Here is a 288,358-nt window from a genome sequence, read left to right as displayed (position 1 = left end):
TGGTTAGCAGCGGTAGCTCTTAACCACTACACCACCAGGATGTATCACAAATAACTCCTCACGTAATTTCATGACGGGTAACGATATTTAGTTCATGGCTGTATCCCTGACCTTGGTACATTATCTGACACATAGTCTATGCTTGATAAGTACTTATTGGTTGAATGAATTAAAGGAATGAAGACTCTGAAGTGTTTGTAGATATTGGAGAACAAAGATAAAGATGTAGGAAAAATAATTTAAATAACTGCAGTGCAGTCCTTATAAACTTACTTTCAAAATGATTAAAAATAGGAATAACCCAGGGTTCCCACTGCTTGAGAAGGGAGATACAGATATGAAAAGAGAGAAAGCTTGAAAGAGCTCTGTGTTATAGGTTTGGAATTGAAAGTAACAGTATAAGCTCACAGTATTTAATATAATGGTGGTAGATATAAAAATAGATATAGATACGTGTGTGTTTCCTGATTCTGTTTACTGAGAGGGCCTAAAATCAGACATACCAATAAAAATAATCATACCTAGATCTTGGCTTCTAAATTCCATTGTCTGCCGAAAGGACTCAGGGGTCCTTGAAGAAATGACTGATTCCAGGACTGAGGCCTAGAATCAAGAGCCAGAAATATCTTGTTGTGTCACAAAGTAAGGAGTTTCTCAAAGAATGATGGGGACATGTCAAAATTGTTTAATATCTATAAAGTGCCTAAAATAGTACTTGATTCCTAATTGAAACTCTTCGTGTAAGTTATTATTATGTTTAGGACTTCTCAATTGTATGAAACAAGTTGCATAAAGATAGAAGTTTGAACTTCAAGTGGATAAAGACAGATTCTTGTAATAAAACCATTTTACAGCAAGAGAGTATCTTTTTACATTGGTTAAGGATAAAATATAAAAGCAAAAACTGTCACTTATGTAAAATAGTTCTTTGCCTCCACTGGTTAGTCAACTAAACATAAGCTCATTGTTTAATTTACTAAGCTGTAAATTTAGCTTCATTAACAACCCAGATTAGAATCTTTTATAGCTTAGCACCTGCATAAAGTTATTTTACATTCCAATAATTTTTTTTCATAGTTTTCCTCCAATTAAAAGCTAATTCCTGCTGAGTGAAATTAGTCAGATGCAAAAGGACAAATATTGTATAAGACCACTATTATAAGATCTTGAGAAATGGTTTAAACTGAGAAGAACACATTCTTTTGTGGTTACGAGAGGGGGGAGGGAGGGAGGGTGGGAGAGGATTATTTACTGATTAGATAGTAGATAAGAACTACTTTAGGTGAAGGGAAGGACAACACTCAATACAGGGGAGGTCAGCACAACGGGACTGGACCAAAAGCAGAGAAGTTTCCTGAATAAACTGAATGCTTCGAAGGTCAGCGGAGCAGGGGCGGGGATTTGGGGACTATGGCTTCAGGGGACATCTAAGTCAGTTGGCAAAATAAATTCTATTAAGAAAACATTCTGCATCCCACTTTGAAGTGTGGTGTCTGGGGTCTTAAATGCTAACAAGCGGCCATCTAAGATGCATCAATTGGTCTCAACGCACCTGGATCAAAGGAGAATGAAGAACACCAAGGTCACAAGGTAATTATGAGCCCAAGAGACAGAAAAGGCCACATGAACTAGGGACTTACATCATCCTGAGACCAGAAGAACTAGATGGTGCCTGGCCACAACCAATGACTGCCCTGACAGGGAGCACAGCAGAGAACTCCTGAGGGAGCAGGAGAACAGTGGGATGGAGACCCCAAATTCTCATAAAAAGTCCAGACTTAATGGTCTGACTAAGACTAGGAGAATCCCGGCGGTCATGGTCCCCAAACCTTCTGTTGACCCAGGACAGGGACCATTCCCAAAGACAACTCATCATCCAGTCCATGGATTGGATTGGACAATAGGTTGGAGAGAGATGCTGATGAGGAGTGAGCTACTTGCATCAGGTGGACACTTGAGACTATGTTGGCATCTCCTATCTGGAGGGAAGATGGGAGGGTAGAGGAGGTTAGAAATGGGCAAAACGGTCATGAAAGGAGAGACTGGAAGGAGGGAGTGGGCTGACTCATTGGGGGAGAGTAAGTGGGAGTATGTAGTAAGGTGTATATAAGTTTATATGTGAGAGAATGACTTGATTCATAAACTTTCACTTAAAGCACAAAAATTATAAAAAAAAAAAAAGTAAATCAAAGAAGCAGCTATCAACTTTAAAAAAAAAAAAAAAAGCTAATTCCTTTCTTAAAGGGAGACTCACATTTTTTGTTTTATATCTTTTTCCCGAACAGGAGCCTTATGTCATTTTGTCTCTTCAATAAAGTGTCCAGAGTCACACAGCTACTAAGTGGCTGCTTTGTTTGGTTCCAATGCCCAGGTGCACCCCCCTTTTTATGGGATTGACTTGAAGGGCAACTAACAATGACAGCGTGTGAAATATAACAGGCTTGTAGAAAATTGCTTAACACACAAATACAGCTTAACAAATTGTAAATGAACTTTACTAGCGCCTCAGAACCCCACCTCCTGTGTGTCTTTTGCCAGATCATTTACCCTTTCTCCCTGTTAGTGTAACCACTTTATGATATTCATTTCCATGCTTTTCTTTAAGTGTTTCTACCTGATTATGCAGCCCTCATCTTGCCTACCTTTGGACTTGATATATACGGAGTCATACAGCCTGTATATTATATGGCTTCTCTTGTTCAATATTAGTGTATGCTTTTTGATTCACCTATGTTACTGTGTAACTATTGTTCACTCCATTCCATTGCTATATAGTATCCCATTGGATTACGTCCATCATTTGTTTACTTATACTATTGTCTGTGAGTATTTGGGTTGTTTCCAGTTTGGCTATTATCAACAAGGCTTGTCATTCTTATGCATGTATCCTGATGTCCATAAGCGTACATTTTTATAGCATATATAGCTAAGGACGATAGGGTATGTGTAGCTTTACTAGGTACTGCCAAACTTTATTTCAAAGTGAGTGTACCAGTTTACACCCCTACCAGCTGTTCCAGTCCTGTTACTCCACTTTCTTGCCAACACTTGCTTTTTCATCACACTTCAAAAAACTCTTAACAACCTCATAGGTGTGTAGTGTTATTGAAGTAGCACTTGCCCTTTCTTGTCATTAAGTTATCACACCTTGTACTCTGAATATATAATGTAGCAGGGAGAAGAGCTCAAAATGGAATGAAAGAGTTCCTGAAAGAGGAAAAGAGATGACAGAGACACTTAGCTAACTTAATGAGGAACTGTTTGAAGCGGGGAATGCCCTGGATTGGGAATCACGAGAGCTGGATCTGTCTCTACTCTGCTGCTAACTGGTGGTAGTACAGAGGTGGCAGCTCCTGGCAGATGAGCTCTCATCAGCTCTCTCACACATTCTGCTACTTGCTTCCTCCCCTTATACCTTTGGGCTAAGGGTAGTAATGGCTCCCACTGTTACCAACTCCAGGGTACTGCACCATTCCTCATTGCTTGGTAAATAGCCCCTTCATATAACTCTCCTCCATGTCCCAGTTTGAGTGTGCCACCTATTTCCTATCAGGCCTCTGACTGCTCAAAACCCATGCTAGGTTAGGTCCTTGCCCCACCCCTATTCCCTATCTAGCTCCACCTCCTCCCCTTTTTTAAATTTTTTTGTGTGCTTTAAGTGAAAGTTTACAAATCAAGTCAGTCTCTCATACAAAAATTTATATACACCTTGCTGTATACTCCTAGTTGCTCTCCCCCTAATGAGACAGCACACTCCTTCTCTCCACCCTCTTTTTCTGTGTCCATTCAGCCAGCTTCTGTCCCCCTCCGCCTTCTCATCTCCCCTCTAGATGGGAGCTGCCCACATAGTCTCATGTGTCTACTTGATGGAAGAAACTCACTCCTCACCAGTATGATTTTCTTGTAGTCCAGCCCAATCCTTGTATGAAGAGTTGGCTTTGCCTATCCCCTTTTTTGCCTTCATAGTTCATATCACAATTTACAGTTAGCTTCTTTGTTCACATTCCTTCCCTCCCCCCCCCCCATTTCTCCCACCAGACTGTAAGGTCCATGAAGGCAGGGACCTCAACTGCCTTTTTGTCATTATATTCTGAGTGCCTCGCACAGTGTCTGGTACATTGTGGACATTTAATAAATGTTTCTTGAATGAATGAATGAGGAACAGGAATGATGTGTTGTTTTTTTTTTTTTTTTTTTACGTCTCTGGCACTAGTCATTCCAGGTACAGTTGTGCTCAGTTGATGTCCTATGTCTCTACGTGGCCCTGCCTTCAAGTGTGTCCCAGCATGTCCCAGAGTGGCACAGTGTGGCACACAAGCTTAAGAGTAAGAACCAGAGTAGGTTTACATGTGGCTTTGTGGTTGGTACGTGTTTGCATTGACCTTAGAGTGTGAGGAAGCACCTGGAAATGGGCATTGGAAAGTGCATTTGAAAGTGCATTCAAGTTGCGTGCACATGTATTTGTGTGAAAGCATGCATCTGAGACAAGTATCACTGAATTAATTTGGATTTAAGTATGCAAGCTTAAGAATGGATACAAGTTTAAACATCATAGCTTTAGTATTAATATTTTAAAGTCTGACCAAAATCATAAATTTGTCCACAATAGAGCTCCACAGGCTTACTTAATATCAAGAGAGTTTTTAATTTTTTACCTGGATTATATGAACTTGGCCATTATAGGGGAACTGGCTATTACTTGCCTGTTGTGTGTGGTTAATGAAAAATTAGGAAATGCATAAATATGTTTCTTAATCAGTGCAATTGGTTTGACAAATGAACTATTTCTAAACATAGGATCAAGGTATTCTTGGCAGAAAATATGTTGGGCACTACCTAACTGGCAGCCTCTTCTTAACTTATCTTCTGTTTCGTGGCCAGAGGTAGGTTTCTGAGCCCTGAACCTGCACATAGGCCTATCTGCTTTGAAAGTCACACTTTTACTTGGGTGGTTGATAAAAGGACTTCAGAGGGTCTGTCCACAAATCTTTGAAACTCTATGCAAATCTTTATGTGTTAGTGTGAATCTTTTTTTCTTTGAATTATAGCTTTCTTCAGATGCTCAAAGGAACCCAGGATCCAAAGAGTTAAGAAGCACTGACCTGGACCCAAATACCTTGGGGAGTCTTGGGGAGGATGCCAGTCCCTCCAGCAGAGGGCAGTGGCACCCACATTCACAGACCTTCTTGACCTTATAACATGGGTTATCAAGAGCTCCAGGAAGCTGAGCCAAGTAGGTCTGACCCAGGGGGACCAAAAGAGAACACTGACCTTCCTCTGTTCCTTCTGTTGCATCGATGTTAAAATCCCATTTCCAATCCCCAGCTGCCATATCATGGAATGCTTAAGCTCTCCAGAAATGGCTTTGGAGAAGACCACCTTCTCTCATCAGCTTCCCAAAAAAGCCTGGAAGATTCTTCCTGGGAACCTTTATCAATGCCGGATATGGATAATATCCATAATATGGATAACTTTAGACTTCTGGAGCAAGCACTGATTCTGAGGCCTTGGTTAGAAGACATTTTTCAATGAAAATTTAAATGAACTAACTTTGATTCTCAATCGGACACCCTTGCCTATACAATAAAAACCAGCCTCCTTAACTTGGCATTCAAGGCCATTTGAGAATATTTCCGCTGTCCCATCAGCTCTGTTGTTCTTCTCCCACATATAAAGTCTACTTCTTGAACCAAACTATTCCTCCAGTTGCTTTGGGCTTTCCAATAAGCTCTTGAAGAGGTAACGTCTTCCTTCCTATTTTTGTTATCTTTCCTATTCTTCAGCCTCTTCTTCCTCCATGGAACCTTTTCTGGCTGAGAAGGAGCAATGGAGCAGAGAGGTTAAGGGCTCTAAAAGACTGAAGAAGTAAACCCTACAGATAATTGGTGGGAGGGTCTTGCAGGCACAGAGAAGAACAAGTACAAAGGCCCTCGGTAGGAGCCTGCTTAGCCCATTAGACAGCTCAGTGTGGCTGGAATAAAGTACACAAATAGGAGATGAAATGGATGTAGATTGTAGGCTGTGGCAGGGACTCTGATTTTACTCCGAGTAAGAGGGAACAAAAAAAAAAAAAAAAAATTTTTTTTTTTTTTTTTTTTAAGATGGGAAGACATTAGAGAGTTTTGAGGGAAGGAGTGACACCATCTGACTTATGTTTTACAATGACCACTCTGGCCATTTTGTTGAGAATAGAACGTTGGGGGCAAGGGCCGAAGCAGAGAATCAGATAGGCTGCTGCAATCATGCAAGCATGGTAGAAACGTAGGCAGTGAGAAGATTCTGGATATATTTCTAAGATACAGCTGATGGGATTTGCTGGTGAGTTAAACATGGGGTTTGAGAAAAATTAAAAAAAAAAAAAAAAGAGGGATGGTTCCAAGGTTTTTGATGTGAGAAAATGAAAAGATGGAATTGACCCTTACTGAGATGGGAAAAACTGAGAGAAAGAAGTTTAGATGGGCAGGGGGTTTGGGATCAGGGGGTTTGATTATGGCTAAATTAAGTTTGGAGATACCTATTAGACCCAGCGTAGGTGCTGCTCCATAGTCCTTCAGCCCTCCCATCTCCACTCCTCCATCCCTCCTCTCTCTTCACTGGGCCTTGACAGCTTACTCAGTGAAGAGCCCTGGTCTTAGCCCCAGCCCCAACCCCAGCCCTAGCCAATTGTTTTCTCTGCTAAGACTGCTGAGGTCTCAGTCTTTTGCAGGGTAAGGGCCAGGCTCCAACTTGTCACCTCCATCACACCTGCTGTAACAGGGGCCATAACAGCTTTGGAGGCTGGACCCAACTGCCTGGACCACAGAGGCTGTGGTTCCTCCCACCAGTTTTCAGCCCAGACTAAGTTCTAAACCAGGGCTGGGGGATCTGGCACCCCCAAAGGAGTCTAAAGGGCCCGAGGAAAATGAACCAGAAGCACAGAGGTAGACTTTTATCATTGAAAGACAAGAAATATAAAGGAGTCAACAGATCAATTCCATTTCCTTCCACAGGCTAGAAATAAACCTCGTTCCCAAGAGACAGAAATGAGGTGTCATGGTTGTTCAGATGGCTTCCCTAGAGATGTTCCTGTGTGGCCAGACGTGACTAGATTGATAATGCACCACCTTGTGTTTGGTTTTTCTCATTCCCTGACTTATTTCCTTTACCCTCCCTCTCGCCGTCCTGGGATTGTACTTCTCCAATAGAGGGTGAACTATAACATTTGCCTCAGGCTCTGATTTCAAAGAAACCCAGGCAAAGTCAACTTTCAAGTGGAAATCCAGAGTAAGAAGGAGAGAAGTTAGTGCTGGAGATAAAAACGGGAAGTTAAAAGCATCTATGTGCTTCAGTGAGAACATCTAAGGAGTGAGTGTGGACAGAGGAATGAGAAAGACCAACCTTGTGGCACTCAACGTTCAGAGATTGAGGAGACGAGTTGCAATATCCATGGGGTGGGAAAAAAACAGGAAATGTGATTTCCTGGAAGCCAAATGAAGACAATATCACAAGAAGGACATGGTCAACTGTGTCAATTAAATGAGAATGGAGAATTGACCAAAGGATTTGGCTTCATGGAGGCTATTTTGATGACTTTGACAAAAGCAGTTTCTGTGGAGTGGTTGGAGCCAAAGCCTAATGGACAATGGGTTTAAGAGAAACTAGGAGGAAACAAGAGGCATAGGTGGCTCCGTGGTAGAATTGTCGTCTCCTATGCGGGAAATTTGTGTTCGATTCTCAGCCAGTGAACCTCAAATGCAACCACCAGCCATCTGTCAGTTGTTAGTGGTTAGTGGCATGTTGCCATGATGCTGTGTGGTTTAAAATCGGGCAAGGTGTGCTTCAGGGTTGTATTCTTTCATCATACTTATTCAATCTGTATGCTGAGCAATAATCTGAGAAACTAGACTATATGAAGAAGAACGTGGTATCAGGATTGGAGAAAGACTCATTAACGACCTGCAATATGCAGATGACACAACCTTGCTTGCTGAAAGTGAAGGGGACTTGAAGCACTTACTGATGAAATCAAAGATTATAGCCTTCAGTATAGATTACACACCAACATAAAACAAAAATCCTCACAACTGGATCAATAAGCAACATCATGATAAATACAGAAAATATTGAAGTTATCAAGATTTCATTTTACTTGGATCCACAATCAACCCCCATGGAAGCAGCAATCAAGAAATCAAACAATGTATTTGGCATTGGCTGCCAAAGACCTCTTTAAAGTGTTAACAAGCAAAGATGTCACCTTGAGGACTAAAGTGTGCCTGACCCAAGCCATGGCATTTTTAATTGGAAGTAAGGATGGCGAGACTTTATCGCACATATTTTGGACATGTCATCAGGAGGGACCAGTCCTGGAGAATGACATGATGCTTGGTGAAGTAGAGGGTCAGTGAAAAAGAGGAAGACACTCAACAAGATGGATTGACACAGTGGCTGCAACAATGGGCTCAAACATAGCAATGATTGTGAGGATGGCGCAGGACTGGGCAGTGTTTTGTTCTGTTGTACATGGGGTCACTATGAGTTGGAACCAACTCAACGGCACCTAACAACAACAATGCTGAACAGATTTCAGCAGAGCTTACAGACTAAGACGGACTAGGAAGTAAGGTCTGCTGATCTACTTCCAAACATCAGCCAGATGGTGCAGTGTTTTGTTCTGTCGTGCGTGGGCCCCCCAACATAACAGCAACAGGAGGAGAGCAATTAGAAAGAGCAAGTATACAATCTTTTAAGTAGTTTTTCTCTAAATAGGGACAAAGAAAAGGAGTAATAGCTTAAGAAGCAATAGTGGGTTTTTTAAGATGGGAGAAATTACTTATATGTGGATGGGAATGATTCAGTAGAGAGGGTAAAACTGACGATCCAAGAGAGAGAAATGACTGCAGCCTGGAAACAGAAATGTGAAGATTTTAGATTTCAGGGGCCTAGAAGCAGGAGGTTTATTTCTGTGGAAAGAGGGAAAATGCTAGACATCTGGAATTTCCTTTCCATGGATTCCTGGGTCTCTAGGGCCCAACTTTTAAAGTTGAATATTTACTTTTTGATGTGGTTAGAATCCCTGAGCCCACAATATGTTCCCAGGAGTATTTAATTAAATGGGAATCTGGTGTACATCTGTGACTAATTAATGGTGCTCAAAAATGATTAAATATTAAATATCAGTGCCGTTACCTAGTTTCTTATTAATAATTGCATAGGGCTGAATGTAATTATCCAGTCTTGACCTCCCTAAGAAACAAGTTCACGTTAAAATAATGAAAGGCTAAAATTGAGCTATTGAAAGAGCAAATTTTGTGAATTAAAAAATTTTTAAGCAATGAAATACTAAACATTAGGACAAAGGTACTATTCAGACTTTTCTTCCTCAGCCTATAGGTTTGGAAAAGCCCTCTCTCCAGTAGAAAGAATGGCAGCTCAACTTAGCAATGTAGTAAACATTTCTAACAGTTCTCCCTACAGTTAAACATGCCTTGGTATGCTGACAATTGTTATATATATAAAATGACCTAATTCATTAAAAAAAAAAAAATGTGTGGCAGCAGCGTCAGACCCCCTTGTCTAACTTCACAAGAGGGGAGGAGAATCACCATCAGCATCAGCAGCCCAAAGCTGATTCCTGTGAGGTGGAGGTTAGACATATCTCCACCTTCCAACCTTTTTACCTCTTCTGACACCAGCCCTCCCTCCCACTGCACGCTCTACTTCTCTGCTGGGTTCGATAATTTGTTGCAATGGCCACATAGAAACCACAGGCATATTCGGGAACTAACAGGTTACAATTAAGGATCAGGGATGACTCAGGATAGAGTTCTTTGATCAGGACAGACTCTTCTCGGCTATGCTCACAGACAGGCCTCTCTCTGGCCCTTGGCCCCTCAGCCTGCCCTCTGCCCTGCTTGGGCAGGTGTTACAAAGCTCTTTAGCTCCATCAGTAAGTGCCCAGATGCACCCCACTTCACCAGTAAGCCTTGGCCCAAAGGTGCTCAGCTCTCTCACTCCATGGGTCAGCACACCCACTGTAACACCTTGCTTTGTGGGCCAGAAAGCCCACTGTGCCATCTCGTGCCAGTCTCCTGGTTCTGCTGCTGCAGTTTCTATGCCACCGCTTGTGGTCATCTTGTGCCATCTCTGCTTACAGCCCTCTGTCTGTCTCCTGGGCCTAGGAGGTTCTCAGCACAGGGACCCTGTGTCCAAAGTACGCACTACACTCCTGTCTCTTCTTCTTGGTGATAGTGAGATTCCCCCCTTTCTGCCTCTGAGATGACTCATTTTAAGCCTACTGGGATGGCAAAACTGGCCAATCCCCTTGTTAGGGTTGCATACACCTTATTTGCATGGTCCCACCCCCACAAGGGTGCCAGTCATTTTATTTGCATTATTAACAAGCTATCCAATCTCCTTGGTGAACCACAAGTACCTTATTTACATAGTACCACCCAATCATTATGTGGGAGTCACAAAGACTATGGCTAGAAGGGCCATAGTAAGTAGTTCACTGCACAGCATTCACCAACAAGTGTTTAATAAGAACTTGTTTTGGCCAGGTCCTGTACTGATCTCTGGGGATAAAGAAATACGTAAGATGAACTCTCTGTTTTCAAAAAGCTAATGATCTGGTCTGGTGCTTCTTAAAGGGTGCTCTAATGTCCATCATTATCAGAATCCCCTGGGGTCTTTTGCCTTTTCCCTGTCCACTTTCTGTATTCATTTAGTGTGGTTAAAGGTTGCTGTTGTGTCCTGGTTTCATAAAAATTGATGTTTTGTTTTCATTTCTTGTACTGCTGTTTTTGGGGTGATTTTTAAAGGTGGGGCAGAAATGTCTTTCCTCTGTCATCTTGAATCTGAAAGGCTACCATGAGGAAGGAGGCCCTGTGAGGTATGGGGCACATCCAGTGGATCCCATACATGGGCCGCTTCTTATCCTTGGGAGTAGTGTGGGGTCTCGAAAGACAAAGACCAAAAGCAATGGCCTGGATCAGTGTGGCTGAAAACCATATGGAGCACAGTTCTACTCTGAAACACATGGAGTTGCCATGAGTTGGATTAAATTAGATAGCAACTGATCTGGTAAACATGAAATCCATTCATCCATTGCATAAATATATGTTGAGTACCTGGTTATAGAAGATACTGGGCTAGAACTTCAGAGGATTTGAAATGTAAAAAGTATAGGTGAATTGTATAAAATTACTTATATGATTAGCTAGTAAGGTTAAGATTAATTTGAATTTAGACCAACTAAAAAATTGTTCAATTTTCAGTTTGGAATTTGTCACGGGCGTTTCACAAAAGAGACCAGGACTGGGTTTGCCAATAGGGACACCAGCTACTGGAGGGATTGGAATCTTGAGAATGAATGAATTTCTCAAAGAAGCTGGAATTATGAGGGATTAAAAGGAAGACGAGGACGGAACCTTAAATTATACGAAATGTTAAACGTTGCAGGGGAAAGTTAAGCGAGAAAAGCCCTAGGGAAAAGACAGGAGGAAGAAACAAAAGAAGAAAAGACAAACAAGGATAATAAGTTCAGAAAGGGTATTTCCATGACAGTTTCAAAAAGGGAGAGGTGATCAAAATTGCCCAGTCCTACACAGAGGGCAAGATGAATGAGAATTTTTAAAAAGCCATGGAGTAAGAATATTAAGAGGTCAACAATTCTTTGCAGATGTGGCATCTTGAGACAGTGGTGAAAGCAGAAACCAGACAGCAGAGGGTTCAAGAAGAGTAGGGAAAATTGGTTCACAGAGGAAAAGGAAAGAAAACTGGACACCTACATAATACCACATTCATAGTGGACTCCAGGAGGTTTAAAGACCGAAAAGTGAAAGGTACAAATGAATTCACTGGAAGAACATAATGTAAGACAATATCTTTGTGACCTGGGGAATGCGGATGGATCTCTTAAAACTCTCAAAACACAAATCGTTAAGGAGGAAAGTTTATTAATTTGATTAAATCAAAATTAAGAAATTTTGCTTAAAAAATTACAGAAGAGAAAGTTGACAGATGACAGATTGAAAGAAGATATTTACAATGTCTGAGACAATAGGCTAATACTTAAAATATATGAGGAATTTCTACACAAACATATGACTCTCCATAGTGGACATGGTGGTGGTCTCCCAGATCCCCCCTCTTCGGAACTGAGGTACTCAACACCCCCAGCTCAGACAAAGACTGTTGTCTTGTCCAAGAGCATTCCATCTATGGTGGCATCCCGCATCCAAGAGTAGTCCAGAAGGGAGTATAAATGCCCAGCATCCGTACCTCTGAAAAGCCATCTCAATTCCAGAGCTTCCTATGGTTCTATCTGAAGCCTTCAGTGGAACTTCATCACGGTTCAACTTCTTCTGCCCGCTTCGGCCTCCCTCCCCCCTTCCCTCGCAGGAGCATACTCCGATAAACTTCCCAACAGTACACATCAATAAACTTCCTGCATACACATTTCAGATGCTCAGAATCTGTATCACAGGAAACCAGCTTATATCAGTGGTATTCGGACACAAACTAAAATGAGATATTGGAGCTGGATCACAGGCCAGCTGGATGGAAATGAAGACTCTATTACTGGTGGTTTGTGGAACACCAACAGCCGCTGGCAGGCAGGTGTGGTGCAATTGTTAAGATTTCACTGGTGGTGCATTGGAGTGAGGTATGAGAAGAAGGGAAAGAATTGATGGGTGCAATATCTCAGGTGTTTGAGAATTTTAAGGACTTTAGAATTGTTATTGCTGGGGGCTACCAAAGCACTGGAGAAAGACAATGGAAGGCTGAGAGTGAATAACCACCCATTGAAGGTGAATTCACCAGTGTGGTCCCTATGAAAACCAGACAGATCTTGGAAGACGACAGTGGATGACAGCAAATTCCTCCAAGTAGCACCACCAATTGTAGCTGCTGTGTCAGATGTGGTATCTCTGCTATAGCAGATTAACGTGGTATAAGGTCACTGATTTCACAAATACATTCCTTTCCATTGCTATCAGAAGGAAGGATCAGGAACAATTCACATTCATATGGGACCAACAAAAGTGTATTTACAAGGAGGAGTTTGTCAGGTTGGGAAAAAAAAAATGTTTTAGGTATAGGGCCAGGCATGTGCAAAGGCATGGAACTGTGAAGGGGCATTGCATATCGAGAGAAGAAAGAAGTCCCAATGACGGGAGATGGGGCTGAAGAGCTGGCTGGGCTGAGCTTAGAGAGGATCTGTCTAAGAAAAGACAGTATAGACCTATGCCCAGTATATTAATAGAAAGTTATTATTTTCAAATATTAATTTGATTCTCTCTAGATCAGCAAAGGGAATTTCTTCTGAGGCAGAATATCTAATGTTTAGAACGTCAGCCCTTTGGAGGCAGAGATTTTTGACTCTTGTTCACTGATGTATTCAGGTGCCTAGAACAGGGCTTAGCATGAGGTAAGGGCTCAGGAAACATTTGGGAAGTAAATGTTTGAATTTAACCTAATAATTTGATTATATTAGGCATCCCAAGAATACGGTAAGGGAATGGGGTTGGAAGAGCTTAATAAAGAAAAGAGTAGGGACTAGGGAAATTTATGAGGTAGAAAACAATAACAACAGCAGGAAATGCTGAATTCTGATACTTACTGAACACTTATCTCTTGAGGATTGCTTGCACTTACCAGTAAATGTACAAATACCTTGTATTCATTATCTCATCTAATCCTTACAACCACTCCTGTGAGGCAGGTTTTAGGATCTCCACTTACAGATGAGGAAAGTGAAGCTTCTAGAGGTAAGTGTGTTGCCCAAGGGCACACAGCTACTAAGAAGTTATGTTGATGTTCAAGCCCAATCTGTTTCTCTTTAGAGCCAGAGTTAAAAAAAAAAAAAAACCATTGCTGTGGAGTTGATTTTGATTCATAGCCACCCTATAGGGCAGAATAGAACTGCCCCATAGAGTTTCCAAGGAGTGCCTGGTGCATTTGAACTGCCAACCTTTTAGTTAGCAGCTGTAGCACTTAACCGCTACGCCACCAGAGCCAGAATACTCAATGAAAATAAACACAAATCACCTTTATGTTCCATGCACTATTCATAGTATCATACACAACACACCTAAGTTAGAGGTATCATTATCACCGTCATGCCTGTGTTGTAAACAAGGAAACAAAGGCACAGAGAGGTTAAGTAATTTGCCTAAGGTCACATATAAACAAGCAGCAAAAGCTGAATTTGAACCCAGGCAGCCTAACTCTAGCCTCCAGGCTCTACACTAATACTACTCTGCCTTGCAGCCCTCGTGGTGCAGTAATTAAGAGATTGGCTGGTAACCAAGATGTTCGCAGTTCGAATCCACCAGCCACTCCTTGGAAATCCTATGGGGCAGTTCTACTCTGTCCTGTAGGGTCACTGTGAGTCAGAATGAACTTGAGAGCAAAGGGTTTGGTCTTTTGGTTTTGACTGTGACCCTGTGCTGTTTCAGAGGTTCAAAGCCGATTATCATTTGGGCTGTAACGTGTGATCCAGTTTGGCTTGGTGGAATAACCATCCTCTTTAGAAGTAGATAGAATGCCACTGGCTGGGTGACTTTAACCTCTCTGAACCTCAATTTCCTCAATTGTAAAATGGGAATAATAATAATATCCACCTTGCAGCTGTACGGATTAAATGTGCTAATGTGTATCAAGTCTCTGGTGTGGTTTCTGGCATGGATCTAGAAATTTTAGTGATTTCTTCTTTTTGTTGTTGTTGCTGTTTTTTTGTGCCCATATCGTCAAGGATATTTAGCTTAGATCAGGGGTCTTAACATTTTTGTGCCATGGACCTGATTTTAAACCATGCAGTATCCCCTTGTTCTGTTCAAACAACTGCCTCTTGGTCTATGTGCAGGTTCTTCATGAGCACAATTAGGTGTTCCGGAATTCCTGTTCTTTGCAATGTTATCCATAATTTGTTATGACCCACACAAATGCCTTTGCATAGTCAATAAAACACAGGCAAACATCTTTCTGATATTCTCTGCTTTCAGCCAAGATTCATCTGGCATCAGCAATGATATCCCTCATTCCATGTCCTCTTCGGAACCCCCGGCCTGAATTTCTGGCATTTTGTGTCGACGTCCTGCTGCAGCCGCTTTTGAATGATCTTCAGCATTTTACTTGCATGCGATGTTAACAGTATTATTTGATCATTTCTGCATTCTGTCGGATCACCTTTCTTTGGAATGGGCACATATATGGATCTTTTCCAGGTAGCTATCTCCCAAATTACTTGGCGTAGATGAGTGAGTGCTTCCAGCGCTGTATCCATTTGTTGAAACATCTCCAGTTGGTATTCTGTCAGTTCCTGGAGGCTTGTTTTTCAATACCTTCAGTACAGCTTGGTCTTCTTCCTTCAGTACCATTGGTTCTTGATCATATGTTACCTCCTGAAATGTTTGGACATTGACCAATTCTTTTTGGTACAGTGACTGCATATTCCTTCCATCTTCTTTTGATGCTTCCTGTGTTGTTCAATTCTTTGTCCATAGAATCCTTCAGTATTGCAATTTGAGCCTTGAATTTTTTCTTCCATTCTTTCAGCTTGAGAAATGCTAAGTATTTTCTTCCCTTCTGGTTTTCTAACATTTCTAACGTGGAATGTATGAAGTATGAATCAAGGAAAATTGGTAGTTGTCAGAAAATGAAATGGAGTGCTTGAATATCGATATCCTAGGCATTAGTGAGCTGAAATGGACTGGTATTGGCCATTTTGAATTGGACAAATGACTTTAGATACATACAATAATATGCATAGGATTATAAAAACCATTGCCATAGAGTGGATTCCAACTCATAGTGACTCTACAGGACAGAGTAGAACTGCCCCATAGAGTTTCCACGGAGCACCTGATAGATTCGAACTGCCAATTTTTGGTTAGCAGCTATAGCACTTAACCACTACGCCACGAGGGTTTCCGGGATTATGAAGGAAACCATATACAGTAAAACCTGCAAACACTGGAAACTGTAAGGCGGAATCCTGTCAGAGAAGGAAAACTCAAATATTGTCCACTAAAAGAGACAATAGAAAAGTGGTAAGACTGCACCCTGTCAAAGGTGGAAAACTTACGAGACCCAGAAAAACAAGGCAGTTTCATAGAGTTCCAGCCCTCTCAGATTTCACTGCATAGTGAAATATCGTTATCAAAAGTGTTTTAAAATTCAAATTTATGGTATAATAATACATGTGCTTGTTAATGCTTTAAATAATAAGGTCTAGTGGCAGGCCTGATTTGCACCATAAGTTCAAAGAAGTGATGAGGGTAAAAGACATTTGGGAATAATCTGCAGCACCTGTTAGGTGAAATGAAAATATCTGTGATGTCTGTTAGTGACAGTCACCAGACTCTACTAAGTCTACTGGAGTTGGTTGACTACATTCATAATGAAAGGAAATGCTAAATTCCAGTAAGAGGTTAGTAAAAAAAAATGTAATTTTTTCCCATCCAAGTTCATAGACCCCTGGGTTAAGAACAGCTGGTGTAGAGAAAGGCAGTGTCGAGGAAACTCCAGAAAGAGCCAGTTTGTTTGGAGGCGCCTCATAAGTGGGCCTCTTTGGGCATGCACTTGGACATTACTTATTTGGCCCCGTATGTCCAAGACCAAAGTCCTGATCCTCCCTCCACCCCCAGACCTGCTCCACCCAAAGCCTTCCTCAGCTCAGCAGATGGGAGCTCTCTCCTTCCTATGGCCCAACCCTGGATGCCTCTCCCTCTCACATCCCACATCTAATCCAGCAGGAAATCTTATTGACTCTGCTTCCAAAATACATCCAGACTCTGACCCCTTCTCACCCCTCCCCTGCCCCCACCTGGGCCTGAGCTCCTACCACCTCTCTCCTGGTTACCACGCCAGCCTCCTCCTACTTTTCCTGCTCCCCCTCCCCCAAGCCTGCACTCTGTTCTCGGCACAGCAGCCCTAGTGACCCTTTCCTGTGCTAGTCAGTCCTCCTTGCTCACTCTGCTTCAGCCCCTCTGGCCTCCTTGATTTTCCCCAGATGTGCTAGGCAAGCTACCACCTTAGAACCTTTGCACTGACTGTTCCCTCTAATAGTAGCATTCTTCCCTCAAAATCAGCATTTCTACCTCTCTCGTCTCCTACAGGTCTTCACTCAAATGTCACCTCCTCCATGAGGCCTACCCAGACTAACCTATTTGAATGCATGACTACTATCTCCAGCCTTCCCAATCCCCTTACCCTGCTCTAATGTTTCTTTTGTCTGTAGCATGTAAGATCTTCTAGCATGTTACATAATTTACTGATTTATCATGTTTATTATCATTCTCCTTCATCTGTCCACCTCCAACGAGAGTACAAGCTCTGTAAAGACAAGGGATCTTTTGTTTTGCCCACTGCTCTATTTCTACCACCTAGAACAGTGTGTGAAACATAATAGGTGGTCAATAAATTGAGTAAATAAATGGATAGAGCATGGTTCACTGTGTTGCATGTTGTGGAGAAAAAGCTTAGACCTGAGAACCAGAACTGGGCTCCATTTTGGGTTCCCCTGCTGTGCTACCTTGGGCAAGACACTGCATCTCTCTGAGCCTTGGTTTCCTCGTTGGTAACACAGAAGTCACAAAACCAATCTCACAAAGTTGTGAGGACTAAATGAGCTGGTTGGTAAAGGGCCTGGCACTTTGCAGGCGTTTAATAAACGCTAGTTCCTGGTCCCCTTCTGATCTGGAGGAAGCAACTTCTTCATGTTGGCATGGGGTCTTGGGAACTCCTTTAAAAGGGCAGGGCTCCTGTCCATCTCCCTCATCCTGTTCACAAAAAGGCTCAGAATAGAACCAAAGTCTCCTGGCTCCACTTGGAGCTGTAGCCAGCAGACCACACGATCACTTTTTTCCTGTCCACTACTTTCTTTTGAGGTGGAAAGTCATCCATTGGAATAACTTACCCAGGGGCAGGGAAAGGAAAAAACAGCAAAAAATTGTTTTAAAAGGGAGTTATACAAGCATATATAGGAAAACCCCATTGAGGGGCATAAATGCGATTCAAAGGAGGAGGAAACAAGAAATTTGACAGTTTTCCAGGCCTTCCCTAGTCCTGAATTTCCTCTCTTCCATCACACATTTTTCTTGCCCACAAAATGGGTACTAAAAAAAAGAAGAAAAAAAAAGATAACAGGTTAAAAAATAGACCATGTAGAAAAGAGGGGGTGAGGGGCATGAGATTGTTGTTCGGCAAGAGCATAAACGTTGTTCCCTATTCCTACCAGCCAGTTCTCTAAGTAACGATGGGGAAAGGCAGGCTCAAGCAGAAGCTGATGTCTCCCCAGAGAAGAAGAATGAATTCTGAATTGCTAACGGAGACCGTTTTCCAGGGCTGCTTTGATCTCCTGCCCAAGCCAAGGCTGGAGACCAGCAAGCTAGGACTCCAAGGAAAACTGGATTTCACAGCAGTTTCAAGCAGCTGTCTTTCCGCAAGGGCGTGCGCCTGCAAAGCCAGGCCGGCCCTACTGTCCAGCCCAGCTTGTGCCCCACTCCTGTGCCCTTGTGCTTCAGCCCCAAGGAGTCCTGCCTCCCCTTTCCCTCCCCAACCAAAACAGAGCCGGGTTGGTGGCTGAAAATGAGTAAGTGTGAAGTGAGGCTGCACACTGGTCTTTGTTGAGGGTTTGTTTTTGCCAAGAGGCTTGGTGGAGAAGATTGCATTTCTCGGTTATTTTTAAATCTGAATTTCTGGAATTTGATTTGGAAAAGAAAGAAACTCAAGTCATGAGAAGGTAGTGGCTCCTGGCATCCTGTTTAGGAGGCTTGATACTCCCTAGAGTTACCAGGAGCCCAGGGAGTGTTGGGCAGGCAGAGGGCAGAGAAGCAGAGGAGTTCAAGTCAGTTCCAGAAAGCATCACTGCTCTCTACCACCAAAAAAAAAAAGACAACCAAACCAATTGCTGTTGAGTTGATTCCAACTCACAGCCACCCTGTAGGACAGAGAAGAACTGCCCCACAGGGTTTTCAAGGAGCGGCTGGTGGATTCGAACTGCCAGCCTTTCGGCTAGCAGCCAAACACTTATCCACTGCACAACCAGGGCTCTGCTCTCCACCACAGAAGGAGAAAAAGCAAAGCCTATAGGAGGCCTCAGAGTCCCTGGGTGGTGCAAATGGGTAATGCCCTTGGCTGCTAACCAAAAGCTGGAGGTTCAAGTCTACCCAAGAGGTGTCTTGGTAGAAAGGCCTGGTGATCTACTTCCGAAAAACCAGACATTGAAAACCCTGTGCAGCACAGTTCTACTTTGACACACGTGGGGTCGCCATGAGTTGGGGTCAACTTGATGGCAACTGGTTCTTTTTTTATATGAGGTCTCACTTCTGGCGCTTGCAGACAGGCACTTGCCCTGTGGCAAGCTCTGTGCTGAATGGTGATGGAGACAGTCTTGGTGCCAGGTCATTGGAGGCTTGTACTTTTGATGAAAAAATCGATGGTTGCAACATATTTACAATGAGAGTTTATAAGGGGGAGGTACAAAGATTGGGAAGAAGGAAGCAGTAGCTACCTTGCCCAGAAGGATCCAGAAAGACTGCAACTATTAAAACCTGAAGAATGAGTGGGAGTTAGCAGAACACAGCCAGAGAAGTCGGCGGGTAGAAGAAGGGTAGGGATAGAGATAGGAAAGCAAGGGCTTCAAAGGCACACATTCCTGACTTCCAGTTCCTGCTCCATCTCTGACGAGCTGTGCCACTTAGGCAAGTTGCTTAACCTCTTTGCACCTTACTCTCCTCATCTTTAAAATGGGAATAACTTGTTTGTCATTGGCTTCCAGAAGCTAACATTTATTGAGCCCGTACTGAGTGTCAGACACTGTCATAAGCATCTTACATATGTTAACTCATGGGGTAATTTTCATAAAAAAAGATGACATCATGACTCTCAAATGGATATAAAATGAACCTGTGTCAAAGATTTTATTGAGCCTATTAAGTAATGAGGGAACCAGAAGATGTTACAACTACTTCAAACCCACCACTGCCGTCGAGTCAATTCCGGCTCATGGTCGACTTATAGCAGCCTATAGGACAGAGTAGAACTGTCCCATACGGTTTCCAAGGAGAGCCCAATGGATTTGAATTGCTGACCTTTTGGTTAGCAGCCATAGCTCTTAACCACTACGCCACCAGGGTTTCCCAGCTGCTTCAAATGAGGATTCAAAGTCTCCTACATTTACAGTTAGATAAGGAGCAATGGAATGAATTTACAAATAGATGCAAAGTTGGCAATGCTGCTCAGTATCCACAGAGCAATAATAAATTGGGTTCCACTGGGCACAATTTGTGCTTCTATGGATTGACACAGTGGCTGCAACAATGGGCTCAAGCATAACAACGATTGTTAGGACGGCACAGGACTGGCCGTGCTTCGTTCAGTTGTACATGTGGTCTCTATGAGTTGGAACTGACTCAATAGCACCTGACAACAATATGAATAGGAAGCATTTGCGCTATCAGTCTTCTACAATGTACAGAACTGTAAAGTAACTCAAAGGCAATGAAAGGCAGAGACAACCCTGTTGGGCGAACTCATCTGGATACCCACTAAATTTCAAGGTCTTTCACAATTTCTTCCTACAGTCTCTCTCTGTCCTTTGTCATCATAATAATGTCAAAGAAAGATTATTCTTGATCCCAAAATAAGACTGGTCTCAGTAGATTTGGCCTGATTGTTTACATAGGTTTTTTTTCTTTATTTTAGTAGAGAAGCACAGACGGCTTAAGAAGAAAGAGAAAGGACTTCCTTATTAATTTGAAAAATAGAACATTAAGACAACGTCAACAATACTCCAAACAAATAGTCACTGCAATAAACTTTCCCTCGCCAGTTCGTTGTGTTCTCTGTAATTTCTGTTCTGCTCTTGAGTTAGAGTTTCATGTGCTTCTTGACCAAAAAAAAAAAAAAAAAAGAGTTGCTTTCAGTTGATTCTGACTCATGGCGACCCCATGTGTGTCAGAGTAGAACTGTGCTCCATAGGGTTTTCAATGGCTGATTTATTGGAAGTAGATCACCAGGCCTTTCTTCCAAGGCACCTGTAGGGTAGACTTGAATCTCAAGTTTTTCAATTAGCAGCCAAGTGAGTTGCTAACTCAAGACTCCTGGAGAGACCAGCATTTATTAGTGGTTACCAGGGGCAGGAGAGAAGGAGAAAGGAGCCGTTGTTTGGGAAGCAGTGAGCTTTGTTAATGGTGATGGGAAATTTGACAACAATATGGGTAATAACCCAATCCAAAAACCCATTGCCATCTTGTCAATTCCGATTCATAGTGACCCTATAGGACAGAGTAGAACTGCCCCATAGAGTTTCCAAGGAGCAGCTGGTGGATTCAAACTGCTGAACTTTCGGTTAGCAGCCAAAGCACTTAACCACTACGCCACCAGGGTTTCCATACCGGTGATAGTTGCACAATATGATTAATGTAATTGATATCACCATATCGTATACCTGAAAAATGTTGAATTGGCAAATGTTGTGTTGTATATATATTTTACAACAATAAAAAAAATGACTTTTGAAAATCCTGACTCTTTCCACTAGTAGCGTCTGAAAGTTTTCTCAGCAACGTCAGCTCAGCTTTAGAGAGTCAATAGTGTGAGGTCCTTGGTACAGTCTTTTCCCATGATGTTCTGAGACTTGCTTTTGCTGAAAACGCAAACTTATGTTTGGCTTTTAGCAGAGTCTTCAGGCAAGCCTCAATGACAGACTTAAAATATTTGTGGATGATTTATTACTGAATAAAAAAAAATTTTTTTTTTTTTTACTTAAACATGAAAGGTCTGATGAAGGTATAGGCATGACAAAACTGACGAGAAAATTTGGCTGTTTCTGGAGCATGTAAAACAAAAATAATAAAACCATCCCCAAAAGAATAAAATTTAGATGAAACCTCTCTAATGATAATTAAGTCTATTTTCAAAGAAGTCAGTAAATGTTACATCTGATTCATAAAAATGGATGGGCATAATTTGTACATAGCAAAAATTCTGAGATATGTAATAACCCTGTGACATAATTTTTAAATTAATTAATTTATTGTGCTTTAAGTGAAAGTTTACAAACCAAGTCAGTCTCATACAAAAATTTATACACACCTTGCTCTGTACTCCTAGCTGCTCTGCTCACTCCTAATGAGACAGCACACTCCTCCTCTCCTCCCTGTATTCGCACTGTCCGTTCAACCAGCTCCTGTCCCCCTCTGCCCTCTCATCTCGCCTCCAGACAGGAGCTGCCCACAGAGTCTTATGTGTCTACTTGAGCCAAGAAGCTCACTCCTCACCAGTCATTATCTATCTTATAGTCCAAGTTCAGTCCCTGTCTGGAGAGTTGGCTTCGGGAATGGTTCCAACTGAGACATAATTTTTTTTTTTCTATTCTGGTAAAATATATATAACAAAATATTTGCCATTTCAACCATTTTTCTGTGTACAGTTCAGCAGCTTTAGTTATATTCAGCATGTTGTGCTACCATCACCACTATCCATTTCCAAATTTTTCATCACCATTAACAGAAGCTCAGGGTCCCTTAAGCAAGAATTCCTCCTTTCCCCCTCCCACCCAGCCCTGGTAGCCACTAATAAACTTTGGTGTTTATGCATTTGCCTATTCTAGATAAATTATATAAGTGGGATTACATAGTATTTATCCTTACATGTCTGACTTATTTCACCCAGATGTTTTCAAGTTTCATTCATGTCATAGTATGTATCCAGAACTTCATTTCTCTTTATGGGTGAATAATATTCTATTGTATATTTATACCACATTTTGATAATCCATTCATCTGTTGATGGATTTTGGATTGTTTCTGCCTTTTGACCACTGTAAAGAGTGTTGCAATGAACACTGATATACAAGTATCTGTTCATATCTCTGCTTTCAAGTCTTTTGGATATATACCTAAAGGTAGAGTTACTAGGTTATATGGTAATTCTATGTTTTAATGCCAAACTATTTCCCACAGCAGCTGTACCATTTTATACGCATAAACCCATTGCCATCGAGTCGATTCTGACTCATAGCGACCCTATAGGACAGAGTAGAACTGCCCCATAGAGTTTCCAAGGAGCACCTGGTGGATTCGAACTGCCGACCTCTTGGTTAGCAGCCGTAGCACTTAACCATTTTATAGGCCCACCAATAATAGTTGAAGGTTATGATTTCTAGACATCCTCACCAACTCTTGTTTTCCATTTTTCTTACAATAACCATCCTAGTGAAGGTGAAGTAATATCTCATTGTGGTTTTGATTTGCATTTTCCTAATGACTAATGACGCTCAAGAGTCCTGGTGACGCAGTGGTTAAGAGCTACGGCTGGTAACCAAGAGGTCAGCAGTTTGAATCTACCAGCTGCTCCTTGGAAACCCTGTGAGTCAGTTCTGCTCTGTCCTGTAGGGTCACTATGAGTCGGAATTGACTTGATGGCAATGGGTTTGGTTTTGGTTTTAATGATGCTGAGCATCTTTTCATGTGCATATTGGCCATTTGTGTATCTTTCTTTGGTAAAATGTCTATTCAAGTCCTTTGCCCATTTTTTGATTGGGTTGTTTATATTTTTGTTGTTGAGTTGTGAGATACAACTTTTTATATCAAGGATATTAAAAGATTCAGTAAGTTTGGAGTAGGGCCTAGATACCTTTCAGATGTCTATAGATATCTATTCCATGATAAGTCTGATGTATAGCCCAAGTGAGACCCACTGGCCCAGATCATGCTAGATGCAAATTAAAGAAGGCAGGCATGGCAAGTAAACATTTTAAATAGTAGCTAAACTGAAGGCTAATAATCCTGTTTGATTGTCATCCATATCATTAGGTAAATGTAGGACTCTAATAAAAATAGGAAAACTGAACAGAATTGTTTCCTAAGAGTTTCAGTTAGTATTTTCCATGAAGGTAAAAACATACTTTGGACAGCAAGGGCGTTAACCCAGGGATTTCTCATACAGAATAAATTCTTGAAATATTCATATTAACAGCATTTTACCAATATAAATTTAACCTAAAGAAGGCTGAGCATTTCTTCCAATTTGACAACTCTTTCCATGCAACTCTTTAAGTAAATCTAATTATTTCTAACATCTCCTTTTTAAAGTGAAAGAATAAATCCTTGTGATTTCCCGGGGATCCTCTGGGAAATCTCAAAGATAGTTTCAGGTGTAAAAGATATGCTGAAAGTTTTATTTTTTAATTTTTTTCTATATTTAGGATCTGATTTTGGAAATGTAAAATTAGAAAAGTTGCCAGAGGAGATTTGGATGTTTGATTAAGATAGGATCTTGGATCACAATAGTGGGTCCTGGACAGAGCTGGAGAAAAATGTAGAACAAAATTCTAACTCAAAAAGAAAGACCAGACTTGCTGGCCTGACAACAGACTGGAGAAACCCCTGAGAGTATGGCCCCGGACACACTTTCAGCTCAGTAATGAGATCATTCCTGAGGCTCACCCTTCAGCCAAAGATTGAACAGGCCAATGGAGCAAAACAAGACTAAAGGGGCACACCCGCCCTGGAGCAGAGACTGGAAGGCAGGAGGGAACAGGAAAGCTGGTAATAGGAACCCAGGGTTGAGAAGGGAGAGTGTTGACATGTCTTGAGGTTGTTAACCAATGTCATAGAACAATGTGTATACTAACTGTTTGACAAGAAACTAGTTTGTTCTGTAAACCGTCATCTAAAGTGCAATAAAAAAAATAAATAAAAAGACCAGACATACTGGCCTGATAGAGACTGGAGAAACCCCAAGAATACGGACCCCAGACACCCTTTTAGCTCAGCGATGAAGTTACTCTGGAGGTTCACCCTTCAGCAAAGATTAGACAGGCCCGTAAAACAAAATGAGACTAAAGGGGTACAACACCCCAGGCGCAAGGACTAGAAGGGAGGAGGGGACAGGAAAGCTGGTAATAGGGAACTCAAGGTTGAGAAGGGAGAGTGTTGACATATCGTGGTGTTGTTAACCAACGTCATAAAATAATATGTGTACTAACTTTAATGAGAAACTAGTTCGCTCTATAAACCTTTGTCTAAAGTACAATAAAAGAAAAAAAAAGATAGGATCCTGGGTGCCATAACTGTGACATTAAATCGTTTAAAAATAAACATAGCAGGCAACAAGATTGTAAAGAACACTAGCTCTTTCACAAATAGGTAACCTTTGTTCTTTTTACTCCCCTTAAAGAATCAAAGATATAAATAAAATCAAAATAAATCACAAAAAAATGATTCTACTCAGACACGGAAGGTTTGCTAGCTAGGCAATTAAACAGAAAGTAAAGAATAAACCTTATCTTTTAGGAAAAAGTATTAGTCAGTGAACCAAGAAAGCAAACCCATCAAGACTGAGCAATGTTTTCTACATTTGTAACATGTTTCATAGTTTCTTTTTAGACTTAGGTATTACAAACCAAAGCAAGTGGATTTACTTTCCAAATCTGGTCTTTTATTATACTCTTTTATACCCTAGACCAAAATGACACTTACTAGAATACAGTTGTACTTGAGCACAGAGAATCCACAGGTCAAAACAATTTTGATATGAATAAATACTAAGAGGCCATTTATGTTAGCATGAGGTGTTGGTGGTTCAGTGGTAGAATTTTTGCTTTCCAGGCAGGAGACCCAGGTTGGATTCCTGGCCAATGCACCTCAAGCACAGCCACCATCCATCTGCCAATGGAGACTTGCGTGTTACTATGATGCTGAACAGGTTTCAGCAGGGTTTCCAGTCTAGGAGGGACTAGGAAGGAAGACCTGGTAATCTACTTCTGAAAATCAGCCAATGAAAACACTATGAATCACAATGGTCCGATCTGGTCCAATGGCACAGGACCTGGCAGCATTTTGTTCCGTTGTACATGAGTTGGGGGCCAGCTCAACAGCAGCTAATAACAATAACAGAGGGATACCAGGGTTCTGAGCTTCCCAAGGGATGGAGCAAAGCAGTACCCCTTCCAAGAAGTACCAGTTGTTGGGTCAGGATTTTTTTTCTTAACAATTATTTACTGAGGGCCTACTCTGCTTTAGGCAGAGTTTGAAGTGATACAGCAGTGAGCAAGCGTCCCCGTGCTCACGGAGTTGGCTGTCTAAGATGGGGCACAGACAATAGACAAATAAACAGACATCTATGACATGTCCTGTGGGGAGAAATGCTCTGAGGGAAAACAAAGCAGAGTGAGGGAGGTCTCGAAGAGTCGCAGAGGTCAAGAAAGTCCTCTGCTGAGAAGACGTTTGAGCAAAGACGGGAGGAAGTGAGGGATCAAAGCCTGCAAATATCTGGGGGAACAAAGTTCGAGGCAGAGAGAACAGCAAGATCAAAGGTCTTGAGGCCAGAGAGTGTCTGGATTTGGGGATGAACAGCCAGGAGGCTGGTGTGGCAGGAGCAGAGTGAGTGAAGAGAGGAATGGCAGGCAGTGAAGTCAGCATGGTAGTGAGAGGATGGATCATGTATGCCCTGGTTGTCGTTGTTGTGTGCTGTCAAGTCAATTCCCACTCACAGCCACACTATAGGACAGTGTAGAGCCACCCCATAGGGTTTTCTAGCCTGTAATCTTTATGGTAGCAGATCACCAGGCCTTTTGCCCCTCCGCAGAGCTGTTGGTCGGTTTGAACCACCAACCTTTCGGTTAGCAGCCGAGTACTTAACCATTACACCACCAGCGTTCATTGTATTCCTTGGTAGCCATGGAAAAAATTTTGAGTTTTACTCTGAGTGAGAGAGTAAGTCACCAGGCGGTATGAGCAAAGGCGTGACATGATCTGACTTTGGTTTTTAAAGAATCACCCCACAAACTATTGTGCAGAAGACAGGTTGCAGTAAGTAAGGGTAAAGCAGAGAAACTGAGCGGGAGTCTGGTACAGATGACAGTGATGTTGGCCTGAATGTGAAGCATGGCTGAATGAATGAATGAGCAAACCAGGTCTACCCTGTGAAGGGTCAACCTAACAGCAATGATGATGTTTATAACTATTCGTGAGGACATGTGTAGACTTTTGACCAATTAGCGTCCCACTCCCTCCTTCCTCCATTAGTACTCCAGTCCCCTCTGTAGGAACTTACCATCACGTGGAGTGCAGGTGGAAGGATAATTCCTAGCACCCCTTTCCACCCCTGCCAATGAGGCCAAGAGGGCCAGATCCTTCCACTCTCTGTCCCACAGCATCTCTAGGGAGTGAACATGCGACTTAAGCTCAGCCAGTGGACTCGCTAAGGACACAGAGAATGGAAAAAGGGGTTAATCCTGACCTTCTCTGTGGCACAGCCTTAGCTGTGGTTCCTGCTGCCCAGTGTCTCTCCAGACAAGGCCACCAGTGCATTGCATGATTCCAGGGAGTACCATTCCTATTCTGTTCTGTGTTAGTTACGACCAGGGTTGGCAAACATTTTCTGTAAATATTTTAGATTTTGTAAGCTATAGTGTCTCTGTCCCAACTAGTCAGCTGTGGTGTTACAGGACCAAGGCAGCCATAGACAACATGTAACCAGTGAATGTTGTGAGGGCAGTTACTGTCCACTGCAAGGAGCCCTGGTGGCATAACCGTAAAGCGCTCAGCTGCTAACCAAAAGGTTGTCGTTTGGAACCCACCCAGTGGCTCCGGGAGAGAAAGACTCAGCCATGTGCTTCTGTAAATATTACAGCCCAGAAAACCCTATGGGGGCAGTTCTACTCTGTCACATGGGGTCACTATGAGTCGAAATCGACTCAACGGCATACAACAACATTGTTCGCTGCAGTCCTGATTAAAAAAACCAGCAGCATTCTAAGAGAGAGATAGTTCCAATAAAATGTTATTTATAAAAACATACGGTGGGCCAGAATTGGCCTGTGGGCCACAGTTTGCTAACCCCTGGTCTCTAGGAATAGTGTTCTCTGCCCCACGAGTTGTGCAGACATGGCTTCCAGCGCTCCTTTGGTTTCTGTTGATTTTCCAAGCCTGCCCCCACAGCTTCCTCTTGATTCTATGAACTTCTAGGTCGTTCTAATGAATTTTAGTTTCGCTTAAAGTAAAATCGGTTTCTGGGGCTTCCAACCAAGGACCCTGAGTGATGCAGCACTTACTCAATTTCCTTTAGTTCTGTGAGGCTCTGAAACTGGGAGGGAGAGTGGGAATGGCTGGAAGGATCTCATTCTCACTGTTGTAGAAACAGCTGAAAGCAGATTGCGATGAAAAGAAGTCATTAGTGTCACCCTGATTTATCATACACCGGGTGTTTAAAGTTCCCTACTGCATAGTTTTCACTTCCTACCTCTTACTTAGAAGGTTGCTGGTTTCTTCAGTCAGAGCTGCAGTGAACAGTGACTGCCCCAGTACTAGTTTATTCACCGACCTAGGCTTCCTCCCGACCTCCTCCCCGCATCAGCTGCTTGGCTGTGAGAGCTATGCGTTTCCTGTTTACAAAGAGATATGAAATACGTTAGCTGAAGAGTCCACTCCTAATGCTTTGCTACTTCCTTCTGCCTTACAAGATGGATTTCACTTGGCTCTGGGATTGTATTTGTCTTTGGAAGTGATGGATTTGATAATGTTTAGGAATTTCTGACTATATAAGACCATATCTATAAGGTGCTCAGCTCACATTATTCATTTGATGTTTTATTTATTTATAGGCCCCACCGTGTTCCAAAAAAAAGTTACTAAATGTGTGCTGTGCAAAAGTTTTTTTTTTTGTTTGTTTGTTTTTTTAAGTAAATGATGGAATTGGGGCTAGGATAAAATTCCTAAAACCTAGTGCTGTCGAGTCGATTACGACTCATAGCGACCCTGTAGGACAGAGTAGAACTGCCCCATAGAGTTTCCGAGGAGCACTTGGTGGATTTGAACTGCCGACCTTTTGGTTAGCAGCCGTAGCACTTAACCACTAAGCCACTAAAAAAAAGCCACTAGGGGAGGGAAAAAAATCAGAAGAACGGAGAGGCAAATTAGAACACAAAGTGGGTCGCCTAAAGTTCTGAGCAGATCCTAGAGGTGTGCTGCAAATCTTGTTCTGAACTTCTTGGTTGGCAAAGCAAAGAGGGGAAAACAGCTGCTCCACAGGAGTAAGGTGTGACAATCTGCTTCCGTAAAGATGACAGACTTGGAAGCCTATGGGGCAGTTCCTGTAGGGTTGCTATGAGTAGGGATGGATTCTACTGAAACAAGTTTTGTTTTTTTTTCCCCCGTACCTGTGGATGTAATCCTGTTTGTGAACAGGGTTGTTTTGGTTGTTGTTGTTACATTAATGAGTTCACATCAGTGTAGAGTGTGTCTTAAATCTAGTCGCTTCTGACTTATAAGGAGGAGCAGGGACACAGAGACAGGTCAGCACAAATGGAGGAAGACACATGCCACATGAAGATAGCCAAGAAGCTGAGGAAAGCCAGCGCTGGAGACACTGGAGCTATAGATGGTGAGAGACACAAAGACTTCCTTGCCCCAGACAGAGAGAGACAAAGCCTTCCTCTAGAGCTGGTGCCCTGAATTCAGACTTCTAGTCTCCTGAACTGTGAAAAAATAGATGTCTATCCGTTCAAGCCACCCATTTGTGGTATTTCTGTCACCACAGCACTAGGAAACAAAGATACTTGCCTCACCTGTTTGTCCTCACTCTCTAGGCCTCTTCCCCAGAGGGCCACTTTCCGTGTTTTAGCAGCTTCATTTGACATTTATGTTCCTATTTCTAAATACAATTTTATTGCTAATTTTTTTATTTAAGAATTTTAGGTACTATCCATTAACTTCCTATTATAACTCCATTAAAACTCATTGCCATCAAGTTGATTTCAACTCATTGCAACCCTAGAGGACAGAGTAGAACTGCCCCCATAGGGTTTCCAAGGAGTACCTGGTAGTTTCGAACTATCGGCCTTTTGGTTAGCAGCCATAGCTCTTAAACACCAGGCCACCAGGGTCTCCTATTATGGCATTCTGAAATTATCAATAATCCTCCCTTTCCCATCTTTACAGTTTCTACATAATTCAGTGATGTAAATGTGGAGCACCAACACACCAGGTAGGGTGCTATCATTAGGCTTCCTTTCTTTTTTGTAATTAATTTTTATTGTGCTTTAAGTGAAAATTTACAAATCAGGTCAGCCTTTCATACAAAAATTTACATGCACCTTGCTATACACTCTAATTGCTCTTACTTTAATAAGATAGCACAGTTCTTCCCTCCACTCTTTCTCCTCGTGTCCATTCGGGTAGCTTCTGGCCCCCTCTGCCCTCTCATCTCCCCTCCAGTCAGGAGATGCCAACGTAATTTCATGTGTCTACTTGATCCCAGAAGCCCGTTCTTCGCCAGTATCATTTTCCATCCCATATTCCAGTCTAATCCCTGTCTGAAGAGTTGGCTTTGGAAATGGTTCCTGTCTTGGGCTAACAGAAGGTCTGGGGACCATGGCCTCCGGGGTCCTTCAAGTCCCAGTCTGACCATTAAGTCTGGTCTTTTTACGAGAATTTGGGGTCTGCATCCCACTGCTCTCCTGTTCCCTCAGGGGTTCTCTGTTGTGTTCCCTGTCAGGGCAGTCATTGGTTATGGCCAGTCACCATCTAGTTCTTCTGGTCTCAGGCTGATGTCGTCTCTGGTTTATGTGGTCCTTTCTGTCTCTTAGGCTCATAATTGCCTTGCGTCTTTGGTGATCTTCATTCTTCCTTGCTCTGGGTGGGTTGAGACCAACTGATATGCTTCCTTTCTTGAGCAATTTTTTATTAGCTGCATTTACATTTGTCTCATTTAAATTTTTTTTTTCTTTTCTTTCTTTCTTTCTTTTAACATAAAAATATTACCAATTCTTCCCATGCCTCTACAGTGGTCATTGACATTGATATTCTTCCTGATTCTTCTAGATCTTAAACCTTCTCTGTGTGTACGGAATTCCCTACCTTGTGAGACTTGTGGGAAGTAGAACACCCACCATAAAGACAGAAGATGCTAGATGCTCATTTTCCCAGCCCCTTACAGCAAGGGCATGGGCACTTGGCTCAGGCTCTGCCCATCACATGTACACGCCTCGGACTTCGAGTAGATAAACCAAACCCAAACCAAACCCGTTGCTGTTGAGTTGATTCTGACTCATAATGACCCTATAGGACAGAGCAGTGATTGTAAAAGTAGGAGTGCAAGGAACTTTCTTTTTTTTTTTGGTAGAAAAAGTTGCAGTGGGTCAGCAGTGCAAGTTAGTGGCAATTCCCAGAGACCCAGCAGTGTCAGCCCTGCAAGCTGCAGCATCTAGTATGTGGTGACAATAGCATTGTCACCTTCACTATGCTAGTTATATAGGCTGGTTTGGGGAGTTGTTTCTAGTTAGGTAGCCCTGAGTGAAGTTCTCCAATTTTAAGTATAGTTATCTCTGTTCCCACCAGCCATCTGTCAGTTTGACATACTGTTGTGGCTTGCGTGTTGCTGTGGTACTGGAAGCTATGCCACCAGTATTTCAAATACCAGCAGGGTCACCCATGTTGGACAGGTTTCAGCAGAGCTATCAGACTAAAGCAAACTGGGAAGAAAGGCCAGGCAACCTATTTCCAAAAATTAGCCAGTAAAAACCCTATAGATCACAACAGAATATTGCCCAATATAGTGCTAGAAGATGAGCGCCTTAAATTAGAAGGCACTCAAAATATACAGCAGCCACAACAATGGACTCAAACATGCCAGTGATCATGAAGATGGTGCAGGAATTAGCAAAGTTTCATTCTCTGTGGTATATATGGGGTCACCATGAGTCAAAGCTGACTTGGTGGCAGCTAACAACAACAGTCTCAGTTCCCTTGTTCCTCAAAAGTTAATGATCTTTCCATATTAGGAATGTTCTCCCGCCTTCTCAGGATTCCTTTTAATAAATTCCCTTTCTCCTCAAGTCAACTAGAGTTGGTTTTTCTTAGCTTGCAACTAAGAACCCTGAATGATCTACCCTCCAACAGCCTGTCAATATCAATTTCTACATGGTTGCATGCGGAGCAGGCCTCCTGGGCATATGACCTGTGCAATCACGCAGGGCCCCGCTCTCAAAAAGGTCGAGCTCTTGCTTTAATGTTCTGCTCTCATCATCTGGAAATTCGTAATAATTTTTGGACAAGAGGTCTTGCATTTTCATTTTGCACTGCACCTGGCAGATTATGTAGCCCATCCTGGTTATCTTTCAGTTAACAGCTGAGCACTAAACCACTGTGCCTCCAGGGCTCCTTATCCTGGTACAGGTAGTAGATAACCTGTGAATTTCCCTATTTTCCTGGTGTTCTCAATCCTGGAGCTCTCTGCCCTCCTGCACCTCTCTGGACTAGGTCGTCTCCCCAGTTGTCATCCTGGGACTTCCTTTTACCATCAACGTGGGAATTTCCCACATCTTTCTCATGGGTTGGAGCTACTGTTTCCTGGATATTTGTCTTTTTCTTGTGATTCTGCCCTCATATGGGTGGAGCACATTCTTCCACCATCAACCACTTCCTGGTTGCATGGGACGTAATATTTTGGAGCGTTTGCATGTCTGAAACTACGCTTATTCTATTTCACTCTTGATTGATAGATTGGCTAGGTGTAGAAATCTAGGTTAAAAATACTTTTCACTCAATATTTTGGAGATATAGTTTCTTTGCCTTCTAACTTCTAATATTATTATTTATAAGTTCAGGGCTGTTCTGATTTTCATGTCCTTAAATGTGATATGTTTTTGGTTTTTCTTTTTCTTTCTTTTCTTTTTTTACTCACTCTGTGGAAGTTTTTAAGGATCTTAGCTTTGTCCATGGGGGTTCTGAACTCAGACGTAATAGGCCTTCATGTGGGTCCTTTTTCATTGTGCCAGGCTCTCAGTGGGCATTTTCAGCCTGGAGACTTGTGTTCTTTGTTTCCGGGAAAATTTATTGTATCATTTCTTTGATAATTTCCTTCCCTGGTGGTGCAGTGGTTAAGTGCTTAGCTGCTAACTGAAAGGTTGGTGGTGCAAACCCTCCAGCTCCTCCACAGGAGAAAGATGTGGCAGTCTGCTTCCGTAAAGCTTTACATCCTTGGAAACCCTATGGAGTAGTCCTACTCTGTCCTATAGGGGGCACTATGAGTTGGAATCAACTTCACAGCAATGGACTTAAAAAAATTTTTTTTTAGCTATTTAAAACAAAAAGATTTATCACAAGGTATTAGGTGCTTGCAAACCATTGGAAGGGCAGGGGAGCAGGCTTGAGTCTTTGCCTCCATGAATGATTCCCAGAACACCAAAGAACTGGCCCACCAAGGGAGCTGTGAGCTCTGCCTCAAAAAACGTGGAGAAATCAAGAGACAATTCCTAAAACTCTTTACTCAAGCTGTGTTTTAAGGACCAGGAAGCCCCCTTCCATCTCATTGGCTAGAGTTGGGTCTTCCCTGAACCAGTTGTCTGCAAGGGGACAGGGATTATCTTTGATGAGCCAGGACCTCCACTGGATCTGGGTGTTAGGTCAGCTACCTCTAGGAGAGGTGGGTCCTTGAACAAAATCTGGATGCAGCTTAAAAACAGAGGAAAGGAAATGGATGCTAGAAAGGCAACCATCAATGTCCACCTCACCCAAAGGAATCCCCCATCCCTGTATTAACCTGGGAATATCTTCTCAGGAAAGCATTTTTAAGCCTCCTAATTGACTATTGAATCAGGTAGAGTAAAAGGAAAAAATTTAAGCAAACACATGGCAGGTTGGGCATGTGACCAAACTCTGGCCAACTTCCTCAAAGCTGACAAGGCAAGTTCCTACCTTGCTAGGACACCAGGCCATCTCCAGGAGTGCTAGCCTGTGAATGTTAGTCAAGTAGAGGTTTGGGATGTAGATAATTACTCCCTACCACCCTCTCTGAGGATACAGGTTATCTCCCTTAACCTCCAGGGTAATGCCCACATGTTGTCTGGGGGTGTTCTTCCACATTAAAGCACATTTCTCCATACTCCATGGGTTCAGAATGGAAATAATAATTATAGAAGCACCTTGCTTTTTTCTTTAATGCAACAAATTATTTACTGAGCACTTACTGAGTGCTGGACAGTCTGTGAAGCAACAAGACAGACAGGGTTCCTGCCCTCAATGGAGCTTATGTTATAATAAATGGATAAATAAGTGGAAGTAGATCAAATAATTACATATTTTAGTATTTATTATAAAGGAAATAGTGTTGTGATAGTGAGCTATTTGGGTGGTTAAGGACAGTCTCTCTGAGACCTGAAAGATGGAAAGAGCCAGCCATGTGAAGAACCAGGCAGGAGTGTTCCAGGTAGAAGTTTCCACAGATACCAAAGTTCTTATGCTGGCCTGCAAGGGTCACCTGACCTGGGCCCCTGTTACTTCTCTAACCTCATCTCTCTGGCCTCTTTGCTATTCTTTGATACCTCAGGCATGCTCCAGGCTTAGGGCCTTTGAACTTATTGTTCCTTCTGCCAGGAATGTTGCCCCACACATCTGCATGACTTGTTCCCTCACCCTCTTCAAGTCTCAAATGTCATCTTCTCATGAAGATCTTCCCTGGCTACCATGTTGAAAATTGCAAACCCACACCCCAACACCTTTGATACCTTTTCTCAGTTTTATTTTTTCCACTTACCCTGATTCCCATCTGACATACCGTATTTATTTACTTGCTTATTTAGAATTGGCCTTCCCTCAAGAAAACATAAGCTTCTCAAGGGCAGGGATTTGCATCCATTTTGTTCCTTGGTGCTATATCTTCAGGGCCAAGAACAATGTAGGTGATTGAAAAATAAGTTTTGAGTGAATGGAAGTCCCTGAATGGGAAAGACCTTGGTATGTTTGGGCAACAGTAGAAGGCCATGGGACATTGTGAGCAAGTGGGGCAGGGCAGGAGAGGAGCCTGGAGAGGTGGGCAGAGGGCAGACACCCAGGGCTAGGTGGGCCGTGGAAAGAAGGGTGGATTTTATCCCAAGAGTAGTAGAAGACCTTTTAAAAGTTTTAAGCAGGTGAGTGTCATTACCGAATTTGTATTTTTAAAGAGTCACTGTGGCTGCCATATGGGGCCTAGATTTAAGAGTCAAGAGTAGAAATGGGGAGACCAGTTGAATGGCTATTGCAATAATCCAGACAAGAGAGGATGACAACTGAGACCTGGATGATGGCAGTGCAGCTGGTAAGAAATGAACAAATCCCAGATTTGACAAGAAATTTGTACTCAAGTCTTGCCTCAGGATCCTTGCTACAAACTGGGCGTGGGTTTATGGACCCATTTTATTGTGATTTTCCTTTAAATATTACGTCCAGTTTGGTGGTTAATGTTCAAGATAGACTCTATGAGAGTTCAGAGGAAGGTAAATTAGATTCACCTGCCCTCGGAAGTTATGACCAAGAACTAGGTTGCCAAAGTCTCAAATCCAGGATTCACTCCCACCTGGGTGGCACAAACAGTCAAGCGCTCAACTACTAGCTGAAAGGTTGGCAGTCTGAACCTACTCAGAGTCAGCTTGGCAGCCTAGTTTCAAAAGGTCATAGCCATGAAAACCCTATGGACCAATTCTACTCTCCACACATGGGGTCACTATGAGTCAGAACTGACTCTGGCAAATAACAAGAATGAATACTTTGCTTATGGCTGATTCTACTCCCTCAGTATTTCTTGAATCTGCCCACCCCTCTCCACCCCCAAGGCCATTTCCAGACCTTTATCCAACTTGCCTGGACAAATGAAGGCAGCCTTGCCACTGGCCTCCCTGCCCCTAGTCGTCAAGTCCACCCTCCACAGAGTTGCCTGAATGAACATCCTAAAACTCAGACCCGATCATGTCCATTTTCTTCTTGAAGCCCATCAGTGACTGCCTGTGATATCGAAGAGAATATCCAAATTCCATGTCATGGTACAAAAGACTCCCCTCAATCTGGCCCCTGCCTACTTCTCCAGCGGTACTTCCAGCCCCTTCCAGCATCACACTGAACACTCCAGCCTCACCCAGTGCTCCTTACCTTACTTCTATGGCTTTGCTTATGCTTGTCCCTCTGCCTAGAAAACTTTTGCCATTCCCTTCTGGGTGGTTACTTCTACTCCTGCCTCACAATTAGCTCAGGAAACACAGCCTCCAAGAATCCAGGAACACTTCCCTGTGCTCCAATGCTCTGTGCTCCCAGAGAGGACCTGGTGTGTAGGTAAGCCTCTGCTTACTGCTCTGGATGGTAATTATTGATTGGTTTGCCTGTCTTCAATCTAGACCATGAGTTCTTTGAGGACAGGACCTTATCAGTTCATCTTTGTGTCCTGGCCTTGTCTACTGTGAGTGGCACACAGCAGGTGCTCTGGAAACACTGTTGAACTTGATGGCCATTGCCACACTGACCATACCGTCAGGACAGCCAGGTTGCCAATGTCCAAATTGTAAGCTAGAAACAGCTAGCTTGCTTCTATCAGCCCTGAGCCCTCAATCTTGTCAGGTACAGACATGCTTCTGACTCTTTTTTGCACATCAGGCAGAGAGACTCCCCAAATGCAGAAGCCTATGAGAGTTCTCTCCAGTTAGCACTGAGGCTTGGCTTGCCAGGGGAATGATTCTGAAGTTGTCTCCAAATAAGGAGAAAGGATTAGCTGTTGTTAAAACAGCACGGGAGCTGTCAGTAAGGAAATATTCTCTCTGAGATGGATTCTCCTGAAATAGACAACACGATGCTTCCAAATATGAGCTACTGACTGGACAGAAGCCTACTGCTCACTGAGCCTGACTCTTCTTTCCCAGCCAGGGGCCCAGTGATGCCAATTCCACTAAGGTCTGGTGTACAGTGGGTGTTAAGATACAGCCGACCTGAGATCCTAAGAGGTAGGGCCCTTAATTAGTTAGCAGGCAGGATGTAGTGACAGTAATGTCACTAGAAAATGTTTTCAGGCATTCTGAATAGTGTTACAACAATATGGAGAATGAACAGTCAGAAGTCTCTATGAATCAGTATTGTTAGAAAAGCATTCATTCAACTTTTTATCAAGAATACTCATATACAGGAGAAAAGCGGGGTGCAGAACTCAATGCTAGTAAAAAGACCAGACTTGATGGTCTAACTGAGACTGGAGGAACCCCAGAAGACCAGGCCCCCGGACTCTCTGTTAGCCTAGAAATAAAACCATTCCCCGGGTCAAATCTTCAGACAAAAATTAGACTGGACTATAAGATATAAAATGATACTCGTGAAGTGTGTGCTTCTTAGCTCAAGTACCAAACCAAAAAGACCAAACCCAGTGCCGTCGAGTCGACTCTGACTCATAGCAACCCTATAGGACAGAGTAGAGCTGCCCCACAGAGTTTCCAAGGAGCACCTGGTGGATTTGAACTGCCGACTGTTTGCTTAGCAGCCATAGCACTTAACCACTACACCACCAGGGTTTCCAGCTCCTGTCCAGAGGAGGATGGGAGGGCAGAAGGGGATAGGAGCAGGTTGAATGGACGCAGGAAATTTGGGGTGGAAAGGAGGGATGTGCGGTCACGTTATAGGGATGGCAGCTAGAGTCACATAATGCTGTGTGTATAAATTTTTGTATGAGAAACTCATTTGAGTTGTAAACTTTCACCTAAAGCACACACAAAAAAAACTCATTCAAAGTAGATTAATTATCTACTGCTTATCCCAACTTATCCAAAATCATAGATGCTTAAAAGAACAAATATTTATTATCTTACAGTTTCTGTATATCAAGAATTTGGGAGTGGCTCAGCTGGATGATTCTTGCTCAGAGTCTCTCTGAAGGCTTGATGGGGGCTGGAGGATCCCATTCCAAGACGGTTCACTCACATGACTGTTTCTTGCTGGCTTTTGGCGGGAGGCCTCAATTCCTCTTCCCATTGACCCCTCCCTAGAGCTGCTTGAGTATGCTCCTGATATGGCAGTTTTCTTAGTTTTTTTCTTTTTTCCTAGGGCTACCAAAACAAAATACCACAAAGTGAGTTGCTTTAAAGAACAGAAATTTATTGTCTCACAGTTCTGGAGCGTCCAGATCAGTCATACTGAAACCTTATGAGGGCTCTGAGAAACTGTTCCATGCCTGTCTTCTAGCTTCTGGTAGCTCCTGGAAATCCTTGGGGTTCCTTGGTTTGCAGCTGCATCTGCCTCAATTGTTACAGGGTTATTCCTCTGTCTAACTCTGTGTGTCTGTTCTCCTCTTTTTTAAGATCCTGCTTGGATGGGATTAGGACTCCCTCTACTCCATCTTAAAAGACTATTTCCAAACAAGGTCAGGTTCACAGATACCCGGGGTTAGGATTTCAGCATATCTTTTAGGGGACACGATTTAATCCATAACAGCAGCTGGCCTCCTCACAGAGCATGTGATCTGAGAGAGAGACCAAGATGGAAGGCTCAATGTCTTTTATGACCTAGTGTTAGAGGTTGCACAATGTCATTACCACTTTATTTGTTAGAAGCAAGTCACTAAGTCTAGCCCATGGTCAACAGGAAGGAAATTATGCTCCACATATTGAAGAGATTGCCAAAGTTATGGACATATTTTAAACCACCTCACCAAGTGAAGAAGAAAATGGAAATTTGAAAGTCTGGAGGCCGCTTAGATTCCTGTTTGTAATCCATCAATAGAGATTTGGCATGAAGACCAGAGTCCTAGATGGAGAAGGATGGCAAGATTCATTTATTAGTTCATCCATCCGTCTATTCATATATCTGTTCATACAACAGACAATCATTGAGCATCTACTCTGTGCAACTGGGAAACTGGACTATGCCGTAGGGCTCCTGAAGAGCCAGAATTATAATTAAAATAACAATTGCTGACTTATATAAAGCATTTACCGTGTGCCCAAGTACTGCAATGAGCTTTACATTTAATGATCTCATTTAAGCCTCCCAATAAACTTTTGAGGTGGGCACCATCATTATTCCCCATTTTCAAGATGACTACTACTATTATTATTCTCCATTTTATATTTATTTTCTCCATTTTATAGATGAGAAACTTAGGGAGGGGAGGTTACTTGCTTCCAAGGGGTGGAAACACGATTTCAAGTGAAGGACTCTGATCTCAAAGCTTGTATGCTTATGCTGCTATGCTATACTAATAATGGTCATTATTATTATTACTCTTTTAATTATATATTTCTGTCATCCAGCTGAGAACTGAGATTCTAAGAGGTTGAATAACTTGTCCAAGGTTGTTTTGGCAGAGTTGGGGTGCAAAGCCAATTCCTGAGAGTTCTAAGTCTGTGCCCTTTCTTCTACACTTGCTTGAAACGGAGCCTTTTCTGTCTGCTTCCTGCAGAAACAGAGCTAAGATGGAAAAGGGCCTAGGGGGATGGGGAGGGGTGTGGGAAGGTGGAAAAATATTGCTGAGGCCTGGAAGCTTTTATAAGCATGGATCTCCCCTGGTTGGTGGAAGAACGTATCAGAGGCTCTCCGGAGGCTGCTGTGAAGATGGTGTGGAATTCTCCGTGTGCTTGATGAGGTGTTGCTACGCGAGGCTGTCAGCCAGCTGGCTCTCTCAGACACAGCCTCTCTGGGGTCTGGAAGCTCCAGACCCTGCCGCTGCAACGAGGGATGATCTCAGACGTAGCTAAGAAATATGGAGCCCTTACCACGCACTGGACACACTGCTAAGGCATTGTGCATTTTCTCAGGTCATCCTCACAGCACAGACAAGTCAATACGATTATTATCCCATTTTACAGAGGTCAAAACTGAGGTGCGGAACGGGTGACCGGTGTGAGGCCCCTCAGACATCCAGTGTGAAAGGTGATTAACTAGGTTTGGAGAATTGCTGAATTGTAATGGTTAAGCCTGGGGGCCTGGAGTTAGAAAGCCTAGGATCAAGGCTGTATTATGGCTTTCAAAAGCCCAAGGCACTTTTGCCTTTGTGGACCCTTTCCTCCATTAAAAAAAAAAGTTATATTTTGTGACTATGTTGGAATAAAGATGAACCAAACCCAGATTGGATTCATTATTATATATTCATTATCATTATAATCATTTTTCCTTCTGATTTTAAATTAAAATTAAAACAATTTTGTGGATCTCTAAAAGTGTCCTGGGCGCTAGGCACAGTGCTTACTGTGCCTAGTGGTAAGTCGGCCCTATTTGGGGTGAAATCCTAATTTTATCACTTGCTGACCATGTGACCTTGGATAAGTTACTTTATCCTCTTTGTGCCTCAGTTTCCTTTCCTGTAATATGGGAATAAATAGTAGACTATTATATATTATATATGGAGTCTTGGTGGTGCAGTGGTTAAGAGCTCGGCTGCTAACCAAAAGGGCGGCAGTTTGAATCCACCAGCCACTCCTTGGAAACCCTATGGGGCAGTTCTACTTTGCCTTATAGGGTCATTATAGGGCCACTCTGAGTAGGAAAAAAAAGAAAAGCAAGCCAAACCCATTGCCATGGAGTCAATTCTGACTCATAGTGACCCTATAGGACAAAGTAGAACTGCTGCATATGGTTTCCAAGGAGTGGCTGATGGATTTGAACCGCTGACCTTTTGGTTAGCAGCCAAGCGCTTAACCACTGCTCCACCAGGGCTCCATATATGGTGATAATAAGTATGAAATGAAGTAATACTGTAAAATGCTCAGCACAGTGACTGCCATAAGTGAAACTGCTTGATAAATCAATAAACACTAGCTGATATTTTTATTATTAAGAAACTTGTCCTGGCCCTACAGTGAGTGGTAAGACTAAGAGTATACCCCAGGGCTGCCTGACTGTACAACCTTTTAACTGAACCTCCTGAGCATGATGGGAGAAAAAATGACAGACAGCCAGAGCTGTGGCTGCAGTGAATCCGTCCTGTGAATAAAAGACACAATTAATAGATTGTGCATTATCCAGGATAATTTTGACTACCAAAATTCCCTCCCATTTGTCCGATGAGTATATGTACATAGTTTCAGCCAGGAACTCTGAATTCAGGTTAGGAAAAGATACTCCCCCTGGGGTTATGGTGCAGAATCCCTTGGTAGTATAAATGGTTCAGTGCTCAGCTACTAACTGAAGGTTGGTGCTTTGAACCCAACCAGAGGTACCACAGAAGAAAGGGCTGGCAATCTGCTTCTAAAAGGTTACAGACGTTGAAAACCCTATAGAGTGCAATTCTACTCTGATAAACATGGAGTCATCATAAGTTGGAATCGACTTGACAGCAACCGGTTTGGTGTTTGGTTTGGGGGTTGTGGTGTAGTGGAAAGAGGCAAGAACCTGAAGTATGAGTCAGCTTCAGTTGAGGTGGACTCAGATGAGAAGGAGTATTTAGACTCCTCAGGGATCTGGAGAAGAAGTGCCTTCCTCACCCCCTCCTCCATCATCACTGCCTCTTGTGCCCAAACGTGCAAAGCTGGGGGCTGGACAGCAAAATTCTGGATTGTGGAAGTCTCCTACTCAGAAACACACAAGCCAGCAAACCAGATTGTTACTTGTAGACTGACAGGCTTTGAAGGCTAGGTCTTAGGGATCATCTAGCCCAGAGGCTTCAAGCCCATCTGAGAAGAGCTCTGAGAGGATAAGAACTTAGGCCCTAGAGCTGGACTGCCTAGGTTTGAATCTTGGGTCAGCACCTTACTATCTGTGTGCCAGGGCTTCGAACCAGTTCATTCTGATTCGAACCCCTGCTGGGAATCAGCATTTCCACCCAGATATACTGAATCAGAATCTACATTTTAACAAGGTCCCTGGGTGATTCTTACATATATAATGAAGTTTGAGAACAACAGCTCTACTAGTAGTACTTAGAATTGGCTCCTCACCAGCAGCATTAGCATCACGTGGAAACTTGTTAGCAATGTAAATTCTCAGCTGGGATTCAAACCGAAAGAACCGGTTTGAAGCCCTGTGTGTGACCTTGGGCAAGTTAGTCAACCCCTCTGGGTCTCAGTTGCCCCATGAAAATCATGGATCATAATAATACCTAATTCATAGGGCTATTAGGATCTATATGAATTGTTAAATGAATTAATGCTTGTGCCAGGTATACAGTATATGCTGTATAAGTGTTCGTTAAAAGAAAAAGAAGAATGGCTCAGCAGCCTCCGCCGAAGGAAGGGACAGGGTCCTATCCTCACTCCAACCGGAGAACCTCTGCTTTATCTGTTGTATCTATTGGGCTTCCTTATAAATGTCATTAAAAAACAAAAAACAATTAGAATGCCATTCTAATACAATCTCTTATTTTACAAATGGGAAAACACAACCAGGAAAGCTAAGTGTTCTGCCCAAGGTCCCACAACTGATGAGCAGAACAGGTATAGAACCCACTGCACCATCTCCTTAATCTGGGCTGAAAGAAAACTGAAGTTTTGTGTTTTGTTCCCCTGCAAAAGTCTTATGGATCGTTGACAACTTCATGCTGGACAGCCTGAAAGCAGATAAATGAGCTCTACTCGCCTACATGGCAAAAGTCATGGAAGGTAACTCACCAAGGAGTTGTGCTCTCTTATCCCATGTCTGGTAAAAAGGATTTTGAGCAGGTTGGATGGTATTCATGGGTGCTAGAACCTTCCCTAATGTTGAAGACTTTGGGTTTGACCACCCAACACCCATTCTATCCCTTCCTACTCAGTAGCAGTGATGGGGCTTGGGGAATTGATGTCAGCTCCCTGGTGGCGTAGTAGTTAAGTGCTGCGGCTGCTAACCAAAAGGTTGGCAGTTCGAATGTGCCAGGTGCTCCTTGGAAACTCTATGGGGCAGTTCTACTCTGTCCTATAGGGTCACTATGAGCAGGAATCAACTCAACGGCATTGGGTTTGGTTGTTTCTTTTCTAGGCCTCTGATTAGTCCAATCCGTCTTAGTAACCCCACCCTCTTTGCCAGTGACTGGTTCAAGGATGGCAGGTCTAGACCAATTTGGATTAATAAGACCCTAGAAGATGTTTGCCAGTTTCATAGCACCACACAACCCACCGGAGTATGACAAACTGACAGGTAGTGGTCATAGTCAAGAGGACAATGTAAACCATTTTTATTATTCTCCCACTTTTTCTGAACTCCTTCAGGATTGAGAATGGGAAGGAAAAGAGAGAATGCAAGACCCAGAAAAACCCATCCTGCCACATAACCAAGAGAGGAAACACATAAAGGGTCAGGGCTGAAATTCATGATGCTAATTTCCACTTGAAACACTGTTCTTTTAGTACCTGCCATGGATTGAATTGTGTCCCCTCAAAAATATGTGTCAACTTGGTTAGGCCATGATTCCCAGTATTGTGTGGTTGTCCTCCATTTTTTGACTGTAATTTTATGTTGAGAGGATTAGGGTGGGATTGTAATACCACCCTTAGTCAGGTCACCTCCCTGTTCCAAGGTAAAGAGAGTTTCCCTGGGATGTGGCCTCCATCACCTTTTATCTCTCAAGAGATAAAAGGAAAGGGACACAAGCAGGGTTGGGAACCTCATACCATCAAGAAAGTGGCACCAGGAGCAGAGTACGCCCTTTGGACCTGGGGTCCCTGGGGACCTGGAGAGCTCCTTGACCAGGGAAAGACTGGTGACAAGGACTTTCCTCCAGAGCCAAAAGAGAGAAAAGACCTCCCCCTGGAGCTGACACCCTGAATTTGGACTTTTAGCCTACTTTACTGTGAGGAAATAAATTTCTCTTTGTTAAAGCCATCCATTTGTGATATTTCTGTTATAATTTTTTTTTTAATAGCAATAGATAACTAAGATAGTACCACTAGCCTTGTCTGCCCCAGGCAAGAAGCGAGGCCTTGCTGGACACAGAGTTTAGCATTACTGACAAAAACAGGTAACGTCAACTGTGGTGCTTGGGTCTGGGAGCAATACTCCAGTGTCTCAGTTTTTCTACCTATGTTGTTGTTAGTTGTTGTCGGGTCGCCTCCGACTCATGGCGACCTTATGTATACCAGAACAAAACGTTGCTCAGCCCTGTGCCATCTTCACGATTGTTATGTTTGAGTCCATTGTTGCAGCTATTGTGTCAATCCATCTCACTGACTCAAGCCGTGGTATTTTCAATTGCATCATAGGCATGCGAAAGCTGGACAACAAATAAGGAAGATTGAAGAAGAATTGACACCTTTGAATTGTGGTGTTGGCCAAGAATACTGAAAATACCATGGACTGCCAAAAGAACAAACAAATCTGTCTTGGAAGAAGTACAACCAGAATGCTCCTTAGGAACAAGGATGGTGAGACTGCATCTTATATACTTGGGACATGTTGTCAGGAGGGATCAGTCTCTGGAGAAGGACAGCATGCTCGGTAAAGTAGAGGGTCAGCGAAAGAGAGGAAGACCCTCAAGAAGATGGATTGACACAGTGGCTGCAACAATGGGCTCAACCATAACAAGGATTGTGAGTATGGCACAGGACAGGGCAGTGTTTTGTTCTGTGGTGCGTAGGGTCACTATGAGTTGGAACTGACTTGACAGTACCTAACAACAACAACAAGAAGAACATCTCACTTGAGGGTTTCCCTTATTATGGTCGGCCTCTACTTTCCCAAACATGATGCCCTTTCCTAGCAATTGCTCTTTCCTAATGATGGATCCAAAGTAAAAGCATTGAAGTTTCACCATCCTTGCTTCTAACAAACATTCTGGTTGTAACTCTTCTAGGAGTGATTTGTTCATTCTTTTAGCAGTCTGTGGTGCATTCAATATACTGCGCCAACACCACAGTTGGAACACATCAATCCTTCTTCTGTCTTCTTTTTTCATTATCGAGATTTAGCATGCATACGAGGTAACTGAAAAAACCATGGCTTGGTTCAGATGTACCTTAGCCATCAAAGTGACATCTTTGCTTTTTAAAGCCCCTTTAAAAAGGGTGTAGTTAGCAGGAAACTAAAAAGGACCTACTTAAGTGGAAAAACATACCTTGCTCATGGATAGGAAGACTTAACATAGTAAAAATGTCTATTCTACCAAAAGCCATCTATACATACAATGCACTTCCGATCCAAATTCCAATGACATTTTTTAATGTGATGGAGAAACAAATCACCAACTTCATATGGAAGGGGAAGAAGCCTCGGATAAGTAAAGCATTACAGAAAAAGAAGAAGAAAGTAGGAGGCCTCACTCTACCTGACTTTAGAACCTATTATACAGCCACAGTAGTCAAAACAGCCTGGTACTGGTACAACAACAGGCACATAGACCAGTGGAACAGAATTGAGAACCCAGATATAAATCCATCCACATATGAGCAGCTGATATTTGACAAAGGCCCAGTGTCAGTTAATTGGGGAAAAGATAGTCTTTTTAACAAACGGTGCTGGCATAACTGGATATCCATTTGCAAAAAAATGAAACAGGACCCATACCTCACACCATGCACAAAAACTAACTCTAAGTGGATCAAAGACCTAAACATAAAGACTAAAACGATAAAGATCATGGAAGAAAAAACAGGGACAACGTTAGGAGCCCTAATACAAGGCAAAAACAGAATACAAAACATTACCAAAAATGACGAAGAGAAACCAGATAACCGGGAGCTCCTAAAAATCAAACACCTATGCTCATCTAAAGACTTCATCGAAAGAGTAAAAAGACCACTTACAGATTGGGAAAGAATTTTCAGCTATGACATCTCCGACCAGCGCCTGATCTCTAAAATCTATATGATTCTGTTAAAACTCAACCACAAAAAGACAAACAACCCAATCAAGAAGTGGGCAAAGGATACGAACACACACTTCACTAAAGAAGATATTCAGGCAGCTAACAGATACATGAGAAAATGCTCTCGATCATTAGCCATTAGAGAATTGCAAATTAAAACTACGATGAGATTCCATCTCACTCCAACAAGGCTGGCATTAATCCAAAAAACACAAAATAGTAAATGTTAGAGAGGCTGCGGAGAGATTGGAACTCTTATACACTGCTGGTGGGAGTGTCAAATGGTACAACCACTTTGGAAATCTATCTGGCGTTTTCTTAAAAAGTTAGAAATAGATCTACCGTACAACCCAGAAATCCCACTTCTCGGAATATACCCTAGGGAAATGAGAGCCTTCACACGAACAGATATATGTGCACCCATGTTTATTGCAGCTCTGTTTACAATAGCAAAAAGCTGGAAGCAACCAAGGTGTCCATCAAAGGATGAATGGTTAAATAAATTGTGGTATATTCACACAATGGAATACTACGCATCGATAAAGAACAGTGACGAATCTGTGAAACATTTCATAACATGGAGGAACCTGGAAGGCATTATGCTGAGCGAAATTAGTCAGAGGCAAAAGGACAAATATTGTATAAGACCACTATTATAAGATCTTGAGAAATAGTATAAACTGAGAAGAACACATACTTTTGTGGTTACGAGGTGGGGAGGGAGGGAGGGTGGGAGAGGGTTATTTACTGATTAGTTAGTAGTTAAGAACTACTTTAGGTAAAGGGAAGAACAATACTCAATACATGGAAGGTCAGCTCAACTGGACTGGACCAAAAGCAAAGATGTTTCCGGGATAAACTGAATGCTTCAAAGGTCAGCAGAGCAAGGGCAGGGGTTTGGGGACTACGGCTTAAGGGGACTTCTAAGTCAATTGGCAAAATAATTCTATCGTGAAAACATTCCGCATCCCACTTTGAAATGTGGCGGCTGGGGTCTTAAATGCTAACGAGTGGCCATGTAACATGCATCCATTGGTCTCAACCCACCTGGATCAAAGGAGAATGAAGAACACCAAGGCCACACGATAACTATGAGCCCAAGAGACAGAAAGGGCCACATGAACTAGAGACTTACATCATCCTGAGACCAGAAGAACTAGATGGTGCCCGGCCACAACTGATGGCTGCCCTGACAGGGAGCACAACAGAGAACCCCTGAGGGAGCAGGAGATCAGTGGGATGCAGACCCCAAATTCTCATAAAAAGACCAGACTTAATGGTCTGACTGAGACTAGAGGAATCCCGGCGGTCATGGTCCCCAAACCTTCTGTTGGCCCAGGACAGGAACCATTCTCGAAGACAACTCATCAGACATAGAAGGGACTGGACAGTGGGTAGGAGAGTGAAGCTGATGAAGAGTGAGCTACTTGTATCAGGTGGACACTTGAGACTGTGTTGGCATCTCCTGTCTGGAGGGGAGATAGGAGGGTAGAGAGGGTTAGAAACTGGCAAAATTGTCATGAAAGGAGAGACTGGAAGGGCTGCCTCATTAGGGGGAGAGTAAGTTGGAGTATGGAGTAAGGTGTATATAAGCTGATATGTGACAGACTGACTTGATTCATAAATGTTTACTTAAAGCTCAATAAAAATTATTAAAAAAAAAAAAAGGGGTGTAGTTAGGAAGAAAACCCTTTCTACCTATACAGTGGCCTGAGTATTACCAGTTTCTAGAATGGAGAAAAGGAAAATCATCCAAAGTTCCAATCTGTTAATAAAGTTGTTAAAAATATGCCTGAAGGTAAACTTTCTCTTCAAGGTCAAGTTCTGCTTTCTGATTCATGCAGTTGTCATCTTCTTTGCCAAGAGGCTAGGTTGAGGGGGAGCACTGACCAGGTCCCAACTTTACCTTGTTCTTCATCAAGGTGTCTGTTGGTGGCAAATCTCCTTTCCCTTGCCTTCAAGTTTCCTTGTGGCAGAGCTCCATCACGATGATGCCTCAGCGGCCCTTGGTCCCTTCACCATTTCCCAGGGGAGGAAGACTATCTGATTGGTGGGTTTGGGTGAAGGAACAGGGCATGCTCCACTCAGTACCTTTCTTCCTTCCCTTTCTTTGGCAATGCACATTCTCTTGGGCTCCTCCATGCCTTAAGTTCTGCGGGGGAGGCTCTACCCCTGAGGCGTGAGGTCCGCTTCCATCCAGTGCCGCCTAGGACTGGGTAGCTAAATCTGCCCAATTCTGGGGAGGGATTAGAAGGCCCCTTAGTCATACAACTAAAGCCAACTTTTCCATAATCTGTTTTATTGGTAATAAATGATATTTTCATCTCTATGTATTTGATTCCTGTATCTTCCCTTCATTACATTCCAAATTCAAGCAGGAAAAAGTGGAATGTTATTTATTGGGTTTCCCCCAAACCCCAGCAGTCTCAATGGAGATGTATCTCAGAAACTTAAAATCAAATTAGAGAATTGAACTTCCCCCAAAATAGAAATAACACATAATTTATTTTAAGAGTAACAATAAAGGCAACACATAATTCATTACACATCTAGTAATGAAGTGTGGTTTTTTTTTTTTTTTTTAATTGTGTTCTTCCAATCTGTAGCTAAAATATTTACATGGGACCCTGGTGATATGCAAGCGGTGGTTTACAGAGCACAGCGTGTTCAAACCAAACAGTTGCTCTGTTCCTGATTTTGGAAACCTGTCAAGGAAGCAGTGTTTACTTAGACAACTTGGGGCCCCTGAGTGGCTCTTGTGTAGTCTGGATTCTAGCCAAGGAGGAGCCATGGCCCAGGAACATTCCTCCTCTTCCCCCTTTATTGTTGAAACTCAGACCTCTTGGCTCTACAGGGCCCTCTGGAGGGCATCATGTTCAACCTCTGGTAAACTATCCCATCCCCAAGGCTGCACTGTGCAGACAAAGTCCTGCTTTAGAATTGGCCCCTTGGCACCCAACCTAATGAGTCATCCTGTGTGTGAATATCTCATTCATTTAATTCCCAAAGGGAGAAAGTGGACTTCAGGGCAAAGGAGTTGATGTTTAATACGTGGGTAGCTTAAATTAGTCTGGAGCATACTGCAAGAGGTTGGATTTTTTCTGAGACTGATCTGTTCATTCTTTTGGCAATCCATGGTATATTCCATATATGGCTAATGTGATTGAAGAACCAAAGTTTTATTTAATTTTAATTCATTTAAATTTAAACTGTCAATGTGACAATGGCTATCATATTGGACGGAGCAACCGTAGACTGAAGCATGGAATGAGCAGATAAACGTGGAAGTGGGTGAAACCCAGTGTTTGCTTGGGCAGGAACTTGTGAGGGTAGGAATACAATCTGGACACAGGTGGGTCTCCAGGGTTGGAGCAGGCACTGAAAGAAAGTCATATATCTAGTTGGCAATTTTTAAAATAATGGATTCTGGTTTGTGCCCTGCACTGTGTGCAAAGCTACAGACTTTGGAGAAGATTGTCTTTAATTTTTCCTTAAATTTGTAAATAAAAAACAAAACCAAACCCGTTGCCGTCGAGTTGATTCCAACTCATAACGACACTATAAGACAGAGTAGAAGTGCCCGAAAGGGTTTCCAAGGAGTGCTCGGTGGATTTGAACTGCCAACCTTTTGGTTAGCTGCTGCAGCTCTTAACCACTACACCACTAGGGTTTCCCATTTGTAAAAAGCAAAAGTAATTTAACCACATTACAGAAAGAGTAGTAACTAGAGGGAAAAAAAATCCCTCCTAATCCCACTACATGGTATGATTGTATGTATACACTCCCTTTCAGTCTTTCTGACAGGCATATTTATATTTCATAAATATTTATACTTATAAATTGTAATCACCATGGACATGCCTTTTGTATACTACATTTTTTTACTTATCACAAGTACTTTTCTGTCTCATCATATTCTTTGTATCGTTTTCAACAATTGCAAAATAGCCTACTGACTACATTCACTATAATTCATATACACCAAAACCAAACCAGCTGCCATCGAGTCAATTTTGACTCATGGCAACCCCATGTGTCTCAGAGTGGAACAGCACTTCCTAGAGCTTTCAATGGCTGTGACCTTGCAGAGGAGCCCTGGTGGTGCAGTGGTTAAGCACTAGGCTGCTAACCAAAAGGTTGGTGGTTCGAATCCACCAGCCGTTCCAGGGGAGAAGGATGTCTGCTGTCTGCTTCCATAAAGATTATAGCCTTGGAAACCCTATGGGGCAGCTCTCCTCCATCCTATAGTGTTGCTATGTGTTCAAATCGACTTGATGGCAATAGGTTTCTTTTGTTTTGTGGTTTTTGGTGACCTTTCGGAAGTAGATTGCCAGGCTTTTCTTCCAAGATGCCTCTGGGTGGATGTAAGCCAACAACCTTTTGATTAGTAGCCCAGTATTTAACCATTTGCACCACCCAGGGACTCTTATAATTCATATAACCACCCCCCTATTTTCACATTTTTTAAGGGTGTTCCCAATTTTCTCCAGAGTGATGCTGGGATAGGTGCCCCATACATAGCTTTTTCTCCCTCATATTTTTGTGTAGCAGAAGGAGCAGACAGATCTGGGTTTAAATCCTGGGACTTCCCCACTGTATAACCTCTGACAAGATCATTCTTCTCCCTGAGCTTCAACTTTTTCATCTATAAAATGGGAATAATAATATCTGCCTTTCAGGGTTGATGTGAGAACTGGATATCTGCAAATTGCCTCCCTGACTGCCCAGCACTGAGAAGATGCTCCGTGAATTACAATGAACACTATTATAATTATTTTTTTAAATTACAGTTATTTTTAGAAAGTTCAATAACTAGTCAGAGTTCTGGGACTTTCCACTTTTGAGAAATTTCCTTATTTGTTTATGCTAACGAGTCTTGTGGCACATCCTTTCTGGTAGGTGAAGGTTGCTATGGTATTAGAGCTATGACGTTAGAGAAGTGGGACTGAGGAGAAACTGGGGGAAGCACTGCAGAATGGACCTAGGGAAGTTGGCAGGAGGGGTTCTGTCCTTCACCTGCAAACCAAATGTACAGTCCTCTTCTCAGCCTTGCTTCTCCCCACAGTGATGGGTGCTGGCAACAAGCTGAAAAAGGAGGACGGCAAAGTGTAGGTAGAAGAAGAGTCAATAGGAAAGAACCAGGAGGTACTTATAAGACGTCTTTTCTTGCCAGAGTTGGCAGCCGAGGGCTGGTAGATAAGGCACTCTGTTTAAAAGTCTTGCTTTTCTGGGGGTTCTAGTCCTACCTGAGCTGCAGTGGGCAATCACTAAGCCTTTTTGAGTCTGGTTTTCCTCATGGGTTAAATGGTGATAATAATTTCCACACAGAATTAGGAAGCTCAAATAATAAAGGAACAATAAAGTGCTAGCCCCCAGGTATGGAGCATCCACTATGTGCTAGGTCCTGGGTTTGGTGATTCACACATGTTATCTCATCTAGTTGTCACAATCGTCCTTAAAGGTGGATGTTATTATTTCCATTGTACAAGGAGGACACCAGGGCTCCCCAAGGTGAAGGCCCGTGCGCATCCTGGTGCACCTGCCTGCTTTGTAAAATGTAAAGCCCTGGGTGGTGGTAATTTGTTTTATGGACCTCTGGAGTTGCTCCAGCTCATTGCCTGGAGATTTCTGCTAGAAACTTCTTCTTGAAGGTTGCAGAATTCATTGAACAAATTGCTGTGACATATATTTGTTGAGTACCTATGATGTTTACCACTCGTCTGTTAGTTTGTCATACTGTGGTGGCTTGAATGTTGCTATAACACTAGAAGCTATGTTTCAAATACCAGTAGGGTCACCCATAGTGGACAGTTTTCAGTGGAGCTTTCAGACTAAAACAAACAGAAAGAAAGGCCTGGTGATCTACTTCTAAACATTAGCCAGTGAAAACCCTATGGATCACAACAGACTATTGTCCAATATAGTGCTGGGAGATGAGCCCCCTAGGTTGAAAGACACTCAAAATACACAGTGGCTGCAACAATGGACTTGACATAGCCATTGTGAAGATGGCACAGGACTGGGCAATGTTTCATTCTGTTATTTATTGGTCATCATGAGTTGGAGCCAACTCGATGGCAACTAACAACAATAATAACAGCCTACTGTATGCATAGTGCTAGGTGCTGGGGATTCAGCAGTGAACAACATAGAGAAAGTGCCCTCAGAGAGGATTATATGGGAAGACTGACGACAAACAAAAATGAGTAAGTGTATATGTAGTATGCCCTGTGCTGCTAAGAGCTGGGAATAAAAATAAGACAGTCATAGGAACGTGCCATATTATGTCTAGTGGTCACAGAAGGATCTGTGACAAGGCGACAGTTGTGCTCACCACTCAGACATTAGCATCTACCAGAATGTCATCTCCACCAGGACAGGGCCCTGGAATCTCCAGCCCCTACCAGAGATTCTGGTTCCGGTAGGTGCTTAATAAATATTTGTTTAATGAATGAACAACTGGCCATTGTTACAGACCTGCTGGAGAAATGTCCATTTTAGGGAGGCGTGGGGTTTTGAATTCTGTTCCTATCAGCTGAACCTACTGATGCCAGGCACTGTGCTAGCCTCAGCAGCCATAGTGCAACCCTCCCCTCAGCCCCCCTTGAGAACTTTTTCTAGAAACAATGGCTGAGCTTGCTATTTAGTGGTCTAGAAGAGAAGAAAACGAAGAGAATAAGGGAAGAGCGATGGGTTAAGTGAAACGAGTAAGCGTTTCAGGGTCAAAAAAGAGTTCAGTGTATGGCCTGAAATTTTTTTTGTTGTTCAAAAAATAGCTAGTTCTGCTTTTTGGACTGGGGCTTGCTGAGTCAGGGGTTCAAAGAGAATAGCATGAGGATAGGAGTGGCAGCAGATGGTGATACCCTAGAGACAGAATACAGCCTTGAAGATGCTTTCCTCCACCCCTGCTGGCCCAGGAATCAAGGTCGGGGCAGACAACTAAGCTCAGTTCCCTTGGGTCTTGACCCCGGCCTCTTAGCCAGGCCAACCCTTCCCAAGAACATCACCCATGTTCCACCCTTGGACTCCACACCAGGCTCAGCAGAGTCTCAGAGGCCAAGGGTGTGAGAAGAATAATTCAGCATCTGTTATTAACCATTCTTTCCATTCTTTTGTCTGTGCTTCCTCCTCAGCCCTGAAGATGCTGGGTCAGTGCTTCTTTCCTCAGAAATGACTGCTTTGCCAGGTCATTGTTCAGTCTTACAGAAGAAGGGGATGATTATTAAAAGAACAGATTTTGCATTCCATATTTACCCCAGATGACATTGCCTTGATTCCTAAAATAACTCTAGATCGCCTGGGTGGAACTCACTTGTTCCTTTTCATCTTGCTATTTGGCAACTGTTTATGGAGATCATCACCATAGTGATATTATCAGAGCGGGTCAGAATGAAATTCCAAACCCTTGGGTTGTTAGTGGTTTTGCTTTTGTACCTCGGAACACGACTTTTTCACCCCAGGCCAGCTCTTTGATTTCTCATAAGCACTTACATTCCCAGCTCTGAGTCCCCCAGCATCCCCTTTTGACTGATTCCCAGCAGTGAAAACCACAGTGGCGGGCTCAGTAGAACAAGGACTGGAAGTGCTTAGGTCGAGTTTCAAAACTGGAAAAGTATTTACCAGAAATCTCTACCCCCCTTTTTTTTTTCAGATAAAACTTGGGTCAAAGTTTCAAGGTGTTGAAGAAACACCAAATAAGCTCAAAGGGAGCTTCACTGTTTAGTCTAAGGAACATGGCTATGTTTTGTTGTTAGGTGCCGTCTAGTTGGTTCCAACTCATAGCCACCCTATGTACAACAGAACGAAACAGTGCCTAGTCCTGCACCATCCTCACAATCATTGCTATGTTTGACCCCATCATTGCAGCCACCGTATAAATCCATCTCGTTGAGGGTCATCCTTTTATTTGCTGACCCTCTACTTTACCAAGCATGCGTCCTTCTCCAGGGACTGGTTCCTCCTGATTGCACGTCCAAAGAACATGAGACGAAGCCACGCTTATCCTCGCTTCCAAAGGCCACTCTGGCTGTACTTCTTCCAAGACAGACTTGTTCATTCTTCTGGCAGTCCATGGTGTATTCAATGTTCTTCAACACCACAATTCAAAGGTGTCAATTCTTCTTTGGTCTTCCTTATTCATTGTCCAGCTTTCCCATGCATGTGAGGCGATTGAGTTCAGTAAATAAACACAGCTGGCATGGGTTGAGCCTTTAGCAAATGCTTATCTTCTTGATTTTTTTTTTTTCACGGTAATCATCTCAACCAAAAGCCATTATTATAGTATCCTCATACACTGCTAGTGGGGTTGTGAGTTTCTGCAGATTTTCTAATAGGCAATTCAGCAATTTGCTCTTCCTTTGACCCAAGATTCTACTTGTGAGCCTTAAGAAAATTGGGAATGTGAGCAGAGGGATACATAAAGGATGTTTATTGTCTATAGTGGTGAAAAATTGGAATAAGCTAACTGTGCAACATTAGGGGATTGCTTAAAAAAAACTATTATCTAGTCATACAATGGTACTAAGCAGGGCTTCCAACTGGCTCATCCCTGTTCAAACTCCTGCTGAGATTTTACATTTCTAACAAAATTCCCTGCTGAGAATTTGCATTTTCACCCCAGATATACTGAATCAGAATCTACATTTTAACAAGATCCCTAGGTGATTCTTATGTATAACTTCCTGGAAACCTGTGAGAAATTCCAATTCTCAGCAGGGGTTCGAACGAGAACAAACTGGTTGAGAACCTCGGTACTAAGCCACCACTAAGTATTATGGCACAAGGGAATCTTTAATAATGTGTAAAATATTCATGATGTGTTAAGTTAAAAATAAACAACAACCTGTAAAAGCAGGTTACAAAAATGTGTGTGCAGTATGATTCCATGTTTCAAATGTATGTATTTGTAATAAAAAAAGACTAAAGAATAGACTATAAAAAGAAGTTGTTCTTAGTTGCTGTCGAGTTGGCTCCAACTCATGGTGACCTTACGTCTGACAGAAGGAAACGTTGCCCGGTCCTGCACCATCCTCATGATCATTGGTACATTTGAGGCCACTGTTGTGGTCATTGTGTCAATCCGTCTCACTGAGGGGTTCCTTCGTTTTTGCTGACCCTCTGCTTTACCAATCATGATGTCTTTTTCTAACGATTGCTCTTTCCTGATGACATATCCAAAGTAAGTGAGCTGAAGTCTTGCCATCCTTGCTTCTAAGGAGCATTCTGATTGTATTTCTTCTAAGACTGATTACGGTGGTTATTGTTGGGCATTTTTCTATATTTTGTACTTTTCTCTGTTTTATTATTTTTCTACAGTGAAAATGTATTTCTGTAATCAGATGTTTAAAAAGCTATTTTTAAGATTAGTAAGTTGCTATGCTTTTGTTAATCTCCTGTCTGGATGGTCCTCAGGGGTAGAAATTGGGTGCAGTACAGTGGGTCATTTTTATATGTCCTTTCTCACCATGGTCTTGTAACTCCCACCAAATAATTGTGTGGAACTATGCATATAAGGTGCCTGTGGCCCGTCAAGGGGATTGGACAGCTTGCTAATAATACAAATAAGGTGCATGGCATCCTTGTGGGGATGAGACTATGCAAATAAGGTGTATGGAACCCTAATGAGAGAATTGGTCAGTTTTACCATCCCACTAGGCTTAAAAGAAGCATCCCAGATGTGGAAAGGGGAGACCTCATTACCACCAAGAAAGAAGAGCTAGGAAAGGAGTACATCTTTTGGACCCAGGATCCCTGCTCTGAAAACTTCCTAGACCCAGAAGACAGAGAGAGCTGTAACACCAGAGACAGTGAGAAGCAGCAACAGAGAAACAGCGGCAGCAGAGGGACCAGAACCAGGCGACCAGCAGGAGACGGTGAGGTGAGTTTCCCTACCTCCGGGGAGGAGGCTTGCTGGCCAAGGGAGGTAACTTTGGGCCTTTATCAGTAGAGCTGAAGAGCTTTGTAACATTGGCCCAAGCAGGGCAGAGGCTGGGCTGAGGGGCTGAGAGGCTGAAGGCCAGAGAGAGGCCTGCCTGTGGGCACGGCTGAGAAGGGGCTGTCCTAATCAAAGAACTATGTCCTGAGTTGTCCCTGATCCTGAATTGTAACCCATTACTTTCTTAATAAACCCCATAACTGCATGGTCTGTGAGTTCTGTGTAGCCATTGCAACGAATTACGGAATGCAGCAGAAGAATAAAAAGCGCTGTTAGAGGAATGGCTGGCTTCAGAACTGGTGAAAAGATTGGAGAGAGGAAGCATGTCTGACTTTCTGCCTCATAAGAATCAGCCTTGGCTGTTGATCTTGACTCTCCTTCCACCTTGAGAAGTTAGAGGAGGTCAGACACTGCCACCATGCCATTTTTTACAGAGTGTTATTCCAGGAGCCTTCTCACATAAAGCCCGTAAGGTAAGACGTACTTGGTAATTTTTTATTGTGGCTGGAAGATAACAAATAGCATGATGCATGGAACCAATAAATATTAAGCAATGACAGGTTTTCCACCTGTTTGAAGTTTAGGGTCAAATGTATATAGAGCTGACATGTTGTTGTCAGGTGCCATTGAGTTGATTCTGACTCGTAGAGACTCCATGTGACAGGGCAGATTATCTAGGTTGTAACCTTTATGGGAGCAGATCTCCAGGTTTTTCTCCCACAGAGCCTCTGGGTAGGTTCAAACTGCCAATATTTCAATTGATAGCTGAGTACTCAACCATTGAGCCAGCGGGACTTCTTAAAGCTAACACAGATAACCACACATAAAACACACAGGTAATGTAATAACACTGGCAAATGTATTTACAAAATATTTTGATTTTTGGTAAGAGCAGTGGAAATTGTTACAGAGGCAGGAAAGTAAGGCAATCTATAAAAATGAATAGCATGCTAAATGCCAGGCAGTTTATTGTCTATCTTATTTAAATCTCACAACAACTCAATGTAATAGGTATCATAGATGAGGAAACTAGGATATGGAGGTTCAGTCGCCTGCTTTTTTAACATTGCAGGGAGGAAGAAGATCCCATTACTCAGGTAAGAGAGGCAGGGGGCTCAGTTTATGACTGGAGTAGTTGAGATAGGAAGGAGCGGATGCAGAGGAAAGATCTATACATTTAAGACATGGTCCCAAAATTCTTTGGCCAGACTGATAAACATTTGGGTTGCAGGCTGGAGAAAATGATAATAATGTTAACTACCCTCCTTTGACTACTCAAGGTTGATGTTGATATAAAAATGAGGATTACAGGGTGTCATTATGTTCACCCTCGCCGGCTTATGGGAAGTGGTGGAAGTTCTGCAGATGTGCCAGAGAGTAAATTACACGGTACCCTGGAGTCTGTCATCATTATGATCATCACTCGCATCTAAACACCTTGTTGTTTGGAGTAGTGTGGAGGAGTGAAAAAAGCATAGGCTTTGGGATCAGGCAGACCTCAGTTCAAATCCTGGCTCGCCAACTATATAGCTATGTGATCTTTGCCCCCCTCAGTGGCTCTACCTTGAGATATCTATAGGACCTTCTGCTTAAATTTATCACCCCAAACATTTTTTGCTATATTGGAAGGTATAAAGTGCTTTTTAGAACTGTATGAGTCACGGGAGTGCTAGCTGCTGAAACAAACAACCTCTAACTCTTAGTGGCTTAATACGATATACGTTTATTTTTTCCTCCCGAGACAGTTTGATTGCATGTTTTCAGTGGACAGGCGAGGAAGGGGATACAGGCTTCTTTCATCTTGAAATCTTCCTTGGATCTTCTGCATTCAGCTGGCCGATGAATGAAGAGGGAGTGGGGCAGGTCCCAAAACCATCAAACCTACCACTGACAAGTTGATTCCAACTCATAGTGACCCTATAAGACAGGGTACAACTGCCCACAGGGTTTCCAAGGCTGTAATCTTTACAGAAGAAGACTGCCACACCTTTCTCTCCTGTGGAGCAGCTGGTTGATTCCAACCGCCCACCTTTTGGTTAGCAGAGAAGCACTTAACCGTTGTGTCACCAGAACAGGTCAAAGTCAAACCAAACCCTTTGCTGTCAATTCCTACTCATAGCAACACTACAGGACAGAGTTGAACGGCCCTATAGGGTTTCTGAGGAGCGGCTGGTGGATTCCAACTGCCGACCTTTTGGTTAGTATCTGTAGCTCTTAGCCACTATGTCACCAGAGCCCCTAGGACAGGTCAGAAGGAGCATTTTATAGCCATGCCTGGAGGTGGGCACATATCACTCCCATCCACATTCCATTGGCCAAACCCATTCACATGACCACAGCCTAACTCAAGGGAGGCTGGGAAATACAGACCATGTTTGTGCTCAAGAAGAAGAAATGGGAAAGGTAAACATAGCCTGTCAGTGCTATAAGACCTGTGGCAATCACAGGTAGTATGGGGCAGGGAACGATAACATTCATCAAGGATTATTAAAGCCCAACACCACTGCAATGGCAATTTTCTAGGCAATGGTACCTGACAGAATATCTTTCTTGACAGATACAGGTTTTAAACTGAGCCAGAACTTACAGGGTCTTAGATCAAATACGTCTGATTCTGCCTGACTGTTTTAAGCTGTCAAGCAGGTAGCACTTATGACATGGGCTCCACCATTGTTGGCACTGCTCCAAGCCTCTATTCTGAATCATCCTGACCCACCTGTGCCTTTCTTGTATTTTGTTCCCAATCTGCCTAGCTTCAAAATTCATGAGATTCATTTTCACCACTTACAGTCTTACTTTACCTGCTGAACCAGATACTTGGCACTACTTCTCTGCCTTTGACTTTCTGCTTTCCTTTTTGGCCACGACAGCAGTCTTTCTGACTATGTGGCTTTGACTGCCTTAGATTAAATAGGTCACCAGTCCATCTAGCCAGGTCCTGGGAGTTCACACCTCAACAAAGTTCCTCTTATGCTAATGCCTCCCATTGGTTCACTTGAACAACGTGCCTTTAAAAAGATAAAACTGGTATTTGTGTTTATTTGGAAGGATTCAAGATTATACAGTGGAGAGAATGCCATTTTCTATTTAAAAAAAAAATTTAAAGTCCTATGTATTTTTAAATAATGCTTTACATAGCTCTGACATCCTTTTCTTAAATGGTGTCTTTGGAAGAGAACATCTTTTTTATTTTAATCAAATCTAATTTATCTCTTTTAGTTAGTGCCGTTTGTATCCTAAGAAATCCTTGCCTATTCCATGTTGTAGAGATTTTCTTTTCTTTTTTTTTTTTCTATAAGTTTTATAGTTTAAACTTTTACGTTTAGGCCTATGATCCATTTTGAGTTGCTGTTTGCATATGGTGTGAGGTAAAGGTCATGGATCTTTAGTTGTTCTAGCACTATTTGTTGAAAAGATTGTTCTTTCTCCATCATATCACCTTGGTATCTTTGTCAAAAATTATTTGACTGTGTGTTTTAGTTATCTAGGGCTGCCATAACAGAAATATCACAAGTGGATGGTTTTAACAAAGAAAAGTTTATTTTCTCATAGTAAAGTAGGCTAAAAGTCCAAATTCAGGGTGTCGGCTCCAGGGGAAGGCTTTCTCTCTCTGTCAGCTCTGGCAGAAGGTTCTTGTCCTCAATCTTCCCATGGTCGTGGAGCTTCCCAGGCGCAGGGACCCCAGGTCCAAAGGGCACACTCTGCTCCTGGTGCTGCATTCTTGGTGGTGCGAGGTCCCTAACTCTCTGCTTGCTTTCTTTTCCTTTTATCTCTTGAGAGATTAAAGGTGGTACAGGCCACATCCCAGGGAAACTCCCTTTACACTGGATCAGGGAGGTGACCTGAGAAAGGGTGTGTTACATTCCCACCCTAATTCTCTTAACATAAAATTACAATCACAAAAGGCAGGACAGCCACACCTGGCCTAACCACATTGATACACAGATTTTTGACAGGACATAATTCAATCCATGACCCTGTGTATATGTGTGTCTACTTTTGGACAGTTTTGTTCCATTGATCTATGTGTCTGTCCTTTTGCCTATACCACACTGTCCTGATTTCTGCAGGTTTAGCCTTGAAATCAGAAAGTATAGGCCTCTAACTTTGTTCTTCATTTTCAAGATTGTCTTAACTATTCTTTGCATTTCCATATGAATTTTAGAATCAGCTGGTCAATTTCTCTAAAAATGTGTTTGAGTTTTGATGTAGATTGCATTGAATCTACAGATTATTTGGGGGAAAAGACCATCTTAACAATATTGAGTCTTTGAATCCATAAATGTGGTACATCTATCTGTTTAGATCTTATATTTCTCTTAGCAATGTTCTGTAGTTTTCACAGTATACAGGTTTTGTATATTGTTCATTAAATGTACCTGTCTTAGTTACCTCATACATAACACAAATACCACAAGTGGGTAGCTTTAAAGAGCAGAAATTTGTTTTCTTACAATTCTGGAGGCTAAAAGTCCAAATGAGGGTTGAGGCTGTCTCTATTCCTTCCTTGTTGGCAGCCCTGGACATTCTTTGGTTCTTGTCAGTCCTCACATGCTGTCTTGGTTATCTATTGCTGTTATAACAGAAATACCACAAGTGGATGACTTAAACAAAAATTTATTCTCTCATGGTCTAGGAGGCTAGAAGTCCAAATTCAGGGTGCCAGCTCTAGGGGAAGGCTTTATTTCTCTGTCGGTTCTGGGGAAAGGTCATTGTCATCAATCTTCCCCGGGGTTGGGAGCTTCTTCAAGCAAGAACCCCAGGTCCAAAGGACACACTCTGCTCCCTGCCCTGCTTTCTTGGTGGTATGAAGTCCCCTATATCTCTCTGCTCACTTCTCTCTTTTATATCTCAAAAGAGACTAATTTAAGGCACAACCTAGTCTTGTAGATTGAGTCCTGCCTCATTAACATAACTGCCACTAATCCTACTTCATTAACATCATAGAGGTAGATTCTACAACACATGGGAAAATCACATCGGATGACAAAATGGTGGACAATCACACAATACTAGGAATCACAGACTAGCTGTGGAGGACACAATTCAATCCATACCACATGCCATCTCTCTTCCCAGTATATACCCTCCCCCCCATCTGTGTCTAATGGGTCTTTTTACAACTCAGAAGTGATTAGGTTTAGGATACACCTTATACTGGTATGGCATCACTTTTAACATAACAAAGAAAACCCTATTTCTAACAGGATTATATACATACAAATAGGAATTAATATTCTAACACATTTTGAGGGAGACACAATTCAATCCATAATAGTATCCTAAACTTTTTTGGTGTTACTGTAATTGGCATTTTTTTAAATTTCATTTTCCAGTTATTCTTTGCTATCATCTTTTATTCCAGCCTAACTTTCACTAGACTGTCTCTCATCCTGCCACTTTAGCAGCTCCTACGTCTGCATCTGGTTTGGTTTTACTTGGATCATTGCAATGTCCGAAAGGAATGAGAGATGAGAACTTGAGAGGAGTTGAGGATGACTGAGGCTTGCATTCTGGATGAATGTTTTAGAGTTTCTCTACTTCACAATTTGACAAGCTTCATTCACAATTTGACAAGCTTCATTCACACAGGTACGGTATTCTGGCTACAATGCTAATTGCTAGGGATATGACTCACGCTCCCTGCCTCAAGGAGCTCATAGGGCAGTGAGGGAAAATTACAAGTGAAAAGGTGATTTGATAAGGTATATCTTTTTTTTTTTTTACTAATAGGCGTGGAGCCCTCGTGGCTCTGTGGTCGAGAGTTTAGCTGCTAACCAAAATGTTGGCAGTTCAAATCTACCAGCCACTCCCTGGAAACCCTATGAGGCAGTTCTGCTCTGTCCTATAGGGTCACCATGAGTCAGAATCGGCTCAACAGCAACGGGTTTGATTTTTTACTAAGTATAGGGTTTTATGGCAACACAGAGAAGGATGCCCCAAACCCAGCTTTTGAAGGGATTGTCAGAGAATCCTACCTGGAGGAGGAGGAGGTGACATTTATCCTGAGCCTGAGGGAAGAGTCAGCCTTAGCCACATTGTAGAATCCAGCCCAACCACATTGGGCGGTGGGCTCACCACCTTAATCAGCTAAAGGTGAATTCTCCCAAGTATGCATATAGAAACTTCAACAGCTGACCCACATGTGAGAAGTCTTTCTGTAATTCTGAGCAAAATCCCGTAGATGGTTAGGATACAAATACTTCTGGTCCAGCAGTAGACAGCTATGAGTTCTCACAGGTACCTATTAGAAAAATAGAAACAAAAACCCCTGAGATGACTGTGTCTAACCTCAGACTAAAGTATCCTCTTGGCACTGAAGACTTTGTGGATGTTCTAAAAAGCACTAGATTGCTAGTGGTCTGTCTACCTTCCCCCATCTTGTTACATGTCCTTTCAAGATGCTGAGGGGTAGAAAAAGTTGATCCAAGCTGTCTAGCCAAGGCTCCTTCTACAAACCACATAGAATTCTGTCTCCAAAGGAAATCAGCGTTTTTTGCCCGCACTCAGTCCAGCTTAAGGTTCTAATGGCTATAGAAATTTCTGAGACATAAAAGGAGCCTGTTTTACTCATTTGCACAAGCATACCCAGAATGCCTGTAGTGACTGGATTCGTGCTCTTCAGTATCGCTTTCTGATCTTTTGGTAACAGTACCAATTTCTCCAAGTTTTCAGGGAAACAATTCCCCTCCCCCACTATGAGGTCACCAGCTCCACCAGCTCTAGGGTGGGTTCATGACTGAGGCCTGCTGGCAACTGAAGCCATGGGCGCAGACGAGATTGCCTAAGGAAAGAGCATAAATAAGAGGAGGAGAGCACCCAGAACTGAGCCCTGAGGAACCCCAACATTTAGTGGTCATATAGAGGAGAATCCACCACCCATCTGTCAGTTTGTTGTACTGTGGTGGCTTGTGTGGTGCTGTGATGCTGGAAGCTATGCCACCAGTATTTCAAATACCAGCAGGGCCACCCATGATGGGCAGGTTTCAGTAGAGCTTCCAGACTAAGACTAGGAAGAAAGGCCTGGTGATCTACATCCAAAAATTAGTCAATGAAAACTTTAAGCATCACAAAAGAACATTGTTTGATGGACTTGCTTTGGATAACACGTCACCAGGAGGGCTCAGTCACTAAAGGAAGACATCATGTTTGGTGAAGTGGAGGGCCAATGAGGGCATGGAAGACCCTCAGAGAGATGGATTGGCACAATAGCTAAATAATGCACTTGAACATGCTATTATGAGGATGATGCAGGATCAGCAACATTTCGTTCTGTTGTACATAAGATCACCGTGAGTCAGAGTCAACTCAAAGGCAGCTAACAGCAACAACATAGACGACACGGAAAAGGAGCAGCCATGGAGGTAGGGTTAAGATCAGGAGAGTCATGTGATGTCATGGAAGTCAATGGAAGAGAGTGCTTCAGGGAGGAAGGAATGGCCAACAGTGTCAAATGCTACTGGAAGTCATAGGAGGTGAGGCTTGAAAAGTGTCCATGGGACCTCTGACATGGAGGTAATGGGTGATCTTAGAGCTATTTCAGCAGAAGAGTGATGGAAGAGAATGGGAGATTAAGAAGTGGAGAGAGAAAATGCAGACAATTCTGAAGCTGCTAAGGTAGGAGATGGGGCTGTAGGCTAGAAGGGATATGTGATTCATGTAGGGTTTTTTTTTTTTTAAATAAGATGTGACACACTTGAACATGTTTGAAACCACAGTAATCATCTAGTTGGGAGTAGTTGAATAATCTGGAGAGACAAGATAATTGAAGTGTAAGTTTCCTGAGAGAATAGAATCCTTAAAAAGGAATACTGTTTACAGCATTTCCCAAACCTACTGGACCATGGACCTCGCCCCTTTGGCCAGAATTTATTTATTTTTATAATCTTTTTTTTTTTTTTCGGTATGTGTGCTTTAGGTGAAACTGTACAGAGTAAATTAGTTTCTCATTCAACAATTTATACACAAATCATTTTGTGATATTGGTTGCAATCCCCACAATGTGTCGGCACTCTCCCCTTCCACACCCCAATTTCCCATTTCCATCCGTCCATTTTTCCTGTCACTGCCTACTTTCTCATCAGTGCTTTTGGGTGGGTGTTGCCCTTTTGGTCTCGTATACACGACTGAACTAAGAAGCACCTTCTTCATGTACATTATTGTTTTATAGACCTGTCTAATCTTTAGCTGAAGGGTGGACTTCGGGACTGCCTTCAGTTCTGAGTTAAAATGGTGTCCAGAGGCCAAAGTCACAGGGGTTCTTCCAGTCTCTGTCAGACCAGTAAGTCTGGTCTTTTTTTGTGAATCGAAATTTTGTTCTACATTTTTCTTCCACTCTGTCCAGGACTCTCCAATGTGATCCCTGTTGGAATGGTTGGTGACAGTACCCAGGCACCATCTGGTTCTTCTGGGGTCAGGCTGGTGGAGGCTGTGGTATTTATGGTTCATTAGTCCTTTGGACTAGTATTTCTTTTTTGTCTCTGATTTTCTTCACTTTCCTTCGCCCTGGACAGGATGGGACTGGTAGCTGTATTTTAGATGGCCACTCGAAAATTTTTAAGACCCCAGACGCTTCTCACCAAAGTTGGATGTAGAACATTTTCTTTATGAACTTTGTTATGCCAGTTGATCTAGATGATCCCCACAACCATGGTCCCCAGCCCTCAGCCCCAGTAACTCAGTCCCTTAGGATATTTGGATGTGTCTATGAAACTTCCATGACTTTGCCTTGGTTAAGTTGTGCTGACTTCCCCTATATTGTGCACTGTCTTCCCTTTACCAAAGTTAACACTTTTCTACTATCTAGTTGTTGTCACCTTGAGGACTAGTGTGCACCTGACCCAAGTCATAGTGTTTTCAATCACCTCATATGCATGCAAAAACTGGACAACAAATAAGGAAGATTGAAGAAGAATTGACACCTTTGAATTGTGGTGTTGGTGAGGAATATTGAACATACCATGGGATGCCAAAAGAACAAACAAATCTGTCTTGGAAGAAGTACAACCAGAATGCTCCTTAGAAGCAAGGATGGCAAGAATACATCTCACATACTTTGGATATGTTGCCAGGAGGGATCAGTCCCTGGAGAAGGACATCATGCTTGGTAGAGGGTCAGCATAAAAGAGGAAGAGTCTCAATAAGATGGATTGACACAGTGGCTGCAACAATGGGCTCAAGTATAATGATTGTAAGGATGGCTCAGGACCGGGCAGTGTTATGACAACAACTATCTAGTTAATGATTTCCCTTCTCCAACCCTCCCCTCACTTGTAACCATCAAAGATTGTTTCTTTCTGTGTGTAAACATTTTCTTGAGTTTTATTAATAATGGTCTCATACAGTACTGGTCCTTTTGTGATTGATTTATTTGTCTCAGCATAATGCCCTCCAGATTCATCCATGTTGTGAGATATTTTGAAAATTCATCATTGTTCTTTATCACTGCATAGTATTCTACTGTGTGTGTATACCATAATTTGTTTATCCGTTCATATGTTAATGGGCACTTAAGTTGTTTCCATCTTTCTGCTATTGTGAATAATGCTGCAGTGAACATGGGTGTGCTTATGTCTATTCGTGTGACAGCTCTTATTTCTGTAGGATATATCCCTAGGAGTGGGATTGCTGGATCATCTGGTATTTCTATTTCTACCTTTTAAAGGAAGCACCATATTTTTTTCCATAGTGGTTATACCATTTTCCATTCCCACCAACAGTACATAAAAGTTCCAATCTCCCTGCAACCTCTCCAACACTTGCCATTTTCTCTTTTTTTGATTAGTGCCAGTAATATTGGGGTGAGATGGATCTCAGTGTAGTTTTGATTTGCATTTCTCTAATGGCTAATGATTGCGAGTATTTCCTCATGTATCTGTTAGCCACCTGAATGCCTTCTTTGGTGAAATGTCTTTTCATATCCTTTGCCCATTTTTTAATTGTATTATTTGTCTTTTTGTTGTTGAAGTGTTGCAGCAGCTTGTTGATTTTAGGGATTAGATCCTTGTCGGATATGTGGTAGCCAAAATTTTTTTCCCAGCCTGTAAGTTCTCTTTTTACTCTTTCAGTGAAGTCTTTTGGTAAGCATACGCATTTAATTTTTAGGAGCTCCTAGTTTTTTTAGTTATCTAGTTTATCTTTTGGTGCTTGTGCATTGTTAGTTATGGTTTGTATCCTATTTATAGTTTATCTTTTGGTGCTTGTGCATTGTTAGTTATGGTTTGTATCCTATTTATGCCATACATTAGGGCCGATTAGTGTTGAGCAGAAAACACTGTGACCCTAATTAGGTTAAGGGCCATCTTTAAGCCAACTGTTATGGCCAAGGCCATACTTTGTCTTTCACCAATCATGGACCTCTCCCGTGGAGTTGGGTGCAGGCTCAACCCCACCCAAGCTACATGTCTGAGAATGAAAAAGGTTAGGAAAGGAAGGGTGTACATGCCTGGGAGATGCTCCACAAGTGGCCTCTAAACCAGATGAATGATGATGGGAAGATGGAATTACAACGTGGTTTTCCTTCCCTTCTGGTAGTCCTGGCAAGACCCTTGAATTGAATCCCACTGGAACTTTACAGAGTTCCTGGGTGGCACAAACAGTTTGTGCTGGACTACTTAACTGAAAGATTGGTGATTTGAATCCCACCCAGTGGCACAGCAGAAGAAAGGCCTGGTGATCTGCTTCTGTAAAAGATTACTGTCAAGAAAACCCTGTGGAGTAGCTCTACTCTGAAACACGTGGGGTCTCTACGAGTCAGAATTGACTCAATGGCAGCAGGTTTGGGTTTGTTTATAGAATTCAGTGTATCAAGGGGTTAAATGTCTAATTGAAGGGTTTCTTGATCTCCAAAGGCACAGTCAAACATCTAAAACCATAGTTAGGAACTTGAGAAGCCTCAACTCAGGAAGCAGTGACCTGGCACAGGCCTGGGCCTATTAAATCAGAAGTGATTTAGGAGCTAAGCAATTTCTCAGGCCCCTGGGATAATTGTGCATTTATTAACCCAAGAGCTCCAGTTGTGGGGACTTAATTGAAGAAAGATAGAAACTATGTTAGGCAACTTCTGGGTAATGCCTGCTTTAATGTGTCCTATATTTGCAGGCACCTACTCTATTTAGGAGCCCTGGTGGCGCAGTGGTTAAGAGCTACACTGCTAACCAAAAGGTCGGCAGTTCAAATCCACCATCTGCTCCTTGGAAACCCTATGGGGCAGTTCTATTCTGTCCTGTAGGATCCCTGAGTCGTAACTGACTCAACAGCAGTGGATTTGGTTTTTTGGTTTATATTAGCTAATGAGCATTACAATTCAACATACAGTAGAAGGCTCTTCCCCTGAGGATCTCAAGATTCCTGCCTCTTTTCTTGGGTGATGGTATTATTTAGCTCAGGGGTTCCCTCCCACCTGTCTCAATTCAGCAAATATTTGTGGGCACCTACTCTATGTAAGTTGCCAGGCTATGTGCTGGAATGTAGTAGCATTCTCTTTTGTACTTTACAAAACATGTTTCTATCAATGATCTCAAATTAGTGATTCTGAGGATAGGCTTTGAGTTAGAAAGAACAAAGAGAGAACCAACTCGTCCACTTATTTTCTGTGTGACCTTAGGCAAATTATTTTATCTAAGCCTCAACTCCCTCTTCCATAAAATGGTAATAATAATAGCTTAATGGATTGTTGGCAGGAGTCAATGAGATAATATATGAAAAGTGCTTAGCGCAAAGTAAGCACTCAATAAAAAGTAGCCATTACTTGATTATTAATTCTTGGTCCATTTATTCACACTGTAGTCCTATGATGTTGAGACTATTATTTTATTTCACATACTTTCATTGAGTACCTACTACGTTCTAGATGCTGAAGATCCAGAGTGACCAAAAAAGCCTCTGGGTACAGAAAAGAATGGGGCCCCAGAACTGAGCTCTCAGAAAACAGGGGGACCATCAGAGAAAACTCAGAAGGAGTGGCCAGACGAAAGCTGAGCACCTGGAGAGGGTGGTGTCACAAAAGTCAAGAGAGGTACATCAAAGAAAGACTGGCCAACTGTAGCAGATGCTGAGCAGTCAAGAGGAACAGAGGACCCCGAAGTGACCATTTGCTTCTGGAACATGGAGCTCTCAGGGTGCCTTGACAAGAGTAATGTCTGTGGACAGGTGGGGGTAGGCTGGTTTGAGGAGAAATTGGAGTTGAGGATGTAAAAACAGCAATGCAGACAACTCATAAAATTTTGCTATGAAGGGGAACAGAAAAATAGGGGCGGTGGCTAGAAGGAGATAGGAGATTAAGGAGTTTGGTTGTTGTTTTTTTCAGGATAAAACAAACAAAAACCTGTTGCCTTTGAGTTAATTCCAACTCATAGCAACCCTATAGGACAGAGTAGAACTGCCCCATAGGGTCTCCGAGGTGTGGCTGGTGGATTCAAACTGCTGACCTTTTGGTTAGCAGCTGAGCTCTTAACCACTGACATTTAGTCACATTTTTTAAGTGGATGGGGATGACCCAGTATAAAGGGAGAAAGTGGTGACTGAGGAGAGAGAAGGCCTGGATCCAGAGCTAAAGGGGAGGCTCTGATAGGAACACAAACCTTCATTCATTGTAAAAGCAGGGAAGACAGAGAACGTGCATAAGGTGCAGGGATGTTGGTAGGTCAAAGGGGGCCTGTCTGATGAATTCTATTATCTCTGCTAAGTATGAAGCAAGGGCATTGGCTTACAGTGAAGAATAAGAAGGGGACAAAGGAAGTTTGAGAAGGAAGAACGTGGAAAAATATTCATTTTAGAGTGTGGGGGATCGAATCTAGTAGGGGAATATAGTAGGGTTGTCTAGAGGAACAGGACCAGCGATAAAAAAAAAATACACACACACATAAAACCAAAAACCAAACCTGGGGCCGTCGAGTTGATTCGAACTCATAGCAACCCTATAGGACAGAGTAGCATTGCCCCATACAGTTTCCAAGGAGCTGCTGGTGGATTTGAACTAATGAACTTTTGGTTAGCAGCTATAGCTCTTAACCACTAGGCAACCAGGGTTTCCCACACACATATATACATAATTATTATTAAAAAAAATTTATTTATACACAAATTACATAGAGAGAGAGAGAGAGAGATTGATTTACTTCAAGGTACTGGCTCACATGATTGTGGGAGGCTAATCCCAAATCCGTAGGTCAAACCACAGGCTGAAGACTTCTGCAGGCTTGGACCTCCAAATCCTTAGGTCAGGTGACAAGAAGAGTGAAGAGTCATTGACCTCTGGGAAAATGTCTATTTATAATCTGGAGGCAGAACATACCTTAGGTAACCTCCCTTTTTGCTTTCAAGGCCTTCAACTGATTGGTTAAGACTCATCCACATAATGGAAGGGAATTGGCTTTACCTGATATTAATTGATTTAATCGCAGGTAGCTACATCACAGCAGCAACTACACTAGTGTTCCAAGACGGCTTTGATGGGCAGGCACAGGGGTTTATAGGGAGGAATCAGAGTAGGGGTGGGCTCTTCTTTAGGGCGTGTTCAGGGACCTGGTCCATCAGGATTGGTGGACAGCTCCTGTGATGATGCCAATGTCATTGGGTCAGTGCAGTCTCACTGAGGCCATGAAGAAGGGAAAATGGTGGCTTAGCTCCTTCCATTCGCCATCTAGCGGCTGGCTGCCCGTCTCACTCTGTTATGGATTGAATTGTGTCCCCCGAAAATATGTGTCCACTTGGCTAGGGTAGGATTCCCATTATTGTCCTCCAGTCTGCCATCTTGATCTTGATTTTCCCATGTGTTGTAAATCCTACCTCTATGATGTTAATGAGGTGGAATTAGTGGCAGTTATGTTAATGAGGCAGGACTCAATCTACAAGATCAGGTTGCTTTTTAAGTCAATCTCTTTTGAGATATAAAAGAGAGAAGTGAGCAGGGAGACATGGGTACCTTAAACCATCAAGAAACAAGAGCCAGGAAGATAGTGTGTCCTTTGAGCCCAGAGTCCCTGTGCTGAGAAGCTCCTTCACCAGTGAAGACTGATGACACGGATCTGTCCCCAGAGCTGAGTGAGAGACAAAACCTTCCTTTGGAGCTGGTACCCTGAATTCAAACTTCTAGCCTCTTAGACTGTGAGAGAATACATTTCTCTTTGTCAAAGCCATCCACTTGTGGTATTTCTGTACTAACAGCATTAGATGACGAAGATACCACCTGACATGCTATATGTAATTGTTAGCTGATTGTCTCTCTCCTCGGCAACATTTAAGCTCCAAGACAACATGGAATGTTTCTTCACTGCTGTATTCCCACATTGGCACGTTAAAAAAACCAAAGCAAACCCGTTGCCGTCAAGTAGATTCTGACTCATAGTGACCCTATAGGACAGAGTAGAACTGACCCATAGAGTTTCCAGGAAGTAGCTGGTGGATTCGAACTGCCAACCTTTTGGTTAGCTGTGGATCTCTTAACCACTGTGCCACCAGAGCACATAGTAAAAAAAAAACACAAACCAAATCCATTTCTGTCCAGTTGATTCCGACTCATAGCGACCCTATAGGACAGAGTAGAACTGCCCCATAGAGTTTCCAAGGAGTGCCTGGTGGATTAGAACTGCTGACCTTTTGATTAGCGGCAATAGCACTTAATCACTATGCTAACTGGATTTCCAGGGCACATAGTAGGTTCTCAATAAATATTTGTTGACTGCCGGGTCCTTCTTCCTAGGCTGTCATAGTTTGGAAGTTCAGCTGAAACCTGTCCTCCACGGGTAACCCTGCTGGTATCTGAATACTGGTGGCATAGCTTCCAGCATCACAGCAACACGTAAGCCCCCACAGTACAAGAAACTGACAGACATGTGAGGGAACGGCACTTCAAAACCCTCTCATTCAACAAATATTTATTGAGAACCTACTATGTGCCCTGGAAACCCTGGCAGCATAGTAGTTAAGTGCTATTGCCACTAACCACTCGTCTATGCCAAGAAATATGTAAGACAGCTTCCTGGCCAACTGACTGGAAGAGATCCATATTTATGCCTATTCCCAAGAAAGGTGATCCAACTGAATGCAGAAATTATAGAACAATATCATTAATATCACAGCAAGCAAAATTTTGCTGAAGATCATTCAAAAGTGGCTGCAGCAGTGTATCAACAGGGAACTGCCAGAAATTCAGGCTGGTTTCAGAAGACATGGAACCAGGGATATCACTGCTGATGTCACATGGATCCTGGCTGAAAGCAGAGAGTATCAAAAGGATGTTTACCTGTGTTTTATTGACTATGCAAAGGCATTCAATAACAAATTATGGATAACATTGTCAAGAATGGGAATTCTAGAACACTTAATTGTGCTCATGAGGAACCTTTACATAGACCAAGAGGCAGTCGTTTGGACAGAACAAGGGGATACTGATTGGTTTAAAGTCAGGAAAGGTGTACATCAGGGTTGTATCTTTTCACCATACTTATTTAATTTGTATGCTGAGCAAATAATCTGAGAAGCTGGACTAGACTAAGAAGAATGGGGCATAAGGATTGGAGGAGGATTTATTAACAACCTGGGTTATGCAGACAATACAACCTTGCTCGCTGAATGTGAAAAGAACTTTAAGCACTTCATAAGGAAGGTCAAAGACCACAGTCTTCAGTAGGGATTGCACCTTGACATAAAGAAAACAAAAATCCTCACAACTGGACCAGTGAGCAACATCATGATAAATGGAGAAAAGATTGAAGTTATCGAGGATTTCATTTTACTTGGATCCACAATCAACACCCACAGAAGCAGCAGTGGAGAAATCAAATGACGCATCGCGTTAGGTAAATCTGCTGCAAAGGACCTCTTTAAAGTGTTGAAAAGCAAAGATATTCTTCTCTTTGCCTTGAAGAATAAGGTGCACCTAACCCAAGCCATGGTATTTTCAATCACATCATATGCATGTGAAAGCTGGACAATGAACAAGGAAGAGGGAAGAATTGACGCCTTTGAATTGCGGTGTTGGTGAATATTGAATATACCATGGACTGCCAAAAGAACGAACAAACCTGTATTGGAAGAAGTACAGCCAGAATGCTCCTTAGAAGCAGGCCTGGGGAGACTGTGTCTTACACACTTTGGACGTGCTGTCAGGCGGGATCAGTTCCTGGAGAAGGACGTCACGCTTGGCAAAGTACAGGGTCAGTAGAAAAGAGGAAGACCCTCAGTGAGGTGGATGACACACTGGCTTCAACAATGAGCTCAAGCATAACAACGATTTTAGGGTGGCTCAGGACCAGGCAGTGTTTCGTGCTGTTGTGCACAGGGTTGCTATGAGTCAGAACTGACTCGAAGGCACTTAACAACAAATTCTCTTCTCTAAATTTCTGTACTGCCTGTCTATAATATTCTTGTGGGATTTATCTCTGTGGACTGTGACCTTCCTGAGGACAGGGGCCTAGGAAAGGGTTTGGCTCATGGTAATAGTTGCTGTCATTTGTGCAACACTTTACAGTCCTCTCACATGTGACCTGATTTGATTCTCAACAAAGAGCCAGCAAGGCAGGGGGAGGGGTATTATTAGCAGGACTAGCATTCCTGGTCTCTTGCCTTCCAGACCAAGCTTAACAAATATTTGTTGAAGGAGGAGATTTAAAAAAAAGAATTCCTGAGTTACTCTGTGGAGTGAGGCAGCCTTATCAGGCAATGGGTTGGTTCTTTGTAGCACATCTGAAGGTACTCGTAACACCTCACATTTACGGAGCCCAGTTTTCTCTTGACCTGTATCGTCCTCACAACTACCCTGTAGTAGGCAGCTATGAAGGCAGTGACCTTCATGTCTGATTCACCTGTCAGTTATCTTTTGGTGCCTAAAAGAGGGCCTGGTATATGGCAGGTATGCAATAAATGGTGTGACTGGAGGCTCTTTTTTAGAGACCGGGCTCAGGTGCAGTGGCTTGCTCCAAGACCCACACGTAGCCAGGAGTGGCGGGGCAGGGCTGAGATTACACCCCGGGTTCCATCCAGAGCCCAAGCTCGTAGCCACCGCTCCTCCTAAAACTCTCTCTCGGGGTTGGGCTGCCCCTGAGTCGGCACCAGTTCCGGGTCCATCGCAGGCGTGAGCGATGCACGCAGTGGGTCGGGGAGGGCTGTCCCCTCCCAAGTCCAGCGCCTTCCGCATCTCCGCCCGGGACGCCCGCGGGCACGGCTCCTCTGCTGCCACCCGCTTCTGCAGGCAGGCACAGAGCCATCCGCTTCGGCCTGCAGCTCGCCGAAGGACCCCCCCTAGCCTGGCCCCGGCGCCAGCCCCAACCCCAGCCCCAGCCCCCACCCCGCCTACTTAGCCGGCTCGGCCACCGCGCCCCGCCCCGCCGCGCAGGCCCCGCCCCTTACTTCCCCATTCGACGCCCCTCCCTCCGCGCCGCGCTCCATACTTGGCGATCGCAGCGGCCCTGCGCGTTCATTGGCCGAGACCTGGCTGCGTGGGGGGCGGGCCCGGCCCGGGGCCGGGGCGGGGAAGGAAGGTGGCGGCGGCCCGGCGCGGGGGGAGGGGGCGCTGACCCGGATGTTCACTCCTGGGCACCCGGGGAAGTGGAAGCGCCGGGCCCTACTGCGGGGGGGAGAGCCAGAAACGCCGGGACCGGGACCGCTGCCGCCGCCGCCGCCACCATGGTAAAGGCTCGACGTCACCCTCCTCCAGCCCCGGGGGCCCCGCCGGCACTCGCGTTCCCCTCCCCCCGCGGACCCCCGGCCAGTGAAGGGTGGGTTCCCGGGGGTGGGGGAGGGGCGGGGTCCTGGGCTGTAGGCAGACACCATCCTTCCCCGCTCAGGAGGGGGCCGCTGGCCCGGGCGGCTTGGGTGGTCAGTGACCCTGTCTCTCCCTCTCTGCTCCCGCCCTTGGCTCAAGCTGGAGCCCCACTCTCCACCTCTGGGTCAGGCTAGTCTCCCCCATAGCCCAGGCTAGACCCCCCTTCATCCGTGGTCCAGGCCAGGCACCCCCTCCAGTGTCCCAGGCGTGGTCCTTCTTTCCCTCCCCTTGGCCCGGGCTAGGTACTCCTTTCCTCACTTACGGCCCATACTAGGCCCCTGCTCCCCACTGCACTCTGTTCCCCTCTCCATGGTCCCGGCCTGGAGCTCCGTCACTTCCCACCTCCCGCCTGTGGCCTTAGCTCAGATTTGTTCCCCCTCTCCTCCATGGTCTCATTCTGAACCTTCTTTCCTCTCCCGTAGCCTTAAGTCTGGACCTCCCCTCCTTCATGGACTCCGCCTGGACCGTACCTCCCATTTATGCCACCCTTCCCCTCTTGCTGCCGGTCTTAGCGCAGCCTGGGCCTGCGCTCTCCAACTTTACTCTGCCACCAGGGCCCTGCTCCCTGCCCTGCCCCTTGACCCAGTGGCTCACTCCCCCATGCCTAGAGCGAACCTTCCCAGCTGTCTCTCTTCTGGCATGGGAGCGAGGGGAGCTCTCAAACCAGGGTGGTGGTGGTACCAGTGCTGTGCCTTCTCAGGTTGAGGGTTGCCCCTTCTGGGGAGGCCGCCTGGGAGCGAGCAAGGGAAGGGCGGGCATCTGTGTGCCCGGAAGGCAGCGCAGCGCGTTGTGGGCCATCCCCACCCTTCGTGCAGCGGGTGCGGTGCCTGAGGAGTGTCCTGCGGGGCGCCGGGTTCCCACGGAGTGAGAGCATGAGTGGGAGGGGAGGGCTGAGTGTAGGGGAGCTGACAGGACAGAGATGAGCACACAATTGCCCTTGTGAGGCCTTAGCCTTTGGGGGGCCGCTAGGACCTGAGCCCCACATAAGGCCTGGACACGATGCACCCTAGCAGGCGCAGCCTCCCTTTCCCCCTGAACTGTCAGCTTGTGAGGGTTGGAACTGCTGATTATGGAGGTGCCTCGGATCAGGTGAGCTAGATGGAGCTGGAGAGAACTCCACTCGTGGTGGTTGTTTTGGTAATGAAGGCAGGTGCTGCTGTCTGGCTGATTTGACAGGCCTGGGGTTTCACACAGGTCCCTAGGGGCCCTCAGATGGGAGTCTCCCCACTCCACTTTGGAACCTTATGTAGGGCAGGCCCAGCATCCAGGCTGGAAGGGCCAGAGGGTTTCTGCTCCACATAGTCAGAGAACCTGCGCAGATGGGGCTGACTGAGCTGAGCCCATCCACCTGCTGCATCAGGGCCCTGCTGTGGGGTTCCTCTCACCCAGTGCAGGGCGAATGCTTGTGTCTGGACTTTGGGCCCCAAGGGGTTTGAGGATCCTGGTTCCTTGTTTAATCAAGGGATGTTGCTGCTGAATTAGGGTGACTAATTCAGCTTGGCCAAGGATTTTCTTCCTGCATTCCTGTATACGGATTAAAAACATGGCCGGTGTCATTTTTAATGCCACTGAACTTCTCCTGTAGCTCTGACCCAGAGCTGGCTGCATGGGAGGTGAACCTAGCCCTGGGCCTGGGTGGGCAAGGATTTCTCCAGGACAGTTTTGGGGTGAGGAGTTTCAAAGCAGACTGAAGTTTTGTAAGTGTGCTCCCAGGGCAAAAGCAGGAGAGGGTAGATGGAGCGTCAAGTGGAGAGGTGGGGCTACAGAGGCAGCCTATCAGGCCCCGGGAGGGAGGGGCATCTGGCCTTGGCCTCCTGGGTGCCTGATTTTGATGGGATTTGATGGGGTAGTGCCTATAATGACCCAGGAGGAGCGTGACAGCACAACAGGCTCCTGAAGAGTTCTGTATTTGGCTCTCATTTGGACAATCTGAAAAGACTATGGAAGAGATGAGAGAAAAGGACTAATGTTTATTGGGGGCCTACTGGGTACCAGACATCATGCTGCTTGCCTCACTTATATGAACCTGTGTAATCCACACAGCGCCCTTTGGGGTAGTTGCTGTCCCATTTTACAGGTGAAGAAACTGAGGCTTGGGGGTAAAGTAACTTATTCAAGGTGTTGCCTGGTCAGTGGAAAAGCCACGGGCAGTCAGAGGAAGCGCATCTGGCAAGCTCCAAACTGAGTTCCTCCCATTGCACCAGGCTGCCTATGTGAAACATATAAATGGCACTGTTTAAAAACCCTAACAATGGGATACCCAGAGATGGGAAGGGAGGAGTAGTATTTATTGACTACCGACTGTGTGCTAGGTCCTTTGCATAGAAGATCTTATTTAATAGTATGGCAATGCAGATACATTTAGCTTGGGCAAGAATGTGAGGTCTTTGAGGGCAGTGATTTTTGTCTTGTGTTTTCCATAGCTATATCTCCAGGGCCTAGGATGGCATCTGGCACTGAAGCAAATGTCTTGCAGTGCTGTGTTTTGGAATGTGTCTGTGTCCATGAACTTGGTCTCTTGACTTTCACACGGATTCTCGTATCTTGTTTTTAGTATCCCCTAGGCTTGTAAATAATTTCTTGATTATTGTCCGTTTTTATGCCCTGCTTAAATACCCTGACTAATAAACCAGGGTAGACACCTGGGTTAGCACGGAAGTGGTGGCGTGGGGTTGCATCATAGATAAATGTCTTAAGACCATGGAAGTTTATATTTTTACTAGATTTGACAGTAAAGAAAACAGCTAGATCTCAGTTTTCCATGGGGGGACATAGCAGTTTGGTAATCTGAAATGCATTTGACTTTGGAATGAATTCCATGATTTTTGTGGTCATCAGTTTTCTCCTGGTCTTTTGAAACTGCATAGGCAAATGGGATTTATTTGCATTCCCTTAGTAGGTAGTAACTTTTTAAGTGCTTTACAGTTTCAAAGGGCTTTTCCTTATACAGGTTAGAATTATGATTCCGGTGCTGGGTAGTAGGGCTGTTGTAGTGTGCCCCTCTTGAGTTGTCAGTCCAGCTCACAGATGGTTTTGCCTGACAGGAGCTGATAGGAGAAGCTTGTTATTTTTATAAGGTGAAACAATATAGTTGACACTAATGTGTCTTGGCTGGTCTAGTGTGGATGAGATACATAGTTCAACTCAAAACCAACATATATATACAGCTCTATTCATTAAACCCAGCTGGCCCCTTTTTATAAGGAGCCCTGGTGGCCCAGTGGTTAAGTGTTCAGCTTCAAACCAAAAGGTCAGCAGTTCAAACCCACCAGCTGCTCCGAGAGAGAAAGATGTAGCAGCAGCCTGCTTGTGTAAAGATTACAGCCTTGGAATCCCTATGGGACAGTTCTGCCCTGTCATGTAGGGTTGCTGTGAGTCAGAATCAATTTGACAGCAGTGGGTTTTTGGTTTTGGGCCTCTTTTTTGGTGGAAGATTGAAAAAAGAAGCCAATAGTCGATAGTTTGAGATTAAGGAGATGGTACCTTTGGAAGCAGATATTCCTGTTTATTACTTGGAAGTCTTGTACATTCCATGGGAGAGGGAGAGGGCAGATGGCTGACAGTGCAGGCAGATGGGTGGCTGGGCAGGTATATCGACCATTCAGAATCCTGCTGCCCAGGCTGAGAAGTGCTTACAGGTGGCAAATACGGAGACCTGTTAGGGGGTACCTGAAGCTACAGGAACATTAATGTGGTAAATATTTATTGAGTGTCTACTTTGGGCTTAGCCCTACTTTATGTGCCAAGGATGCAATGGTGAGCAAGACATGCAAGGATCTGCACCCTCCAAGTTTACATTGTAGTTGGGGTTGGGGTGGGCATCACTCTTACCTAAAGTTTAAGGGGGAAAAGCCTTGCGTAATACACGTGCAAGCATGTGCCTATTTGTATGAGGTATGACAGGAGCCTTAAAAGAAGGTTGGGGCTTGTGCCAGGCTTTACTCCCAGACCCTGTTCCGCGTACCTGCTCTTGTCTCGGCCATCACCAGGAAAATGAATTGCAGTGTAAACAATCTGTTCCTCCTCAGACCAGAAGCTCCCTCCCATCTAGGAATGTAGCCATGTAGTGTGGCGCCATGGGAGTCCAGCTTTTCTGACCTGGGTAGCTACCATTGATTGAAGGTCTCCTGAGCTCCAGCAATGTGTGTAGGTTATATCTCAGCCGCATTTTACTTACGAGGAACCCCAAGCCTGCGAGGTTGCGTGACCAGTGTGAGTGGCCAGCCTGGGACTTGGGTCAGGATCTCCCTCACTCCCGTGCCAGATACTAACTCTGCTTTTCAGAAACGGATGAGCGATAGGGTCCGTAAGTACGGGATCTTGTGCCTTTTTCTCTTGCAGCAAATGCCACCGGGGGGCGGGGGGAGGGGGGTGGTGTGGAAGCCCAAAGAACACAATTGCAAGATCACCCATGTTGGAAGCAGCTAGAACAATGCCATTTCAAAACCAAGACTTTCACAGATTTATGTTTTAGTGTAAGGAAGCAGAGACTTATTAAGGGACACCAGCCCTGGGCCATGCACTCTGCTAGGAGCGTTGGCCCACCAAATCCTCCTTGCAACAGCCGGATGAAGAAGGCTCCACCTTCACCTTAGGAGGGAGGCAGCGTAGTATAAAGAGGTAGGAGCCAGACTGCCTCAGGATAATAATAAGTGCATACCTCATAGATTGTTATGAGGGTTAAATGAGATAATTCATGTCTAGTGCTTCGGACAGCTCCTGGCATATAATTATATATGTTTTAATTATTATTATCATCCCCGTTTTACAGGTGAGACTCAGAGAGGTCTGTGGTTAGTCCCTCTATAGCTTCCAAGTGGAAGAATTGAGTTTTCTGACTCAAGATCTAGACCCCTTTCCTCCATACCTTATGCCAGCAGAAGGCTTATTTGAAGTTCTCTTGGGTTTGGGCTGTGTCTTGAATCAAGAACTTACCTACAACAGCCTGAGGCTCTGTTTCCCACAGAAGACAAAGCTCCTTGTGAGATGGACCCATGTATTGCCACAGCGTGGGGATGCATTTTAGGGCTGGATGCCTCATTTGTGTGTAGCGAAGCCCCCTGTGAATGGGGAGTCCTTGCTCTCTTCCAGGCTTGGGAGAAGAGGGGCAGGGCTGGACAGAGCACGTGAGCTCCATGAGAGCAGGGACCTTGTCTGTTTGGTTCCCGCTGACTGCCCCGTACCTCACACAGGGCTGCCTGGCACTTAGTGAGTACTTCATAAGCACTGAATGAATGAGTTGGTGAGAGCTAAGAGGTGGGCTGTCTTTTATTTGGTGCCTGCCCTACAGAACGCTGTGTGGTGTTGAGGACGCGGGCTTTGGAGTTGGGCAGACCTGGGTTTGAGTCCTACCTGTGCCACTCAGTATGTGATCTTAAGTGAGGAGCTTCATCTCCCGTGTCCTCAGTTTCTTAATCTATGGCAGGAGGATAACATATTTCATAAGGATACCAGAGGGAAGAAATGAAATCTGTTGTGTACAGGTAGTTCCTGATTTATGATGGGGCTCTGTTCTGACAACCCTGTCGTAAGTTGGTTCCGATATAAGTTGAATATCTCTTTTTTTATATATAGTTTTCATTATTATTGCTTTTTATTCTCAGTGTCTTTATAAATCCAGTCTGTGTACATCTTCCTAGTGAGTATCTGAGAATGATACCATCAGCAAATTATGCGCTGCAACATTGTGTGTAGCACATATTATTAACTTTGAAATGCACCAAGAAAAAAAAAAAAAAGATGGTTCTGAGGGCAGTTCGTTGTAATTCCAGTACATTGTGAATTGGAAACCTGTGCTTAATCCAGTGCCTGGCACACAGTAAGGGTAGCTATGATTATTAGCTTTGCATACCACAGAGTAAGGGACACAAATAGAAAGCCATAATCCCTGGCCTCTAATCCAGGAATGCAGTGATAAAAGAAAAGATTTAACAAGAGCCACTTTGTGCTGTGGTCTACCCATCCCTGCAGGCTTGGCTCCAGTTGCACCTCCTCCGTGAAGACCTGCCGACCCCTCCTGCCCTCAGTCAGCCTGGGAGCTGGGCATGAAGGCTAGGAAGACCCGGCCCAGGCAGCGAAGGTGGGGTGGGGGCAGTCAGGGGAGGGCTCTCTAGGCAGGGGCAGGGGCAGGAACAAGAGCAAAGGTCAGGGGTGTGGGGAGACTGGTGAGTTTGGGGGCCAAGGAGAGCGAGTTGGGGGTGAGTTGTGGAGCGCCTGAGTTGCTAAGCTAAGGAGTTTGCACTTGATCTGGGACGGTGTGGAGCCAGTTAGATTTTTCACAGGGCGGGTAGAAATTCGAGGAGGCTGGCAGAGTAGTGGTATTTTAGGAAGGGTAATCCGGCTGTGGTTTGTAGGAAAGACTGGGGAGATAGGAATGAGGCCTTCACAGGCATCTGCCCCTGAGGTTATGAGGGTCTGTGTCACTGTGTGGCTGTTGGTGTAGAAAGGAAGGGGTGGTTGAGAAAGATAGGGAGGCAGAGTTAGACATGGTGATTTGCCACCTCTGGCACTGAGGGGAGGCTTTGGCCCCAGAGTTCTCTTTAGGCATTCTGGTTGGATGATTTGTCATTGACTCAACAAGTAATTTCTGGTCAGTTTAAATCCTAGATAGTGGTGTCTGCAAGGCCTTGATAATCTACTAACAACTGAATGGGGATTTGAGTCTGGTTAACCCAGCGATCCATCTGTCAGCCATTCTGTACATGCTTGTGGCACCAAGTTCAGCTCAGCTGCCGCAGCGTTACACTCTGGACCTACAGAAATGCCTGAGACACTGTCTGGTGAAAGTGAGGGAGACAGATGAGAGCTGCGGGGGCGGGGGGAGGTGGGGGGGTGCTCTGAATGGTGGCGGTGATAATGACAGGAGCTGATATCGACTGAGTTCCTCATCCCCATATTCAGAACAGTCCTATGAGGCCGGTGTTCTGATTATGGTCATTAGGCAGGTGAGGAAACTGAGGCCTCCACAGGCAGTCTGCCCCCAGAGCTGTGCTCCTGACAGTCAGGCCCTGCTCGCTGCCTGTCTAGTGTTGCTTTCCCATCAGATCACTCATTCCGTGGACACTTACTGGCCAGTCAGACCTGTTGAGTCTCAGTCTTAGGGTTAAATGGGGGAGACAGATGGAACCAGTAATCTAAGATTCTTAGAGGCCTTGGGGTAAGTGCTAAGCCAATGTGGGAAAGTCCACAACACGCTGGCCTTAGGGAGGCTGGCTCCCTGTTTGTTTTCATGCTTCCTCCTGCTACCACCCCACATTTCTGATATTTCTTTAGGAACCTGTGAAAAGGAGCCTTCATAGGGACAGACAATGCTGGCCCTATTTATTCCAGGGTGGCAGCCCTAGTGGTTACCATTCACCTGCTGCGTGGTGGTTATTGTGAGAATAAAATGAGTGTGTGTGTGGAAAGTGTAGAACAGTGCCTGGCACTTCACAAGTGCAGAAGGAGTGTGGGCCATGATTATTGTGAATATGGGTGGCTGAAAGATAGTGTTCAATTTAACTTCCCAGCGAGCCTGGGAGGCAGGTGGTAGCGCCCTATTCTGTGGACATCCCAAGAAGTAAATTTCCTTGCCCAAGGCTAGCAGTCTAAAAGGAGTCCATCCCAGTGTTTTCTGGCCCCAAAGCTCTTACCACACTGCGGCTCACAAGCGGTTGGTACCACTGGAGCAGGCTCTGAACTTCTCCACCTTCTGCTTGAATTGCTCGGTGAAGCTTCCTCTTCTAGTGCTGAGCTCAGCAGGCCCTTTCTGGTTCCCATCTGTCTCCCCCATTTAACTTTATCGTATTAGCAGTATTTGGGCTTACCATCTCAGAGGTTTCTATAAGAAGATTTAGGCAAGGGGACTCATTACATTTAACAAGTGAAATCCCTTTAACTTAAAATATTAAGAATATGAAAAGGTGCTTTTGCGTGTACCCTTTCTGCTGGGGTAAGTGAATAGCAAGCAGCTTCCCGTAAGAATTGAGCTAATGGCATTTCCTGGTGGTACCACATGCCCTTTCCCTTCTCAGTTGTAGCTGGGAGGGGTAGACGCGGGGCTTGGGTCCAGCTTGCTCACATTTGGTGTTGCCACTCAAGGCTTCTCCGTTGAAGCTTTGGCCGTGACGGGCTATATGTGGTTTCACATGTGTGGGGCTGCTGCGTGCAGCTTTGTGCTCAGAAACTGGAAGGGGAGCTTTTATCCACCACATACATGCTCCTGGTGAAGAGTCTAGTTTTTTTCTGTGGTCCCCAAAAGGAGCCCTGGTGGCATGGTGGTTAAAGCAGTCAGCTGCTAACCAAAAGGTCAGTGGTTTGAACCCACCAGCAGCTTCACGGGAGAAAAACGTGGCCGTCTGCTTCCGTAAAGATTACAGCCTTGGAAACCCTGTGGGGCAGTTCTGTAGGGTTTGTTCTGTAGGAACTGACTCGAAAATGGGTGGTCCCTGAGTGAGCTACTCTTGAATTTCTCTCTGCCACATCTTTGGCTTTGTTTCTATCAGTTCTTAGCTTCTCTGCTGAGTGCACCTCTCCCAGTGAACTCCTGGTCAGCGTGTGGTCCCTGGGGCTAGCTGTGACCCTGTCACTGAGGAGCTCAGACCCAGGACAGAGCAGTGGCCGGGCTGGGCTGGTTCAGGTGCTTTGCTCTGCCCTTGTCTCCTCAGTGTGTATCCTCCTCCGGACAGCTCCTCCCCTGAAGTACCTTTCAGGCAGCGGCTAGTACACGCCCCAGGTTACCCTGAGACTCGAGACCTGTGACTTGGTCTTGAGAGGCACTCTTGGTACAGGAATTGGAGGTTGCCTTGAAAGAGCAGACTTCATTCCAGAGGTGATTAAGTACTCACTCCTGGATTCTAACAGTCACAACAATAGTGCCTTCCTGTGCCAGCGTCTTTGCTGGGTGCCTACAGTCATTATTTCCGTCAGTTCTCTCAACCCCGGCTGTGGGAGGTCAGGTTCCTTATTTTGCAGATAAGGAAACTCAGGAAGGTTTAGCAACTTGCTGGAGGACCCCAGCTAGTAGCTAGTAGCGGCAGTTAGCGTTCGGATCCAGGTCCATGTGAGCCAGAAGTCACGCTTACTGAATTCTGCCACCCTGCCTCTCTACACAGACTCACTGGAACACACTTTTTATGGATGGGGAAACTGAGGCTTCAGAAGTCTAGATTTTAGAAATTAGAAGATATTTTTGGTTCAAGTTGTTGAAATGAAAGCAGATGTAACTTTCTGAACTTCTAAAGGTACCTGCTAAACCTTGAAGTATTAGATTCGTCTTAGCTTAGAACCCGTACGGGTGCAACTTGGCGTTCTGGGCAGGATAGTGTCCTTTGTGCAGGCCTGTGTTGAGTGTTCACGTGCCAGCAGCCCCTCTAGTCATTGTAACAGCCCCTGCTGAGAGCCGTTGATTGATAAAATCTTGCAGGGTTCCCTTGGCTTTTTTTTTTAAATGAAGCCCCACCCCAGTCCTGGGGACTATACAGCATAAAGTCATAAGGTTCCAAGGGGGACAGACGATACGGCCCGTTTTAATAGTTGCATGACCTTGCATAGGCTGAGTTGGTTACCCTTACTCTGCCTGAGTGTTCTGTTTTCTTATCCTCAGGAGGGAAGATGAACGATGAATCCTCACTTCTCTGAGTTGTGATTGCTGTCACAATGTTACCCTGTCCCTGGCACCCAGGTCACTGCTCCATAAATGTTGAATGAATGAACAAATGACTCAGCCAGTTACCCTCAAGTCAACTGTGACTCATGGCAACCCTGTGTGTGTCAGAATAGGACTGTGCTCCATAGGGTTTTCGATGGCTGATTTTTTGAAAGTAGATCACCAAGCCTTTCTTCTGAGGCCCATCTGGGTGGACACGATGCTCTAACCTTTCAGTTAGCAGCTGAGTGCATTAACCTTTGCACCACCCAGGGATCCAGGGAATGATTAGTAATAAATTTAAGTGTCTCTCCCCTCCAATTAGGTTAAACTCTGAAGTTGCTGTTACACTAAGTCAAAAATGGTTGAATATTGGCATTCATACGATTCAGCCTAATACAGACTGAATACTAGGGTGGGGCACTTCCAGCATGAGACTTTCTAACAGTGTCCAGATCTTTCTATGGACTTGGAACTCTCAGCCAGACCTTGATTCTCATGAAGTTGTCGGTGTTAGGCTATTAGTTAGTTAAAGTGACAAAAGTGGAAGGTGTTGCCTGGGGTCTGCCTCAGAGATTGGGTCAGCACACTATGTATATCATCCCTGGGGTTAAAGACTGTCTAGGGTGCTACCATTGGTGGGATTGGGGGCTGGCAGGAACAGTAATCTTATTAATTTACTGATGGCCTAACTTGTGGCTTGCACTGAGCACTTGGCCCAAAGTCACACTACTAGCTGTTCTTAGAGCTTCAGAATGGGCCCGGGCGGTCTTGAATCCTGAATCCAGGGGCAGCAAAGTGCTGGCTCTAGAGCCAGACTGTCTGGGTTCAGGTCAAAGCCGTGCATACCTGGGCAGTTTTCTTCACTTTGTGCTTCAGTTTCCTTGTCTGTGAAATGGTGAGAACAAAAGTATCCTTTCTGATAGATGTTATGAGGACTAAATGTAAAGCCAGGCACACAGTATTGTTAACTGTTACTAACATTGAGAATAACATTGTGTTACCATCAGCAGCTTGGACTCTTAGCATGTTATTAGAGCTGAAAGGGCCTTCCAATGTGGAAACTCCGTTTGCTTTGTTTTAGGAGGAGTCTGGACTTTGCGTTGACATCAAGGAGGCATTGCTTCTCCCATAGCTTATTGGAAAGCCTTGTTAGCCCTGTGCCTCACGGAGCATGCACTTGCCTCTCTGCAAATAAGTTGTTTGAAATGGTGCTTTTGTTTCAAGTTATAATAAAAGTTACTTTTCTGGAAAATGGCTTAATTTTTTCCTTTCTCCTGGCGTGAGTGGCCAACCCTGGAGTGCCAGTCATATTTGGTACTCAGAGCCTTGAGGGAACCTGAGCATGGTGCTTATCGATGATTCTTCTTTCCCACCCCCACCCCCCCCACAGGCACCGTGTTCATTTTCTGATCCCTTTTCTCCGTTACTGAAGGTGGCAGGTTTTCATACTTGCTCTCAGCTTCTACTAACCAACCCTGCATTTGTGAACTGCCACGAAGACTTGCCTGGGGTTTATAATTCTTTATTTTAAGGGCATGTGTTTGATATTACGGCAAGTAGAGTGTTGAGGTTTAGGGGTATAAGGAGGAGGTAAGATAAAGGAAAATGGGGGGAAAAAAGATTGTTGGAAGGCAGCCTGGTGTAGTATAAGGGGAGACTGCTGGATCTGAATCCCACCTTGGCTGCTTCTGAACTGTGTGAGCTTGAATGGGTTACTTCATCTCTCTGAGCCTCAATTTTCTGGTCAGTAAAATGGATATAATCTTCCTCCTCACAGGTAGTGGACAGGATTAAATAAGAACGATGTAGATAAAAGGCTGTAGCTGAGGACCTCACATGTGAACACTTAATACAAGCTTGTTCTCTATGAGAATTTCATTATTCATTGTGCAAATTAGCACCATTCCATAGGGGGGACAATTGGATTAAATCTTAAAAAATCCCTGTATTTAAGAAATGTTGTGAATCTAAAATGCAGGTAGTAATGATCACACTAAGGAGAGACCCTGACTTTTGGGCTGCTAGGGTGCTTGCTCTTGGGCCACTCTTTTAAGCTGATCCCTGCATGTGTGCTTACAGGATTTATCACGCAAGGGGCCAGCCCCCGTGCCATAGACACGTCCTCTGTAATCAATGCCGAAGCCCTTGTTATTCCCTCATTTTACAGATGTGGAAATGGAGCTTCTGTGGGGTCAAGTGTCTTGTATAAGGTCACACAGGTAGGAGGGAGCAGAAGTGGCCTTTAAACCCAGTCCTTTCTGATTCCAAAATCCAGCCCACACATACACACTGGAGATTGGTTCAGGGGTGGTGTTTTCATCTACAGTAGTCCCTGACTTAACGATGTATCAGAGTTATGACGAATCACAACTTTTTTTTTGTACATCTTATTGTTAGTAATATGTACTACATACGTTACAGCATGTAATTTGCTGATGTCATCATATCTGTAAGTTTATATGTAGTGTTTCTAACCATCAAAGACAAGTAAAGATCAGATTTATGAAGATACTGCTAATAAAAGGCAATAATAATGAAAACAACAAAAAACCCTGAAGTATTCGACTTCTGTCAGAACCAACCTACAATGTTCCTTCGTTGGCGCAGGAGCCCGTCATAAGTCAAATACTGCCTGTACAAGGAAAGTACTTTATGTTGGTGAGTCTAACAAAAGCTCTTTAGCGGTTTTTAAATCTTTGCAGCCCTAGCAGACTTTGCTAGATGGCTACCTCCTGGTCTTGCTTTGATGACTTGGAGCTCATCTTAACACGCAGGAAGAATGAGCTTACAGTTAGTGCAGTTCTTCATTTAAAAAGGAGCCTTGTTTCCCACCTAGTAGCTTCTAACTCAGGCAGCACTTTGTTAGTTATATGTAAGGTCCCTCTGAGTCAGAGCTGACTCGATGAGACCTAACAACAACTTCTAACCCATTGTTAGGGTTTAGACCCACCTTTGAGGCCCAGGTCCTATGTAGTCTTTTTCCTTCCCTTCCCTTTCTCCTCCTCTTCTCTGATATGAAGCCCAGGCAGACTATGAAATAATGGAGCATAAAAAAAATAATGGAGCATAGTACGGGGATAATAGCTACATGTCATCCACCAAGCTGGCATTTGAACTTGGGACCAACTTGCTCCACCCCCTGGCTCTGTCACACTTGCAGCTTGGGATCCGAAATGAACAGAGGCCATAGTCTGCTGCCTATATAGGTAAACAGCAGATAACTGATAAGTCCACCTGTTCCAGGGGTGGGCCAAGGTACTGGAAGGGGTCCCTGGCCTCAGCTTAGAGCTCTGGGCTGTGGATGATAACATCTGCTCGCAAGATGGGCGACCCCCGCCACCCTCTCATCTCCCCTCCAGGCAGGAGATGCCAACACAGTCTCGAGTGTCCACCTGATCCAAGAGGCTCACTCCTCACCAGCGTCCCTCTCCAACCCATTGTCCAGTCCAACCCATGTCTGAAGAGTTGACTTTGGGAATGGTTCCTGTCCTGGGCCAACAGAAGGTCTGGGGGCCATGACCACCAGGGTCCTTCTAGTCTCAGTCAGACCATTAAGTCTGGTCTTTTTATGAGAATTTGAGGTCTGCATCCCACTGCTCTCCTGCTCCCTCAGGGGTTCTCTGTTGTGTTCCCTGTCAGGGCGGTCATCGGTTGTAGCTGGGCACCATCTAGTTCTTCTGGTCTCAGGATGATGTAGTCTCTGGTTCATGTGGACCTGTCTCTTGGGCTCGTACTTACCTTGTGTCCTTGGTGTTCTTCATTCTCCTTTGGTCCAGGTGGGTTGAGACCAATTGATGCATCTTAGATGGCTGCTTGCTAGCGTTTAAGACCCCAGACGCCACTCTTCAAAGTGGGATGCAGAATGTTTTCTTAATAGATTTTATTATGCCAATTGACTTGTATGTTCCCTGAAACCATGGTCTCCAAACCCCTGTCCCTGCTACGCTGGCCTTCAAAGCATTCAGTTTATTCAGGAAACTTCTTTGCTTTTGGTTTAGTCCAATTGTGCTGACCTCCTCTGTATTGTGTGTTGTCTTTCCCTTCACCTAAAGTAGTTCTTATCTACTATCTAGCTAGTGAATACTTTTCTCTCATCCTCCCTCCTCCCTCCCCCCTCTTGTAACCACAAAAGAATGTTTTCTTCTCAGTTTAAACTATTTCTCAAGTTCTTATAATAGTGGTCTTATACAATATTTGTCCTTTTACAGCTAATTTCACTTAGCATAATGCCTGCCAGGTTCCTCCACGTTATGAAATGTTTCACGGATTCCTCACTGTTCTTTATTGATGCGTAGTATTCCATTGTGTGAATATACCGTAATTTATCCATTCATCTGTTGATGGGCACCTTGGTTGCTTCCATCTTTTTGCTATTGTAAACAGTGCTGCAGTAATCACGGGTGTGCATATATCTGTTCGTGTAAAGGCTCTTATTTCTCTAGGATATATTCCAAGGAGTGGGATTGCTGGATCGTATGGTAGTTCTGGAAACCCTGGTGGCATAGTGGTTAAGTGCTGCGGCTGCTAACCAAGAGGTCAGCAGTTCAAATCTGCCAGCCGCTCCTTGGAGACTTTGTGGGGCAGTTCTACTCTGTCCTATAGGGTCGCTATGAGTCCGAATTGACTCGATGGCAGTGGGTTTGGTGTTTTTTTTGGGTTATGGTAGTTCTATTTCTAGCTTTTGAAGGAAGCGCCAAATCGATTTCCAAAGTGGTTGTACCATTTTATCTATAACTTCTAATATTCTTTTGCTGTGATATTCCTGAGAAGTAGGTTTAGGCTTCAGATTTCCTTAACCACCTTGATTTCATCATTCTTTCCTTTAAATAACTTCCTCCCGAGGTGTTTATCCAACTGCTAGCTAGAATTCCCTTGTCCTTTTGCCTACCACAGACGGATTTTACAGGTATTTTCTCCTTGTGTTGATGGACTATGGTTTCTAAGCTTTCTGGATTCCCAATGGAGAGCACATAAAGGCATCCCGGGAATTTTCCCCAGGAGCCTGCTTTTTTTTTGATTCCACAGTTCTGTTTGGTATATAATTGGTTGTTGAGGAAGCATTTCTTGAAATAACAGATAATAACTGGTTGCTGTGGCCCCCAAGGAAGGCTGCCCTGTACTATGACTAATTGGTGGAATACAGACTTCTAAATGGAGTGTTTGACTGGCCAGTCCTGGCCCTTTGTAGGTGAGCTCAAAGTGCTTTGTCAGGCTTGATTCTTACTCCAGCATCTTTGCAAAGCATTCATTAACCCGTAAAATTCTTTCTATGAGTTGAATTCTATTACATGCCAGAATCTCTAAGGAAAAGAAAAAAAAAATGGGGAAAAATGATTTCCAAGCCTCAGGTGATACGCAGCGTATTAGGACAAATAACAACCAAATTCCGAATCAGCTGAAGCATTTAGCAGCCCCGCAGAGTTACTGAGGAGAGGAAGGCAGTAACATCTGTTACTGTGTGCTTTGTTTAGTACTTTACATGCATTATCCTGTTTAGTTTCCAGAATTATCCTGTGCACCGGATTTATGAATTTTACATATGAGGAAATAGAGTCTTACTGAGTTTACATAAATCACTAATAAGTGTCAGAGCCAGGGCTTGAACCCAGCCAGTCTGACTTTAAAGCCTTTGCTCTTAAACCCTACAGTGTCATGGAATTTTACTGCTCATATGATGGGGCTTATGGCTTGTCCAGGTCGCACAGTAAATCATTAGGGCAAGTAGGACTAGGGCCCCATGTCTAATACTCTAGACTGTATACTTTTGAGTAGGCTATGTCATTTCTGCTGCATGAACTTAGCCCAGTTTGAAAACTTTATCTTTGAGTGTGCTTCTCCAGGGATGCATGGGAAGACCACTTTTTCCAATACAACATTTTTTTTTTTTTTTTACTGTTGTAGAAAATATGTAACAGTTGCTAATTTAATGTTTTTCACGTGTACAATTTAGTGACATCAGTTACATTAATTGTGTCGTGGAGCCATCACCAATACCCGTTACCAAATTCCCACCACCATCCAGTAGGACATTTTGAGAGGTCTTTATGGCAGTTGGGTTGACCAATCTAGAAAGTTGATACCCTGAGTTAAAGATGAACTCTAGGACAGAGTCAGGATTCAAACTCAGGCCTCCTTGATCCTTGTAGTGTACGTAGGAGACTTGAATTACAGTGGAGAAAGTGGATATTCAACAGTAGGTTAAAAATGCTGGTACATCAATACAATGTAGTACAGCCATCAAAATGTTAAATATGATTCTAGCAGCATGGGAAAAATTTGTGATACAGTGTTGAGTACAGCAAAATAGAGTAAAACCTTAGAAGTTGGAACTTACGTAAGATGGAAACCTGCCAAAGAAGGAAAATGCAGATATAAGTGGTAAGACTGCACCTTGTCAAAGGGGGAAAACTCGTGAGACCTGGGAAAACAAGGCAGCCCCATTGAGTTCAGCTCTCACAGGTTTCACTGTACTATCGTGTCCTTAACAGTTCTGTAAAATACTCATGTTAAGGATACCACCTCATGGGGCTGTTGTGAGGATTAAATAAGGGAGTAGTTTACTGTGGTCTGTTAGTTGCATTGAATACATATATATGTGTGCGTGTGTGTGTGTATGTTTCCCCCCACCTCCTTCTCTTGACTCAGTTCCTTAAATCCCCAGGAGTGAGATTATAGGGCTAAAGAGAACAAGCATTTTTCTCTCCACTCATTCTTTCCAGTCTCTCTCCTCTAACAAGTGCTGTCTAACAAGGTAGGCCCCCCTTCTCCCCGCATCCTCCAGGGCCCTCTGATCTGACCTCATCCTCCCTGCCTGGCAAGCTTCATTTCCTCAACCTGGTTCCCTGTTCTGGCCAAGTCAAGAGGGCACCTTGCATTACTACAAAAATGTCCAATTCTAGGATTAGCTTTCACAATTTTTGCCACATCCGTCTCTATACCAGACCATTTTTTATTGATGTTTCTCTTTAGATTGCCTCACTGTTTAACTTAGTTAGAAAGGAAATTTTGTCATTACCGTAAGTGAAAAACTGATATTAATTGCTATAAATAGAAACTACACATTACAGTTCATTGAAATAAGTATATATAATTACTGACACAAAAGACGCTCATCTTTAGATTACCTGAAATCCTCTGGTGACCACCGTGGCTGACGCGTTTCTGTTTCTGGGCCTCAGCTTGCATCATCGCTTCCTTGTTTTTCCTCGCTTCTGCTTGCGTCTGTCCCACTTATCCTTTGGGTCTGGCTCCATCCCACCTCCACCACCAAGCCTTCTCTGACTACTGCAGCCCTCCATGTCTGTCCATCCATCTGTGCGTCCTTCCATCCAAACACAGGGCTGAGGAAAATGAGTTCCTTGCCCTTAAGGCGCTCACAGCGTAGTGGAGGAGATAGATAGTGCTCCAGTTGACCGTGAGTGTCCAAAGCAGGGGCCCTTTGGAACCCCCACTGACCCCCTGCCCCCATCAGGAATCTCTCTGTAACCTGATAAGCCCACTGCCATCAAGTTGATTCCAACTCATAGCAACCTGATAGTATTTTTAAGTTCATTTTGTGTTTTCTTGCTATAAAAGTAATATGTACATTATAGAAAAGTTGGGAAAATATAGAAAAGAAGAAAAAAAATCACCCATATCCTTTTTTCACAGACTGTTAAAACAAGAATTTTCTCTTGTTATAAATATTTTAAATGACTTTACTATTTCACCTGGTTTGATGTACCATAATTTACTTAACCAGTCTCCTGCTATTGGACACACACTAAAAAAAAAAAAGGCTGTCGAATTGATTGCAACTCAGAGCCACCCTGTAGGACAGAGTAGAACCGCCCCATGGGGCTTCCAAGGCTGTAATCTTTATGGAAGTAGACTCATCTTTCTCCCATACAGAGGCAGGTGGGTTTGAACAGCCAACCTTTCAGTTAGCAGCTGAGTGCTTAACCACTGTACACCAGAGCTTCTCTTGGACAGTTAAAAAAAACCAAAACCAAACCATTGCATCGAGTTGATTCCGACTTATGGTGACCCTAAAGGGTGGAGTAGAACTGCCCCATAGAGTTTCTAAGGAGCACCTGGTGGATTCAAACTGCCTACCTTTTGGTTAACAGCCATAGCTCTTAACCACTATGCCATCAGGGTTTCCCTTGCACATTTAAGGGGTTCTAATTTTTTCTTATGTGTTGCACTGCAGTGAGGGTCTTTGTACAAAATTTTTTTTTAAATCCCTCCTCTATTTTGCTAATTGCGTGTTATGACTTGGATATTTCAGATTGTGTCTTGAGGGTGCGAACTCTCTCTCCTTAGCCAGGTATGAAATCAAACCAAACCCATCGCCAGTGAGTCAATTCTGACTCATAGAAACCCTTTATATACACAGGCAGATGTCCTAAAGCCCAATATGTATCTACCTCATAAGGTTTAGGCATTACAGTGATGATGCTTTTAAATATAATTTTTGTAGGATTCTTTCTCAGATAATTAGCAGTGATTGCACTTTTCTAGTAAATGAGTGAATTTCTTTTTGCAAGTTAGATAAGACTTGAGTGTTTAGGAGTCACTTTCATCCAGTCTTAAAACTGGAGTGTGTTTCTGTCTCTCGGAGTGGGTCTGGCTCCGGTGTGGTCCTAGGAATCTTTACGTCTCTGGCGGTTTGAGGTGAGAGTTTGATTCTAAGGGCCTGTGGGGGTGAGATGGGCCCTGCTGCCCTGCAGTATTTGTAGTTCCCAGAGGCTGATGTTGGTGAGGAAACAGATGTGAAGAGGCATAATGAGGTGTTGCAGGAACCGGAATTGTGCTTTAAACCAAAACAGCCCTGGTAATCGGGCTCTTGTGAGCTGGGAGGCACTCCTGGTCGCCCCGCACTGGGAGCTTAAAGGAAGCATGCAGCAAAGTAGAGAGTCTAATTGCAGTCACTGAATCACTGAGGCAAGGAATGTATTAAACATTCACATCTGGCTCAAGTATTAGGGCTAAAGGAAGACCATCTTGACAGTAGTCTTGGGACATTTGCTCCCCTTGGCAGGGCTGATGCATAGTGTTTGGACCTTTGGACTTTAGCATGTTTGAGGTAGGAAGACTGTCAGCTTAGGCTAGATAAGCTTTGGAGAAGGGAGCGTTTGACACATCACATTGGTGTCCTAGCTGCAGGGGACTCATTCATTACCCTGTGTAAGAACGGAGTCACCTGTAACCACCAAGGTAGGCTTGCTGCTGCTCTGCTACTCCAGGTTCCGCAGCTCTGTTGTTTTACTCCTTTTCGCCATTCTCCCTTCTCTTTCTGTTTTTTCTTTTCCTTCTATTCTTTCTTGCTTTTTAGCCTGCTGCTGGAGCAAGCCCACAATGGTATAGGACATGTTTCTCTACTTGGCCGTTTACCAGCACAGTGTTTGCTGTATTTGTATGCTACCTTTATTATTTATTTAATGTTTTGCTTTAAATTGGCTCGAGCCTAACATTGCCACCCGCTTTAACCTTTTCCTAAGCAGAAACATCTGCAAAGTCACATGTTTGATGTGTTAGTTGTTCTTTTCTATGTATGTTAAAAATAGGTAACTGTTAAATTGCATTTATCCACATCCCCTCTAATACCTCTCCCAAACCAGGGCTTTGAACGAGAATGGACCAGTTCGAAGCCCTGCTGATAATTTGCATTTCCAGCCCAGATATACTGAATCACAATCTACAGTTCAACAAGATCCCCAGGTGATTCTCAGGATAATAAATTTTGAGAACCTGTGCTCTAGTAGTGGCTCTCAGAATTGGTCCCTAACCAGCAGTACTAGCATCTCCTGGGAACTTGTTAGAAATGCATATTCTCAGGGGTTCAAACCAGAATGAACCAGTTTGAAACCCTGTCTCAAACCTCAGTGATCTGCACAACAAGCTATGGGAAATGTGGAGAGGTGGAAAGAGCCCAGCACCAGGAGTCTTGAGACCTGAGTTCAGGTCACATCTTGGCTACTGACATGTTGTGTGGTGTTGAACTATTCCCCTCCCATCTCTGGCCCTCTTTTTCTCCGTCTGCATATTAAACCAGATGAGCGCAGGATCCTTCCAGCTCAAGAATTCCCAGGATGCTCTTCAGTCACACTTCTGTGGTTGCCCAGCCTCTTACAGTACCTGGTCCACGGGAGGACTCGGGACTGTGACCTGGGCATGTCATCAATTTGCTCAAAGAAACGGAGATTTAAAAATATGGCAGGTCAGGAATATTTTATCTTTACAAGTGTGTCTTGATTTTATTTTGGCTTCAGCTCTCACTGCTTACTAATCGAGGAGGTAGCTTAGTCAAATGCTAGGAGTAAGGGCTTTGGAGCCAGGCAGGATCCTGAACCCCACGGTCCTCTGGCTCTTCCTCTAACGTGGGGCCGTAAGACCTCCTGGCAGGGCTACTGTGCTGGTGGAGAAGGCCAGGAGCCCAGGTCTACTGCAGTGTCTGGCACACAGCACTCAGCTCTCCAGCCCTCTCAGCATACGAGTGTAGTGGTTAGTGTTGCCTCTGTCCCACTAGCAGGGTTGTTCTTGGATATAGATGTAAAGCTTGGCTTCTGGTGCCAGGCTACCTGGGATTAAATCTTTGCTCCTCCACTTTCAGCTATGTAGCCTTGTGTGTTGCTTAACTCTGAGACTATTTCCTTATCATAGGAGTCTATTTGAGAGTGATTAAATGACATAAGATAGGTAAAGTGTTTGTCATTGTGCTTAACATGTAGTTGTTAACTACCATCCAGCTGGCCCCTAACTCATGGCAACCCCATGTGTGTAGACCCCGTCAGAGTAGAACTGTGTTCCATTGGTTTTCAATGATTGATGTTTCGGTAGTAGATCACCAGGCCTTTCTTCCCAGGTGCCTCTGGGTGGAGTCAGACCTCCAATCTTTCTGTTAGCAGCTGAGGGCATTGATCATTTGTACCACCCAGGAACTCCCCTCATGGAGTTAGGGCTCCAGACATGTTGTTGGTTTCATTATTATTAATAAAATAATACATGTCAAATGGGTAGTAGCACCTGGGACATAGTAAGTGCTCAGTAAGTGGTAGCTATTGATTTTCTAACATGGTGGTTGCTGGAGGCCCAGGATGGGTAGTGCTGGCTCTGGAAGGAGAGAAAACCATAGATGGTTGTCTGTGGTTAGTTCTGAATGAATCCAGAGACTTTGCATTTCCCTTTTCTCCCTTCTATCCCCAAAGCTTTTCATGTCCCACCCACAGGAACCCTGGCCATGGACCATGCTCCCCTAGCTGTGCCAGTGCACAAAGCTGTCTTCTGTGGTTGGCTTTGGAAGAGTTTTAACTCAATTTTTTGAGTAGGTAACCCATTCACAATGCTCAAAAATAGAAATATATATGTAGAACGCTATATAAGGAAAGCCCAATTCCTTCCAACTCCTCCCCCATTTCTGGTTACCACAGTTAACGTTTCTTGTATTGTTTTTGGTTTATTGATGTATTATTTACATACAGCGGAATTCCCCCATTTAAGTGTACAGTTTGATGAGTTTTGGTAATTGTATACAATCATAATCAAGTTACAGAACAGTTCTCTCACTTTGAAAAGTTCCCCTTTGCACTTGCCCCCCTTCTCTACCTCCACCCCCCGGCCCAGGGCAGCCACTGGTGTGTTTTTTGTTACTATGGTTTTGCTTTTGCTAGCATTTCGGGTAAATGGAATCAGGCAGTATGTAGTCTTTTGTGTTTGATTTCTTTCAGTTAGTGTGTGGTTTTTTTTTTTTTAAAGATTCATTCATGTTGTTCATATAAATACTATGTTTCTATATAGTATTCCATGGTCTGGATGTTCCACAATTGTCCATTCACCATTTGATGGACATTTGGGTTGCTTACAGACTTTAGATATTATGAGTAATTCTGCTGTGAATCTTCATGGATAAGTTTTTGTGTGGACATAATGTTTTTTCCCTCCCTCTGTATTTCTTTAGGCGTAACAAATACAAAGGTATATTGTTATCACCCCCCCCTTTTTTTTTTTTACGTAGAAATGGTATATTACCTACACACTATTGTACCCTGTGATTTTTGAAAGGACCTCACTATCAGCTGAGAAGACTCATGGAATCTTTGACTTGGTCATGTCTCCCACTGTCCCAGGAGCGAGGGTGCCAGATGGTCCTCCTGGCTCTTGGAGAGGGTGCCAGCCTACTGGGCTTCAGAGGAAGGTGGTGGAGGTGGGTCTGGCCGCTGTCCTTACTGGCAGCCAGGCACGCTCTCCCAGTTACGTTCCACCTGACAAGACTTCTTGCTCTCTGGACCACTGAAGGGGGTGAATGTGAGACTGTGCTAGGCCTTGGTGGGGTTATAGGAGTATTTTGTCATCAGAATTGAACTGCAAAGGAAATTAGCTTGTGCCCTGACTTCTAAGAAATCACATCCTGTTACAAAACCACAGGTGCTTAGCAGAGGTAAGAGACGCACGCTTTCGTGGTCCTTTGATGTAAGTGAGGTTTGATGAGTCGGTCGCTGGCCCGTTTTGAAGAATGCTCAGTTGGCTGATTTGGAGCACAGCGGTTCGAGTTACGTGTGCTCGGGATAAACTTATTAAAGACATATTTACATTTACCGGTCCCAGTCCCAGACCCAACAGCCTCCTAATAAAACACTGTTGCGAGGTTTCTGAGGGAAATAGGGCTTGACAAGAGTATGGAGATTTGCTGTTAAAAGGAAGGCTAGTAAGATCATTTCCTTATATACTTGTAGTGTTTTAAACAGACAATAAACAAAAAAAAAACAAACCTGCCTGCAGTCAAGTCATTCTGACTCATAGTGACCCAAAAGGACAGAGTAAAACTGCCCCATAGGGTTTCCAAGGAGCGTCTGGTGGATTTGAACTCCTGACCTTTTGGTTAGCAGCCATAGCTCTTAACCACTACATCACCAGGATTTGGTAAACCACATCCACTGTTAAAGAACAAAAATTACACATTATTTAAAGATGTCTTTTCACTAGAGCTGTGCTGTCCGCTAGAACTTTCTGTGGTGATGGAAATTCTCTGTATCTGCTCTGTCCAGTATGGTAGCCACTTGCCCCACATATGGCTATCGAGCGCTTGAAATATGGCTACAATGACTGAGGAACTGAATTATTCACGTTACTCAATTTTAATTAGCTTAAATGTAAACCACATGTAGCTTCTGAATTAGCACAGGTCAAGGTGAACGTTGACTCCCATTGAGTGGATTTAAAAAAATTTTTCTAGTCAGAAGCCACGGGAATGCTGTTAAGCTGGACCTGTTTTTAATCGTTTTTAAACAGGTCAGGTGAATGTGTTGTTTCATATGTGTTATTATTTATTCAGCTCAGCACATATATGGGGTGCCCACTATTTTTAAGTCATCATGCTGAGTGCTGTGTTGGATAATCAGAGGTTGTCTACCATACTTACCCTTCCTGGGCCTCAGCTTCCCCCTTTGTAATGAAGGTATTGGACTAGATGGACATTTTAAGTCCCTTCTTATGTAGGCATTTTTATGATTCTGCCTTGCACTTATTTATTGAACATCCTTGTGCAACACAAATAGCACTCAAGGTGTTAAATACATTATCTCTTTTAAATGTAATAATTTAATGTTTATTCTTCCAATGAGATGAGGCATAATTATCCTAATTTTATAAATGAGAAAATTGGGGCACAGAGAGGTTAAGTAATTTGCCTATAGTTACACTGCCAGTCAACCATAGAGTTAGAATTCCCACTCAGTTCTGCTTCACTCTAAACTCATCTTCAGTTAAATCTATATTTATGCAGTGGTTATTTAAAAAATAGATTGTTTCTTTAAATATTTAAAGCCCTTATTTTAAATAAAAGTTTAATCAGGTTTTAAAAAAATAGGTTTTACCCTAGTGGTGAAGTCAAGGGCCCGTGGCTCTTGGGGTGTAGGAGTGAGGTGAGCAGGTGGCCTGCTCAGAGTCCAGCTTATCTGGCAATCTCAACTTCTCCTCCATCCACATTCCTGAAAGGGCCACTTCAAGTACACCCGGACTGGCTTGTCCTCTGGATGTCTGTGCTCAGCTCAGGCTGGGTGAAGCTGCTGCCAGGAGCTCCAGAGAATGGCGGTGGATTGGGGGAGAGAAGAGCCAGAGCTTGAGCCTGCCACGTTCTCTTGCTCCTCTGGGTGCCTTGAAGCCATAGAGACCCATGGCAAGGGCTCCCTGGTTTGGGGTGCAAAAGTTGATTCCACCATCTGCTTACTGGCTGTATGACCTTGTGCAAATAATTTCCCTCTCTGAGCTTATGAGGATTCATCCCTCCATTAGCTCAGCAATACTTCTGGTACTTCTCCCATGAGCCACACATTGTTCTAGGTGCTGGGGACCTAGCACTGAATAGGAGTAAGAAAGCTCGGTCATCCTGAAGCTTTGTTGTTAGTTGTTGTGAGGTCTGCCCTGACTCAGGGCCACCGTATGTGCAATTCTGAGCTTTCCTTTCCCGTGTGTGAAATAGGGACAATCATAGTAACCTACCTCATGGGATAATAAATGAAGAATAGATGAGGTGGCTGGCCTAACGTGGTTCCTGGTGTCCCTCCCCAGAGATGATTGGGTTGGTTCCTAAAGGTCAATAATGCAATTAAAATAATATGCTTATAAAAATTCAGAACAAAGTTGATGTGTGTTATTGGATCTTTAGCTTGAGTCTTTTGTGGTCTGCAGATGGCCTTTGTAGCTGTTCTGATGAATTTTGGTAATTGTGAGCAGAACACTCTTCATCAGCTCAGCAGAAGGGCAAATGAGGTGGATAAAGCCCCTAGTTATTATCGTGCCTGGTCGTCCAAACAAATAAAACCCAACCCGTTGCCATTGAGTCAATTCTGACTCACAGCAATCTTTTAGGACAAAGTAGAACTGCCCTGTAGGGTTTCTAAGGCTTTTTTTTTTTTAATCTTTACAGAAGCAGACTGCCACATCTCTCCCACGGAGCGGCTGGTGGGTTCAAACCGCTGACCTTTCAGTTAGCAGCTGAGCATTTTAGCCACTGCACCACTAGGGCTCCTTGTGGTTGTCCAATAAATGGCATTTCTTTCTCCAAACCCTTTTTGTCTTTTTTGGATGAAGAAATTCTACCACTTGGCAACTGTGAACTAGGAGTTGGGAGGCTGAATGAGGAGTAGTAGGAAGATTTAAAAATAAATAAAAGTAGGGCTTCCATTCTCTCTCTTAAAAATACTTTAATTTTTTCCATTTTTTTTTTTGACTGCAAAAGTAATGTTTATTGTGTTAAAACAACAGAGAAATGTGTAACTTGGAAAGTGAAACCACCCCTAATTCCACCCTCAGAAATAGTGCTAAGAGTTTGGTACACATATTTGTCTAGATAGTTTCTATGCATATACTTTTTAAAAAATTGTTCCACCCATACAGGTAGTTATTCAACCTGTTTTTTTCTTGGTGTGCTTTCCTATCCTATAAGTCGTTTTTTCCTGGCCATGAGGAATCAGAGAACCTTACTGAATAAAATGAGCCTTGTCCTGAGACCAGAAAAGGGAAGCAAACATCCTCTAAGACACGGGCCTGGAAAAGTGGGACCTGTTGACCATGAGGAGCCCTGGTGGCATAGTGGTTAAAAGCTTGGCTGCTAACCAGAAGGCCTGCAGTTTGAATTCACCAGCTGCTCCTTGGAAACCCTTTGGGGCAGTTGTATGTACTATAGGGTTGCTATGAATTAGAATCTACTCAACAGCAGCGGGCTTTTCGTTTCTTTAATTGACTGCGAAGGAAGCCCTTGGAGGGCGGGCAAAAGTGAGGGGACAATCCAGTAGTGGTAGAACTTTCCCCCCACGGCACCTCCTAGACCTAAGCTCCAGCCTTTGACTTTGCATACTGGCTCTCTTGACCTGGTGAATGGTTTTAGCCCTTTGAGTTTATGCCATAGAGGTGCCCTCCAGTAATGGTAGGTGGAGAGCCTGCCTGCGTCTTTCAGAATTAGGTTTAATTCCTGACTCATAGATACCCTATAGGACAGAGTAGAACTTCCCCATAGGGTTTCCAAGGAGTGGCTGGTGGATTAGAACTGCCGACCTTTTGGTTAGCGTCCGAGTGCTCAACCATTGTGCTTAAAAAAATGAAACCTAGTGCCGTCAAGTCGATTCCGACTCATAGCAATCCTATAGGACAGAGTAGAACTGCCCCATAGAGTTTCCAAGGAGCGCCTGGCGGATTCAAACTGCCAACCCTTTGGTTAGCAGCCATAGCACTTAACCACTACGCCACCAGGGTTTCCAACCAAACCCACTGCCGTCAAGTCGATTCCGACTCATAGCTACCCTGTGAGACAGAGTAGAACTGCCTCATATAGTTTCCAAGGAGTGCCTGGTGAATTTGAACTGCTGACCTTTTGGTTAGCAGCCATAGCTCTTAAGCACTACGCCACCAGGGTTTCCCCATTGTGGTTAGATATGGTGAAACTGACTTCCATGGGCCTTTTTTCTATCAGTTGTTTCACATCCTCTGCTTTTTTGGATTATAACATTTTAAAGACTGTCTTTCAAACCAGTCAGCTAGTTTGCCCACCTTTGTGTGCAGTTACCTCTTTATTTAAGAGTTGTTGGTGGTATAAAATAAGGACAAATGCTTGAATTCCTGAAGTCATTAAAACTTACTTTAATTATAAAAATATTAGGTTGAACCCTATGAAATTGCCATTTTTTAAGGCCAAGAATGGCTGAACATCAGCAATTTCATAGGGTTCAATTTAATAAAGCTTCATTGTGGAAAGTTTGGATCATGGTAGAAAAAAATTACTTGTAACAGTTTCATTTTTATAGTGCCACTCATTTCTCATATGCATGTGTTTTTTGATTAGTTATGACATACAGTATATACTTGTATATTTTACTTTTTAAAAATTAATATGACCTAAGACTTTTTCCAGAGCCCTGGTGGCACAATGGTTAAGCACACGTCTGCTAACCCAGAGGTTGGTGGTGTGAACCCCCCAGTGGCTCAGTGGGAAAGAATACCAGGCAGTCTGTTCCCCAAAAGATTATAGCCTAGGAAACCTTATGAGGGCAGTTCTATCCGCCCGCCCCGCTACCTGGTCATTCTGAGTTGGAATTGCCAACACACAACAACAAGACTTTTTGCAGGTAAGAACTGTCATTCCTTAATGGTACTCCACAGAGAAGGTAAGGTAGATTTCAGTCACTGAACTGTCCCCTGATGTTCATGTTTAGGTCACTTCCAGTTGCTGTAAATAATGTTACAGTGACTGCGGTCCTTTATGCAGGTTTCCCTGTATTTGGGTTCTTTCCTAGGACAGATCCCCAGCAGTAATCTTATTGTATCAAAGTACGAATACTTCCACGTGTTGGGGTCGACATTGCCAAATGGCTTTCCAAAAGTGACATGCCAGTTGGTAATATCACCAGCGGTACTGGTGCCCGTTTATTGTTTCCTTGTCAACACTGGATATTTTTCACCCTCAGTTTCTGATTTAATAAGCAATAAATAGTTCCTCATTTTTTCATTTGTATGTCTTTAGTTAACAGGCTTTAATATTTTTGTCCCCTTAGCGGAGACCCTGGTGGCGTAGTGGTTAAGTGCTATAGCTGCTAACCAAAAGGTCAGCAGTTCGAATCCACCAGGCACTCGTTGGAATCACTGTGGGGCAGTTCTACTCTGTCCTGTAGGGTTGCTATGAGTCACAATCGACTTGATGGCAACTGTTAACAGGTTAGGGGTTTGCTCATTCCCCCCACTGGTGAGGCATCTGTGTGTATATGCTTGTGGTAAATTAGAGAATTATCAGTAAGTAGGATTGTAAGAAAAGAGCTCCCCAAGTGTACTCAGTGGATTTCATGACACCCTCTGAGCCAGCCTCTGTGCCATTGTTTGGGGGAATTAGAGGTGCCTTTTTAACGGGCTAATCAGTACAGATCAAGGCTGGAAACAAGCTACGTGGGCCTTGTCTGTAGTCCCTAGAACCCAGTGGTGCTTTCTGCGCCATCTTCCACCTTCAGCTGTTCCCAAAACTCAGTTGAAATTTGATCACATTACAGTATGGCTAAGGAGCCTAATTAGTGGTAACCCCAGGAAATTCAAAACTTAAAGAGTCCATTAATCCCAAGGCCCCTCCCTTTGTGAATGGCTCTAATTCCTCTTTGGTTTGTCTGATTTTCCTGCTGTGCTTTAGTTCCAACAAGAACGGCAGCCTGTTTGTTGGAACTTCCTGCCTTTTGGGGGGTTAAATGTAACCCTGTCAACCCCCCCCCCCAAGATAATCTCTAATAGTCTAGATGAAAATTCAAGAGTGCCCTGTTAAGGTGAGTTTAATGTCCTTTGTTAGTGCCTCTTAGCATCTTGTGACCTAGAGTAATAAAGATGTCTTGTGCAGCAGCATCCCTTGCTAAAGTTGTGCCTGAGGCTCAAGCATCGCTTTTCCCTTTCTCTTAAAAATGTTAGTGGTTTTGTGTTGGGTTTCAGATTCCTGTGATCTGAGCAATTCTTGTCGTAGACTGCTCCCGTTTACCCTTCCTGAATAGAACACATGAGGAGCCCAAATGAAATACATTCCGTCTGGGGTCGTCCTAAGGTTGAATGGTCTGATACTTGAGACAAGCTGGGCCGGTAAGTTGGAGTGTGCCTTGCCGTGAACTCTTTCCTATATAGTGCAGTTTAGCATGGGTAGGGAGTGTTCCGGATTCCATTTAAAGCAGTTTATTTATGGATCAAAAGTACCTGCGTTTAAGAGAGCCCATGACTGGGATCTTGAGGCTAGTTGGTTGGAAAGATATTCCTGTATCCCAGCTTCGGTACATGACACCAGAGATAGAATATCTCCTTTTTTTTTCAGTTTCAGACAGAATACATTATCCTGCCTTGGATTGCACCTGGCCCTCTTCTGAGAGGTTTCATTAGTAGTCAAAGATTATTTTTGTATTTCTCTTGTTCACTTCTTCTCTAAGCTCTTGCTCCTCTCTTCAAGTTGTTTCATTTACTATAAACAACCTCCCACCGACACACAAAAAAAAAAAAAACCAAACTAGTTGCTGTCCAGTCAGTTCCAACTCAGAGAGACTCTGTAGGACAGAGCAGAGCTGCCCCATAGGGTTTCCAAGGCCGTAAGTCATGGAAGCAGATCACCACATCTTTCTCCTGCAGAGGGGCTGGTAGGTTTGAATCGTGACCTTTCAGTTAGGAGCCAGAGGCTTACAGACTGTACTACGGGGGGTCCTCATTTACTATGCTGATACTAGATGCCCTCAGGTTGGTTCAGACTCATAGTGACCCTGCGTACAACAGAAGGAAAGATTGTGCAGTCTGGCCAGTTTTTAGAAGTGGATCACCACATCTTACTGCCTAGTCTGTCTCAGTCTGGAAGCTCTGCCGAAACCTGTTCAGCTTTTGTTGTTGTTGTAGTTAGATTCCGTCGAGTTGATTGCAACTCATAGTGACTCTGTGTACGACAAAATGAAACACTGCCCAGTTCTGCACCATCCTCACAACTGTTGCTATGTTTGAGTCCATTGTTGGAGCCATTGTGTCAGTCCATCTTGTTGAGGGTCTTCCTCTTTTTCACTGACCCTCTACATTACCAAGCATGATGTCCTTCTCCAGGGACTGGCCCTCCTGATAACATTTCCAAAGTATGTGAGATGAAGTCTACCCATTGTTGCGTCTAAGGAGCATTCTTGTTGTACTTCTTCCAAGACATTTTGTTCGTTCTTCTGGCAGCCCATGGTATATTCAATAGTCTTTGCTTTTTAACACTTAAGTCTTTTGCAGCAGATTTGCCCAATGTAATGTTTTGTTTGATTTCTTGACCACTGTTTCCATGGGCTTTGACTATGGAACCAAGTAAAATGAAATAGTTGACAACTGCAGTCTTTTCTCCATTTATCATAATGTTGCTTATTGATCGGTCCAGTTGTGAGGATTTTTGTTTACTTTATGTTGAGGTATAATCCATACTGAAGTCTGTAGTCTCACTTCATCAGTAAGGGCTCCAAGTCAAGTCCTCTTCACTTTCAGCAAGCAAGGTTTTGTCATCTGCGTAATGCATGTTGTTAATGAGTCTTCCTCCAATCCTGATGCCCTGTTATTCTTCATATAGTCCAGCTTCTGGGATTATTTTCTCAGTATACAGATTAAATAAGTATGGTGAAAGGATACAACCCTGACGCACAACTTTGCTGATTTTAAACCATGCAGTATCCCCTTGTTCTGTTCAAACAACTGCCCCTTCGACTATGTACAGGTTCCTCATGAGTACAATTAAATGTTCTGGAATTCCCATTCTTCGCAGTGGTATCTGTAGTTTGTTTTGATCCACATAGTCAGATGCCTGGTGGTGCAGTGGTTAAGAGCTTCGGCTGCTAACCAAAAGGTCGGCAGTTGGAATCCACTAGGTGCTCCTTGGAAACTCCGTGGGGCGGTTCTGCTCTGTCCTATAGGGTCGCTATGAGTTGGAATTGACTCCACGGCCGTGGGGTTTTTTTTTTTTTTAGTCAGATGCCTTTGCATTGTCAATAAAACACAGGTAAACATCTTTGTCGTATTCTCTGCTTTCAGCCAAGATCCATCTGTCAAAAGCAGTGATATGCCTCATTCTATGTCCTCTTCTGAATCTGCTTTGAATTTCTGGCAATTCCCTGTCAGTATACTGCTGCAACCATTTTTGAATTATCTTCAGCAAAATTTTACTTGTGTGTGATATTAAAGATACTGTTTGATAATTTTCACATTCTATTGGATCACCTTTCTTTGGAATGGGTACAAATATGGATCTCTCAGTTGGCTAGGTACCTGTCTTCCAAATTTCTTGGCATAGAGGATTGAGCACTTCCAGGGTTGCATCCATTTGTTGAAACATTTCAGTTGGTATTGCATCAATTCTTGGAGCCTTGTTTTTTGCCAGTGCCTTCAGTGCAGCTTGGGCTTCCTCCTTCAATACCATTGGCTCTTGATCATATGCTACCTCTTGAAATGGTTGAACGTTGACCGGTTCTCCTTGATATGGTGACTCTGTGTATTCCTTCCATCTTCTTTTGATGCTTCCAGCATCGTTCAATATTTTGCCCATAGAATCCTTCCGTATTGCAACTCAGGGTTTGAAAATTTTCTTCAGTTCTTTCAGTTTGAGAAATGCCGAGTGTGTTCTTCCTTTTTTGATTTTCTAAGCCCAAATCTTTGCACATTTCATCATAATACTTTGTCTTCTTGAGTCACCCTTTGAAGTCTTTTACTAGAGCAGCACATTGTTTGCTCTTAAAATTATAAACCTTGCATTTAAGAATCTTCTGGAATGCTAAGGATATAAAATGCAGGAAATTGGTCTCCTTACTTATTTTTTCCCATGTAAATTACTTGTTGTTCTGAGAGTGTGACATCTTCATGGCGTGGAAAGAAAGTATTTCGTAGCCTCTGTGGTGTTGAACCTAACAAAGTCTTGTGGGCCTCCAAGTCTGCCAGTCCTTTTGGAAAGATTTAAGGTGAGCGGCACATTTGCACATCTGGGCTCTTCTTTTCTCTCTCAGTAGTTCCTCGGTGTCGTTTATAGAGCAGGGAATGCAAATCCAAATGCCCACAGTGGCAAGCAGATTGTATAAGTGAACTGGCCAGGCCAAAGAGGCCCAAGGACGGGGCAGGGCTGTGACAGACAGGAGGGCACATGCCATTAGCATTCTACTTGTTGTAAACCACCATTCTGGCATAGGATAAATTAAAGCACTTATGTCAAGGAATAAAAAAAATACCAAGCCATATAGTGGTCCCAGCAATATTGTGACCAGTGGGAATCAGTGAGGGAGTCCTGCTCATCTGAACTCCATTACCTCTGGGTTAAAAAATAGAAATGGAAACACTTATCAACATAGTCTTTGGTATGAGCCCTAGGGGATCCCAGGCACCCTGGTTAGCAGTTGTTAGTGTTGAATGCCTTTTTTACCAGGTTCCACTCTTATTAACCCGTACTCGGCACAGCTTGGGCTTTGGAATTTCTTAGATGAACACCTTTGTTTTCTCTCAGCCAGGCCACTCTTGCTGGGTCACTGGACAGGAGACGCTCTGCCACTTCCTCTGCTCTGGTTCCTCTCAGCCAGGCCAGGGAGCCCTGTAATTGGCCTGCAAGATTCTGGGCTGTCAGCGCCTCTGGGCCCTCTGCTTCCTCACTGTTTGGGTTTGCTGTTTGGCTTCCTGTTTGCAGGACCAGGGTTCCTATGAATTCACAATGTCAACTTACCCTCTAAGCCCCTCTTCCTTCCCTTTGCCGAGAGAGCGTTTTATCTTTTCTCTGTGGTTCTTGCAGATGTCTGCAGTTTTAGCCCCTCTTCTTTCCCTTTACCAAGAAAGAATTTTGTCTTTCCTTTATGGTTTTTGCTGACGTCTGCAGTTTCTCACCAGAGACGCTTTCATGTTGTGGGGGCATTTTAAACCTTGTTTAGAAAAACGGTACAGTAATTTTCTCAGATGTGTCATCCTGAATGGTTCTGCCTTTGCCTTAGCCTCTGAACTGTATTACTTGAAAGAGTACTTTTAAGTAGTTTGGAGAAAGTTGTGACGACAAATTTCAGAAATGAATGATTGAACCCCTTGCATTATGGTTAAGAGCTCAAGTTTGGAGTCAGACAGCCTGGATTCCTGCTTAACAGCTGTGTGGCCTTGGGCACATTCCTGCACATCACTGAGCATCAGTTTCTTCAGCTGTCACCAGATTGTTGTGAAGATCAAATGAGGAGTGTGTGTGAATGTGTAGCACAGAGTAAGCACTCAGTTACTGGTAGCTCTTAGTGATCTTACTTAACTTTTCAAAATAAAAGCAGTAGGTGGTGGTTGTTGTTAGGTGCTGTCCAGTCAGCTCTGTCTTACAGTGACCCTGTGTACAACACTGCCTGGTCCTGCATCATCCTCACAGTTGCTGTGTTTGAGCCCATCGTTGGCAGCCTCTGTGTCAGGTCTTCTTGTTTAGGAGTTTCCTTTTTCACTTATTGAGAAAATAATGTTGGAATCATTATTCCCAGTCCTTGAGCATAGAGATTGTGACCCAGCTGGAGCTGGGCTCACAAAGGGCTCACGAGGACCCACAAGGACACATCAGCTGGGCCCTGAGGTATAAAGACAGTAGCTAGAATAATCTTGGAAAATGTCTTCTAGGGAATCTTTCACATAAGCCAATCAAACAGAACCCAAAAGACTTTCCACTTTTATCTTTTCCTGTTAGTATTTAGTGAATAGAAAATTGGCTGGACCAATGAGAACCTCCTGACTGTCGTTACTGAAACCTATACCAGTGATTGTTAAAGATGATTCAAAATGTAGGATCACAATTTCGAGCCAATCCGTGAAAAGGTGAGGCTTTCGGTGGTTTTGCTGATTTGTGGTGTTAATATGTACTGATGGTTCTCTAATGTTCCTCATGGCCCGGACTTGGGCCGACGTGGCTGTGGCAGCATGCTTGTCTATTTTCGCATTCTTGCTTATTCTGTAAAGTTCCTTGGATTTGGGTAGATGTGGCTGTAGCAGCATGCTTGTCTGTTTCCGCACTTTTGCCTTTTTGAATATGTGTCGAATAAAACTTACTTTATGCTTTACTAAACTTGGTGATTTTTTTTTCCTACAACACACTGACTGTCTCCTTTACCAAGTATGATGTCCTTCTCCAGAGACTGGTCCTTCCTGATGACATGTCCAAAGTATGTGTGACAAAGTCTTGCTGCCCTTACTTCTTAGGAGCATTTTGGCTGTACTTTTTCTTCTAGCACAGATTTGTTCATTCTTCTGGCAGTCAATGGTATGTTCAGTATTCTTTGCCAACACCGTAATTCAAAGGCATGAATTTTTCTTTGGTCTTCCTTATTCATTGTCCAGCTTTCACATACATAGGAGGCGATTGAAAATACCATTGCCTGGGTCACGTGCACCTTAATCCTCAAGGTGACATTTTTGCTTTTTGACACTTTAAAGAGATCTTTTGCAGCAGATTTGCCAGGTGCAATAAGTTGTTTGATTTATTGACTGCTGCTTCCATGGGCATTGATTGTTACTTGACCTTCTATGGAAGAGTTTTTAAAAATCAAGATGCAGCTGTTTTAGGGTGAAATAGGCAAACTTAAAGGATAAACTTGTTCTTTGGGGGATATCTCGTGCAGCCAGTGGTGTTCCTGTATTCAGTATTTCATTCATGAGGGCTGCCGCATCCTTCTGTGAGTGTGGGGTGTGAATTATAAATAAAGATGGTACTCCTCGTTGCCAACCTGCCTGTCTTTCTTACAGCTTCCTAGCCAAGCATTCTCTTGATTTTTTTCCCCATTTATTTCTAATCTTTTATCCAGGCCTTCCTATATTGGTGCGCCTGACCTTAGGGAAACTAATCTAAGATGTGGTGCTTGTCCCCAGGAGTGCCTGTCCATTCCAGGAGACAAATCTGTACTTGAGTAACAGCAACAAGAGATAGCATGCACAGAGTAGTGGTTAAAATGCAGACTCGAGCCAACTCCCTGGGTTTGAATCCCACATGCCCCACTGTCCTTAATCTCTTTGTCCTTTTCTCAGCTGCAAAGTGGGCACAGGATTGTTGGTTGGGGGATGAATTAATGCAACTAACTTGCTTCTTTCACTGTCTAGCCCCCAGTAAAGGCTCAGTAATTCTTTGCTGTTATCATTGTAAGTGGCGTTGATTCAGCAAATGTTTAACAGTATATTGAACAAGACAAAGTCCCTGCCATAAACAAACAAATACGGCCATTTCCAATAATGAGAAGTGTTGTGAAGAGACAATGTTGGGTGACATGATAGGACCTGGGAGGAGAAAGAGGGCCTCTGGAATGGGGCCTTCAAGGTGAGATGAAACTGCTGATGGGAAGCCAGCCTTGGGAATGTATGAGGAAGGGGCACAGCTGGTGTGAAGGCACCAAGGTGGGAGAATAGAAAGGCGGCTATTAGGGAGAGAAAGCGCCATGTCAAGTCAGCAGGGGCCAGATTATGCAGGACCTTGTAGATCAGGTTAAGAAATATGGGTCTTAATCCTGGTAGTAACAAGAAGCCATAAGAGTTTTAAACAGAGGAGTACCATGATCTTCTTTATGGTTAGAAATAATAATAATGTTATTTCAACTGCTGTACAAATAAAAAATTGAAAGGCAAGAGTAGAAACGGGGGAAACTAGTGAGGACATTCAGTGAGAGAGAGAGGATGGTGTAGTGAAGATGAAAAGACGTAGACAGAACTGGAGTTTGTCCCCGTGTCATTGGATTTTATGTTGACATTGATTACAACTCCTTCTCACCTGAAGTTTGTCTGAGGTTGAGTGACATTCACACGGCCAGAGTGGTCACCATCAGGCCTCAAGATTTGGATGTGCTTACTCCACATCCAGCGCTCTTCCTACACCTTCCTGTAGCATTTCCATGATGCATTCCCAGGACCGGGAACCAGCTTGCAGTCCATTCGTTCTCTTATTTTGGTGCTCAAGCAGATAGCAGAATCATTGATTTGGTCCATGATCCAGGCGATAACAGTGCTGACCAAGAAAGATACCAGTCTTGTTCTCCTGGAGCCTATGGCCTCGAGGGGGAGATGGATAGTCACACAAACAGAAGTAGAATTGCACTGGTGACCAGAGCCCAGAGGGGGACATGTTGCCATGACAACATGATGGTCAGGGAGGGTTAGGTTTACACTGAGAGAATAGCATCCCAGGCAGAAGGGACAGCATGTGCAAAGACTCTGGCAGGAAGGAGCTGAGCGAGTATGAGGGACAGAAAGAAGACAGTGGGGGCTAGGACAGGTGTAGGTCAATCAGGAGGTGACTATGGTAGACCAGGTAAGACACAATGATGTCTTGGGCAAGGGGCAGTGCTGGTACTGGGGATGGAGAGAAATAATAAAATAATAAATTGTAAGAATAAAAAATAAAATATAACATTATTACTGGCACATAGTAAATGCTCAGTGTTAGCTAGTATTTGTGTTATAATTGATCGGTTCGGTGGGGGAAAGCCTGAGTTTGTTTTGATGTGTTGTGGGTGAGGTGCTTTTCAGACATCAGAAGTGGAGGTAGAAGTAACTGGCTGATTGAGATACATTATTTGTTAATACTTCCAGCTTCCACTGTGCTTACCTTCTAGTCCCAGCTTTGTCACTTAGTAGCTATACAACACTGGGCCTCCCAGAGCCTCTGCTTCCTCATCTGTATGGTGGGGATGGTATTATCTACCTTAGAGCTTTGTTTGAGGCCAGATAGTTGGGATGGAAGCCCTTTGCAGGCTCTTAGAATACTGCCTACACGTAGGGTGTTATTAGTATTATTTTATCCATTATTATACTTTCCCTTTCCATACTTCTGCCACATACTAGTTGCAAGTGGAAAAAAGCTGTCATGTTTTACCAATTCTAGGATTGTTGAGCTCCACTCTTAAAGGCTTCTTGGGTGCCATCTGTGTCGGTAATTTTTTTTCCCTTCCTTGTTCGCCTCCTGTGTGTGTGTCCCCACCACACCTTTCCTTGTCCCATGACTCCAGTTCCCAGATCCAGGCTAATATGGTGGGTTCTCCTTGGGAACTTGTCCTGACTCTTGTGGGCATATCTGAGCAACTCAACTGCTGAGGTTGATGAATTCTTGGATTAAAGTGTCCTAAAGGCCTTAACGTAGAATAGGAACAGCTGGTAATAATGCGAGGCACAGTAACAATCCCTCCACACAGTTGATTTGGGGCATATAAGTTCACCCTGCAGTGTCACGCATATCGGGCAATGACAACTTTTTTTTTTTTAATAATTTTTATTGTGCTTTAAGTGAAAGTTTACAAATCAAGTCAGTCTCTCGCACAAAAACCCACGTACACCTTGCTACACACTCCCAATCACTCTCCCCCTAATGAGACAGCCTGCTCTCTCCCTCCACTCTCTCTTTTTGTGTCCTTTTCTCCAGCTTCTGACCCCCACCGCCCTCTCATCTCCCCTCCAGGCAGGAGATGCCAACATAGTCTCAAGTGTCCATCTGATCCAAGAAGCTCACTCCTCACCACCATCCCTCTCCAACCCATTGTCTTAGTCCAATCCATGTCTGAAGAGTTGGCTTCAGGAATGGTTCCTGTCCTGGGCCAACAGAAGGTGTGGGGACCATGACCACCAGGGTCCTTCTAGTCTCAGTCAGACCATTAAGTCTGGTCTTTTTATGAGAATTTGGAGTCTGCATCCCACTGCTCTCCTGCTCCCTCAGGGGTTCTCTGTTGTGTTCCCTATCAGGGCAGTCATCGATTGTAGCCGGGCACTGTCTAGTTCTTTTGGTCTCAGGATGATGTAGTCTCTGGTTCATGTGACCCTTTCTGTCTCTTGGGCTCGTAATCACCTTGTGACCTTGGTGTTCTTCATTCTCCTTTGATCCAGGTGGGTTAAGACCAATTGATGCATCTTAGATGGCTGCTTGCTAGCATTTAAGACCCCAGATGCCACTCTTCAAAGTGGGATGCAGAATGTTTTCTTAATAGATTTTATTAGGGCAATGACAACTTTTGCAGACTTTATAATTCAGCAGAATCTTTCCTTGGCAACAGATGAGAGCAGTCCTAGCATGCAGGAGTGAGTCATGTAATAGCAAAGATAATTCTTACAAATAATAAACATCTCTTTCTATTATTCCAAAGACAAACATTGGTGGTGGTGTCACTGGGGTTTTTTATAACCTTTTGTGGCCCCTGACTGGTCTTTTCCAAAACAAACTTGGTTTATGTGTCTACATTTGATGTACTTTATCCCATTTGCTGCTTTATCCTTCTCCAAAAGTACAAGATTTTCCAATACAAGCTGAAATATCAGCTGACATTACAAAAGTATGAAAAGACAGTTTGCAAGGGTTTTTGCTTCTGTGTGGTGGGCAGGGGGACAGGGGACTAGAACGAGATCGAGATGAGGGTTCTTGTGCCATGCTCTCTTTCTGAATTCAATTTTCTCTTTAGTGAAATGTTCGAGTGAACCTTAATAATCTCCAAGTCCTCTTCCTCCTGCTTTAAAACAGATCCAGTCAGGGTGGCCTTTGCTCTTACACTGCAGAAACACTCCTGAAGTATAAGTAGATTGACTTTTCTTATATCACATCCACACCCTGAGGGACCAAGTAGTGAACTCTTAAAAAGTGAAAAATGCTGCCATGTGTGATTAACCCCAGCAGGAAGTCAGTTTAGGGAGTTGGGGGGGTTGAGGGAGGCATAGGTTTCTTAAAGCAGGGCACTCCTGTACAGGTGAGTCAGGGAGCGTCATCAAAGCATAATCCTGCTTTGAGAGGGCAGATGGCTTAGTGTAGACCTCCTTGAGAGTGCCTCTTTTGAAGTGCTGCAGTGTCCCCTTTGCACGTGGACACTCGCTCTCCAGTGGTCCAGACTGATAGGGGGAGCTGTAATCCACAGTGACACCATCACCATTACCCACCTTGAGGTCGAGCTTCTTGTCCTGTGTGGGAGCACTGGAACCAAGGGGAAGCAAGACTAGTGTCCACTGTTGTTTTTGTTGTTGTTGGTTGCCATTGATTCGGCTTCAGTTCCTGGTGACCTTATGTATAACAGAACAAAACATTTCCCGGTTCTGTGCTATCTTCATGATCCTTGCTATGTTTGAATCCATCGTTGTGGCTGTTGTGGCAGTCTATCTTATTGAGGGTTTCCCTCATTTTTGCTGATGTCCTTTTCTAGTGATTAGTCTTTCCTGGTGACATGTCCAAAGTAAGCGAGCCTAAGTCTCGCCATCCTTGCTTCTAAGGGGCATTTTGGTTGTATAATAGGTTAATATCCATATACGAACAAAGGAAGACCTGTTAATACGACATATTCAAATTTGCGCATCAACCATGAAGGCTGGAGATGAAAAAAATTGAAGATTTTTATGACCCACAGCCTGAAATTGATGGAATGTGCAATCAAGATGCGTTGATAATTACTGATGATTGGAATGTGAAAGTTGAAAAGAAGGAAAAAGGATCAGTAGTTGGAAAATACTGCCTTGGTGATAGAAACAATGCCAGAAATCATGTGATAGAATTCTGCAAGACCAACAACTTACTCATCAGAAATACTTTTTTCAACCACATAGACGTCAACTGTACACGTGGGCCTTGCCAGATGGATTACACAGGAATCAAATCAACTGCATCTGTGGAAAGAGATGATGGAGAAGCTCAACATTGTCGGTCAAGAAAGACAAAGCCAGGAGCCATCTGTGGAACAGACAGACCATCAATTGCTCATGTGCAAGTTCAAGTTGAACTAAAGAAAATCAAACCAAGTCCGTGAAATCCAAAGTACAACCTTGAATACATCCTACCTGAATGTAGGGACCATCTCAAAAATAGGTTTGACTTACTGAACACTAATAACGGAAGACCAGAAGAGTTGTGGGAAGGCATCTGGGGCATCATATGTGAAAAACGTATCCACTGGCAGAGTATCGCAGATATAAAAAAATGGCGATCACAATAATCTCTCCTCCTGAATTTAATGCTGAAAAGTAGATTATGCCTGTGTATGGCATCAGGTGGAGAGAGTTAAAGCTTGCTCAGTCTGTGAACTTGGACTGAGTTAAGGTCAGTTGGGGTAAATGAACCAGGTGGATCAGGCTTCGAGTCTGAACGAAGATACAAAGAACTGCGTTGTAATCATTTCAGTGTGAGACATGTTCCCTTCTTCTCCTTGGACCCTACCAAAAAACCAAACCAAACCTGTTACCGTTGAGTTGATTCAGGCTCGTGGAGACTATAGGACAGAGTAGAACTGCCCCATTAAGTTTCCAGGCAGCGGCTAGTGGAGTCAAACTGTCAAACTTTTGGTTAATAGCCTGAGCGCTTAACTACCACGCCACCAGCTGACTCCCTTGGGCTATAAGGAGTTCCAAAAGAAAGGGAGCAGCTCAGAGGAAGATGGCGATGAGAAGCCCCGAAGTGGTAGTACCCTGTCTGTCTTCACCTGGGTAGTAGAAGGAATATGATCTGGAGTTGGGCCAACCTGATTTTAGCTTCTTAAGCACTGTGACTCTGGGCAAGTTCCTTAATCTCTCTGTGCCTCATATTCCTCCTCTGTAAAATAGGGTTTCCAAAACCTGCCCCCTGGGGAGTCAGGAGTTGACTCAGTGTATGTTAAATGCCTAGTAGGGTGGGTGCCCTTAGGGCCCAGGGAAAATTGTCGTCAAAAAGTGGTTTGTTGTTGTGTGCTTTCAAGTTAATTCTGACTCATAGTGACCCCATAGGACAGAGTAGAGCTGCCCTGTGAGGTTGCCTAGGCAATATTCTTTAGGGAGCAGACCGCCAGATCTTTTCTCCCTTGGAGCGGCTGGTGGGTTTGAACTGCCAACCTTTCAGTTAGCAGCTGAGCAAGCTGTTATCATTATGAATAACATTTTGGGCCCCCTTAGAAAGGTCATAAGGAGACCCAGTGGCGCAATGGTTAAACGCTGACTGCTAACCGAAAGACTGGTGGTTCAAACCCACCAGCTTCACTGTGGGAGAAGAGACCTGGTGATCTGCTCCCATAAAGATTACAGCCTAGAAAGCCCTATCGAGCAGTTCTAGAGGGTCTCTGTGAGTTGGAATCGACTCACTGGCACACAACAGCAGCAGAAAGGTCTTAACTATTTTGATGCAAGATTCTGTGCCGGAGTGAATATGCCGTTACTAAATCTTCAGCAGCCTCTGAGGTTAGGCAGCGGTGTTCCTCCTATTCTACAGAGTAGGAAACCGGTGAGGTAGTGAGAGTGAATATGTGAAAGCTTTGTTTGTCTTGCCTGGGCCTGATTACTGATTACCCATAGTGCCAGCATGCTGAATACCCTTTTGTTCTTAAAGAGGCTTAAAAATTTTAATTATAGTTTAATTATAATTAGGAATAATTTTTGGAATGAAGCATGGTCTCCTGCTCTTGTAGATTATAGTTTAGAAACAGAAAAGTATAAAAAAGAAAATAAAAATTACCTTAATTCCATTATCTAGATAAAACATTTGTTATTTTGGAATATTTCTCTCTGGACTTTTACTTAATATATAACCTAGATTCTATAATTTTTTTGGTGTACTACCGTATAAGTGGTGATATTACATGGTTATTAAAAACAAGGGCTCCAGAGCCAGGCTGCATAGGTTCAAATTCCAGCCCTGCCACATACTGTGTGATCTCGGGCAAGTTCTTTAACCTGTCTGTACCTCAGTTCCCTCATCTGTGAGATTAATAATGGACGCTGCCTTACAGGCATGTCGTGAGGATTGAGTGAGTTAACCTATGTAACGTGCTTAGAACAAGACCTGGCACATGAAAACCTTGTCAGTGTAACTATTATCATAACCACCATTGCCCAGATCATTAATGAAATATTCCTTATAAACCTGATTTTATTCATGATACTCCATTGCATGGAATATCGTAATTCACATTGAAGACCTCCTGTTTCATTGTTGTCTTAGCATGCTGGCCTATTGACTGAAGACAAGGTCCTGTTTACTGTCTTAGCTGAGATGAAACGCAGGATATTTAAGAATCCTCTCCCAGTCCGCTCAGCTCCAGTGCCAGACTTTGATGCCCGTCTTGTCAGACACTGCATTTCTTTTTCCGGGCTCTTGTCAGCGTTTTCAAGCATCGAGACCCACTTTATTCTTTTACCACTGGTTCCAGCTTTGGAAAGTTTGACCTTTCAGTCCTGGTCAGTGCTACACAAATGTACTTTGTGCGTATCAGCCTTATGTTAGACTCCAAGGTCAGTAGTTTTTTGGCAGTAGAGCTGCTGGGGTTTCATCTGCAAATGAAAACCACGTGCCCAACTGCTTAGGTCAGATGGAAACCAGATGGGAGAAGTCAGGAGGGGGCATCAGGCAGCGTGGAGCGGCTGCCGCTTGTCTTGTCTTCTTTCCACTTCCCCTTGTCCCACCAGCCTGAAAAGGATTGTTTTTAACCCATTGTCTCCTCCGGTGCCCAGATAGTTCCACAATACAGGGTGCTTCCACCCAGGCTGTGGCCAGCCCAAAGGATGTGACCCAAAGCCTAGAAAAGTGACACGCATGTCACACATGACGGAAGAAGAGGTGCAGCAGCATGTGGCTAAGTGATCATCAGGGTAGAAACTTTCAGCTGTGCTGGTGAAGTGAGATGGCGGGGAAAGTGAATAGCAAAGTTAATGGGATCCACATGGCACACAGGAAGGAGAACGCTCTGGATGTGAGCAAGGCGGGTGTCTGAACCAACAGACACTGAAAACAGCCTTCCCTAGGAAATGTGTTGACTAAGTGACAATTGTGGCCAAACTAGGGAGTAAAGTTGATTTGTTCGTCAGGCAACTTCTAATGTAAATCATTGGCAGTTGAATGAATTAAAAAAAAAAAAAATTGATCCTAGGTAAGTGATGGTGGGACACTTTGCCTCTTTGCATCCTTCTTTGGTCCAAGTTGTCACAGCTGTAACCAGGTTTTGATTCATTGTTCAGAGTAGAAACCGTTTGGGAGTTTTTCCCTTTGGGCTTTGTGCATAAAGGATATTGCTAGAGTTGGAAGTGATGGATTAATTTCAGTCTCCAAACTGTTCAACTTGGGGCAGCAAAAGTAGAAAAATACAAATCAAATGCTCACCCCAGAGGGCACAAGAGAGGAGAGAAAGAGCCCATTCAGATTGATTTACAGTAGGAGTAGAAGTTCCGAGGCTTGAAAAAGAAAAAAATCCCACTCACAGGCAGAAGATGCCAGAAGAGAAAGCGGGCATCGAGGATGTTTACTTTCGCCTCTGGGACTGCGCTGTGTTCCTTCGCACACTGGCGGCACACTGCCCCGCCTGCTGTTGTAGCTCTGTAGCCCCAATCATGCACTCGATTACTCAGATTATTTGGCTTCCCATCTCTACAGAATATGGCCCCTTCACAATTAGTTGGCAGGTTGGCTTGGCTCTTAAAGCTCCAGAAGAGCTCATGCACCCCACCCACTCTTTAGCACAGGCTGGAGTTTTGCACAACTCCCTGTGTTAGCTCCAGTGCCATCCTTTTTTTTCCCACATTGAAGAAAGGTTATTGGAACGCAAGTGAGCGGGAGTGTCATGATTAGAGATAACATTGAAATCTGTTCTAATTCATAAACAAAGTAAACTCTGTAATTTATTACAGTTAGTTCCAAATACCTTAGGTGACCCCGGGTCATGAGTGTGGCACAGTGTTCCAGTTGAAGCCACCAAGGCATAGAAGAGCAGAGGAGATATGAGCTTCTGGGACTGTGTTTAATGGGACCAGTTAGCTTTGCTCTTCTTTGCTAGTTCTCAGCTGAGGCTGAGCTCTGGCTGGACTGTGCTGGCCCTGATTTTGGAGTGGTGTCCCTGGGGCATGTCTGTTAACCAACCAGCTAAAATCATTTAGCCTAATTGCTGCATCCACAAAACACTCTTAAGAAGGCATAAAAGATCTCGTGGTTCCAACTTCCCTTCTAGGTAATTTTGAGTTCCCTAAGGATTTGATCTGGTCCCGCCCGACAATACTATCTGGCTAAGCTTTAAGTTCATCGATATTTTTCTTTCCCACGTTAAAGCAACAACAACTACAAAACCCGTATACTCCAAAGGATGAGACAAGTTTTACATTCTCCTAGAAAACCAAACCATTGCTGTAGAGTCAATTCCAATTCATAGTCACCCTGTAGAACAGAGTGGAGCTGCCCCATGGGGTTTCCAAGGCTGTAGTCTTCATGGAAGCAGACTGCCACATCTTTCTCCCACAGAGCAGCTGGGGGGTTTGAACAGCCGACCTTTCAGGTTGCAGCTGAGCACTTTAACCGTTGCACCACCAAAGCCCCTCTTATGTGCTCCTTGTTGTTAAGTGCCATTGAGTCAGCTCTGACTCAGCGACCCTATGTACAACAGAATGAAACACTGCGCAGTCCGGAACCGTCCTCATAATCGCTGTTATGATCGAGCCCATCGTTGCAGCCACTGTGTCAGTTACGTGCTCCTAGGGGTCACTATGAGTCACAATCAACTCAATGGCAACAGGTTTGCTTTTTTTTTTTTAGGAGACGTTATTCTCAAAAAGGGCTGAGGTTAGGTGGCACGCCTGGTGGGGCCCGGTAATTTTGGTAGTCGTGATATTTGGAGGGGGGCAAAATTTGGGGGAATGAAAGTAGAAAATTATTAGTTTAAAAACTCTTTTAACTTTTTTATGGTTAAAAACTGCATGCCCATTATAATTGGAAATCACAGAAAAGGTGTGTATTGAGAGTACATAATGTCACATTAAAGTTACTATTAGGATTTTGGCTAATGTAGTTTTTAAAGGCAGCCACAGACTGTATTTGAGAGAACATGCTCAATATTAGAATTTTATATCTGTAAAACAAAATAAAGCCTATTTTTTTTTTTTACGCAGTACAAATCCTGGAGGGTGAGGTTGACAAAATCCAGTTGGCACATGGATTATAGAATTTTTAAATATTGAGAAATAGTGTTACAAAATTTGGAAAGTTCAGAAAAATATGTAAAAAGGAAAAAAAAATTACTCATTGTCTCTGCCCATAAAGAAGCACTGTTATTAGTGTGTTTCCATATATCATTTCTAGAATTTGGGTTTTTTTCTAACTTAGTTGAACTTTTACATCCAGCTTTCATAATTTAACATAAAATAGGCATTTTTCCATGTTTTTAAGCACACTGTGCAAACACTGTAACAGTTACAGCATATTTGATCATTTCTTCTTGTTGGGGAAGTTATTTCCAAGTTTTTGCAACACAATAGTGGGCATCTTTGTGCATAAACAAACAAACAAACAAAAAAACCCAAATGTGTTGCCATCAAGTCGATTCCGACTCATAGTAACCCTATAGGACAGAATAGAACTGCCCCATAGAGTTTTCAAGGAGCGCCTGGTGGTCTTGGACTGCCAACCTTTTGGTTAGCTGTCAACTACCACACCACCACGGTTTCTGCTTTGTGTATAAGCTTGAGTAATTTCTTCAGGGTAGATTCCTAGAAGAGTAAGAATACTTTAAAAGCTTTTGAGACATAATTGCTGATTACTTTCTAAAGGAATTGTACTCATTCACACCCTTTCAGGCACCCAAATTGCTTTTTTTATGGTAAAGATGAGTAATTAGGTTCTATCATCATTGTGCCTTTTATGTAATACGTAATCTTCCACTCACCTCCTCTTCTAAGTGGGTTGCTGGGAATAGGAATCGACTTAGTGGCAGCGGGGGGTTGGGGGGGTGGGGGGCGGGGGGGTTTGGTTTGTTATTATTCACTTTAACTTTTATCCGTTTCTTTTCACCTGTATTTGAGTCTTCCAGGCAATAGCCTCTTGTTAGGGTGGCTTTAAAGTTTCTGTTGAATGAGAGTCGTGTGTTCTAAATTTTCCCCCACACAGCTCATCCTGTACTCTGTCAAACATTTGGGCACTTAGGCCAGTGCTCTGTTTCCTTCCCCACTTGGCTTTGAAGGAAACCTGACAGCTCAGCCCAAACCTTATTAATGGCTTTTCAGGGCAAGTGCTTTTCCTGTGCTCTGTGTAGAGTGGAATTGACCTCTCTCCACCCCACCCTTCATATTCTTCACTGAGCTTCTCTGTTGAGTCTTCAACCAAGGGCTGTTTGTCCAGGTGATTGCTGAGAGGCCACCAGCTTCCTCTGTTCTGTCTCATGGTCTTGCCATATGCTTTTGAGAAGAACAGGGCATGAAGCAATGGGCTCCCTCCCCCCGGCAAACTTGAGCCTTCCAGGGGGAGAGATGAAGCAGAGGCTTCATCGGGGACCGAGGTATGGAGCTGTCTCTACCTCTAGTTCCCAGGATTATTGTGTTTATTTTTCAACTGCTTTATTGAGGTTTAATTTACATATCATAAAATCCCCCAGTTTAAAGTGTACAATTTTATAAATTGAGTTGTATAACCATCACCACGATCCAACTTTAGAACATTTCCGTCACCCCCAAAAGATCCCTTGCTCCCATTTGCAGTTATTCTTACTCCCAGACCCTATCCCAGGCAACCACTAATCTGCTTTCTGCCTGGACATTTTGTATAAATGGAATCATACAGATGATTTTTTAAAGAAGTAATTCTAAAAATAATGCTTGTTGAAGTACATCTGGAAGAATGGAAACCAAATTATGATTGGTGGTTATCTTTGGGGAGTCATTGCCTTGAGGTGGTGGGATCTTTGTGGGACTTATATTTTCTATAATACTTGAACTTTTTTGGAGAGCCTGTATTACATTTATAATCAGGAGAAAAGGATAAGGGGGGAAAGTCCATATTTCATTTGTGAGAAATGCAAAAAAGTATAGAGGATGACAAAAATAACAGTGAATCAAAATTTTCCCCCATAGATAAAACCACTTTCACTTTTTTGTCATTTCCCCCCAGTCTTCCTGAGCATATATAAGAATATAGTTTCCATGCTTTAAATTTTGTATCCTGCTTTTTCCTTTTAACATTACCTAAGTCTTTTTCCTGCTTAAGACACTTTTGCAAACTTCAATTCACCAGGCATTCCTTGGCATTAAGGTTATTATCACTTTTTGCTGTTACAGTAACACTGAAATGCGTATCTTCATGTAAGTCTTTTGCAGAATTTGTGATCAAAGGTTTATACGTAAATTACCCCCTCTCCCCAAATTTGGACCTGTTTTGTAAAAGTGCTTTCTAGATTTCTTCCTTGGAAATAGATGGGATCTGTTGTTGCTGGTTGCCATTGACTCGATTCCAACTCTTAGATGGGGTCTAGATTTCCAGAAGATGGCTCCTCTATGTCAGGCTGAGGAGCTAGGTGGAGAGTGGCAGGGAAATGAACAGAAAGGCAGGACTTTGAAACCCTGCCCAGAATTTGCATTTCTAACAATCTGTCAGAGGATGCTAATGCTGCTGGTTCTCAAAATTTACTATACATAAGAATCACCTGGGGATCTTGTTAAACTGTAGATTCAGAATCAGTGTATCTGGCATGGAAAGGGAAATGCTCAGCAGGGTTCAAACCAAAAAAGCCAAACCAAGGGCCTATGAAGATGGCAGTGCCCTTAGGAGCCAGAATGTAGTTTACTTAACAAAATCTTGTGTTTATAATTTAGATAGAGTTTAGGCAAGTTCTGTTTCCTGTAAGTATTTCCCTTTTGTTCATCCTTAGTTTTAGTAAAGGTTTGTCTGTTTATATGGCTGAGAAAAGGTTATAGTTCTTTTTAATAGGGTCAGTTCGGAGAGATTTCTTAACCAAATTCAAGCCAGAGGTGTCACTGGGTAGGGGTAGAAGACATTATAAGTATCTGTGAGAGCGGGCCGCTGGGGTGTTAGAAACAGACTCTGAGGGGCAACCCGAGGAAAGAGAAGATACACATCTGCTTCTTTTCAACTGGAGACTTGTCAGAGTTCTTCATTGACCAAAAATCTGAAGAGGTTTTTAAACTGGGCAGTTTGGAGGATGGGGGGGGGGGGTCTGTGAACCCACAAAATATTTTATTCAAAGTTTTGTGCGTTTGTGCGTTTCTCTGGGAGGAGGATCCATAGCTTTCATCACTTTGACTTTGGCCTCAAATGGTAGGAACCATGAACTGCTCTAGAGGGTATTACGGATTCCTTAAGGAAGAAGGCTCCTGTCTGTGGTGCAAATCCCCATGCTGCTGTCACCACATACATACCCATGTGGTCTTGGTCACTCTGTACCTCATTTGTACAGTGCCTGACACAGTGCCTGGCATGTTGTAGGCACTCAGTGTCACATCAAAGTTGTTACATGGATTTTGGCTCATGTAGTTTTTTTTTTTAAATAATTTTTATTGTGCTTTAAGTAAAAGTTTACAAATCAAGTCAGTTTCCCACACAAAAACCCATATACACCTTGCTACACACTCCCAATTACTCTCCCACTAATGAGACAGCCCACTCCCTCCCTCTAGTCTCTCTATTCGTATCCTTTTCGCCAGCTTTTAACCCCCTCCACCCTTTCATCTCCCCTCCAGGCAGGAGATGCCAACATAGTCTCAAGTGTCCACCTGACCCAAGAACCTCACTCCTCACTAGCATCCCTCTCTTAACCCATTATCCAGTCCAATCCATGTCTGAAAAGTTTACTTCGGGAATGGTTCCTGTCCTGGGCCAACAGAAGGTCTGGGGGCCATGACCACTGGGGTCCTTCTAGTCTCAGTCAGACCATTAAGTCTGGTCTTATGAGAATTTGGGGTCTGCATCCCACTGCTGTCCTGGTCCCTCAGGGGTTCTCTGTTGTGTTCCCTGTCAGGGCAGTCATCCGTTGTAGCTGGGCACCATCTAGTTCTTCTGGTCTCAGGATGATGTAGTCTCTGGTTCATGTGGCCCTTTCTGTCTCTTGGGCTCGTAATTACCTTGAGTCCTTGGTGTTCTTCATTCTTTGATCCAGGTGGGTTGAGACCAATTGATGCATCTTAGGTGGCTGCTTGCTAGCGTTTAAGACCCCAGATGCCACTCTTCAAAGTGGGATGCAGAATGTTTTCTTAATAGATTTTATTATGCCAATTGACTTAGATGTCCCCTGAAACCATGGTCCCCAGACCCCTGCCCCTGCTACGCTGGCCTTTGAAACATTCAGTTTATTCAGGAAATTTCTTTGCCTTTGGTTTAGTCCAATTGTGCTGACCTCCCCTGTACTGTGTACTGTCTTTCCCTTCACCTAAAGTAGTTCTTAAATACTATCTAATTAGTGAATATCCCCACCCACCTTACCTCCCTCCAGCTCGTAACCGCAAAAGAATGTTTTCTTCTCAGTTTAAACTATTTCTCAAGTTCTTATAATAGTGGTCTTATGCAATATTTGTCCTTTTCCAACTGATAAATTTCACTCAGCATAATGCCTTCCAGGTTCCTCCATGTTATGAAATGTTTCACAGATTCCTCACTGTTCTTTATCGATGCGTAGTATTCCATTGTGTGAATATACCATAATTTATTTACCCGTTCATCCGTTGATGGGCACCTTGGTCGCTTCCATGTTTTTGCTATTGTAAACAGTGTTGCAGTGAACATGGGTGTGCATACATCTGTTCGTGTAAAGGCTCTTATTTCTCTAGGACACATTCCAAGGAGTGGGATTGCTGGATTGTATGGTAGTTCTATTTCTAACTTTTTAAGGAAGCGCCAAATCGATTTCCAAAGTGGTTGTACCATTTGACATTCCCACCAGCAGTGTAGAAGTGTTCCAATCTCTCCACAGCCTCTCCAACATTTATTATTTTGTGTTTTTTGGATTAATGCCAGCCTTGTTGGGTTTTTGTTGGAATGAGATGAAATCTCATTGTAGTTTTGATCTGCATTTCTCTAATGGCTAACGATCGTGAACATTTCCTCATGTATCTGTTAGCTACCTGCATGTCTTCTTTAGTGAGGTGTCTATTCATATCTTTTGCCCATTTTTTAATTGGGTTGTCTTTTTGCAGTTGAGTTTTCGCAGTATCGTATAGATTTTAGAGATCAGGCACTGATCAGATATGTCATAGCTAAAAACTTTTTCCCAGTGTGTAGATAGTCTTTTTACTCTTTTGGTTAAGTCTTTGGATGAGCATAAGTGTTTGATTTTTAGGAGCTCCCAGTTATCTAGTTTTTCTTCTACATTATTTACAGTGTTATGTATACTGTTTATGCCATGTATTAGGGCTCCTAACGTTGTCCCTATTTTTTTTCCATGATCTTTATCGTTTTAGATTTTATATTTAGGTCTTTGATCCATTTTGAGTTAGTTTTTGTGCATGGGGTGAGGTATGGGTCTTGTTTCATTTTTTTGCAGATGGATATCCAGTTATGCCAGCACCATTTGTTAAAAAGACTGTCTTTTCCCCATTGAACTGTTTTGGGGCCTTGTCAAATATCAACTGCTCATATGTGGATGGATTTATGTCTGGATTCTCCTTTCTGTTCCATTGGTCCATGTATCTGTTGTTGCACCAGTACCAGGCTGTTTTGACTACTGTGGCGGTATAATAGGTTCTAAAATCAGGTTAAGTCAGTCCTCCCACTTTGTTCTTCTTTTTCAGTAATGCCTTATTTATCTGGGGCCTCTTTCCCTTCCATATGAAATTGGTGATTTGTTTCTCCATCTCATTAAAGAATGCTGTTGGGATTTGGATCAGAATTGCATTAAATGTATAGATCGCTTTTGGTAGAATAGACATTTTTATAATGTGAAGTCTTCCTATCCATGAGCAAGGTATGTCCTTTCACTTATGTAAGTCTCTTGGTTTCTTGCAGAAGTGTACTGTAGTTTTCTTTGTATAAGTCTTTTGCATCTCTGGTAAGATTTATTCCTAAGTATTTTGTCTTCTTGGGGGCTACTGTAAATGGCATTGATTTGGTGATTTCCTCTTCAATGTTCTTTTTGTTGATGTAGAGAAATCCAACTGATTTTTGTACGTTTATCTTGTATCCCGATACTCTTCTGAACTCTTCTATTAGTTTCAGTAGTTTTCTGGAGGATTCCTTAGGGTTTTCTGTGTATAAGATCATGTCATCTGCAAATAGAGATAGTTTTACTTCTTCCTTGCCAATGTGGATGCCCTTTATTTCATTATCTAGCCTAACTGCTCTGGCTAGGACTTCCAGCACAATGTTGAATAAGAGTGGTGGTAAAGGACATCCTTGTCTGGTTCCCGATCTCAATGGGAATGTTTTCAGGCTCTCCCCATTTAGGGTGATGTTGGCCGTTGGCTTTGTATAAAGCCGTTTATTATGTTGAGGAATTTTCCTTCTATTCCTATTTTGCTGAGAGTTTTTATCATGAATGAGTGTCGAACTTTGTCAAATGCCTTTTCTGCATCAGTTGATAAAATCATGTGATTCTTGTCTTTTGTTGTATTTATGAGGTGGATTACATTAATTTGTTTTTCTAATGTTGAACCATCCCTGCATACCTGGTATGAATCCCACTTGGTCATGGTGAATTATTTTTTTGATATGTTGTTGAATTCTATTGGCTAGAATTTTGTTGAGGATTTTTGCATCTACATTCATGAGGGATATAGGTCTATAATTTTCTTTTCTTGTGGTGTCTTTACCTGGTTTTGGTATCAGGGATATGGTGGCTTCATAAAATGAGTTTGGTAGTATTTCGTCCTTTTCTATGCTCTGAAATACCTTTAGTAGTAGTGATGTTAACTCTTCTCTGAAAGTTTGGTAAAACTCTGCAGTGAAGCCCTTTGGTCAGGCCAGGGTTTTTTTTCTTTGGGAGTTTTTTTTATTTATTTTATTTTTTTTATTACCTTTCAGTCTCTTCTTTTGTTATGGGTCTATTTAGTTGTTCTACCTCTGCTTGTGTTAGTTTAGGTAGGTAGTGTGTTTCTAGGAATTCATTCATTTCTTCTAGGTTTTCAAATTTGAATATAGTTTTTCATAGTAATCTGATGTGATTCTTTTAATTTCAGTTGGGTCTGTTGTAATATCGCCCATCTCATTTCTTATTCGGGTTATTTGCTTCCTCTCCCATTTTTCTTTTGTCAGTTTGGCCAATGGTTTATCAATTTTGTTGAGTTTTTCAAAAAACCAGCTTTTGGTCTTGTTAATTCTTTCAATTGTTTTTCTGTTTTCTATTTCATTTAGTTCAGCTCTAATTTTATTATTTGTTTTCTTCTGGTGGCTGTGGGTTTCTTTTGTTGCTCTCTATTTTTTCAAGTTGTAGGGATACTTCTTTGATTTTGGCCCTTTCTGCTTTTTGGATGTGTGCATTTATTGATGTAAATCGGCTTCTGAGCACCACTTTTGCTGTGTCCCAAAGGTTCTGATAGGAAGTGTTTCCGTTCTCATTGGATTCTCTGAATTTCTTTATTCCGTCCTTTATGTCTTCTATAATCCAGTCTTTTTTGAGCAGGGTATTGTTCAGTTTCCAAGTGTTTGATTTCTTTTCCCTGCTTTTCCTGTTATTGATTTCCAGTTTTATGGCCTTATGGTCAGAGAAGATGCTTTGTAATATTTCAGTGTTTTGGATTTTGCTAAGGCTTGCTTTATGATGTAATATGTGGTCTATTCTCGAGAATGTTCCATGTGCACTAGAAAAGAAAGTATAGTTGGTTGCTGTTGGGCGGAGTGTTCTGTATATGTCTACGAGGCCAAGTTGGTTGATTGTGACATTTAGATCTTCTGTGTCTTTATTGAACTTCTTTCTGGATGTCCTATCCTTCACCGAAAGTGGTGTGTTGAAGTCTCCTACTGTTGTTGTGGAGCTGTCTATCTCACTTTTCAATGCTGATAGAGTTTGTTTTATGTATCTTGCAGCCCTGTCATTGGGTGCATAAATATTTAATATGGTTATATCTTCTTGGTGTATTGTCCCTTTAATCATTATATAATGTCCTTCCCTATCCTTTCCAATGGATTTAACTTTAAAGCCTGTTTTGTCAGGAATTAATATTGCCACTCCTGCTTTTTTTTGATTGTTGTTTGCTTGATATATTTTTTTCTATCCTTTGAGTTTTCATTTGTTTGTGTCTCTAAGTCAAAGGTGTGTGTCTTGTGGGCAGCATATAGACCGATCTTGTTTTTTAATCCATTCTGCCACTCTCTGTCTCTTTATTGGTGCATTTAATCCTTTGTACATTCAGGGTAATTATGCATAGGTAGGAATTTAGTGCTCTCGTTTTGATGTCTTTGTGTGTTGACAGCTTCTTTTTCTCACTTGATTTTATGTGCTGAGTAGATTTTCTTTTTGTATTGTCCTTTCCTCATATTTGTTGTTGTTGATTTTGTTTTTGCTGAGTCCGTATTATTCCCTCGTATTTTATTTTGATGAGTAGGATAGTTTTTCTTCTTTGTGGTTACCTTATTATTTACCCCTGTTTTTCTAAATTTAAAACTAACTTTTATTTCTTTGTATCGCCCTGTCTTCCTGTCCATGTGGAAAGTGTATGATTACATTTCTTAGTCCCTCTTTATTATTTTAATGTTGTCTTCTTTTATATAATAACATCGCCGTTACCCTGTGTTGGGTTTTTTTTTTAAATCTTGCTTTGTTTTTTTTTTTTTTTGATTTCCCTGTCTGGGTTGACTTCTGGTTGCTCTGCCCAGTGTTCTAGTCTTGGGTTGATACCTGATATTACTGATTTTCTAACCAAAGAACTCCTTTTAGTGTTTCTTGTAGTTTTGGTTTGGTTTTTACAAATTCCCTCAACTTGTGTTTATCTGGAAATGTCTTAATTTCACCTTCGTATTTAAGAGACAGTTTTGCTGGATATATTATTCTTGGCAGGCAATTTTTTTCCTTCAATTTTTTAAATACGTCATCTCATTGCCTTCTTGTCTGCATGGTTTCTACCGAGTAGTCTGCGCTTATTCGTATTGGCTCTCCCTCGTAGGTGACTTTTCTTTTATCCCTCGCTGCTCCTTTAATTGTCTCCTTATCTTTGGTTTTGGCAAGCTTGATTATAATATATCTTGGTGACTTTCTTTTAACATCTACCTTCTGTGGAGTTCGATGAGCATCTTGGATAGATACCTTCTCATCTTTCACAATATCAGGGAAGTTTTCTGCCAACAAATCCTCAACAATTTTCTCTGTATTTCTGTTATCCCTCCCTGTTCTGGTACTCCAATCACTCGTAGGTTATTTCTCTTGATAGAGTCCCATATGATTCTTAAGGTTTCTTCATTTTTTAAAATTCTTTTATCTGATTTTTCTTCAAATATATTAGTGCCAAGTGATTTATCTTCGAGTTCAGAAATTCTGGCTTCTACTTGCTCAATTCTGCTCCTCTGACTTTCTATCGAGTTATCTAGTTCTGTAATTTTATTGTTAATCTTCTGAATTTCTGATTGCTGTCTGTCTGGATTTTTCCAGCTTATTAAACTTTTCATTATGTTCCTGAATAATCTTTCTAATTTCTTCAGTTGCTTTATCTGTGTGTTCCTTGGCTTGTTCTGCATATTGCCTCATCTCCTTCCTGATACCTTGAAGGGTTCTGTATATTAAACTTTTGTATTCTGCATCTGGTAATTCCAGGAATGCACTTTCATCTAAAAGATCCCTGGATTCTTTGTTTTGAGAGCCTGTTGAGGTGATCATGGTCTGTTTCTTTATGTGACTTGATATTGACTGTTGTCTCTGAGCCATCTATAAGTTATTGTATTAGTTTATGCTTGCTTGCTGTGTCGTAGCTTGTTGCTTTGTTTTGTTTTGGTATACCCCTGTGGGTTGCTTGAGTGAGCTAGCTTGATTATTTTTGCCTTTGGAGCTCTGGTGTCCTGTCCCCAGCTGGCTGGAGCTGTTATCAGATATATCAGTCTAGGAGTCCATTCAGTTTTCTTTTATGAATTCAGCTTAGGTTTCCAGGTAGCTGATATCACGTGTGTGGTACAGGCTCTATCCTACAGTCTTAGAGGGGCAGGGGTGATTGGCATATATACTGGTATCTGATTGCAGCAGGGGGTCATGCTCTGAACAAGGCAGGGGTCTGAGAACCGACCCCCAAGTGTCTCTGAGGAAAACGCATCTCTCTTCCCTAGAATGTGCTGGTGGGTGGGCTCTGCATAGGGACCATGGGTACCCAAAGTTTTTGTTGTAAGGACTGAGACGTACCAGTTATCCCTGGACCCCTGTCACAGGTGGCTGGGTGACCCAAGTGGAGTCAGCAGTCCTTAGGTCCCTGTTGTGGGTAGGTGAGGACCTTGTTTAATAGGCAAAGCAATGTCAAACGTCAAACACCCACCTCTCCACCACACAGCTGAAATGGTCGGAGTTTGCCAACAAGGGCCTATTCTCCTGAAATAGGCCCACACAGGTCCATGCAGAAGGGAAAGGTGCTCAAGGTCCATGGACATTTTATGCCTGGACAGGAGCCACTTCTGTCCTGAGCTCCCCTGGTTAATGGAGCTAGCAAATTATCTTTTCCTCCCAGTTGCAAATTTTTTTCCTTCCCCAAGGCTGGGAGGACGGTTCTAGGTGCTCACCAGGGTCTATCTCAGGCCCAGGGATCCGCTGGCTTAGGGGTGGGGGGATGGTGCGCGTTAAAATATACGCAAGTACTTAGATTTTGCTGAGAGCGCCGTTCTCCTCAGGTCCCGGAGGTGTGAGTGGGCTGTGTGGCTGGTGGTTCTCCCTGAGGAAACTGGGGCCGAAAGCTAAGACAAGCCCGCTGCCGCCGCCGCTCCGGGAGTGGTGCCTGAGGGCTCCCTGTGATTCAGGTCCGGTAACTCCTCTCCACTTCTGAACGGCCTCTTCCTCCCTCTGCCCCTCAGTTCATTGTCTAAGCTTGCCTTTGATGCTCAGGGCTCCCAGCTTGTCACAAATATACTCGTTTCACTTGTTTTTTTGGGTCTTTGTTGTAAAGAGGGCTGACGGAAGCATCTGTCTGTTCCGCCATCTTGGCTCCGCCTCCTCATGTAGTTTTTAAAGGCAGCCATGGACCAGAAACTTAACTCAGCACCCTTCTATCTATCTCCTTAAAGATGGGCCCCAAGTCAGATACAATTAGTGTGGTTCTGTTATGCAGAAATTTTTTTTAGAAAACCAAACCTGTTGCTGTCAAGTTAATTCCAACACATGGCGGCGCCGTATGTTACAGAGTATTACTGAGCACCGTAGGGGTTTTTTTTGCTGTAATCTTTATGGAAGCAGATCACCAGGCCTCTCTTCCACAGCACCACTGGGTGGGTTTGAACTGCCAGCCTTTTGGTTAGTAGACGAGTTCAATCTGTTTGTGCCATTCAGGGACCTTTTTAGAGAAAACGGGTATGAAATCAAACTAACGCTAGACATGTACATGTTTACCCCTTCTGTAAACTGATAGTGTGAATACAAATAACGAAGGCTGCTTTCAGTGTAGCTGGTGTAGAGTTAGTTACCACAGCACAGGGAGCTGTATTTTTATAATGTGTGTAGAAGGCAGCCAGACTGTAAAGCCAGAAGCAACAGAACTTTCTCAGAGAAAACAAACCAGAGTTTGAGATTCTAGAGCGCCTGGTAGCATCTTTACAGGAAACCATTGAAAGAGAGGCTTTCCAGGTTGAAGGACTTTTTGGTAGTTTCTGAGGGCCCTGTGTTTTCTCAGCTCTTCAAAGCAACTGGGCTGCTACAAAGCTTCATTTAGGGTTTCCTTTCGCTCCTCCCTTAGCAGGGCTTTCCTGGACCCCGTGCAAGTGGGAGAAAATTGCCTAGTGTAAGCAAACATTAGACCCAGAAAGGCCTTAAAGCTTGCAAAACCCTGGCTCAGAAGGGTGCTGGAGCTTAGTGGAAGGGGGTGTTGCCTGATTTAAAATTATAAAAAACTTTTATTATGGAAAATTTCAAGCATGTAATGTAATGAGCCCCCATTTGCCTACTGCCTGACTTGAACAGTTACCCTGGCGCAGCCAATCTTGTTTCATCTGTACCTACCCACCCCACCCTCCTCCAGCTTGAATTCATTTGAATCAGATCACATGGTTTAATTTTAACAAGCTTGCCATCCTGGGTCTTTCCAGTCTTAGAACCGCGTTCTCCTAACACTATAAAAACCCGTTGCCCTCGAGTCGATTCTGACTCACAGTGACCCTATAGGACAGAGTAGAACTGTCCCATAGGGTTTCCTGCCATAATCTTTATGGAAGCAGATGGCCACATCTTTTTCCAGTGGAGCAGTTGGTAGGTTTGAACTGCCAACATTTTGGTTAGCAGCGGAAAGCTTTAATCACTGCGCCACCAGGCCCCTCCTAACACTGTACTAGGTCTAAACCACCAGAGTGCTGACTTTTGTTTTTTGAAAATTGTTAGTTTAAAAATTCTTTAACCTTTTTTATCATTAAAAAAAAAAAAAAATGCATGTCTTTTACGACTGGAAATCAGAAAAGGTTTAAAGAAAATACCCTGCCCCCAACTCCATCATTTGTAGGTTCCAACTAGGATGATTTTGAAGGGCCCCCGTGGATATCTCTTGTGTGCTCTGTGGCAACTCGGAGCGACAGTTTTCTTCTCTGTCTGCCCTGGAGCCCACTATCGAGCTACCCTTCCACCAGCGTGAGCGCCCGGAGGAGGATCTGAAGTGGCCCTCTCAGGGTTCTAAATGTGTTGGAGCCACACCGAGTATGTGTTGTACAAAAGTGATAAATGTGCCCATTGCCACCCCCAGTTGGTGGCACTTTAAACATGGTGGATGCTCAGTGAATGAAATGAATGTGTTACACCCCTTCCGCCCCGCACTGGGCCAGTATAGTCTACAGCTTCTGCCTTGAGATTCTTCTCTTCCTCAGACTAGGCTGGGCAGTGTAGCTGAAACTCAGATAAAATGTAGTGCTCTTAAATATACCCCCAAGACACACGTTCACTTTTCCCCTGAGAAATCCTCAAACAAATTGACTCTTGGTGTGCCACATGTCCCCACATTCTGAATTGCAGGGAGGTCATAGACCCCAGCTCTAACTGGGACACAATCAAGAAATGCCTGATAAGCTAGCTGGGATTCACTCTCTTAAGAGTTTTCAACCCTACTTGTTAAATTGTACGTGTTTTTCTAATTTTGCTAAATATTCTTTGAAACATGATTTTTAGTATAATAGTTTATATTAAGAACGGGCTAGAGTAAATTAGTAGAATTGAATGCAGTAATGTGTATTTGGATACTAATTCTGAGTCATTCTGCCTAAGAGACCTTAGCTTGGACATCTGTAAGCTTTTAATTTCTTGTTCATTGGTGCACAGACCACATGTCCTAGCAACATGGTCACTTCTCCTTACTTCAGATCCAGAGGTTTCCATCAGAACAATTGGCCTTGGGCTGGGCAAAATTTACGTTTTCACCGTGATGAAAGGTTGGATTGAGCTACGAGGACTGGATTTCAGGAGAAATGCTTTATCTCCCTAAGAGCGCAAGTTGTTTTTACATCATTCCTCACAGGGTCTGTTTCTAACACATATTCATTACAAATGTATCTTTTATTAAAGTATTTCCTGAATGACTGTACCTTGAGTGCCTTCAAAGCAGTTTATTGGACTTGTCAGGAATAAGTGCATGTTTTACTTCAGTTTTGGGAAAACTTGGGTAGCCACCTACTCCTGGGCCATGCTTTCACCCCGTCCTGCTTTCTCCATGCCTGGGCAGAGGATGAAATGGCAGCTGGGAGAAAGAGCGAAAGTACTTCTTGATGCCCTCAAAAAAAAAACAAAGAATGGTGCATAGTAAGCACTCAGCGAGGGACCACCCTGATGGTGAGTGGTCTTAGAATTGTGTCACATGCAGGACCCAGGCTGACCTGGAAGGGTTTGTTTACCCACAAGCTGAGCTGCTCTGTGAGGGAGGACCAGATAGCTTGCTTCAGATGTTTGAAGGACTGTTGTGTGGCAAGGTGCCCTGTGGCGCAGTGGTTAAAGGGCTCGGCTGCTGACAGAAAAGTAGATGGTTCAAACCCACCAGCTGCTCCAGGGGAGAAAGAAATGGCAGTCTGCTTCCGTAAAGATTACAGCTTTGGAAACCCTACGGGGGCATTTCTGCTCTGTCCTGTAGGGTCACCATGAGTTGGAATTGACTCAGTGACAGTGAGTTTGGATTGGTTGTATGGCACTGGACGACAGGAGGACTCTCAGCAGGTAGAAGCTGCAGATGTAAGGAAGAGCGTTTTAACAAAGTTTGGAAACAGATGCCCTGGGCCATGGTTTTCCATCTCTTGTAATGGTCAGGCAGAGACTGAAAGACCCCGTAGAGACCTTGTAAGGGGGGGAGCAGGGCTTCAAACTGGTCCAGCCTGGTTCAACCGCTTGCTGAGAATTTGCATTTCCACCCCAGATATACTGAATCAGAACCTACATTTTGATAAGACCCCCCCCCCCCCCGCCAGGTGATGGATTTCTTTAAAATGTAGATTCTGGCATAAGAATCACTTGGGGATCTTGTTAAAATGTGGCCTCTGATCCAGTGTCTCTGGGGGTGGAAATGCAAATACTCAACAGGGGGTTGGACCACACTGAACCAGTTTAAAGCCGTGTGGGGGGGGGGTTTGGCTCCAAGGTCTGTAATACTGAGATTCTGTTATTCTTTAAGAACAAAATGCTATTAATTCAAAGGCTTTACTAGCCGATACCATCTTTTCCCATACTAATACAAATGTGTTGTTGTGCTTTACAGAAAGGAGGTTGTAGTTGCCTCAGATGGTTTTAAGACTTTTTTCCATAAATGTAGAACACTTAGGTGAACGCGGCAGTTTTGCACTTTATCTCACTTCTCTGGGAGTTGGAATACTTTCTCAAAGACATGCTTCCTCTTGCTCAGATGGGCTAGCCCATGGCCAGAAGACTTTCCCATAGGCATCTCTTACCCAGGACAGTGCCGCCATACTCCACCCCTCCTTGAGCTTCTGTGGTCTTGGGTAGAATGCACTGATTTTTACAACATAGAAGAATGAATCCTGGCTGATGATTCAGTCCGTTTTCCATCATTGATTGGAAACGGATTCCTACCCCTGCCCCCTTGTTCTGGATTTAATCTTCTTAGGAGAATTACTAAGCCATGTCCCCCAGTCAGAGAACATCTCCAACATTAGCCGTCTGCATGCTGCTGGTTATAAGGGAAACCAAAGAAAAGGAGCAGGCAACCCTTGCTGGTGACCTAGAAGGCCGCTCAGAGGTGGACAGGCGCAGCATCTGTGCTATCTTCTTTGAACAACTCAGTTGTGTTTGAGAGCTGAACTCGTAACTTGTACATTTTTACACAGCCGCTTTCTTCCTATGCTGAGTCTCTGCGTTGGAGGCAGCTCAGAAATGGAAAAGTTAGAACAGATCTGAGTTTGAATTCTAGTTCCACGGATAAGCTGGGGTGATTCCCGAGGCCTTTCCAAGCTTCATATTCATCAAGCGGTGAGAAGCTTCAGTGGTAGTTTTCAGAGTACCTTGGTGCACTACTTGGCACCAAGCTGCTTGGGAAAACCTGTTTCACTCAGCATGCTCTGGGTTTCCTTAAGTTTATTTCCTAATTGAATTTTCTCATTAAAAATCTGCTTTCCCAAAGCTGTTGGGCAAGCAGTACATTTTTGAAGTGTTAGGAGAGTGACCCAACTTTCTATTCTTTTTCTCCAACTTTATTGAGGTATAATTGAAGTACGCTGAGCTGCACTTATTTAAAGTGTTCAACTTGATCAATTCTGTTTATTTTGGTGATAACATGTAACATCTGCCTCCCTGCTCTCCCCTTCCTCCTCTGTCTGATCTTACACTCCCTTGTTTTCCATCCTCTTATTAGGCAGCGATTCCAGCTGGCAGTGCTGTCGCAAGTGTTTCCGTAAGCATTCCCACGATCCTTTAAGTGAGGAGCGTGACCTCGGAACCATGTGCCCATTCCCCTCCCTTGACGTAAGAGGTGGTGGGAGGTAAGAACAATACTTGGATGGATGGGCTCCCTGTCTAGGGGACTGCCGGAAAGCTGAGCGTTTGTAGGCCATCCAAACACTATCGTTCTCTTGGGATTCAAAGGTTAGAGGGGAAAGTGAATTGATTTCTACCTTCTTGTTAGAGGAAAGAGCCTAGCAAAACAGCCCGCTCTGTTCTTCTCAGCACTCCTGGGGTGCCTCACATCAGTTTTGGTCACGGAACTTATGAGCTAAGTATAAAAAAATTGGCAAACTGAAGCAAAGATGCTTTCTCTTTGTGTCATGAGGCTCTCCCACTAGTGAGTTTTGAGGCTTGCTTTCTGAGGTCCCTGGTAAACAGTTTATTCAGTTTCCCCTGGCGGCTGGGAGTACTGGGAGAGCACATTCCTAGGTTTGGAATACTAGAAGGGCGTCTTGCTGTGACAGTACCTGGGATAAGTTTCACTGCCCATTGTGCTTTGTTCCTAATTGCTTTTCCAGTTGTAGAGATTCTCTATTTCATATCAGATCTTTAAGACACTGCGAAGGTGCCCAAGCTTCTTAGGCATACCGAAGAGGCAGGAAGCAATGGATGTTACTGTTTATATCCTCTATTGGAACTTAGCAAGCATCCCACCAAAAACTTATTTAAGAAGGTGCATCTCCTCCAGCTTGTTGGTGTACTGTGTGGTTTTGAGTATAATTTCTATCTGTAGGCAAGGAGTGTACCAACTGGAGATGACTAGGATAATAATATCCCAGCCCTTGACAGTAATGTCATGTAGTTGGTGAGTACCTTTTCCTTACATTTCTCCCCACCCTGTTCTCAGAATCAGGCCCTGAGGGTCTTTGGCCCGAGCCAGAGGAACATTTCTTATACTCATGGAAGGCCTTATTAACTTAAGGTCTCTTATGGGCAGGAAATTTGCTTTTAATGAAAACTGTCAGCCAGTGGGTTTCTATGTCTGGATGAGAAACCTTTTTATCTACCATGGAAAGGGAAAATGCTATTCTGAGCATTTGGATTCGTAAAGAATTGTCATGTAAGCCACCCCTGGATTTCCATTTTATAGAGGTATATGCTGAAATATGCTCAGCCCAAAATACAGGACCTAGTCTAGCCACCTTTGACCAAACAGTCCCTCCAGGCTCTGCAGGCCACAGGTCTTCCTGGGGCTCACAGTCACTGCTATGCTGAGGAGACACAAAGTCCAGCCGCATATTCTAGAGGTTGGCAGAAGGCCAGAGAGGACTTAATTTTGAAATTCGGAATAATATCCTTTTAGCTTTTTTATTTTTTCTTCCTCTTCTTTGTTGATTTAACATAAAAATTCACGGAGCATGACTGTGTTCCAGGAATGTGCTAAGTGCTGTATATGTGATGTAGGTACTATTACCCATATTTTATGGATTGGGAAGCCTGAGGCTCAGAGGAGTTCGGTAGCTTGTCTTGGGCCACACAGCTTGGAGTCAGGATTTGAATGCGGTCAACCTCTGTAGAACCTAAGTGCTGTACTGCTTCCCTTCCTTGTGGCTCAACTGTTCAAAAGTGGATGCTAAATGACCAGCTCCTCTTGGAAATTTTAAAACAAAGAGGTGACAGTGGTTTTCAGGACAAGAAGAGGGCATGGCAGCAGCAGGTGGCCTGGCTGTCAGCAGTGTGGGGTAGTAGTTAGGCTTATAGGCTTTGGGGGCAGATAAGCCTGCTTTTGAATCCCAGCTCCGCTGCCAGTTAAACGTATAACCTTACCACTCTCTCTCTGCCACCGTTTGCACCTTTGAGAATAACACTAGTACTTACCTCCTAGTGTTTTGTTTTGTTTTTTTAATTGGTAGCACGAGGGCTTTATTTAGCTGAGTTGTTTCTTCTTTTGTTGTAGCAATATACATAAAACATTCAATATTTCATTAGTTTCTACATGTACACTTCAGTGACTTTGATTATATTCTTTAAGTCATGCAGTCATTCTCACTGTCATCTTCCCAATTATCCCACCACCTTTAACACACATCCAGTGTGTTCTAAGCAAAGCCCCCAGCTTTCCCCCTCCCTCCTGTCCCTGGTAACCATGAATTGCTTATGGTTTCTATAACTAGGATTTTTTTTTTTTTAATTGTGCTTTAAGTTAAAGTTTACAAACCAAGTCAGTCTCTTTGTACAAAAACTTATACACACCTTGCTATGTTCTCCTAGATGCTCTCCCCCTAATAAGACAGCACACTCCCCCTCTCCACCCTGTATTCCCGTGTCCATTCAACCAGCTCCTGTCCCCCTCTGGCTTCTCATCTCACCTCTAGACAGGAGCTACCCACATAGTCTCATTTGTGTACTTGAGCCAAGAAGCTCACTCCTTCACCAGTACCATTTTCTGTCTTACAGTCCAGTCCAATCCCTGTCTGAAGAGTTATCATTGGGAATGGTTCCAGTCTTGGACTAACAGAGGGTCTGGGGACCATGACCTCCAGGGTCCCTCCAGTCTCATTCAGACCATTAAGTCTGGTTGAGATCTATATCCCACTGTTCTCCTGCTCCATCAGGGATTTACTGTTGTGTTCCTTTTCAGGCAGTCATCAATGGTAGCCAGGCACCATCTAGTTCTTCGGTCTCTGATGTAGTCTCTGGTTTATGTGGCCCTTTCTGTCTCTTGGGGTCATCTTTGCCTTATGTCTTTGGTGTTCATTTTCCTTTGCTCCAGGTGAATTGAGACCAATTGATGTATCTTAGATGACTGGTTGCTAGTGGCGAAGACCCCAGACACCACTCACCAAAGTGGGATGCAGAACATTTTCTTAATGCCAATTGACCTAGATATCCTAGCTAGGATTGTTTTTAAGATTAAGTAAGATATTGGCATATAAAGCACTTAGAGCAATGCCTGACACATAGTAATTGCCTTATAAGTTTTAACTGTTGTTTTTATTTGGAGCCTGCCATGGCACAGGTGCTGAGTGAAAGTTGTTGTTAGTGGCAGTTGTACATTGTGCTGTAGTTGGCAGAGCCAGCTTTAAGTGAGAGTGTAGGCGATGGTGATAATGAATTATACTGTTTGATATTTGGGGTTTAGTTCCTGGTAACCAAAAAGATATTTTGAAATTGGGACTTGTCACTTGCCTTGCTTTCTTTTTGCTCCTTGAAGGGCTTTACACTCAGCTACCACCTTTCTTGAGACCTACCTAGCAGCCAGGATTCAGTTGAGCATGAAAGGAAAGAAGAAGGTTTCAAGCTTGCAAAAATGTCTTTGGTTGGCAAGGTGGTCACTAGATTTAAGGAAACTAGCCTGCTTTTGAAGGAATAGTACTTCCGCTCTTAAATCACTCTGATCCAGCTCAAAAGAACCAAAAAAGAGTGGCCTTGGCTAATTTGATTTTTCAGAGCCTGGCTGCTAACCCAAAAGGTCAGCAGTTCAGATCTACCAGATGCTCCTTGGAAACCGTATGGGGCAGTTCTGCTTTGTCCCATAGTGACGCTATGAGTTGGAATTTACTCGATGGCCATGGGTTTTTGGTTTTTCCATGGTTACCCATTTGGAAGCCATCAAAAAAAAAAAAAAAACAGGCAATGTTAACTTACATAGTGGAGGTTTTTTTTGTTTTTTGTTTTATTCCATGTGGAAAAGTACATTAGAATTTTGTGCCCTTTAGAACTAAATGCTAATTTTTTTCCTAATTTTTATTGTGCTATAAGTGAATGTTTACAAATCAAGTCAGTCTCTCATATAAAACCTTATATACACGTTGCTATATACTCCTAGTTGCTCTCCCCCTAATGAGACAGCACATTCCTTCTTTCCACCCTGTGTTTCTGTGTCCATTCAGCCAGCTTCTGTCCCCCTAGGCCTTCACATCTTCCCTCCAGACGGGAGCTGCCCAGATAGTCTCATGTGTCTACTTGATCCAAGAAGCCCACTCCTCACCCGTATTGTTTCTAATACCTGATTTTTATTGAGCACTTACTATGTTCCAGGAACTGTGCCAGTTTCTTTACGTCTACTGTCTGATACTGTCCTTAAAACATCCTGCTGCAAGATAGGTATTATTATTATGTTGTTGTTATTATTTCCATTTGAGGGTAGCTTATAGAGGTGAAAGGTGAAGGACTTATCCAGAGCTCCATTGCTAGGAAGTGGCAGATGCAGGATTTAAACTCGAATCTGTCATATTTCCAAGGTCCTTTTGCCACCACAGACCTGCAAGGTGGTCTGTCTTATGTCTTAAAAATTGAAGCCAGAAGGACCTCATTTTTAGGCATCTCCCTGCCCAGTGGGTCCTGATGTGAACTGGAAAGAGCATTGTGACAGGTCTGGGGTTAAATTTGCATATGTATCTCCATATGTATCACAGGTTGGTAAAATGTTGCGTTGTTTTTCCTGGTGATATTGGGGGTGCTGGGGGGTGGTGGTGGTTGTAGGATTCTGTTGTATTCTTTTGTGCTGTGCCCTTGGTTGACAGTATATGGTGTAGTACCATAGTAAAGAGTTGCCTTTGAGCTAGATAGGGCAAGCAGATCGAGACAACCAGAGATTGGATGGAATCTTTCATATTCACTCACACACAGGCATCTGAAATAGCCTAGGAACCTAGAGAAGAAATGGGCCAAGTACTTAGCTTGATGCATAAACATTGTATTCTATTTTCCTTCAGTCCTTCCTTTGGACATAAGTCAAAAGCAATGCTGCCCCCTTCTAGATGAAATATTTGGATTGATTGGTCTTTTAGTTTGTCCAAATCCTTTAAATCTGGCTGTTTTCCCATCAGCACTTGTCCATTTGTGCCATTTGGAAGTTGGACTCGAGATCTCCCCCACACCTTTGGAAGCCATATGCAGTGTTTTATGGTAGTAAACCCAAGTCCAAATGGTCTAGATTTCATCCAAACCATCTTATAAATCTGTTTGGGAGAAGGTTTATGTGAATTGGCTTCTTCTGCTTTGAAAAAAGGAGTTTACTTTTCTTAGTCTTTGTCAGTGAACATGTGGACGTTGTTTTTCTGAACTTTTTTTCTTTTTAACTGTTACTTGGAACACAGGGACACTTTGCTTTAATCATCCTAGACTTTTGTGAATAGCTTTTTTTTTTTTTTTTAATTTTTATTGTGCTTTAAGTGAGAGTTTACAAATCAAGTCAGTCTCTCATACAAAAATTTATATACACTTCGCTATATACTCCTAGTTGCTCTCCCCCTAATGAGATGGCACACTCCTTCCCTCCACTTTCTATTTCGTGTCCATTCGGCCAGCTTCTGACTCCACTGCCCTCTCATCTCCCCTCCAGACAGGAGCTGCCCACATAGTCTCCTGTGTCTACTTGATCCAAGAAGCTCACTCTTCACCAGTATCATTTTGTATCCCACAGTCCAGTCCAATCCCTGTCTGAAGAGTTGGCTTTGGGGATGGTTCCAGTCTTGGGCTAACAGAAGGTCTGGGGACCATGCCCTCCGGGGTCATTCTAGTCTCAGTCAGACCATTAAGTCTGGTCTTTCTATGAGAATTTGGGGTCTGCATCCCACTGCTTTCCTGTTCCCTCAGGGGTTCTCTCTTGTGTTCCCTGTCAGGTCAGTTATTGGTTGTAGCCGGGCACCATCTAGTTCTTCTGGTCTCAGGATGATGTACTCCCTGGTTTATGTGGCCCTTTCTGTCTCTTGGGCTCATAATTACCTTGTGTGTTTGGTATTCTTCATTCTCCTTTCCTCCTGGTGGGTTAAGACCAGTTGATGCATCTTAGATGGCTGCTTGCTAGCGCTTAAGACCTCAGACACCACTTTCCAAAGCGGGATGCAGAATGTTTTCTTAATAGATTTTATTACGCCAATTGACTTAGATGCCCCCTGAAACCATGGCCCCCAAACCCCTGCCCCTGCTATGCTGGCCTTTGAAGTGTTCAGTTGATTCAGGGAACTTCTTTGCTTTTGGTTTAGTCCAGTTGTGCTGACCTCCCTTGCATTGTGTGTTGTTTTTCCTTTCACCTAAAATAGTTCTTATGTTTGTGAATGGCTTCTTAAATTTCTTGTGCCGCTGAGGTAGAAGTGGGTAGCCTTTGTGGCATCCACTGAAGGTGTCTTTGGGTTATCCTTAATTGTGTGTCTAATTGCCTAATGACAAAGTGGAGGGATTAGTCACCTGTTACTTGAATCCAACCAGGATCATGTAGAGGCAGAAGCTGCAGACATCTGTGAAACATGGATGATTAGACAATAGGTAATGGCGTCTTATAGCTCTTATGAAGGGGTCCAGGAAACTGTCAGCCAGAGACACTGTCTGCAGAAGGCTTTAGGGTTTTAGAGAAATCCGCCTGTCAGTGATAGGGCTTGCGAGAATGGAGTCTGTAATTCAGGGTGACAGGAGATTCCAGAATTTGATCGTAGACAGAATTGTCCATAATTTGCCCAACTTAAGAGACTCACTGCTTTGGTGAGCTTGCAGGTTGTTCCCTAAAAGTCACTTAAAATTAATTTTATTTCATTGAGTTGCATAAAATTTTTGAGTATGTATTAGTTTGAAAGGTAGACCTGTGTTGCATTCTTCTCTTGTCATTCAATGCTCTGGGCCTGGGGCAAGTCACTTAACCTTTCTGAGCCTCAGCTTACTTATCTGTGAAACTGGGATAATAGCAGCCACCTCATGGAGTTGTTGTGAGGCTCTCCTAAAACCCTCACATGCAATGCCTAGTACCTGGTAAGCCCTTAGCAGGTGTTAGTTGGCTTCCCTTTCTTTTTTGAAATTGGTTTGCATTTTGGATTCTTGGTTTGTACTCAATAAAGAGTGATTAATTTGGAAAATAAAGTAAAAAATTATCTGGATGCTATATAAATATTTCTAGTAACGCCATTGTTTATTCTAAATGTAGAATTTTATTTAAAATAGTATTCTTTTTTGTAAATCCAGCCTCATTCTTAAATTTTGACTTGCCACTAAAGTATAAGCAGATAGAAAGCACCAAACCATGTAATAACCCACTGGCGTTGAGTCAGTTCCGACTCATAGCAACCCTTGGGAATAGAGTAGACCTGCCCCATACGTTTCACAGGCTGAAGTCTTTACAGAAGCAGAGCCACACCTTTCTCCGGTAGAGTGGCAGGTAGGAGCAGACAGCCTACTTTTCAGTTAGCGGCCGAGTGCTTAACCACTTGGAGTCCCTGGGTGGTACAAACGGTTAATGTGCCCGAGTGCTAACCAAAAGGTTGGAGGTTTGAATTCATCCAGAAGTGCCTTGAAAGAAAGGCTGGGTGACCTACTTCTGAAAAAATCAGCCATTGAAAGCCCTGTGGAGCACAGTTCTACTCTGACACATATGGGGTCACCATGAATCAGAATCAACTCAATGATAGCTGGTTACTGATTGTTGTTGTTGGGTGCTGTTGAGTTGATTTCTATGCATAGCGACTGCATGTAGCAGAGCAGAACTGGCCCATAGGGTTTTCTAGGCTGTAATCTTTATAGAAGCAGTCTTTCTCCCATGGAGCGGTGCTGGGTGGGTTCGAACTGCCAACCTTTTTATTAGGAGCTGAGTGCTTAACTGTTGTGCCACCAGGGCTCAGTTTTCCTTATTTTTAAAGAAGGATTCTGATTAGATGTTTTTGAGGGTCCCTTTAGCTTACCATTTCTAATTCTGTGTTTTAAAATCTGGAGAGGTAGAGAAAGGCACACACAAGATAAAATGCGCCAGTTCACCCACCTGGCTCACCAGCAGAGCCAGGATCCAAGCACAAGAAACCTGGCAGAGCATGATTGGAGCAGTGGAGTTGTGAGTTGTCATCTGACCTGGGGTGTTTCCCCGCATAAAGTCATCCCCTGTGCTCTGGGTATGTCAGAGTCATTAAAAACAGGCAGCAGTTGCCTTTAGACTGAGGGCTGAATGATAACGAAGTGTTAGTGCATAGAACAGGAACCAGCAAGCTTTTCTGAGGTATTCAGGGGGCTGGGGAGCTGGCAAATCTGTGTTAGGGGTGGATGGAGGTGGATGATGCAGGAGGAAAAAGATATCTGCCTTATAGGGGAGATAGAACACCCAAATTGTGCTTATCTTGCTGAACGAGGACCCTGCTTTGCCAGTTACATTACAGTGTGCTCTCACAGTTGTCCCTCTAGGATCCCAGATGACCCCCTTGCCATGGAGTCAGTTATGACTCATAATGACCCTATAGGGTGAAGTAGAACTGCCCCATAGGGTTTCCAAGGAGTAGCTGGTGGATTCGAACTGCCGGCCTTTTGGTTAGCAGCCAAGCTTTTAACCACTGCATAGATTGCTAATTCTTTAGAATTTTTGCCATTCCACCAAGTTCATCAGATAGACCTTGATCTCTACAGAGAACCCATTCTTCAGTGTTCTACAGTTAGTGATTCTTGGGCTGTAAACCTCGACTCTGTTCCCCAAAGGCTTATTTTTAAAAATCTAAACTACAGCAAAGGTATAGAGCTCAAGCTTCTAAGTGTGACTCATTTCAGATCTTTGACTTCCTGAGGAGGATGTGTAAGGGAAAAATCCGCTGGTGGCTGTTGTAGTCAGAGACACAGAGCCTGTATGTAGGTTGCTAAGTTTTGCTCTGGAGTAAATACACCAGGGAGAAGTATGTGGAAATTCTCATTGCTGAGTTGAGGGAGTTAGGGGATCCTCCTAGGGCTGTCTCATCTGTTTGGTTTTGATGGAAACACCAACAAATAGGAAGAAGGTTAAATGGTGGAAATATTTCTTGATAGTCTGCTGGGCCAGAGAAGTACATCAGAGGGCTTCAGGAAGAAAGCTGAACAAAGGGATAACTAAAGAACAGAAAAGTTTTCTGCCCAAAAGGCATTGTCCTTTCCTCTCCTTTTGGATTACAGAAGCCATCAGCCCCATGCACTTCGTTGTACATGGGGCAGGGGGCTTTGTGTGGGGTGATTGCTGTAGAAGTTTGCCCTCCTTTGTTGGTGTTCAATGACTTGGAAACTGAAATAACACTTCACCCACCTTAGTAGAGACTTCTGGCAGCCTAAATGGAAAACCTGCGTCAAGTGAGGGAAAAATCAGGGGAAAAAGGGCCAAAAAATGTTATGTCCTAGCAGATAAGCTGTGTGCTTTAGGAGCACCTACCATTTATGGAGGATGGAGTGTGAGGGTGCACTTATGGGCCAGACACTGTGTCTCCTTCTCAGTAGCCTTGCAAAGTAGAGATTATTACTAGGTCCATGTTTGTAAGAAAATTGAGGCTCCAAGGGATTAAGTGTTGACTTGCTTGGTTCGACCTTACAGGTTAAGTGGAAGAGTAGGAATTGTTACCACTGTTATATCACATCTGTGCCTTTAGAGTCTTAGAATGCTTTGAGAAAACGATGACAGCTGTGCGTCCTCAACCAGGAAAAAAAAGTATATAGACACACACAAATCTTTTTCAATGTCAGGGTGTTCACACATCCTCTGAACCTATCTCCATGACTGTGGACCTCAAATTATGAATTGGTGATTTATTCCTCTCTCAAAATTGTCTGTTTTTAATAGGAATAGGCTTCTAGTTTTCTGGTTTCTCAACTCAGATTGGATTAGATACAACATATTAGATGAGGAAGTGCCGCTGACAGCCTGGCAGGAGAGGCAGAAAAACTAGAAAGCAGACCCAGGGCCCCTTTCCAGAAGTGGGTGCTCATAATGGCCTCCTTGGCTAGTGAGAAGTGGTTTAACTGTTCATTGCATTGTCCTCTCTGTAAAAACATTTGCTATGTGATACATTTTAGAGCGATTGCCATATTTTAGGATAAAAAAAAAGTTGGTACTTTGGTTATCTGGAATAGTCACTGGGAAGAACTCCACGGTTCTCAATGAATAATGGAAAAAATGGAATAACTGGAATGATGGCCAAACTAAGTGTGGAATAAAGATGATACAGTCATTTTTCCTGCTCTCCTCTTCCTTAGATCATAAGCTCCTTGAAGACAAGGACCACGTCTGACTAGTTTGGCCTTGTGTCCCCAGTGCCATAGTTGTTAATGAATGGATCAAGTGAGAAGATAACATGGTTATAGAAGAAAACCTTTCAATATGAAGGGTTCAAGTGCCACTTTTGCCCCTGTGTGACCTTGCAAAACTTTCACTAAACCTCATGGTTTATCTGTAAATTGAGGGGGCCAGATTGAGATGAACCATCCGTCCACATCTGAATTTCCATGATCATAACTGGTTGAGGGAAGCCCTGGTGGCGTAGTGGTTAAGTGCTGTGGCTGCTAACCAAAGGGTCGGCAGTTCGAATCTGCCAGGCGCTCCTTGGATACTCTATGGGGCAGTTCTACTCTGTCCTATAGGGTCGCTATGAGTCGGAATTGACTCAACGGCACTGGGTTTGGTTTTTGGTTTTAACCACTTGAGAAGTTTTTTAAAGGGACTTGTAATGCGATTACATTTTCACGGTGATCAAAATAACATTGGTCCAGCTGTGATGCTATGCAGTTGATCCCAAAAGGTTGAAGACGTCTTGGTCTGCCAGATGGACTTCTCACTGTGGTTTTGATTCACTCAATACAGGGGATTGGGTTTTCCCGTGGGAATGAGAAGTCATTTGGAGGGAATGCCTGTGTTTGTGTTTGGCGAGGCATCGCCATCTGCGTGCGGTTGTCATCACTGTTTCCCTCCAAGAGGATGGAACCAGAGGGCAGGCAGGGAGTGGAAGAAACACTTTTCTCTTTATTAATCCAAAATGTGCAGTTTTCCTGAGTGACCTAAAGATGAGTTGTTGGCTGGGCAGGCCCATGAACCTTTCCCCAAATAGCCCCCAGCACAAATTGTTCCTGAGCCACATGGCAGAAAACAAATTCAGCTTTTAAACAAAGTTGCTTGTTGGGTCACAGATTATACAAGACAAACCATCGTGAAGTTAGACTCCATAAATTTGTGGTACATCAGCCAGGGCTCAAGTAAAGTTTACCTTTGTGCTGTCTCTGAAGTAATTATTTGCTAAGTCTCTCGATAATGTAAGCAAGTAAAGGTCTCGATGAACTTAAGAACAAACTTTAAAGTCTTTGACTGGCTGTTTATGTATAGACAGATGCTATTAAGTACAGATCTGCCTTACCCAGTCACTAGAGCAGGCCAGGCGGGACTTCTGCTTGGAAATACTGTTAACAGTTTGAGTTACTGTGTGTCTTTGAAATTACAAACACTGTGTTTTTAAAAGGACACACACAAACTATACACACTCTAATTGAGGCTGTAGTATCATCTTCTAGCAGGTGGCCCCAGCTAGAAAACTTAGCCATAATCTCTAGTGGTTCCTGTGGGTCAGGAAATCCTTGGCTAGGTGGTTCTGACTTGGGGTCTTTTGCTATTCCACTTGGACAGCCAAAACTGCAGCAGTGGGGGCCTGCCAGATAGCCCTCACTTCACAGTCTCCGGGTCTCTTTATGTGGCTTTTCTGCATGGGCTAGGTTGGGCTTCCTCACAAAATGTTAGCCGTTGGTCAGTTGAACTGTTTGCATCGTAGCTTGGGGCTCCAAACATGAGTGTTACAGCAAGCCAGGTAGAAGCTGAATCACTTTTTATGGCCTAGCCTCAGTACTCTCACATAGGGTCATTTTCTGTATACTGTGTTGATGAAAACATTCCCCAAAGCTGCCCCGATTCCAAGGGAAGAGGACTTGGACCCCCACTTCTTAATGAGAGGACTGTCAAGGTCACATTGTAAAAAGTTCGTCAGACGAAAGATATTGTTATGGCCATTCTGAGGGAAGTATCTGCTTTGCCTTCTAAGATGCAACCATGTTTCTGTCATTTACCTGTGGAAAAATCTTTAGGGGCTCCTAGTCCCTCATGTGGAGTCCCCGGATGGTGCAACAGACTTTGTCCTTTTGGCTTATTTAATAGGCCAACTTTTACTGTATGCAAAAGATTTGACAACTTTATCAGATATGTGAACTCTAGCAGATTTTTTAAGACTCTGATGTTGTCGTTAGGTGCCGTTGAGATGGTTCTGACTCATAGGGACCCCGGACCCTATGAACAACAGAACGAAACACCACCCGGTCCTGCACCATCCTCACAGTTGTTGCTATGTTTGAGCCCAGTGTTGCAGCCACTGTGTCATTCCATCTCGTTGAGGGTCTTCCTCTTTTTCACTGACCCTCTACTTTACCAAGCATGATATCCTTCTCCAGGGACTGGTCCCACCTGATAACATGTCTAAAGTACTTTAGACGAAGTCTCACCATCCTTGTTTCTAAGGAGTGTTCCAGCTGTACTGCTAAGATAGTTGTGTTTATTCTTCTGGCAGTCCGTGCTACATTCGGTATTCTTAGCCAGCATCACAATTCAAAGGCCTTAATTCTTCTTTGGTCTTCCTTATTCATTGTCCAGCTTTCACATGTATATGAGGCAATTGAAAATACTGTGGTTTGGGTCAGGCACACCTTAGTCCTCAAAGTGACGTCTTTGCTTTTTAACACTTTAAAGAGGTCTTTGGTAGCAGATTTGCCCGATGTAATGGGTCGTTTGATTTCTTGACCACTGCATCCATGGACATTGATTGTGGATCCGCGTAAAATGAAATCCTTGACAACTTCAGTATTTTCTCTGTTTATCATGATGTTGCTTATTGGTGCAGTGGTGAGGATTTTTGTTTTCTTTAAAATAAGCAGATTTAATATTCTGAAGAATTGTTCCAGTCAGTGTTGGCAGTTGTTTTACTTGTTACAGAGTGATTTAAGTCATGTGAAAAGCTAGCATAAATTTAAACATTTCTTACGTCAGTTTATATGCTAAAAAACAAAAACTTAAACCTACCCCTTGGAGCCTGGCCCAGCTTAAAGTGGGGGTAACTGTCCCTTCCTTATCCTTTGACATCCTAACAAGAATTCTTCCTTGCTTTTTCCCATGTTGATTTTGACTACACCATGAGCTCTGTGAAGACAGGAACTTTGTTATGCTTAACCATTCAGCATTGTAAATAGTGCTGTTACCTAGGAGACACTCAATAAATAATTGTCAGATGACTAATTGAATGGGCAGAGAATTCTGGAGAATGAAGTGAAATGGTAGTTCATTTACTCTTTGCTTTTCAACTTGGAAATCAGGAGTGGAAGGTAGAAGTGGTAAAGCTAATTTTATGAAGGCGGTGTCTGGATCAGTTAATTAGCGTTTTGAAAGAGCCACCACTTGGAAAGCTCTTAGTCATGGGGTGAGAGTTTACAAAATAAATAGAAAGTTGGAGGTTAGGGGGAGTAACCACGAGGGAGGGGAAATCCTAGGAAAATAATTGACACATGAAGAAGTGCAAATTAGTGTATTGTGAACTGTGCCTCTTCACCCTGAACCTTCTGTGCCCCTTTATTATACATATCATACTGCCTTGTGATTGTTTACTGTTTTGTAGACAGTTTGTTCCTTGAGAGGTGGGGCTGATTCACTTATGGGGCTTATTTAGTTCAGGGCCTGGCTGTCAGTTGGCCCTCAACATGTGATTGCTGAATTGAAACCTAGTTGTAGGCCTGTAAGTAAGGTGCTGTAAAGTTGTGTTTGTGTACTAAGGCTGAATCCAGGAAGATGATTCTGAAGGGTGGGGCAGATGGGACTCATTGGAGTGCAGTCTGTGCTTGAAGTCAGGTAGAGGGCATGGCCCATAGAGGACTTTTAGAGGCCATCTTATCCAAATTTCAGACTACAAGACTAAGTGAACAGCCCCCCAAACCCATTGCCCTTGAGTCAATTCTGACTCATAGCGACCCTGTAGGACAGAGTAGAACTGCCCCATGGACTTTCCAAGGAGCACCTGGCAGATTCGAACTGCTGACCCTTTGGTTAGCAGCTGTAGCATTTAGCCATTACGCCACCAGGGTTTCTAAGTGAACAGCCCAAGTTGCATATATAGCTAGTGACAGGACAGACATTGGGCCCTCAACCCCCGAATCCCAGGTTCTGTCCTTGCTTACTCTTGTTTGTATTTTTTCCTTTAAATGTGTATATATATATTAAGAAAAAAAAAAAACCTACTGCCGTCAAGTTGGTTCTGACTCACAGTAGCCCTGTAGGACAGAGTAGAACTGTCCCATAGGATTTCCAAGGAGCACCTGGTGGATTCGAACTGCCGACCTTTTGGTTAGCAGCCGTAGCTCTTAACCACTATGCCACCAGTGTTTCATAGAGAGAGAGATCTGAAAACTACAAAGAAATTTATTAACATGTATGTAACTTTGAAGCATTGTGATGAATTATAATGAATACCCTTGAACCCACTACTCCATGCAAGACCTGTGGATATCAACTTTCCTCTATCCCTGGTGGCCTCTTCTCTGATAACCAGTGTTTTCACTCTTCTGAATTTTATATTTATCGTTTCCTTGTCTTGAAAAAAAAATCTTGATAAGTTTAAAATACACCCACGCTCACATGTCTGAGTAATAGAGAGTTCACTACAGGCCATCCCCAGGTTTATGAACAAGATCTGTTCCTAAGTGTGCTTTAAGAATTTGTAGTTTAGTCGGAACAGGTGTGTACGGTCCTTATTTAGCCTTCCGTGCAACGATTTAAAAGCTGCACGTGCGGCAAGTGAAGGTTGTTGTGACGAAGAATTTCTTGTGAGTAGGGGTTGGTTAACTCATTTCAAAGGGAGGGCAGATTGACCTAACATTAAAGGGCAAGTTTCAGTTTTCTGTAAGTCACTAACCACGACTCTTAGTATATTGTTTATTTTTGAGCTTTATAAAAGTGGCAGCATCCTAGGTAGTCCCCTGGGACTTGCCCCTGCCCATCACTTCTATTTCTGGGGTCATGCATGTTGTTGCATGTAGCTATAGGTTATCCACGTTTTCTTCATTCTCCTGTGCTTGTACCTGTTTGGATCCCTTAGGGTTTGGGATGACTCCCAAGTAAATGGCTTCAAACCTATTGCTATGGAGTAGATTCCAACTCATACCGACCCTACAGGACAGGGTAGAACTGCCCCACAGGGTTTCCAAGGCTGTAAAGCTTTACAGAAGCAGAGTGCCACATCTTTCTCCCACAGAGTGGTTGGTGGGTTTGAACCACTGACCTTTCGGCTGGCAGCTGAGCGTTTTCACCACTGTGCCCCAGGGCTTCTTGAATGGCTCCAGTTAACTCTAATTTTAACTTTTTTACAAGCTGTCATTAAGCTTTCCCATGTTGCTTCACTTGTGGGAAGCATTTAGTCATTTACTAATCTAATGATAGTTAAACATCCTCAGCCCTAGAAATTTGTAGTGAAACATTTCCGGTTGAGATTAATTAAGATTGATGAAAAATATAAATTAGACTGTTTTGCAACAGTATTTTAGTGCTTTTTACTAGGTATAGTTAGGTGGAGGACTGTCAGGAAGGAACACCTTATGCTGCTGGCTCTGTTTGGCGGCGGGGTGAGCGTGCAAACAACATATTGGGTTTGGGAGGTGTACAGGCTCTACTGAAGGCATAAAACGGTGTCTTCTTAGGATGACCCTGTCTGTCAAGTTCATGTATTTTGCAGTATCGCACACTGCCCAATTTCTGGTTAATCCCTTCTGGATCCCACTATGTTCTGGCTTAAAATTTCAGATTAGCTGGGCTTGCTTATATCTGAATTTGTTTTTCAGTCCTCTGGAAGATTGCTAATATCCAGTTGAGAATGTTTTCCAGAAGCCAGAAATCCATAGAGGTCTGAGTGGTCTGTAAGTTAGAATTGTGCGTAAAACGTTCCTGTGCATGAGCAGTTTCCTGGACAGAGGGGCTTCAACTTTGATTAGATTCTAGGAGCCTGCAACCCATCTAAAATTTTAAGAAAGATGGTTTTAGACCAGGGCTTCTCAGCCTTGACTTCCTTGATGTTTGGGGCCTGGTAATTGGTGTGGCGCAGTGGTTAAGAGCTTGGCTGTTAACCAAAAGGTTGGCAGTTTGAATCCACCAGTAGCTCCTTGGAAACCCTATGGGGCAGTTCTGTTCTGTTCTGTAGGGTCACTATGAGTCGGAATCAACGCCATGACAAGGGTTTTGTTTTTGTTTTCAATATGTTGTTGGTAGGGGCTGCCCTGTGCACTGTAAGATGTTTAGCAGCATCCCTGGCTCTACCCACTCAATGCCAGTGCTCCTCCTCCCTCAGCTGTGACAGCAGATTTGACTTGAATCATTTACGGTTTTCTTTTCTTGCGTGGCCAAAAGAATACATAGTTATGTATGGAGTTTGAACAGATAAAGTGAACTCTAGTTTACTTTGAACTCTAAAGTGACAAGAAAGACATCAGGGTTGGAGTAAGTGGGTGTATTGTTATAAAATAAAATATGTACTTACATACTCAAACACAGAAAATACCTCCAGTCATTAAACATTTATTACCATTGCTAACCAAATGGTTGACTTTTCAAGTCTACCAAAGGTGCCCAGAAGAAAGGCCTGGTAACAGTCTACTTCCAAAAAATCAGCCACTGAAAAAACCCTGTGGGGTACAGTTCTGCTCTGACACAAGTGGGGTCACCATGAGTCAGAATTGATACAGCGGCAACTGGTTTACTGTATTAAATAGTTCACATGCTTTATCTAAATCACTGTAATACTCTAAGAGGGTAGATAGTATGCTCACTTTATGGATAAGTAAATAGAGGCTCATAGATGGAAAGAAGCTTATGTAAGGTCACAGAACTGGGAATGGAATATAAGTCTCTCTAGTGTCAAATCAAGTCGGAATCCACTTTACAGCAATGGATTTGGTTGGGTTTTAGTGTCAAATCAGCTTATATGGGTCCTCTCCCCTAGATGTGGTGTTAAAATGTTTCCCTACGCTGGTGGACCAAACCCATGTCACCATGGCCTTGGCTGACATGTTGGCATTCAAGTGCCTGGAACAAGTAGGGATTTTATGGGATGTTCATTAAAGAAAACATGTGCTAGGATTTCTGATGTTTGTGGTTTTTTTTTTTTTTTCCTTTGCATTTTGTTATGTGTCCCAAATAAATTGTTACTGATAACTGTCATAGGCAAGGGACAAATTTTGTTTTTTTTAAACAGCCCCGCTATATGTATATCTGAGTCGGGATCGACTCGACAGCACTGGGTATTATATATATATATCTAACACGGTGAATGTGAGATGGGTGGGTCCTTGCTCCACAGTCTGCTTGTGGTTAATACACCTGGAGTATGGATGCTGATAGCCAAAGGCTGCATTTCTTCACAGCCAAACGTGGCATTTCCAGGATTACTTTTTATGAAGATTCTTTAGTGTGTTGATTCAGGGCTTTAAAAAATCCTGAAATTGATGTGAGCAGAGCGGATTTCCAGATACAAGTCAGATCGAGTTTCTGATTGGTAGTGTTGGGGACTCCATCTGCCTTACTCGCTGATGCCTGCGCTTCTTAGAGAGGCAGGCAAAGGTCTTCACCATTTTACCTGGGCCGCCTCCCTCACCTGTGTCAAGTTGCTCTTCCTGAGGTCTAGCCTTCTGTGTTTGTTACATAGCCCCCTCTGCAGCAGTTTGCTTTGCACTTTACCAGTCTTGCCCCTACTCACTCACTCCCTCCGTCCCTTTCTCCCTCTTTCCTGTCATTCTTCCCTCCCTTCCTTTCTTATTATTTTTATATGTTTATGGTGGCTGGCTCTCAGTAAACATCAGTGGTATATTACATGAGGAGGGCATCACAAAGCGCACAGTACATGGCATAAGGTAGTTGTGTTTACCCTTCCAGTGCCCTGCAGCAGCAGTGACCACAGTGTACTGCGCTTAGCCCACTTTGCCATCTAGAGTGACCTCCCAAACTGTAATGGGGCCAGGACTTAGTCTAGCCTGCACAGGGTTTGACAACTGGGAAAATTTGTTGTTGTTAGGTGCCATCGAGTCGATCCCAACTCATAACGATCTGACAGAGCAGAACTGCCATCTAGGGTTTCCTAGGCTGCAATCTTTACAGAAGCAGTTCGCCAGGTCTTTCTCCTGTGGAGCTGTTGAGTGGATTCAAACTGCCAACTTTTTGATTAGCAGTCAAGCACTTTATCATTTGCACCACAGAAGGCTCCTTTGGGAAGATTTACCAAGCTTTAAATGAAACACCTTTTTTCTTTTTCCAGTATATTGGTATATTTGAAAGTGGAAAAGAGAATGCAGAGCAGAACTCAAATGACAAGTTCTGATCTTTTCCCTGATGTGAGAACCATTCAATAAAGCAGTTTTAACTTCTGTGTGCATCTGGGCACTTGTTCCTTTCCTGCTTTGTCCCTGGCTGACAGCTCATCAAAGAACCTGGCCTGGTAATGGTACCTGATGTTTCTCTCCAGCGTACAGCAAAGGATACAGCCTCATCTGCTCCTTGAGCAGGCTCACCCGCAGAACCAGCTGGGAGTCAGGACATCTTCATCTCCCACGGTCTGCTGAGTAGAAGGAGGAAAGCTAATAAGGCTTTGAGATAGAGTAGAAAAGGAAAGCAGATCTTTTCGTATCTTTCTGAATGCTTCCACTTGAAATAGAGACCGTTATCACTGAGGGCCTAGACAGCCTGCTCAGTGGTCTCATGCCAAGTTACAAGCACGTGGAGGCAAGCCAGAGGAATTGCTGCAGTGCTGTTTGGGTTTTAGAATTCCGTGGGCAAGCAACAGCTGGAAGAATGCCTTTTAAAAAGTTTTTGGTGTTCATATTGGCAAAACTGACTTACACACTTTTTTTTCTCTTTCCACAGAGTGATCAGCAGCTGGACTGTGCCTTGGACTTAATGAGGCGCCTGCCTCCACAGCAAATCGAGAAAAACCTTAGCGACCTGATCGACCTGGTACGTGCCTTGTTCATATGATCTCATCTGGGGCTATGGCTCATAATTTGTTGCTTTTGTGTAGCTTTTTCCATGCAGAAATCAAAATACTCAGGAAACCTGCTCTGTCCCCAGCCGGACACTGAGCTGTGAGATTCCTCCAGATGGAGAGAAGATGAGCTTCAAGTGGTTATCTCCTTTTCAGAGCCATTGGTGTTAATAAAAGCTGAGCTAGGAGTTCTGAAGTTGATTACAGTCCATGGGTGCCTCCCCCAGCTACCTTGTCTTCAGTTCCTAGCACCTTGCATCTAGGCGTGGTGACGAAGACGCCCCTCAGCAGGCTTTCAGCACCGTTGGACACCAGGCTTTGTTAGTCTCTTGTCCATCATGTGCGTTTCTCCAGCCAAAGCAGTACAAACGTTTCCCCTGGAAGGTCTCCAGTGGCTTTGTCATTTCTAATTGGAAAAGGTTTAACAAGCGAAGATGGGCTTTTAAAGAGCCCATCACATCAATGTTTAAAATGTTCAGTTCATTTTTTTAGACTCAAAATGATGCCTCAACTTAACTGGCACCATAGTATTTGAAAATGCTTGGAATATATATATATATATATATTTTTAAATTGTACGTTAGATGAAGGTTTACAGAGCAAACTAGCTTCTCATCAAACAGTACACACATTGTTGTATGCCATTGGTTAACAATCCCACGACATGTCAACACTCTCCGTTCTCAGCCCAGGGTTCTCTATAACCAGTTTGCCTGTTCCCTCCTGCCTTCAGTCCCTGCCTCAGGGCTGGTGTGTCCCTTTAGTCTTGTTTTGTTCCATGGGTGTTTTCAGTTTTTGGCTGAAGGGTGAACCTCAGGAGTGACCTCATTACTGAGCTGAAAGGGTGTCCAGGGGCCATACACTCAGGGTTTCTCCAGTCTCTGTCAGGCCAGCAAGGCTGGTCTTTCTTTTTGAGTTAGAATTTTGTTCTACATTTTTCTCTAGCTCTGTCCGGGACACTCTATTGTGGTCCCTGTTAGAGCAGTCAGTGGTGGTAGCCGGGCACCATCTCATTGTTCTAGACTCAGTCTGGTGGAGGCTGTGGTAGATGTGGTCCATTAGTTCTTTGGACTAATCTTTCCCTTGTATGTTTAGTTTTCTTCTTTATTCCTTGCTCCCGAAGGGGTGAGACCAGTGGAGTATCTTAGATGGCTGCTCATAGGCTTTTAAGACCTCAGACGCTACTCACCAAAGTAGAATGTAGAGCATATTCTTTATAAACTATGTTACGGCAATTGAAAATGCTCAGGATATTTTTAAAAATTCTGTTGCATAAGGTGGGGGAAAAATAGGCTCCAGGAGGCAGACTGAGTTACCCTGGATCTTTTGGCCAGCAAATTCTGGCACCAGGACTGGAACCTGGGTCCTTTGAGTCCAAATTCTCTATGTTTTTTTCTGTGCCCCTTGTCTTCTTAGATGCAATTATCAGGTGTCAGATTGCAGCTTATCAATGAGGTATGTTTTAAAATAGTGGTTTGAAAACTTGTTCATGTACCCTAGTGATATATTAAATTCTCTTGTGTGAATTCAGAACAGCTTTACTAGGTAAAAACCTGACTACAGAAGACTTGTGCCATTCACAGATGAAACCCTTCCCAGCAACCTGGAAGGCTTATAATGCAGCTATTTGTGTATTTACGAGGATACAAACTCTCAACTGGGAAGCTGATCTGTAGGCCTATTATTATATCTTACATATAGTAAGTTCAGAAGTGAAAAGAGAGTGGTTTCTTGAGGTAAATGACCCTGACAAGAAAGCTAGGTACAAGTGCTTGTGATGGAATTGAAGAGAAGGTGGATATAGAAAAGTGATGGGTTCTGGCCAAAGTTTTAGATGAGGGTTAGAGAATAAAATGTTGAATTGTGATGCAAATGAATGCAGGAGCCAGTGAAATGACGGAAATGAATGCAGTGGACTTGGTGTGAGAAAAAGGGATTGGTGAGCTTTGAAAGAGCAGCCACCCCTCTGCTGCGGCTGAGTTTTGCCCTGAGGCCATGTGATCCTCTATTATTGCTTGTTTTCACATTTTCCTGGAGGAACCGTACATTTGGATTTTTAGGTGAAATAGTCTGATTTTTAAACATTGCCCTAAATATTAGATTGGTTGGATCTGACTTTGTGTAGAATCTGAGCATGAGCATGAGAAATGTGAGGTGAGGGTGGGGAGCTATGTGGGCTGCAGGGGTTAGAGGACACAGTCTTTCTAGGGAAATAATGAAATGTAAAGGTAAGATGTGTCCTTGAAAGTTAGAAGGGGGTCTTGAATTTGATGTGATAGTAATTGTCACCATGGACTCTCTTACTGAGCTTTTATTGTATGCAACTCATTGTGCTAAGCCCTTTACATGCGTGGCCTTACTTAACTCTCAGTAGTCCTGTAAGGTAACACTACAAAATGCAGCCTGGGAAACCCTTTGTTATTTTTCCTGGTCAGAAATATATGGTCAGTTCTATGCAGAAGAGTTGGGCAAAAGTTGAAGGTGTGATCAAATCTTTAATTTGGTTGACTGCAGAAGCTTCTATTTCTTCAGTATGTATACTTTGTTCTTTTAGTATTGTCTTAGTCTCTTACTGCTGCTATAACAGAAATACTGCAAGTGGATGGCTTTAACAGACATTTATTTTCTCAGAGTTTAGGAAGTTAGAAGTCCGAATTCAGGGCACTGGCTCTAGGAGAAGGCATTCTCTGTCTGTCTGCTCTGGGGGAAGGTCCTTGTCTCTTTTCAGCATGTTTACATTGGCAATCTTCATGTGGCCTGTGTCTTCCCCTCCCTCCATTTGTGCTTCCTTCTCTGTGCCTAGTCAACTTTTTTTTATATCTCAAATGTGATTGGCTTAAAAATAACTCTGATATGGTCTCATTAACATAGCAAAGAAAGTCCCATTTCCAAATGGGATTACACCCGCAGGTATAGGAGTTTAGGATTTACAACACATATTTTGGGGAGACACAATTCAATTCATAATACATATAATGTATGCTTGGCTGAGTTTAAATATAGCTATTACTATAGTTTGGAAAGAAACCAAACACAGATGTTAAAAGCCACGAGCAAATCATCCTCAGTAGAATCTTCTTGGTGTTTAACAGGCTGTTTTGTTCTTATGGCCATTGAAGTGGTTCCCTTTTTACCACAGCTGTGTCTTTTCTCTGTGATTCCCTCATCTTCTCTGTGATTCCCTCATCGCTCTTTATTTCAGAGATGTGCTTGTAGCTGCTTTTCTTGAAACCTGGCCAGCTGGGTCCCGGGCTGTATGTGCCACGTTTACTTGGGCTCGACAGGGAAATGACAGCATTGGTAGGGAATGAAGGAGAGCAGCACGAGCCATCTTTCACCAGAGCCAAGTACTGGGCACGAGAGATCAGCCCTGAGGTTTAGTTCGCAGGATGATACTTAGGCACAGGTTGAAATACCAGACTGTGTCTCACTGATAGATGATATAATATACCATATTCCATAGATTATTGTCAGCATGCACTCACTATGTTTGTTAACTTTGTCTTCTGTAGAATGTGTCCGAGAGATGGGGTGGAGTCAGACCAGGGTCCTGAGGCTAGACCACTAACATTTGTTGAATCTCTCCTATGTGCTCAGAACTTCTGTTATTGATTTAATTCTCACCATACCCCGTTAATGCATGTGACCACTCCACCTTTTAAAAAATAACTCAAAAGAGGTTCAGGTCAGGCTGCAGGACTTGCTGTACACAGGCAGGATTCAAACCCCAAGCCTGACTGGTTCCCAAGCCTAGGTTCTTTTCTTTCTGTTTGTCCTCTGGCTTTCTTGTCTGTCATAATAGCCACAGAAATAGTAGATGGAACAAGGAAAGAGTACTAAGTATTGAAATTAAATGATGAAACCTGTCCTCTGTGCAAGCTGCAGTGTGAGGAGGAATCCAGGCTGGTGGTGTGGTACTGGGCAGCTCGAGGGATCCTGACTCCTCCTCCTCGTATACTGTGCTTGCTGGGTACTCTGGGGCCCAATCAGTTATATTCAAAGTGGCAGATTAAGTATGGTGTGTCTTCTTGGTATGTCGCTTTTACCTGTTTGGGAGAGAAAGTGTTAAACAATTTAATTCATTAGTAATCTAAGATATATTTTATTAAAACAGATATATTATGGAGAGTAAAGTTCACAGAAATTTACAAAATATAACTAGAGCTTTGGAAGAAACTCCCTTCTTAGAGCCAGGCCATTTAGAATTTGCAGTTCGCTTTTGTCTGTCACTTCATGGGGCACCTTGAGAGGCACCGACTTCCCCTCGCCGGGGTTATGTGGAAGAAGCCAGTTGTGGGCCCCATCTACCTCATGAGGCTGAACAAGAGGCCGTAATAGATGCCCATTGTCCAGAATGGGTTGAAAAATCGTTCTTATTAATTGTATTTTAATTAACATCTGACAAATGTCAAAATGGAAATGGAGCATGACTTTTAACAAATTAGGGTCTGGTAAAGCATGCCTCATTAAAGCTATATTGACCTGCTTGAGAAGCCGCTTTTGATGAGTTGTCTGGCTTCCAGGTTCCTCCCGTGCGCTGTACGTGTATAAGGGACGGCTGTATTATAGCCAGTCATGAGAACTACTTCTCTGAGTGTTCTCCAGCCATCAGTGCCATTTCTTTCCTACTTTCCCTGGAAATGACAGTTTTTCTTTTCTTTTCAAACCGAACGTGCATAGTATTTCTTTTATAAGAGTTGGCCTGTGTTGAGTGTAATGTTGTAGTTCTGAAGTCCACATGCAGTTCTCCTTTCTTCCAAAACTGTACTTTCAGGAAATTCACAGAGTGATGAATCCATCTAGAAGCAGAGTATCCAGACCTTTGTTTCACATAACCTGGGATTGGTCAGATGTTTCCAAGCAGCTAATGCCCTGCTTGGTGCACATTGCAGTCATTCCTCCCATGCTCACCTGCCCAAAACAATGAAGCGGAGGTGGTTGTTTTCAAGAAGTCTCCAGTTTTAAGACTGACAAGAATGTTAGGATTTGCCAGTGTTCCCCATGAAGGGAATGGCCTCGCTTAGATGTCAGAGCCAGTGAGCTGTAGAGGAATTTATCCCGTCCACCAGCGGCCCGATTACAGGGTAGTATTAAAGAGAAATTTGGCATATGCTTGGCAGCCAGGCCAAGACAGTCCAATTTATCTTGCCAGATCAGCTTTCTTTTTTTCTTTCCAGCATCAGAGCTTTTGCTGCCCTGGGATTATGACGCACACTCTGATTGGTGGAAAGTGACCTTCTTTTGCAGATGGCCCAAACATCATTTTATTACATATTAATCCCACTGTACTAGAGCGAAGCCAGCCGAAATCCATTGTTAAGCTGTTTCAAAAATACCCACACATCTACATGGGCCAGGAATCAGATGACGTTAGGATGCTCCCTTGGCTCGCTAAACTTTGACCTTCTAAGGCTTTACTCCACACACTGGCAGCAAGAGCTGAATCTTTTCCGCTGGGGTGTATTTTGAGCCCTGAGCTGAGGAAAGAGTTTATTTCTACAAATTGGCACCCAGAAGGCCATCTGTCCTTTGCCTTTTTAAGAGTAAACCAAAAATAGCCCTAAATCTGTTAACCAGGCAAGAAAGTCTCTGCTTGCGAATGTTGGTCACGTCATTTTTTATTCCTTCTCTCCCTTCTTTCATGTAGTCACCCAGAGGCCCAGCTCTTGGGTGTCTCCAAACTTTATTCAAGCAAAGAGAAGCTCTCAGAGCTGGGAAGACACCCAGCCACCCTGGCCAGCCCTGTGAGTTAGTTGTTGTTGTTGTTAGGTGCCATCAAGTCGGTTCCGACTCATAGCGACCCTATGCACAACAGAACAAAACACTGCCCGGTCCTGCACCATCCTTACAATCGTTGTTATGCTGAGCTCATTGTTGATTTGGGGCAGAAGAAACATCCTGATGGCTTGACCTGGGACTTGATAGACTTGATCAGTTTTCATTTCAGCTTATTTCTCTTTTTTAGCAGCCAGAATTACCCTCCAGAAATAGAAAGGGGCCAGCTGGGCACTCTTCACTGTCAGCCTCAGCAGCATCTGTACTTTGAACAGCTCATGGGGGTTCTCTTTACCCCTAGCCCAGGCGGAGTGATGTCTGGAGGGAGTGTGAGGCCTGCCCTGTCGTTATGCCCATTTGCCACGCGGTGCAGTACATCACTAGTGTGGCCATTGTAATATGGCCAGGCATGGTCTTGTAACTCCCACACAATGATTGGGTGGGACTATACAAATAAGGCGGGGTGTGCTGATAATTTGCGTATCTAACAAGTTTGCTGCTGAAAATTTTAGTTGTAATAAGTTTCCCAGCAGTTATACATAAGAATCACCTGGAGATCTTGTTAAAATGTAGATTCCGATTCATTATATCTGAGGTTGAAATGCAGATTCTCAACAGGGGTTCAAAGGAAAATGACTCCCTGAAATAAGGTACTTGTGGCTCACGATGGAAATTGGACAGCTTGCTGCTAAGGCAAAAAGGTACACGGTACTCTTGTGGCGGGGGGACCATGTAAGTAAGGTGTACGGAACCCCAATGAGGACATTGTCAGTTTCACCATCCTGCTAGGCTTAAAGGGAGACACGGAGCGGGGGTGGAGGTGTAACATGGAGGCGATGAGAGACTGCAGTGCAGCAGTACAAAGAGCAATAGCCGCGTGAGATGGCAGGAACCGAGAGACCGGGGAGAGCTGACCCACATAGCTAAGAGCTGTAACGCTTGGCCTGAGAAGGCCCCAAACAGGGCCTGGCGACAGGGTGAGAAGAAGCTGCCTTGATGAAGAACCGTATCCTGAATTGTTTCTGTTAACGTATCCTGAATTGTTTCTGTTAACGTCTGAGTTGTTCCTGATCCCGAGTTCTACCCTGTTACTTCCCTACTATTACTTCCTACTAAACCCCATATTTGTGAGTATTCTCTGTGGGTTCTGTGTGGCCATTACAACAAATTACTGAACACAGCAAAGAAGTAGAGAGTGCCATGGGAGGGACAGCTGGTGTCAGCATTGGTAAAAAGATTGGAGGGTGGAGGTATGTTTGACTGGACCCTGCCTCATAAGAATTAGCCTTGGGCTGTTGATGATGGTGATCCTGTCGCCTCCCCCTCCTGAAGTGAGAGGAGGACGTCTGATGCCACGCTGCCATTTTTGCAGACAGATCAGATGGCTGGAATTCAGGGACTGCATTTACGCCCTCGGGGGCTTGGCAAACGAGCACAGTGGGCTATAGCTTATGTTGCCAAGAATCTGCTATCCATGAAGTTCGCACACATTTGTGATTGTTGAAATTAAAGCACCTACTATGAGTCTGCTTCTGGACGCATATTGCCAGACTTGCCCTCCAGGGTGCCTCGGTACATTTGAACTGCCTGCCTTTGAGCATCTTGATGGCAACTAACAACAATAACAACTGTGAGTCAGGCACTCTGCTCAGTCCTGGGAAGACTTGCATCCTTGGCTTTCTTTATATGGGTGAAAGTGCAGGGATTTTAAAGCTTGATCCCTGAGAAGAATGACCTTATTTGGACTCTCACTCAGCAGTTAATAAGCCCCCAGGAGAAGGACGGCCGTGGAAATATAAAATTAAGCTATTCTTTCTACAAGTATTTATTGAATAGCTACTATGATGTACTAGACACTGTTCTCGGTGCTGGGGTTACAGTGGTGAACAAGCTGAAAGGCCTGCTCCAGAGCGGACATCTTAGCGGAAATTCAGGAAGTCTTCTGGAAGGAGGAGGACTTGGCTGAGGCCAGCTTTCCACCCTGTGTATATATTGAACAGGATAACCAGCAGGCACGTTTCTTTGTTTTTATTTACAAGTTCGGGTGTCGTATAGGCTCTTTTGTCTGAGTATAATTGTCAATAAGTTTTTGCCCACTCCTCTGACTAGTTGCTAGCCACCTGTAGCTGCCCTCTTACTGATACGTGCCTCTGTGCTTCTCAAATTCTTTCCCCAAAGTGTTCCTGATGGGAGAGGAGAGCAAATGCTTGTCTTAGGAGTTTGGGGGACACACCTAAAAGTAGCTGCCCCAAGTAGACAATATCATCTTTTATAGTTTTTAAACATTGCATCCCAGTTTATAACATATCTACATGCAAGGTATTTTCATATAAAAGTAATCCTTTCTCCACCAAAGTCATAAGTCAGGTTGGTGCTCCGGGAAGTTGGGTTCTGTCTCCTGGGGTCTGCTGTGCCCTCCTGGCACAGTGTGCTCCAGAACATCCGTTGGAGCAGCACAGCTGGGCTCTGTGACTGTCTGCCCCTCCCTGTGCCACTCTCTCTTCCTGCCTGGGCTCTAGCCGCAAGGAAGTGAGCCCCAGGGGCTCCCCCAGGTAATGCCCACCACTGAGGTATGGGCTTGTGCTGGAGCCTTGCAGAGTAAGAAGGGGGCCTCATTCTCAGGTGCCTAGGGAAGTTCCCCGTAAGTTTATGTCAGGGGTGGCAGAACTTGGCTTTCACTCTCCCTTTGGTTGGTGGGTCGGCAGGGAAGTTTTCTCTCCTAGGCCGGATATTGTCTTTGGAGCAGGAGCAGGGGAAAGGATGGAATAATTGGTAATTATGCAACAACCCCTGCACAGCCTCTTCTGTACTGATTTCTGAGCTTTCCTACAGGCGACACTGTGCTGCAGCTCCCATTTTATAAGGGGAAAAAGCATTCCAGCCAAAGGCCTCCAGCAGTATTTTAATGAACTCCATTCCTTGGAAAGTTGTGGTGAGCCTTTTCATGCAAGTCTTTAGCTCTTTCAATGAACTGCAGCTGTTGTGACTAAAGCAGGGGAGGGCTCTCAGAGCAGACCCTGGACTTCAGGTGCTGAGCTGGCCCTCTGTTCCCCATCCAGGGCTGCCACTCTAGACCAGAGTGGCCTTTCATGACTCCACTCTGTTGCTAAGGGAAGGACCCCACCACCTAATAATTCAGCCTCTGATTTGTGTCAAGGTGTGGCAGCTAGGCAGCCCTTCTAAACCAGGACAAAATGGTGCGATTTGTTTAGAAAGAGGAAATGGGGCCTCCTGGGGTACCCTCACCTGACCTTGTTCCCCTCTTCTTAATATGACCAGAAGATATGTGAAATTCTGATGATTCTGTTATACGCAGAATAATAGTCCCTCATTTGATCCAGTTAAGAATCAGATGAATAGCCTCCTGGAAAAGCAGTCCAGACAGTTAGAACTTGAAATTGAATGACCGAATGGAGAAAAGTACAGTGGACCATTTGCTTTCCTTTTTGTGTGTACATTCTTGCGGAGCAAAGACTGTTTCCTGGAGACCATAATGGTAAGTCCGCAGGCCCTGAAGTCCTAGAACAGTAAAGGTACAGTACCCATTATGGATTGTGTTGTAGTTATTTGCTGTTCAGTTCATTCCAACTCGTGGCGACAGCACGTATGCAGAGTAGAACTGCCCCTTAGGGTTTTCAGGGCTGTAAGCTTTTGGAAGCAGATTGCCAGGCCTATCTTCTGAGCTCCCTCTGGGTGGGCTCAATCCATCAATTTTTCAGCTAGTAGTTCAGCATTTTGCTGTTTGTGCCACCCAGAGACTCTGTTATGGGTACCAAAAAACCAAACCAAACCCGTTGCCATCGAGTTGATTCTAACTCATAGCAACCCTATAGGACAGAATAGAACTGCCCCATAGAGTTTCCAAGGAGCAGCTGGTGGATTCAGACTGCTGACCTTTTGGTTAACAGCCAGGCTCTTAACCACTACGCCACTAGAGCTCCTTGTTATAGATTGTCATTGTTGTAAAGTGCCGTAGAGTTGGTTCTGAGTCATTGCAACTCTGTGCACGACACAGTGAAACACTGCCCAGTTCTGTGCCATCCTCACATTTGTTGCTATACTCAAGCCTATTGTTGCAGCCCCTGTGTCAGTCTGTCTCTTTGAGGGTCTTCCTCTTTTTCGCTGACCCTCTACTTTGCCAGGCATGATGTCCTTCTCCAGAGACTGGTCCGTCCTGATAAAATGTCCAAAGTATGTGAGAGGTAGTCTCGTCATCCTTGCTTCTAAGGAGCATTCTGGTTGTACATCTTCCAAGACAGATTTGTTCGTTCTTTTGGCAGTCCGTGGTATCTTCAATATTCTTCTCCAACACCAGAATTCAAAGGTTGCATTTCTTCTGTCTTCCTTATTCATTGTCCACCTTTCACATGCATATGAGGTGATTGAAAACACCATGGCTTGGATCAGGCACACCTTATCCTCAAGGTGACATCTTTGTTTTTCAATACTTTACAGAGGTCTTTTGCAGCAGATTTACCCAATGCAGTGTGTCTTTTGATTTCTTGACTGCTGCTTTCATGGGTGTTGATTGTGGATCCAAATAAAATGAAATCCTTCGCAGCCTCAATCTTTTCTCCGTTTATCATGACATTGCTTATTGGTCCAGTTGTGAGGATTTTTGTTTTCATTATGTTGAGTTGTAATCCATACTGAAGGCTGTGGTCTTTGATCTTCATCAGTAAGTGCCTGAAGTCCTCTTCACTTTCAGCAAGCAAGGTTGTGTCAGCTGCATATCATAGGTTAATGAGGCTTGCTCCAATCCTGATGCCCTGTTCTTCATATAGTCCATCGTCTCGGATAATTTGCTTAGCATATAGATTGAATAGGTATGGTGAAAGGATACAACCCTGACGCACTACCTAGTAGCTCTTATTATCTTCAGTGATTACAAAGTTTAAAAATAGGGGGAAAACATGGAGAAATAATAACTTTGGAGATCCATCAGATGTTAGAATTACTAACATATACAGCCTAATTATTAATACATTTCATTATCTCATTTAATCTTCATGGCCACTCTGTAAAATAAGTGGGGGGATCCCCAGTTTATAGATCAGAAAAACAAGGAACAGAAAAGGTAAGGGACTCACCAGAGTTCCATACCTACAGCCTAAGTGAGGCTCAAACCCAGCCATTGATTCCGACGTATTTTGCACTGAATTCTTTTAAAAAAAATGAAAACAGGAAGAAATACAAACATCTAATACACAAAACGTTTTGCCCTTAATAGTAGTCAGAGGAGTGCAAATGAAACAAGGTAGGATGGCTGGAAAGTCTTCTTCCCTGGTAACCGTTCCTTCTGCTCAACAGATGCAGAGTATTTATTCCTGTGCTATAGCCTACGCATTTCGTGACTATCTAATGAAATGAATGTGTCACCTCACCTTGGTGGTGTTGAGTCTGCTGAAGAGATAGAGACAGTGGGCAACGTAATTACTAAAACTGTCACTTGGATTGCTCTCTTTGGCTCTTAGCAATATGTAGAAGGTGATATTTTTGGCATTTGTTTTCAGAGGCTGTGCTATTGAATAGGAGTCCCTGGTGGCGCGAGCGGTTAAGCACTCAGCTGCAAACTGAAAGGTTGGCAGTTAGAGTCCACCCAAAGGTACCTCAGAAAAAGGCCTGGAAGAAAGTCTTGGCAGTCTATTTCCAAAAAGTTTTAGCCATTGAAAATTCTATGGAACATAGTTCTACTCTGAAACACATGGGGTTGCCATGAGTCTGAATCGACTAAACAGCACCTGGTTTTGTTTTTGTTTTTGTTACTGTATAGGGGTATCTGGGTGGCACAAATGGTTAAGCATTTGGCTGCTAACCAAAAGACTGGTGGTTCAGGCCCACCCAGAGTCACCTTGGAAGAAAGTCTTGGTGAGCTACTTCTGAAAAATCAGCCATTGAAAACCGCCTGGAGCACAGTCTACTCTGACACATATGGGGTTGCCATGAGTTGGAATCTACTCAGTAGCAACTGGTTGTTTTTTTTCTTTATTGACTAGTGTGCCAAATTTGGACTTATCCCAGATTTGCAGGAACAAAGAAATACCTCCTTCCTTTTCTCGTGTTTTCCAGATCTTGTGTTCTGAGATAGGGTACTTCTGTGGAAGTTTTGGCTTGGACATGTTTGCTAAATACTTGTTTCCAGGCACATCTGAAGTCTTAAGAGTGAAGCTATTCTTAAGGGCCTTTTACTTTGATTGTTACTACTTTTAATATGGAAGAGTTGAGTTCCAGGTAATGCTTAGGGTTTTTACCATGGAATCCTGGTTTTCTAAAAATGAATCTCCCGAAAAGGATTTAGTGATCAAACAGTTGGGAGAAACATGGCATGCTGTATTTCCTCTTGGCGCATCACCACCCATACTGACATAAAGGCTCTGAGAAGTCCAGCAGTAAAAAAAAAAAAGTGAAGAACCTGCACTTTTCCAACTCACTTTCATGGAATACACTTTGGGAAACATTGGTCTCCTAGAAAGGCCCACGGCCTGGATTCCAGATTCTTACTGGCCCCTGGCCCTAACTGATGGTAGCCACATTTTTTTGTTTTTATAACTGTTTGGTAAAATGGGATAGAAAGAAACCGCTTTCCATGATTTTTTGCAAATAGCTGCTTCAGAAAACTTCAGTCTCCCTCAATAGGAGGGAAAAGGTGGGCAAAAAGAAAGTATTGTGGACATTAAGATGGTGTCTTAGCAGATTTTGTTGGATGTCAGGAAATCTGGGTGTGGCTTTGGGTCTGCCACTAACTTGCTTTGTGATTGGCAGGTCTCTCTGGGTTGCAGGCACCGCCTCTGTGAGGGCCCGCTGGCCTCTCAGTCTCTCAGTATCTGTGTTTCGTGGCCTTGAACTAAAAGATTGTCACCATGGATACCCTTTTGTTGATGTCACTGTTTCAGGACTCTCTTTTGCTGGCAAGAAGAGGCATCAATTTCTCTCAGGCCTGCACCCATATAACCTGCCCTGTATGATAACTAGGTTGAGAGAGCAGAGCAGGCAGGAGTCTCTGGCACATTTTCCCCTGGGCTCTGTCTCCAGTGTCTTGGCAGCTCACTTCAGTGGGAAGAACAAGGCTGACTGGTACCTGCATCCTGGCTCAGCTGGCTTCCAGCTTTGAGACCTTGGGTGGGTCGCTTTACCTCCCAGAAATTCCTTCTATCTGTGAGACTGGAACAGTAACAAGGACTCGAAATATATACAAAGTGCTAGCATGTGCATGCAGACAGGCACTCAATAAATGCTAGCTGTGGCTTTTATTACCTTCATTGGCTTCCTAGGACCTGTTTGCTAACACCTGGGTTCTGCCAGCTTAGAGGCTATGTCCTGCCACCTCAAGCATCCTTCCTTCCTGTGTTTTCACAGGTGGACACAGTCCCAGCCCTGGCTTTCCACAGTGGGGTATTATAACCAGTGCACACTACAAGGACGCAGTTTATTTAACCTGGAAGGCCCTTCCTTCATTGAGGCATTTTAGATGATCATGTAAACTGATCAGGGATACCCTCCCACCCACCACCCGCCTTCCCTGAACTGTCTGCCCTCAACCCCAAAGCAAGTAGAATACCCTGCCTGGAGGTCAGAGACAAGGCTGTGGCTGACTGATTTGATAGCTTAAAACATTTGTCACTCAGCAAAGATAAGGGTAATCTAATATCATGCTTCCCCTTCTGCTGGGCAGGGGGTGGGCTCCTTGGATGGTGTGAGTCTTTTCCCTCCTCTTCATGATTGCTTTGGCAGTCCCTCCTTCACTTCCCTGAATGCATAGCTGCTCCTAGTAACTTATCATTCAGAGTTCTTTGGAAGCCCTGGAGGGAAAACGGAAACAAACTAAGTGTTGGGTGGTCTGACAAGGTAGGGAGGGGTCTTAAGTTTGATCTTAATGTCCAAGAAGAAGCCAGCTTACATTGTAGCCTCACAAGTCATTTGATCTTATCACCCAGAAGTGCCACACAGTTACCTGGATACCATCCAAAATGGAGCTGGATCTTCAGGGTCCGTTTTACTATCCAGTTTTTAAGTCTCCTGCTTCCTTGTGCCTTCACCGCCTTTCAACCTGTCCTTCCACCTTCTCAAGACTTTTCATCTCTAGACCTTCTATTTTCTCTGACTCTCTTGTCCCCATCTGGAACTCACATCTCTAGTTTTTCCTCTCCCCTCTCCCCCCTCCACTGCCAATATAACCCCCAGGCACCACTTTTCCCAGCTTGAGAACCCCCAAGTCCAAGACTGAGTGCCTTTCACAGTCACCCAGTAACTGCCCTCTGTTCTGCAGCTCTTTTCCTCTCTGGGCCTCTGCCGAGTCTGTCCTTTTCTCATGGAGGGAGGCTCTTTGGGCGCCTGCTGTGCTGTCCTCTGTTCATGAAGACCCCAATGCTGAAATGATGCACTGTGAGGTGCCACTGACCAAGAGGTAGAAATTCAGGATGGGCTAGAAGCACAGTGCTGATTGGTTTTGCATACTTCCTTGGAAATAGATTGGTTATTTAATGGTTTCCCCCCTTGATTTGCCTGGCTGAATAAGCCTGTTTTTTAATACTTGGGGATCAGGGTTCTACAAAATTCTTGGGCTAGGTGTTTCTAGGAATTATTGCTAGCCTGCTGTTCTATGCCGTAAATGTCTACTTAGGAGCATTGGAGTCTGATAGTGCAGACCCTTGAAATCAGAGGCCCAGCTCCTGCTCGTATCTTCACCACTTCTGAGCTGTGTGACTTGTGGGCCTGTTTCCTTATCTGTATGATGGTCATGATTATACCACCCTTGGGAATTAGAGATCATGCATATAAAGCTGCTGGCATGGTGCCTAGTAGCTGTCTGCGTGGGGTTCTGAGGATTTCACCTTATATCCATTTGCTCTTCTGCAAGTTCATTTCTTACACTGTGGGCATTGTGGAAATGAACAAAACACCCTGCTAGTCTCCTGGCTTTTAACCGATAACTGTTGCATGCCAGGCATTGTTTTAGGCCCATTACATATTTAACTTACTTAAACCACACATCACAAGGTTAATCTGCTGTCTCCATTTTACAGTTGAGGCAACTGAAAGTGAGAGAGGTTTAATTAGCTGGTCAAAGTCTCACAGCTAATTAGTAACTAGCAGAGTCAGAATTAGTTATTTTTTATCTGACTCTCTGGAAATCCCTGGTGATGTAGTGGTTAAGAGCTACGACTGCTAACTAAAAGTTTGGCAGTTCGAATCCACCAGGCACTCCTTGGAAACCCTATGGGATGGAATCAACTCGACGGCAACGTTTTTTTTTTATCTGACCCCGAAGCCCATTCTTTTCCTGCCATGTTGTCTGTGCCAGCAGCTTGTCCAGGAACAGCTTTCTCCTTGTCACTTCAGGTCACCAGTGGATGGCTGACTGTGAATGCAGATATCTTTGCAATAATTAGCTCCACCAAGAACCTGTTCAGTCTTCTTAGAGTGTAGCTTTCTCCTTCCTACGTTAAAAGGCCTTGTCTGGCCTTCCATTGTTGACAGTGAAATGCTGGTGGAGACAGAAGCACCCACGTGTCTGTCAGTTTGTGGTGCTGTGGGGGCTTGTGTGTTGCTGTGATGCTGGAAGCTATGCCACCGGTATTCAGATACCAGCAGAGTCACCCATGGTGGACAGGTTTCAGCTGAGCTTCCAGACTAAGAAAGACTAGAAAGAAGGATCTGGTAGTCTACTTCTGAAAAGAACTAGCCAATGAAAACCTTATAAATAGCAGCGAAACATTTTCTTATATAGAATATATGAATATACTGTGAACTGCCAAAAGAATGAACAAATCTGTCTTGGAAGAAGTACAGCCAAGATGCCCCTTAGAAGCACGGGTGGTGAGGCTACGTCTTACATACTTTGACCATGTTGTCAGGAGAGAGCAGTCCCTGGAGAAGGACGTCATGCTTGGTAAAATACAGGGTCAACGAAAAAGAGGAAGACCCTCAATGAGATGAATTGACAAACTGACTTCAACAATGGGCTCAAGCATAAAAACAATTGTGGACATGGCACAGGACCGGGCAGTGTTTCGTTCTGTTGCACACAGGGTTGCTATGAGTCGGTTCTACCTAACTTCCATCTGACGACGACAATGACAACATCAGGCTGCTGCCACCAAGTGGCAGTGCCATCTCAGTTCTTTTTTAGTTGAGGGGAGGGAGATGGGGTGCCTTCCAGCATACCCAGAGGCTTTGCACTGCTTCCGTAAGGAGTTTCAGAGCTTTAGAAAGAGTGCAGAATTGAGCCATGAGTCCACCCTCCTCCTTTTTGGGTCATTGGCCCTCATCAGGCTGACACTTTTTCTTCATTAGGCAGACGGTCTGCAGTTGCCCCTTTGCCGCATCTGTTGCCGCCTTCCTGGGCCTGTCGAGCTCATAATTAAGGTTCATTAGAGAACCTGTCAATCACAGCACACTCAGAAGATGCCCCTGAGAGGCCTCACAGAGAGGCTCGGGAAGCGTCCAGCCCTGTGCCAACCCTGAAATTAGTCTCTTTGTAAATGATTCCCAACCAAATTCTAGATGCTTGGTGCACAAGAGAGAGGAATGGACAGCACTTGTACAGCTCCCGAGTTACAGGTCCTGATGGACCTCTTCCCTCTTATGTAATTGAAGAATGCAAGCTGGGACCAGAATTGATGTTACAGATGGTGGCAGGTAGGAGTTTTGTCAGATGGAGGCTTTGGAATAAGGATCTGACAGCAGGCCACTCGGAGAGCTCTGGAGCCAGATACAGAAGAGATTTAATTGTTGTTAATCCTCTTCTCTTTCTGGAGTATATAGGGACACTTAATTACTACTGACTGGATGCTAAAATAGAGCTCTTAGTTTAGAACAAAACAAAACTCTTCAGGAGCTTTGACCCAGGCTGGAAATGATTATCTGTCACGCAGGTGGATTTTTTTCCTCTTTAGGCGGTATTGCTGAATATACATTGGGAATAAAGGAAATGTGTATCAGGCATTTTAAAGTTGCTAAATACTTACATGTTCATACCTGTCTCATTGACCTTCCTACTTACGACTGCTTCCAGACTCTGCACTTTAGGGACAGCCACATCTCCAAGATGTATCACTCAACAGAGACTGGTTTACATACTTCCTGTGAATTGTGTGCTGTTCTTTTGTATCATTAGCACCAAAGGGCCCTCTGTCTTCCAGGCACCTGTGGAATGTAATAATGTTCACCTGTCTCCCTGGACTCTAGCACAGGGCCTGGCCACATTGTGGACACTAAAGAAATATTAATGAACCAGTAAACCCACCCATCTCCAGACTCTGCGAGGAGAGGACTCTCCGTATTATACCGTCTATACTGTGTAACCTGAGGCAGAGACATGGAAGGGGCAAAGATGCCTCATGGAGCTGAGATGTAACAACTCCACATACTCAAGGGCTGGGTGGCCCAGGCAGCTGGCAGTAGATGGAGAGGCAGTAAGTCATTGCGAGTCTGTACGATCACTAGAGCCATGAGCTAGCCAGGTGTGGAGGCACCCTGGATACCCAGGTGACCCAGAGCAAGTCGTGTTGTCTCTCTGTGCCTCAGTTTACTCATCTGTGCAATGGAAGAATTAGGAATTTACCTCATTCTCACAGAGGGTAGTTGTGAAGATGAAATGGTGTAGGCAGAGTGCTTAATGCAATGCTGGGTGCGAACAAGTGCCCAAAAGATCTGTCCTAACTGCTGTGATGAATTAAAAGAAGATGCTGGTGATGGTGAACTTTCCTTGTGGGCTTTTAGGACAACATGTAGTGAAAGGAGAAAGAATGCAGCAGAAGGAACAGTGTGCCCCTTGTCAGAAATGGCCTGCTTCTCCCTTTTTGGCCAGGTCAGTGGGTGACTACTTATTGACCAGGTTCCATGGTGGAGTGCCCAGAGTGGTCACTCTTCAATAGTGCCACCCACCCCTTGTCAGCATGTCGGGTGAAGGTACGTTTAAATCCTCATTTTAGAGCAGCTCAGTGAACATTCGTTGCTACTACCCAACCCTAGATTAGTGATTATAATAGGCTCCTAGACAGGTCTCCCTACCTGTAGCTTCCCATCCCTCAGTCCTGCTCTCTACAGCCTGAGTGACGTTTTCAAGATGTGGTTCTGATTATTATTACCCTGTGCTTCCATGACTCCACCTTGCCCTCAGAATTAAGTCCAGAGAAAATGTCTCAGTCTAAGGGTTCTTAATTCAACCCCACCCACCCCTCCAGCCTCCTCTCACATGCCCCACTGCACCTCTGTGCCAGCCACACTGGCCTGCTAGCCTCCCAAAAGCCCTGTGCTCTGTCTTGGGAGACCTTTGTACATGCTGTCCCTTTTACTGGGGATACATCTCCACACCTCTTCTCAACACCACCCCTCCTCCCACTCATCTCTCAGGGAAACGTGCCTTTTCCATAGATTACTCCAAGTGCCTGCCTCTGGAGAAACCCACATCTGGCCTTTCCTGGGAAGCGGTGGCCTTGTTGGCTCTGTGGAGACAAAGTACTTCATTGTGTCACCTTTATCCTAGCCTCATCTCGCGGAGACCTTAGGCTTTCTGAATCAATCAGTCAGGTGCTGTCGGGGCCTCTTGCCTCCTTCACAGCTCTGGTTGGGAACAGCTACTGTTAGCAAGGGAACCGAAGTCAACTCCTGCTTTGCATTTTTCCTGAACGCTTAGATGATTTATCAGAGAATAAGGGTCAAAAGTTTGTGCTTTTATTCCTGATCCTGTTACTTTTATACCTTAAGATTTGGCAACTCCGTTCATAACTGCTGGGGGACGGGGGTATCCTCAAAAGTAGAGTCAAATTATCTGTTTAAAGAGACTGAGCCCCAAAGCTGCATTGAACTTTGTGATGTCCCAGAAAGAATGGGAGCAACATTGGGGAAACCACTGCTTTTACTTCTGCCACTTGGGAGTCGAATAGGCAGATATCCATATTCTCTTCGGATGGAACGGGGATGGGGAGTGGGTATCATTTTTTCTGTTTTACTGCAGATCGTCTGCCTATGTGTAAGAAATTTCAGTCTCACTGGAAATACTCGTGAAAATGCCATATAGTACATGCAATCAGAAAAAATAGAAGACCTAGGTCTGAGGGGTGTTTTTAGTTGTCCCCTTAAATTGTTTCTGCCTTTAAAAAATCTTGACAGAAGAGCTTTACTGCCTGCTGTCTGCAGAAAGCACCCTTAGGAAGATGAGAATCCAGCCTGTCTTCTTCTAAGCAAGGTGGTCCTCTTCTCTTGCTTTTAAGGGATCACCTGGGACTCTGGAAAGGTGGCCAAGGATAAGGCCAGAATGCTCATCCTTGGCAAGAGTGTCAAGCAGATTTAGAAAATGTTGATTACGCCACCAGTTTCCACATTCTTTCCATTCTCGAGACCAAGGGGAGATTTACCGATGTTCCCCAGGCTTTGCAAATCTTTCCCTGATGAAAGGGCCTCCCAGCTGCGTGTATAGCTCTTCTGCCGCACATTTCTGCCCTTTTGTGTTTTTGTTTAAGATTCCGGCTTTCCAGAATGTTTGCCACTCAGCAAGGCTCCTCGAAAGAATTAAAAGCAACAGTCCCCACCTTTGTTTTGGGGACTTTTTTTCCTCTTTGGGTTTTTATTCTGCCTGCATGCAGGAAATTTAAGTCTCTTTGGAATTGCGAAACGTTCTTCGGTCTTTTTTTCCCCACGCTTGATGTGTGTAACTTGGTAAGACATTGGAAGATGGCAAGGAAGATGCTCCTGACATCTGTGCTGTTTGAGCTGGCACTTGAAGATCTTCTAGATGGATGAAAAACTAGAGTACCGTTTTGGTTTCACCCTAGGGAAAATGAACAAAAGAGCTTAGCCCTCCTGTTTGATGGACAGCAGTACCAAAAGGTCAGAGAAGTGCTTTAGGAAGGATTCTGAGATAAGCAAGGACCAGGGTAAAGTAATATGAGGCTAAACTCTCCGCAGGGAAGAAGATACATGGTTTTTGTCAACTGGAGCCGAGAGGCGTAATTCAGCTGCAGTGCGTAACGAACCTTTCTTGGCCTAGGCCTAGTAGGATTTCTTGTAGAAGTTCTATCTAGCTCCTGCATTTCAGGAATTTTATGGAATCCTGTTGCTGTTGGACACCAGATAACAGTGTCTTATGAAATGTCAGAGAGCTTCCGTTGAAAGAGTTCTGAAGAGTATCTGTTTGTTAGCTCCTGCCTTCTGGTTGATGAGAAATCTGAGACATGAGAGAGAGAGACTTCACTTTCCCAGGAGCAGAAGACGCAGACATCGTATCCTCTCTAAGAGCTGTTTAAAAGCCATCCTCTCTACAGGTTGGCAGGCACTAGCCCTGGATGAGAAGTGTCTTTAGAACACATCTGGTTTGGAAACAAATTAAAAATGCTTGAGAATAGCCTGGCACGCTCAGTCTGCTTTCCCTGACACTTGAAATAGGCCAGGAATGTGAGCTGGTACGCCCAGAGAGGCTTGTGCACGTCCTGTAGGGTTTTGTCATTGAGGCTGTGTGTGTCCGTCACCACTCCTTCCTTCTTGACCCTAAAAGCTGATAATGTGCTGTCAGTGACAAGGTGTCAAATAAATGAAGGGGACACCAAACCCATTGCTGTTGAGTCGATTCTGACTCATACTGACCCTATAGGACAGAGCAGAACTGCTTCATAGACTTCACAGGAGCAGCTGGTGGATTCGAACTGCTGACCTTTTAGTTAGCACCCAAGCTCTCGACCACTGTGCCACCAGTGCTCCAAAGGGGACACCAAACCCATTGCTGTCAAGTCGATTCCAACTCATGGCCACCGTGTAGGTCAGACTAGAACTGCTCCATAGGGTTTCCAAGGAGTGCCTGGTGGATTCGAACTGCTGACCTTTTGATTAACAGCCGTAGGTCTTAACCACTGCACCACCAGGGACACACAAGGTGTCCAGTAAATGAAGGGGATGCATGAGGTTGACAGAGATCTGTGCCATAGGTAGTAGGAAAAACTGGGTTTCCTCTTAGTGAATAGAATAGTTTTGGCAGGGAGAGATAAGCAGGGAATAAAAGGTGGGCAGGAGATTGCTCCTTGAGGAGAGAAGAGGAAGAAATTTGGATTCTGTACGCAAAGAAATTTCCTAAGAGTTTATAAATTGAACATGGAATTTGAGGGAGATGCCTGTGTGGTCACAAGCCTTTTCCTTTCTCCTCATATCACAGGTAATTTACTCACACTGCCATGTTTCTGTCTGTTTCCTATGATTGTGAACCTTGGAGGGCAGGGACCAGATCTTAGTCATTTTTGTATCTCACACAGCACTTTGCTCAATAAATGTTTTAGGAAGAATGTCACAGACTTTTGATTAACTCTTAAAACTATTTCCTGAATGGTTATAGAGATAATAAGTAAATACACAGGCTCGAACTATGAAACTTTACAGGATCTTAAAAACAAAAGGAACCTTACAGACCATCTGGTATTAAAAAAAAAAAAAACATTGCTGTCAAGTTGATTCCAACTCATAGCCACCCTATAGGACAGAGTAGAAGTGCCCCATAGAATTTCCAAGGAGCCCCTGGTAGATTCGAACTGGCAACTTTTTGGTTAGCAGCTGTAGTGGCACTTAACTACTATGTCACCAGGGTTTCCAAATGTTTTTAAAAAATTACTGGAGCCCTCATTTCAAACTAAATCTTATTCAGAACTAGAATAAAATAGAAGGTGGTGGACCCAGACTCCCTTTCCCATTCTTATTACTCAAAACTCCTCCTCTGCGCTCACACTCCCCCAAGGCATCTATCACTTCTCTTCCTCTGAGAACCATAAAGCCAATCTAGTGTAATTTGCTCATCTAAGAGATGAGGAAACCGAGGACCAACCAGAGTGGCTCATCCTGTGTTCCAGTGCTGTTTTATTGCAGACTCAGTTCTGGCTTCTGGGCCAGAGATGACCCCTTTTGCAATGTGTTGAGTGGATTTATTCTGACTAAGGAGAAACTCTGGGTTGTAAGGGTAAAAATCAGATAGCTACAACTGAGAACAAAGAGAGGAGTAACACTGCCTTGGTTCCTGACACCCAGAATCTCTTCTTAACTAACTTAAATCTAGTTCACATACCATCTTCTTATCTGCTAAAAAGCCTGGTTAAATTTCTTTGCATTTGCACTGCACTTAGAGTTCCCTGGATATACATCAGGCTGTCTCCAAGCTGTTCTCTCTACCTGGAATATCCTCCTCTCTCTCCCTTTTTTTTTTTTTTAAATAAAAAACACAGCTTTAAGGTATAATCCTCATATCACAGATTTCACCCCATTAAAGTATGTAATTTGGTAGTTTTCCATGTAGCCACAGAGCTGTGCAGCCATCACATCGAGCATGCACCCTGCATCACTTGACCAGATGGGAGCTTCTGTTCTCAGGCCTCCGGGCTTATTTGTCACCTACACTGCCATACTCTTGACTCACTTTCTATAACACTGCTTGACATTAGCTCCTCCATAACATCTTCTCCAGTCTCCCCTGTACCCTCCCACACCCAAAGAAGCTCAACTGGGTGATCCTCCCCATATTTCGATAACAGCCAGTACTTTCCTCTGTCCATAGCATGTAGTACATTGTTATTTCATCTGTGCCCTGTCTCTCTCCTCCTGGACTTTGAGCTCCTTGAAGGTGGGGACACTCTTCTTGATTTAATCCCTAATACATTTAAGTGGATTTTATCTGGAGCCACAGATTTGTGTTTAACTTCCTAGTGAGCCAAAGTGGAGAAAAGAAGGAGCCCTTGACCCTGGAAGACCCAGCCAAGGAGGGGAACACATCACTTGCTCCTGAGTGGAGCTGAGATCGCTTTCCCATAAGAATTCTGGATTTTTCTTTCCTCATTCGTGGTCATTTTCTGTGGGTGACTCAGTGAAATGACAACAACGCCTGATGAGACAGCCACCTAATGGGAGGAACCCAGAGTGAAACATTGTGGCCAGCCAGCCAGCCAGCCAGCCAGCTAGCCAGGCAGGATGATTTTTTGTGCCAAGGAAGAAAAAAAAGCCACCCGCTTTGTCCTGGGTATTTCTCATATAAGGTGGTACATCAGTGCTGGCCTCATACCCCTCACCCACGCCCCATCCGCGTTCAAACACACCCACACACAAATGGCATGAACAATTCCACTTGAAAGGAACCAGACATGTTACTGGAATTTTGTTAGACTCTGGGGGTTGTTTAGAAGTTTGTGGTCTTGAGAGTTTTGTGACTCAGTGGCTGGTGACTCTGAGCCTCCGCTTCTAGTCCCAGCATCACTTACCCCTGAGGTTGGCTGTGAGGATCCATGTAAAGGCCTCCATTATGCTGGGGGCTCATTGTGAGGGCTCAAAGATGGCAGCAAGGTTGCTTTTGTTCACCCAATCACATTGACTCTGGAAACCTTTTCTCTCTATCCTGGAGTCTATGGAAATCCCCTCATTCTTCAGGATGTTTTGTGGGATTTCAAAACTGAAAATCCTGCTTGAGTTGCCATTACAGATGTTGGGCCTGGCTTTTCAAGTTGTCATTGTCATGTTTAACTGCACTGCCCTGTTACTGCTGAAGAGAGCAGAGTGATTTCCCTGGAGTTTTCCCTCCTATTTGATACATGTATTAACACCAGGTGAGAAAACCTGGCATGGTCATCCTCAGCTGTGATGAATCCCCCCATATCAGTGTTAAAGAACAGTTGTTTCTGCATTGCCCTGTCTGGGGAGAATGGCAACAAGCTTTCTGGTTTTTCTCTAGTAAAAGGTTTAAACCTTCACGTTCAGGTGGCATATGCCTTCTCCTGAGAGATTTTCCTAGTAGAATTTGAGCATTAAGGAAGGTTAGACATGGAGGTGTTTCTTCTTCTTCTCTCTGTCTCTTTCACATGCACATGTTATGTAAAGTCTGAGGCCAGGCTTAAACCTTAGTATCCAGTGAGGATGAAACTGGGTTGATGTTTTTTCCATTAGTCTTCCTGCAGTTAAACCTCGCAGCTTTGTCCTCAGGTGGTTTTTAGGAGAGGGGTTCACACTGACCTAATCATGCAAAACCTTAGATTTGCTAAGTGCATCTCTCTGATTCTTTCAGCTCAAATATTTTTGCCCCACGTTATTTTCCAGGCAACATGCTAGAGGCTGCATTGGCTCAGGGGTGAGGACCCTGGCTTTGGGGTGGAATTGCATGGGTTCCATTGAATTCTGATTTTGCCATGTGCTGACAGTGTGACCTTAGCCCAGTTACTCAACCTACCCCTGCTTCAGTTTCTTCATCTGTAAAATTGGGATTACCTCATATGGGGTTGCTGCGATAAGATGAGAATGTGTATCACGTGAAGAGTGCAAAAAATGTTAGCTGTCATTGGAATCATAAATTCTGTGATACTAAAAACAGAGGATGGAGATACCATCTTCTTGAAATTACAGTGTTGTTGGAGAAAGACCATTTTATACATGCACTGTGGGCAGTTCTCAGCAGTGAGTCCAAGATAACTTGGTGTCCGGAGTTTTCTGCATGTTTGAGTTCTTGAAGGTGCTTGTGTATTTTGCTGTATCCCTCAGGGACCAGTCCTTAATTAAAGGGTCAGGCAGCTTAGAAATATTATGCCTTCTCTCTGCACACAGGCCAGGAAACAGTTAATTTAATTAAGCTCCAGATGCCTGGTTCATCCCCTTCAGAGAAGCTTAAGGTTTCATATGGACAACAGGAGCCTTGTGTGTGCCAGTGGTGGGCTCTAATGCCATGATTTTAATTTCTCCTTTCGGTTTGTCTTCTCTTTGTTCCACCCATTCCTGACCCTTCCTTTGGAAAACAGTCTGGCCTCTTATTCCAGGCTTCAGGCTTCCAAAAGGTGCAGCTATTGTGTCTTGACTGTGAATGGCTGAACCCAAGTGAAGGAGGTTTGCCTTTGTTTATTATTTATCTCAGGGGTGGTTTGGGGCACCTGTCTAAGAAAAGAAAGAGAGGGAGGGAGAGGGCTTATTGTTTCTTGAAAAGACTCTTTGTTGTTAAATGCGTATGAAAAACTCATTTGTTAAGTAGAATCAAAGATTTGTTGATCAAATATGATTTCCTAATGTTGGCCCTGGTGGCCAGTTTGATTTGTTTTAGACCTTAACGAGCCATAAGCCCAGCTAACAGTTGTGTGCCTTTCATAAGTGAGTACTTTGCTATCACAGGCAAGTAAAATTTTGCTGAAGATCACTCAAAAGTGGCTGCGGCACTACATCGTCGGAGAACTGCCAGAAATTTAGGCCGGATTCGGAAGAGGATGTGGAATGAGGCATATCATTGGTGATGTCAGCTGGATCCTGGCTGAAAGCAGAGAATACCAGAAAGGATGTTTACCTGTGTTTTATTGGCAGTGTAAAGGCATTTGACTGTGTGGATCATAATACATTATGGGTAACATTGCGAAGAGTGGGAATTCCAGAACACTTAATTGTGCTCACGGGGAACCTGTACACAGATCAAGAGGCAGTCGTTCGAACGGAACAAGGGGATACCACATGGTTTAAAGTCAGGAATGGTGTGCATCAGGGTTGTATCCTTTCACCATACCTATTCAATCTGTATGCTGAGCAAATAATCCAAGAAGCTGGACTGTATAAAGAAGAATGGGGCATCAGGATTGGAGGAAGACTCATTAACAACCTGCGTTATGCAGATGATACAATCTTGCTTGCTGAAGGTGAAGAGGAATTGAAGCACTTACTGATGAAGGTCAAAGACTGTAGCCTTCAGTATGGATTACATCTCAACATAAAGAAATCAAATATCCTTACAACTGGACCAATAGGCAATATCATGATGAATGAAGAAAAGATTGAAGTTGTCAAGGATTTCCACAATCAACAACCAAGAAAGCACCAGTCAAGAAATTACACGACACATTGCATTGGGCAAATCTGCTACAAAAGACCTGTTTAAAGTGTTGAAAAGTGAAGATGTTCCCTTGAAGACTAAGGTGCGCCTGACCCAAGCCATGGTGTTTTCAGTTGTCTCATATGCATGTGAAAGCTGGACAAAGAATAAGGAAGACCGAAGAAGAACGGACGCCTTTAAATTGTGGTGTTGGTGAAGAATATTGAATATACCACGGACTGCCAAAAGAACGAACAAATCTGTCTTGGAAGAAGTACAACCAGAATGCTCCTTAGAAGCAAGGATGATGAGACTATCTCTCACATACTTTAGACATGTTGTCAGGAGGGATCAGTCCCTGGAGAAGGACATAATGCTTGGTAAAGTGGAGAGTCAGCAAAAAAGAGGAAGACCCTCAATGAAATGGACTGACACAGTGGCTACAACAGTGGGCTCAACCATAACAAGAACTGTGAGAATAGCACAGGACTGGGCAGTGTTTTTGTTCTGTTGTGCATAGGGTCGCTATGAGTCGGAATCGATTTGATAGCACCTAACAACAACAACTTTGCTAGGTGTATTATGCGTATCAATGTCTTGAATCTAAGGTTGAGGTTTCACGCACATTTTAATGTTTTGGAAATTGGGAGATTGCTTCTTGCACTCAACATGTACATTTAATGATGTTCTAGGTAGTGGTGCATCTTAAAATTTACAGAGTCTTCAAATGGAGAACTACAGTCTGTACTTTACAATAATAACTACAGTGCCATGTTAGTGTCATACGTAGAATGAGTTCACTTTTTAGAAGGGTTGTTTTAAAGAATGTTCTCCTTAAAGTTGAGTGATTAAGTACTTGAAGTAGAGCATGGATCTTAAATAGTTGAGGGAGCGCCTTCCCTGTGTTGTTGGGGCTGGAAGAGGGTGCACATCTTCCTTCCTGGGCTGAGAGACCTTCACTTTAGCAGATACAAAGTGCCCCATTTCACACCAGGCTCTGTGCAGAGTCCCTGCCCTCAGGGAGCCTGCAGTCCATATGTAGAAACAGCCCTGCAGACAGAGAGCTGCAGTGCATTGTGGGGAGGGCTGAGGTGCACGGGGAGCTATGGGGAAGCCCTGCAGAGCAGCCCCTTCACCGCTATCTGCTGAACTCCCTCATGTCCACTCTTGGCAGGACGCCTGAGAGGAGAGGTTTTGGTCCACACAGGCCCATAGTTCCACCCAGTTTTTCTCTGAGCCTGACTGGAGCTTGGGGGCAGTAGGTCTTGTTGGCCAGTGGTTCCCATGCCTTTGGAAGAGCTGGGCCAGAGTTCAGACCTCGGTTACCATCCAGCCCCACCCCTCATTAGCGGTGTGATTGAGAGCTAGTGACTTGCCTGCACTTAAGTTTCCTCCTCTACACAATGGGGAAAGCCATTGTCCCTGCCTCAGAAGACCAGGTTATGATAATGCTGGGCACCAGCACTTGACCCCAAGTACCAAAAAAGACCCCAAACCTGTTGCTGTTGAGTCAATTCTAACTCAGTAGCAACCCCGTGTGTTACAAAGTAGAGTTGCTCCGTAGAGTTTTCTTTTTTTTAAAAAATTTATGCTTTAAATATTATTGTGCCTTAGGTGAAAGTTTATAGTGTAAATTAGTTTCTCATTCAAAAATTATACACATGTTGTTTTGTAACATTGATTGCAAGCCCCAGAATATGTCAGCACCTCCATGTTTCCCTTTCCACGCTGGGTTTGCTGTGTCCATTTGTCCGGTTTTCTCACCCTTCCTAACTTGTCTTTGCTTTTGAGCAGGTGTTGCCCATTAGGTCTCGTATACTTGCTTGAACTAAGAAGCATGTTCCTCACGTGTGTTGTTGTTTTTTTTATAGGCCTGCCTAATCTTTGGCTGAAAGGTGAACTTCGGGAGTGGCTTCTGTTCTGAAACCAGGAGGTTTTCTTGACTGTAGTATTTACAGAAGCAGATCACCAGGCCTTCTGCGGCACTGCTGTGTGGGTTCAAACCACCAACCTTTAGGTTAGCAGCCAGTTGCAAATCACTTGCACAACCCAGGGACCTTTGACTCAGTAGGTAGTTGATAAATGTTAGCTCAGGCGATTAGATTATTATCCTGTGCTGATACATTTTTGATGCCTTCCGGGGTGAGCAAGAGCCTTTGCTCCTCCTCTGGTTACTCATATATGCCAGTTGCCTGAGCCTCTTGGAACATCACCTGCTTCCCATCGAAAATAAGATTAACCATCTGAGTGTGATTTACAGGATAGAGTGTGAAGAAAAGGATTGGTTAACATGAAAACTTTGCTCCTGTGGCCCAAGGTATCTCTGACAACAAACTAAGGTCTTTGTAACAAAGCTGCCCACAGGAGAGTTTGGGGGCAGCCTGAAGCTTACTGGGCCCTGAGTAATGCAGAGGAGGAGGAAGGGAAAGGAAGGTTCCGCGTCTCAGATAGGCTAGTAGAGGAGGTGCAGCGTAGCCATGCCCACCTATACGAACCTGTGGAAGGTAGCCCTGCTGAAGGGGTCTGGTCCACAAGTGCTTCCTTTTTTGTATCTGAGAGGTGGGAACAGCCAGCCTTCCAGCCCGACCCTGGGAAGCTGGGGACCAGGTGGGTGGGAGACTTTCCCCTGAGTATACTCCTATTTGTACCTTTTTGAATTTTGAGCAGTATTGCCTATTATATAAAAAATTTTTAAATGAAAAACATTGTGCCAGTGGCTTCCCATTGCACTGGCCCCTGCCCACCTCTTCTGCTTCATTTGGTCCCACCCTGATGCTCCTGTCTGTTCCTTACAATGACCTTGATGGTCCCCGCAGGAGAACCTTTGTGCTGGCTGTTCCCTCACCTTGGAATGCTCCCCTCACCCCAACTTGTCAGTGGAGCGTGCTCATCGGTTGTCATTCATGTGTCATCTCCATGCCACCTCCTAGACCATCAAATCCCCATAGCCCCTGCTTCAGCCTCCATCGCAGTTTGTTTCATAGCACTTGGCCCTCTCGGGGATGTCTCCTTGACATGTGTTCCTTGTTTCCTGTCTGTTGCTGTGGCTGGAATGGACCTTGTGAGAGCAAGGCTGTGTATGTCTATCCTGTCCTTTGCTGAATCCTCAGCACCTGGCATAGGCACTCAGTAGTTATTGAAGTGGAATGAAGCTCTCTCTTCCAGTCAGGCGTTGTAACCCCCCGGTTCTGAGATTTGAGAAGGTTGTACTCAGGTAGGAAATGGCAGATGCAGTGTTTGGATGAACGTTTGTTTGATTTTGAGGTGGCTGTTTTCCAGAATGTTGTTGGGTGCCGTCAAGCCAGTTCCGACTCATAGGGACCCTGTGTACAACAGAACAAAATACTGCCCAGTCCTGCACCGTCTCCACAGTTGTTGCTATATTTGAGCACGTTGTTGCAGCCACTGTGTCATTCCATCTCATTGAGAGTCTTCCTCTTTTTCCCTGACCTTCTACTTTGCCAAGTGTGATGTCCTTCACAAAGGACTGGTCCCTCCTGATAACATGTTCAAAGCATGTGAGACAAAGTCTCACCATCCTCGTTTCGAAGCAGCATTCTAGTTGTACTTCTTCCAAGACGGATTTGTTCGTTCTTCTGGTAGTTCATGGTATATTCGGTGTTCTTCACCAGCACCGTAATTCAGATGCATCAATTCTTCTTCAGCCTTCCTTATTCACTGTCCAGTTTCTGCATGCATATGAGGTGATTGAAAATACCATGGCTTGGGTCAGGCGCACCTTAGTCCTCAAAGTGACGTCTTTCCTGCACTGTATATTATGTTTCGGACACTAGCACTGTGTCACTAGGACACACTTTTTTTTTTTTTTTTCCCCCTTAAGTTTGGGGCCTTGGAAAAAGTAAAAGAAACCAGTTGTAAACAGAGACCCCTGCTGGCCACTGGGAGCTCTATATCCTGATAATTTGCTCTCATGGAGTGAGCTATTTTCAAGGAGGGGAGACTGGTGCTCACCAGGACTCTTCCCAGCCATGATTTCACCAACATTACTCATCTGAGCGTGCAGCCGAGTGAACAGGGTCTGTTTTCGATTCTTATCTCTCCTGTGGCAGGCTCTCAGCCAACAGGCAGATCAAAAGCTGGAATGTGATCATTTGGCCATTAAAAAAAAAAAAAAAAACAAGGTATGAGGGTGCACTGCTTACAGACGAGGGCGCCATGGATTAGATTATCCATAGAGTTGAACTGGTCTGGCTTTTGTGCTTTTTTAAAGGGTTCATCTCAAGTTTCTTTTTCTGGTTGAACAATTTTTTTCAACATTAATAACTAATGGAGAAGAGGAAGAGGCAAAGTAAAACCATATGGCAGGACAAACACAAACCTCACTTGTGGCCGGAAACTTCTGATTTGTATCTCTTTTCATGTGATCAGCTGTTGGTTTAGATAGAAAAGTATTCAGTTGGGCAACAAGCAAGAAAAAAATTTTTTTTAAGTTTTTCTTTTACCTTTTTGTTTTTGTTACATGCCGCAGGTTGGTTCCGACTCATAGCAACCCTATAGGACAGGGTAGGGCTGTTCCACAGGGTTTCTAAGGAGCGGCTGGTGAATTCAAACTCCTGACCTTTTTGGTTAGCAGCCTGAGCTCTTAACCACTGTCCTGCCAGGGCTGCATTCTTTTACTTAGCTGTACTGTATTTTGCAGGTCCTTTCTTAGACAGTGGCTGGTAGCTTGTGACTTTAAACCAGTTGTTCCTCTAACCCCTGTCTTCCCTTTCTTTAAAGCAGGGACAGTAATCATGTCTCCACATAGGGTGGTTGTGAGGATTGAGGGAGGTGGTGCAGGTAGAGTTCACAGCACAGTGCCTGGCACGTAGTACCAGGTGTTGGCTGTTACAGCCTCCTCAGCTCTATCGTTGTTATTTATTAAGGTGTCACCTAAGGCAGTTGCTAATGGCATCCTGGCCTTTCCCTTCTTTTACCCCCTGGGGTTTTTTCCTCCCCCTGCCCTAGTCCACTGTACCCCTCCACCATAAACTCATGCATTCCAGTGGCACCCCAGGAACCTGTGAGCCAGCTGATGGCATCAGTGGTGTGACCATGCACGTTTGTGGCAGTGGAGAAACTCACAGAGCCCCTAAACCTATCATCCTGACCAGTGTCGTGGTGTTTATTATTCCAAATTACTTGAAATTAAGTTTAAATTCCCCCAACAGCCTGGATTGACTTGACACCTTTGGTGTTATCTGAACAGTCCTTACAGAGGCGGTTAAGTAGTTCAGATGGGCAGTTCGGACAGAAACCATCAACACTTGTTCTCCTTGGCTTCGGAGGCAGCAGAGCTAGTGACACACATGCCCCGAAGTAAACTTGTGGTTTTGTTTGGACCTGTCCTTTAACTTAAATCGCTGTGCAAACTCATGGTCTGTGAGACTTAATGTGATTTATTCCGCTGTTCTAAGCACTTGGCATGGGTGGGTACAAAGAAATACTGCCATTTTTCTGGTTTTGTAATATCACCACATGAACTATTGGTGATCCACCTTTCATGCAGTTGAACTGGGTTCAATTCCCAGTCAGTGTACCTCATGTGCACAGCCACTGCCCATCTGTCATTGGAGGTGTGCATATTGCTGTGATGCTGAACAGGTTTCAGCAGAGCTTCCAGTCTAAGAAGGACCAGGAAGAAAGGCCTGGCCATCTGCTTCTAAAAATCAGCCAACGAAAACCCTGTGGATCTGTAAAAAAACGGCATGAGGACGGTGTCCGACCTCCTCCAACTTGATGAGGGGAAGTCAAGATCAATAGCCCAAGGCTAATTCCGGTGAGGTGGGAGTCAGACATGCCTCCTCTCTCTTTCCTCTTTACCAGTTCTGACACCAGCTGTCCCTCCCACAGCGCTCTACTAGATTTGATAATTCATTGCAGTGGCTGCATAGAACTCACAGACCATACTTACAATTATGGGGTTTATTAGGGAAGTAAGTTACAATTCAGGCTGAGGAATCCTCAAGATACAGTTCTTCCATCAGGATAGCATCTTCCCAGTTGTGCTAACAGGGATGCCTCTCCCTGGCCCTCAGTCTGTACCCAAAGGAACTCAGTTTTCTCTCTGTGGGCCTGGAAGCCTGCTGTGCCATCTCTTGCTGCTGGGTCTCTGCTGCTGGTCTCACCTTCCTTGGTGGTGGTGGGCTCCTCTCCTTTCTGCTCTGGAAGTTGGCTCTTTTAAGGCAAAACTGACCAATCCCCTTGGTAGGCCACAATTACCCTATCACACAGTCACCTGGGTGGGAATTACAAGACCATGGCTAGAAAGGCCACACACAAAAGTAATTAATTCACCACAGGATCACAGTAGTCCAACCCACAACTGATCATGGGGATGGGGCCTGGCTGGGCAGTGTTTAGTTCCATGATGTTTAGTTCATGGGTTGCCATGAGCTCAGGACGACTCCATAGCAGCTAATAACAACAACAGTATTACCTCAGATCACAGGATGCACATCCACTGCCTTGGAATTCAATGCACATAACACAGAACACCCACTGAGTGTGCGTGGCACAGAGTCCGGGGCCAGTCTCTGCCTTCTTTAGGTATGGCATCAGCGCATGATGAGAAATGTTAAGTAGTGAGGAAGTAAAATGATAGCTAGTGGCAATTTTAGAAAAGCTGTCCCAAAAGCACTTAGGATTTAGTTGACATCAGAGGTAACTTCAGGCATTCTGAAGAATGGGATCTTGATAAAGAAGTTGGATGGACTGGACCAAAAGCAAAGACGTTTCCAGGATAAACTGAATGCTTCGAAGGTCAGTGGAGCAAGGGCAGGGGTTTGGGGACTATGGGGACTATGGCTTCAGGGGACTCCTAAGTCAATTGGCAAAATAAATTCTATTGAGAAAACATTCTGCATCCCACTTTGAAGTGTGGCATCTGGGGTCTTAAATGCTAACAAGCGGCCATCTAAGATGCATCAAGTGGTCTCAACCCACCTGGATCAAAGGAGAATGAAGAACACCAAGGTCACAAGATAATAATGAGCCCAAGAGACAGAAGGGGCCACATGAACTAGAGACTTACATCATCTTGAGACCAGAAGAACTAGATGGCGCCCGGCCACAACCAATGACTGCCCTGACAGGGAACACAACAGAGAATTCCTGAGTGAGCGGAGAACAGTGGGATGCAGATCCCAAATTCTCATAAAAAGACCAGACTTAATGGTCTGACTGAGACTAGAGGAATCCCGGCAGTCATGGTCCCCAAACCTTCTGTTGGCCCAGGACAGGAACCATTCCCGAAGCCAACTCATCAGACATGGATTGGACTGGACAGTGGGTTGGAGAGAGATGCTGATGAGGAGTGAACTACTTATATCAGGTGGACACTTGAGACTGGGTTGGCATCTCCTATCTAGAGGGGAGATGGGAGGGTGGAGGGGGTTAGAAACTGGCAAAATGGTCACGAAAAGAGAGACTGGAAGGAGGGAGCGGGCTGACTCATTAGGGGGAGAGTAAATGGGAGTATGTAGTAAGGTGTATATAAGTTTATATGTGAGAGACTGACTTGATTTGTAAACTATCACTTAAAGCACAATAAAGATTATTTAAAAAAAGAAGTTGGAATTTGGCTGGACCTTGAAGGATGAATAGGATTTAAGAGGGAAGCGGGGATAGGGCTGTCAGAATTAGCAAATAAAAATAAGTACCTTTGGAACATACTTATACTAAAATATTATTCCTTGTTTGTCTGAAATTCAAATTTAACTGGCCCTCCTGTATTTCATCCAACAACTCTAAATGAGGGAGAGCGTTATCAGCTAGAACAGTGTACACAAACCTGCGTGTTCCGAGAGTAAGGCAGTGTGGCTGTTCGAGAGGGTTCAGAGAAGTGGAGGGATAAGGTGGATGTAAGGGGTCGGTGGGTGGTGGAGAATTATGACTAATGTACCCTTGGGCAGCTGCTACAGTACCAATCTGTGGGCATACCATGTATTCCACACTTCTCATTCCCATGGTGACTACATCATTATGCCAGAGCACATTATCTTTGATCAAAAAAAGCAGGACTGTCAGAAATATAATATAAAAATGTGACCCACCTTGAGTTCATCCAAAAAGTGAAAATTGTACCTGCTCTGATGAAGAACTAGTAGGTAGTATCACACCCCAGATGCTCTTCGTAGTAGGCCAAATCCCACGCCACTCATGAATTCTCTTGGTCTCTCTGTGACTGCCAGAATTTTATATTTCAGATGTAGTGTATGTTTTTCTGAGGTTAGAATCTGGCTATGGACTTTCAGAAGTCCACCCACAGATCTGCAAGGGTGGCTGGACCAAGGAGTTCAGACAATACCACCGTGGCTCAGCCTTGCTCTGAACCTCAGGCACTTACTCTCTGTGGTGGGAAATATATCTGCTGCAGCCCAGGACCTTCACCTCCATCGTAGCAGCTCTGGCAGAGAGAGGGTGAGCATCTCCTAGCAGGCCCTGGAAAAAACACCTAGGACGATATCATCCCTGAGTAGGCCAGGGGACAGAGGCCCTCTGGTTACCCACGGGTGGTGGTGAAGTGGAGGTCAGCCACCAAACCACATGGAATGACCAGCTTCGTGACCAGAAGAAAGAGAAAGGTGGGCTGGGCAGGCAACAGGAGTGGATATTGATGACAGCAGGTGCAACAAATCAACCTCTTCTGCTGTTGTCTTAGTTGACTTTGTCTCTGCTTTGAAGGTTATGAGTTACAAGGTGGAATCGGCAGAGTCCCTTCTAGTCCTTTATGCTGCCTTGAAAATACCATCATCTACTTGTTGGACAGGGGAAAACCTGGAGGCATAGTGGTTAAGTGCTAAGGCTGCTAACCAAAGGGTTGGCGGTTCAGATCCACCAGGTGCTCCTTGGAAACTCTACAGGGCAATTCTACTCTGTCCAATAGGGTCACTGTGAGTTGGAATTGACTTGACGGCACTGGGTTGTTTGTTTTTTTTAATACTTGTTGGACAGGCAGGGAGGGCTAGATCAGCTGGAGGGACTTTGAAGATCACTTCCTAGACTCCCTCCCCCCCCCATTATTATTTCATAGGACAGAAACATTTAAAAAAACGGGGGGGGGGGGAGTAAGTCATAGGGTTGCCAACTTTTAAACAAACAAAAAAACAAAACAAATTATTGTTTATGGATAGAATGAATGCATTTAACCGTATGAAGAGTTTTCCGTTCTTTTTTATTATAGTATTAGTTTACCTGAAGTATTTTCACCGAAGCAATGAAACTCTTATCACAGTCTCTGATGTAGCTTACCTACTGTGACAGATGAACAAAGTGAGGCCCCAAGAGGCCTGACAAACAAACAAACAGGCCCCACGAGGCCAAGGGCTCTGCCCGAGATTGCATGGCTAGTTAATAGCAGAGTAGAGACTAGAGCCTCGGTGTCTGAATTCTCAGTCTTTCCACCAGTGCTGTGATTCCTCAAGGTCGTGTTTTAGTAAAAAATTGCAGGACTGGAATTAAAACGTCAGTTCTCTTTGTTCAGTGCTTTTCTGCCATGCCATGGTCCATGTTTGAGAATGCCTGGTTAGAACTGCAAGTCAGACTGGTCATTGATGTCCATCAGAGGTTATTTCTTGACATCATATTCTTGCAGCAAAGATTCTTAACGCACACTAATTTATTAATTAAAAATAAAGTTGGTTGGAGTGTGAGAAGCTCTTCTCCCTCTCAAATATATTTGAGTACTTACTCAAATATATTGAGTACTTAATACGTGCCAGACACTGCAGTAGTCACTGGGGATACAGCAGTGAACAAGCTTTTGAAGTCCTTGCCCTGGTAACATTTATATTCTAGTGAGGGAGACTGACAACAAATAAAAAAAAAGAAAAATCCTCCCCCACCACCACCCCCATTAGCATGCTAGTAAGAAACTATTGAAAATACCCTTGGTCCATGAATTAAGCTCTTGGATAGCAGCGAAGTCAAGCCTGTTTTATACCAAATCCCATTATCTTGTAAGCTTTCCTATATTGGATGGACTGATGGGAAAGGGGGAACAGTGCCTCCAGGCAGAGCTAGATTCTCAAGAGTCTGTTTTTATCCAGTGGTCACTATGAGTTGGAACCGGCTGGACGGCACCTAACAACAACAACAAAACCCAATATAGGGAATTCAGGTATGATCTGGGCTGACATTGCCATCTAAGGAAGACGAACAGAGAGCAGATGGCATTGAGTACCTAGGAGGAAAGAGCAGGCATATAAATGTTAGTTATTAACATGCATTATCTCATGTGGTCCAGCTGAATTGGTTTTATTATCTCAACTTTATAGGTGAGGAAATCGAATCTTACACTAGAGAAATAAAATGACTTGCCCAGGGCCATGTGGAGTCAGAAAGTCTAACTTCAGAATCTGTTTGCTTAGTCCCTGCCATAATCCAGGATAAATTGAGTCGATAGTGTCAGGGTTTGACCAGACTGAATGGAGTTCAGAGCAAAAGTCTGGGCCCAGCAGGTAAACTGAGGCAGCAGCCCAACAGAATAAATGGTGATGCTTAGAGAAAGGCTGCAGTGGGATAGGCAGGCACGTGGGTGCAAGGGTCTTTTCTCTGGGCCTACACACTCAAACAAGACTACTTTCAGATGCCTTGGCCAGGACTTTTTCTTTCAGGTGAAGGGCTCTGTAGCCATAGCTTTGTAGGTATGGGAACAGCAAAAAGTTATTTGTGACCAGAGTATGTCTTTGGGGTGTACTGTCCTTCCCCTTAACTGTACCTTAAACCAGAGCTAGGGTTTGCGTGGAGGGAGCACGGACTTTGGAGTTACGTAGTTCTGGGTTTGATTTCTATCTCTGTTGCTTCTTGTGTGGGCCTTGAACAACGTAATGGCTCTGCGCTTCAAATCCCTAACCTGTACAAGGGGGATAATGAATACCTACTTTATAAGATGAGTGCGAGCAACATGCCAAATGTAGAGAGTCTAGCATGATGTGCCGCAAGCACTCGGAAACAGTAGATGGTTTCATATTATCATCACCAAAACTGACTTTGAAAATGCCCCCCTCACACACACATTTTCAGGGTGTATACAGGCTAGCAGTGCTTGGAGAAGGAATTCTAAAACTAACCAGGTTGTGTACAGGAGCTAATGGTGTGTGTATCTCCTGGGGGGCTAAATGACTGACGCGGTTCCATATATAAGAAAAAAGACCGCTGCACTGAGGCCAAAATATATGAGCTACATTAAGGGGGTGCTGTCTTTTCCTTGTGCCAGACAGTGCTTTACAGCTGAGTTCTGAAGCACTCTAGGGTTAGCAGAGTCGCCTTGGAGAGGCCGTGGAGGCTGGGTGGTCTCTGGTGGCAGTGTTCCCTGTCTCTGATGATGAAAAAGGTCTTCTAGAGGAGCACGGGGACTGCTGTGGCTGTCAGCCCTAATCTGAGCTGCTCTTCTGGTTGTCTTTGCCACACGATGTAACTTTTCCACTTGGAAGGGTTATTGGTGTACTTGGCAGCCACTTGCTGGTAAACGATATGGTGGGGCCTCCATAAATCCAGTCCCATGAAACGAATAAGTCAGCACATTGGAAATACAGCATGGAAGTGACTCAAGCCTGAAGGAATCTGTTTCTAAAAGTGCTGCCATCTCTTCTTGGAATATTTTGGTGGAAACTGATGTTTGAGTTGGGAGGAGGAAACCTGGTTACTAGCAGGGTGATGTGTCAAAATCAGCAGCATTTGCCCTGCAATTCAGCCCTTCCTGCCCTAGACCATGGGGCCATCAACTGGACAACAGCAGGAGCCCGGCGCCATGGAAGCTAGTGTGAAGCTACCTTTGCAGCAGATAGGGTTGACTCTGCGAACCAGCCTGGTAATGCTTGGCCAGGTGCCTGGAAAGTATTGGAAACTCCACCCAGTGTAGGAGCCTATGGGAGTTCTCCATCACGGGCGGGTAATTCTTCTCAGAGTTCTTTGGATTCCTGCGCATTTGAATTGTTTACCTTCTTCTCAGGACTTCAGCTTGTACTCTGCCCACCAGAGACCAAGACCAAGCATATGCATACTTAAATTTCCAGACCACCCTGGCAACCAGATAATTAAAGCTACACACAGTGTTGGAAGGAAGGCTGTGTTGGAAATCACACTCCACTGTAATTCAAGAACAGGTTTTCTTTATAGAGGGGGACACAGTTTATGTCAGGCACATGTGGAAAAGAAAAGAATAGGCCCATAATCTTGGCAGGGTACCAACGGCCAGATGTTAAATATACTGACCATAATATGGCTACAGTTATCACTAGGCAACCTGAACTCGATATGTTCTTTTAACCCTTCTATCTTTTCTTTTCTTTTTTTCCAGGTTCCCAGTCTATGTGAAGATCTCCTGTCTTCTGTTGACCAGCCACTGAAAATTGCCAGAGACAAGGTGGTGGGAAAGGATTACCTTTTGTGCGACTACAACAGAGATGGGGACTCCTATAGGTGAGCTCATGTCCAAGAATGCAGCCGGCGTGCCAGGCCACACTCTCGGTCAGTCATTGGTGCCTACTGCGGCAGCATGAGAGCCACTGAACTCTGACAGGTTGACAGGCCATCCAGTCCACCCTTCTGTTTGTCTGCCTTCTTTCCTTTTATCCATCTAGCCAGTCAACAGATGTATTTGTGGAGTGGCTCCAGTAAGCACTGGGAATATGATAGTGAACAGAAGGCCCCTGCCCTTGTGGATCTTACAGTCTAATTAATTATAATTGTATTAAGTCCTGCACCAGGGAAGGTACCAACGTACCAGGAAAATATATGATAGGGATCTTAGTCCTAAAGGCTAGAAGGGTCTCTGTGATTAAGGGACGTTTGAACACAACTCCTTTCTCTTTCTGTCACTGTGCTAAGGGCTGGAAATGTGTAAATAATTAAGATGGCATTAGTCCTGACCTCAGTGGTCATCTGATCTAGAATAGAAGATGTACGCAGCAGCTGGTTACCCTGTGATACGATCCCTACAGCCAGCACACATCTTGTTCAGAGTGTGGGAATAGTGCGGAAGAGGTCATGATTGACTGCAGAAGGGCATCCTGAAGGAGGTGGTTATCTGACCTAGGTTTCAAAGGATGCCTAGGAGTCCTTTCTATGAAAAAAGATCAGGAATCCCTAAACCAATCTAATATTTCTGTAATGGATTGTGTCTTAGTCATCTATTGCTGCTATAACAGAAATACCACAAGTGGATGGCTTTAACAAAGAGAAATTTATTCTCTCACTGTCTAGTAGACTACAAGTCCAAGTTTAGGGCGTCAGCGCCAGGGGAAGGCCTCTTCTCTCTGTCGGCTCTGGAGGAAGGTCTTTCTTGTCAATCTTACCCTGGACTAGGAGCTTGTCTGCATAGGAACCTGGGGTCCAAAGGATGCACTCTGCTCCTGGTGCTGCTTTCTTGGTGGTATGAAGTCCCCAACTCTCGGCTTGCTTCCCTTTCCTTTTTATGTCTTAAGAGGTAAAAGGTGGTGCAGGCCACACTCCAGGGAACTCCTTTTACATTGGATCAGGGATGTGACTTAGATAAGGGTGGTGTTACAATCCCACCCTTATCCTCTTGAATATAAAATTATAATCACAAAATGGAGGACAGTCACACAATACTGGAAATCATGGCCCAGCCAAATCGATACACATTTTCGGGGGGGATATAATTCAATCCATGGCAGATTTTCTCAGCTAGAGCCAGTGCCTTGGAGAATGGTGTAGGAATGCAGGCTGCTTTAGCTTATTTAGAACCTGGGCTGAGTCTTGGAAGCTTGAGCCTAAAGCTTTCTTCAGGGGGTGGGTCTGAGAACTGGAAGCAGAAAAAATATCTGGAATCAGCAGATACGGGCCCCAAACCAACTCTATCCCTACTAGCAGTGGAATCTTTAACAGATGACTGTCTCTTGATCTTAACTTTCTCATCAGTGAAATGGAAGTAATAGTATTCGTTCATTCAACAGACTGCTCAGTAGCCTTTTTCTATAGGCGTATACCACGTGCTGGCCCTATTCTAAGTCTCTTTTTATGAAGCTTATATCCTAGTGAGGAAGCCAGACACATTTTTCAGATTATGAAAAATGTTCAGGACAATAGAAGGGACAAGAGGAGGCAGAGACAAGATGAATAGACAGGGAAGGCTCTCCCTTAAGTAATAATGTTTGAAAAGAGACTTCAGGATGAGTCATACACATGCCTGGGTTAAGAGCATTTCAGGTGGAAAGGCCCTGGGTGGAGGTGAGCTTGTCAGGATTGAGCCCAGCAAGAAGGCCAGAGCTGGAGAGTTGTTGAGGGTGGAGGTAAGGCCAGAGGTGTGGCAGGAGCCTTGAAGGCCAGGCCAGGGGTAACAGGACTTAGTGCAGGGTTATTGGAGGTATTAAAAGAACACACGTGAAGTGCTGATGAGCACAGAACTTGGCATAAATTATAAAGAGTTAATACTGACTTTTTTTTTTAATAATTGCGCTTTAAGTGAAAGCTTACAAATCAAGTCAGTCTCTCACGTAAAAACATATACATCTTACTACATACTCCCAATTACTCTCCCCCCACTGAGACAGCCCGCCCCCTCCTTCCAGTCTTTCTTTTCATGACCATTTTGCCAGCTTCTAATCCCCTCTGTCCTCTTATCTGCCCTCCAGACAGGAGATGCCAACCTAGTCTCAAGTGTCCACCTGATGCAGGTAGCTCACTCCTCATCAGCATCTCTCTCCAACCCATTGACCAGTCTGATCCATGTCTGACGAGTTGGCTTTGGGAATGGTTCCTGTCCTGGGCCTACAGAAGGTTTGGGGACCATGACCGCCGGGGTCCTTCCGGTCTCAGTCAGGCCATTAAGTTTGGTCTTTTTACGAGAATTTGGGGTCTGCGTCCCACTGCTAATACTGACTTTTTTTTTAAGAGACTAAATAAGTCCTGGTGATGCAAACAGCTAAACACTTAGCTGCTAACCGGAAGACTGGCGATTCGAACCTCTGCAGTGGCTTCTTGGGAGAAAGACCTGGCAATCTACTTGCATAAAGATTACAGCCAAGAAAACTCTATAGGGCAGTTCTTCTCTCATGTGCAGTAGAAATAAACTCAATGGCACCTAACGACAACAGATCCCTCTGCTAGCTTCCTTATCATGTCCCTCTCCTAGCTTCAAATGGAAGCCAGGTAGATACTAGCATGGAGATGGGGAGAAGTGGTCAGATTTGAGGTAAATTTTAAAGGTAGAGTCAGCAGCATTTGTAGGTGGAATAGGTGTGGAAGAGTAAGATGTGAAAGACCATTGCAGGCTTTTGGCCTGAGCAGCTGGAAGGTGGGAGTTGCTTTATGTTTGCGACGCCCGTTAGATGGAAGTGGAGATGTCATGTAGGCTGTGGGGATCCAGTTTGGAGTTCCCAGAGCGTGGTCTGGGTTGGAGATGTAAATGTGGGAGTCCCCAGGTAGATGGTGATACAGCCCTTAGAGAGATCCAGGTCACACGCCCTAAGGGAGGAAGGAGCACTGCCAAAGAAGAAATGAGCTTAGAAAGAACACCTTGAGGTGGAAGGAGATGTGAGGCCTTGGTGCCTGGGAGGGAGGCAGTTTTTAGTGTCCCCATTTCAGGATAAGAAATTAAGGTTAAAATTGGTGAGGAGACTGCCAGGCTCACGCTGCTGACCCACAAATCTTTGTCTAACTCCAAAGCTTGGTTACCACGCTGTGCCACCTCAGGCTCACCACCCATCAGCAAGCCCCAAGACCCCTGGAACCTGTTTGTCTGCATGAACATTGCCTTTCCCGTTGGGGTTGCTGTTGGTCCCCAGGTCCTGGCTGGATGGCAGCTGCTTATCTCCTATGTCAGCTCCTCCTGCCACTGAGCTGTGGTCCTTAGGGCCATCGTCTCTCTGCTCTCTTTCCCCTGCAGGTTCTGATGAGTTCCATGGTGAGACAGGTGCTGCTCCCAGAGAGTCCTTGGACTTGCAGTCCCCGGAGGATCCTCTGGCTTGACAGAGACCGCTAGACTGCTGTGGGGTAGAGGGCTTTCCCTCCCCTAGCCCCAGAGCTTGTCAGGCTGGTCACCAGGGGTGTGTGCCGAGAAACTATCACAGGCCGGTAGCTTCTGCCTATATTTTTATTTATTTGACTATTCTAGGATGTTGTCATGCCTGACATATAGTAGACATTCAATATATGTTTGAGCAAAAGAGCAAATGAAAACAGTGAAGGCTTTGGAGTTAGACTGGAGTTTAAAGTTGGCTCTGCTTCTCCCAGCTGTGAGACCTGGGGCACATTTTTCACTTTCAAGAGCCTCCCCTTTCTCTTCTATAAAAAGCTAGTATGCCTAGTTTTTTATAGGATCATCACATTGAATGAAGTAAGGAATGCAAAGTATATAGCATGTGTCTGGGTGCATAGTAAGTGCTCAGCAAATGGTGACTGATGATTGATCAGAAATGCTCAACATTGTCAGCAGCATAGTGCATTGTGCTGATTCCCTTGATTCTGGCACTTTTCAGGCCCTCATCTCTCCCTACATGGTATCTTTTCTCCTCCTGTTTTCCTGACCTGAGCAGATAATCTGTTTTGTAGAAATTAAGAGTTCAGAGGAGATGTATTGTGCTCTGGACTGTGACCCTGCTCTCCTGTGTCTTCTTGTGCCTTCTCCATCTACCTAGAACAGCCTTTATGCCTGAATTCAAAGGTCTGTTGATGAAGGGAAGAAAGTGGGAATAAAGCAGCTGTTGGAACATCTTAGATCATTATTCCTTTCCTTCCCTCATCAACGTTCCTTGGGTATCACTTGCCAGGCCCAAGGCTCAGACAAAAGAAAAAGGGAAAGATGTTTAGAGGTGGAGGAGGACATGGACTAGAAAGAGTAACTGGGAGGCCCTTCCCTGTGCACCCAAACATTATTATTTGGGTTAAGAATTCAGCTTCAAGAGAAGAGTTGTCCCAGCAGGTCGGCCTCCAGGTGAGATGATGCTAGGACATCTGCGGCCTTCTGTCCTGATGGTTCAGGTGGGAGCCTCCTGGTGCACGCCTGTGTTTCCTCTGTGACTTCTGCTGGTCAGGTGTTCTCAAGCACAAAGCCCTGGGCAAAAGAAAGGAGAGCCCTGCACTTGGAGCAGGAGTGAGTTCCCTGCAGGTGCTTCAGGGCCTCCTTAGAAATTGTCTTGACTTAGCATTTACCCGGAACATGGAAGGTGTGCACAGCTGATCCTTATGGCAGATGACTGTGGGAGCAAGGACGTGTGGGGCTGTGGGGCATCTGTGATGACTGTCTCTGCTGACGATCCAGACCAGAAACAGTTCAACTAAGCGTTAAGGCTATTATAGCCTGTTCCTAATTTTGTGAAATTGTTTGCATTTCTTAAATCTCTTAGTGCAGTGTGTGATAAAGTTTAGTAAAATGTTAATGGTAAAAATGTAGGTGGTGGGTATATAGGTGTTGACTGGAAAAATTTTCAACTGTATGAAAAATTTCATTAAAAATATTAGAAAAATGTTGCCTATGTAACGTGTTTTGGGTGTGTTCCAAACATTCTGGTTATGGCTTCATCTCCTAGGTGCATTCTGGTCGCCAGTGGACACTTCATGCTCGCCACACCCAGCTGCCTGGGACTCAAAGCTCATGCCATTTGAGGCCAAGGATTTTTTTTTTTTAACCTTGTGACCATAAAGAAAATCAAAGCCTTGACTAGCCAGCCGGGCTCACTCAAGAACCACACACAAAGCCTAGCACTTAGCAGGCTTGCAGCACAGGAGGGAAGGAGCTCAGTGGTAGGATTAATCAGTATTGAATTTTTAAACCCTAATACGAGAACTAAATGAGACTTTAGAGAAGATCTAGTTCTTGGTTTCCACAGTGCGTCCCCTTTTGTGAACCTGCAGAGCTCGTTTTTCAAAGTTCTTGTGAAAGCTCAATTGTAACCCATAAATGCAAACAGAATTGGAGGAAAGGCTTCCAGAATGCTGCCTCTTCACCCAGGGTAGCTCCTGAAGGGCTCTGGACCACCCATTGAACTCATCTCCCCCATATGACAGGCAAGGAAAGCTGCAGGGATGAAAATGACTGCCAAAATGATGCAAATGGTTAACACACACAGCTGCTAACGGAAAGGTTGGTGGTTAAGATCCACCCAGAGGCAGTCTCAGGGGAAAGGCCTGGCAATTTATTTCCGAAAAATCAGCTTTTGAAAATCCTGTGAAGCACAGTTCTGCTCTGACACACATGGGGTTGCCAGGAGTCAGAATTGACTCAGTGGCAACTGATTTTTTTAAACAAGTGATCAAAACCAGAACTACAACTCAGACCTCTTTACTCTTGGCTCAGTGCTTTCTTCTACAATAGTGGTTCTTAACTGGGAGCAGTTTGTGGCCCCCACCCCCCAAGGGCCCCCTCAGGGACATTTGGTGATATCTGGAGACATTTTTGGTTGTCAGAGCTGGGAACGGGGTGCTACTGGCATCCATTGGGTAGAGACCAAGGATCCTGCTTAACAAATATCCTACAGTTCATGGGACAGTCCCCCACAGCAAGGCGTTCTCTCCTCAGTGCCACAAAACCTCAGTAATGCTAGCCATCCTACAGTGCATGGGACAGTCCCCCACAGCAAGGCGTTCTCTCCTTAGTGCCATAAAACCTCAGTAATGCCAGCGTTGAAAAACTGCTCTGTATCATTGTTTCTGCACCTGGATCATGAAGAACTTGTTTGTTTGTTTTAAACAGCAAAATAGCTAGTATTTCAAATAGTATTAAGTGTTACAGAGAAAAATAAACCAGGAGAAGGGTAAGAGTTGGTGGCTGCTGTTTTAAATCGATGGGGTGACTCAGTTCAAGAACGTTTGTTCAGCACCGTGCTATATGTATTTACTGCATGACTTGGAGCCTTTGGGTTGGTTTTAGCCCAGGTGTGATAGGTTTTGCATGTCCCTTCCTTCATCCACTTACATTCTTCTGCAGAAAGATGGTGGCATGGCTGCCTCTCCACTGCAGCTAGGGCGCCCTTCTGGTCTCCTCACCGTGGGTGTGGGGTTTTGAAGTGGTCCTTGTGCTGACTTGGGCCCAAGACCTGCCAATGAGGCGCTCCCCAGTTATAGTGGGTCTCACAGATTTTTGCCAGTAGGACCCACAGACATTAGGACCACTCTCTTTTCTTTTCACCTCAGTACCTAAGATTATGAAAAGTTGAGAGTGAGTTGCAGTTAGTGTTAGCCCTGTGATAGTCACTCTCAAATGGACCTGTGTTACCACAGTCACCTTTGGGTTTTTGGAAATACAGATCCTGGGGCCTATTCTGAAGATTTTTATTTAATAGGGTGGGACCCAGGAATCTACATTAAAATAAGAGCGTGCAGATGATTCTGGGACGTCACCCCAGACCTTCAGAAATAGAATCCAAGGGCAGAGTCCAGGAACTTGTATTTTAACAAACGCCCAGCTAATTGTTACACTCATAGAAGATTGTTGCTCTGGAAGGTGTTGTTTGTTTACTGGGCAGAAGCCAGAGCTCCGGGGCCAGCCTGGCTCCTGGCTGAACGGACAGAAATCTGATTTTAAAAACTGCCTCTGGGCCAATTGTACCATGGCCTTGGCTCTTGTGCACCGCTGGGAACGATGTTGAAGGGGGTAGTCATTTGGCCACTGTCGTTCAGCAGCCAGCACATGTCACAGCATGTCCCTCTCCTGCCTGGAATGCTCCAAGGCTTCTTGTCTCACTCAGAGAAAAAGCCAGCATTCTTAGGGTACCTTCCAAGGCTGTACAGATCACCCGTCTCTGTCGCCTGACCTCATCTACCACCCTCCCCCTTGCCCATTTCATGCCAGCTCTGTCCTCCTTGATCTTAAATGTGCCAGGCAAGCTCCTGTACCAGGGCCTTTGCCTGCTGTTCTTTCTGCCCAGATCTCTCCCTCAGTCACCCACATGGCTTGCTTCCTCACCTCCTTCAGATCTCTGCTCAAATGTCACCACCTTCTCTGACCCCACCTATTTAAGATAGTAGCCACCAACCACCACCTGTTTCCTCATTTTTTTCTCCATAACACTTACTACTTCTTGAAATACTAGATATTTTGCTGTTTATTTTTTGTCTGTCTCCCACCCCTTAAGCGTACACCTCTAAGCTCCACAAGCATAAGGGTTTTTGCCTCCTCTTTTCCACTGGCGTAATACCTACATCTAGCAGTGCCTGGCACATAAGTTGTTCAGTAAACTTATTGAGTGGTTGACTCTGTTTGCTTCTTTCTTATTTACCAAGTGAATATTGGCCTAGGAGGTAGGCATGACAAGGCCAGGTCAGTTTCCTTGATCTCCAGGAGGAATGTACCCAAATCATCCTGAATAGAGGAGACTCTGCTGCTTTGTGAAAACATCCAGAACAGAAAGATGAGGAAACAGGCAAAGGGAACTGTGAAAGCCAGAGATTAATTCAAAGTGAAGTTCAACTTTGAAAGTCTTGTTCTGTGCCAGTCTTGGGGCCGAGGCAGGTGAGACCACAGTCCTTCTTGAGAGCCTCCTGAGAAGTGGGTGGAGTGGCTCATCAAGAGAGAAGGCCAGCGAAGGTGGTAAGCACCCAGCAGCCCAGTGATTGCGTTATCCCAGGAGGATCCCGGAAGGAGCGCCCTCGCCAGGTATGGGTATAGGGAAGGCTTTCTAGAAGAGGTGATCCTTGAGCAGAGTCTTGCTTAATCACCATTAGTTTTCTACCTGTAAAGCAGCTATTGTTTAGGAGCCTGTGGAAGGATAGGATCGTTTCCACATCATGCCAAGGCCAGGCTTCCCCCAGGGACCTGGTACCTGTAGCCCTGCCAGGTTGCCGTGCAGCTCCTGCTCACATTCCTGAGGTGCAGCAGAGGGGTCTGGGGGATCTCAGCTGAAAGCAGGGCCAGGGACGTCAAGGCAGAGAGCTTTTCTTTCCTTTCCCCCCTCTTGATGTAGAACTTCAAGGTCTTCTGATTTTCTCCACACATTTCCATCCTAACTGCGTTTGATCGTTTGCTTAAATAAGATCCTTATGGTGCAGCCGTTGCCAGCAGCACTGTTTGAAACCTGTTAGCTGAAACAAAAAGCATTCTCTAAGGGAAATGAAAGGCCTGACTTTTGAAATCTAAGCGTTCCTGTCCATCTGTCTTTTTTCAAACGGCCTCAATTTAAGCTCTTAAATGTGTTCTGAGTGCCCCTTCTACTAAGAATATTCTGAGTAATGTTATGATTTTTCCCCCAGCTACAATTACCCCGGCTCCAGGACTAACAGCTTGAAATGCTGTTGTCTGTGAGCCAGGAGAAATGTGAGTTACAGGCATCTTGAAAATTCCAGGCCCCCAGTCTGCAAGAGAGATGGACTCTTGTGTCTAATCGGGTCACCTTTTAATGAAAGCCAGTTGGGGCAGTTCTTCCAGGCTCACAGGAAGGCGATGGTTGTTTAACCGTGGAAACCAAGGTCAGACCTTTGAGTGTGCTGAGGAGTCTCAGAGGGAGCATGGAAGGAGAAGAAAGGGAATTAGAGTTCTTCTTTTCTATTCCCCCTGGCTATGGCAGCACCAAGCCTTGTTGGTTAATAACGGTGTTCACAGAACCCTTCAGCTGCGCCTTTGTCTCAGATCTGGCGGGAGACCTTTGAAGGGTTTTGTTGTTGTTTTGTTAGATTTTTTTTAATGCTTAGGTGCCACTCAACAGAAAAACCAGAAAAGAACTCCATCTTTCCTGGTTTTGAGGGCCACCAGGAGAAATCCTACAGGCCCTTTCTTCTCCATCCTGTGCTGTAAGGGTACAATCTGTCAACAAGCATTTACTGAGCACCAACTCTCTGCTAGGTAATAGGGGCGGAAGGCAAACTGCACAGGTTCTCTTCTCTCTAGGGACTTGCAGTCTAGGATAAGGGAACACTAAGGACATTACAGAAGGAAGAATCCGACAGAGGGGAGGAGGGAGTGTTTACTTCTGTTTGGGGGAAGAGGGGAATGCATGAACCCATTCATCCGATATTTTTTCATTCATTTTTTAAAATATTTTTGAGCACGTAGTTGCATGCTAGTTGCTGGGCAAACAGTGAAAAACAAGACAGAAAAGGACTGTTCCCTCTTGGCATTTCAGTTCTAGACTTGATTATCTTAATTAAAATTTAAAAATTCAGTCCCTCAGCTAGCCACATGTCAAGTACTCAATAGCCTTGTGAAGCTAATCGCTACCATTTTGGACGACACTGTTTTAGAGAGGAGAACAAAACAAGTCACAGGAACAAGAGGTGACATGCCAGCCCATGCTCAGGAAGGGAGAGGCCTCTCTCTGAGAAGGTGAGGGTGTCCAGTGTTGGCTTCACACCATTTCCAAGCCAGATGCGGTCTCAGGCTGTTCACAGACTCTCCTATGCTGTGTACACAGTCCAGTGTGACCGCAAGAGTTGTCTGCTGGCAAAGGGGCAGAAGGGAGTGTTTGATTTCATTCTTGCAAAGCCTCTACCAACACTGTAGTGGTAAGTGGTAGGAATGGTTGGCTTGGAAGTAATGGCTTCCAAAGGTCTCTGATGCTTTGGGGCGGGCAGAGGGAACTGCTGCCCAAAGACCCTGTTGTAACATTGAGCACAGAGACTCCTTCCCCTAATTACCCCATGTGGCCCAGCAGCCAAGAAAGCTGGAACCTCTGTGTCTGCATGCTGAAAGGAGGTCACCCTGCTTATCTGGTTCATACTTGCCATGATTTGCTGACTTAGCTGCTGGTGGAACATCACTTACCAAGAAGAAAGATGTTTGTGCAGAGAATTCATTAAAGTTGGGGTTCAGGAGATGGTGATTATACCTGAATTAAAGTGCTCTCTCTCTCTTTAATGTCAGTCTAAAATCTGCAGTCTCTTTTATGTCCTCAATGATGTGAAGTTTTCTGTCAGCAGGGGAGATGGGAAAGGCAATTTGGGTTTCTTACAATGGAAACATTGAGATTTTTATGCCCAAGAGTGTAAAGGACTTTTTCCAAATTCCATATTGTCTTCTCCTCCTCCTTTTTATTCTGTCGCACCTTTTTTAATTCCATTTCTTTCTCTGAACACCCAGCCCTCTGAACCCCACCTGCAAGAATTAACGAGTAGATCTTTCCCTTAAAACCTCCTTGCCAGTTCTTTCTCTGTGATTAAATGCTTTCCTGATGTGGCAAAATATATTTTTAAAAATGCAGTAAGTCTTTGGACTGGAAAAAGAGAGGCTGGTTCTCATTACTTAGCAGCCTTTATATGTGTGCACAGCCCTTGGATGTTGGAAAAGCTGCCCTTCTGTCATGTGGGGAACTTGACCGCTCAGGTTTTCTAATGTAATCAGTGTTTCCTGGTGGAGCTGAGTCTCTTGCCTGCTACCAGTAACTGACAGCTCTCTACTTAGTAGTTATGTGTTAGAAGGTCTTTGGAATAAAAGCTTGTCTAGAGCAGCCGCCAGGTCGAAGTGGAGAGTGGGGCATCTGTTTATCGATACACCGTGAAAACAAAAGAAAAATAGAAAAAGTGAAAGGGTTAACATTTGTTGACCATTTACTATATGCCAAGCTCTGTTCTAGGCACTTGATACACTTTTTTCCTTTGCTCCTCACTACAACCCTATGGATAGCAAATAGTAGCCTCATTTTACATATGAGGGAAATGAGGTTCGAGAGGGCAAGCCACTTGCTCAAAGTACACAGCTATAAGAGGTGGAGCCTGAGGTTTATACCCAGATCTGCTTGCTCAGAAACCCTTGTTCCACAGACTTCAAGAAAGCCTTGTTTGTTGCCAGGTCCTGGAAAAATCTTTAGCTGTAGGTTGTGACATTGCTTCTGAAATTTCAGACAGCTGGGACCGGGACTCATTGTTTGCAGCCATGTCTCCCTGGAATAATTCATGTTATCTCCGTCTCCTTCCTTCCTCTAGGTCACCATGGAGTAACAAGTACGACCCTCCTTTGGAAGATGGGGCCATGCCATCGGCTCGGCTGAGAAAGCTGGAGGTGGAAGCCAACAATGCCTTTGACCAGTATCGAGACCTGTGAGTTACTTAATCCGTTCTGCCCTTTAGCTTTCAATCGTGAGGAATAAAATCATTAGTAAGAGTGACTAGGCCAAGCATTCTCCCTCAAACCTTTTACCAGGCTCCCCTAACTAACTGAAATTCTGACCTACCAATAGCAGAATGCTGGGCACTCGTTTGATGATAACTGGGTCAGTAATGAGATGACTCAGTGATAGAACGCTACCACACACAGACCCAATTGTGTGTTACTGCGTGTCATGATTCACAATAATGGTGGGTACCACTGGGGTGACACCTGCTGTGTGCTGGACATGGTGCCTGTGTTTTACATGCATTGCCTCAAATCCTTACACGCATGGTAGCTATTTTAGTTCCCATATTTCAGATGAAGAAATTAAGGCTCAGGAAGATTAAGGTACTTGTCCAAAGCAAGAAGCAGAGTCCCAGAATCATACTCAGGTCTCTCTGTGACTGCATGCCTCTCTGTTTTTCACTGGGCCACATGCCCCAGGTCAGTTCTGACCTGGAGCTCGGGAGTCCTTGTTGCAGACTAGGTGCCCAGGCAAGACTATTCAAGGTCCTTGCTCAGTGGGACCTTGGTAGCCTCTCTCTGAACTAATAATAGCTGAGTCCTGAGTTGTTCTGAGCCTCAGCCCCTGCCTTCAGGAAGTGTTTTTGCTGAGTCCATTTAGATGCCTGCCCATCCTTTCTGCTCCCATCCAATCTTGCCACCCACCACCAAAATGGAAAGAATGGGCACCTAATCGATCAGTTGTGCCAAGGAAAGGCCCCAGAGAAGGTTATCCTCTCAAGTTTTTGTTTGTTTTGTTTTGTTTTTTACAGTAAATGTGTGTGTGTGTTTATATACATGAAACAGTTGCCATTTCAGCATTCTTCACACGTGCAGTTCAGTAACATTAATTGTGTTCATCCTGTTGTGTAGCCAGCACCATTGTCTGTTTCCAAATCTTGTCCTTCACCTTTGACAGAAGCGATGAGCTCCCCTTCCCTCCATTTCCCACCCACTCCAGTAACCACTAATGACATATTTTTATTTTGACTCAACAGAATCTCATTTTAAATTATGTCCTATCCTGAAAATATAGCAAAACCGTAAACTATCACAATGCTAATTCCCAGATGTCTTCAGTCATCTAGGACGGGTCTGCACTTTTTTGTAAAACGTCAGAAAGTAAGCATTTTAGGCTTTGGAGGCCATGTATATTTTTTTTGACACTCCTTTAAAAACCACTTTTAGCTCATGAGTCTTGAGGTGGGCAGGATTTGCCCTAGGGCTGGACTGTGTCCACCCCTGATCTAGGCATGAGAACGGAAATAAGAGAAACAAAGTGCCTGAGCAGCTGAAACAGTTTTCAAAAGTCATTGCTATGACTGCCCTGACAGGGAACACAACAGAGAGCCCCTGAGGGAGCAGGAGAGCAGTGGGATGCAGACCCCAAATTCTCGTAAAAAGATTAGACTTAATGGTCTGACTGTGACTAGAGGGACCCCGGTGGTCTGGAACTATTGCCCCAGGACAGGAACTATTCTCAAAGCCAACTCTTCAGACATGGATTGGACTGAACAATGGGATGGAGAGGGATGCTGGTGAGGAGTGAGCTTCTTGGATCAGGTGGACACTTGAGACTATGCTGGCATCTCCTGCCTGGAGCGGGGATGAGAGGGTAGAGGGGGTTAGAAGCTGGCAAAATGGACGCGAAAAGAGAGAGTGGAGAGAGGGAGCAGGCTGTCTCATTAGGGGGAGAGCAATTGGGAGTAAGTAGCAAGGTGTATGTAAGTTTTTATGTGAGAGACTGACTTGATTTGTAAACTTTCACTTAAAGCACAATAAAAATTTAAAAAAAAAAAAAAAAGTTGCTGTTAGACTTAGTGTGACAATTTCAGGTCTCCACTTTGCAGAACGAATGGTTTTCTTTCATAGGAGACCGGATGTAACACATGTAATAAGGAAATTCTCTGTTTCCCTGAGGAAAAGTGATACTTCTCAATATGACAAACAAGCAAATGAACCAACACAAAAGCACAACTCTAAGGAAATGGTGGATGAATGGCCTTAAACATTCTGGTAGCCCCTGTATATCACTGTACAGCACAGCCTAGTGCAAAACTTAAAGTTTATAATGATAATAAAAATGTTTTTATTTTCAGAATCTATCATGTACTGATATTTTAATTTTTATCGTGGTGAAATAAGTATAACTAAATATTTGCCATTTTAATTGTTTTTACTTGTACAGTTCAGTGACATTAATTATTTTCACTATTTTGTGCACCAATCCCCACTATCCGTTCCCAGTTACACATGTTATCTTTAATCCTTTCAAGAACCTTTGGGGGAAGATAGTTTTTTTCCTCTTTTTGCAGATGAGGAAACTGGGGCTCCAAGAGGTTAGTTAAGTGACTTGCACAAGGCCCCAGGATGTAGAGGTGAAGAGCTAAGATTTGGATCCATGTTTGACTTGAAACTTCCCCAAATTACTGGTTTTCATGATTAGAATAAGTTTCATTGTTTAAAGGGTTCTTATACCTAGAACTTTCTCTCATTGTAAAACAGCTCCTTCTCTAATGAAGCTGAGAAATTGACTCATTTGCTGTATTGTAGTTTATTTGCAGTTATTTTTTACTATCTCCTTTTACTTGACCATGTGGGCAAAAAGCCAATCCAGCTATTAAACAATATTCCCAAATGGAGTCCATTTCATATCACAGTAATAATATAGATAATAAAGTAACCATGTTAATAATATAGTTACCAACCAATGACTGACCACTGTGTTAATGGCTTCATGGTCTTTATCTCATTTAATCTTTCCAGCAACCCCATGAGATAGGATTATCCCCTTTCGGAAACAAGTTAACATATTCAGAGCCAGCAAGTGGTGGAGCTGGGATATAAAATCACCGTTATTCAACTCTAGAGTCTAAAATGTATTCATTTTCTTGACAGACATTTGAGGGCTCACCTCTTAAGCTCTGAGGGTGCAGCCGTGTACATGCCAGACAAAGTCCCTTACCCCATGGTGCTCCCATTGTGGAAAGACAGTAGATAAATGCTCAAGTGAGTGCTACAGTGGGTGCATGACACGGAGTGACTTGCTGCTTTAAGTAGAATGGTCGTGGACAGCCTCTCAAGGAGAAGACAGCAGAGCTGAGGTCTGGTATCAGGAAGGAACCACCATGCCTGGTCTAGCAGGTGGGACCTGTGGAAGGCTGCAGGCACCTCCATCCACGGGCAAGTGTATATCTTCAGATTCTTTGAAATGGGAAGGTGGATTTGAAAGCTGGATTCAGGTGTATTTGGTCCCTTTTATAAGTGTACCTTGATTACATTCCCTGTGGGCCATCTCAGTACACCAGGAATACAGCTGATCTTTCAGCTAAACTTGAAGGTGGACATGAAGTTCCCCTTTGAGAATATTAGCTAGATTTCCACTCTCCAGGAGAGCCGGCCTATTTTGTCCTCTTGTAAGCCAGAGGGGGCCTGCCTGGCCCCCTTCTCTTTGGAGACTGCATTCAGTATTTTTGTTAATTGGCTACATGATTAGATTCAGGGAGGGGGGGTTCTGATTTTTTTTTTATAGACTTAAATGTTTGGGTTGTTGCTGTCTTAATAAACTGATTCAGACATGTTGCCTTATGCAGCCATTTAGGGCCAGACCTGAGGAAGAGCATAATTTTGTCTCTGACTTCTTCTTTCTCCTTTCCTCTTCTTTCCATCTCACTTGAACACATGTGTAACGACATATGGATAGCCTTAAGCTTGTGCCTTCTTTGGGTCTTGATCAGCCTGTTATCGTGAGCATTTCCGCGTTATCATTAACCAAAACCAACCTGTTGCTGTTGAGTCGATTCTGACTCATAACCACCTTATAGGACAGACTAGAACTGTCCCATAGGGTTTCTAAGGCCATAATCTTTACAGAAGCAGACTGCCACATGCTTCTCCCACAGAGCGGCTGGTGGCTTCGAATAGCCGACCGTTTGGTTAACAGCCAAGTCCTTAGCCATTGCACCATGAGGGCTTCTGGTATTATCATTAAACACTCCTCCAGATAATCATTAATCCTTACAGTAATCCTATAGAATAAGTGGGGATTACTCATTTAACAGATAATGAAACTAAAATGGTTAACTAAATGAATAGTATCTTTTATAAGGATCAGCACAAAGCTGGTTCCTATGTGGTAAGGTTAAAGATGTCCCAAATGTCTAACTTTTCCAGGCTGCTGAACCAATCCATCATCTCTAACATCAACTACTCCCTCACACCCCAGTACTCTCCCTCCTGTCTTTGGGTTCCCTAATTCGCTACAACATCTCAGAACTCACGAACCATATAAAGGAAATGGTTCATGCGGTTGTGGAGGCAGTCAAGTCCAAAATTCATGGGTCAGGCTTGGATTTCTCCCTGGCCCTCAGTCTCTTTCCACAGGCATTCAGCTTTCTTGCCCCGTGGTCTGGGAAGCCCACTGTGCTGTCTCCTACGGGTCTCTGCTGCAGATATTTCTGTCTTTGGTGGTGATGGGCTCTCCTCTCTGCTCTGGCATTGGCTCTCTTTTAAGGTTAAATTGGCCAGTCCACTCTCTGGGCCACAATTATTTGCACAGCTCCATCCAGTCACCTGAGTGGGAGCCACAAGACCGTGGCCAGAAAGGCCAGATGTGATTTATTGCACCACATTAACATAGCTAGAAAACAGCAAGAGCTGGGATTCAAACCCTCATGTAACCCTTTACACTGCCCCCTGAAAAGACTCAGGTACCACACCATCTGGGTTAATGTACATTCTTAAGGTGGCTTTTAGGTCTTAATGACCTGTATTGCCGTATGCTTTTAAGTTTGCCTGTACTTTTCTCTGAAGGTAAATTGACCTGCTGGGGGGAATTGAGAGAGGGTTGATAGGGTGAGTTCCTGTCACAGGTCTTAACGGGTAAGGATCCAAGCCCCCAAGTGGGGAATCGAGCAGGACAACCCTAGACCCTGAGTTCTGTGAGCGATTGTTATGGTGGAATCCCAGGCATGGAAGGTGCTGTTCTCCCCAGCAGCAGCAGGGTGCAACTTCAGAGGGGAGAGGAGGACAGGAGAGAGTGTGGGGTCTCTAGGTGGTGCCCACAGAGGCGGGCAGGGCAGGGAAGTTCCTTCATCCCTCTGCGTATGAAGGGTACAGGAAGACCAGATTCTTCCCATGTGACAGGAACCTCAGGCCACTGAAGGGGGGGTGGTGGCTAGATCTGTCATTTGGGGCACTGGAGCCATAAGTTTTAAACCACCCAGAGTTATCAGAATGTACTGAGGATCACTCGCTTCTGAGAAGAGATGTGAGAAACATTTTCCCAGCTGGACCACACATGGTGAGCCAGCCCATTTCTGTTCTAAAAATCATGAAAGCACATCTTTTTTTTTTTTTTAAACAACTTGGTACATTGCTCACCTCCAGAAGTTCCCATTCTCACAGTGCCTTGTGAGGCTGTTGGTGGCCACTTCAGTGACTGTGAAGGGGCCTAGACATGAGCTCTTCCCTGTGGTCTGGAGCAGAGGGGAGTCAGCCGGGAGATAGGAGTCCTTGTCTCTGCCTTGAGTAGCACTGACCGGTAGTTGTACTGGGTTTTCATAGGGTGGAGGGGGCAGTAGGACATGCCTTTCTCTTTATCCTTCATTCCTGCTGTAACCCCACATAGATGCCTTCCTGTAGAAAGACTCATTTGTTTCACCCCCACTGGATGAAGCTACAGAGATCTTCTGTGGATTCTTCTACCTGTCAGTGTTTGCCTTCCTTTCATGTAGGCAGATGGGCTCAGGCAAAGGTCGCTTAGTGAGAGGAGACATTCCACCCAGCACTGCCTCCCATCTGCTGGCTTCAGTCACACCAAGCCTCTGCATGAGGTGCTGGAAGACGGCCTGCATCTCAGGTGTGAGGAGAGATGCCCAGAGCCCCCAAGCAGACGTCCCTTTCCAGAAAGAAGAGCAATGGAAAAAACTCTCATTTTGAGAGCAGGACAAGACTTGATAGATAAGGCTGCTGTTTTCAGCCCACTCCAAAGTACAACCCCCTGTGGGGGCTTGAGGAATTTGAACAGCAGACTCATCAGCTGTATTGACCCTGTCTTTGGTTCCTGATGATCCCAGATGTTTCTGAGTTCTTAGATCCTGATGAATCACCGATGAGGACCATGTTTGACTTGTGCTCCAGCCCCTTGATGACCACTCACTCCTGAGTTCGGCTTCATCGGGGCTCAGCATCCTCTTGTGAAGGCTGTGCTGTAGTGGACTTGCAGTGGGCTTCGTTCTTATTTGATGGACGACTGGGAGTGGGAAGGATCCTCACTTCATACTGGGAGGGCCACATTGAACTTCGTTCACGCCAACATTTATCTTTTTGTTATCTTCTGAAGTGCTGGAGATTTGACAGAAATCAGGAAGAAAGAGGCCTCTAGTGGGGGCAGTGGTGGCTCAGTGGTAGAATTCTTGCCTTCCATGCAAGAAAGGCAGGTTCAGTTTCCAACCAGCATATTTCATGCACAGCCACCCGTCTGCCAGTGGAGACTTCAGTGTTGCTCTGATGCTAAACAGGTTTCAGTGGAGCTTCTAGACTAAGAAGGACCAGGAAGAAAGGCCTGGGTGTCTACTCCCAACACTCAGCCAGTGCAGACCCTGTGGATCACAACGGTTCAATCCACAGGTGGTCATAGAGATGACACAGGACCAGGCAGCGTTTTGTTTATTATGCATGGAGCTGATATGAGTCATGGGCCGACTCAAAAGCAGCTAATCACGACAGTGCCCTTTCTGGCTGCCCTCCTCCCCCTGCCGTTGGCTTATGCATAAAGACTGTGGGGATGAATGTGTGTTGTCATTCAAATAGGCAGACACAGCCCCTGCATCCACTGCGGTGCCTGTGTGCATGGTAATAAGCAAAGTCTCTTGGTTCCCCTTCCTCCTTTGCTTGTTGTAGTGCTTATTCTTACTCCTTGATGATCTTAGAAAGATGAGTGAAAGGACACCTCAGTGAAAGAGACGTTAGTGAGTGTGCAGAGACTTAGAACTGAAGCATAAGCTATGCCAGGCATCCTAAGGCAGACACCATTCCTTTCCAGAGGCAGTGCTTATGTCTCCCCAGGGTCTTCTCTCTGCTACCATGAGAGAGAAAATCTTCATTAGTATCCTGAAGGGAAGACTTGGATTCTGTCCTTGGGCTCTGGGCTTTGATCCCAGGTCTGTAAAGGCTTTGACTTTGCAGGAAATTGGAACACATCATCAGCACATGGAACTGGAATGGTCAGAGTGATGGAGCTGGGGCCAGAGGATGAGTTCACTAGCAGGCCTTTCTGGGTTGTAACTCCTGTAGGGGCGTGACGTCCTCTTCTCCCCTTGTCTTGTGCACGGCATCTCTCAGTTTTGGATTAAAAGTTACAGCAATTGGGAACGCGACTCAGTCCCCAACGTGGACAAAAGGTGAGTCGTGGCCCAGGGAGATGAGTTGTGTCCTGTACGATTCCCTTTGAGGTCCATTCATTCTTTGTTTACCCTTACTCCTCATTGTCTCGCTGTTAGATCTCTTCTTACTCTCCCTCCTCCTCCAGCCCCCTCCCACACTTACGGCTTACCTTCTTTTCTGTCAAAAGTTAATGGCAGAGAAGGATCACGGTAGTAGTTTTCCTCCAAGAGAATTACTGTCAAGCAGGTGCTGATAAGACTACCCAAACCGCCTTGTTTTGGGATCAAAATAGTCAGTTTCCTGGAAATGCTTAGGAGATGACAGACACATTTTGCTGGAGTGCTGGGGCTGGGTGAGGTTATTATCTAAAGCTTTGAATTTCATCACTTCTCTTCCCCAAGCCCTCCCACCCTGGTCCACAATATCCAGGCTGCTCTTCAGTCTTCTCTACCAGGCCTTCAAGGTGGTTTTCTACCTCTAATTCATTGTCCAGGCTCAGGCCAGGGAATGTCATTAGAACTTAACACCTGGGAGGGTGGGGAAAGGTAGCTGAAAGGGCAAACTCTTGGGTGGCTGGTGCATGGGATCACTTAACATTCTTTTTTGGCAGGGTTGACTCTTTGCTTTTTTAAGCCGAAGCCTAGTATAGCTCATCAGTCACAAAACCTCATCACTTGACCTAAGGGATCCATCTTTTCTGGAGAGACTTAGAAACAGAGCCTCCGACATAGGGTAAGCACAGGCAGTTGCCAGGGAAACATCTTACTTGTGGTATGAGCCACTAGTTGGCTGAATGAACCCCAAGATCAGCACTTTGATTTTTCAGGTTGCCGGAGAAGACGGGAAACGTTCCTGCTCCAGGCTTCACGTTGGGTCTCGCTGTTGCCTGTCAGCCCAGGCTCTGCCCGAGACCAGATGTTCTAACCAAAGGGGCTGGCATTGCTTTCTTCCAAAGATGATTGCTCCCATCTGCACCAGACATCTTGCCCCGTGTTCTGCGATCCTTGGCTTTTTGGCTGGGAGCAGATAATACCTTCAAACATGTGGTTGCGATTTATTGGCCTTATAAGTTAATTTTAGTGGGTGTGCAATTGATTGAAATCAAAGCTTAATGAAGGCCAGAGGCTGGGGGGAGGTGGAGGAGCAGGGCGGGAAGGCATTTTGTGTTCTTCCTTGCTTCAGGTCTGAGATAATCTTCAAAAGCTTTAATTAGATTTTCTAATTCTGGAAGAAGTTTACAGAGTGAAACAAGGTTGGCATCGCTGTGGCAGTCCTGGAAGTCCACTGGTCTTTCCATGAGTGGCCGAAGTGCTTGGTAGGCAGGCCTTCCCACCCTACCCTCCACGAGCTTCCTACCTTCTCTCCTTTTTCTGGGGCCATTTCAGAAGTGTGGTTGCTTCCACTCCTTCCTTCCACTCTTTATGCCTCTGTTCACATGACATTTAAGCAGTGCTGGCCTGCAAAGATCAGGACATGCATATTTGTGTGTGACGAAAAGTATGTTGCCTTGGTTTCCTGGGCCCTATTCTACATGTCCCCAGCTGCCTTCCCAACAGGCATCGTCCTGGGCCCTGGGCTCCACAGAGCTACCTGTTACTCTGGACTTGACCACTGAGCCCAAGAATTTCAGTATTATTAGTGTTTTGGGGAATTACAGATGGCAGGGGAAGATTTTCTGATGAAATAGAAGTAGCAGAGGTATAGGAAACCAGGGACTGATATTGGGGGGATGGGGTGGAGGGGAGGCTCCCAAGCAGGAGGCACAGATACCTTCCAGAAGAAGTCACTAACCCACATTGTGTCTGGGCTGCAGAATGAGGAGGGCCTTGGTTTTGAGAGAGACTTGGGATTGATTCTTTATACTGCCCTTACTCACTGAATGACTTTGGGCAAGTAAGGCAACCTTTCTGAGCCTCTGCTTTCTTACCTTTGAATAAAGTACCAGCCCTATTGCCTCATAGGGACTGGGGGGATTCAGTGAGGTGAATCTGACTCACACAGCATGTCCACTGTTTCTCCAAGCTATTAGTGTAACAGGGTTATTTTAATTTTGTAGCCATTATCTGTATGGACTTCTTATATTCTGTGAGTTTATGAGGGTGGATATGGGGTTGTTTTGGTGGTGGGCTTGGTGAACTAGCAAGGCGTGTGGTGTTAGCAGCCACATTAGAGTTCTGGCTGTGGGTTCTGGTCACAGCCCACAGTGAGACTGCAAGCAAATCTCAGTCTCTAGAATGGAATCAGTGATTCCTACTCAGTTTACTTCTTCAGGATGCAGTGAGGACAGATAAAGACACTGGTAGTTCCCATCTCTGGTGACTCACCATCATTCAACAGGTATTTACTGGGCTACATGGTGTACTAGTCAGACCCAGCCCCTGCCCTCACAGGCTTCATGCTTTAATGAGGGGTGGGTGGTTAAGGGAAGTGCACATAGGAAAAAGTGAATATAACATTTGCAGGTATGTGCAAGTACTGTGTCAGTGCTGTGAAGAAGCAGAAACTGGGTACTGAGATAGAGAAAAGCAGAGGGAGAATGATTTAGGTAAGGGTGGCTAGGAAAGGCTTCCAGGGTTAATTGTAGTGGGTAGGCCATTGTGCAGAAAAGAGTTAACATAGAGGGACCGCTCTCCTTAGAGAGGTCTGTTTGCAAGGCTGACCCTTGGCTGGCATCTGGGAACTTGGATTTCCTGAGGATTCCCACCACCCTAACTGGTAACAGTGGTTCACTCTGCCTAAACTTTTCGTGCTAATAATATGGTTTAGGCTGAACACATGCTTTCCTCCTGGGAGTCCGGAATTTTGGTATGTTCTAGGCCAAGAGAGCTTATATGACCAGCCCCTGATGAAAACCCAGGACTCTGAGTCTCCAGTGAGCTTCCCTGGAGACAGGGAAGCTCTCACAGCTCAGTGCTGGAGGAACTAAGTACATCCTGTGTGACTGTTGGGAGAGGACTCTTGGAAGCTTGCACCTGGTTTCCTCCAGACTGCACCCTTTGCACCTTCTCCCTTTCCTGATTTGCTTTGTATCCTTTCACTGTAATAAATCACATTCGTAAGTGCAACTCTATAGTGAGCCCTGTGAGTCCTCCTACTGAGTCATTGAACCTGAGGGTTGTCTTAGAGAACCCCCCACAGCCACGTAACCTGGCAGGGAGGGTGGTAGAGACAGTGCTCTGAGTAGTCGGAACTGCATGTCAGAGTCCCAAGGTGGGGAAGAACTTGGCTGGCTCCAGGATTGTCATAGTGAATGAAGTCACAGGCGTGGGCAAGCGGCAGGGGAGAGATGCCAAGCCATTGGTCAGACCCAGGCTGTGGATGTTCCAAGTGCATTGGGAGCATTTCCGGGGTACAACAGGCTCTGACATACAATTTAAGAAATTCCCAGAAATTCCTCTATAAGCAATTTGGAGGCTAGATTGGAAAGGCCAGGAGTGGAATGAGCCTGACCTATTGGTTAAGAGTCTGGAGCTTCTTCTCTTAGCCTGGTCGCTTGAGAGCTGTTGTTTAAGTTTACCCAGTGCTTTCTGTCTCAAGAAGAGGCAGGCCAAGTTACCTTCGGCTCCTGGAGTCACAGCCCCACTGGGAGGTGGGTGAAAGCACTGAGCGATTAATCATGAAGTAATGTTCAGGAATGTTCTGGGGCCGGATGAGACTGGGAGGGATCATTTGTTTGGCACTTGCATCCTCACCTTCTGCCTCTTCAGACAGGCCCATATTCTTTTTTCCCACACCCAGAGGTAGGACCTCTTCCCAGGTTTCAAGATCTCCAGAGGCACCTGTGACAAGCACCACTCGCTGTATTTCTTGTGCTCCAGGGAGTAGTCTCTGGCTTCCAGCTTGTCAGCAGTATAGTTAGCATTTGGGTTTTAACATACATTACTTATATCTTTAGTCATGCATACAGGAGCCTCTGAGGACCCACCCTGCCTGCTGTGGAACTCTGACTTGCCACAGTCTTGGGCTCCTGTGAAAGTGCTGGAAGCAGTTAATGGAGAAACCTAAGTTCACCTCAGTCGTTTGTTTTAATTGAATGAGGAGAGGGGTCAGGAAAAGCCCTCTCAGCCTTTGCAGGGAGTTGAGTCTGCTTCCCTCCCTTGCAGTGACTTTCAGATCTCTTCCCACTGCTGCCCTTAAGCAGGGATCTCTGCTACAGCTTCTAGAGCCCTGAAAGAGGGGGTCCAGACAGGTCTGCTGCTGTCCCCCACCGGGGGGGCTGGTGACGGGGAGCATCACTGCAGGCTCCCTTCATCTTGCATCCCAGGGCCGCCATCCAGGGTCTGGGTGGCTTGGCATATGCTGATTTTCGTTTGCTAAAAGAAAAGTTAAATGGAAAACAGGAGTGAGCGGAAAATAGGTTGGTTTACCAACATGACTCCTACCCCCAGCCCCCGTCAGCATCAGGGACTCTGATTCCTCCAGAATTCTTGGGTTCCTGTAACCATATGGCACACGATCACGCTTTGGTTTGCATGGTTCCATGTGCTGGGGAGAAGACAGCCTGCAGGAAGTGGGTACCATCTCTCTCCAGTGGTCAAGCTCCTTCGTCCTGCCAGGGACTTTGTGTTCCACCAGATGAGGTGCTTCCAAGGCTCCTGGCAGATCCCTCTTTCTAGAAAGCTGCTTTGTAAACTATCAAAGATGTGTGGTCTTGCAAAGGCTCCTGCAGTGGCCCCCTGGCTGCCTTATTGAGCCAGAGGACCCTCTTTTCCAGAATTCCCAATTTAGGACACCCACTGGCATGCCCTGGATTCCTGGCCCCTCAGGGGACCCCTCCTTCCTACTTTGGCTTTTCCCTCTACCCTGAGGCAGCGTGATGTACAGTGGTATGGCTTCATGCTGAACCAGCGGCCCCTGAGAACCATCTTGCCACACTACATGCAGTACCTCCCACCATGGCTGCGATGTCTCAAGGAGGGCAGGCAGCCTGGCATAGAGACAGAAAGTGGGTCACCCAGACTGGGATCTGGCCCCACCTCCCCCACTTCTTAGCTCTGTGACTTGGGCACATTCCTTTATCTCTCTAGGTTTCTATGTCCTTAACCATAAAAAGGATTGGCCATAATATATGCGAAGCACCTGACACAGATGAGATGGGTTCTCAAAAGTGGTGATGGCCTTAAACTCCAGAATGTCTTCACATCTCATGAGATGGGCTAGGCAGTTCATAGGGGCAGGAGATGGTGACATGGGTGTCTGAGTGTGGAAAAGTTGGTCACATCCCCCGCTTCGGCCTCCGGGAAGCTTTTTCGAACTGGCTTAGCGGCCTCTCCAGTGACACCATTGTTTCTAGTGAAGTGCTGCAGGGAGAGGTCTGCATTATTTCTGTTTAAGTAAAAAAATAAAAGCTTTGTAAAGAGAGGCCATAAAGCCCTGCAGCCACAGTCCAGATGTGCACTTCTAAGTGCAACTGGCATTAAAGTCACACGTGCCTAAGCTGATTGGTATGTTTGCTCAGGGGATGGTTGCACCTGTGTGTACTGGAAGGCATCTCCGCAGAATACCTGTCCCGTGTCCACAGGCAGACTCTGGGACACGTTTCATCAGCTGCAGTGAAAACAGCTGGTCTAAACACACAGACAAGGGCAAGGGGGTTGCATCGTGAAATCTGGATGTGGCCAGCCCATGAGCTAAGTGTTGATCTTTCTGCATTTTGTGCGGAGCCAAGTACAGCCCCAAGGCTGTGAATCCGGGACTGCTCACAGAGCAAGCAGCACCTTGTGTTTCTCATGCGATGCTTCCCGGGCAGTTCAGAACACGTCAAGGTTACCTTCTCCCCTTCTCAGCCCAGAGAGAAAGAACCTTGTGAAAACAAACAGCCACCGTTGTTGCGTGCTTGCTTACTCGGTGCCAGGCACGTGGTAGGTACTTTAGGGCCATTATCTCATGCACTCCTTGTTGTGTCTCTGCGAGGTTGTGTCACAGATGCACTTTTTTTGTTGTTTTGTTTTCCCTTTTTTTAAAAAACAATTTAGTGAGTTTTTAGTAAAAGTTTACAGAGCTAGTTAGATTCCCATTTGACAGTTTCCACACAAATTGTTCAGTGACATTAGTTACATTTATCACAGTGTGTCAGCAGTCTCTAATTGTGTTCTGTTTGTTCCCTTTCCAGTACTCTGGTTTCTCTGCCCCCTTTTCTTCTCATCTTTGCTTTTAAGAAACTGGTGACCTTTTGGTCTCATACTGATGGTTTTTAAGGCGGGCAGTGATCTTATGGGTAATCTCCTTTATTTTGTGTACCACTCTGCTATTTCACTAAAAGGTGATCTCAGGGGATAGGCTGTGTTCTAGGTTTAAAGAGTGTTGTAAGGCAATAGTCTCAAGGGCTCCTCTCTTCTCTACTGTTAAGTTTGTCTATCTTTTTTTTTTTTTTTTTTTAATAATTTGAGTTCTCCATATTTTTCTCCCAGTCTGTCTGGGACCAACTACTGTGGCCCCAGACAGGTCAGTCAGTGGTGGTGGTACTAGGCACCATCTAGTTCTGGTCTCAGGGTGGGTGAGGTTGTGGGTCTTGTAGACTTGTTTCTTTTCTACACTTTTTGTTGCTTTCTTACTGTCTTACACCTGGCAAGTCGAGACCCATAGTTGTGTCTTAGATGGCCGCTCTCAAGCTTTTAAGACCCCAGGTGCTACCCACTTCACTAGGATATAGATCATGATTTTTGTGAGCTATGTTATGCCAATTGACTGAGTTGCCCCGTGAGATTATGGTCCTCAGCCTTCCAGCCCAGAAAACCAGTGTTATGTCTGAGGAGTATCTGTATTTGTGTCTTCGTTGAATATATGTGCCTGCATCCACTTATTTGTATTTACACATACCTGTAGGTGCTTCTATCTGTTCTCACTACAGGTGCACTCTTAAATGGAGGCTAGTACTGCCAGCACAGAAAGGAGGACCCCTGTTTCCCAGCCTCTCCTCTGCAGCTCTCCATGGGCTTTCCAAGCTGTACCCATGGGCAGCACCTGGGTGCTTCTGTTGTTGGACGCGGATACGTTCAGCGTCTCCATGGTGGCCAGTTTGGAGCCGACCAAAAAGGAATGTTGGTCTGCACTGTGAGGAAAGAAGCCAGGTTTTAGATGCCTCTCCAAGCAAATTGGAGATTTTTTTTTTCCTGGGGTGGAATTGAATTGCTCCCACATGTGGGTAGCTGGTACCCTTTTTTATGTGTTAAGGATGTTAAGGATGATGAGAAAAACAAACTTATTGCTGGTAAGTTGGTAAATGGCACCTGGGATTTTCTTAAGTTAGAATGGAACAAAAAGGGCAGAACCTCAGTCATTGGTGGAATGGCTCAGCCTCTGGGTTTTATTCTCCCTCCCTTTCCCATAAAATCAGTCATCAAGCACTGGGGTTTTTGGGTGTTTGAATTAGTACTCACATTGCCTCCCCGTGTTTGTTGTGACCACGTGCCAGCTAGTGGTAGAGTGTCTTGTGACTGTTTATCACAGGTCTTGCTGCTACTCTTTAGTGAGGTCTCAGAAGCAGAACAGACTGCATATGTAGTGGAAGGAAGAATCTCATGAAATCTTACATCTTTGGCCCTTTTAAGGGCCAGCGTTCCTAGTTGGCCCTGAGTAGTAGAGAGATTCAGCTTGTTTTAATTGCATTTTAAAATCTTTTAAATTGTTAGTCTGAGTACTTCAGCTGGTGTTTTAGCCAACCCCACCTTACGTATTCTCTTCTGTCTCTCTCATACACCCAGCAGCTTCCCTCGTCTCCAGTCAGAATTGAGCTGTGGGCGATCCCACCTTTGTCAGGTCCCCCAACTTGAGAGAAGTGTCCGGACTATAGCCATCCTTTCAAGTTGACTGTCAGTTTCTCCGCAGAAGCCTGTACTCCAGCCTCCAGTACTCCCTCTAGAAAGTATTAGAATTCTGGCACAGAGACCTGGCCTATACAGTTTAGAACTCGATTGTATACTCATTTGTCTTACACCTTAATTTTACATATACTCACATATATGAATACCTCCAACGCAGGGGGGCTTGGATGAGGATAGAGATAGCAACAGATTCAGAGTACCAGAAGATAAGCCTTATGTTGAAATGGTGAAGCCATGTCTGTGAGAATTACATATACCAGGGATAAGTGGAAAGTGACTTTTGGGCCCAATATACCGTGTTGGCAAGTGTAGGATGTGTGGGGGACAGTTTCATGGCAACACATAAGAAAAAAAGATTTTGATTGTGACAACTAAAAGCTAAGTGTGTATGTGAGTGAGTTGTGATTGCCAAGAAAGCTAAGTTGGTCTTGAATTCCTTGGTGGAGAAGTGGCTTCTGCTCTGAGAGATGTGATAGTCTCTACTGTGGATCGGCCAATGTGTAGATGCGGCGTGATTTTCCATTCTCATACCCTTAAGAAGGACATTGATCACCTGGAGTATGTTGGAAACGAGGATAACCAAGGTATGGGACTTAAATCATGTTTTATGGGCAAGAATATAAGCAACTGGAGATGAATAGGCCAGAAAAGAGAAATCTTGGGATTTGTATAAGCATCTTTAGATTTTTAAAAGGGTTGCTATGAGAAAGGGGACATTAAGTTCTTATTTTGCGTGATTCCAGACAGCAGTTAGACTTTTTCACTCAGTGTCCAGAAGGAACTATTTGAATTGTTCAAAACTGAAATGTTTGCCTTGGGGTATAGTGAATTCTCTGCCATTGGAGGCGTATAAGCAAACCCTAGACAGAGAATTGATCACATGTTAGGAATGTGCCCTGTGGAGCTCAGAGCTGGCCTCACATAGGACCTGGTGCAGCCACCAAATCTTGGAGTATCAGAGCTGGGAGGGCCCTAGCAAGCCCCTGGCCCATCTCCTTCATTTTACAAACAAGAAAGCAGTCTTTGGCACGACAGTGGTGCTGGGTAAATATTTCTTGCCTCCTCTTGCCTTTATTTAATAAAGCCAACTGCAGAAGAAACCTCCCCCCAACATTCCTGCGTCTATGAGGCATACTTTAATGTCCCCCATGACTTCTCTGGGTCTGTGGGTGACTGCCTGTCACTCAGCATTGTGGATGTCTTAAGCCACACATCCTGGTCTACTAGAACCTTCTGGCATGAGTCCAGTCTCTGTGAACATAGCCCAGCCCAGACCAGCCCAGCCCAGCCCAGTTAATGGCTAAAAGACCATGTCTGAGTGAACCCAAGAACCAGAGTTTGTTTCTAGGCTGGTACCGGAAAGCCACGCTCCCAGCAGGTCTGTCCTGGCATTGGTTCTGTTGTGGAGGGTGTGGCATGTGACCAGCGACCTCTTGGGGGCCTCTGTACCAGGACCACAAATCCAGCTATTCTCCCAAAGACAATTTGAAAGGAAGGAATAAAGGCCAACTTCAAAGTCCATCCCAGCCCCATCTTCCCTGTTACATTTGCAGTCTGGTGTTGGCCAAGATGGAATTGGGTAATTCATATTAGCAGCTCAGATTCCCCAAACAAGTTTCCATTCTAGGTCTCCCCACGCACCTCAGCTTCAAACACTCCATAAAGTTTTCGGAGCTGAAATGTTTCCTTTTCTTTTTACTTTTGTGAAGTAGGTCATTTTGACTGTGAAATATTTTTACTTTTCCTTTTTTCCCTCCGTTTTCCCAAAGTCTTGTGGCTGAAGAATTACGGACATAGAATCTGTGTATGTGGCAGTGTCATTACTCAACTGGAAGAATGATTTTCAGGGAGAAATGACATAGTAGTCTGAGAAGAAGAGAATTACTGGCACATAAGGCTTTTTATTCATCCAAGTTCAGGGTTCTGACTGACAATAGAGTATAAACTTAACCAGCTTCTTGATTGTAATTGAGTGTGCTGATAAATAGCCAACCCCACCTGAGGGTCTCATCCTTTGCTCTGGGATCCTCCAGCACAGAGGTATCCCTGGTGACCTGATCTTTTAGAGTTTATGAAACCTCTGGCTGTTGTAATCAACATACTATTTTTCAAATGGTTAACTTAACAGAGCCAACCCGGAGCGGCCCCATCTCCTTAGTCCCAGCTGTCCAAATTCTTTGTAATTCCGTTTGTCTTAGGAAACGTTAATATTTGCTAGGAAAGTCGTGAAAGCTCCCAGGGCTATTTGTGGAACCAGTGGCACTTGGTTGAAGCATTTGGCTCTTCAGTGAACAACAATAAAGAGGTGATTCCAACATGTTACTCCCTGGTTTTTCGGGGTAGACCTGTCATTTCACCCACTCCAGATGTTTCTGGAGCTTTCAGGAGCCCCACTAATTCATGTTTAAGATGTATCCAAGGTGACTTCTCCAAGTCTCCCCACAGATTGTGGCCTGTGTCATTCTGCTGTCAGAGAGCCCTGATTTTAAGTAGATCATTTTCTCTTATCACCGTATGTGTCGACTTCAGCCCTGTGCTGCCATTAACTTTCCTTCTAAAAAAAAAAGCCCGTTCTCTCATCTTTGGGCCTCCGCATTTAAAAGATGTTCTCCTTGCTATGCACTTGATCTGAGAGCCCATTACAGCAGGAACTCTGTGCCCTCCCCCTTGAGCCCACGTCAGCTGAGCCATGCCAGCCGGGACTCAGCAGCCGTGCTCCCTCCCTCCCTGGGGAACTGGGATTGTGAAATACCGAGGCGGACAGAGCCCACAGCGAGCTTGGGTTTGCTCCTCCTGCAGCCTCCTCTCAACGCTTGGCCACATTTGATCACTCATTCACATTGACGTGCAAGGCTCAAGAACCAGTCGCTGGCGATGGTAGAGCCACCTTATTGAAATAGAATGTTAGCATTTAAACAATATTAATACTATTTGACTCATTAAATATACAAAGGCCGGTTAAAGTGCTTCCATGTGTGTGCTGTTAGTTCTGGCGGGCAACTCCTCAGATGGCTTCATGTGGTTTCAGACAACATTTTAGCACATTCTTAAAATACCCACAAAAGCCTTTATGTAAAAACTCATAAATGTGAACCCCATAAAAATTATTTTTTTTCCTGTTTCATGTCATTATGATCAAAGTACAGTAGGTAAGAATAAATTTTCAAAAACTTGTTGAGATCCCTCTTTAATTAATGCTTCACACGCAGAGCAAACGCATAAACCATGTAATGGGGGGACTTGCTGGAGGCGCTGGTGTTTTGGGGACATTCTGACCAGACCCTTTCTAGCTAGTCCTCAGTCCTTTGCTCTCTTTGTCTTGGAACATCAGGTTGAAACTTGTGGCGCTCAAGTCCCCAGAGATGCCTTTTGGTGAATGGAGGGCAAGCCCGGTCTTGAATGTTGTGGTGTTTGTGCAGTACCTGTGGAGGCCGAGTTTCCGCGCGTCTGCCTCACCTCGGCAGGGAATGCCCCAGTTCAAAGAGGGAACAGGTTTAAAGTGAGAGATCAACAGGGTGTCCTCTAACACTGCTGCCATCACTTCTTTATTAAAAGTCAAATCAACTGTAAATTAGGATACTACTCAATGGAATACGATTCCCGCTACAAAAAACCATTATGGCGATCATGTGATTCCGTGGAAAAGTGCTTCTTATGTCTATACACCCAGGCCAAGTGAAAAAAGCCGAACGCAGCACGGCACCATTGCTGTGCTTAGTTACATAAAAATTATGTGTCTGTACAAAGACTGGAAGGGAATTTGGAAAAATCAGATTTGTGGGAAAAGTTGATTTATGGTATTCTGGGCTAATTAAAAAAATTTTTTTTGTACTGTTCTTGCAATCAATTTTTTTAATTTTGGGGAAAAGAATAGTTACCCACATGGAGGTCAAAATTGAGCTTGGCATTTTTAGCCTCCCTTGACCCCAGCATCTTGAAACTTTGGACCTGGTTGATGTGGCCTGCAAGGGAAGCTGAGAGTGCCAGGGAGAAGCTGCTGAGAGTGAGAGCCAGACCAAGGGCAGGACGTTGGCGTGGAAATGACCAGTTCCATCTTATAAAACATTAATGCCAGTGTTGTATTTTTCTGGAAGAAAACAGAAAATGAAGAGATGGGACTGAGGAGGATCAGCATTAGGCCACCTGTTGCTTTTGAACTAGTCACCGTGTGGTGCTGACAAAGGCTGTCAAGCCCTTAGGGCTTCTCCTGGTTTCCTTCCAGGGCGTCCTAACCCAGCTTCTCCCCATATTCCAGATCACAGAAGGGCAAGCCTTTGACAAAAACAACACCGAAGCTCTGGTGTTTGGAGCCACATGAAGATTGGGGCCACAAACTGTGAGGGAGTGGAAGGGTGAAAATGCCCGCTGGGCCTCAAGCCTTCATTCCAGGATGGCCAAAGGAAAGAAAGAATTATCGGCCCATACTTTTCTGCCAGCACAAGAACAGCCACCGTTTTAAAAGCTCTTGTTTTTTCCCTTTTAATGTGAGGCTGCTCTCCCTCCAAGTCGACTGGAATGGAAAACCATGTGTTAGAACCCGGCCATCTGTCACCAAATGAGTGGTATTAGCAAGTCTGTTGTGGGCTGCTCCCCCCTCTTTGGTGCTGGTGTGTCTCATTAGTTAACCTGTGAACTGAGGGAGTCACCGGAATCCAGGAGAACAAGCCAGAAAGACTCACTGAGCCGTGCTACCAGCTCACCTGAGCACAGCAAAGCCTCGAGGCCAGCAAAGGCTCTAGTCTAGAGGTGACCAATATACCCCCCATCTGCCCCAGGAGTGTTCTGATATGGCCAGCTGTGTGCTCATGCTCAGCCCCTCTTGGGACAAAAGAAAGACTTCAGGAGTAGAGTTCGTGACTGCCCAGCACAGGCCGATTTCCCAGACATCACCTTGAGTGGCACTGCGTCTGGGTGCCCCATGGCCATGTGCTCGCTCACTTGAGCTTGTCCTCTCATGGAACTCCCATGTGCTGCACTTGTCTATAACCAGGCCCTGCCCCACCCTCCACTATTTCAGCAGCGGTTAGCCCAGCCTCTGGCAACTTGATACAGCCATGTGTCTTAGTCTCCTAGTGCTATTGTAACACAATTCCACAAGTGGATGGCTTTAAGAACAGGAATTTATTCTCTCACAGCTCAGGAGGCTGGAAGTCAGAATTCATGGCGCCAGCTCTAAGGGAAGGCTTTCTCTCTTTGTCGGACCAGAGGGGAGGTCCTTGTCTCTTTCAGCTTCTCTTCCTTGGTTCCTTGGCAATCTTTATATGGTGTGTATCTTCCCCTCCGTTTGTGCTTGTTCTGTGCCTAATCTGCTCTTTTTGAATCTGAAAAGTGATTGCCTTAAGATGTACCCTACACTGATACGGCCTCATTAACATAACAAATAGGAAATGCCTATTCCCAAATGGGATCATATCTACAAGTATACCCGTTGCCTTCAAGTGGATTCTGAGTCATAGTGACCCTATAGGACAGAGTAGAACTGCCCCATAGGATTTCCAAGGAGCACCTGGTGGATTTAACTGCTGACCTTTTGGTTAGCAGCGGTACCTCTTAACCACTATGCCACCAGGGTTTCCATCTACAAGGACAGGATTTACAACACGTATTTTTCGGGGACACAATTTATAACCCCATCAATCAGTAGTCACCGAGCATCTGCTGTGTTAGGCCCTGGCAGGGCTGCCCTCACAGAGCGTACTCTTCAGTGGGAAGGCAAAGTTGTGAGTTTAATTTGATGGTTTAATAACAGTGGAGAATGTGGCGATGGAGAAGTTGGGACAGGATGTGGTGACACCAGCTAATGGCTGGTCCCAGAGTCCTGAGGGGATCCTGGAAGGGAGGGGCCGGGGCAGCCGACCTGGGTCTGAAACCCCTTGGGCACTCAATGGGTCCACAGTGGGTTAGAGCGAGAAGATAGAAACAGCCTGAGCATGCTGCCTTGTATGAGTGGGTGCAGGGTGGGGGCCACGTCCTTGTTAATGTTTGTCTCTTAGTTTGTCGCTGGTGTATATCATGTACTGAGTTTTTAAAAAATGTTGGTTTGAAATTATTTCAGACCTTCAGTAAAGTTGCCAAAGAATACAAAAAATCCTTGTATACCCTTCATCCTGATTCTCTAAATATTAACATTCTACCACGTGCGTTTAATTATCCCCCATGCCCCAGTATATATGAGCATGTATATACAGACACATTTTTTAAAATTATATAACAGCTTTATTGAGATACAATTCACAGACACATGTTATTTATTTTGGTGCTTACTTTTCCATAACAAAAATAGTAACAGCGATTTGTCAGGCATCTACTTTTCCTGTATTATTTCATTTTAGCCACCCAGCAGCCCTATAAAGTTGATGTTATTGTCCAGTTTTACAAAGAAGCTAAGGCCCAAGTCCACACAGCTAATACCAGGCAGCCTTCAGAAAATAGTTGGTAGATGAATAAATGCATGAACATAGCTAGTAACTGGAGAAGCTGGGGCTGGAACCCATGTCTGCCCAGCTCCTGGAGCCTGTGCTCACCCTGGTGTGCTGTGTTGCCGGCCTTACCAGCTGTCCAGCTCTGAGCTTCTGCTCACAGACATAACAGCCTTCCTCGCTGCTCCCAGGATGCGCCTCTGTGTGAAGCAGCAGCAGTGACACTGGGCTAGTGGGGCTCTGAGAGGCAAGAGATTTGCTGGCAAAGAATGTGCTTTTTTTTTTTTTTTAAGAACAGGAACATCCATACACCCTTTAAAAAAAAATAAAAGAATGTGTTTTTACCATGGGAGGCAAGATTTTCCGGGATTCTGCTTGGTTACCAGCAGAATTTGAGAGACTGTAGTATGTAGTATCAGCCTGTATCCGCCGATTCTCCACCATTGGCTTCTGAGCCCCTTGGATGGGTGTGCACGGTGCAGCCAGCCACAGCAGTTGACCTGGGTCTCTTGGATTTGGCATCCTAGCCTGATTTCCTTCCTCCTTGCCCTTTCTTTCCCTCTTCCATTTGATCTCAGCTAGGAAACTTTTCCATGTCAAGTCAAACATGAAATAAGCTACTTCCCATGCCGAACCTTCACTGCTAGCGAGGGTTAGGCAGCAAGTGGATCTTAAAGACTGACCGTTGGAAGCCTGGTATACCCTCGAGGGGCCTGTGGCTGGAAAGAGTGTGTGAAATAGCAATCCCCAAAGATAAAGCTATCAAACAGTAATGGTTATGTCAGTGGTAATAAAAAGAAATAGCTACCATTTATTGCTACTGTATGTCACACACTGTGCTGGATCCTTGACCTATGAGGAATCCGAAGCCCAGAGAAGTTTAGTCAGCTTGCCAGAGGTCACAAAACTAGTTTAAGTGACAGAGCTCAATTCAGATTCATCTTTCTGACTCCTAAGCTCGTGTCCTCTCTGTTACCCCTCTCCCCCAAGCCCCCTCCTACACACACACCAACAGATGTTCAGGACACATCCAAGGATCAACACTGGGACCATTGCAGGTCGTTTGCAGACCACTGTCTGAGTCCTTAATCTTAGATAGACACTTAGACAAATCTGCCGAACGACAACCCTGGGCCCTGGGTTGATGATCTAACTTGACACGTTTAACATCTAATGAGCACACGGACCTGTTTCCTGCAGGTATTTTGAAGGCGGCGTCTCATCTGTCTACCTCTGGGATCTGGATCATGGCTTTGCTGGAGTGATCCTCATAAAGAAGGCTGGAGATGGATCAAAGAAGATCAAAGGTTGCTGGGATTCCATCCACGTTGTGGAAGTGCAGGTATAGCCCCCAGCAGCTGGAGGCTCAGGACCTTTAAGCGCAGGTGCCACACCGAACAGTGCAGCCCGTTCTCTAGCAAGCGCTCCTTTAAGGGTGGATACTATGATATATAAACCCTTGCTAATTCCTAAAATTGCCCTGAAGCCATTTGGATAAAGATAAGTCACAGTTACAGCAGTCATTGATGATGGTAGAGATCCTAAAAGGACTTAGTACACGTAATTTCTGATTCTTTCCCTTTAAAAACCAGTAGGAAATTTAGAAGAAAAGTAATGTTGTGGTAATGATTTAGGAAGGGACATGGTAGAGTGACCCTTCAAAGGGGCCCTTTAGGCTCTCCTTGGGCCTTGGGGTTGTGCCCAAGACATTTTTCTCTGTCTGATCTCTCTCTCATCCCTCCCAGGAGAAATCCAGTGGTCGCACTGCCCATTACAAGTTGACCTCCACAGTGATGCTGTGGCTGCAAACCAACAAATCTGGCTCTGGCACCATGAACCTCGGAGGCAGCCTTACCAGACAGGTAGAGTTACCACTTATAATCCAGTTGCCAGTGCCCACAGATGCCAGCCTCAGAGCTGGCCTTATGTAGAGATGAGTGAGCTGTTGCCCCCACAGAAGGGTCCTGGGGCAGCCTCTGTGCCTAACATTGTCCCCCCACAGGCCTGATTGATTCCTGAGATTCACACATGGGAGACTATGTCTTTGAGTCAAGTTGTTTACATTAAAATGCTCCTGTGATGTTTAACACATATTGCTGGTCACACTTTAGAATAAAATAATTTCTCAATTTTGGCAGAGATCATGTATTGGGACTTATGGTTGCAAATGACAGAAATTCAAGTCTAGCTGGCTTAAGCAAAAATGGAAATGGGTCAGCACACATAACTGAGAGGTTCAGACTTCAGCATGGCTAGGCCTAGGACTCAAATGATGTCATCATATTGTATCTTGCTCTCTCTACATGGTGACTCCTGGCAGTCTCTGACTTACATGTTCTTACCCTTCGCCGTCCTGTGGGAAAGAGTTTCTCTTTTATAATAGGTCTACCAGAACCCCAGAGACATCTCACTGGCTTTGATTGGGTCACTTGTCCATCACAGAATCATTTACTGAGGTGGGAGTAGGGTGAAGTGGTCTTCTGATTGGCCAGAATTGGGTCATGATGCTACCCATGTTGGGGTAGGTAGGAAACGGGTGTTGATTTCCTAGAGGAAAACCTGAGCACTTTTCACAGTAGAGGAAAGAGTAGATACTGCAGACAGTAGACATTGGACACTGGTGGAGAGGTGTTCTCTGCAGAGAGGGAACTAGCGGATATATCTTACGGTGAGTGTGAGGCAGTATAAGGAGTGACAGCATACCCAGAGTGTTGGTCTAGGTGGTTGGCAGCAGACACAGCTGCTGAGCGACAGTAGTCAGGGTCCCCAGAAAAGAGAGAAGAGGCTGAAAGAAGAACAAAAGGTATACACAGAAGAGGAAGTGTCTCCTTTAAGCAACTGTCTAACCTCCCTACCCAGCAACCTAATAGCATCTCCCTGGGGCGGGTGCCTGAAGGTGATATAACCAGAAAGCCCTTGTGGAAAGCCTGCTCTCTGCTTGGCTCTGGCCTGTACACGCAGCAGTGGCTCCCAGGATGGAGCTGAGTGACATTAATGAGAGCCCTCCAGTGTAGGCTCAAGCAGGGCACTTTCCAAAACTTAGGGCACGTGTTCATCTCATCAGGAGAAAATTATTGGCCAGGCTGCCTGAATCGCAGGATCTTGAAACCAGAAGAGTTCAGGGTCACCTAATCCAGCCTCCCAACCTAGCAGGACCCTTTCTGCAACCGCCTGCCCCGCTTGGCACTTCAGGAGACAGCACATTCCTTGATGTCAGCCTCCATAGAAATGTGGCCTTCAGGAGAGAATTGTCCTCCAGAATGGGACCTGGGTGGAATTGCTTTGGCTGGTCTTCTCACAAGTTAGCGTGCAGTCAACTAAAGGGCCGTCCATTGGCACCCCACCCCATCTCTTTCACATGAACCCATCAGGTGCCAGAGATTTCCCATTCTGCCCTTGCACAGTCAAATTTTTTTTTTTTTCAACACAAATAGATTTTATATTTATCCTCCCTACATCTTGTTATTTTTTTATCCAGTCTGTCCATAACAGTTCATGTGAACCTTGGTTCCAGCCATCCAGTCATTGACTGCTCCATCCAGCTTTGCTTTTTGCCGTTTACTAAGATGACTCTTATGTCTTGATAACCAGAGCAAGGCCAAGTTCAGTGCCCTTCAGCATGGCCACCAGAGACTTCCTTAGAGGAAGATATCAGTCTGTTGATCATCTTTCTTGGGGTAAGCTTGTTTAGGCTGCTGTAAATCCACTGCCTGAGTAGGCCTTCCCATTCTCAAGTGAGTGAATACCCTTTGGCCTATGTGTAGTTGAGCACACCTGCACACAAGCTGGCTTTCTTCCAGAGTAGGACAAGGTGACTGCGGGTTTGGCCATGTTCACTCCCCCCACCCTGTTCAGGCTCACCACATCTCTGTACTGTACGCACATCTTCCTGCAAGACACAGTGCTTTGCAAGATGCCCCAGGTACTTGAATGCACATTAGAATTTGAGAAGCTCTGAGTACCTTTTTCTCACCCATCTTCTTATAGGTGTCATTAGCAGCCATTTCCGAGGTGTGCCGCCTTATAGGCTGTGTCTAAGGTGACCGTGGAGCTTGGCCTAGAAGGCACAGCCTTCTCCAAACAGGCTTGTCTTGACTCCAAAGTTGATGTTTAATACCCCTGACACCCCATGCCAAGGGGAGGCCTTCAGCTTCGTGCTGGCGCACTGCTGTGGGTGCCTCTGTGTAAAGCAGAGAGGACCTGCAGACCAAGTGCAACGTAGCCTCAGGAGACACAGCATTTTGCTCTCAGAGAAGTCGGTATTGGCAGAGATTCAGCCTCCTTGAGAAGGTTCTTAGGGCGGGCCTTCTTCCAAAGATAACTGTCTTAGTCATCTGGTGCTGCTGTAACAGAAATACCACAAGAGGATGGCTTTAACAAAGAAATTTTTCTCTCACAATCTGGTAGGCTAAAAGTCCAGATTCAGGGTCTGGGCTCCAGGGGATTTCCCTGTTGGCTCTGGAGGAAGGTCTTTGTCATCAGTCTTCTGCTGGACTAGGAGGTTCTCTGGGCGGGAATGCCGGGTCCAAAGGACATGCTCTGCTTCTGGCACTGCTTTCTTGGTGGTATGAGGTCCCCCTGTCTCTCTGCTCACTTGTCTTTTATGTCTCAAAGAGATTGGCTCAGGACACAATCCAATCTTGTAGATTGAGTCCTGTGTCCTTAACATAAATGCCACCTATCCCATCTCATTAACATCATAGAGGTAGGATTTACAACACATAGGAAAACCACATCAGATGACAAAATGGTGGACAATCACACAATACAGGGGACCATGGCCTAGCCAAATTGATGCACATATCTTTGGCGGACACAATTCAATCCATGACAATAACCTTTCTGTCCCCTCTTCCAGTAGTGTCCAGCTTTCCAGTATGAGAACCCCTTTTAACAAAAAAAATTTTACCACCTTGACCTTTTAATAGTTATTGGTGGAGACACATAGGGTAAATTTAGAAACTCTGCTAAGCAAATTTGTATTCTGTTAGTCACAACAGTAGTTGTTCAAGGCAGACGTGTTCAATTGGACCACATGCCTGGGATGCAGATTGGAGCCTTAGACTCTGCAGGGAAAGCCCTCACTGGCTCTGTTTTGTCCGAGGAGCCCAAGGGGGTCGCCTCTGGATGGGGCAGGGCTGGCCCCATCCCACCCCAGAACAGATGCTGGTGTTCACCAGGCAGAGCCCATCCTCTGCCTGGAAATGGGTCTTGTCTTCCAAGAACCGTAGAGTAAGGAGGGGCAGCTGAACCCCCTAGGCAGCTAGTTCCTCAGCCTGCCTCCCTGACGCTCTGCCACCTGGGAAATGGGTGGAAAATTCTAAATCTGTCTCCGGAGACTGCTTCCTGCATCACTTACCGCTCCAAACTGTTCATAGTTCTTCCCAGTTTACAGTGACCTGGGCAAATATTGAATCCTCGGCCTTACTAATAGCTTAAATCAGAGCTGTCAGCCCAGGGCCAGGGTCTGGTTCCGGCTCGCTGTGAGCAGAGCCTCCTGCCAAGCCAAACGCAGGCCTGATGAGTGGCTGTCCTCAGCACACCTTGGCCGGGGCTGCGTACCTTGTTTGGATTGCCTTTTGCTCTTGGGGCTTTAATGAGGAAATCCATGCTCCTGTCATCGTTCTAACAGCTGATCCCATAATTCATCTGACGGGTATTAAAGCTGGGGCTGGTTTCCAATGTAACCAAGAAAAGGGGGAGAGGGAAGCAGTGAGGTGTACCCATCTAAGCTAATGATACACATCTTATGAGCAGACGGGAAATGAGGGTTGCGGGATTGAGCTTTGTGTCCCAGATGACTCTTGGAAAAAGGTTGTAGTTGCCTTGGATGGGAGACGGGGGTTCCAGGAAAGCTGAGCAAATCAGTGATAAAGAGTGAATGTACGTGGCTATGCGGGCCATCTCCTTTGATTAGATTGTAGGCAAAATACAGTTACCTTTCCCGCTTACCAGGTGAGGAAACCGAGGTTCAAGCTGTGAAATCATTTGCCCATGGTAACTTTGATAAGAGACAGAGCCAGCATTTGAACCCAGGTTTGCCTACCTTAAAAAATGTGCCGTTTTCTATCATACCATACTTTCTTGGTCTTAATATCTGCCCCCTGTGCCTCCCATTCATTAGATGACAAATGAGTGAGTGAGAACGCGTTGAACAGCAGCTCCATGTAGACAGGACACTGCCCTTTGCACGCCTAGTAACTTCTGTTGGCAGCCCATCCTCTGGCCCTGGTATGGGCAGCTGCCATGGACTGGTGGCCCCAGGAACAGACAGGCACAGCGAGTGCATCATGAGGTCAGCCTCCCTGGGAGTGTGCTCAGCAGCACACCCTCTGGTGTCCTCCTCTGGGGTGTCCAGTGGCTATAAGATGGATTCTCCTGCAGGAAGCAAATTGACCCATAAGATGTGTTATCATTCACAACCAGAGGCAGTGAGGAGGGTTGTAAGATCTGATGAAATTTGTGTTTCCAAAAAAAATGGCTTTGCCAGCCGGTGTGAAGGCTAGTTGGCAGGAGGAGGCCATTAGTGTGTCCAGAAGAGTGGCGATGAGGGCTTGGAGCAGGGCAGCACTGGGGGACAGAAGGGACAGGCCTGTGGCAAGGAGGTCAGGAAGAAGCTGGATTTCACGTGGAAGCATGAAATGAGGGCCCAAACAAAGACAAAGACGGTAGGAGCAGGGCAGCATAGAGAGGTGGGGAGACAGCGTGGTGTAGATGGTCAGGACCTGGTGACCGCCAGGACGTGGGAGATGACGGAGGAGGTGTCAGATGAGAATCTTCCTTACTTGGATTTTTCTACTAAGTACTGTTTGCAGTGACGCAGGATTTTTTTTGTTTGTTTCTCTCTCTTTTTTAATTGTGCTTTAAGTGAAAGTTTACAATTCAAGTCAGTTTCTCATACAAAAACTTACACACACATTGTTACTTTACCCTAGTTGCCCTCCCTACAATGTGACAGCACACTCCTTTACTCCACCCTATATTTCCAGTGTCCATTCAACTAGCTCCTGTCCCCCTCTGCCTTCTCATCTCACCTCCAGACAGGAGCCGCCCACATAGCCTCATGTGTCTACTTGAGCTAAGAAGCACACTCGTCACCAGTATCATTTTATGTCGTATAGTCCACTCTAACCTTTGTGTGACCCAGGATTTAAGACTTTTGCTCTGGAGACGAGGCCTTATCTCAGTCACTCACACACATGCAAGTACTCACCCCATGTGTCAAGAAGGAGGGCTCTCTCCCTAGGCCCAGGGTGCCAGTGCTGCACACCACACACAAACAGCATCCAAGAGTGCTGTCAGCAAGACTAAGCAGGCCAGCACCAAGGAGGGCCTCTCAGCTTCACATCCAACCCGACGGCCGTCAAGTTACCCTCTGCCACCCCCTAGAGACAGAGAGGCAAGCCGCCATGCATCAGGAGAGGGCATCCTCCCCTTGGCAGCCCTTATTGGCAAGGGCATGGCCCCCAGGTACCCCCGCCTCCCCCCCGTGTTCCTGTTTCCTGTGTCCCATCTTGAGAGCAGTGAAGTGGCTTAGACTTGCTGGTGGTTCTCCCAGAGGTACCTTCCCTTGGGCATTCTGGGCTGTGAGCAGTTCTGGAGGCTTTATCCTGAATCGCCTTCTTTCTCAGTTTAGATACTTCATGGGAATGCAAAGGAATGAGATGCTGGGCTGTTCTCAGTGATTTTCTTCATGGGTAAATCCCTCAGAACCATTGGTAAATGTAACAATGATAAATTACTTGCCACATGTCACAACTGGGCGTGACATATCAGTGCGGAGACACCGCAGCAGGCTGCAGGGTTTGCTCCCTCCGTCACTCTCACTCCATCTCCTCCACTTAGGCCTTCTGCCCCTCCCCGCAGATGCCTCTTAGGGTGTAGACTGGAAAACAAAGCCCACAGATAAAGTGTGTTGGCCGATCCCTGCAGCTGAGGGGCTTTCAGAGGCCGGCAGTATTTGTGGAAGCTCATTACAGCCAGATCCCACCATCCTGCCCAGACGAAACGAGCAGAGCTCCATGCAGGAGGGTGGAAGGTGCCGTTTGGCAGGCTGCCACTTCAGCTCCAGTGGGAAGGTTGTGGTGCAAGTAAAAAAAAAGTTGCAAGCTAAGTACCAACATGTTGGAAAGGAAGTTGCTTTGCGAGGTCACTTCTGTGCGACAGCTGGAGACGTGGGAAAGAGGCAAGGCTGTAAATCTCTGGAAAGAGATCCAAGGTTTCCGATCCGAAGACAAGCCCTGCAGATGTTCATTTGATATTTTTTTCAGATTCTAAATATTTAGAAACGAAGGTGGAATGTTTTGTCAAGCGGGGAGATTAGGCCACTCACTTGCAAGCTGAGCTCTCCCTGCTCAGCAGTAGTCATTCACCCGTGATGGATCTCCAAGTAGGAAGACACCAGTAGAGGGACTTGCCTGTGGACCATAGTAAGAAGATCTTCTTGGACTTGTGCTCGGCAAAGCAGTGTACTTTATATACATGGGGGTGAAGCCTCTTGCTCTTTGTTCCAGATGTAGGGGGACAAAGGGTGAGCCGGGCCAAACTGGGAGTGATTCAGGGAGTGCGTTCTTCCCCGGGGGAGAGGTACAGAGAGGCACAGCAACAGCCGCAGGGCGTGTTCAGTGCACTCTGGGAGGTAGCCTGGGTTTGGGGAATGGAGATGCCTGAGGGGAGTGGTTTTTGTCAGATGACCTGGGGTGGGGTGACCCAGCGTCTGGCAGAGAAGGAGAGCTCCAGGCTAGTGTGAGCCTACCTCCCTCCGCCCACTTCCACTGTGAAAGGCAGGGGCAGGAGAGGAGGGGCTGGAGCTCCTCGGAGGGGGATGGGATCCTAGTGGACACTGCTCAGAATTTCTGAACACTGAATTGTGACTTGACCTCCGTTGTTCTGGTAAAGAGCGTAGATGAAGTAGAGCAAACAGAGAGGTCTCTGCGAAGAAAACAGATTTGGGGATCATCCAGACCTGGGTTCAGATCCTAGCCCAGTCACCTCCCAGCTGTGTGACCGAGACAGACCTTTCTGAAGCTCAGTGTTTTCATACAACGTGGAGTTAATAACGCCTATTTTGAAAGATTATTACAGAGTAAAGACCATTCTGAAACATGGTTTTTGCTCATTAAATAGCGGCTCTTGTAAGCAGAGACTTTTTTGTCTTCTAATGCAATGTCAGGGTCAAGTAAAATTTTCTAAACTAGTCAGAAGTAACCTTCGTTGGGAGGCTTTCTGACCGCCCTTTCTGGCTTATGGCATACAGAGTCCTGGCCCGCACCCAGGAGGACGCCACCAGCTCCCACCTGAGGCCCAGACATCAGAAGAGCCCTGGGAATGGAGGTCTGTTTTGATGATCAGTAAAAGCTGTCATTCTGCCAGTTCTAGACACTTTACGTGAGTTCACTCACGTAGTGTGAGGCAAAGGCAAGGAAACTGAGGCATAGGCAGGCCAAGGCCTTTGTCTCTGGCTGCAGAGCAGGAGTTGGAGGACCTGAGCTGGAAGCACACAGAGCTGCTGAGCTGCCACTGGCTTCTCTCAGGCCCCCTCCTGGCTATACTCACCAGAAGGTGCCACATGGCAGCAGAAAGCTAGGGTACATCTTTCTGAGGAAAACAGCCTGCTGGTTTCAAACGCTTGCCTGAGTCACCACCATCACACAGCCATGGAGGGAAGGAAGGGCACTCAGAGGTGCTTGTTGGGGAGAGCAGGCCAAGCCCTGCCTTCAGTCTCTATTGGAATCACCTTGTGGAACATCTGTGTGGCCACAGCACATAAAAATGTTTTCCTTCTGGCAGCCACTTTTATAAGGATGTGATAATATATGCATTGCAAAAATAGTTGTATTTTTGGTGCGTCAGCATTGCCAGCATGCTGACCCTGACCAGGTGTGGAGGGAAGTCGGCAGGGGGTGTGGGCAGGGAGGCTGTGGAAACAAGTCTGTGTGCGCCAAGATCTCTCCCCACTGTCTTCCTTCCTCTAGCAGCCCGTGCCCGGCCTTTCACTGGGGTTCAAATTCCCGGTGATCTTCAAGGGAGTCAGCTCTCCTACGGAAGGCACTGCATATTAGAAAGACAGAGCCTTCTTGCTCTCTCTCCACCGCCCCACAAACCTCTTTTACCTCTGAGCATCCAGTGGTTTTAGCCTTCTGGTGTTGGAAGGTGGGTCTTGATTCTGAAGCACAAAGATAATAACCAGGAGGTTGAATTGGTCCAGATCCTTGGCCAGCAGTCCTGGCGTCACTTTGGTTCTTGGTTGCTCATTTAAAGTAGCATCCTCAGTGAGCTCAGAGCCCTCTTCCCTTCCCTGGGGTTGCCAGGTATCTGTCCCCTGCGTGGAGCTAGGGAGGAATAGGATTGTTGTTTGATGGAAGGACATAATTCATTTGGAGCCGACCCTCCAGGCTTCTCCCTGCCCAGCAAGCAGCTCTCCGAGCAGCCCTCAGTCTGGGCCCACTAACCATTTCCATGTGGTGAGAGAACACACAGTCCCAGTGTGCTGGCATCCAAAATCCCTGTTACAAATGGGTAGATGGAGCACCCTCGTTCTTCCTGAGTCTCTACCCCAACTTCTGTTCATCATGTACACAAACCACTTGTCTTGGCAACAGGGCTTTAGTAAGGGGGGAGGATGCTCCGGCAAATGCGGGTGCTCTGCCTCAGGTGGAGTGTTTATTAGTGCTGAGGGGGTGGGGGTAGCTGTCACTCGGGTTCACGGCACGCTCATACTCCTGTTTGTGACGAACCATCCCTTGGAATCTGAGGATCAAGACTCCCCAGGATCACCCACCTCTGGGTACCATCACCACAGCAGGAACCGCCGAAGAATACCTGGAAAAATTCAGGGCCCGGGGCTGGGGGGACAGAGAAGGCTGATCATTCCAGCATTTCTCTCCTTTTCCATTTGCCCAGTCCTCAGCAAAACCAGACCTCTTTTTCCAGCAGAGCTTTAGTCTTGCAGGGCCTTGCGAGGCCGTTGATTCCAGACTGTCCCTCTAACCCAGATCCGACTTGTAGAACCTTTGACACGTGGCTCCCCCGTTGCTCCTAGACCCTTCCAGTGACCTTGAGCTCATTGCTTTATGAACAGGTGCCTTTTTTGGACCTCTCTGTTAGAACATGCTGAGCCCAAGTCAGAAATCCTGTGATACCCCGTGATGTCTCCATCCCCCGGGGCTCACTGCTCCCTCTGCAGTGATGTAGATTAGCTCTGCACCCCTGCCAGACAGCAGGCTCTAAAAGTCGGCTAGGGTCTCCCGGGTCTCCCCTCTGTAGACGTCAGTATTCCCCATTCTTTCCCGTTCCTTGGGGTCAAGGTAGGTTGACTGAAGCTTGTCCACAGCTCTTTAACACCCAGCACCCTGCACCAAGCCTAGCTCTGCAAATATGGCTGGCCAGCGCAGAGCAGAAGCAAAGTCATTGCTTCCCAAGCAAGTCACGGAGCCCTGCCACTGCAGCTCTTCTTCTTGTGATCGGGTAGGAGTACTGCCCCAGGACTGGGTGCTAGGCGTGGTTTCATTTGCGCACCAAAGCTGTGGTAGCAGCAACATCACAATCTTGTCAAGCTTGAAGTCATCAAAAAACCACAAGTTTCTTTTACAGGAACTGTTCACAAGTCAATTGTCTCTCCTTTTGTGCTCAGTGAGATAAATGTTTGAGCCGAAGTACCTGGTTGCATTCGCCCAGGTAACTGTAATCAGCACACTGTAGTAGGAAGAGCAGAGGCGTTGGAGGCGACCAGGGCCGTGTGATCAGGGAAGACTACTTGGTATCGTTATGCTTTTCAGCTTCCTTGGGTATAAAATAGGGTTCTTAGCAAAATTAAAGTGACTGCCCCCTGGCAACACTCTGTACTTGGTAGCTGCTGTTATGCTGGACACTAACCCATGTTTTTGACCTTCTGGTCATTTGGACCCTTGATGCTCTGATGAAGAGAAAGCTTGACTCAGGTTCTGCCATTACTACCTGTGCCACCTCGGGCAAGTCACTTCATCTCTCTGAGCCACAGAGTCCTCTGTCAGCTGGGGTTGTCAGTCCTTGTCTATCAGCCAGCAGGTGCAGTGTCTGTAGCTCCTGTACATGAGGCACTCGAGGTGCTGGAGCGACATGGCATAGGTGAGGGAGGCCTCACCTGTGGTGTTGAGCCCCAAGTCAGGACAGGCCATGTGGTGGTATGAAGACAAACCCATCTCTGGTGGGTCCTGGATGAGCCAGCACCTGGCAAGGGTGGTCAGCTCTGCCCTCCTGCTGGGAACTGGTGAGGGGATGTCCATTAAGGGCAGCAGCAAATACTACCCTGGACATGGGGCCTCTGGGCTCCTGCTGGCTGGGCTGTTTGTGTTTTAGCCCCCCCGCCCCCGCCCTGGGAAAGTGGCCCTATGACACCTGCAGCTGGCTGCCTAGAGCTGCCAGCGGGAACAGCAGCCCCTTTGCAGACCGCGGCTGGGATCGTGCTGTGGCAGAGGCCGCTGTCCTCAGGGAACTCCCACACACCCTGACTTGGAGGCACGTTTGTGTCATTTGCAGATGGAGAAAGATGAAACTGTGAGCGACTGCTCCCCGCACATAGCCAACATCGGGCGCCTGGTAGAGGTGAGTGGCTTTCTGGGCCCTGGTTCACTCGTACATCCCCCCACAGCGTGTGCCATTTCACCCCTGAAGCCCATTTGTCAGCTTGCCAGCCGTCGCCCATATTTTCATAGCAGCCAGCAGAGTGCTCCTCACTTTTTGCTCTGTTTCCAGTTTGCTGACCTTCTGATGTGGATGATGCAAGCAGGGCTCCAGACCCCAGAGGCACCCTTTTCTACCCCCACCCCCCTGCACCCTTCCAGAAGACTCCACTTGGTTGTTGGCTCTGGAAAGTGTGAAGTCCTGTCTTCCCCAATCAATTGGGTGTGAACAGAGACCTGAGCTCTAAAAGGAAACAGATCCCTGGCACGCTGGGCTCTGAAGGAGCCTCAGTTGCAGCTGCCTCAGCCTTCCCTGTCACCACGTTGTTTTGGAAGAAGGGAGATGCTCTCTGGTTTCACAGAATTGTTCACAAAATTGGTGGCAAGGTGGAGGGGTGGTGATGTGGTTTAGACCAGCTCCCAATAACGGTCATAGTTGGCCGCCAGTACCTGGGTATTGATTTCCTCCGTTCACAAAAATGCTCAGAGCTCAAATTATAGGTGGGGTCTTGGCGCGCTAGGAGCTTGCTCGCTTGCTGCTGCTGCTTTGGAGCAGTTATGTGCCTCCCCCCTGCGGTCACAGTGGGGACTGCAGGAATGAGTTCCTGGGAGGTGGGAGGGTATAGGCCTCAGGATGTCTAACTGCCATGGTGTCTGACTGACCTTCTCTCCCAGGACATGGAAAACAAAATCAGAAGTACGCTGAATGAGATCTACTTTGGAAAAACAAAGGACATCGTCAACGGACTGAGGTAAATGTACCCACAGAGCAGAGGCTTTGGAGCCAAAAAGATGTGGATTTGAATCGTGAGTCTACTGTACAATAGCTGTGTGACCTTGGGCCTCAGTTTCCTCATGGATAAAACAGGGCTAACGTCCCCTCCTGCTAGTACTGATGCCCAGGTTAAGGACACGAGAAAGGTAAAGTACCTCGTGCATAGTTTGCACTCTCAGTACATGTTGGCTCCTGTACCACCGTTTGAGTTTTCTGGAGTATGTTTACCTTAGCAGCCATTGGCTCCCCCATCCCTGGAGTTGGCCTCCTCTCAGTCCCCCAGCTTCTCAGCCCAATCAGAAGAATCTGCCCAGCAGCCCCTTTAGCTTTGGGCCCTGAGGGTGCCTCCAAACCAGACCCTAAGACATGGGAGGGAGCACAGGCCACTGGGTCTCCGCCTGACCTAGCTCCAGGACAGCAGAATGTGTAATGCAGCCCCTCTGATGTCCTCCGCCCAGGCTCCGTTGGCGGCGGTCCTGAGCTGTCCCTCCCCCACCCATCTCAATTCTGTGGCGTTGGTCTGAGGGAAGGCTGAGCTGGACTGTCTGGGTCTTCAAGGTCCGTGGTGGGCCAGGCAGGAGGCTGGAGCCCAGCGGGAGGAAAGCGGGGCAGCTCTGGGGTGAGCACCATCCGTAGAGTCAGTAGGTCAGGACCTCGTCAAGGCTGTCACTCTGGGCTGGGCTGCGCTGTGTGGCCTTGGACAAGTCACTCCTGTCTGCTCGTCCTGTCCAGTTGAGGAGGCAGGGCTGCTGAGGGAATTCCATGAGCTGATGAAGAGTCTAAAGCGTTCTGCCGGCCTGCACTATGTGAGGGCTGTGTGAGGGCGGGGCTTCCTGATCTGCCTTGGTTTTCACTGTGTGGACCAGTGTCACAGCGGACAGAGAGGAGGCAGGAAGCCGCCCAGCTTGGGAATTTGTCCTTGAGACAGATTTCAGTCGTCTACTCTACGGTTTTAAAACAGAGGAGGAGTTCCCTTTGGACCCCTCCCCTTCCCTATTTCCTGTCTCCTCTGGGGAACTCGGTCTAGCCCCTGGTGGGTTATATTTTCCCCCTTTGGCAACATTCGTCTCCTTTTGGGCCTTGGCCTCATATATCATCTGTGTCCAAGGCTTCCTGGCCTGTGGCAGGGTCAGAGCCCTGTGCTCATGGGTGTCAGGCCCCTGCCACAGGGGAGCAAATCAAGGAGCCCTGAAAATCAGAGTGACCGCCACAGTGGCCTCTCCAGCCCCAGCGTCCAACCCTCAGCCCTCAAGCGGCAGGGGCCTTGATGACTTTCCATTTCTTCTGCCTCATGTGTTTCCCCTTTGTCTCTTGCTCGGCTGTTACCTGCCCTGTGTCTTCGGTTCTCCTTCTCTCCCCTCCTGCCTCTCATTCTGAACACTCTCTGTAGATCTATTGACGCTATCCCTGACAACCAAAAGTTTAAGCAGTTGCAGAGGGAGCTTTCTCAAGTGCTGACCCAGCGCCAGATCTACATCCAGCCTGACAATTAAGCCGATCCAGGTACCCTGCCTGAGAGGCGTGAGTGCCCTTCCCACTAAACAGGACTCACCAACCCGCCGAGACCCTGCTGGTCTGGCTGTTGCTGCGCGGCCACTTAAACCAGCACTAACCCCGTGCCCTCTCACGGCTGGCGAGCAGCCCCATTAACGTGTAGTCTCAGCCCCACATAATGGGGAGATATGTCACGGGTGTGGTGTGTGTGTGCTTTGCACTGTGGGCAGAGGGTGGATGTGGGGAAGACGGGGCTTTCAGCTCTTGCTCCTGAAGAAGCCTGGAGTGAGGAGCTAACGTTGCCTCTGCAGCAGAAGGCGTTTGTCTGTGCACTCATTCCATTGGCCAGCAGAGCAAGGGTCTGGGAGCCCCCGCCCACCCACCTGCTTCAGGGGCCTCTCTGAATCTGGTGTGTCTGCAGCCTATCTTGCCTCCACCTTTTCCCCAAGGACCCCAGAAGTCAAATAACCCCCTTCTCAGTGGGAAATTGACTGTTTGGGGCTAGGTGACTAAAAAGAGGTGGTGGTCCCCCCGAGCCGCTGAGGATGGAGTACAGGATGGGTGCTGCTGTCAGCCTGACTGGGCCTGGTATACCAGGCTGCCGGGGGTGCCCCAAGCTGCTGCTGCCTGGACCAGCAAAACCTCCAGCCCCTAACGAGCTGCAGATGTCCTCTTAAACACGTCACACTGACGGAAAGGAAAATAGTCTTGCTTGTAGTGATAACAGCCAAGAACCATGACTTGAGTTTGTGACAAATACAGATGTATGAAAGCAGCCAGCGTCCCCAGAGAGGAGGAGGGAAACTTAAAAAATAATGTATTCAAAATAATGAAGAAGCTCAGCTCAGGAGGGCCACAGAACCCAGGGTGGTTAGGGCTCACCCCCTAGGTCCAGTTCTGAGCCCCGAAGGCTTGACCTAGAAGAGACTTGGTGGGATTTCCAGGGGATGGGGCCAGGGTAAGGGGCTCTGAGGTAACCAGGCAGAGCTGCTCTCCTGCATTTCCCAAAAGGGATGCATCCGTGGGCTTTAGTGGGGTGGCCAGTCTGTGTGTGTGCTACTTCAGATCCCATCTTGGGGTTGAGACTCCCCCTGCTTTTAGAGTGCTCCGTGGCAGTACAGTCCTCTCCCCGCCCTCAGCCTGGAGGGTGGGTCTGGCGTCTCCTGGATTGCCAGCTTTAGCCAGTCCTTGGCCACCCACTGGAGGCTCTCTGCACAGAAAGCCTCTCCAACATCGGGGCATTCCCATCCTTTGAGGACAGGCCCTCCTTCCCACACGGAGTCGAGTGCTTCCTCCAGGCGCACAGGGTGAGGTCATCTGCAGTGACCTTCCCAAGCTTTATCCCGTAAATGTGTGCCCTGCTTCTTGTGCTCCAGTCGTTCAAGCTTAATATCCCATCTCTTACCTGATTCTGATTGGAACTTTCTCTTGTGTGGGAGCTGGGAAGTTGTGCATGGCCCAGACCTGGGGTGCTCAGCTCCTCCTTCCCAGGAGAGCCAGCACCCACCCAAGCCAGGACACTGTAGACACATGAACACAGGCTGCTGGGCCAGGGGTGAGGCCTCCAGGGTGAGCTTTGAGACACCTGTGGTGGAGCTGGGATGTGGAGCTGGGAGGCAACCAGGTTGGTGACCTGGCCTTCTTGTGGCCACCGCAGTGTCAGGGGCAGGCCAGGCCCACCTGTTGAAAACCCTTGTGCCAGATATTCAGAAATGGATGGAGCACCCGAAATGCCAGCATTTCTCCTACGGGTTTATTAGTTGTTTAGCAGTATTTAGCTTAGTTCTTTCAAAGTCTTACCTAGCCCACCTTTTACCAGGTTGAGTCTGCTTGCCATGATTTTTGTAGGATTCGGTAGGCAGAATTTCTAAGACTCATTTTCGGGGGCTTATTTTTTGATCCTTCCTGTTCTTTTTCCTGGTTAATGTATCTCAAACTTGAGGTTCTCATTTGCATACCATGTACAGCAGTTGCCCTAGGCATCCTGTGTTTTCCCTGCTTTAAAACTATTATAAAATTTATAAAAAGTTCAGTAAGTTTTCGGTTAACCAGCACACTGGGTAAATTTCACAGAACGATGAGGGAATTGCCAGCGGGCACTTCTCTGAGCCTTAGTCTCCCCTCTGTAAATTGGCAACAATAGGACAACTCTCCCGGATGCTTGTGAGAATACACACATGAAAAGCACTGTCTAAATTGTAAAATTGTTGAAGAGTGTTTATGTACACAAGTAGACGCGGTCACATCAGACTTTGCCCACAGTCCAGGCTGAGGGGTTTTCTTGGCCAGGTTAACACAATACTGCCTTACAGCAGGAGCTGAGCCCCTGGCCTTGGTTACTGCCCTGGCCGGCCCCTGTGTGCTGCCATGGGCAGAGGGCTGGGTCTGAGACACTTGCTGGGTGGGATACCTCTGCACCCTGGACCTGTAGGTGAGGCAGGAGCCTCTGCTGGACAGGGGTGAAGGGGGGGCTTTATAGAAGGGGCCTCATGGCCCGGAGCCCTCATCTCTGAGCCCTGACCTGACTTCTGACTTCCCACCAGCCCAAACTGCTTCCCAGCCAGAAACCTGGGGCAGCCGGTTTGACAAAGAGGGTCTTGGCTCCCTTGTGCTCGGAAGCCCGTAAGCTGCCTCCTTGTGCCAGCTGACGTTGGGGCCTGTGCCCACAGGAGTGGATTTAGGGTTCTGGAGACTATGGCCAGGTCATCCCCAGCCTTGCAGAGAAGATTGTGTGTCGTGTGGGTTGTGGGCCTCCCTTGGGTGCCCGGCAAGATGCTGAGGGTGCAGGTCTCTGGGCTCAGTGCCCCTTCTGCCCCACTCCAGCATTGCTTGTGCTTTGAGAGGATCACTGGTGCCCTGCCCTACACAGACCCTTGGCCTCGAGGTAGAGGTTCCCCCAGCAGCTTGGAGCCAGCACCGCCCAGCAGCCCCCAGTCCCTCTGAGACTGCCACACCTCTCCAGGGAGGCCTGTCACTCATGATTTTTTCCTCCCTTGCAGGTCTGTGCAGACTTTTGCAGACAAATCAAAACAAGAAGCTCTTAAGAACGACCTGGTGGAGGCTTTGAAGAGAAAGCAGCAATGTTAAACCTCGGCTTCACGCTAACCGGACATGCCATGCACTCGTTAGACTCCTTTCTTAGAAAACTCGTTTTCTGCTCCCCTTCCCTCCTCCCTCCCTCCCTCCCCAGCAGGTCACAGAACAGCTCGCGACGACTGCACTGCGCCATCTCTCCCTGAGAATAAAGCCCAATAAACACCCTTCTCCTCTCTGAGGCCTACTTCCCACCACATTTTGCTGTCAAAATTCAATATTTCCATAGAGACGGTGTTTTCTTTTTTTTTGATCCCAATACCCTCCCCCCTGCGTTTCTCTCCTCCATTTATAGGCATAAAATACACTGTCTGTCTGCTTCCCTCCCCTCCCACCTTTTTGTTACATTGGTGTAAAAAATGTAAAACAAAAAAATTTTATGAAATAACTGTGGTGTGTGAAAGATAGAAGAAAAACTGGAAATCTGATTCCACGTGTGTCTGGGAGTTGCTTGGGGTTAGGGGTCAGGGGGACAGGGGACCGCTCTGGGAGGAAGGAGAGGCCGCCCTCAGCATCGTCCTGCACAGACGCCCCTGTCCCACGGAGACCATGTTTTGGGGGTGGGGGTGGGGATCTGCTGACCGTTCTGCTCTTCTGGCCAGGTGCTTTTCTGTCAATTTTTATGGAATGCAAAGGAATTTTTTTGTTTTATTTTGTTTTTTTTTGTAAAGCTTAAACAAACAAAAAAAAAAATCTACATCTTATACTTGAGCCTCCATACTTAAAAAAAAAAAAAAGGAAAACAAAAAAAAAATAAAAAGAAGCTGGGACGCAGAAAGCATTGGCTTGTGTTTTTTCTCACCTGTCAGAGTCTCAGTGTTCATGGCTGTGAGGGCCAACACCAAGGTGGGGATGTGGAGTAAGCCCCGTGCAGAGGGAGCATGGGACCCGCACAGTGAGTGAGGAAAGGAAAAGGGGCCTTGCACAGCCCCAGAGCTGCGGCTCTCACCCAGTGTCTGCCCTGATGCCGCTTGCAGTCTCAGAGGGTCTGTGATGTGGATATGCCTGGGCCATTGGTCTCTGTCCCCCCACCTGCTCTGTTTCATCTTCTCAGGACACGCCGATGACAGGGAGCCAGCCTGGGATACCCCTCCCGTGAGCAGGTCTGTCCACATCTCCTGTCTTCACCACAGCCCTTAGCAGCAGCAGGGGGCAACTCGTACATTTTGCAGATGTGAGGAAACTGAGGCTCAGAGGGTCGGGATAACTTGCTCAAGGCTTCACAGAGCTGCAAAGTCCTTGCTGCCGCCTCTGGCAGCCTCCAGAAGGGATCCGAGGCAAGTTTCCTTGCCAACACCATCCCCATTTGTCTCCAGGCTTCTGGCCACCTGCTGCCCTGGACCTGGTGCTATGTGGCGGGTCAGGCCCACACCCTGGCTAGCCCATCTGATTTGAGGTGCCCTGGTCTTGACACTCCTGTCCCTGGCTCCTTGGTCCTGGCTTCTTTCTGCTCCAATGGGAAAATTCCCAGATGGGGCACATCTCTACTGATTGCAAGTTACCGTAGGACATAGATCATAGAAGCAGCCCCTGCACTCAGACTTGCTTTGAGGAACCAGGTGGGGAAAATGTGGAAGGCTGGAAAAATCGTAGGCCTCAGCTCTGGCAGGTTCCAGCCATGGGCCCCGGGCAAGGCGAACCCAGTTCCTTGTGTGTAAAACGGGGAATGGTGCATCCTCGGGGAGTGTGAACACAGTGCTGGCACAAACAAGGTGTTGGGTGAATTAATGAGTTTTTATTAGGTGTACAATTCTGTGACCAAAATAACACTCGAAACACAGAAATTGTGGCTGTGCAGTGTATGCCAGGCCTGGTCTTACCTGCCTTCTGGAATCCTTCTCGGGGGCCATGACAGCTAGTCTTTTTGTTATGTTTTATGGTAAGTCATTGAGACTGGGCAGGTGTGTTGGGGACCATGACCCTAGTACTGGCTTGTTTCCATGAGGGGCAGGCAGAAGCAAATGCTCACAGAGGAATGCTCCGGCCTGGCTCAGGGCCACCTTCTGGTCCTCTGCTACCTCCTGGCCACTTCTTTCCCTGCCCTCTCATGGGCTGCCACAGTGGGCGGGCCTTGGTGGCTCCAGGACCCCTCTGTGCATTCCCAAGAAGGGAAGGAGGCAAGGAAGTGGCATAAGGAGCTCTGGGCTGCAGTCCGTGGGCTGCAGGTGACAGTATGTCCACGGCCCCAGTGGGTGGTTCCTGAAGGTTCCCCTTGGTGGCAGACAGAATGGAGGCAGCCTGGGTGAAGTGGCAGGAGCCCCGGTCTGGGAGTCAGGAGCCCGCCTTCTGGCCTCAGCTCTGCACCATGGCCCAGCACCCCTGGGACTGGGGGTGATCTGTGTCTCCAGAAAGCTGAGGGCTCAAAAGGCAGGACCCAGCTCTCCATGGTTCTTTTCCCTATCCCCTTGCAGTTTCCTTGACAAACCAGCCCCCGGGGCCTTTTTCAGGTTCCTAGGTGGTGCAAAGATTTGTTCAAAACTAACCTAGAGGTTGGTGCTTCAGACCCACCCAGTGCTCCGCAGAAGAAAGGTCTGAAAGATTACAGCCAAGAAAACTCTGTGGAGCAGTTCTGCTCTGTCACATGCGACTGCCATGAGTCAGAATCAATGGCAACAGTTTCAGTTTGATTTGGAGCCCTGCCCAAGGTCCTCTGGGGCCCCAGATTCTAAGACTCCCTGTCTCCAAAGTTTCCGCATTCACTCATTTACAATACTAAGCACTTAATGCGTGGCAGGCCCTGGGCAGCTGCCTTCCATAGTTGTGGGTCCCTCCATCATGGTGGGGTGGAGTAGGCATTGTGGATGTGGCCTGTCCAGACCCTCTGCCTCCTCTTTTGGCATCACGTCACTATCCACTCAATGCAGCCTCGTGTGCAATGTAATCAAGGTATTGCCTTCCCGCCTGCTTGTGTGGCCCAGACCAGGCCAATTACGGTGTTCTCTCCAGGCTTCTCTAAGGCCCCGGGGGGCAGGCCACCTGTTCTTTCGTCCCCAAAGTCAACTCCAGAGCTACTGTGGGTAGTGAGCCCACCGGTTTGAACCTTCATGGGAGCAGTGGAATGAAGGTTCCAAGAAGAGAGGCAGAATCCAGGTTCAGATGAGCTTGGACTGGACTCTCCCTGCCTCTTCCATCAGGCAGGGGCAGAAGGGCATGTCTCTTCTAAACTTAGGGCTCCTCCATCAGATTGGGGGCTTCCTGAGGTAAGAACCATAGCTCTCTCAGCAAACGGCAATGCCTGAAAGCAAGAGCTCTCATCCCATCAGACTGGGTCCCCCAGGAGGAAGGGATTGTCTCCCCAACAGAAAGGCTTCCCAAGGTAGGGGCTCTGTTACTTCATCTCTCTGTTCCCCCCCGCCCCAGCCCCGGTTCAAGCTTGCAGGCCGGGGAGGGCTCCACCTGGCCCCAGGTAGCTGGCACCCAACCAGGTCACCACCCCAGATGGAGCCAGGCATCCAGACCAACAGAAGGCTCCTGAACCAAGCAGTGGTAGCAAGGGCCAGGGCCAGCTGAGGCCTGGGGCTCTGGCCCTTGCTATCTGAGCAGGGCCAGAGGCAAGTTCCTGCTTAGGATACTGGGAAAGAGCCTCACCATGTGTGAGCCCAGCAGGGGTTGGGCCACTCCTGTGGCTAAGGGTCTGCACTGGCCACAAGCCCTGGCCAGGGAGGAAAGACAGGGGTTTGAGGGCTCCCAACTCTGGCCAGTGTGGGATGGCCCCTGTGGCTGAGGGACCTGTTGTTGTTAGTTGCCATCGCATTGATTCCGACTCATGGTGATCCCATGTGTACAGAGTAAAACTGTGCTCCATAGGGCTTTCAAGGCTTTTGGAAGCAGATTGCCAGGCCTTTCTTCTGAGGTGGCTCTGGGTGGGTTTGAGCACTTGTGCCACCCAGCCTCTTGGCTGGGCAACCTCGGGCAAGGTGCTTAGTTCCTCTAAGCCTGCCTCCCATCTGTAAAATGGGTGTCATGATTGTACCCACCTGAGAGGACATTGCGAGGATGAATGAGATCATGCACAGCACAGCCCAGCACACAGCAAGTGCCCAATAAACATCAACTGCATGCCAGGTGGCACGCTGGAACCCCGCAGGCATTCCCAAGGAGGACAGGGTTGAGGGAGATGGGCCCTACGGGCTCTCTGCCTTCCTGAATCTCAGAAGTGCCCCCTTTCCTGTTCTTCCCAGCCCCAATCCCCCTCCTCCTCACCAGCCAACAGAACCCAGCTGGCCCTGCCGCATAGCCTCGTCCTCAGGTGTCAGCCTGGCTTTCCAGATTCTTCATAAGAGGCCCCCACCTTGTTCTCTGGCCTAACTCCTTACCCACTCCTCCAGTCTCGAGCCTTGCCAAACCCAGACTCCCAGCTTCAGGCCTCTGCACACACTGGTCCCTTTTTCGAACTTGCCCTTCCCCTCTGCTTCAAGATTCACTGAAATCACTGATTCTCTATTCTTCACGGCTGGTCTTATCTGGTCAACCCTACAGCACTTTGTATCTTCTGGTTCCAGCTCTTAGCAACAGGACCCAGCAACCCCCTCCCTCCTTGAGGGCAGAGACCAGATCCAGTCCTCCCTGTACCCAAATGCCCAACACGGGGTGGGCGCAAGCATGAAGGGCAGTGCTCAGCAACTATCTGTGCCAGCAAGTTGGCCCATGGCACCCCCTTGCAGCGAAGGTGGCAGCACCATTGCCAGGCTCCTTCCTTTCACTGGAGCCTGGAGGCCTGGGCTCCCTCCACCTGACTCTGGACCCAGGTTGGGACATGTGAAGGTGAGGTCAGGCAGGGAGGGGAGCTGCCTCTGTCTTCTAGATACTCACAGGACTACGGCCTACAGGAAGGTGAGATGGAACAGGCCTGAGCAACAAACTGAGGTTGGCTCAGGAAGGAGAGCTCAGGTCTAAGCAGGACTACCTACCTCTCTACCCTTCCTCTTGCACCTCCTCTTCCTGCAGCCCACAACACTCCCCATCTTCTTCCCTGCTATCTCCTACTCATCCTCTGGCCTGTCGCCTTCTCCAGGAAGGTCGCCCTTATCTCCAAGTGCTCACGGCACTTTATCTCACCCTACCATCCCTGTCATCACTCAGAATAAGGCCAGGGGCTGACTGCGGAACAGACCATCAATGGTGCACATGCAAGTTCAAGTTGAAGCTGAAGAAAAGTAGAACAAGTCCACAGAAGCCAAAATACGACCTTGAGTACATCTCACCTGAATTTAGAGACCACCTCAAGAATAGATTTGACGCATCGAACACTAATGATCGAAGACCAGATGAGTTATGCAAGGGCATCATACGTGAAGAAAGCAAGAGGTCATTAAAAAGACAGCAAAGGAAGAAAAGACCAAAATAGATGTCAGAAGAGACTCTGACACTTTTTCTTGAACGTCAAGTAGCTAAAGCAAACGGAATGATGAAGTAAAGGAATAGAAGATTTCGAAGGGCGGCTCGAGAAGACAAAGTATTATGATGACATGTGCAGAGACCTGGAGATAGAAAACCAAAAAGGAAGAACATGCTCAGCATTTCTGAAGGTAAAAGAACAGAAGAAAAAAATCAAGCCTCAAGTTACAATATTGAAGGATTCTACGGGGAAAATATTAAATGACACAGGAAGCGTCAAAGGAAGATGGAATGAATACACAGAGTCACTGTACCAAAAACAATTGGTCAATGTTCAACCATTTCAGGAGGTAGCATATGACCAAGAACCAATGGTACTGAAGGAAGAAGTCCAAGCTGCACTGAAGGCACTGGCGAAAAATAAGGCTCCAGGAATTGACAGACTACCAACTGAGATGTTTCAACAAACAGATGCAACATTGGAGGTGCTCACTCATCTATGCTGCGAAATTTGGAAAACAGCTACCTGGCTAAACTGACTGGAAGAGATCTATATATATGCCTATTCCCAAGAAAGGTGATCCAACTGAATGCAGAAATTATTGAATATCATTAATATCACACACAAGTAGAATTTTGCTGAAGATCATTCAAAAGCGGTTGCAGCAGTACATCGACAGGGAAGCGCCAGGCATTTGAACTGGTTTCAGAAGAGGACATGAAATGAGGGATATCATTGCTGATGTCAGATGGATCCTGGCTGAAAACAGAGAATACCAGAAAGATGTCTACCTGTGTTTTACTGACTATGCAAAGGCATTCGACTGTGTGGATCATAACAAATTATGGATAACACTGCGAAGAATGGAAATTCCAGAACACTTTAACTGTGCTCATGAGGAAACTTTACAGTTGTTTGAACAGAACAAGGGAATGCTGTGTGGCTTAAAGTCAGGAAAGGTGTGCATCAGGCTGGTGTCCTTTCACTATACTTATTCAATCTGTATGTTGAGCACATAATCCAAGAAACTAAACTATATGAAGAAGAACGGGGCATGAGGATTGGAGGAAGGCTCATTAACAACCTGTGTTATGCAGATTGACACAACCTTTCTTGCTGAAAGTGAAGAGGACTTGAAGCACTTACTAGTGAAGATCAAAGACCACAGCCTTCAGTATGGATTGCACCTCAACATAAAGAAAACTGGACCAATAAGCAACATCATGATAAACAGAGAAAAGATTGAAGTTGTCAAGGATTTCATTTTACTTGGATCCACAATCAACACCTATGGAAGCAGCAGTCAAGAAATCAAAAGACGCGTTGCATTGGATAAATCTGCTGCAAAGGACCTCTTTAAAGTGTTGAAGAGCAAAGATGTCACCTTGAAGACTAAGGTGTGCCTGACCCAAGCCATGGTATTTTCAATCGCGTCATATGCATGTGAAAGCTGGACAATGAATAAGGAAGACCGAAGAAGAATTGACACCTTTGAATTGCAGTGTTGGCAAAGAATATTGAATATACCATGGACTGCCAAAAGAACAAACAAATCCATCTTGGAAGAAATACAGCCAGAGTGCTCCTTAGAAGCAAGGACGGCGAAATTATGTCTCACATACTTTGGACATGTTTATCAGGAGGGACCAGTCCCTGGAGAAGGACATCATGCTTGGCAGAGTACAGGGTCAGCAAAAAAGAGGAAGACCCTCAATGAGACGGATTGACACAGTGGCTACAATAAGGGGCTCCAGCGTAATGATTGTGAGGATGGTGCAGGACCGGGCAGTGTTTTGTTCTGTTGTACATAGGGTCGCTGTGAGTTGGAACCAACCCAACAGCACCTAACAACACCAACCATCCCTATCTGGTTGTCCCTCTCCAACTAAAAATAATCCACACTAAACTTTATTGAGCTCTCCCTGTGTGCCAGACAGTGAGGCCTCTGTAATGAATTAACACCATAGCTAATCCTTATGGGGCAGTGGTGGTCCAGTGGTAGAATTCTCGCCATTCCATGCAGGACACCTGGGTTTGACTCCCAGCCAATGCACCTCTGTAGCCACTGCCTCTGTCAGGCTTGTGTGTTGCTATGATGTGAAACAGGTTTCAGCAGAACTTTCAGACTAAGATGGACTAGGAAGAAAGGCCTGGTGACCTACTTCTGAAAATCAGCCAGTGGAAATCCTATGGATCACAATGGTCTGATCCACACACAATCATGGGGATGGCACAGGACGGGGCAGTATTTTGTTCTGTTGTGCACGGGGTCACCATGAATCAGGAGCCCACTCAATGGCAGCTAGCAACAACATTTAATCCTATGAAAGACCTTTGATCTTTTGGTAATATCGCCATCCCCATTTCACAGATGAGGCAACTAAGTCAAGGTGCAGAACCAGGATCTGCTATCCTGCTTCTTCCTGCATGCCGAGACACAGGGACCCTGTTGACGTACCATTCCCACAGCCGTGTCCCACCACCAGGTGCACAGAGAAGCAGCTAAAAAAAAAAAAAAGAGGTTCCTGGAGGCTGGGCCAGGGCTGACAGGAGATGCAGCCTTTTCTGCTGGGCTCCCCCACATGCTGACCCTGGGACTCCTCTTGGGATTTGGCATGTGGGGCCAGACCCCTGTCCACTGCTGTTCCCCCAATAGCCCCAAACAGAAGAAGCAACATAAACAGGCCTCACTGGGAGGTCGCATTTACTAGGATGTCTGGAGTCAGCAGGACAGTTCTGGGTCCACCAGGCTGCAGCTGTGCCTGCCCTCTGGGGTGGAGGGGGAGCAGGCAGAATGAGGTAGGTGAGCAGGAGGGCCTGCCACACTGTTTTCTGGGTTCCAGCTGTTGTCCCTCCCTTAAGGCTCTCAGGGGCAGTCTTGCAAGGCAGTGGCTGGGCCTCAGGAGCATCTTGCTCCGGGGAAGAGGCAGTCCGTAGCCCTCAGAGGTCTTAGACGTGTGGGGGTAGGGGACGGGGCCAGAGTTGTAGGCCTCGCACTGTCTTCCTCCATACCCCAGTAGCACGGTCCTGGGCCACCCCTCACTCCCTCCCTGGATGTGGCATCTGGAGGTCCCTGTCATCCTGGTTCCGCCTGGGCCCTGGTCAGCTGGGAAGGAGGGGCTCGCTCTCTGAGGAGGCGGCAGGAGCATTTCTGTAGATGAGGAACTGCACGGAGATCTGGGGGAATGTCAAGGCAAACTGAGCAGACTAGACTGGGCCTGTCCCTGGGGTGCCTTCGGCTCCAGTGCGGCTGCTTGCCTTCCCCTACCCCCCACCGCAGCCTGGCAGGTGGCAAGGGTCAGCAACCAGCTTCCAGCCTTTGCCCTGCCACGCCCTCCACTTAGAATGCCTTCCCCACCCCTCAACCCTTAGCCAGCTCTGCTCATCTTCCGTGAAGCACTGGGCTCTCCTCCTGCAGGTGGCCTCCCAGTCTGGAAACAGGATCTTGCCTCTAGCAGCTGGGGGTTTCACCAAGTGGCTGGGACCACTTGGGGGCACTAAGGGCTTAAACTGTTTTTGTATCCCTGATTGCACTCGGCAGGGACTCAGCAAATGTTGGAACAAGGACCATGTTTACTTTATCCCAAAAGGGACCCGGATAATGTCCTTGTTCAGTCACTTGGCAAACATTTACCAAGCTCATGCTGCATGCTGGGCTGTGTGCTGAGCGTTTCAGGCTCCTTATCATACGGAATCACCTGCTATCCTGGTGAGACCAGCGACTGTTCCAGGCAGAGGAAGCTCTGGTGTGCCCTGTGCCACACAAGGTAGGGATGAAGTGGTGGGTTTTTCTAACTCTAACCCACGGTGTGTCTCGACATTCCAGCTTTCAGTTCCTATGGCCTGGATGGGCTGGTTTTTCTCCATTCCTCAGGGCCTTTGCACAAGCTTTGCCTAGAATACTCCTCCCTTGCCTTTGCCTAGCTCCTTTTCTTCCTTCAGGCTACAATTTAAATGTCACTCAGGAGGCCTCTGCTGACCCTCTCAATCTGGGCGGCCTCCTGGTTACATGTTCCTGCTGCAGTTTTTCTCTACAGCACTTGGTGCCACTGCAATGAGATAATTGTCTGATAGTTACGTGTGCGGCACATCTGCCTCCTCCCTGAGCTATAAGCTTCCAGAGGGCGAGGGCCATTCTGTCCTTGCTCACCACTGGAGCCCGGTGCCTAGGAGGGTGGCTGGCACACCAGTGAATGAGTGAATGAGCGAGTGAGTGAATGCTGAGCCTGGGTGCAGGCAGAAGGCTGCCCCCGCCCCGATCTGCCTGTCCCACGCCCCTGAAGGATACAATGCTGTCAAGCAGCAGCACGCCCAGGCTGCCCACGAGCCAGGGCAGGTGGTGCAGCACGTAGCTGCCCTTGCTCTGGCCCACCTCTGGGTTTTTGAGCAGCACGCTCAGCCCGTACAGTGTGTTCCCCAGCATCACCAGCGCGAACAGCGAGTAGGAGATCCCCTGAGTCGACTTCCGCAGGAACTGGGGGTAAGGAGGGTGGGGTCAGAGACCTCCAACAGGCCTCTGGTCACTCTGGATTGTACCTGCCATGTCTGTCTGCCCCACCACACTGTGAGTGCTTTGAGATGACTTTCCATGTGTGCCCAGTCCCCAACAGGGCTGGCACACAGACCAGCCCCTTGTCTCCACCCCAATGACCTCTCCCAGACTGTGGGAGATGTGGGTGCACCATGCCAGCTGCCCACCCCCCTGCCCCATGCCCTGCTCTCCAGCCCCACACACTCTTGTTGCCCAGCAACCCTCCCCATCCCTGAGTGCCCCGCCCCCTCTACCCCCCGCAGGCCTCTGAGCTTAGCTCCTTGCTCTCACCTGACATCCTACTTCCTCCAGACACACTGTCACACTTACCCCTCCATGGCAGGCATCATTATGCCCACTTTCCAGAGGCAGAAACTGAGGCTTGGAGAGGCGGATTAACTTGCTCAAGCCAACAATGAGTGTGGACGGAGGCCTTCTGCATGAAAACTCCCAGGCCATGCTACACCCTTAACCTGGGGGGCCCAAGTGGCCAGGCCAGCTCTTTTCCCACTTGCCGCCCCCAGTCCCCGCTCAGGGCTTACGTTGGTGTGTATCTGAGGCAGCCGGGAGAGCAGATACAGCACGCTGGAGACAGAGCCGATAACAAAGCCAACAATTTCCTGATGGGTGAAGGGCTGAGGGAGTGGAAAGGGGTGGTCAGGGCCAGGGAGGGGCTGGAGGTGCAGGGAGAGGTCCCCAAGCTCCCTCCTAGGGGGGGCGATATCCCCCCGTGGCCATACAGGAGAGACCCTAGGGAAGAGCCCTCCTTGCCCCCCAACCCTACCATCATGCCCCCATGTCTCACCTTATCACCTGGTTCCACCGAAAGGAGTGTCCGCCCCTGGAAGACCTCCCTCGGGGAGGCCACCGGGCCAGGCCTGCTCAGCAGCCGGGTGCAAAACGCTGTTCCCAAGATGAGCAAGAGTGCAGCATTGATGGGGGCAGACACTGGACAGGAGGTGGAGGGAAGCTGATGTTAGCCATCTAAGGGGCAGCAGACACCTGGGCCCTGAGTCCTGCACTTGGCCCTCAGTCACTATGTGACTTTGAGCAAGCGACCTAACCTCTCTGAGCATCCATTCCTCATCTGTACCATGGGTATAATAACAGTACCGATCTGCTAGGGATGTAAAGCTGCAATAGCGAGGGCAGTGGGGTCAGGAGGGAGATTATCAAAAGCGGAAATACCAGTGACATCCAGTCCCCCCCAAGTGCCCCCACCGTATCCTGTGCAGTCCTCAATCTGATCTTGTCTCTCTTCCTTCTAAATCCTCAAGGGCCGAGAGCGCCTGGGTGACTGGTCCTTGTTTCCCCAGCCCCAGGACCAGGCGGGACACTGAGGAGGAGCTAATTAGGCTGTGCTTATTAAATGAGTACTTGAGTGACGGACCCCCCCTCCCCCCGTGGCTCATTTATCACCTGGCAATAGGAAACCTGCTTCTTCCCGACCCTCCCAGCTGCCATCTGTGTGCCCAACTCAGAGGGGCCACCTGAACTTACACCGGGAGGCACGCTTCTTGTACTTGTAATGAAAGTACAGCGTCAGCATCAGCAGGTCCGCCATGACATAATACACCGCCGTGTAGGTCTGCAAGGGAAGCCAGGAGCCTGTGTGTTGGCTGCAGCCTCCAGCCCTGGGGACTACTCACCGCAACCAGGGTAGTGCTCTGCCACTTCCCAGCTGGGAATCACAGCTCCTACCTGGCAGAATTAGAGATCAGGTAGGCCAAAAGCCATCAAAGGCAGGTGCTGAGGAAATGGTCGCAAATGTTACTAGTCAGGACAAAGCGGGACCCCAGGTTAAGTGACGGCTCTGGTTTGGCCTGATAAAGCAGCACTTAAGACCCAATGGGAAGACCATGGATTCCCAGTGGGCCTGGCCACAGGAGATGCTGGCTCCTGGGCCACCCTCAGGAAGTGCCTCTCCTGCCCCAGGGCCGCAGGCCTGGTCCTGAGAGCTCAGTCAGGATCACAGCTCAGTAGAGGTGGAAGAGAGCTTGGCGGATGTGCTCATTTTGCAGATGGGCCCAGCAAAGGGCAGTGACATGTCCCATTGTCACACAGCATGGCAGGGCAAAGGACTCTCTATGGTGTGGATGCCTCACAAGATAGAATGACAGGTCAGGATTCTGGAGACAACTTGCCAGTGAGTCCCGACCTCTCCTCCTGCCAGCCTCCCCCACCCCACCTGCCCTGCCTCTGTCATGGCTGTCCTTGGCAGCCCCACCCTGTCCGGGGCCAGGCCCACCTGCAAGGGCAGCTGATCGGCGAGGAAGGAGCCGATGAGGTTGCAGGAGTCTCCACCGAGCCAGCCCAGCAGGAACCACAAGGACAGGGCCTGGTCCATGTTGCCTGCCCTGCAGGCCTTGATGTATTGGCTGTGGAAGAGGGGGAGACGCTGTGCTCAGAGGACTGCGAAGGGGCTTAGAGGGTCAATGTGGGAATATGAGTGTGGGGAGGTGGAGGATGAACACTCCCCAGGTGTCTGCAGAACAGAGAGGCAGGGGGCAGTGTATGGATGGTGGCTGGGAGCCAATCCTTCGAGACTTTTCTTTGCCCTTTGGAGGATTTTTACTAGGGGGAATCGCCTATAACCTGGGAGCTCTACGGTGGCCTGCCTTTCCCGAGAGATCCACAGCATTACTTAGGTTCTCCTACACAGTACCCTGGGGTCTCCCAGTGGGGACTTGGGGTTTTTATAAAGTCCTGAAGTTTCTGTGTCAGGGCCTGAGAACTGCTTCATAGGGGAGGAAAGAAGGATCCTGGCAATGGCAGTGGTAGACCCAAAGCCTGGGCACTGCCCTATCTCCAAGAGTAGCTGATGATAAGATAGGCCAAACCACAGCCTGATTATCTTCAGAGGGCAAGGAAGAAGGGTGGGGCTATGGCTCCTATAACTCTCTCCATGCAAGTTGGGGACTTCTGCACCCTTGTTTGTTTTCCCCAAAGATCCTTGGTGCTGGGCCCCTGTCCTTGGACCTTTGGCCAGGTATGGGTGTGCAAGGCCAAAACTTAGCACGAGCCCAGTGCTGATGGTGGCATGTCATAGTTCTGAGTCCTTTCTGTGTATTAACTCATTTAGTTAACCTCCCCACTCCATGAGGTCAAACCTATTGTGATGATCACCCTCACTGGGGACTGAGGAAGATGTGTCACTTTGCTCAGAAATCTTGAAGCCAGCATTCAAGGCCAAGCCCTAGGGCTCCAGTCTTGCTTAGTCACCACACTTATTGGCATTAAATATTTAAATATCTGTTTAACCATCTGCACTTTTTTTTTTTTTTTAAAGGAACATCACCCAAGCCAGACACAAAGAAAGCTGGGCATCGGTTCTAGTCCTCCCAACAGCCGATCCTTCCTTGACCATCTCCTGCTCAGCCCTGGGCTCTAGAATCCACCCACCTCTGTTTGCTAACCAAACCTCGTTCGCCTCAGATTTGTTCTCCTCCCAAGGATCTTTCTAAAACCTCAATTGTGCCTAAAACCTTCGGAGCCTACTGCTGCTCCTCAATAAGGACCCACAGCCTCCTTACAAGGAGGTCTGGCTACACCCTGGCCTCTCTCTGCCCAGCCCCCTATGCCCCACAGTTACCAGCAGCCCACAGGGTTGCTTTCCCTTCCTCCTCTAAGCTCTTCATCTCCAGATGCCCCAACCCCATGCTCCTTCAGCCCAGACACCTCCACTGCATCCTTCGGAAGTATCAGTTCCTCCTGGGACCTTCTGAGCTCTGCCAACATCCTCTCTTTCCTCCTTGTAACACTTGTCATCCTCATCCCTCCTGGATTCAAGCATCCTGAGGGCAGGAAGGGGGCCAAACACAGCCCCAGCAGTGAGAAGGCCCTTAATAAATGTTTACTGAATGAATGAACAGGTAGACAGATGCCATTGCATTCTTTTAGGAGTTTCTTTGCCCTTCGACCTAGACTTTGTCTCCACCAATTGCAGAGAAAGTGATTTTGTCACACCCAGGAAAGGCCAAATCTTGGGGAGGAGCAACAGGAAGGTGGTTGCCCTTCCTACTGTCACTTGGGGCTCTCTTCCAAACTGCAGACCCCCTTCACTGGCTACTCAGTCAGGCCAGGCAGGGCCCATACTGTGCCATGGCAGGAAGGGAAGCCTTGGTCAGCTCCTCTGGTAGCTCTGGGGAAGTTCCAAGCCCAGGAGAGGACTGTCCCTCACCTCCATCAATCACCCAGACCTGTCCAGTCTACCTCCTAAGCACCTCTCCATCATTACACACTAGATGACTTCCACAGCTCCTAAGATAAGCTCCCTGCCATCTCTCACTTTCTCTGTCCCTCCAGTCCTTCTTCCCTGTGATTCCCAGAATGTGTTTAAAAGGGTGCCAGAATGGAAACTCTGCAAAGACAAGGATGAGATCTGTTTCGCTTACTTGTGCCACACCTAATACAGTACCTAGAACAAGGTATTCAATAAAAATATCACATCCGCAACAAGAAGCCAAGACAATTCAATGGGGGAAAAATAATCTTTTCAATAAATGGTGCTGCAACAAGGGGAATTCACAGGCAAAAAAATGAAGTTGCATCTCTACCTCACTCCATATACAAAAATTAATTAAAAATGGATCAAAGAACTAAAAGTAAGAGCTAAAACTCTTAAGAAGACATAGGCGTAAATCTTCATGACTTGGATTAGACGATACAGTCATGTGCAACATAATGTCTGTTTGCGCAACGAACATATACATCTAACCACGTATACGTCCATGGTCCCATAAGATTATAGTAAATAGATATCCATCTGCAAAAAAATAAAACAAGACCCATACCTCACACCCTGCATGAAAATGAACTCAAAATGGATCAAAGACCTAAACATAAAATCTAAAATGATAAAGATTGTGGACAAAAAAATAGGGACAACGTTCGGAGTCCTAATACATGGCATAAACAGTATACAAAACGTTACTAAAAACGCAGAAGAAAAACCAGATACCTGGGAGCTCCTAAAAATCAAACACCTATGATCATCCAAAGACTTCACCAAAAGAGTAAAAAGGCTACCTACGGACTGGGAAAAAGTTTTTAGCTATGACATTTCCAATCAGCACCTGATCTCTAAAATCTGTATGATCCTACTAAAACTCAACTACAAAAAGACAAATAACCCAATTAAAAAATGGGCAAAGGATATGAACAGGCACTTCACTAAATAAGACATTAAGGCTGCTAACAGATATATGAGGAAATGCTCACGATCGTTAGCCATTAGAGAAATGCAGATCAAAACTACAATAAGATTTCAACTCACTCCAACAAGGCTAGCATTAATCCCAAGAACACATGATAATAAATGTTGGAGAGGTTGTGGGGAGACTGGAACACTTACACACTGCTGGTGGGAATGTAAAATGGTTTGGAAATTGATTTGGCACTTCCTTAAAAAACTAGAAATAGAACTACCATAAAATCTAGCAATCCCACTCCTTGGAATATATCCTAGAGGAATAAGACCCTTTACATGAACAGATATAAGCACATCCATGCTCATGGCAGCACTGTTTACAATAGCAAAAAATTGGAAGCAACCAAGGTGCCCATCAACGGATGAATGGATAAATAAATTATGGTATATTCACACAATGGAATACTACACATCGATAAAGAACAGTGAGAAATCTGTGAAACATTTCATAACATGGAGGAACCTGGAAGGCATTATGCTGAGTGAAGTTAGTCAGTTACAAAGGGACAAACATTCTGTAAGACCTCTATTATAAGAACTGGGGAAATAGTTTAACAGAGAAGAAAATATTCTTTGATGGTTATGAGAGGCGGAAGGAAGGGAGGTAGGGAGAGGGGTATTCACTAATTAGATAGAAGATAAGTTTTATTTTAGGTGAAGGGAAAGACAGCACACAATACAGGAGAGGTCAGCACAGCTGGACTAAACCAAAAGCAAAGCAGTTTCCTGAATAAACTGAACGCTTCAAAGCCCCGCATAGCAGGGGCCGGGGTTTGAGGAACATGGTTTCAGGAAACATCTAGGTCAATTGGCATAATGAAATCTACTAAGAAAACATTCTGCATCCCACTTTGGAGAGTGGCATCTGGGGTCTTAAACTGCCCTGACAGGGAACACAACAGAGAACCCCTGAGGGAGCAGGAGAGCAGTGGGATGCAGACCTCAAATTCTCGTAAAAAGACCAGACTTAATGGTCAGACTGGGACTAGAAGGACCCCCGAGGCCATGGTCCCCAGACCTTCCGTTACCCCAAGACAGGAACCATTCCAAAAGCCAACTCTTCGGACAGGGATCGGACTGGAACATGGGATGGAAAATGATGCTGGTGAAGAACGGGCTTCTTGGATCAAGTAGACACATGAGACTATGTTGGCATCTCCTGTCAGGAAGGGAGATGGGAAGGCAGAGGAGGTCAGAAACTACCCGAATGGACACGAGGAGAGAGAGTGGAGGGAAGAACTGTGCTGTCTCATTAGAGGGAGAGCAATTAGGAGTGTATGGCAAGGTGTGTGTAAGTTTTTGTATGACAGACTGACCTGATTTGTAAACTTTCACCTAAAGCTCAATAAAAGTTAATTTAAAAAAAAAGAAAAAAAGATTAGAGTTCAGAAATCCTGATTGCAGAACGGGACACAGCAGATGTAAGAACTTTCCACATGTTGCACCTGTATCTCATGTCTCCTATATACGGAGCAATTGTGCTGTCAGGCATAAAATGCTATAGTACAAATATAACCTATAACACATATGTTTTGATTCTTGTAGTTGTTGTTAGATGCTATTGAGTCAGTTCCAACTCATAGCAACCCTATGTACAACAAAATGAATCATTTCCCAGTCCTGCACCAGCCTCATAATCCTTGCTATGCTTGAGCCCATTGCTGCAACCACTGTGTCAACCTTGAGCCCACTGTCGCAGCCACTGTGTCCATCAATTTCATTGTGGCTTTTCCTCTCTTTTGCTGAGCCTCTACTTTACCACACATGATGTCCTTCCTCCTGATAACATGTCCAAAGTACATGAGATGAAGTCCCACCATCCTCTCTTCTAAGGAGCATTCTGGCTGTATTCTTCCAAGACAGGTTTGTTCACTCTTCTGGCAGTCCGTGGTTTATTCAATATTATTCACCAACACCATAATTCAAAGGCACCTGCTCTTCTTTGGTCTTCCTTATTCACTGTTCAGTTTTTGCATGCATATGAAGCAATTGAAAATACCATGGCTTGGGTCAGGCACACCTGAGTCCTCAAGTGACATTTTTGCTTTTAAATATTTTAAAGAGGTCTTTTGCAGATTTACCCAATGTAATACATGGTTGATTTTTGACTGCTGCTTCCAAGCATGTTGCTTGTGGATCCAACCAAAATGAAATCCTTGACAGCTTCAATCTTTTCTCTGTTTATCATGATATTGCTTATTGGTCCAGTTGTGAAGATTTTTGTTTTCTTTATTTTGAGGTATAATCCATACTGAAGGCTGTACTCTTTGATCTTCCTCAGTAAGTGCTTCAAGTCCTCTTCACTTTGAGCAAGCAAGGTTGTGTCATCTGCATATCGCAGGTTGTTAATGAAACTTGCTCCAATCCTGATACCCCTTCTTCTTCGTATAGTCCAGCTTCTTGGATTATTTGCTCAGCAGGTAGACTAAATAAATATGGTGAAAGAATACAACCCTGATGCACACCTTTCTTGACTTTAAACCACACGGTATCCCCTTGTTCTGTTCAAACAACTGCCTCTTGGTCTATGTACAAGTTTCTCGTGAGCACAATTAAGTGTTCCGACATTCCCATTCTTCACAATGTTATCTATAATTCGTTACGATCCACACAGTCAGATGACTTTGCATAGTCAATAGAACACAGGTAAACATTTTTCTGGTACCCTCTGCCTTCAATGAGATCCATCTGACATTAGCAATGATATCTCTTATTTCAGGTACTCTTCTGAATCTGGCTTAAATTTCTGGCAGTTGCCTGTTGATGTACCACTGTGACTGTTTCTGAATGATCTGCAGCAAAATTTTACTTGCATGTGATATTAACGATATTGTTTGATAATTTCTGCACTCTTTTGGATCACCTTTCTTTGGAATAGGCACAAATATGGATCTCTTCCGGTCAGCTGGCCAGGTAGCTGTCTTTCAGATTTCTTGGTATAGATAAAGTGAGCACTTCCAGAGCTCCATCAGTTTGCTGAAACATCTCAATTGATACCCTGTCAATTCCTAGAGCCGTGTTTTTCGCCAGTGTCTTCAGGGTAGTGTGGACTTCTTCCTTCCGTACCATTGGTTATTGATCATGTGCTACCTCTTGAAATGGTTGAATGTTGACCAATTCTTTTTGGTACAGTGACTATGTGTATTCCTTCTACCTTCTTTTGATGATTTTTGCATCGGTCAGTATTTTGCCCACAGAATCCTTCAGTATTGGAACTCTGGGCTTGAATTTTTTCTTCAGTTCTTTCAGCTTGAGAAGTGCTGAGCATGTTCTTCCTTTTTGATTTTCCAACTCCAGATCTTTGCACATTTCATTGTAATACTTCGTCTTCTCAAGCCACTCTCTGAAATTTTCTGTTCATGTGTCTTAACAGTAAGAATAAATACCTATGTTACTGGCTTATGTGTATAGTGTACTGTACTTTCTATTGTTATTTTAATATGAACTTTCCCTACTTACAAATAAACAGTTTACTGTATGACAGTGTATGCTTCTATTCATAGGCGGCAGCATCCAATCTCCCGTATCATGTATCTCCTGGCTGTTGTAACAAAATCTCTGTTTAATTTTCTTTCAAAAATATTACCATGAAGTGCATCATGGCTCTCAAATGCTGCGGAACCGGTGCTAGTGATAGTAACAGCAAGAGGCAAAGGAGAAAAATCGATTTGGAAGTGAAACAAAAGATATACTATACAGCTTTGCTAAGTTTATAACATAGTGTTTGTACAAGGTCCAAATCACATAATGTCCTACTTCACTGAAATTATCATGGACGTTGAGCGACATATGACTGTAGTTTCTTAGATATGCAACCAAAAGCACAACGCCGAAGGAGAAATGAATAAATTAGATATCATCAAAATTTAAAACTCTTGTGCTTCAAAGGACACCATCAAGAAAGTGAAAAGAATACCCACAGAATGAGAGAAAATATTTGTAAATCACAAATCAGATAAGAAAATATATCTAGAATTACATCTAAAGAAGTCTTACAATTCAACAATAAAAGGACACATAACCCAATTGAAAAATGAGCAAAGGATTTGAACATTATAATATTCAATGTTTGAATAGCTAGGAGGCACAAGAAAAGCTGCTCAACATCATTACCCATCAGGGAAATGCAAATCAAAACCATAATGATGTCATGCTCACTGGGATGATTATAATAAAAAAGAGAGATAATAAGTGTTGATGAGGATTTGGAGAAACTGGAACCCCTATACACTGTGTAAAATGGTATGGCCACTTTGGCAGTTCCTTAAAAGGCTAAACACAGAGTTATCATATGATGTAGCAATTCCACTCCTAGGTATATGCCCAAAAGAAGTAAAAACTATGTCCATGTAAAAATCTGGACATGATCAGGAACAGGAGGAGGATATGGAATATGTGGCTAATTGCCCCCACAAACAACTGCCTCCTTTGCCACGAGACCAGGAGAACTGGATGGTGCCCAGCTACTATTACTGAACATTTTGATCAAAGATTCCATAGAAGAATCTGACCAAAACGGGGGAAATACAAAACAGAATTTCAAATACTCATGTTGTACCCCAGACTTTCTGGAGCCAAGGAGGCTGGATGAACCTATGAAACTATTGCCTTGAGATAATCTTTAAGCTTAAACCGAAAATATCCCTTGAAGTCTTCTTAAAGTTGAACAACAGTTTAGCTCAACTAGTAAAAAATGCCTGCCCTGAACATTACACTCTTTTAAGAATTATCTATGTGAGATCAAAGTGACAATAGCAACTCAACTGATTAGACAGGAATCTTAGGGGGCAGTGAGTTTATGTTAAGAAGAGAGGAATAACTCAGAAAAGGAGGGTATTATGGTTAAGGTCATGTGCCAACTTGGCTGGGCCATGATTCTCAGTGGTTAGAAGTTATGTAATGATATAGTTTGGCAGTTATGCAATGATGTAGTCATCTTCCATCATGTAATCTGATGTGATCAGCCAATCAGTTGTTAGGGGAGTTTCCTTGGGGATGTGGCTTGCAGTCGATCACTTTAACATAGTCGCCCCTTACTTAAAAAAAAAAAAAAAGGTGGTACCGAACCCTATATATACTATGTTTTTTCCTATACATACATAACCTATGATAAAGTTTAATTTCTAAATTAGGCACAGTAAGAATTTAACAACAATAACTAATAATAAATAGAACAATTATAACAATATACTGTAATGAAACTTATGTAAATATGGTCTTTCTCTCTCTCTCAAAATAACTTAAGTCAAGAACTTTCAACTTTTCTCTTAAGGGAAGCACTTTATGGCTTCTCTTTGGCATATCTGAACTGCCAGCATTACTATTCTTGTGCTTTGGGATTATCTGAACAAGAGCACTGCAATACCGCAACAGTCCATCTGATAACCCACACAGCTACTAAGTGACTAACAGGTAAGCAGCGTGTACAGCGTCGACACGCTGGACAAAGGGATGATTCATGTCCTGGGAGGGACAGAGCGGGGTGGCATAAGATTTCATCATGTTATTCAAAACAGCAGTCAATTTAAAACTTATGAATTGTTTTTTTCTGGAATTTTCCATTTAATATTTTCCGACTGCAGAAAACGAAACTGTGGATAAGGGGGGAGTACTGTATTCACACAACGGAATGCTATTCCACCATAAAAAAGCAATGAAGTACTGACACATGCCATAACATGGGTGAACCTTGAAGACATTATGCTAAGTAAAAGAAGCTGGTCACTATGATTCACTATGATTCAGTTTATATGGAATGTCCAGAACAGGTAAATGTGGAGACAGAAAGCAGACTGCCTAGTTGGGGTGGGGGGGGGGTGATGAGGAGTGTTAACAGGCACAGGATTTCTTTCTGGGGTGATGTCATGGATTGAATTATGTCCCCTCAAAAATGTATGTAATCAATTTGGCTGGCCATGACTTCCAGTATTGTGTGGTTTTCCTCTATTATGTAATTGTAATTTTATGTTAAAGAGGATTAGGGTGGGATTATAACACCCTTACCCAGGTCACATCCCTGATCCAATGTTTCCCTGGGGTATGGCCCGCACATTTTATCTCTCAAGAGATAAAAAGGAGAGGGAAGCAAGCAGAGAGGTGGGGAGCTCCTATCACCAAGAAAGCAGTGCCGGGAGCAGAGCACTTCCTTTGGACCTCAGATCCCTGTATGGAGAAGCTCCTAGTCCGGGGGACGACTGAGAAGACCGACAGAGACAGAAAGCCTTCCCCTGGAGATGACACCCTGAATTTGGAGTTTTAGCCTACTTTACTGTGAAAAAATAAACTTCTCTTTGTTAAAGCCATCTACTTGTGCTATTTGTTACAGCAGCACTAGATGACTAAGACAGGTCACAAAAATGTTCTAAAATTTATTGTGATGATGGTTGCACAACTCTGAGAATATACTAAAAAACACTGATTTGTACATTTTAATGGATGAATTATATGGTATGTGAATTATATCTCAATAAACTGTTAAAAAAAAAAAAAAGGTGAGCCCCTGCTTAAAGCCTTCTATGGCTCCCACCTCTCTCATGTTAAAGACCAAATTCCTCACCAGTGGAGAACAGGTCCTATAATGAAAGGGCCCTAGTGACCCTCCCCCTACTCACCTAGTATTCACATATGGTCCAGCCATATAAAACCCCCGGGCTTCCCATCTCTCTTGTACCTGCAGGCCTTTGTAGCCACTGTTCCTCATGCCCGGAATGCTCTCCCATCCCCTGCCCTTTGCTCTCACTTCTCTAATTTTTACCCGTTCTATAGGTCTCAACTTAGAGAACGACATCTCTGGGGGTCATTGCTCTGACTGAAATCCCCTTCTACCCCTACAAAACTGATTTAGCTGCCCCTCTTCTGTGCTCTCAGAGCATGGAATGGAACATCACCACCACCTGCAGCTTTTGGGATTGTGCACACAGCATGCATCTTAGTCATCTAGTGCTGCTGTAACAGAAATACCACAAATGGATGGCTGTGACCAAGAGAAATTTATTTTCTCACAGTCCATTAGGCTAGAAGTCCAAATTTGGGCATCAGCTCTAGGGGAAGGCTTTCTCTCTCTGTTGGCTCTGGAGGAAGGTCTTTCTCATCAATCTTCCCCTGGACTACGAGCTTTTCTGCACAGGAATCCGGGGTCCAAAGGACATGCTCGGCTCCCAGTGCTTCTTTCTTGGTGGTATGAGGTGCCCCTTCTCCGCTTGTTTCCCTTTCCTTTTATCTCTTGACAGATACAAACTGGTGCAGGCCACACCCCAGGGAAACTCCCTTTACATTGGATCAGTGATGTGACCAGGTAAGGGGGTTACAATCCCACCCTAATCCTCTTTAACATAAAATTACAATCACAAAATGGAGAATAACCACAGAATACTGGGAATCATGGCCTAACCAAGTTAATACACACTTTTTTTTTAATTAATTAATTTATTTATTGCATTTAAGTGAAACTTTAAATCAAGTCAATGTCTCATACAAAAACTTATACACACCTTGCTATGTTCTCCCCCTAACGAGACAGCACATTCCTCCTCTTCACCCTGTATTCCCACGTCCATTCAACAAGCTCCTGTCCGCCTCTGCCTTCTCATCTCACCTCCAAACAGGAGCTGCCCACATAGTCTCATGTGTCTACTTCAGCCAAGAAGCTCACTCATCACCAGTATCATTTTCTCTCTTATAGTCCAGTCCAATCCATGTCTGAAGAGTTGGCTTCGAGAATGGTTCCAGTCTTGGGCTAACAGAAGGTCCAGGGACCACGACTTCTGGGGTCCATCTAGTCTCAGTCAGACCATTAAGTCTGGTCTTTTTACAAGAATTTGAGGTCTTCATCCCTTTGTTCTCCTGCTCCATCAGGGATTCTCCGTCGTGTTCCTTGTCATGGCAAAGATCGATGGTAGCCAGGCACCATCTACTTCTTCCAGCCTCAGGCTTATGTGGTCTCTGGTTTATGAGGCCCCTTCTGTCTCTTAGGCTTATACATACCTTGTGTCTTTGGTGTTCCTCATTCTCCTTTCCTCCAGACAGGTTGAGACCAATTGATAGATCTTAGATGGCTGCTTGCTAACGTTTATGATCCCAGACGCCACTCACCAAAGTGGGATGCAGAATGTTTTCTTAATACATTTTGTTATGCCAATTGACCTAGATATCCCCTGAAACCATGGTCCCTGCTACTCTGGCCTTCAAAGCATTTGGTTTATTCAGGAATCTTCTTTGCTTTTGGTTTAGTCTAATTATACTGACCACTCCTGTATTGTGTGTTGTCTTTCCCTTCACCTAAAATAGTTCTTGTCTACTATCTAATTAGTGAATACCTCTCTTCCTCCCTCCCCACACTTAGAACCATCAAAGAATATTTTCTTCTGTGTTTAAACTTTTTCTTGAGTTCTTATAATAGTGGTTTCATACAATATTTGTCCTTTTACAACGGACTCATTTCACTCAGCATAATACACATATTTTTGGGGAGACATAATTCAATCCATGACAGCGTGTAAAGGGCCTGAGCTGGCTGCTTATATGCACTCCCTCATGCCATTCTCACAGCTCTGAGGTAGGAAACCAGAGTCCCATTTTACAGATAAGGAAACCGAGGCACAGAACACCAAGTGACTTGCCCAGGTCACAGCTAGTAGGTGGCAGAGCTGATTGTAGAATGCACATCTGTATGAGTGCAGGGCCCACTCTCTAACCACTGTGCTGCTACTCATTAAGTCCCATTTCCCCGATCACAGCAACGGCCACTCTACTTTGTATTCACTGTCTGTCTCCACCACCAGATTGTCAACGTCTCAAGAACGGAGACCATGTTTGATGCATCCCAGCCCCTTCCACCACATCCCTTAGAAGCTGTGCAACCCAGAACAAGTTACTTAAACTCTCTGGGTTTCAGTTTCCTCATCTATAAAATGAGGACAGTAATAGTTTCTACCTCATAAAGTTGGTATCAGGATTAAATGAAGTCAGAACATGTCAAGAGCTTAGTGCTGAGCCTGGTATGTAGCAGGCATGCAATAAACAGTAATGAGTGTTATTATTATTGTCTCCGTAGCCACATGGCCCAGCACAAGGCCTGGCCTATGGTGGGGTTCAGTACAGGTGGCCCCTGGATGGGTAGGAGGTACGTGAGTGGGGGTTGGGAAGGAGTACGCACATCTTTGATGGTAGAGAGGCCAGGGCCAGCCGGGAAGCCCCTCCTCTGTGCAGTACTCTGAGCCATCACCATACCCCGGCCCCCGCCGCCCTGGACCTGCTATCCCGGCGCTACTCACGGGAAGGTGGATCCAGCAAAGCAGAGAATGGAGATCAAGCCCAGGCCCACGCTGGCCTCATCCCAGGCGTCCACAGCACATTCACCAAACACGTCCCATATCCACTGGCGGGAGCCATTGGGGCAGCTGGAGAAGTTGCCAGAGCCTAGCTTCTTCCCCATCATGGCCTTGGAGGGAGGGCCCCAGCCCGGAGGGCTGCTCAGGAAGGAGGGCACTGCTGCACTGAGGCAGGTGAGGACTCTACGGGAAAGAGAGGAGGCCTTCAGCCTTGGGAGATCTGGGTCCTATTTATGGCCCCCCAATGGATGCCCATCCAGCCGTCACCCAGGATTGACAGAGGCCCTGAATCAGAGGAGAATAAAGACATAGCCCTCACTCACAATCAGCCTTTCAAGAAGACATCAAACAAAGGTGACAACAACACAAGCAGAGCATGAAGAGTGCTGGATCTGTGGCCAGGGACCAAAAAAAAAAGAAAACTAAACTCATTGCTGTCGAACCGATTCTGACTCATGGCAACCCCATGTGTTTCAGAGTAGAACTGTGCTCCATAGGATTTTCAAGGCAGTGACCTTTTGGAAGCAGATTGCCAGGCCTTTCCTCCATGGTTCCGCTGGGTGGGTTCAAACCACCAACCTTTACATTAGTAGCTGAGAGCAAACCATTTGTGCTACCCAGGAACCTGAGGCCAGGGACAAGAACGCTCAAACTCCAGCTTCACCATGTGGATAGGTAACTCCACCTCTCTGTGCCTCAGTTCCTTCAGCTCTAAAATGAGAGTGATAATAATGTCTCCCTCATAGGGTTGCTGTGAGGATTAAATGGTTCATAAATACAGTACATAGAACTGAGCCCTCAAACCATCTTTTGTATAACTCTTGAACATTTAGGTTGTTTCCAAATTTTTGTTATGGTAAATGGCTCTGTGTGGGTCTGTTGAGGCCAGGCCTATTACATATCCTAGCTCATTTAATACCCCCTGAAAGTAGGGTTTTCCCCATTGGCCAAATGAGGCCAATAATCAGGGCCAGGTGAGTCCCGGGCTTCACAGGTGGCTGGGATTCATGCTTGGGGCAGCCAGAGGCTCTAGCCATATTCTCCACCAAAGCAATTGCTCATGTGGTTTGCAAGACACCTGCCAGCAAGGAGTCCAGAGCCACCTCCCTGTTCTCACCCCTGACAAGCTAGAATATGGCTGATTGCAGGCGTAGCCAGGAAAGCCCTGTACTGGTGCTCGGGACCCTGGACAGTGACTGGAGCAGGGACTGCCTGTGTGAAGATCCTAGAAAAAGGGGCCAAACAGGCCAGGCTGAAGCCATCTCTATCAGGTGATAAAAATCACCACCCCTGATTACTTAGCTCTTTGCCAGCTCTGTGGTAAGTACCTCGCCTGGGTTCATGCATTTTGTCCTCACATCAACTCTAAGAAGTAGAGCTACACATATATTCTCCTTCTTTGGACCACTGAGCCAGAATCAAACCCAGGACCCTGACTCAAGCCCCTGCTCAGAGCCATCCTGCCCGTCTGCCTAAGCAGCAAGGTTCCTGGGCATGGTGGAAACCTCCTGTGGTCAGCATGCCTGCAGCTTTCCCGGGAGCTTCCCCTTTTCTCACTGTGCTCAGAGGAAGTTTCCACACCCAGATGGACTCTCTCCAGCCACCTTCAGTTTTTATTTCGGGCTCAGGCAGTCTGGGCCTCTGGTAAAGCAACGCCCTGCCTGGACCGGTGAAATTGCTGAGGTTGCAGAGGCCAGGGAGCATCAGAAGGCAGAGAAAGCAAGTCAGCTGCTTCTCCAGGAAGCTCTGGACTCTCAGCCCAATGTGACTAGCACTCACAGCAGACAGGCCCTGGGGCTGGGGATACAGGCACCTCAGAAGTGATCACTATCTGGCTGGTTCACTGTCTCCAGGGCCCAGCACAGGGTGGCAGAAAGCCTCTTTTTTGCATCTTGGTGGCTGTTATGGTGTCCCCCAAAACGTGTATCAACATGGCCAGGTGATACTGAGTGGTTGCCCACCATTCTGTGATCTGATCTGATTACCCTGTGTGTTGTAAATCCTAACCTCTCTGATGTTAATGAGGCATCCTCATAGGCAGTTATGTTAATGAGGCAGGACTGGATCTACAGGATTCGGTTGTGTCTTGAGTCAATCTCTTCTGAGATACAGAAGAGAAAAAGGGACAGGAGAGGGACCTTATGCCACCAAGAAAGAAATGCTGGGAGCAGAGTGTGTCCTTTGGACTTGGGGGTCCCGGCACTGAGAAGCTACTAGACCAGGGAAAGACTGATGGCAAGGACCTTTCCCCAGACCTGACAGAGAGATAGCCTTCCCCTGGAGCTGGTGCCCTGAATTCGGACTTCTAGCCTCCTAGAATGTGAGAATAAATTTCTGTTTGTCAAAGCCATCCACCTGTGGTATTTCTGTTGTAGCAGCACTAGATAACTAAGACAGTGACCCAGCACAATGACCATCAATCAGCACAGCTGATGTGGGGACAGTTTACCTGACACCCGGTCACACGTACCTGCAAAACCATCTCACTAACATGCAATCCCAGTAAAAACAGCACCTTTGCAGTGCCAAGGCCATTGCAAATTAAGTCCTTTTGTTCCCCAGCCACCCATCAACAAGACTTGTAGATTCTGAAGATGCCACTGCAGGTCATCATACGTTAGCACGTTGTCATCCTCACATTTCTCCTGCAAGGTGGGGTATACGGCCCCCATTTTACAAGTGAAGAACTGAGGCTCAGGGAGGTTCAGGGACTAGGCAGGGACTGTGAACCTAACCGTTAGAAATCAGACGTAATTTTGGTTCACCCCCAGCAGTGGTCCCAGAGCTTTCTCCCCACCTTGGCCTAAATGGATGAGCATTGCTATGTTCTCTAGAGTTTCTGTTGGACACAGTTGTTCCATGTCAGTCTAGAAGGGGGAATTTATTTTAGGCTTGTGCTTGGACCAGGCTGCCTGGGGCCAGAGCACAAGGTTGAGTGACCTTAGGCAAGTAAGTTCATCTGCCTGAGCCTGTCCATAAAATGGGGATAATGCAGGAACTCCTTGGAGTTGTGCAGATTAAAGGCACATAAAGTGCTTAGAGCAGTGCCTGACATTAGAGATAGTAGTGACTGCTTTCAGGATGAGAGTACAGTATCTCAACTGCCCTGAGGCCTGTCTCTCATCCCCTTTTACCATGTTACAGAGGAAGTGAGACAGACACATGCCCAGTTGGGGTGGAGATGGGTCTGGAGGAATGTACCTTGGCTTACAGGCCCAGGGCACTGAAGGGGCAGCCCACGGTACTTGGACAGTGCCCAAGTGCAGCTGGGGGCTCAGGACACTTGAGACACACCTAAGCCTGAACAGAGGGGACTTCCTCTGAGGGCTGCTGAGTATAGGGCCCCTCACCTGTACAGGCTGGCCCAAGTGGGGAGCGTGAACCCCAGGACTAGCTTTTGGGAATAGGCCCACCTCCTTGGCTAAGGGTACTGAGTGGATGGATGTCTAGGGTTACACCAAAGCTTGACCTCATCCTTGGGATGACAAAGACCACAGCTTTGGAATCATGGCGGGGGCGGGGGGGGGATGGGGGGCATGCTAAACTACTGGATCAGAGTATCTGGGCTGGGGCTTAGGGATCCTGAGTTGAAGAAGCCCACCAGCTGATTCTGGTGCACCCAGCAATACTTCAGAAAATGCTGGGTTGGAGATGGCATATCCTGCCAAACCCTAGCTTCTCTCCACGATCCAAGCTGAGTCAGGGAAGTGGCTGCCCACTGAAGCTGACCACAGTCTTCATCTTTAAAGGCTTTCATGTCTGTCCTACGTCTATAGGATCCAGTACAAATGGCAAAGCCTTAAGGTACTTCAAGAATTGCCCTCCTAATCTCATCTCCTGGCCCTAGTCCCTAGGTCCTCAGCAGACATTTTCCGGGCCTCCAGGAACAGGCTTCTCTTCCTCTTGGAGTGTCCTTCTAAATTACCCAGTTCTAAATTACCCTCTCAAAGAAGCCTTTCAAGACAAACCTGCCTCCTCTTGCCCCCGCTTAAATGCATACCTAAAGAATGCTTATCACAGTCCTTAGCAACCATTAATCCTCTCCCTTCACCCTGATTGTAAATTTGTTACTCTCAGGGCCTAGACACACCAGCTGCACAATGAAGGTTTAGAAAGCAGAGAAAGAAAGACAGGGAGAGATTGATCCAGTTGTGAGAAAACATTCTGGAACTCACCTGCCTGATGCCTACTATGCTCCTGGGCAAGTTATGGAGCCTCAGCTTTCTAATCTGTAAAATGGAGAAATAATGAAAGTATCCACCTGCTAGGCTGATGACAGAGTTAAACGAGATAATCCAGACTAAGCCTTTAGAGTGGTGCCTGGCATGGAGTAAAGCTCAATAGTAATAGCCTCAGGGTGTCTATTTCTGTTCTCACTGTACCCCTCACAGGGTTCCTGGCACACAGTAGCCTTCAGTAAGTGCTCAACGGACAAGACCTGCTGAAACCGACCGCACCCCCACACCGAGTCCTTAGGCTTCCGAACCCAAACCACCCGAGGCTCCCCAGGTACACACTTGGAAAACTGCCCTAGATATTGCTGGGAGGGGAGAGGGGGCGACAATCTGGCTCTGCTTCCTGCCTGCACACCTGGGGAGTACCTGGAGGGAAGGAGCATCCCGGCTTGAGGATACCACCTAGGCCAGGCCTCCGTGTCCTCGGCAACAACTCCCTCCTCGTGACTCAGCCCAGCGCAGGTCGCCTATTTGCCCGGGATAATGACAGGGCAGTCGCTGGGTCAGCGGCTCTATCCCAGCGAGGCCCGCCCCAGGGAAAACAAAGCCGTCGGAAGTGAAGGGGTTCGTCGGCTCCTACCAGGAGGTGAAAAGGAGACCCAAACCCCAACCCCCGGCCGGCCAGGGCAGTCCGAGAGGACGTGCTGGTTGTCCCTGGGGTGGGGGCGACAGGGACACGAACCCCTGAGAACCACCCATCCCCGGTCCGGGGCCTCGTCCCAGGATCTCGCGCCAGAAGAAAGAAACAGGGGCCGCGGGAGGGTTCAGGGGAGAGGCCGAGGGTGTTGGAAAGACGTGGCAGAAAGCCCCAGAAACGCCGACAGCCCAGGCTTCGGGTTTGCCCCCGGCCCCAGACCAGCTCACCACTTCCAGATCAGCCGCCAAGGCCCGGCTTCTGGGTTCAGTCCTCACTCCCGGGTCACCTGACCCGAGCTGTCGCCGCCGCCCCGCCCCGGGAGCCGCCTCCCCGGCTCCGCCTCTCCCGCCGCTTAGTTGGCAGACGGTCCCTGGAGGCGTGGCGCGCGCGCAGAGTTTGTGTGCGTGGGGGTGCGCCGCTGTCCTTGTCCTGGTTTCCTTACCGCGGCCGGCCGCTCCGCCCCCGGTCACTGGGGGACGGGGCCGGGGCACCCCAGCGCGCAGGCGCCATCCTCATGCTCAGCGGCGCGTCCCGTGCAGTGGCTCGCGCCGCCTTCAGCTGCGCACGTCTCTCCCGGCTCACCGAGGCCCGTCCGGTCGCCATGGCCCGGCCACCTTCGCAGGCCGTCTCGGGCGCCCTAGCTCGGCCAGCCACGGTGCTGGGCACCATGGGGATGGGGCGCTCCATGGACGCATCCGCCAGCGCCGAGGCCGTGCACGCCTTCCTGGAGCGCGGCCACACAGAGCTGGATACGGCCTTCATGTATGGCGACGGCCAGTCGGAGAGCACCCTGGGCGGCCTGGGGCTTGGGCTGGGCGGCGGCGACCGCAAAGGTAACACCTGCAGCCCCGCCCCGGGCCCCTGACCTCCCGGTCGGCCGGACGCCGTGCACCCGCCCCACTCCTGCCGGGCCGCGGTCAGAACGGACTGGCCCCTCCTGCTTCCAGGGCACCGCTTCAGGACAGCCCCGCAGCTCCATGAACCTTAAGCTCCTCAGGCCCCGTGCCATCCAGCACCGGACAACTGGACGGTGCTTTGCCCTGGCCACCTTCCCCTCACTCCCACCTCCCTCTGAGTGTGCAGCCTGGGAACCCCCCCAGTCCCACCCCCCGGGCCTAGTCTAGCCTTTCGCTTCCTCCCCCTTGCTTTCTTGGTGCAGCCCTCGGCTCCAGCTGTCAGGTGGCCATAAGTGATGCCAAGGCAGCCCCCTCCCCAGTTGCCCTCAGTGCCCCATGCACCCCCTGATAAGGGCTTAGCGGAGGTACCAAGCGCCCAGGGCATTCTCTAAGTTGCGTCCCCCCCCCCCCATATTTCAAGATGAATAGACGTTGATAGCGACAAAGAAAAGGAGAAGCCCAGCGCCACCGCATATCCAGGTCGGTGGGTGGTGGACAAGTGGGCTGACAGGTGGGCTCTGGGGGTTCTCACAGGCTGCGGGGTGCGAATAAGTTAGTTATCCAGGCAGACTCCAAGACCCAGGGCAGCAGAAAGCAGGGTCAGAACATGGCTGAAGCTGGCGCGAGCTTTCTGGAGCAGCTCAAGTCCTGCATAGCTTGGTCTTGGACATATCTCTGGACCATATGGTGTCACCCCTCTGACAGTGTCACCTGGTGCAGCCTGCACGCCCGCACTCCCCTAGTGATGCCACTGGCACCCCCTTGGACTTGTATCTGGGGACAAGTGCCCCACTCTGCCACTCCCCTCCCACACTTCTGACCCCTCAGGACCCATCCCAGCCAAGTCTTTGCAGTGGGTGGAAGATATGCCCCTTTCTTTTCTCATTTTGGACTTTCACTGCCCCTAGACTTTGCCCTGCTTAGTTGGCAATACCTTTAGTTCTCTCAGGGAGAGCTGTAGTGATCCCTATCCAGGCTGGGAGAGTAGGGGTGTCAGGATGTGGGTGTTGGGGGTGGGGCGGTGATGAGAAAGGGGGAAAAGCCTTTCTGTCCATTGTGTGTTAGGCTTCGTCATAGGCTGGCTATATGAGGGAAAGCCCATGGGTGGCACAGTTAACATGCCTGGCTGCTAACAGAAAGTTTGGAGGCTCAAGTCCACCCAGACGTGCCTCTGAAGAAAGGCCTGGCGATCTACATCTGAGAAGTCAGCCATTGAAAACCCTGTGTATTACAGTTCTATTCTGACATACATGAGGTCACCAGGAGTTGGAGTCAATTCAGTGCCAACTGGTCATAGGAGGGAGAGCACCCTCAGGGAGCTCAAAGTCTAGTAGGGAAGACAGAAGCAAGTGGTTGCTGGGGAGCCCAATGAGGGAGCAGTTCTTGAGGGTGGGAGGACAGGGGGAGTCGATAGGAAAGGCTTCTCAGAGGAGGGAACACTGGCGCTGAGCCTTAATGGATCAATGGCAGTTTGCTGAGTGAACAAAGAAAAGAGCATTAGAGGCTGAGGGCATAGCTGTGCAAAGACTTGGCTTAGAAATGCAAAGTGCATGGTGTGTGGAAGGAGGGCCAGAAAACAGCTGTGACTGGAGTGGAGTATGTGTGAGTGTGTGGGGACACTGTCCCTCAGTAGCTGATGCAATTAGAAGTGCTTAGCATGGTGCCTGGCACATAGCGAGGGCCTAGGAAACATTGTTGTTAGGTGGTGTCCGTTTGGACTCACAGCGACCCTATGTACAACAGAACGAAACACTGCCTGGTCCTGCTCTATCCTCAGTACTGTTGCTATGTTAGAGCCCATTGTTGCAGCCACTGTGTCAGTCCATCTCATCAAGGATCTTTTTCACTGACCCTCTACCAAGCATGATGTTCTTCTCCAGGGAGTATTCTCTCCCAAGGACATGTCCAAAGTCCATAAGACGAAGTCTTGCCGTCCTCGCTTCCAAGGAGCACTCTGGCTGTATTTCTTCCAAGACAGACTTGTTTTTTGTTCTATCATTCCATGGTATATTCAATATTCTTCACCATAATTCAAAGGTATCAATTCTTCTAGATTCATACTTCGTACATTCCACGTTCTGATCATTAACGGATGTTCGCAGCTGTTTCTTCTCATTTGGAGTCATGCCAAATCAGCAAATGAAGGTCCTGGCTTATCTTCTGGCACTAGATCAGAGAATGTTCTGCTGGTAATCATAAGGTTTTCACTGGCCAGCTTTTTCAGAAGTAGACTGCCAGGTCCTTCTTCCTAGTCTGTCTTAGCCTGGAAGCTCCACTGGGACCTGTCTGCCAGCAGTAACCCTGCTAGTATTTGAAATACCGATGGCTTTCAGTATCTCAGCCACGCGGAAGCCAGCACACTGACAGACGCGTGGTTGTAGTGAACATTTGCTATTAGCTGTCATTATTAGCACATCTTGCCTCTTCTTTCCTGTCGTCCTCGATCCCTGTGGAGGAGGTCCTCTCTGCATCCTCCTTAGACCCATAGCTTCGTGGGTCTGGAAGAACAGAACGGGAGGTGTATCTCAGGCCCACACACTTCTCAGTCATCGAATGGTTTTGTTGATAAGGAACGTTTTATTTCTGCATTATTTTTCTTCTCTAGCTCCTTCTCCAGAGACTCACTGGACCAAAGTCCTCAGATCAGATCCGGGGCAAAGTTCACTCTGAAAAAGGGCAGGGGAAGGAAGAAAATCTAGACAAGAAGCTTACCTGCCCTGGAGCTCTGAGTTGACTGTGCCACTCATGAAAAGAACACAAAGCACCTCCTCTCACCCATCCATTCAGACAGCCAGAATTCTCTATAGGGGAGGAAAGGTGCTGAATTAACTCGTGGCCAGTCTCCTTGGACAGCAGGGCTCCTTTAGCACCTTGTACATTTCTCTATGGCACTTACCGCGTGCCCTCACGTCAGCTTCCTGAGACAAGGATCCAGTGTGCTCAGTTCATCACTGTGGTTTCAGCCCCTAGTGCGCAGCCTGCGTAGCCAGCAGCTTGGTGATTAATTATAGAGATTATAATAGCAGTATCCATTGAGAGTTTACATATGAGACATTGCTTAATCTTCATGACCTCCCTAGGAGTACACTTCCATTATTATTATCCCCATTTTACAGGTTAGGGAATTGAGGCTCGGAGAACTTCAGTAATTTAGCCAGAGTCACACGGCTAGTAAGTGACTTTAATAAATCCCTTAACCGTCATACTCTTCCCTCAAGTGAAAATTGCCACCAAGGCCAACCCTTGGGATGGGAAGTCCCTGAAGCCTGACAGTCTCCGGTCCCAGCTGGAGACATCACTGAAACGATTGCAGTGCACCCAGGTGGACCTCTTCTACCTACACGCACCTGACCACAGCACCCCTGTGGAAGAGACACTGCGTGCCTGCCACCAGCTGCACCAGGAGGTGAGGGCAGCCAGCTGAGCTCTGGGAGGTATCTGCTGCTCCTCTCCTTGGCCTTTCACTGACCACGAGAGTGGAGACGGTAGGGTAGTCCCAGGTGGAGCTGGCGCAGACCCCATTCTCAGGGTCTCCGCTGGCTCTTCCCTTCCTGATCTCCTCCTGACCATGGCCTCTCCTCTGCAGGGCAAGTTTGTGGAGCTTGGCCTCTCCAACTATGCCTCCTGGGAGGTGGCTGAGATCTGTACCCTCTGCAAGAACCACGGATGGATCCTGCCGACAGTGTACCAGGTGAGGCCAGGGCCCAGAGGCCTCGCTCCCAGGGGTTCTCTTGGCCCCTCTGACTGCCTCAGTGCCCTCTGCATAGCAGCCACTCCCCTGCTTAAGTCTGCAGAGGCTCCTGTGGCCCTCAGGATAAAGTCCAAGCTCCTCAGCCTGGCAGACAGGCACCTGCATGCTCCAGCCCCACCTCCCTTTCCTGCCTCAGTGCCCACCTGGGTCTCTTCTTTCCCAGCTCACCCTGCACTCAGCCTGGAACAGTCTTCAGTCTCCAACACCTCATCTTCATACATTCAACAAGTGTTTTTGAGCACCTACTATGATCACAGACCTTATCTTCTCTGTTTTGTTTTGTGTTTTTTTGACTTGACAATAACATCTCTCTTGGAGCCATGGAAACACAGTGGTTAAGAGCTACGGTGCTAACCAAAAAGTCAGCAGTTGGAATCCTCCTTGGAAACCCTATGGGACAGTTCTATTCTGCCCTGTAGCATCGCTATGAGTTGGAATCGACTCGACAGCAACGGGCTTTTTTTGGTGGTTTTATAACATCTCTTCTCAGACTTGCTTGTAGTTGGTGCCGACAGATATTTGTAAAATGACAAATCCAGTCCAGTTTCCCTTCCTTGGGCCCAGCACTCTCTCCTCATCCCTTACCACCACTAGTAATTTTTCAATTATTTTATTATGCTTTTGGTAAAAATATACAAAGTAAAACATACACCGATTCAACAATTTCTACGTGTATAATTTAGTTACACTGACTATATTCTTCAAGTCATGCAGCCATACCACTAGTACTTTTAGAAATATTGCCCAAGTGCTGGGGAAGTTTTGACTGAGGGTTCTACAGAGGTAAAGCTGGGCACCTCTCTTGACTTGTCCGTCCCCACCTGCTGGCCCCTCTACCTACAGGGGATGTACAACGCCACCACCCGGCAGGTGGAAACGGAACTCTTCCCCTGCCTCAAGCACTTTGGATTGAGGTTCTATGCTTACAACCCTTTGGCTGGTATGAGTGCTGTGGAGACAGGCTCTCCTGGGGTGGGAGGGCATTACTGGCCCTGGTTCTGCCTGTTCCCAACCCAGTGGGTACCCAGCCCAGGACCTGGGAGGAGGGAGGGGTTTGACAGGAGGCTGGGCCGTGTTCTCCATCCCTCCTGGGTCCCCCACCGTCCCCCAGCCCAGGGCCACCAGGGATCTCCAGCCTTTCTGGGAGCAGTCTGGCCAGGGGACTGATTGCAGCCTTCCTGCAGGTGGCCTACTGACCGGCAAGTACAAGTACGAGGACAAGGACGGGAAACAGCCTGTGGGCCGCTTCTTTGGGAATAACTGGGCTGAGGTCTACAGGAATCGGTGAGCTGGGGAGAGGTGGTGTGGGTCCCCCTCGTCTGAAATAGGGAGCCTCTGGGGCTGCTTTCCTGGCGGTCAGGACTTTCACCTGCTGTCACAACTGGGCCCCTGGATTTATCGAGTCCCCCTTCCCCGTCTTGGGTATCCTCCTGTGTCTCTGCGGGCCTGGATTGGGAGTGAGGATCTTGTGTCCTTAAGGAAGAAGTCAACCTCTGCCCAGAGGGGAGGAGGAACCTTGCATTGGAACTTGGGAAAGCGGGGCTTGGTTCTGTCCCATAACTAGCTGAGCCTGTCCCCCTTGGCAAAATGAGTGTAAGTTTTGTATACTCAGCGATAAACTTGTCATCAGTGTCTAAAGTCATGGTCGAGCAGCTGTTGGGACCTGCATTCTTCCCTTCCTGTTTTCACTCTTTAAATTTTGAAACATGTTATCAAAGTAATACACGCCCATGGTTAAAAGCAAGCCCTTTTCTAGTCCCATTCCTGAGGCAACGGGTTTAAACTCATACAGCTCTTTTCCCTTCAGCTTTTACTGCGGTGTCTCTGAAGCAGATGCTTTTGTTGCTCTTAATTTACCACATTTAGGTATCATGTGTGATGTTGGGGAGCTCCTAAAAGTTTAGGTCCTGGGCCTCTCCGTGGACACAGAAGCAGAGTCATTAAGGTTAATTTCTGTGTGTGATTTACTTCCTTGCTTTTTGTTTTCTCCTCTTGGGTGGAGGGCAAAAGAAGCCAAGCTTCATGGAGGAGGCTCCAGTGTTTTGTTGAAATGACCAAGGACTTTTTCAGCCATGGAGGGTCTAATATTTGGGTCCACCCTGTATGCAATGCTGCGGCGTAAATCCTTATCTGGTACCGCACCGATGCTCTGACGGGGATCACAATAGAGGGTCCTGGACAGAGCAGGAGAAAAATGTAGAACAAAATTCAAAGTCACAAAAAAAGACCAGACTTATTGGTCTGACAGGGACTAGAGAAACCCTGAGAGTATGGCTCTGAGACACCCTTTTAACTCAGTACTGAAGTCATTCCTGAAGTTCACCCTTCAGCCAAAGATAAGACAGGTCTATAAAACAAAAGTAACACACGTAGTTCAACCATGTATATGAGACTAAATGGGCAGAGCAGCCTAAAAGCAAAGTGGAGAAAGAAGGAAGGGACAGAAAAACTGGACAAATGGAAATGGGGAGCCCGAAGACAAGAAGGGGAGTGTTGACATCACGGGGTTGTTAAACAATGTCACAAAATAATTTGTGTATGAATTGTTTAATGAGAAACTAATTTGCTCTGCAATCTTTCATCTAAAGCACAATTTAAAAAAAAAATCCTTATCTGGCACTCCCAGGGGTTTGTGATAATGGTGGCCAGGTCGCAGAACCGTCACCCTAAGCAGTGCTTCTCAAGGAGCCGTGCACTGCGCATGGCCCCACCAGGCCCAAGCCGCACCTGGCTGTCACCAGGTCTGCCCTTCAGAGTTCACAGAGCCCACGTATGCCCATGATCACCTTTACGCTTTGTGTTCACTGCTGGGGTGGCACAGGGTGGTTCCTTTCCTCACTAGGAGAGAAATGTGAGGGTAGGGAGGGCAGGTGGCTCAGCCAAGGCCACAGAGCTCAGTCATAGGGTCCCTTCTGTGACCCAGAGGACAGGTGTGGTGCTGAAGCTGCTCCAGGGCCTGACGGGGTTGTGGTGCTAACATCTGGCGAGCATGTTAAACCTGAGGGGTCTTCCTATTGCACCACCCTCTTCCAGCCAGGAAGTGTTTTGACGTGAGACTCAGAAAAGTACGTGTATTCTGCCACTCAGTAATGTAGCACAGAGATAATGGTCTCTTCAGTGCTAGAGGGATTGGGGTCGAGGTGGCTGTCTAGGCTGGCCACCTCGGTGACCCCTATGCTACTGCTCCTGTTCCGCCCTCCCCACCTGCTCAGCTTCTGGAAGGAGAACCACTTCAAGGCCATTGCCCTGGTAGAGAAGGCCCTGCAGGCTACTTATGCCTCCAGTGCCCCCAGCATGACCTCGGCCGCCCTGCGGTGGATGTACCACCACTCCCAGCTCCAGGTAAGCCAATGGTCCCTGGATGCTTACCTTCTGCCCTTTCAGGAAGCCAGAAACACTTTAACTTGGTGATTTCTAAGCCATTTTATTTTTTCTTCTAAAATTTCTCTGTTGTATTTTTCCTGGCCAATCCTCCCATTGTTCTTAGCAGTTAACTAAGGACCTGCCCTATAATAAGGGCTTTACGCACTTGGATTTAATTACTACTAAGGCCTTAATGAGGAAGACATGGTGGCGCAGTGGTTAAGAGCTACAGCTGCTAACCGAAAGGTTGGCACTTTGAATCTACCAGGCGCTCCTTGGAAACTCTATGGGGCAGCTCCACTTTTTCCTATAGTGTCTCTATGAGTCGGAATCAACTCGAGAGCAATGGGGTAACAGGGTAGGCCTTATGAAGTATGATTATCCCAGTTTTACCAGTGAGGAAACCGGGGTCCACACAGCTATTAAGGGGGTCGAAAGTTTAACAGAGCTTTAATCCAAAACCCACTAGTCTCACTTCTCTGTCTGTTGGTTGTTGGGGGGTTTGCCTCTCTCTTGGCATCCCATGTTTTTTCTAGGCCTGCCCTTCAGAGTTTACAGAGCCTGTCTATGCCCGTGATCACCTTTACACTTTGTGTTCACTTTCTGGGGCTGGCACGGGCTGGTTCCTTTCCTCACTAGGAGAGAAATGTGAGGGTAGGGAGGGCAGGTTGCTCAGCTAAGGCCACAGAGCCAGAACCTGAGCCCAGGGCATGTCATAGGGTCCCTTCTGTGACCCAGAGCACAGGTGTGGCGCTGAAGCTGCTCTAGGGCCTGATGTGGGGTTGTGCTGCTAACATCTGGTGAGCATGTTAAGCCTGAGGGCATATAGTAGGTGCTGAATAAAGGAGAGCTAAGGGCTTTACATAACTTTTAATTCCTATCACCACCGTGCAAAACAGAGAGGATAATTGTGTCTCAGAGAGGTTAAGTCAGTATGCCAGGTTATTACAGCTGCTGAGGGACAGAACTGGGCTCTTAACTCAGGTTTGTCTGAGGGTGAGGCAGTGTGACAGCAGGGAGATAGAATACAGGGTTTAGAATCACACAGGCACAACTGTTGAAGGCACCTTATATTCGTTCTGCTACTATACAGGTTATAAATAAATACCAGGTCCTAAGTCTTGACAGGGTAGAGATGGGAGGGGCAGTGTGTGACTGAGGTCACTGGGAAGCAGAAGTGCATTGACGTCTGGCCGTCTCCCCTTGCAGAGTGCCCGTGGGGATGCGGTCATCCTGGGCATGTCCAGCCTGGAGCAGCTGCAGCAGAACTTGCGGGCCAGTGAGGAAGGGCCCCTGGAGCCTGCCGTTGTGGATGCCTTTGACCAAGCCTGGCATTTGGTTGCCCATGAATGTCCCAACTACTTCCGTTAGGCCCCAACATGGCTCAAGTTGACAAAAGATTCTTTCTCTCCTGTCACCTCTTCCATTCACTCTGGCCAGGTCTTTGCCTTAAGCTGATTTAGCGTGGATTTTTCTAATTGTCTCGAACCATGCATTATTTTTCTAGATTCCTGCCTTGCTCTCTGTGGCCTTCACAATGTGTAAAGACTGGGGCTGAGATCTACTCAGGCTTTTCCTTTCTGAATAAAGCAAATTCTTGGCCTGGCTGTAGCCCAGGCCTGGAGTGAATGCCAGGAACCCGTCTCCTCTGCTGCTTTCAACTTGTTTCCCATTATGCCTGGGGGCTTGCTGAGAAAAGGGCAGAACTATGAGCTGGAGTCTTCAAGGACCGAGGTAGTGGGAGGGTCTCAGGGGTACACTGCCTTGCAAGGGTCTCCTCAGTCCCTTCTCTTGAATCCAGCCTGACCTCTCAAGAGTGGGGCCCGAGGTAGCTCTCCCTCTTCTAAGTCAGAGAGAAAAAAGAGGGCCCTACACCCTGAGCAGGATTTTTCTCATTCAGAAATGCCCTCACTAAATACTTAGAAATGAAATAATTTGGGCAAAAATTAGAGGCATCACCAAGGAGAAGAGTGAAACCTCCCAGGAGGTGTTAGAACATTTTTAGCTTTTCTACTCACTATCTACCCCAGGAGTGGTTTTACTGTTATGTCTCTTTACCATTCATAAGATTCTCAGACTTGGCTCTGCGCGCATGGGGCAAGGAAGCCAAGTGCTCAGTTCCCTCAGCAAGTCCCTACTCAAAGCATGAGGTACCCAAGGCTGGAGAAGAGAAGAAATCTTGAGTCAGGTGGTTGCAGTTTGACCATTCCTAGTGCAGCAGAGTCAGTCCCACCCTGGGTGAGGGGTGGGGCAAACAGCAGCCAGCCCCTGAAGCAGTCTCAAAGTGATCAAAGGGGCTCAGCCTGGAAATCCAGACAAAAGCACAGATGCAAATGACTCTGTTCTAAGAAAAGTCCCATTTGCTATCTAGAGGCAGGTAACCTTCTTTACAGAAAGAATTCACTGTCCTTTGTCTTTGTCCATAGCAAAATGGATGCTTCCCCAAGAGGGGTGGTGTATCACTTATTGTTGCACAATAAGGCACCATGAAATTGAGTTGCTTAAAACAGTAGCAATCTCCCAAGTTGACCTATAGATTCAACAGAAATCCCTATCAGAATCCTAGCTGGCATATTTTTACAAAAAATTGAAACTGAGAAACCAAAAAACCAAGCAAAACCCCTTGCCTCAAGTTAATTCTGACTCGCAGTGACCCTCTAGGACACGGTAGAAGTGCCCCATAGCGTTTCCAAGGAGTGCCTGGTGGGTTCCAACTGCCAACCTTTTGGTTAGCAGCCGTAGCTCTTAACCACTATGCCACGAAGGTTTCCAGAAATTGACAAAATGATCCTAAAATTCATTTGGAATTCAAGGGACCCAGACTAGCCAAAATGATCTTGAAAAAGAACAAAGTCAGAGGACTGAAAACACTTCCAGATTCAAAAGCTGCTGTAATCGAGACAAAGGATAGATCGGTGGAATGGAATTGAGAGTCCCAAGATAAACCCTTACATTTACTGTCAGTTGATTTTAGAGAAGAGTACCTAGACAATTGAATGGAGAAAGGATAGACTTTTAAATAAATGGTGCTGGGATAACTGGATATTCGCATACAGAAGTATAAGATTGGATCCCTTCCTCACACCGTACCCAAAAATGAACTCAAAATGGACCAAAAACCTAAATGTAAGAGCTAAAATTAGAAAATTCTTAGAAGAAAATGTAGGAGTAAATTGTCATTGTGTTGGAGTAGGCAGTGGTTTCTTAGATGCAACAACAAAAGCACAAGCAACAAAAGAAAAAATAATCAAAATTTGAAAAGTTCATAAAAAGGAAGAATGAAAAACACCAAAGATGGAAAATAGTTATGAGCCTAAAAGACGAAAAGAATCACATAAACCAGAGACTGTATCAGCCTGAGACCAGAAGAATGAGATGGTACCCAGCCACAACCAATGACTGCCCTGACAGGGAACTCAACAGAGAACCCGTGAGGGAGCAGGAAAGCAGTGGGATGCAGACCCCAAATTCTCGTAAAAAGACCAGACTTAATGGTCCGACTGGGAATGGAGGGACCCTGGAGGCCATGGATCCCAGGGCAGGAACCGTTCCCAAAGCCAACTGGTCAGACAGGGATTGGACTGGAATAGGGGATGGAAAATGAGACTGGTGAAGAGCGAGCTTCTTGGATCAAGTGGTCACATGAGACTGTGTTGGCATCTCCTGTCTGGAGAGGAGATGAGAGGTCAGAGGGGACCAGAAGCTACCCGAATGGACACGAGGAGAGAGAGTGGAGGGAAGTACTGTGCTGTCTCATCAGAGGGAGAGCAATTAGGAGTGTATAGCAAGGTGTATGTAAATTTTTGTATGAGCGACTGACCTGATTTGTAAACCTTCACTTAAAGCACAATAAAAATTAATTAAAAAAAAAAAAGTTCATAAAGCACCATCAAGAAAGTGAAAAGACAACCTGCAGAATGGGAGAAAATATTTACAAATCATGTATCTGATAAAGGACTTGTATCTAGAATATGTCAGGAATTTGAAAAAATAAAGGCAACCCAGTCAAAAAATGGAAATAGATGTTTCTGCAAAGGCGATAGACTTATGGCCAGTAAGCACATGAAAAAGTGAACATCATTATTCCTGAGGAAAATCCATGTCAAAAGCACAATGAGTTACCACTTCACACCCACTTTGTTTTTAGGTGCCATTGAGTTGGTTCCAACTTGTGGTGACCCTCTGTACAACAGAAGGAAACTCTGCCCGGTCCTGCACCATCCTCACAATCATTTGTTGGAGCCCATTGTTGCACCACTGTGTCAGTCCATTTCCTTGTGGGTCTTCCTCTTTTTCACTGACCCTCTACTGTACCAAGCATGATGTCCTTCACCAGGGACTGTACCCTCTTGATAACATGTCCAAAGTACATGTTCTCCCTTCCAAGGAGCATTCTGGCTGTACTTCTTCCAAGACAGATTTCCTCATTCTTCGGCAGTTCATGGCATATTCAATATTCTTCGCCAACACTATAATTCAAAGGCATCAATTCTTCTTCGGTTTTCCATATTCACTGTTCAGCTTTTGCATGCATTTGAGGCCATTGAAAATAGCATGGCTTGAGTCAGGTGAGCCTTAGTCCTAAAGGTGACATGTTTGCTTTTAAACACTTTAAAGAGGTCTTTTTTAGCAGATTTGCCCCACGCAATACATTGTTTGATTTCTTGCCAGCTGCTTCGATGGGCTTTGATTATGGATCCAAGTAAATGAAATGCTTGTCAACTTTAATCTTTTCTCCATTTATCATATTACTTATTGGTCCAGTTGTGAGAAATTTTCTTTTTTTTATGTTGAAATGTAATCCATACCGCGGACTGTAGTTTTTGATCTTTGGTAAGTGCTTCAAGTCCTCTTCACTTTCGGCAAGCAAGATTGTGTCATCTGCATATCTCAGGTTATTAATTAGTCATCCTCCAGTCCTGATGCTGTGTTCTTCTTCATCTAGCCCAGTTTTTCAGATTATTTGCTCGGGATTATTTGAATAAGTATCTGCTCAGCAAACAGATTGAATAAGTATAGTAAAAGGATACAACCCTGGCTGCATGCTTTAAAATCAGGAAAGGTGTGTCAGGGTTGTATCCTTCCACCATACTTATTCAGTCTGTACATGACGCATTGGATTGGGAAAATCTGCTGCAAAAGACCTCTTTAAAGTGTTAGAAAGCAAAGATGTAAGTTTAAAGACTAAGGTGCGCCTGACCCAAGCCATGGCATTTTGAATCACCTCGTAGGCACGCGAAAGCTGGGCAGTGAATAAGGAAGACTGAAGAAGAATCGACGCTTTTGAATTATGGTGTTGGTGAAGAATATCGAATACACCACGGACTGGGAAAAGGACAAACAGATCTGTCTTGGAAGAAGTACAACCAGAATGCTCCTTAGAGGCAAGGAGAGCAAGACGAAGTCTCACATACTTTGGACATGTTATCAGGAGGGATCAGTCCCTGGTGAATTACATCATGCTTGGTAACATAGAGGGTCATCGAAAAAGAGGAAGACCCTCAGTGAGATGGACTGACACAGTGGCTGCAACAATGGGCTCAAGCATAACAACAATCATGAAGTTAGTGCAGGACTGGGCAGTGTTTCCTTCTGTTGTACATGGGGTCGAAATGAGTCGGAAGCGACTCAATGGCACCCAACAACAACATGCGGAGCAAATACTTATACCCATTAGACAGACTAATCAAAAAGACAGACAATGACTAGTGTCAAAGACAATTTGGAGAAAGTGGAGCCCTTCTACATTGCTGGTGGGAATGTAAAACGGTTCAGCCATTTTGGAAAACAGCCTGTTAGGTTCTCAAAAAGTTGAACAGTTGGCCATCTGACCTACCCATTTCACTCCTAGGTATATAGGCAAGGGAAATGAAGATATATGGCCACACAAAAACCTATATTCGATTATTCATAGCATTATTCATAAAGCCAAAAAAGCAGAGACAATCCAAATGCCCATCAACTGACAAAGGAATGAATAAGATGTGGTATGTCCATACAACAGAATACTACTCAGTTATAAAAAGGAATGAAGTACTGATACATCTACAACATGGATAAACCTTGAAAATACCATGTTCAGAGAAAAGCCAGTCACAAAAGACCACATAATATATGCTTCCATTTGTATGAAATGTCTGGAATAAGCAAACCTATAGTTGTCTATAAAAAAAAAATGGAAAGTGTTAATGGATTGTATGTTTTTGGGTTAATGAAAATGTTCTAAAACTGACTGTGATGATTGTACAACTCCGAATACACTAAAAGGCATTGGATTGTACTCTTTAAATAGACGATTTGTGTGGCGTGTGAATTACGTCTCAAGAAAGCTGTTTTTAAAACAACCACCATATTTCACCCACAAATCTGCTGTTTGGGCAGGGCTCAGTGGGGAAGGTTCATCTGTGCTCCGCAGTGTCTGGGAGGTGACCTGGAATCATTCACAGTCTGTTCATTCATCTGGCAGTTGTTGCCAACTGTGAGGTGGAATATCATTTCTCATATATTCCAACTGGAACATTATACGTGCCCTCTCCAGGTAGCCTGTGTCTTTTGAGGAATTATTCCATTTCATCTGACTTACCAAATATATTGACATAAAATTATTTATAAAATTTCCTCATTGTCCTTTTAAATTCTGTAAGATTTGTAATGATATCTTTTTTCATGTCTGATCTAGGTACTTTGTGTCTTCTCTCCTTTATTTCTGAATAGTCTAGCTAGAGGTTTACCAATTTTATTGATCTTTTCAAAGAACCTGATTTTGGTTTTATTGATTTTCCCTATGTTTTGTTTTTCCTGTTGCATTTATTTGGCTTTTATCTTTATTTTCTTCTTTCTGGTAACTTTAGGTTTATTCTGGCTCTTCTTTTTCTGGTTTTTTAAAGCGGAAGCTAAAATTATTAGCTGGGATATTTCTTCTTTTTATAATATGCTCACTTAATACTACAGATTTTCATCTTAACACCGTTTTAGCTACATTTCCATTTATATTTGGTTTAAAATATATTCTAATTCCCCTTGTGATTTCTGCTTTGATCCACGGATTATTTAGGAATGTGTTATTTAATTTCCATACATTTGGGGAATTTTCCAGATATTGGACTGTTATTCACTTCAAGCTTAATTCCATTGTGATCACAGAACATAATTTGTCTGACTTGAATCCTTTGAAATGAATTAAGACTTGTTTTATGACCCCAAATATGGTCTATCTTGGTGAATGTGCACTGGAATAGAAAGCATATTCTGCCATTGATGGGTATTCTGTTAACGCTAATTATGTCAAATTGGCTGATAGTATTGGTCCGATCTTCTATGTACTTACTGATGTTCTATTAATTATGATTAATTAGTGCTCTGTAATTACTGAGAGGAGTGTTGCGATCTCCAGTTGTGACTTATTTTGTCTATTTCTTCTTTCAGTTCTATCAGGTTTTTGTCATGTATTTTGATGGTCTATTACTAGATGCATACACGTTTCGGACTGTTATATCCTCCGGAATAAATGACCTCTTTGTCTTTATGAAATACCCTTCTTTATCTTTGGTAATTTTTTTCTTTTGTTCTGAAATATACTATGTCTATTAATATAGCCACTACAGCTTTCTTTTAATTACTGTTATCAGGTATATCTTTTACTTTAAACCTATCTCTCCTTATATATTCCAATGGGTTTCTGGTATTCACCACGTTAAGAAAAAACCCATTGCCATGAAGTCGATTCTGACTCATAGCGACCCTATAAGACAGAGTGGAACTACCCCACAGGGTTTCCGAGGAGCGGCTGGTAGATTTGAACTGCTGGCCTTTTGCTTAGCAGCCAAGCTCTTAACCACTGTGCCACTAGGGCTCCTAGTCACCGAGTAGGTGGGTTTTATTTCTTAATCCTATCTGACAATCTGCCTTTTACTTGAGAGTGTTTCTATCATTTATATTTAATGTAACTATTGATATGATTGGGCTTAAATCTATCATCTTGCTATTTGTCTCATCAGAAGTTCTTTGTCCCCCCACCTTTTCTGAATCTTTACGTGCCTTATTTCGGCATGAGTATTTTTTAAGATTAATTTTACCTCTACCCCGCTGGTGTTGAGTTGATTCTGACTCACCGTGACTATATAGGACACAGTAGAAGTGCCACATAGGGTTTCCAAGGCTGTAATCTTTATGGAATCAGACCACCACATCTTCTGAGGAAGAGCTGGTGGATTTGAACTGCCGACCTTTTGGTTAGCAGCCCAGCACTTAACCACTGTGCCACCAGGGCTCCTAATTTTACCCCTGCAGTTGCCTTATTAGCCACACGTCCTTGTTTTATTTTTTAGTGGCTACTTTAAGGTTTACAATGTACAGTTTTAACTTCTCACAGTCCACCTCAAAATAATGTTACACCACTTCACATGTAGCGTAAGAACCTTAAAATGATAGACTACCATTTCTTCCCCCTATTTCCTTTGTACTATTGTTTTCATATATGTTGCTTCTATCCTTGTTATGGAGCCCTGGTGGTGCAGTGGTTAAGAGCTCAGCTGCTAACCAAAAGATCAGCATTTTGAATCCCCCAGCTACTCCGTGGAAACGCTATGGGGCAGTTCTGCTCCGTGTCCTATAGGGTCACCACGTGTCGGAATCGGCTTGATGTCAGTGGGTTTAGTTCGGTTATCCTTGTTATAAGCCTCACAACACATTGTTAATCTTTTTCCTTTAAACAGTCAATATCTTTTAAAAATATTTTATTAATATGGAATTTACCTATTGTAAAGTTCACCCTTTTTAGTGTTCAGTTCTGAAAGTTCTAACGTAAGTATACAGTCATGTAAACACCATGACAATCAAGATAGAAAACAGTTCCTTCACTCCACAAAACTCCCATGTCCCTTTGTGGTCAGCCCCCTTCCCACTACCAGCCTCTGGCAACTACCAATCTGTTTTCTCACTCTCTAGTGTTGCCTTTGCAGAAATGTCATATAAATTGAGCCATATAGTATGTAGCATTCTGAGCCTCCGTGGGTGACCCTGCTGGTATCTGAATACCGGTGGCATAGCTTCCAGCATCACAGCCACACATAAGCCCCCACAGTACGACAAACTGACAGACATATTTATGCCTATTCCCAAGAAAGGTGATCCAACCGAATGTAGAAATTATAGAACAATATCATTAATATCACACGCAAGCAAAATTTTGCTGAAGATCATTCAAAAACAGCTGCACCAGTATATCGACAAGGAACTGCCAGAAATTCAGGCCGGTTTCAGAAGAGGACGTGGAACCAGGGATATCATTGCTGATGTCAGATGGATCCTGGCTGAAAGCAGAGAATACCAGAAGGATGTTTACCTGTGTTTTATTGACTATGCAAAGGCATTCGATTGTGTGGATCATAACAAACTATGGATAACACTGCGAAGAATGGGAATTCCAGAACACTTAATTGTGCTCACAAGGAACCTTTCCATAGATCCAGAGGCAGTTGTTCGGACAGAACAAGGGGATACTGATGGGTTTAAAGTCAGGAAAGGTGTGTGTCAGGGTTGTATTCTTTCACCAAACCTATTTAATCTGTATGCTGAACAAATAATCTGAGAAGCTGGACTATATGAAGAAGAACGGGGCATGAGGATTGGAGGAAGACTCAATATCAATCTGCCCTATGCAGATGACACAACCTTGCTTGCTGAAAGTGAAGAGGACTTGAAGCACTTACTAATGAAGATCAAAGACCACAGCCTTCAGTGTGGATTACACGTCAACATAAAGAAAACAAAAATCCTCCCAACTGGACCGATGAGCAACATCATGATAAATGGAGAAAAGATTGATGTTGTCAAGGATTTCATTTTACTTGGATCCACAATCAACAGCCATGGAAGCAGCAGTCAAGAAATCAAAAGACGCGTTACATTGGGTAAATCTGGTGCAAAGGACCTCTTCAAAGTGTTGAAGAGCAAAGATGTCGTCCTGAAGACTAAGCTGCGCCTGACCCCAGCCATGGTATCTTCAATCACATCATATGCATGCGAAAGCTGGACAATGAATAAGGAAGACCGAAGAAGAGTTGACGACTTTGAATTGTGGTGTTGGCGAAGAATATTGAATATACCATGGACTGCCAAAAGAACGAACAAATCTGTC

The 288,358-nt window shown here is 45.3% G+C and overlaps 3 protein-coding genes across 10 annotated transcripts; 2 read left to right on the top strand and 1 right to left on the bottom strand.

Moving 5' to 3' along the window:
• Positions 1 to 72,945: 72,945 nt before the first annotated feature.
• CAPZB (capping actin protein of muscle Z-line subunit beta) lies at positions 72,946 to 241,704 on the top strand. Its single transcript, XM_049878117.1, has 9 exons — positions 72,946 to 73,051; positions 151,612 to 151,701; positions 189,601 to 189,722; positions 201,114 to 201,227; positions 224,111 to 224,252; positions 224,656 to 224,772; positions 235,427 to 235,492; positions 236,245 to 236,321; positions 240,838 to 241,704. The coding sequence occupies exons 1-9, from the start codon at positions 73,049 to 73,051 to the stop codon at positions 240,923 to 240,925; spliced, it is 819 nt and encodes a 272-aa protein (XP_049734074.1). The 5' UTR covers positions 72,946 to 73,048; the 3' UTR covers positions 240,926 to 241,704.
• A 742-nt stretch (positions 241,705 to 242,446) lies between these two features.
• Positions 242,447 to 270,670, bottom strand: SLC66A1 (solute carrier family 66 member 1). Of its 8 annotated transcripts, none has more exons than XR_007516543.1 (10): positions 269,940 to 270,429; positions 269,514 to 269,567; positions 265,282 to 265,521; positions 253,049 to 253,178; positions 252,301 to 252,388; positions 251,606 to 251,748; positions 251,343 to 251,435; positions 250,558 to 250,743; positions 249,282 to 249,446; positions 242,447 to 248,771 (listed from the first exon to the last, which is right to left on the bottom strand). XR_007516543.1 is itself a non-coding variant. In XM_049878109.1 (10 exons), the coding sequence occupies exons 4-10, from the start codon at positions 265,443 to 265,445 to the stop codon at positions 249,372 to 249,374; spliced, it is 879 nt and encodes a 292-aa protein (XP_049734066.1). In that variant the 5' UTR covers positions 265,446 to 265,521; positions 269,514 to 269,567; positions 269,940 to 270,040; positions 270,438 to 270,670; the 3' UTR covers positions 242,447 to 249,371. The 8 variants fall into 8 exon arrangements, 7 of the variants coding, with proteins under 7 accessions (XP_049734066.1, XP_049734068.1, XP_049734069.1 ...); XM_049878109.1 differs by adding an exon at positions 270,438 to 270,670 and having other exon boundaries at positions 242,447 to 249,446; positions 269,940 to 270,040; XM_049878111.1 differs by having other exon boundaries at positions 242,447 to 249,446; positions 269,514 to 269,562.
• Positions 270,621 to 279,888, top strand: LOC126072638 (aflatoxin B1 aldehyde reductase member 2-like). Its single transcript, XM_049878106.1, has 7 exons — positions 270,621 to 271,043; positions 274,325 to 274,512; positions 274,693 to 274,797; positions 275,701 to 275,797; positions 276,042 to 276,141; positions 278,070 to 278,199; positions 279,430 to 279,888. Exons 1-7 carry the CDS (start codon positions 270,725 to 270,727, stop codon positions 279,589 to 279,591), a joined length of 1,101 nt encoding a protein of 366 aa, XP_049734063.1. The 5' UTR covers positions 270,621 to 270,724; the 3' UTR covers positions 279,592 to 279,888.
• The last annotated feature ends 8,470 nt before the right edge of the window (positions 279,889 to 288,358 follow it).

This window comes from Elephas maximus, chromosome 3, assembly GCF_024166365.1.
Source record: "Elephas maximus indicus isolate mEleMax1 chromosome 3, mEleMax1 primary haplotype, whole genome shotgun sequence".
Classification (NCBI taxonomy): domain Eukaryota; kingdom Metazoa; phylum Chordata; class Mammalia; order Proboscidea; family Elephantidae; genus Elephas; species Elephas maximus.
The sequence above is the reverse complement of the archived record's forward strand: the minus strand, read 5'-3'. Positions and strand labels throughout refer to the sequence as shown.

What these genes read in the sequence shown, in the direction of transcription:
- CAPZB (XM_049878117.1), top strand. An exon ending in AGAGATGGGGACTCCTATAG is followed by an intron (nt 189,723 to 201,113) that starts GTGAGCTCATGT and finishes TCCTTCCTCTAG; the next exon opens with GTCACCATGGAGTAACAAGT. An exon ending in GACATCGTCAACGGACTGAG is followed by an intron (nt 236,322 to 240,837) that starts GTAAATGTACCC and finishes CCTCCCTTGCAG; the next exon opens with GTCTGTGCAGACTTTTGCAG.
- SLC66A1 (XM_049878109.1), bottom strand. Translation starts at nt 265,445, where the DNA reads ATGATGGGGAAGAAGCTAGGCTCTGGCAACTTCTCCAGCTGCCCCAAT. An exon ending in TTTGCTGGATCCACCTTCCC is followed by an intron (nt 253,179 to 265,281) that starts GTGAGTAGCGCC and finishes CCTCTTCCACAG; the next exon opens with CCAATACATCAAGGCCTGCA. An exon ending in CGGTGGAACCAGGTGATAAG is followed by an intron (nt 251,436 to 251,605) that starts GTGAGACATGGG and finishes CCACTCCCTCAG; the next exon opens with CCCTTCACCCATCAGGAAAT.
- LOC126072638 (XM_049878106.1), top strand. Translation starts at nt 270,725, where the DNA reads ATGCTCAGCGGCGCGTCCCGTGCAGTGGCTCGCGCCGCCTTCAGCTGC. An exon ending in TCCTGCCGACAGTGTACCAG is followed by an intron (nt 274,798 to 275,700) that starts GTGAGGCCAGGG and finishes CTCTACCTACAG; the next exon opens with GGGATGTACAACGCCACCAC. An exon ending in ACCACCACTCCCAGCTCCAG is followed by an intron (nt 278,200 to 279,429) that starts GTAAGCCAATGG and finishes CTCCCCTTGCAG; the next exon opens with AGTGCCCGTGGGGATGCGGT.